We start from the raw sequence: 226,943 nt of genomic DNA on the forward strand, positions 1-226,943 counted from the left end.
GGGCAGAGTATATTAATGGCTTGGTCCTCAGGGCTTCTGTTATATAACTTTACCTAGTAAATTCATTGAATAGACTTCTCTGTTGAACAAGGCCATGGGCTTTGTTTTAGGAGCTGCTTTTTGGCCTTGGCCTGCTTTTAAATAATCTATATTGTTAAAAGCGCTATATATAAATGAAGGTGACTTGACTTGACTGTAATTGGGTCAGTATTTCTGCAATTTATTTATAAAGTGCAAAAGTCTTATTATAAGGGAATTGATTTTTTTATGATAACTTCGAAACTTCAATAACTTTAAAGACAGACCTACTGTTAGCTCGGAGGTTGATAATCGATGGTTTGCTTAAGAATATTGCTAATATTGCTATGCTAAAAAAGATTTGTTGTCATTGTCGTTTGACCAACGCTAGTTGTGTCACTTCACTGCCATTTATAAATCCTCTCCCATTACCTCATGGGATAGTAAAATGTCCAAAAGTAAAAAAGTAGTAAGTCATCCAACCACTGTTTTATGAATACTGAATTTAGAAATGCTACTCTGTTCACATACCTTTTTTGCCTACTATATATAGGGCAGTTTGCAATAAACGTAAAATATATAGTTTCTAAATACATAATCAACATCTTTAAATCAATAGTTTTAAATGTATCCATTGTTTTTTATCATGTGCAATGCTGAGATTACAGTTCTTTCCCTCATTAAAGCTATTAATTACAGTCTTGTACCTTTATCTTTTTGTCCGTTTTTCAAATACTTTTTTTTGCTTCAAATCAAACTTTATAATGTTGTTATTCACCTCATAGCTGGTTGGTTTGCTTCATGACTTGTAACTCTTGTAACAAAGACTTTCTAAAAATCCTTATGGGAAAAATACTTCTCGAACCAAGGCTGCTGAAAAAGCAGTCTTACAGAAGAAGAATACTGTACTGTAAAGAGCCAAAGTGAATGTTATGAAATGTATGATTACATAAGCACTTTCCAGGAGAGCAACTTAAAATGTAAATATCTGAATATCATTCATTGAGACCTAATAGTCTGTTGATAATGAATACAGTATCAAGCCTCCTCTCTCCCAACTGTCTGCCTTAATGTTACTGACATCTGTTAAGGCACAACCTCAAAGCTGCCCCACTGTGTGACCTCAGCAGAAAGCTACAGTCTGGCTGGCCCATTGATCGTTCCGGTATTTCTCGACTTAAGCCAATGGGAGGCCATTTAGCTTTTCACAAGCCGTTGCACAAAGAATTGTGGTTCAGTGATCTTTCATGTCTCAGTTTTTGGCTCAGACAGACAAATGAGGTTGAGCCTTTGGGATGCTGGCTACTAATAAAGAGTGCATTGGAGAGGGACCTCAAATGGGATTGTTTTAACCCTTAAGATTGCATATCATTTTAAATTAGCAGATTTAACAGTTGCATAGACTAAAAATAAAGTGTAGGTGGAAAATAGATAAATAATTCTTATTAATTAAAATAAGGTCAATAACAAAAGTGTCAAGTCAAATTGATTTAAATCTTTTCACAATACACATTGTTACAAAGCAGCTTTACAGAAAGTCAAAGTTTTTAATATACAAAGTTTTTAATAAAATATATATATTTAGTGTTATATATTTAGTGATATAGTTTCTATAGTAATATAATTATAATAATTATTGGTAAAACTTTAGTTTTGGGTCAGATTCTCTGACCATGCGTATTAGCATGCGTATTAGGCTGTTTATTAGTACTTAAAAAGCTCATACTAATGCCTTATTCTTCATGACCACATTCTACATTCTTTGTCCTAGCCAAATCCAACTAAACTTAACAACTACCTTACTAACTAATTATAAGCAGTAATTAGAAGTTTATTGATGCAAAAGTCATTGTTAATATAGTTAATATTGATAATTGGACCCTAATCTAAAGTGTGACTTAATTATTATAGTAATATAGTAACATAATTTCTCAGTGTTTATAATTTGCCTTACAGTCGCATTTAGCAGATTGGGCATACTTATAATTCGTGATAGTATATAAAGATGGGTGATAATATAGTTAGAATTAGCAACAAAATTGAAAAAAAATCATAGTATAAAGTATATCGCTTTACGTGAGTGTACTGTATGTAATAAGCAGCGGTTAATTTGGCTACATAATGTATCTTCAGCAGCCATGACATTATAGTAACAATTCTATCACTGCTACTTTCCAAACATTCCATCTGTTGATCAAAGTGGTTTACTATAAGATAAATAGAGGCCTCCACTATACTGTTTCCACAGCAACCTGACTTACACGAGAAAGTATCAGTGTTGTAGACACTTTCAAAGTATTAAAGACATTTTCATAAGTCTGTATATGTTTTGTATTACTTTGCATTTTCTCTGTATATAAGAATTCAAAGCAACGAAATCATCTCAAATATAAAATATAATATAGTCTCCCAACCATATTCTTCTATTTAACTGGCTGATATTGTGTAATATTGTGAGTGTCTTAACAATGGTTACAATTTTCAAGATTGCAAAGCGCATGCTTGGAAACAGCAAGACACCAATAGAGTGCATGGTAGTTGGAGGCATGTTTAAATATTCCATATTTGCAATATTCCATGTCCAATTAGATATTTCAATGACCATCATTAGGTCCAGAAGCAAACTGCAATGTTCTTTTACACAAATAATTAAATTAATAGACTAATGTGACAATTGAATTGCTATGTTGCATAACCTCACTCAATATAATTCCTGTGGTTTCTTTTGTTCTGCTTGCTGTAGCCTCCCTTTTGAGCAAGAGACACCCCCTAAAATATGTGCAATAACGACCACAACCACAACCAAGATGCTTTGCTCAATCATTGGCCTACACAGTAAGTATATTGGTGTACTACTCATGTGTGTTTTATCTGTACACTGTTAGAAAAAAAAAAATCTGTAGAGAAACGGATAATGTCCTAGCAAAAAAGGACCAGTAACCTTATAGATAGATAGATAGACTTTATTGCAGACTCATGGTCCATACTTCATAAAAAACAACAGACGGCACAAAATTAAAACACATCACATTAAATACATATTATAAAAAAAAAAAAAGATTCTATCCTTTCAGAAGACAGTCATACCAGTGTCTCCAAAGTTTAGATGTGTAGCGTATGGCGCTATATTCAGTATTAGTCAGTATCATGATGACACTATTTCCAGACTCATTAAGTCGACAAATGAAATTGTACATTGTGTTTCTCAAAACAGCCTTCAATGTGTTAACTCGAGCAGACACAAACAAGTCACTGGCACTAGTCCATCTCGGCTTTTTTAACAAAAGTCTTAGTGCATCATTATAAGCCACTTGTAGTTTCTGAAGGCTGGCTTTTTTGTAGTTCCACCAGAGATTTGCTGTGTACAGTGAAGTACAATATGCTTTAAATAAAGTTAATTTAACTTCATCAGAACAGTAACCAAATTTCCGAAGGAGTACATTAGCTTGTGCATATAACATACGACACTGACGATAAATGTCCTCATCATCAGACAAACGGTCAGTGATCACATGACCAAGATATTTGACTTCATCACAGACCTTAAGGACATTACCAGACAACTTAAAGTCAGGGAATGTCATACGTTTGTCCTCTTTCGTTCGGCAGATCATGATTACACTTTTAGAAGGATTATATTTGACATCATGTTGTTCTCCAAACTCAGAACACAGTTTGAGAAGATGCTGGAAACCAGCTGTACTGGGACTAAACACTACCAAGTCATCAGCATACATTAGATGGTTTACTACTGAACTTCCAACCATACAGCCCGTTCTGCACTGGTTTAACCGCTTAGACAGGTCATTCATAAAAAAATTAAACAAAACAGGGGATAAAATGCTTCCTTGTCTGACCCCATTGCAGACCTGAAAAGGAGCAGACACACAGTTTCCCCACTTGACCTGCATAGTCTGGTTTGCGTACCAGTATGACAAGCATCTAACTATATACCTAGGCACACCCGCTTGACATAGTTTATAAAATAATTTTCGATGATTCACACAATCAAACGCCTTAGAGGCATCTAAAAAACATATAAAAACAGATTAATTCTTGCTCTTATAATCACTTAGTAGTTCCTTTAAGGCATAAATGCACATATCTGTGCCATGTTTGGGCTTAAACCCAAATTGATTGTCTGTTGAAGGAATTATTTTGTCAATCCTTGCCAGAAAGATTTGCTCAATAACTTTAGAGAGTATACTAGCAAGCGCAATGGGTCTGTAATTATCAGAGTCGCCCACTTTTCCTACTCTGTCTTTTACTACAGGGACTAGGAGAACCTTCATCATGGAGTCTGGCATAAAACCATGTACAATAAAGGCAGTGAAACATAAGGCAAGAAGAGGTGCTAACCTTAAAGGTCCCGTTCTATGCCCCTTTTCACAAGATGTAAAATAAGTCTCTGATGTCCCCAGAGTGTGTATGTGAAGTTTGAGCTCAAAATACCCAACAGATCATTTTTTACAGCATGTTTAAATTGACATTTTTTGGGGCTCAGAAAAACGAGCCGTTTCAGTGTGTCCCCTTTAAATGCAAATGAGGTGCTGCTGGACGACACAGGGGGCGGAGCTTCATGAGCTCGTGCTCAGTTTGTCAGGAAAAATTCATCTCACGGAATGATGATAATATCAGAAACTCTCTGTAACGGCGTTCATTTCGAGTCGGACAATAATGCCTACAGAGTCAGAGTGCTGTATAGAGATGAAACAGGTATGGTTTAGTAGTTTAATTACGGTTATTATAACTTATTTGTCATCTGCTTGTAGGCTATGTATCCATTATTTATTAATAGCCTACAAGTCTGCTGTCTGAATGATGATCAAACATGTACTGATGAGTTTAATAAAGTTTATTGTACACCACACAAAAGATGAAGCGTCAGTTTTACTTCAGAAAATCACCGTAAGAGCTGAGTAAACACAGTAGGCTAAGTTATAAGAAGTGTGCAAGTAGCCAGTAGAGTTGAGGGAGCATTCCTGTGGGCGGAGGTTAGTCAAGAAACGGTTCTGGTGATGTCACTAATGCAGGATGTAGAGGGGTGTAGTCCAATCGAGCCGTTTTTTGTAGTCAACTTCTGTTAAATAAAATATCTCGCTTGGCATTGAACTTTGAGCTTTATAATTTTACAGATATTATTTATGCTCTAACAGCAACATTACACACTAACTAAAGTTTGAAACATGGAATCGCATGCAACGGGACCTTTAAACTTGCAAACTTGAGATGTTCAGCAGAGATGAGATCCATACCTGTAGTTTTATTTACAGACAAGTTTTTGATTGCTTGAAAAACCTCATGAGTTTTAATTGTGTCCACTACAGTAACATTATCAACCTGGTAAGGTTCACTCTGGACACAGGTGAATAGTTTACTATAATGCTGTCGCCACAGCTCTACAATCATATTTGTTCCAGAGACTCCATCTACTGTACAAGGAAGAGAGGGTTTACTATTATTAATCATTTTTACATCTTTCCAAAAGGCTTTTGTGTCCTTGCCTAAAAGTTTTTTAGCCATGGAATCAGCTCTCATAATTTGTTCATTCTTCCTAATAAATCTAATTGCATATTTGTATTTCGCATTTGTCCTCTTTTTATGATCAAATATGGGCCCCTGTCTAGGTTTGCCCGCTAAGACCCAAGATGTTGTTGCTTCACGGGCTTCAGTGAGAAACTGAGATACATGTGTGTTCCAACCAGGCCTAATTTAGCCTTTCTTTATGCTTTTATTATAAGGTGAACTTGCTTTAAGTAATATTCTGACTATGTCTGAGTACATAGAAGAGATATCTGTTCTGTGCCTGATGTTTGAGCAGTTACTCTCTGTACACAGAATTGCATCTCTTGGTAATTGTATGTTGCATAATAATTGATCGGTGCAAGCATAGTAAGAGGCCAATTCTTCTGTAGCAAGCTTGGTCCAGTCTATGTGTTTCTGGTTTGGATTATTTTCAACATTAACAGTAACAGGTATACAATTAGATCTAATTGTCACCTCAACAGGGATGTGATCAAGAGTAGACATATTATATAGAATTTTCATCTGTGCCAAAGCAGCATGAGCGTCAGCTGTAGTGATGCAATGATCCAACCAGGATGTAGTGTACCAGGCTTCACTTATATATGTATAACTCTCTACTGGTAAAAGCGCTCTGCTCGATAATATTAGATTAGTATCTGTACAAAAATGGTCCATATGCTTGGCAAAAACTGATTTCTTATCAGAGATATCGGCATTCATGTCACCAATTACATAGACACAAGTAAATCTGTCATCTTGTATAAAGGAACTAATAAAAGCAAGCTTACTTAAGTATTCTTCTTCATTGTGATTACATTCATAAGGAGCATAAACATTTAAAATAATAAATTATTTGTCATGCTGTGACACGTGTACTGCAATACACCAGTCCACACCAAGCCTAACCACACTGATCACTGAATCCAGCCTCTTATTCCATAAAATAGCCACACCTCCTGGTATCCTTCCTTTTTTAATTCCCAAACTGAGGTCAGTAGTTGACTCTCCTGCACCAAAAAAACTGCCATTAATGGAGTTTAGACCTTCTAGATCTTGTTTAGCTAGAAATGTTTCTTGTAAGCACAATATGTCACAGTGTTCCAACAACTGATCGACAACAATTCGGCGAGCTTTATCATCAGCGCTCTGGCTCAAGCGCAGGCCACGACAGTTATATGAAACAACTTTAATGTCCATAGCAGTCTTATTCGTTTGTACTCACTCCAGCAGCAGGTACACTTAAAACCCCAGTGGAAAGCGGAACATTAGCGCCAAAGCCAGCTTTACGCTGCTCATAATAGCGCCTCACAAAAGTTCCCTCTGGCCACAACTCTGGGTTATACATGACCGCTACATCACTGCATTCCGCAGACACTTTGAATGAAGCATATCTGTTGTTTACAGTAGTGATTTTTTGACACGTTACGTCATGCCCAAGTTTGCCTTCCAAATACGCGCGTAATGTTTCCGTGTCAATGTCTGGGTAGAATTTCGAGGCAAAGACACTCACCAGTTTGGTTTTCACCATTTTGATGTTCCCTGCTGCTCCAGTTCCCACGATAGTTTTGACAGCTTTCCTCCGTCTCAGTGTAGGATTTCCAGAGTGAGATGCTGGTTTAGTAGCGACAGGCTGACCATGTTGTCGGAGACCCCGTTTCACAACCTGGCTCCACTTTGGAGATCCAGGAATCGGTGTTGTTCCTCCGATGCGCATTGCTGGTTTGTCTCCTTCCACGCCCAAAAGAGATTCTCCCTGTGTCTCATAGAGGCTGTGTCCCGCATCCAAGGCTTTAGATTCTCCGACCAAGATCTCATTGGCTTCCGTAGCCTCCAGCTCCCTCGCTGGGGTAATCTGGTCAGCGTATCCATGCTCAGCTCGCAGTTCCAGGGCGCGTACCCGGCTTCTCACATCCGCCGTGACTGCATGCAGGCCTTCGCTGGTCTCATTTTGGAGTTGCAGAGTATGCTTCATAGCAAATACTACAGCATGAAGCTGCTCCATTTTGCGGAGCAGGCCACATATATCCACATTGGTAAACGTCACTGGCGGCAGTTCATCCAAGTAATGAGACACAAATCTGGGAACATTGTCCCCACATTCGTTTAACACTTTGAGGCAGGTCTTCACATTATTGACGTCTTTTTACGCACCTTTATGAGAGATATTGCGCTGCGTAGTAGTGCATAATTCAAAGAGCGTTTTCTTTGATGTTTCTATCCAGTCAGAGTCAAATGTGTTGACAGCCAACAAAACAATCTCATCCTGGCTTAAAGTCCTTAATTTAATAGAGAGGAAGTGTAGAAATTCATCCTCAACTATAACTTTGCCGTCAATAGTTTTATATACCTCTGGTTTCAAGCGGGGTCTAGCAAACATATGAGCTCCTGAAGAACCTGAAGAGCGTGCAGCCATCTTGGAAGTGACTCCCGAATGATTGAGGTGCTCTCAGAAGCCAGCGTCAGAACATTCTGAGAGATAATAGGAGCATGTGTTAAGCTAAACTGACAGATGTCTTTGGATATTTTATGGATATTTCCTTCAACCCTAAAAAGCAATACAGTCCAACGCATAAGTCAAAATACAGGTTAAACACTTGTGAATTTCAATATAGAAAATTCCTTCATATAAACTGTTACATGTATGATCATTGTGTTTTTGGTTCAGTCCTGTGACCTTGTGTTCCATGATTGTTCTAATTAGCCATGTCTATCACCTGTTATCTTGTTAGACCCTGTGTATTTATACCTTGTGTTCTCCTTCAGTCTTTGTCTGTTATCCTCAATGTAAGCCTAAGTGTTTGGGGTTTCCCCTGAGAGTTTGGTTATTAAATGTTATTTCTACGTATTCCTCATCTCCATGAGCTTTGTCCTTCACATGACGTGACAGAATAACGGACCTAACAGTGATTTCTTTTTTTGGGCTGTGTTTTTTCCTATATTTTTCTGTTTTTATCCCCTATGGCTCTACCCGCCATCCAGCTTCTCTGTCTGGAGCAGGGAGACCGCCCGCTGGAAGAACACACTTGTGACTTTATCCAGCTTGTGTGTCAGACACACTACCCAGACTGCTCGTTCTGTGTATTTTATCACACAAGCCTGAGCGAGCGGTCCAAGGTACGCATTCCAGCGGGCGGTCCGAAGGAGGATTTCGCCGCATTTGTGGAGTGGGTGCTGGTGAACAATTCACCATTCACCATTGGCCCTGCTGAGGATGACATCACCACTAGCCCCACTCCATCACTGCCAGAGACCAGCCATCCACCTCCAGCAAGTGATGCGACGGAGAAGTTGCACGTGCCCACTGCAGACCGTGGAGACCAGCCTGCCGCGATAGACGAGCCTGTACCGAGGATAAGGACAGAGAGTGTCATCGTCACAGAGCCCGGACCACAAACGGAGTCTGAACAGGTTCGTGAGCTGGCAACATCGTGCGTCGCATAGGGAGTGCTTGTGGAGCTCGAGGGCTGGGAGGAGAGCCCCGCCCACACCATTACTGCTGTGGATGAGATGTCAGTGGCCTCTGGGATATATTATGAGGAACTGAAGGTCATTTTTGAGGAGAGCCTCATAGACTGGTTTGGCAAGGTAATTCCGGTTTCCCCTGTATCTCCAGAGTTCCCAGTATCTCCAGCACCAACTGTATCTCCAGTGTCCCTTGTCACCAAAATTAACATTAAAGAAGTCTGTGAACTCGCAAGTACCATGTCAGGCACTGTAATTTGCTCTGGCCCCCCTTCCTGTTCGCAGGAGTGATGAGATACGTGGTAGACTGTGCTCACTCAACGGCTGGCTGTCTAAGTGGTGTCCGCAAAATAATATAGAATTCATAGACCATTGGAAAAGTTTTTGGGGCAGACCTGTTGAAAAGAGATAGTATTCATTAGGGCTGAACGATTAATCGCACTTTACATGTAATCGCACTTAAATCGATATGGCTTATCGTGATTTTAAAATCGCAAAGGCTGCGATTATTTTATTTTTTATGCACAGCTTGTCATTGATGTACGGCTCTGTAAACACTGCTCCATCTGAAAGCACTGTGAGTTTGAATCACTTATAACGTGCATTTGAAAAAACAACACGCGTCAAACATCTTTCCAAAACATGAGAAGCATTTATGAACCTCTTGTCCAACAACAGACAACATTTAATAACATGCATTTACTCCAAACTCACTTCATAATGACAGTTGAGCATCCTTCTGTGAGATGATGTGCCTTCTTACACAGAATAAGGCAGTCGTGTATTTATAAGTCATGTTTAATCAAAGCGTTTCAATCGTCTGTTTATTCAGCTACAGCGATAGGGATTTCCTGGAATGATGTGCATTATTGTACTTCTGCGGCGGGGCATATTTATTGTGTTTGCATGAGAGCGCCCTCTGGCGTTCAAATGGGGCAGTATTTACTACCAATCAGCCGCACTCTACTGACAAGCTGCGCATAAAATAATCGCAGCCTTTACCAAATCGTGTGCGGTTTTATTGCGATTAATCGTTCAGCCCTAGTATTCATCCCTCCTGGGATGGTGCTGCTCTTCTCTCTAGTAATATGGCACATAGTCTTAGAGCTCAAACATGAATTGGGCCTCAGGTCAGGAAGCAGACAGGCTAAACCGACCATCTGCTAGCTGTCTCACGTCACTGAGGTCAGATAAATCACATCACATAGAGACTCTTTCACCTAGATTTCATCATATAGAGACTGTGTCTGTTCCCCGAATTAGGACGTACAAAATAACCTCCTAAGCCCATTTAAGGGTAAAAATGTACTTGATGTTCAACAAATAAAAAAACAGATATAATACGGATGAACAAATGATAAAGCTTGGGTTGCTGAATATTCGATCCCTTACTTCAAAAGCACTTATTGTTAATGATATGATTACACATAATACAGACTATGTGCTGTGTTTGACAGAAACCTGGCTAAAACCAGACGATTACATTACTTTAAATGAGTCCACCCTGTAAGATTACTGTTATAAATATGAACCTCGTCAGAAAGGCAAAGGGGGAGGTATTGCTGTAATTTATAGTAATATCTTCAGAATTACTGAGAAGTCTTGTTTTAAATATAATTTTTTGAAGTGTTGGTGCTTAATATAACACTGTCTAGTGTAAATGATAAATCACGTTTGAGATTTGTGCTGGCTACTGTCTACAGGCCACCAGGGCACCATACAGACTTTATCAAAGAGTTTGCTGATTTTGTATTAGAGTTAGTACTGGCTGCAGATAAAGTCCTAATTGTTGGTGATTTTTAATATACATATAGATAACGAAAAAGATGCATTGGGATTGGCATTTAAAGACATTCTGAACTCTATTGGAGTTCGACAACACGTGTCAGGACCTACTCATTGTCGTAATCATACTTTAGCTCTAATATTATCACATGGAATCAATGTTGATGCCGTTGAATTTCTACAACAAAGCAATGACATCTCAGATCATTATCTAGTCTTGTGTATACTTCATTTAGCCAAGGCTGCAAAGTCGACTCTGTGTTTCAAATATGTTAGACCTATCACTTCTGGCACTAAAATTACTTTTATTAATAATATTCCTGATCAGTTTCATCTCCTCAGCATCCCAGATAGCTTAGAAGAACTTGATATTGCGACAAACGTTTGACTCTCTCTTTTCCAGCACCAGTTGCTCTTTTGTGCTTAAAGAAGATTAAAGAAAATAGTCCAACGCCATGGTACAACGAGCACACCCAGGCCCTTAAGAGAGCAGCCAGAAAAATGGAGCGCAACTGGAAGAAAACAAAACTAGAGGTTTTTTTCGCATTTCACGGAAAGAGAGCAAGATTGCGTACAGAGAGGCCTTAAAAGCTGCTATAGCTGCTTATTTTTCAACCCTGTTAGAAGAAAATCAACAAAACCTATTTGTAGGTATTTATTTGAAACAGTGGCTAAATTAACAAAAAATAAATCTTCAACCCCAGATGTTTCTAAACAGCACAGCTTTAATGACTTTATGAACTTCTTTACTAACAAGATTGATAATATCAGGGAGAAAATTATAACTATGCAACCGTCTAATACAGTATCGCATCAGGCAGTGCATTGTAGTCTCCTTGAGGAACAATTTGATTCATTCATAGCTATAGGAGAAGAATTTTCTAAACTCGTTAAATCATCTAAATCGACAACATGTATGTTAGACCCTATATCGACTAAGCTATTGAAAGAGATGCTTCCAGAGGTCATAGATCCTCTTCTTAATATCATTAATTCATCTTTGTCATTAGGGTACATACCAAAAACGTTTAAGCTGGCTATGATTAAACCGCTTGTTAAAAAAACACAACTTGATCCTACAGAATTAGTCAATTACAGGCCGATCTCGAATCTACCTTTTCTGTCAAAGATACTAGAAAAGGCAATATCCTCACAACTATGTTCCTTTTTAGAAAGAAATGGTATCTGCGAGGATTTGCTACAACAAGAAGCCCGCTGCCAGGCCAGGAGAGAAAGAACATCTCCGTCTATCGGTCAGCCTATCCGGCAGAGGCCTCCACCTCCTCACCCATTAAGAGGTACAACCATATCAAAACCTCCTCTCATATGACCTCCTCCAGAGCCCAAGTTCCCTCACCTAAATTTATTCAGCCTCCTCCTAACACCTTAGCTGAATGCTATCCAGTGTGCGCTTACTGTAATTCTACCGAACATCATATCAGTAAATGTGGTGATTTCCTCCAGCTCACCAACGACCAGAGAACTAACTGGATCAAGGACCAGAGACGTTGTTGGCGAGATGACTTTGCAACCCAATGTGACCTGAAGGGACGCTGCAGCCAGTGTAATGGGAAACACCTACACATCCTATGCAACATTAACCAGAGGCAAGTGCAAAATCTATATCTTGACCACCCTAGTGATTGCAATAAAGTACTACTGAAGGTAGTTGAAGTGACCCTGCGCAATGGAAACAGATCCTTAGACACTTATGCCATACTGGATGATGGGTCCGAAAGAACAATCCTTCTTCACCCTGCTGCCCAAACACTTCAGTTAAAAGGAAAATCTGAGAATCTACAGCTGAGAACTGGGAGACAGGATGTTCAGACTCTTAAGGGAGCTTCTGTATCCTTTACCCTTATTCCTAAAGTGCATCCTAATAAGTCCTATCTCATCAGTCAAGCCTTCACTGCTGACCAGCTGTCCTTGTCAGAACATTCTCACCCGTAAAATTCCTCCAGCTGCACTACTCACACCTCCGTCAGCTCCCTCTCAAACAGCCTAATAAAGTAAAACCGCTTCTCCTTCTAGGGGCTGATCATACACATCTTATCATCCCAACACAACCTGTCAAATTAGGCCCTCCTGGAACCCCTGTAGCAATCAAGACCCAGCTCGGCTGAACCAAACAGGATCAAGAGGCAATGCACCAGCTTGAGACCCAAACCATCAGAACACCTGTTGATGGCACCCTACGATATGCAGCACTTCTCCTCTGTGTAGACCTCTGGCCACCAAGAAGGCAGTAATGTCCCGTCTCCGCAGCTGTGAAAGGCGACTCCTTCAAAACCCACAACAGGCAGAGACCTATACCAGCGAGATCCAGAAATTAGTTAATGCTGGGTATGTCAAGTTGTCATCCTCTGAAATAGAAGATGCCCCTGAGTCCTGGTTCATACCCCACCACATTGTGCATCACAATGGTAAAGGTCACATTGTGTTTGATTGTTACTTCTCCTACCGAAATCAGTGTCTGAACTCAGTTACTTCCTGGATCAATCCTTGGAATTCGGGAACGGCTGTTAATAAGTTTTTATGTCCCTAAGCTGCAAAGTGCAAAGCATATGATATGCCACACCCCTCTTAGCCTGTTAACCTGTTAGCCTGTTAACCCTTCCCTATTAACCTCTAGCTCCACCCACCTGATCTCAAGTCAATTAGAACTCTATCAGGCTTTATTAACTGCACCTGTGCCCACAGCATCTTCCTTATGCTGCACATGGATGTACTGTGCAGAGGACTGAATTTTTCTCCTTTCTTTGTTTTTTCCGTGTGTGTGTGTGTGTGTGTGTGTGTGTGTGTGTGTGTGTGTGTGTGTAATTGACAATGTAAGTGCCTTTGTTTGATAGTTAAATATTATTCTGTATTTCTTAAGTTTGTCCTAAATGTGTTTATTTTTATGCTTGCTATATTTCCTGCTTAGGCATGTTCTTTAGTTATTTAGATGTGTATTTGATGAGCTTATGGTATGAGTAGATGGCCTCATGTATTGTTTAAATTACTTTATTTCCTGTGAATTCAATGTAACATTGGCAGTTACCACAAATCTGATCTGGCATTGTTTTTTTGTAAACGAAAACACTGAAAACACTATTTCTGTTCTTTTGTAGAAACCACATACACATATACATACACATACACATACAATACCTGCTTGGATGTAAAATAAAGACCTTGATACCTGAGTGACTAGATTGGACCTGTTCTTACTGACAGCCCCATTGGCTTCAAGCTAGCCACCTAAGCATCCCCTTACTCCTTTTTACTCAGCTCTATATTTCTTCACGTCCTGACAAAACTTACCAATTCACAAAATTAATGGAATGCATAGCTGATATAAAAAATTGGTCTCTTAACGCATTATAGTCCTTCACGTCTATTGCGATCTCAAAATTCCGTCCAGTTGATAATATCAAAATCGACTGCTGGTGGCAGATCCTTTTCCTATTTAGCACCAAAACTTTGGAACAGTCTTCCTAACAATGTCCGGGAAGCAGACACACACAGTTCAAATCTAGACTAAAAACACATCTCTTTGACCTAGCATACACAACACATTATAGACTTCTATAATTCAATGTTAGGCTGCATAGATTAGGTCAGCCGGGAACACTTACCATAAATCCTGATGTACTCGTTACATCATAAGAAGGATGCCATCTACGCCAATATTAGTCTCTCTGTTTATCCCGAGCAGAGGCGGACAGAGTACACAGCTTCATTACTTGAGTAAAAGTACAGATACCCCTTGGTAAATTTTACTCAAGTACAAGTAAAAGTACTACAGTCATGTCTACTTAAGTAAAAGTACTGAAGTACTTGTTTTTAAAAGTACTTGAGTATCAAGAGTACAAGAGTAAATTTTCTAAATATTGCATTACTACTGCCACAGTGCTTACATTGGTAAACACAGCAAACACTTGAAGCGAAAACTATCATTAACTTGTTCAGAAAATTGAAATAGTCTGGCGAGGTGGGGCCACGGGTTGGCACATTCCCGGGATGGACCTGCTGCGTCTTCAGCCATTGTTTCGTCCATGGTTTCGTCTCTTATCTAAATCTGACCATGGAGCAGGGTTGCCAGGTGCCAGCAAGGTTTTCCATCCCAAAACCTCGCCAAAAACCGCGAGAATGCACAAAAAACTGCCCAATTTTTTTTGTGGCTTGTTTCTCATTTAAACACATTGAAATCATTAACAAGCTTTAAAATGACCCATTTTTCTACTTAGCCTATCCGATTTTAGAAACAATATTCAATTAAATGAACGCAAAAGTAGGCTACACTGACTTCAGTCAAACTATTCTACTATTAAACTATAAGCTTATGTTACGGAAAATAATGCGATCAACTTAGGCTATCAATGAGTCTGTTTATTGTCACTAAAAGTCGCTTGGAAAAAAAGCATTCAGTAACATAAAAACATCGAGTGGATATATGGACATAAAAAATAACCCACTTTAACATTTCAGTTATTTCAAATGGCAACATGAAACATGCATATTAGGGCTGGGAGAAAAATCGATCACTTTAAGGTAGTGGGAGGGAGTGTCTGTTGTGAGGTTAGGGCGCACGTCAGCCAGAGTTGTAGTGTGTGTGTGTGTGTGTGTGTGTGAGTGAGTGAGACTGCTACCTGCTGAACATTGGGTCGCAGGAATAAGGATCTGAAGTGGCGGTGTTTCGGCAACAAAAACCCGCCGAACTGATCCGAAACCAGCCCAATTTTTATCCACCCGCCCAAACCCATTTTTGCCCGCAAAATAGATTGCAAAACCGCCCAAATCTGGCAACCCTGCCATGGAGTTGACTTTGGCGGAAAGCTGAAGGTGATTGCTGATAGGCTGTCGCAATCAGTGGCGCCTGCACAATCCAATCACGTTTGAGAGGGAAACAACAAATTGAAGGTTTCTTTTTTTTTAGAAGTAACGGGTACTCACGGTTATGGATATAAATGTAGTGGAGTAAAGAGTACAATATTTGCCTCTCAAATGTACTTGAGTAAAGTCATGAGTACTCCCCAAAAATGATACTCGAGTAAAGTACAAATCCCTCAAAATTGTACTTAAGTACTGTACTCAAGTAAATGTACGGCCGTTACTGTCCGGCTCTGATCCCGAGGTTTACCGCAGTCCGCTGGATCCAGGCTGTCTACAGATCTGATGAAGGACCTGCGCCTGGACACGAAGACAATGCAGTCCTGAAGTGTCTTCTAGTCTCTGTCGGGATAATTCCGGTTCGCGTGGATACGCGGAAGTGATAAGAATTCTGTATTATACATTTTAAGGCCAGACAAGTAGTTTGTTGAGGGTTGGTTTGTAATGAAGGACTACACGCCTGCGCACATATATATTCAAACACGCTATAGACCTTATGCGCCAGAGAAACAAGGGCGCCGCCATCTTTGGAAAATTGTCTTTTAACTTCCGTTTTGCGGTCACTCTGTATATGGCATTTCTGTCCAGGAGTAATTAGCTTTTTAAGTGGATTTACTTAATGTAAAGTTAACGAAAGTTATCATGAGGACTGTAATGTTTAAAGCAGATGACTTAACAAATGTAAATCGACCGGGAAGATTTTAAAACGAGCCGTTCATTAATAAACACGCAAAACGCTGTGAAAATACAGACCGGAAGTCAAAAGACAATGAGCGCAGCGCTGAAAAGGGGCGGAGCTACATAAGGTCTATAGACTAAACGCGTAATACGCATGTGCACGCCATCAGCGTTCTCACAGGTTCACGTTTTTAAAGTTTGCGCAGAGAGAACTTAAGGGTTTTCTGTTAGAACGGTGTTGTGTTAGCGGCCCTTAAGTTAATAACTAATGATCGTTGCGACGGAAGTGAATCAATCAAAACTAACTTTAGCTGGACAATAACTTTATTCTTGAGCTGCTGTAAAGCCAAAACAATCTCTGTTACTTTAATGTCCTATTATCACTGTAAAGCTGCTTTGAAACAATCTACATTGTTATAAGCGCTATATAAATGAAGGTGACTTGACTTGACTATTACCTGAATGCCCGCCCAGCCTCCCTCTCCCACCTCCTCAATCAGTCAGTTCCTCAGCCCTGCCTCTGCTGCTGTCTGCAGCTCCCATATGTGTTGAAGACCTGCCCAGTGTCTTCAGGCCACCAGCTCCACCTAGTCTGGAGGATCCCCTGTCTCCACCTCCAGCCTCTGGGCCCATCGCTCCACTTCGGCCTGTTGACACTTCGGCTCCGCCCTGGATCCTCCCTCCCTTGGCTCCACAGGAAACCATCAGCCATACGGCTTCTCCAGGCTCCCTCGTCCCTCCGGCTTCGCCTTGGTCAGTCGTCGACCTGCCTGCACCTTCGGCTCCGTCTGACTCCGCCTTTCCCCCGGCTCCGCCTTCGTCCTCGGTCCCACCGGCTCAGCCTCTGTCCTCTGGTATTCCGGCTCCACCTCGGACGCTCATCACCCCAGCTCCACCTCAGTCTCCAGGACCAGTGGTCTCGCGTGGGCTCATCGGCTATTCAGCTTCACCAGGGTCTCCATCTGTGGCATCATCTCTGTTGGTCATCCCAAGGGTGTCGCCTTCCAGCAAGTCATCTACACCAGTGGTTCCCAATTCCAGTCCTCGTGACCCACTGCTCTGCACATTTTGTATGTCTCCCTTATTTAACACACCTGAACCAGATCATCAGCTCATTAGGAGAGACTCCATGAACTGAACTGAGTGTGTCAGATAAGAGAGACCTACAAAATGTGCAGAGCAGTGGGTCACGAGGACTGGAATTGGGAACCACTGATCTACACCATGGCTCCACCCGCCTTCGACTCCGCCCTGGGGCCTCATCCTGGCTGGTCTCTGGCATGTCATCTGGCTCCTCCTGCTCCTTGCTCCCCACTGGCTTCTCCCACTATCCACTCCTCCATGGACTGTTTTTGTTTGTGCCCTGGACTTTTTGTTTTTTGTTAGCTCCACGCCCTCCTCCAGAACCCCCTCCCTCCTCAGTTGGACTATGTACGGCGCGAGGACGCGCCTTTTTTGGAGGGGGCGTATGTCCTCCAAAAAGCTTTGTCCTACACGTAACGTGACATAAACATAGTATACTCATATTTTCATAGATTTTTCCGTGGTGTCAAAATAGGCCTACAATGCCTTGGCTTAGTGATAAAATAAAGCAATAAGCCCTGCGAAGCCGTGATTTACAGTGAATTTAGAACAGCTAAGGGGCTTTGTTAGGTATGACGTGGAGCCAGGAAATAAGCATTTTTGCCAACAACATATGCATCACAAATATTTTCTTATATTATAGTAGATGTTTCACCAGTGACGTATTATTAACCCTAGCCCAGCAGTGACATAACCCTAACCCATAACCTGTTTCTATTTTCTGAATGCGCTCCAAATACGGCCCCCATATCTATAGATATTGTTGTGAACAATTCATCCGTGTATGCATATTTAATTTTTTTATGGTGAATTATGAAGGACTTCATCAATCATCAGTTTTCTTAAACCCTGCCCCTGTAAGCTTGTGTTCATCTGCCTCCACTTTTAATACCATATGTCAGCCAAGCAACTGATGTTGGCAGAAATAGTGGTGCTACAGAGTGCTTTCAGGTATCATACTGTAGTGATGTGTGAGGGAAAAATTGTAAGATCAATGTTGATATATTACAGAGTGTTCTTTCTTAAGTTATGTCAGTGTAACATAAATCAGTGCAGCAGCTGTGGAATGGACAATGATATATAGATTCAACTGATGTACTAACTGTCAGGAACACTAATCAATAATTTTGCTTTAGCAGAATTAAAGCCTATGGTGAGAGACTGACCCATTATGGAGTCTCGAAACTGTAGGCCAAGTATGTGTGTGGACAATCTGGTGTGTGTCTGTCTCTCTCATTTCCACACCATTACCAGCAGCTTCATCACTGCATCTCCTCAAGATTATCAGTAAAAGCACTTGCTAATTCTCAGAAGTCCATCAGAAGTCTGGAGTCAGCAGCTATTATGCCATTTCCTTGAACAACTACAATTCCGCTCTATAGTGCAATGAGTGTGTGAGAGAACGTGTAGCCTATGTGGGATACAGGTCATTGTTGACCAGAGACAACTGTCTCCTTCCTCATAGTTACATGACAATTACACAAACATACACTGTTCTCAGTTTTTAAACTTTGTCACTTCCTTCTGTGTTTCGGTGTGATGTATTAAGGAACATGTATACAATATTAATTTTCCAACATTACAGATATGTTGTACCTTTGATGAGTGTTAAAAGATAAACAGGCCTATGTCTTTTCCTTATCATATGACACTGGATATTAACTTCTTATTTTGGACTTCTCTTATGTTTGTCTCGCAAAAGATGTGTTATAGTATATCAAAATATTCAAAGCACATTTGAAGGGATATCTTTAAAGAGCAGAATGTAATGTATGTTAATTACATTGAAAAGTGTGTCTAGGAAGAGAGACTGCAGCTTAATTACCTACAGGTCCTTTAATAATGGTGCATTCCAGTTACACGTCGAGGAGACTTTAATTAGCCCAAGGCATTCTGCACCATCTATCTGTTCTGTGTTGTTGACCCTAAAACAGTATTAACTCTGTTAAAGGAGAACTCCGGTCAATTTTAACATTGAGCTCATTTTTTTGTACATTTGGAGTGCTGTCAGTACAGAGAACAACGACAAAAATCAGTGTTTCCTACACCGTGTTATCCTCTTTTTAAAATTTGCACCCTGTTGACTTCAATGGGGCAAGTTTTAAACCTGCTTTTAGCCTCTTAACATCCTTGATGTGTCATTACAAGTGCACAGGTCATGTGAGTGATTCCTTCGGGGTGAACGCGGGTTAATCTACCTATGATCACGCGTGTGAACTCGACAATCGACTACTGTGGACTTCGACCGAAAACAGGATGTAAATACAGGTATTTGCGCTGGCTGAATAAACATCATTTTTATTCATATCTTTCACATCTACTGCAGTCAGATTAACCCGCGTTCACCCCGAAGGAATCACTCACATGACCTGTGCACTTGTAATGACACATCAAGGATGTTAAGAGACTAAAAGCAGGTTTAAAACTTGCCCCATTGAAGTCAACAGGGTGCAAATTTTAAAAAGAGGATAACACGGTGTAGGAAACACAGATATTTGACGTTGTTCTCTGTACTGACAGCACTCCAAATGTACAAAAAAATTAGCTCAATGTTAAAATTGACCGGAGTTCTCCTTTAATGAGTCAACCCCTTGCACATAGAACCCTTCTACATGTTCCTCAAAGTTCCTCAGTGAACAGTTCTTTAAAAAAATAAATCTTCGTGGAGAAGAATTTCTCCGGAAAGATTAAAAAAATCTAAAGAACCTTTTCCACTAAAAACTGCATTTTGTGTAATGGAAAGGTTTTATTGATGTTAAAGGTTCTTTATGGAACCATAGTGTCACAGATGGAACAGGAGTCAGACAGGTAGTGAAATGTGTGAAATGTAGCTTTATTAACAGAAACACGGAACCAGATGGAGACATGGTGAGTATGCAAGCAGATGATAATCAGACAGGAACTTAACTGAAGAATAATCAGAGTCTCTGTTTCAGATGGCGGCTGGAAGATCTCAGGAAAAGGCTGAAGACTGAAGAAGGCAGACAGAGCTTCGGCTGTAGACGGAAGGCAGGTGAGTCTCAGGTGAGTCTCAGGTGAGTCTCAGGTGAGTCTCAGGTGAGTCTCAGGTGAGTCTCAGGTGAGTCTCAGGTGAGTCTCAGGTGAGTCTCAGGTGAGTCTCAGGTGAGTCTCAGGTGAGTCTCAGGTGAGTCTCAGGTGAGTCTCAGGTGAGTCTCAGGTGAGTCTCAGGTGAGTCTCAGGTGAGTCTCAGGTGAGTCTCAGGTGAGTCTCAGGTGAGAGAGTCTGAGTGTCTTGTAGAGATGAGACCAGACAATGAGTGTGAGAAGAGGAGCTGAATATAAAGGGTGGTGGAATGATGAGATGCAGGTGATGATGATTAGTACTCCGGAGATGATGAGCGAGTGGGAGGAGTGAGGGGAGGAGTGAGTGAACGAGTGGGGGGAGTGAGTGAATCTGGTGGAACCCTGACACATAGATGCCAATAAAGAACCTTTATTTTAAGAGTTAATTACATAGAGATTTCAGAGTGACATTGTGTTGGGTTAACCAGTCAAGAGGAAACATAAGGCCACGTGTTTGTAACAGTTACCAGAATATGCAAATAGTATGCAAATCAGATTAGATATGTTCTAAATGGGATAATTTTTCAGCATCATAATTTGTTTTTACTCTTTATGAAGTCTTACATCAAGCAATGCAATGTTTTTGAGCACAAACAAATGAGATCAGGCACAGAAATGTGTCTAAGAGTGGAAGCTTGGCTTAATTGCAAAGCCTAAAACCCTATTAAAGGGATAGTTCACCCAAAAATGAAAATTCTGTCAGCAATTACTCACCCTCATGTTGTTCCAACCCCGTAAGACCTTCGTTCATCTTCGGAACACAAATTAAGATTTTTTTTTATTAAATCTGAGAGCTGGATCACTCCTCCATAGGCTTCTAAGGGATTGAAACTTGCTGGCCCAGAAAAGTTATTAAAGACATCGTTAAAATAGTCTGAATCACTGAATCACTAAAATCTGGAGCTGAATCACTCCTCCATAGGCTTCTAAGGGATTGAAACTTGCTGGCCCAGAAAAGTTATTAAAGACATCGTTAATATAGTCTATGGCTACGTTCACACTGCAGGCTGAAACGACCCAATTCCGATTTTTTTGCCCCTATGCGACCTGTATCTGATCTTTTCATGACAGTCTGAACGACACAGATCCGATCTTTTCAAATGCGACCCAGGCCACTTGGGTATGTGGTCCAAATCCGATCTTTTGAAATGCGACTTCAGTCTGAACGGCCAGGTCGCATGTATCCGTCCCGCACGTCATTGATGCGCGACAAACGTCATAAGTCTGCGTTGAAGTAGTCATCGGTTTGAAAACAGACTGCATATTCATCGAGCTGAGGTAAATCTGCCGAACGGGTCGACCTCGGCTGCTGTCTGGCTCTTGTGTAACGGTCGCTGCGCGCGCTCGTGTGTTGTGTGTGTGAGTGAATCACAGTTAGTTGAAGTTTAGCTACTTCCGCAAACAACAAGTGACGTCGTTGACCGTTGTACTCTTTTGCGCATGCGGGTCACTTCTGGGTCATTTCACGTTCACACAGGAGATCACAAAAGGTCGCATTTAATTGGAAATGTGAACGGCCTTGCAAAAAAATAGAATTTTTTCAAAAAATCGGAATTGAGCATTAAGCCCTGCAGTGTGAACGCAGCCCAAGTGACTACAGTGGCTCAATATTAAGTTTATCAAGCGACGAGAATAGTTTTTGTGCGCAAAAAGTAAACAAAAATAACGACTTTATTCAACTATTCATGTTCATGTTTCATGAGTTCATGTAGTGTAAAAGCGCAGCGCTTCTGTGTTGTACATCACACGTAGGCTCACTATTGGCCGACGCTGGTCATGTGTGTGATGCGTGTGACGTACAACATAGAAGCGCTGCGCTACTACGTGAACTCACTCAAGGCCCAGAGAGAAGGAAATGAATAGTTGAATAAAGTCGGGTTTTTTGTGTGTTTTTTGCTCACAAAAAGTATTCTCATCGCTTGATAAACTTAAGATTGAGCCACTGTAGTCACTTGGACTATATTAACGATGTCTTTAATAACTTTTCTGGGCCAGCAAGTTTCAATCCCTTAGAAGCCTATGGAGGAGTAATTCAGCTCTCAGATTTCATCAAAAATATCTTAATTTGTGTTCCGAAGATGAACGAAGGTCTTACGGGGTTGGAACAACATGAGCGTGAGTAATTATTGACAGAATTTTCATTTTTGGGTGAACTATCCCTTTAATCTCATCACCTTGTGTTGTTTATCATTTAATGTCGGGCACCAGGACAGGAAGAGGAATTGTTCCAAAGCGCTCCTATTGCACTCATTACTTCATAATGGGGCGACCACCAACAGAGATAGCTTTGGTTGAGGACTGCACACTAAATTTGCTCCTGTTAAAAATAATGGCAGCTATCTAGATTGAGTTTAAAAGGAGACTAAATGACAAACTAAAATGAATCTAGTGAATTTTATGTGGCAATGCTCTACATTAACTAATCAAGTAAAAAAAAAGATCTGTATACTGTTCAAGTATGCTAGAAAGCACGAAAGTCAACACGAACATGTACAGACAGACTCATTATAAACACAGATACACACAATTGCATTGACATGTCTGGGCATGCAAGGAATTTGAAGACAGATGTTAATCCTCTCATTCACACACTTAATGACAGCCTTGATGATAGCCAAAGCATCAATATTCACAAATCACCACACCAGCATATACAGCATACACAATATTATTTGAAAGCATGATCTCTCTCCTCTTCTGAGAGTGTTCTGTAGCAACCCAAGCTGTTTCTAATCGTGCTGTGAAATACAGACTGAACTGCTGTATAAGCATATGACACACACATTAGATCTCTCAGCTGAACAAGGCAAACCAGTGTCGTGCTAGCAAAGTTTTGATGGATGGCAATTGCAATCAAGGTAAAGTCGATTACAGCAACACGTTACAGTGACATGCAGGAGTTGTACATTAGGGATGAGAGCCTGTTATTATTGAAGCGCAAACAAACAGTGCACAATGATCACCATTGAACATTTTTACAAAATTGGGGGGTGGTGAGGTGTCATTGTGTATGTTGTGTCAAAAGGGAGGCACACTTTCTTTTACTTTGAAACCCCTCTTTTAGCTTATTGTCATGTTTTTTTTTTATTTTTTTATTTATTTTTTTTATAATTTTAAGTCATCTTGAGGCCCCCTTGGAAGTTTTTTTGAGGCTCTGATTGAGAGCCACGGCTCTATCATTTAGCCCAGTCTGAACTGACAGGTAGGAGTTACAAAAATAACTTTTATGTTAGGCCTATGTATGATTTGAGCCTTTCTTTTAAGGTTTGGGATAACCTGGGCCGACAGGGATTTCAGATAAATGTGTTTAAAATAGGTTATGTATTTTCAAGCCTTTGAAAAAATCTAATGTATGTTGTATTTAAATACATTCAAGTATTTTTGTATTCTCAAACTACATAAAATAATCAAATACTTTGTGCCTGTCAACCTGGTTATTAAGCTGCTGATTTCCTGTATCAACTTGTTCAGGCCCCCTAACTTCAACATTCACATGTGAAATGCAGCTTTACAACTCTATCTACCACTGGGTGAGCAACTTTTCTGCATTCTTGCAAGGAAATAAGGATTAAGATAAGGCGAGGATGTCATGGTCGATTCTACTTGTTGATTAAGGTTAAAATGGAACATCATTCAGATTTGCCTTCAGTTAACATGAAGGACAGGGGAAAAAATAATGTTAGTCAGTCAGTCTTGATAGTAAATCTGGTTTTATCAACTATCTAGCAAAATGTGTTTAAGCATTACTGTTTGCTAGGACTTGGTGATATGACGATATATATCTTGGAAATAATATATGAAGTGTGAATCAATTTGACTTTCTATATTGGTCATATATGGCATTATGCAAATATATCCATGCAGCTTTTAATGGGCAGGAGTTATTGACACATTAGAGCGATAAAGAAACTTGGGCGAATGAGAAATACAGAGTGGGATGTGCTTGATGTTAAGACGAGTTATTACAAGTGCAATATGTCACAGAAGAGAACTTGTATTCACTATTCACACACTGACAGACAGCTCTCTGTGTGTGGCTAAATGGTCAAATACACACAGAAATATGTAAAAAACTGCATTCGCGTAAACTCAGTTTATGTCTTCTTGAGTGAAGGGAGAATCGGATGTGTATCAATTTATTGGGTCTGTGATTTGCTCTTAAAGTGACAGCAGCCTATAATGTACAGTATATTGTTACTGTAAAAATTACTCATATTGATAAGAGTGCCCCCTTTGCGGCCGATATGCTCCATTGATGTGCACTTTTACTAAGCCCGCACAGAAGAGAGCTCCGCAACAGATTTCGACCTGACAGTCAAAGTGGCATTATGCCATGAAAATGAAGCTTGTTGCAAGGGCTTATAAGGCCTGGGTGGGTATACTTGATTTTCCGTGTTCCGCTCCGTCTCACGCACAGTCTTTTAAGGTAGCCTATATTCCTTTGGCCTTGGGTACGGAAAGAGGGATTCGGTGCATGTGTAGCCTACTATCTGTGGATTTTGTTTTCAAGCGCTCAAGTCACTCACACATGTGCTGTTGCACACTCACCGTCTGCGCTGTCACAAAAATTGGGTTGCACGTGGACAGGGTGTGCGGATGTCCGAGAACACTCCTGATGACAAAAATTACGTCACGCGGACGTTGCTTCTAGGGACGGCCAAAGTATACTCTGGGGTTTAGTGTTCCATTTGGGACAGGACCTAGTTTTCACCACAAGTAATAGTCTGCAGTGTAACTTGGTCAGAAATAAGTATGGAAATGTTGCACAGATGACACCTTAAACCCAGTCTTTTTGAAAATGTTATGGTAGGTGAAATGAAAACAAAAGTATTTAAGCATTTGTACACACCAAAATGTACTTTGCATTCAGAATAGGTCCAGATATATTTACTAGTGATACTTCACTGAATGGCCAATTTCACATGTATTTTGTGTAGTTTCAAAATAAAAAATACTGTATTTGTATTTAAATACATTTTTCCACACAGTATTTGGTATTTTATTTTGATAAATTTCAACTGAGGTATTTTTTTTTCTTTTTCTTTTTTTAAAGGGTAACTCTCGCCAAAATGCAACCTAGGGTCTTTTTGTTAATCTACCCGAGGCAAACTTTAGTTTAAAACCATAATTAGAATGGAAACGCCACTTTTAAGTTTGACCGTATTTTCACTTTCGGTCAAATTGCCTTTTGAATGGGAGTGCTTGGGGCACTTCTATGATAGCATCAAAAATCGCTATTTTTAAAACACTAAGGCGGCTCCACACAACATGAAACTTTGCTCTAAGTATCACCAGGGGCTCTACACATGACCTCGAGCACTGAGAATATTGTTTGTGTACACAGAGTTTACTAAAAAGAAAGATTTTGAACAACTCACTGTAACTGTTGTTGTTTCCGTCGGCCGGCATTTTGTCAGTCAAAAATAGTCGATCTCCGAATGCAACGTAACAGGGAGGAGAGTAAAGATGGAAAGCTCCTAAAGCTTAGTTCCATATAAATTCACGGATAATTTGTTGTTTTGTCGTTAGAGAAAATAAATGTGTTAAGGATGGTCTTAGCTGTGGCTAGGCAGGCAGCAAAAAAGTAAAAACTCTGAAGTCTCTTAAAGGTGATTTAATTTTCTTGTCAGGGCATGCTCCAATCAGTGTAACAGGATTCCATCCACCAAAATTTCAATACAGGAAAAACAAAATACAAACAAAGTAAAAGAAAGAAAGAAAAAAAACATAGCACAATAATATTTACATGAGGACCATCAAACACATTGGCTACTGGCCCAACAGTCACCCTTTGTTCTTTCACCCCCTCTGTCCAAACAATTAGACTCTTTATAGTTGAGGCTCCTCCCCTCAAATTCAAACATACCAATGGCAAGGCTATCTCAATTACAATATACATAAGATTATTTATGAGACCATATTTAACATCAACATTCAAACATGAATATTAGCATCTTCTTTATCAAGCTCCATTTTCATCATGAAAACCAACGAGAATCTTAAAAGACATGCATTCAATGTAATAATATTTCACATTCTCAATACTTGAACTCCTCCTCCTTTGGGAAGGTATAAGTCAGGCTTCCTGTTCGCGAGCCCCTCCTATTAGGACGTTCCAGGAAGAAGGTAAGACAAGAGATTCACCATTAACAAACAAATCATTATTTGTGTAATTTACATTCACCTTTTCTTATTTACAGGCACAAAAGGTGTTTTCAATTCATTCCTATGGAAGTCGAGCTTCACGTCAAAAGGTTGGGCAGTTCTCGACTTTATGCAAATATCAAGCGAAAAACGCGGTCGGCAGCCAATTGCTGTGAGGTTCGGGATGTAACGTCTGTTTTGAGAGTTTAAAATATGCAAATTGTGCCGGAGTTTATGCTGGATTTAGTGCTTAAACCATTTTGTTTACAAATTAGACCCTTTGCAGTTGTTATAAATATGTTAAAGGAGTCATAATGTTGTTTTAACTTTGGTACCCAATGCTCTATTATACTCTTTCAGGCACTTCTAAAAAAGAAAAGTGGAAAAAAAATCACCACAGAGCCCCTCAGACCCTTATTTCTAAAGGCATTATTGTCTCGCGAGATCTGATGCGATGTTTTGGCTGTCGTGGACGGTCATTATAATAATGCAAATGAGGGGCGCGTTGATTGGTTGCAGGAAGGAGGGGGGTTGACACCGCAGGTAACTTCAGCATCATTACAAACTGACATGGCGCAAGTTGTCAGAACCCGACCCGGCCGCGACATATGGGATTCAACCGTACATGTTTGAGCCGGACTCTGAACCAGAGCTGGAAAGGGAAGATGTAGAGTTGTTGGATGCACGTCTACATCAAGATGTCTCTGAATGGTAAAGACAATCATTTTGACTGAGACATACATTAACATCAGTTCGAGCAAAAACGTGTGTTGCTATTTTCTCCCACATAAATTTACCTTTTATTTAATGTAGATTACATTAACGGAGATGTAGTTTTTTTTTTTTTATCAGCTTACAGTGGTTTTGAGATTTTTACTATCATGTGGTGTTTTTGCCTTGTTTCACGTTGTGGTTATTTAGACATTCAATATGTTTCTTCTTTAGACATGCAACGTGATGTTATACTTGCATTTAAACAGTTTTAGCCACTGAGCATGGACTCCTGTACCGTCACTACTGTAGCTGCTAGTGTAAAACAAAGTGGAAAGATGTGGCTAGCATTAGTAGAGTCCATTCCCCGTGTTTACCTCGAAGGTAACGTTACATACAATAGCCGCATTAGCTGTTAGCTGCTATTTGTTAACCACAGTAGAGCAATAAAAACACAGTCTTACCTTTTCAATTTCTGGCAAGTCCCTGATGGTTGGGATGGCACCTTTTCCCAAACGGAGCTTCGAGGCCAAGTTCGCCTGATATTGCCCCAAATTTGTAAATGATTCCGGTGTAAAATGTTTAGCACACACACCTAACGATACGCCACTTTGAAAGAGTTGTTGGGACAGCGTCATTAAAAATGAATTTCATCCACTGTTCCCTGATAGTTTCGTCCGTTTTTGGTGGATAAAACACATTTGCATGTTGTTTGTGGCAGTCACCCACAGAGCATCTCAAGTGTAGGCTACACTCGGTTTCTCCATCTTTCTCGAGTCAACTAAACTGAATCTGAGGGGGAGAGGGGGAGAGGGGGAGAGGGGCGGGCTTCCCGCGGCATAGGTTTGCGGTGTCCATATTTGGTATATCCTCCCCCGTCTTGACGTCAAGAGGGGGAAGAAATCAAAATCTCGTTTTTTCGTGCGCGTGCACGTGGCCTATTTTACAAACCCTGAGGTAAACAAACGCTTCACTTTTAAATATCGGCTTCCCGGCCAGTGTATAATCATTATGCAATCATAACATACATTGATTCTCGTGGAAAAGTGAAATTTCTACATTATGACTCCTTTAAATATTTTATTTTGGATGTGTTCATTGTGATTATATTGGCTGGGTTTATAAAAGTTTATAAAACTGAAAGGATATCTTTGCTTGGTGCATTTGGAAACAAAGCTTGTCTATTTCTAAATGTAATCGCGTGCATCGCTGATGATTATACTGTCCGTGTGTTGAAAAAACGTATATTAAACACACTCGGAACAGACACACCCCAAAGCGGAGACGTTACAGCGTTGCCAGCGGCACTGAGCGGACTTTTGCCGCTGTAGTGGACACGCACCGTTAACGCGCCAGACTCTCAATTCGCGCCATTCGCGCGAACGAGGCGTATTCGCGTCTACCGCGCCGCGCTCTACGCCTGACCCCTCATTTACACTGCAAACTGCGGTCCATTACGTCTGCGACAAGGTTTTATTCCGTCCTCCACGCGGTGCCAACTCACACCAGGAGCATTTCAGAAGCGGGGCGACTGGATGCGCGAGACCACGTGATTGCCTGTCCAACGTGGTTTTTCTTGATTTTTTGGGTTTCTACCATACAGTCGATGGTTTCTACCAAGGATTTTGGTGTGTAATACGTTTATTTTGAATTTGACAACGTTTTTTTTACTTTTATTTTGTATTCCCGGTGCGACTTGGACGCGCGTCCGTCAAAAATAGACTAGGCGCCTATATTTAGCGAAGCGGCGCGGAGAGCATGGACGCCAATTTGGTTGCATTAGCGATTAGCAATAATTAGTTTCTCCTCCATTTTAAAATTTATCCTCAGTTTGCTGCTCTTGAACAGGATGAACGTGATGAACGTGATTGGCTGCCGCCTGGCTACTGTATTTGCATAGAGCGATCCTGATTGGCTGACGCTTCCGTCTGCGGCGCTTCACTGACGTTGCTCGCGGCAGAAGTTGAAAAATTCTCAACTTCTGCCGCGAGCAACGCCAGTGAAGCGCCGCCGACGGGTCCACAATTCTTTTCGGCAACGCTTGACGTCACCCATTCAAAGTCAATGGGAAGCGTTGACGCTGACGCCCCGTGTGAATGTACCGTCATTCGCGCCGCATGAATTTTTTACGCGCGTAACGCGTCTTTGCATTGACTTAACATTGAAATCACTCGCGCCTGACGCGCTATTCGCGTCCGGTGTGAACGCACCATAGACAGACAAACATGAGTCACACTGGAATGTGCACCTTCCATTCGACACATGTGTCAGACAAAACAATGAATAAAATTATCTTGAACACAAAACCCATTGTTTGGTTCTTTGAATTGAAAGTTACATACCTCATTTTATCACAATCAATATTGACCTTGTATTTGAAAAAGGATGCTCATTTAAGAAGCAATACTAAAATTCAGAGTCAGTTCATTCACATTCGGAGATTGACTATTTTTGACTGTCAAAATGCCGGCGGACACAGCTACAGTGAGTTGTTCAAAATCTTTCTTTTTAGAAACTCTGTGTACACAAACAATGTTCTCAATGCTCGAGTTCATGTGTAGAGCCCCTGGTGATACTTCGAGCAAAGTTTCATGTTGTGTCGAGCCTTCTTAGTGTTTTAAAAATAGCGATTTTGATGAATATCATAGAAGTGCCCCAAGCACTCCATTCAAAAGGCAATTTGACCAAAAATGAAAATACGGTCAACTTAAAAGTGGCGTTTTCATTCTAATTATGCTTTTAAACAAAAGTTTGCCTCGGGTAGATTAACAAAAAGACTCTAGGTTGCATTTTGGCGAGAGTTACCCTTTAATATTTGTGCCCATCTCAGCACATGGTGATGTATGCTAAAATGAAAACAATAGGGGTAGGGTCAGGTAAATGGTTGGTTTATGGTTAGTTGCATGCAATTATGCAGAAAGTACATTTTATTATTACAGTAAGTAAATGTAACATGTAATAAGGACACTAAAATAAAGTGTTACAGTGGGTTATCTGCACTGTTTTATGCTTTTTAATCATTTCAGATTCAGATCAAATTCAGATAGCTTAGCTTTCACAATGAGAGAGTGTGTTCTAGGCTACTTCCTCTGTATTACAGTAACTCTCTCTTTATCAATCTCCCTTTGATGAGTTTGCAGTTGTTACATGTTATACAAAACTGACTTATAGTGCTTTTGTGTGTTTGTTAGGCTGTAATATTTTCTCAGAGGATGCTCTGTTAGAAGAGGTCAAAGAGGAACAGAGAGTTTAGATGGCCCTTATGCAGAATAGTGCCTTTTATCTTGCTGTGGTTTCTTTTCTCACTGTCGTAGCTTCCTCAAGCAACCTCAAGGCGGCAATGACTGGTTGGCTCTGGTCTGGATGCCATTGCCATGGCAGCTGATTGCATTATACCAACACAGAACGACTGCCAGTTTAAATAGTTAAAATATGTATTATTATTAAAAGTAAAGTTCATATAAAAAATTATGAACATATTCAGAAGTATTCAAACTGCCCGTCACTAAGATCCGGGTCAAACATGACATCAACAAACTCTGTATATGAAAGAAATAAGGTAACAAATAAATCTGATATGTTCTACAACACTTTAAAACTTGTTGATAAATAAGAGCAATAAAACTCGCTTGTAGCAATTGTTAGACTGTTATAAAATGTGTGTACTCACACACTATATTGGGTAAGGTCATTAACCTTAAGAAAAGGTTACAAGTCTTCAAGGTATTTTTGGTCAATTTAAAGTTATGTATTTAGCTAGTGATTTAAAATTTTTTATACATTGATTAAACACATATGACTAGTTTATTTGTATGTATGACACATTTATTGAGTGTCCTTTGAAAGATTTGTGAACACGTATTTAAGGCTTACTGTTACGGGTGTGTGCAGGCAGTCAGACAAAGACACAGAAGATTAAGGTTCCAACACAAAGTTTACTTATAATCCAAACAGGTAGCAGAAATACACAGATATAAACGTGACCGGACACTGAATGGTGGTGAAGGAGAAACTAACGATATAAAGCTGATCCACATGAACTCATAATGACAGAAACCTTGACGACCAAGGAGTGGTGGGAAAATGAACAAAGGGAGACAGAAACTGAATGCAAACTAAAAGTCCATGATAACTAAAGAAAATGAACAATGGTGACAGTACTCCCGCTCCACGCGGTAAATGAAGAATGAGCAGAGAGAGGGATGTCAAGTCAAGTCAAGTCACCTTTATTTATATAGCGCTTTTTACAATACAGATTGTATCAAAGCAGCTTCACATTGATAACATGAAAATAATACAACAAAGTTTGTTTCTAGAAGAAAATTACATCGTCGTCCACCCATATTAAGGCAGATCAATAATATTGTTGAATATTAAATGTCCCCAACTAAGCAAGCCAAAAGCCAAGGCAACAGTGGCAAGGAACCAAAACCTTGATGTGGCGAAGGGATGTTGATGGCAGGACAACGAGACACCGATGGTGAAGGAAGTCCAATGGCGCAGACCCAGAGCTCCAGAGAGCCGACACCCCATGGCGTAGACGAAGGCGGGAGGAGCCAAGATGTAGTAGCTAGGTGTTGCTGCCGACATCTGAGGGACAACCAATGGAGACGAGGGCCCAGGATCCGATGACGCAGATGGAGGGCCAGTGGAGTTGAGCGATATTGCTGGTGCTGGAGACCCAGGCGATGCCGTGGCGGTGATGCCAAAGGGAAGGAGGAACCCGCTGCTGCCATAGGGGTGGAGGGATGGAGCGGATGGTCTGTATGTCCGTGGTGGAGTAGAGCGACAGTAGAGCAGAGCCGGTGGGACAAGGGAACCCGGTGATGCTGCAAGGCAGAGGGTCTCTGGTGGAGCTGTGAAGGTGGGAAGAGCGAAGGTGGAGCCGTCAGGTCGATGGGCCGAGATTGAGCGAAGTTATCCGAAGCCAGAGGCGGAGCCACAGGATTCACTCTCACTGGCGCTGCTGGTGGTTGTACGACCTAAGTTTCAAAATCAGGGCATCCCCAGAGACGGTGAAGGGCTGCAAGCTTCCAGCAGTGGTGGGGCTGGAGGACTGGCTGAGCTCTGTGGTGATGGAGGTGACACAAGACTGGACAGTATGAAGGCGAGTAAGACAGTCCACACAGATCAATGAAATGAGCAAATCACCATCCATATCGCTCTTAATGCTGTCTTTAAACAGCGATGAAGGCACAACAGAAGAATTATTGTTCAGGTAGTTCCTAGTGCAGTCTTTAAACAACGATGAAGAATTAGATGCTGGGTGGGCTAGGGTGGGAGTCGATCCTTCCTCACTGACGTCCCTCGGCTGCTAGTGTCGCTGGCTCACACCCCTGGTTAGACTCGGTAGGGGGCTCCACTTCCGGGGCAATGGTGAGCACTGTCATCTTGTCCTCAGGCTCTGTCTCACTCGTCACAGCAGGTGGTCCCTCAACATCTGCGGGGGGCTTCCGTGAATTCTCTGCTGTCGAAGGTGGTAAATCTGGCTCTGGGCCTGGCTGTGTTCTGAATCAGGGCTGGACGCTCTCCAGACACCTAACAATGGCCTCCCTCCAGTTAAGCCCTGTGGCGTCTGGGAGGTCTATGAGGTGGTGAAAGTTAGCCCCGATCCAGAACAAGGTCTTCAGGGTCTCGTCGTCGAGTGTGCTGGTGACGGCAAGACAAAAAAAACAGTAGTGAATGAGAAAAAAAATCGTGACTTTCCTTAACCATTGCAATAAATTGCACTCTTAAATCCATTTTTTGAGGCCCGGTCATCTATTACGGGTGTGTGCTGGCAGATGAAAACACAGATGATTAAGGTTCCAACACAAAGTTGACGTTGACTAATCCAAACGGGTAGCGGTCCAAACAGGTAGCAGAAATATACACACACATAGTTATAAACGTGACCAGACACTGAATGACGGTGAAGGAAAAACTTAAGTAGGCTAATGAATACAAATGAGGTAATTAATGATATCCAGCTGATACACATGAACTCATAATGACAGAATCCATGACGACCAAAAAGTAGTGGAAAATGAACAAAGGGAGACAGAAACTAGTGAATGCAAACAAAAAATCCATGATAACTAATGCTGGGGGCACACCACAAGATGTTCGGGCCGATTTCTCCGCTTCCGACAATCCTAAGTGAAGTCCTGATTATCTTGAATCTTGATCAGATTTTCCTGTGGTGTGAGGTGTGTTAAGAGTGACCGAACCTCGGAAGAATGTCGGAGCCGCCCCGATCATAAAAATTCAACATGTTGAATATTTACGATCAGAAATCCTGATGTGTGGGGGGAACCCCGAGGATTAATTCTGTTAATTTTTAGGTGGAATGATACCCAATCAGAAAGCGAGCTGACAGAAGACGGAAGCATAACAACCGCAGTCATGGCACATTATGTAAAGTCCATGCTCCCGCCGTCTCCACGACTTCACCCAAACCCTTTTCTTTTTTCTCTCTATGAATGTTCTGTCAAAAGCATTCCAAACACTAGCAATTTCTTTCTGCCTATCATCCGCCATGTTTATTCTGAAGTCTCAAGAGATTTTGCGAGATTTCCCATGTTCACAGTCGGGAGTATGGTTGAAAATCTGTTTGTGTGGTTTGTTTTCTTCTTCACATCGCGACACACCACACACTATAGGAGCAAAAGTGTCAAATCTACGTTTTTTCTCTCACATTTTGAAAATCTTATAAGATTTTAAATATCTGTGTGGCCCCAGCATAAACAAACTGAACATAATGGTGACATTTACGACTTATGACCTTATTAAGTTTATATTAAAAATGATTATAACATCAATACTTTAACTAGTTAATATAAGGTAAAATATAAAGTGATATAATGTAAATGTAACATTGTGTATATAAAATGTATATAAAGTATGTTTATTGCTCTCCAACAAATAACAATTAATTTCAGCTGAATATCAATATAGGTACTTTAATATATAATTTGTATGAGAAAATTATTTGTATGAGACACATGATTAAAATTAGAGCCACTTTCCATTACAGATTTCGGTTCTCTGCACACTTTTATGTTAGCTGTTTGGATAACAAGTTTCAGTCAAGCTAAACCTGTCTGCCCTTTCAAAATGAAAGTACATCCATTTTCAGACTTCTCCTTCGGTGTCTAATTTTGTAGAACAAGATGAAACTTGCTCTCTGCTAAATTCTAAAAACTGTTCTGATCTGCAGAGGTTTTATGTTAAATAAGACACTCTAAGCACAGTGCTGGCCCTAAGAAATCACCCTCAAAACAATTCCCTTCAGTAGACTTAGCTTTTATTGTTGCCTTTAAAGCAGGAAGTGTGCATGGATTGAATTGATTGCACTTCCTGTTTTGCTCAGCATTCTTTGGCAGCTGAACAGTCTACAGTTCTTATTTTTTCCTTTCCTGCTAAGCAGTACATAAAAGGTGAGGCTGAAATAAAAATGTGTGTAGCATTTTTAAACATAAAATTGTGTGAGAATGTGAGGGTTTAATTAAGACACATCTAACCATCTTTTGTGAGTTGGTAATTTTGTTCCCCTTACAGAAAAAAAAAACCAGTATATATGCAGGTTCATTTTTAAATTCATTCATATATTAATTTTCATATATGTGAAATAACTGAAGTTCCATTTTTCAGCTGGCTTATAAATAGAATCTAATGAAAAAGCACCCACCAATAGCAGCTGCTCACCCACTACGAGAAAAACATTTCTGAAGAGATGAGGACACAGCTCTGCCTTGTGTCCTCTTCTGTCCATTGTTCACTTTCCACAAAGAAGAGTCCATTAACCACACGTGTGTCTGTCTGAATGCCCAGAACAAATATGAAAAGAAGTACACACACACAAGATTGCTTTCAGTCTTGCTTGGCTCATCGCCCAGTTCTTTGCCCATTCCTGCCTTCTATCTTTCTACCATTGGCACATGCCCGGCAAAGGCATCTAAAACCTGCTGTGTGCCCACTCTACTTGCTAGCTGAGTCTATTATGCCTTCATCGGGTAAAAGACGACTGATATATGTTTGACCAGAGTCTAACTGTTATCTTAATGGGCTGCTTATAAATAATTTAACATTGATGTTACATACAATTTTGTTTCATCTTAAAAAATTATTTATACATTACTGATTAAAAAGTCAGTCTAAAAATAATAACAAGGCATTAAACTACTTTTATTTGGTTTGACCTGTAACAATGAAAAGTTCTGAAAACACACAATTGCTTTAATTAAAGGGGAACAATAATGCAAAAATCACTTTTCCATGGTGTTTGTATAAATGTGTTTGTACAGCAAAGTGTGTACACAACCACCCTATAATGGTAAAAATCCACCAACTCCTATTTTTTTAATCCCCATAAATCATAAGCAGTGTTTTAGAACAAGCCATTTGCAGATTCTAGCTTTTGATGTCACAAATGACAGACTCTGCCCTATTAGCATAGACCCCGCCCTGAGTGAACTGTACACAGTCCGCCATGTTTATCTCCTCTCCAGAGCATTTAACAGCAGCATTCAAGTAAGAAATTAATTCTTATTAAAGCTACTAAAGTTATTCAAGAGCAGTGAGTGATTTTCTGCTTTCTTTTGTTGTTTGATTCATATTAACAGAATATATAGCAGTAGGTACTGTATACTGTAAACACAGATTTAATATATGCAATTTCTTTACTTGCTGTTTACATTCGCAGACATAATCGACTGTGTATACTTTTTTTGTGTTTTTGACATAACCTTGTATTTAACAGTTTAAGTGCAATAAGACGTGAAAGTGAACTTAGTTTAATACTCATGGGACAAGCCTTTTGACATCCAGCTTTCCGTGTACCTGCTTCAGATGCATGCGCTCAGAAAAGCATATATCAGAAGTTTAGACTGATATGGCTTTAAAACACATGCATATAATAAACTTAATGATGAAGAGCTGCAATGTCACTTGAGCGTGACCGCCATAGAGATGATAATCAAAACCAAACAGATGTTTTAGTTTTTGGCTTTAGTATTCCAAGGCAAGAGCTGTAAAGGCTTAGCCTTCTTCTGGAAAGGGAGGCGGGGAGCAGCAGCTCATTTTCATCTAAAGAAACATGCATGAAAAGAGCATGTTTTTCCTTCCACTCAAAAATATGCATTTACAACATGGTATAATAAATGATCTGTGGGGCATTTTGAGCTGAAACTTCAAGACAAATTCTGGGGACACCTGGGACTTATATCACATCTTGTAAAAAGGGGCATAATAGGTCCCCTTTAAGGAAGTTTGAAATCTGCATCCTTTGCACCTTTAGGTGGTATATAGGGATCAATTTTGAAGTGAATGGAATACCAGAACAACCAAAACAAAACAACATTTCATCAAGAAATTAAAGACTTTTTTTTTTACTACAGTTGCAATAGAATGGAGTGATTCCAGAATCTTGATTTTGCATTACTTCTGGTTATAAACATCAAAATGTAACTGAAAACATTTAGAAAAAAAAAAAACATAAAAATAGAGACATGCACACAGGGGAATTTATTTCAGTGCATATAAGAAGAGTGTTGAAAGTACAACCAACTTGGTGTCACAAGATGAAGATGAAGGGTTCAAAAAGATTTCCATAGACAAAAGTGTTATTTAAATGAAAACAAACTCAGATAATCCATGAAGAGGAAGGCAAAGTAACAGTGTGTGCAACTCACTAACAACAACCAACAAACACAGAGTGAAGGTGAGGAACTTAAATAGACAGTGATAATGAGGAGATGACGAACAGATGTGATTGTGTTGACTGACAAAGGAACACTGAACACTGACTGATGAAAACAAAACTGTAAGTCCATGAAAGTAAACCTAAAGATGAATGAGTCCAGATAACTGTGACACTTGGATGTCTAAGTCATTTAAATTTATATTAGGCCTACATTAAACTGACTTTAAAAATGAGATGAGTTGATGAAAAAGATGAAAATGGCTTAACTTATTTTGATGAGTTAAAGCTATAAACATGTCATAACTTATTGATCAAAAGATTTTTTTACAGTGTACGTATTCTGTCAGGAAATCTAACAATTACCTTTGTGATAGATTAAATGGACGGTTGGATTGACACAGAGTGCAAGTACTTTTTGCTCTGACAGAAACTCTGAAAGGAGTTGAAAGTGAATTGAGAGAATGAAAGTGTGAGGAAGGGAGATGGTAGACCCTCTCCAAATTCTCTACAGCCTTCCTTTCTTGCCTTCAGACAGGGGTCAAATTGAAGGCTATTTTCTGGAGGCCAGAGCAACTACACACAGAGTTTCAATACAAAGCTTTATAAATATCCAGGTACTCCTGTTGGACATGTGTCAACTTGGCATCTGTTTTGGTTTATATCCTTACATGACTCATACTTTTTCTTGGTGAGCAAAGTATCAAAAATAATATTCATATTGCCTGTAATTCAGGTCAACATAAATCAGGTCAAAAAAGTTACACCGAGACAATGTTAGAGGGTTGACAATTCCGTGCTTGACAGTTTTTTCTGAGTTTTATAGCTGTTGTTTGTCTGATTGTGTGTGAATTTGCTTTATTTCTAGAGTACACTAAAAGGACCGGAAAGACTGGTGGGTGTGGTGTGAAGTCAAATTCCTATAATGACATAATGGATATAATTGTTAACCCTGGCTTTGTTTGAGATTATGAGAGTATTTGCAATTTCATTCTAAAAATACATCGATTTAAAGACAATTTTGTGGCATGATGATGCTTTAAGAAGTTATTTAGGATATATTTTTCTTATCCCAAAACAACTTAAGATATATTTAGTACAGGCACAGTCCTTCAGGAGCATCCAGGTTAGGCTCCCTGCTTAAGTGGAACATTCTGATAAGGGATTTCATCCAATTAATGAATTTCTGACCTCTAGATCTTTAGCCACACCCCAAATCTTTAACCACATTCCAGTTATCACAAGTACATAAATGATATAAAAAATTTTGGGGTGACCTTTTCAACACCTTTCAAAACCAATCTGTGTGCACCTAAACCTGGTTGTAAGACTAAACTTGACATAAACTGTAAACTTGTCCCTCATATTGATTGGTTGATTGGAATGTTGTTCCAAGATCAACAAAGATGTTCATCCAGGAACATGTTGCACTTGGTGAAATCAGGTTCTGCGTCAGGACCCTGTCACCGAACTAAACACATAACCAACCAAAGTGACAGGATCCTGACATATCTACCCACCATGAGAATACGTTTAGATGCATAAACCTGATGAGAAGCATGCAAATATGTCTGTCAATTTAATAAAATAATTTGTGATTAATCTTCAAAACCAGATTTCAAACCAGTATACCATTTTTTTTTTTTATGCAGGTTGCCTGATCTTGAAGTACCAATTATGCATGAGACTGATGCCCTTTTTTTTTCTTCTTTACAAACAAGTGTTATATGATCAGGCATAGCTTTGAGTAGATGAAATAATTCAAATAGACCAATCCATGTTTGGTGATTGTGACAAGAGATGGTCAGTGCAGTAGCTGGATTCTCGTGCATGAGGAGGTAGAATTTGGTGCACTGACAAGCTTCAGAGTGGTGTAAATATGGCAGACATTGTTGTTACCACGCTGTTAGCAGTGTGTTTGTTGTTACTTTATTGTTGAACAAGAGATCACATGTTTACTTGCATCTTGGAGGACAAGTTCACATTTCTGGTGCCCTGCCCCCTGATTATCTTAATCCTCACTTGCCCATGTGATAGGTAGTCTGTGCATGAGCTTTAATGTTGTTGATGAGATGTTAGATTAGACTACAATCAATTTGAAGGCTGGTGTGAAAAAGCTTTCAGAAATGTGATCAGTCAGTGTCACATTCTAAAAGCTCAAAATAAACTTTCATATCAGCCTTTATCCCTGCTAAAGTGATTTGTGTGTGTATGGAGAAAGTAATAGCAAAGAACTGACATTTAGAGGTGCCTTAAAAATATTAGGCTACATGGCTACACATTGTTATGGTCATGAACATGATGACCTCACTCCTTAGAACTGCATCTTTATACATTCACTAACACACACAGTAAGTGCTGCTGATGGGCTTCACTGCTTTCTCACCTCATCCTTTTTTGATCTTGTCACAGTGAGAATGCAGAAGCGTGTGTGTTGGCGTAATAGTGCTATGCCGAAACATGCAGAAGCAGCCTCCAGGCCCATCATTCCTGTTCTGCAGATCTTGACTAAGGTTGACATGATTTGGTTATGCAATAATCACAACAGATCCAAAAACCTTGCAGGCCTAGCACATGCACGCACACCAAATACTCAAATATCAAACCACTTTTCTAACCTCTTCCGAGAGATACTGTAACTGTAGGGATTATGTTTTGTTCTGCTTAGTTTCATTATGTTTTGACTTGGTTCTGTTCTGTTCCCTGCATTTGTATGTTGACCTATGGGTGCATCTCAATCAGCTCCATTGCTTCTGTTGTGAATCATATATATATATACATATCCTGTACATGAATTCAGGCACTGGCAAGGATGGTAAAGGACACTGGCTCACTACATTGGGACACTTGGACACTTTTTCTTAGCTACATGACAATGTTGTCATTGTACAACATGATTATTGGTATTTTTGAACAACAGAAGAACTGATATCTTTATGACATTATTTTTTAATGTTATTTGAAGTACATTATTATAAATACTTTGCTTTTTACAAATACGCACAACATTTAAGCTGTAAATAAATTATAAATGTTAGCTAGATTATGTTCATTACCTGCATAGCGATGAATGTTTATGCTAAAATATAATAAAATAATGGTTTGTATTTTAAAAAACATCAATCGTGTGTTGTTATGTGTCATGAGTTTGCTCACGTGATTTATGTTTTGCACTTAAGAACTTATGTAAAGGGAACATAGTGAGCATCGATTCTCCCTGGTTTTCACAGTGCGAAATGTTTCAGTGCACTAGTAGGATTTTGAAATTGAGACAGCCCTTAAAATGGCCGACTCCCTGATCAGTGCCTACTTAACTAGGGGGCTGATTAAGATGCACCCCATGTTTCCTTGTGTGTGCCAGTTATTCACTAATTAAGTTCACCTGTTGCTCATTTACTTTCCTCGTTTACCCTTGTGTTTTTACGTTCTGACCCCAGATTTCCACCAACTGCGGAACAGCTGCAGATCGGCTCCGCTGCGTGTCGGCTCCGTGCTCCGCCGTCCTGCAATACCCACCAGGTCCAGATTTGTTGCGGAACGGCTGCGGCCATGATTGACAGCTGAAGTCACGAGGACCCGCGAGATCTCGCGAATTCACGTATGATCGTGCGATATAAGTGCTGAATTGCTGCAGAGCTCTCCGGCATCCGGCAAAAATAGAAGCTCTGCGTATCTGCTCTGGAGGGCTGCGGATCGCCGGAGTCGGAACGCAGCCATTCTGCAGTCAGTGAAAATACACACATTGACTTTAATGGAAACCTATTGACTCCGCCGCCGTTCCGGAGCGGATCCGCAGCCGTTCCGCAGTTGGTGGAAATTAGGGGTCAGTCAAACTTTGATTTTGCTGCAATTAGATCCTCTTCCTCGACTTTGCTGCTACCTATGTGACAATAACAGAATATCTTCATTTATACCCAGAGGGCCAACTTTTGGTCTATAATAAAAAAAATTAATAAAAAAAAAGGAGAGACAGAAAGATTGAAAAGAGGGAAAAAAAAAAGTGTGACACCTGCAACACTTTTTGCTTATTCCCAATGTTCTTTTTAGTGATATGATACATATTCAAAATAGTTTATTTTGTATTTTTATTGTAAATAATTAATAATTGTGGTTCTAAGCAAATTACAGAAAAAAAAAAAATGTTTCCCATCATTACAGCACACAGTAGTGACAGTTAAAAGCATGAAGCTATGCATTCAAGGAAGGAACAAAAGTGCTACTGAACAACCATCTTTATTGAGCAATTCTGTAATTTGTCAATTGGCTCTCTTTTTTGTCTAGAGCCCTGAACAGTGAAATGTTCTATAAATAAGAGCCCTGAAATACTAATAGCAGATCCAAATATTGACCAAATGTATGTGATATTATAACTGCACACAGGTAGGCTATAAATAACAGAGCAAGGTATTTGCTCATTTATCCCATTCCATTGCTTTTAAAATGATCCAATAGATTAGTCTGGATTTGGTCCTTTATGAATACAATAAAATGTCATCCTATGATTTATGAATCTTTGCTTAAGCTTTGTTCAAACATGGTGAAAAGGCACTCAGAAATTCCCCTGGAGTTCTAAGACGAGAAGAAAGAAAAGCAAGATGATGGAAAGATAATCTACTCTTGTACAGTCTTGAGAATCCACTTTTATGAGGAAGCTTTGGAAATATCGTACATCTATTGTTAAGGAGCACTATTATCTTTACAGTCTCAGAGACGGAGAGAAAATATGCTTTTAAAATGTTTTACTTAGTTTTAGTAATGGAATGCAGAAACATGTTCTGTGTGCATTGCCCCTTCAAGTCTTCAATTAGAAACAAAAAGGGTTTACAGTCTGATGTTACAGAAAAACCTTCCCACAAAGAACATCTCTAGAAACAAACGTGTGCTTTCAAACACCCCTACATTGGCCTGAATAACTTGCAATGAAACATCAAGTATGTTTTGATGGAACCATTTTAAAGATTTCTTTTCAAGAGTATATAGCCATGTGGTGCACATGATAAAATTATGTTTATTAATGTCTTGTTGTCTTCATATTATTGTAAATGGAGGAAAACAAGATGATGTCTCCCTGCAAAAGTTCAGAAATAGCTTTTATATTCATTTAATCTTCCTTCTGGGAAGTTTAAATGCCAGATTTCTGCACCGTATATGTGACCCTGGACATGGGTAAAAATTTTTTAAATTGAGATGTATACATACACATGAAAGCTGACTAAATAAGCTTTCCATTGATGTATGGTATGTTAGGATATGACAATATTTCTCTGAGATACAACTATTTGAAAATCTGAAATCTGAGGGTGCAAAAAAATCTAAACATTGAGAAAATCGCCTTTAAAATTGTACATTTATGTTTGCGATTGTGCTGCATTCACTCACAAAAATAAATGTTTTATATATTTACGGTAGGAAATTTACAAAATATCTTCATGCAACATGATCTTTACTTAATATCATATTGATTTTTGGCATAAAAGAAAAATCGATAATTTTGACCCATACAATATTGGCTATTGCCACAAATATACCCGTGCGACTTGTGACTGGTTTTGTGATCCAGGGTCACATATGTAACAATGCAACAAGATATTGTGGTCCATAGTGTTTAGTACTTGCCTTGAAAGCTCCATTCAAAGATGAACAAAAAAAAAACGCTTTTTAAAGCCCTATACACACTGAAGCTGAGGGCTGCACCCATGAAATTTACACACAAATATGCTCAGACTTGTCCACTGTAATCTCCCACTTTGTTTTGACATGCAAAAAATGCCAGCAATGCTGAGAGCTGTATATTGACCAAAGTCTGTCAGAAGGTCAGAGCTGACGACATAGACAAGCATTATACAGTATTAGTGTGTTTATGAGTGGATTAAGATTTATGTAGGTATAGTGGAATGCCATCGGTAGAAAGAAACTAGTGCATAGTCTGTGCATTGCAAGCGGAAAATTTCAGATGTCTGATGTTGCTTTTTATTTTGCTGTCAGATTTTTTAAATGATGCCGTCACTGAACGCACTTTAATCACACAGCTAAACAAAGCTACCAAATGCACAAATTTAGATGACAATTTGACCATAGGCATGGTAAAAAATAATAATTATAAAACAGATTTGTTTTGAAATCTTAAATATTTAGAAAACATGGCCTAATTGTAATTAAATTAAAATTGGTTTTTATTAGTTTTATATTACATGAAAATTGTGTCACCCACATTTCACCATAATTATGACCATAAAATTTTTTTTTTTTTTTTTTTTTTTTTGTCAATCTACTGAATTTTCCGTCAACGATACCAGGGACACCGAAACACCGGGAAACATGAAATTTGGTGAGCATGTAGCCCCACTAGACTTTTACGGAAAAATTTCGTTTAGTCCCCGGGGGCCACTCCCCCCCCGCGCTGGGCCCCCCCAAACCCAAAAAATGCAGTTTTTCCTAAATAACTACCTGAACCGTGGCACCGAGGATGAAGAAATTTGCAAAGTATGTTGGTCTTAAGGGCCCACATCAACCTAGCCCATAATCGATTGTCAAAGTTTTTTAGTTTTTTTTTCCCGTCAATCTACTGAATTTTCCGTCAACGATACCAGGGACACCGAAACACCGGGGAACATGAAATTTGGTGGGCATGTAGCCCCACTAGACTTTTACGGAAAAATTTCGTTTGGTCCCCGGGGGCCACTCCCCCCCCGCGCTGGGCCCCCCCAAACCCAAAAAATGCAGTTTTTCCTAAATAACTACTTGAACCGTGGAACCGAGGATGAAGAAATTTTTATGGTATGTTGGTCTTAAGGGCCCACATCAACCTAGCCCATAATCACTCATTTGTGATTTGCGCCCCTCCCATAAAAAATGAAAATGCAATATTATTCTGCTTTAATCGCCCCTATCTTCAGTGGAGATGTTCAGAACTGCACCATATTTCATGTGTATGATTAACTTGACATCCTCTGGGGGTATGCTAAGTTTCGTAGAATTTCATCCATGGGGGGGTATAAAATAAATTCATTTATGTGCACATTTAGTGACTGTACACTCATCGGCCTGTAGATGGTGCTGTTGAGCGAAGGGTTGCTGGTTTAGGATGATACTGTCACACACACACATGCAGGAATACAAACAAACGCAAGCATGCACACACACTGACATCCACACGCACAGACACACACCCATACACACACATACAAATCCACATGCACAGACACAAACACACAAACACACACACATACACACACACACAGACAGACATGCACATACTACTACTTTTTTTAGGTATATACATAAACACGCAATACAGCCAAATTGCTCCACGTCATTTATTTTTGTGGAAAGCCAGTGCAGGCCTGAGCGGCGGTCATATTTTGTACCGCCATGCGGTACATCTAGTTAACATAACAGATTCAAAGAAAGGTTCAAAGATCACACTGATCTGAACACAGATACACCCACTGTCCCTGAATAATCGCTACTGACCTGGCAAGATGTTACTGTGAACAAGGCTTTAAGCCATGGAGCACATGCCAGAGAAAAGGAGCAGAAGAGAGAGAATGAAAGAGAGAGAAAATGTCTAGGTTATGACTGTAACCTCTGTTCCCTGAGAACAGGGAACGAGACACTGCATCAATGACGCTTTTGGGAAAACCTGAAACGCCAAGAAAACACTCCCCCTTTGGGTCACATACAGGCTGTCCGTGATATTATTCCCTACGGTGCACTGCCCAATCTATAAGCCTCAAAGAGGCCTCCGAACAACTGAATGCCTACCAAGGCTGCTCAAAGGCTTGGAACCAACAGCTTCCAAGGAAGGGGTTTCTTTAAGGGAATATGGCCAGGGGGTCCGAAAGGAATCTCGTCCAGTCACTTTCTAAGGGGGACATAGAGTCAACCCCACGTGCCACCAGGGAGGCTGACCTGATCAAATCTACTGACCTAGTCTTGCCAACAACCTGTCTGTTTTCCTAAACAGAGTCTCTCACAATAACCAATAGTGAAACCGGAACATAGAGACAGGCATCCTGGAGAGTAAAACTTTGCATAGCACTTTATAACCCTTGCAAACGAGGGGAGTAACTCTACTCAATTCTGGTTCTACACAGTACTTTAAACATTGTGGAGGCTGGGCACTCTACCAAGGGACCCTAGATAAGGGGAGCACCTCCAGCTCTAGGGCTGATCTAGCAGGAGGCCTCAGTCCTTCAACCTTCTAACCAGACTTAGGGTAGCTAGGAAAATTATATATATATTTGACCAGGCTCTGGGCTAGAATAAGGGAGGCTCAAAGGGAGCCTACAATGTGATGATCTTATTTATTGCTAAAAACCCACAAGATAGTGGAACCACCTTCAAGGAGGCCTGTGAAGGCCTACTACTTGATAGCGATACTTGTTAGCAGAACTAGCCTCAGATATCATAGGTGTACTCATAAGCCCTATTCGGACGGGATTAACCTTACAAGGGTAGATGGAGTAATGTAATTTTACCACAGGACGTCTGTAATAGTAATGGCCAATTCGCACGGGATAATATATCTCAGTAAAACTAGCAGAAGTGGGAGGGGTAACTTGATTTGTGCATCGCCGTCACTCTCCTGTCGTCATGTGCGTATTACGTTGCTTCCTGATATCACGTGTGCAAACACATATAACCTATATTTATATAAAACAGTTATGTCCGGTCGAACGATGTATTAATTAACTTCAGATTGGATTGTGTTGGTAATAGGCACTTACCTAACGCTAAAAGATGTTTTGTGCCTCTTAACAGGTTTTGCCACAGAATTGTCCCAGCGTCTAGAATGCAACTGAATGCTTTTTCAAGCGTCTCCATACTTGAAAAACCACAGAAAACTACTTTTAAACAGGAAATGACTAAATATTTACGTATATATTTACAGCGGGTCTATTCGCACAGGATTAGTATTACCTGAGGTAATTTTTCCAGACCTTTTTACTGAAGGTAAAAGTCGCCATAATCTTTACTGACATTGTCCGTAATGATCACTGAGATGGCACATTCGGACGGGACTAAAATCACTGATAAGCTCTGGTAATTATTACTTTACCCCACCTCTCCATGTTAAACTAGTCCCGTCCGAATAGGGCTATAGAAATACTATGGGCCCAGTTTTTCCTACTTTACATTGCCAATGGACAGTGTACTCAGCTAGAGCGCTATCGACCCTTTAAACAAGGGGAGTACAATCTTACGTTACCTGACTATCGAGGAGGCCTATAGAAAGGTCTACAACTTCAATTATCATGGCATGCTTTGGCTCTAAGGGAGTGTACTCAAACTCGTCCCAATGGGAAGGAGTACTAAAAAGAGCCCCAGTGATGCAGGGTGAATAGACTAGAGCTGTGGGTAGCCAACAAAAACACTAAGCCCAAGGGAAATGGAGGCCTCAGCTATGAGGCCAACGACATTTTCAGCTTATGACTTGAAACCAATTCAAGGGGCCTAGATATCCATCCTAAAGACTAGCTGGGAAATTCTAGCTACAATATACAGCTCTGAAAACGGAGTCTTCAGCAGAATGCTTCCAACTCTCTTGTCCCAGAGAGAGACAGGTCTGACAACGCCAAGAATATATCTGCATGGGAGGCTTAGTAATAGCCTGCTACCTATGATGCTATTTATTCTACCCTTAACATCCACTAGCATAATCGCCTAATGCAGAGGCGGGCCTAGGCTATACGAATCTTGTAGAAAGAGGAGGCCAGTACCAGGGAAAAAAACTAGACCTTACGTGCTGGATCACCTCCCTCAGATCCCTCTTCTTCCTTGAGTCGCGCCTTCTCTGCGACCTACTCCTTGTAGGAGGAGGAGCACGAGCGGCGACGCTGAACCTCTGATCCTGTCTCCAATCCTCGAACCGGGATGGGCCAGGCCCCCCTGGCTGTCTGGGCGTGGATTCGGACCGCAGCGGAATGCATGTTTTAAATGCAGACGAGCGCGCCTTCACCTCTCTGAACTTTTCTACCACCGTCTCAATGGAGGCGCCAAAAAGTTCAGATGGCAAAACCGGGGCATCGAGGAGAAAATAATTTGATGTCAAGATGTCATCTTGAGTGGCTTAGAAGGCAGGGCTGGAGCTTTTAGTGCCGATGCCTCTCCAGTAGCAAGATAGTTTGTGAGCGTCTCGTAAATTGCAGAATATGGGTTCTTCCATGCCTTCTTGATCAGGAAGTAGATCAGGAAGGAATGGAAGGCTCACAGGAGCTGGGGAGTTATGGTCAGAAAGGAACCGCTCATCCAGCCTGCCGCGAACGGCTCCTTCCTTCACGCGCTCCCACAGCAGCTGTACCTCTTCTTCACCCTCATCAGCCATCTCCTGCTCTCTTGGGCTGGGTGCCAGCAGAGCACTTGCTGCTGGATCAGAGGATGTAAGAGACAACACATCCTCGTCCAGCAACTCACCCTCGTGAGCTTCTGATAGACTTGGAGTCAAGACCGCCTAAACCGAGACCAAGACACTACCAAGACCAGAGGGTATCGAGACCAAGACAAGACCAAGACCAAGACCAAGTCGAGACCGGCGGGAAAAAAAATAGACTAGTGTTGAAGCTAAGCAATATGAATTCAAGAACAGCAGCATACTTGGGTTCAGCCGCAGTTTACATTCAATACATATTAGATGGTATTACTTCAACTACACAGGCAGAACAATACAGAGACAGACCATGCATTGTGTGTGACTGTGAGCTCACTGTAAATGTTTTTGCAGGGTGAGATCAACTATGTGTAGCAATCATTGCATGACGGCTGTTACTGCACTATTAGAGGATTGAGACTCCCTTAACTTTTGTGTACTGTTGAGGACTGACATGACTGGTACTGACTGGTTCATCTGACAAAACATCAAACACCTCCAACACCATCTTGCTCCTCCAACAACTGTCTAAAGAATGAGAAATATGTAACCAATTGAAATTATACTTAATGTGTAGATGAAATCGTAACATCAAATTAAAGATGCGCAATTATAAACTTGGATTAGGCCTAATGTTTAGTCAACACAACGGAGATATACTGTAATCTGTAATACTGTAATCAAACAACACACACACACACACACATGCACACACACACACACACACACACACAGAGAGATATCAAAGACACAAATTCATCTAAGCAAATGCCTGCCTATCTCTGCCGATTTCGGAGTCTCCAAATTAATCCATTCTGCAACTTTTAAATACATAATAAAATGTTTAAAAACGAAATTATAGGCTTAAGTGCAGGATCCGAAAGTTGGTCGTTTTGTCGCTATGGTTACACACACACACACACACACACACACACACACACACACACACACCGTTGGCGGTGCGCTCAAAGTCATCTGTCAGTTGTGAAGTTACCCAAAATCTCCTGAATGAAGTTAAAACCCATCATGTCACTGATATGTGTTTTTTAAATCAAGTGATCAAAGTGCCCGTTGCCGCTGCGATCAGTGGCGCGGATAAAGTGTTTTCTCGTATATTGTGCGCACACGCCGCACTATCTTCACTCGGACGCGCGCTGCAATCCGCTCCGTTGCGGATAATAATGTTGCATTATCGAACGTTGTGTCGTCGTGGATATTGTAGTAGCCTATTGTATTGCTAAATCCCCGACCAATATGTCGGTCTGAGACAGCGAGACCTAGACAAGACCGAGAGGTCCGAGACCAAGACAAGACCAAGACCAAAGACTGTCAAGGCCGTGACAAGACCGAGACCACGTAAAAGTGGTCTCGAGACATACATCACTTGCTTCTGATGGGCGTGAGAGAGAAACACCTCTCTCAAACTCATCAGCAAGCTCCATCGAGTCTCCGCAGTGCCTCAATAAACAATAAACACACAGGTTGTGTGTGTCATCTGGTGTCAGAAACCTGAGACACGGATCCACATACTTCTTGAAACACTTGTCACCATAATTGTTCTTACCTTTTTCAGGTGATTGCAAATCAGACAAAACAGTCCCTGAAGATGAAAAGAGGATGACATTTTCTCTAGGCGCCCCTTTTATACTTCTGATTTGCACTAGTAGTAACGTCATAGGCTGTCGTGATTGGATAGCTTTTCAGACACCGGTTCATGTAGAGGGCATTCCTCAATTGCGTCATCAGATGGCAAAGCCGGGGCATCGAGGAGAAAAGAATTTGATGTCAAGATGTCATCTTGAGTGGCTTAGAAGGCAGGGCTGGAGCTTTTAGTGCCGATGCCTCTCCAGTAGCAAGATAGTTTGTGAGCGTCTCGTAAATTGGGGGCATCGACACATACCCATGTTCACGCATCCCCTCGACATCAGCAAAGTTTGCTCGCTGCTGATGATGGATGCATGCAGAATATTGGTTCTTCCATGCCTTCTTGATCAGGAAGGAATGGAAGGCTCACAGGAGCTGGGGAGTTATGGTCAGAAAGGAACCGCTCATCCAGCCTGCCGCGAACGGCTCCTTCCTTCACGCGCTCCCACAGCAGCTGTACCTCTTCTTCACCCTCATCAGCCATCTCCTGCTCTCTTGGGCTGGGTGCCAGCAGAGCACTTGCTGCTGGATCAGAGGATGTAAGAGACAACACATCCTCGTCCAGCAACTCACCCTCGTGAGCTTCTGATGGGCGTGAGAGAGAAACACCTCTCTCAAACTCATCAGCAAGCTCCATCGAGTCTCCGCAGTGCCTCAATAAACAATAAACACACAGGTTGTGTGTGTCATCTGGTGTCAGAAACCTGAGACACGGATCCACATACTTCTTGAAACACTTGTCACCATAATTGTTCTTACCTTTTTCAGGTGATTGCAAATCAGACAAAACAGTCCCTGAAGATGAAAAGAGGATGACATTTTCTCTAGGCGCCCCTTTTATACTTCTGATTTGCACTAGTAGTAACGTCATAAGCTGTCGTGATTGGATAGCTTTTCAGACACCGGTTCATGTAGAGGGCATTCCTCAATTGCGTCATCAATACAGTGCCTTTCAAAAGGGAACTACATGGAGAATGAGTTACTGCACACCAAAATATTTTAATTCTTCATATGAAATCTCAGTCATTTTACATGCTAAAGTTAAATCTTACATGCTAAAGTTAAATCAACCAACAGAGCATTTGCTTGCCTCTTAAAAGTGATACATCTTCCAGTGGTTAAATGTTCTTGTTACTCATGCTGGAACACATTCTTATGGCTCGTTTCCACTGAGCGGTACTACGGAACGGTACGCATTTATTTGCGTTTCCACTATCAAAAGTTGTGAATGGTACCAAAATGCCGAACTGTACCGTACCACTTTTTGGGTACCCTTCCGTTGTGGTACCTAGCACAGTGGTACGGTACTAAAAGGTGGAGCTAGACTCACTGCAGGACGTTGATTGGTTGACAGAGAATCGTCACTTGCGCGTGCTACAAGTGGAATGACAACATAAGAAGCGCCATTTTTTAATATACAGTTTAATATAATACTACTGTTACTGTGTCACAAAATGTAATTTTAAGAGTTTTTCAGGCGAGAATGTAGTTGTTTAAAGCTCAAATCTGTGGTTTATTTATAAAGATTTATGAAAATATGAGATCCATGCAATCACCAGGCGCTCGGCGGTCATGTACCCCGCCTGGAAAAGCCTTTCCTCGGCTGGTCCTTCTGACGTTTGCCGCTGACTCTGACGTCTCTGTAGTGGTTAAATGAGATATAATTCGTCTTGTGTAGACCTAACCGGCGATCTTTGGTCTTGTGAACCTATAATTTGTTCCCTGGCCGAACTGAGGGCTAAGTGAAATTTCATAACTTTATATTTAGGCTATTTAACTTTACCTTGTATCGTAAGACTAGAGCGCTGACTTTGTATGTTTGACTGAATTGTTTGCTTTATTTCTTATTGTATAGCTTCTTGTACTTTTTACTTATACTTTTATAATGGCTATTATTGATAAAACTGAAATTTAATAAAAAGAGACAGGGTTTAGTTTTGTAATTTTTTATTTTATTACATTGAAGATGATCAGAGTACATATGCACATTGTCTGAACCATATTAATAAGTTTAATATTTTTAAAATTTAAACGAAAAGAGGCAGGGTTGTGTTATATATGAAGAGTTCAGATGCAAAAGCCTCTAAGTGCCATCTGAAATTTTCTTCTAGAAAGATCATTTTTTATCAAGCTTGTATATTTAAGTTCAGTAATTTCACTTAAATGACAATTCATAGGTAATTTTCATTGCCAGTGAAATGCCAGTGAAATTGGCACCTCAACTAAGTGAAATTACCAAAAGGACCTCAACTAAGTGAAATTACTGAACTTAAATATACGAGCTTGATAAAAATTATCATTCTAGAAGAAAATTTCAGATGGCACTTAGAGGCTTTTGCATCTGAACTCTTCATATATATATAATTATAAATAGGCTAACGTTACATGCAGTGAATATAATCAGTACGCGTTGCCTGAACCACATTTGTGTGGCTATGTTTAAGATTTCTTTAAATGAATGAATTTCGTTTTATTGTTGCCTAAAATGTACATACAGAGATAACCGGAGTAACGTTAAGCCTGGTTCACACGGCAGGATAATTAGGCCGATTTTAGCCCCGATTCACCCCTTCCGACAATCTTAAGGATGCTCCGATTATCGTAAAATAATCTGATCAGATATTCCTGCCGTGTGTGGTGTGTTAAGACTGCTCTCGTCTGCTCGGAAGGACGTCGGGACCGCTCCGATCTCAAATCGGGGATATCCAACATGTTGGATTTATTTGGGCCGATTTCTCCTCGTGTGTGGTGTCCCCAGGGGACAAACGAGCACGCAGCCTGTGGACTGTGGCGTGTAGCCAATCAGAAAGCGAGGTGACGAGGCGGCTAGGAAGCACCGGGAAACATAATCAAAACAGCCGGCGGCATGGCGCACCAGAAAGTCCAGTGGACGTCGGAGATCATCGCCTTTTCTTTTGATAACGTTTTTTTTCGGTTAAAAACAAACTACAAACTATTGCCACTGCATCCTCTTCGTCCGCCATGATTGTTTACTCTGAAGTCACGTTTGATCTCGAGGTATTTTGCGAGATTTCTCGTCTGACCTGGGAATGCCCGGGAGTCAAATCGGTTCGTGTGTGATGTGTTGATTTTGCCGTGTGGCTGCGCACCACACACTGTACGACCAAAACCGTTAGACCCGTGATTTTTTATCCCCGTGTGTGGGGTCTCTCAGGTTTGGAAAATCGGCCGACAATTTTAAAATCGTCCCGTGTGAACCAGGCTTTAGCAGAGCGAGCTGACTGACGCTTTGAAGAACGCGGTGTTCCATTTGCAGAATTACCGGACTCGGGAGTCATTCTCCTGAGCTGGACTTGGCAAGTCCGAACTTTGCGTACTTGCTATTGAGAAACGCCTAATGTCGGCGGCGGCGCTTGGCTTCTTGTGACAAACATGCCGAGAAGCAAGAACCAGATCTGCTGTATGCAGTGCCGTCGCAGGCGTCCAAAATACTCCAAATTCCAAGATCACCATCAGTTTGGCCAAAATGACGCTGTCTGACACTTACAGGCTTGAAAGCTAAACCAACAGTCAGAACTGTGGTTACATAATAGAGGCCCCGAGATATTATCCTGTGAAAATGTTCAAATCCAGAACAGAGCTGCTGCCAGAATTGAAGTTGGAGCCAGTGCTGACTATAATTACAAACATTCTTCAAGTGAGTCCAGCATATTATAGAGACAGAGCATTCCACTGACGTCAACTCTACCTTCTCTCTTGTTCACACTCGGCATGTGTGTGAGTGGGCTCTTACAATCCTCTGTATGATTATGCCACAAAACTTAATTTCCATCATATGTATAGAGATTATAAACCAGTAATCCTTCCATTACAACAAAATGCCATCAAGTAACACTTCTTGTTTGTTAGTTTTAAACAAATGCAATGCCGTTTGGACTGTGTGGAGTATGTTTCTCTTATTTTCTCAATTTTTCTCTTTCACCTTTTCCCTGTTGCTGTTGGGAAAACAGTAACATTTTACAATATGGGTTCAATTTATTAGCATTGAGCATCACAAATTTACAATGAACGGTATTTTGAGCATTTATTAATCTAGGTTACTGCTAATTTATAAAAATACTATCGTTCACTGTTAATTAGTTGCTTCAAAAATACAACAGAAATTAATATTAGTAACGTCTTTTCTTCACTGCTAGATCAGTGCTATATAAGGATGTGAGAAACCATTAAGTTTTTTTTTGTTCAGAAATTCCTCTATTCAGTCTTATCAACCTCACTCACTCAGTCTGCTGATAACAGGTCCTTTTTCAAAGTTACAGCTGGACACCAAACACAAGAGTGCATTTGTGGGAACTATTTTGTATGTGTATGTGTGTGTTTTGCATTCTTGTGCAGCTCAACAAACATAATGTTATGTGTGTTGGTTGTGATTACAAAGTGAGATCATGGTTGTTTCTAAGATATAGGCCCCTGAAAAACTATACACAATAATGTTTGTTGTTTGGTCATTAGTTTTAATGAGGAAGTTTTTCACAGAACAGATAATTATACTGATTCAACCAAAACCACTGAATTTGTGTTTTTCATCTTCATATGGGCCTTCGACAAAACACGCAATGTTCATCAATTTTCTTACATTTATCCAAAAAGCAACACTAAAATACTTTTCAAACAAAACTTCACTGAAAAGTTGAACAACTAGGAAGGAATATAAAATAGACAAAAACATTTTAGTGTCACAATGCTAATAATAGCTTATACGCACAGAGCGTTAAAATCAGTATTATGTAATTTTAAAGAAAACAAAGAAAAAAATTCCCACCCCACTGAGACAGACCCCAGTCTTTATTCAAACGGCAACTTCAGCAACAAAGAATGCTGGTCTCATTTAGTTCCTGTAAAGAATCTCTCTGATTTCAGGCAGAACAGGGACATATTATTGCCACAAACTCTGAATATTATTGAGTTACTGCATGTGGACATCAAAATAGTGTCAGTACTGTAACAGTGCAAGCTGAAGCAACAGAAGAGGAAGAAAGATACACAGTACCAAAAGAGTTCTTCTTCTAGTGAGTCAGTGTATCTTCAGTCACAAGGTTTGCTGAGAGTCGTACACTTCTGCAATAATCTCTTGAAAAGGGAAGTGTAAGCTTATGTATACAATTAGCAAAACAGTTTTTTAGCACTGATATGAGTTTTAAAGCCTCACTATAGTGGTTAAGAAATAGTCCCAGGCCAGTGTAAAATGGGGCCTGTTTCATTTAAATGTGAAAATCAACACTGAACTGACTTCAGCTGAACAACAGCCAAAATTCATTATTTTCCTGTTATCACTGTAAAGCTGCTTTGATACAATCTGTATTAAAGTGCTATATGACTTGACTATACTTGACTTAAATAGCATGTGATTATTTGTCAAGCTCAACAAGTGTCTTGTACAGCCTTCTAGCAATTTTTTTTTTTTTTTTTTTTTTTACATATTTTCAAAAACCATGTTTTTATTTAACCGTTTCATAGCAGCATGTATGTTTAAAAACTGTGTGTGGACATGGATAGAAATGTGTGTACTCGACCACCAGAATCTTGGTTTAGTCTAATAATGAATCCAAGTCTAATACTTCACTCTCTATGATACATTTTTGGTTCTTTTAGGCACTTTCACTTTATCTGTATATATATATATACAGTATATATATATTCATATCTGTTTCTTTCCCTTTATACATTCAAACAGACACAATAGAGGTCATGGCTGGTATTCTCATGATTCAGCATTGACTTTATAAAAATATTTTGTGGAATTTTACCTCAAATCCCTTTCCTTCGTAATTTCTGCCAATCTGCCACACTCCTAAATATGGCTAACATCTTGCATCAAACTGCTAATAAATGACATCATTTCTCCCTCTTCTTATTTGTTTCTTTCCTTTTTTTTTACTTCCTCCCATCCCCCACCTCCATTAAATGAAAAAGAAATTCAGGCAGGTCAAACCAACAGGGAATCATTTACTATGAAGGTGGAAAAAAGTACTTCCTCCACAGCTCTGGAGCCAGCCGTAGGCCTATATTTAATCAGTGGGGCCTACTTTGAATCTATGAGTTTAGATAGAAGTGCATTACAACAATAAATATAATTACAATTATATTTATGCATTACAATGCATTACAACAATAATAAGTTATGTTATTTAATTCACAATGGTGCTGGATGTTATCGTGACACCATGATAATGATGTACTGAAAATAATCATGAAGACTTCTGATCAGGTCATAAATCCAGCACTACCTTAGATATATAAATGACCTGCATATCATATGTCATTTTACATGCTGAGAATGTGACTGAATGTCTGCCTTTCACTGACAGGCTTTGTTACAAATAGGTTATGAGAAAATCAGTCAAATAGAAAAATCTGAATAAACTGTGTCACTCTCTTCCTCTCATCTCTCACACACACTCATCAGAGTCTTTCCTCACCCTCTTTGCTGCTCTTTCTCTGTTTCTCTCTCTCTCCTTTTCTCTGTATTTCACTCTTCCACTCTCAGAGTGAAGTAACTAATTCTGACATGTCTAATAACTCACTGATCAGACAAGACACAGATGAGGGAGGGGAGAAGGAGACATGCAGATTGTTGTGAAATCTGGAGGAGGAGGGGAGACATCAGCCCGTTTAGAGAACAAAGTGTCTGAAAGAATGTAAGATTTCACACTTATACGAATGAAAAATATTAATGCATACTGAATAAATAAAGGGCCTTAAAGATACCGATTGAGACAGATATAGACAAAATTCAGTTTTTCTGACCCAGTGCAAATACAGCCTCCTTTTCTGAACTTTGCTATATCAGTGCACCTTATCACAATCTTTTACTACCAGGTAATTAACCCGGCTTCAGAAAAGTAAACATCCCATCCTCCCTATGTTTTGTAATTTTTTTGTTAGAGGAAGACTGTTTTGGGTGGAGCACAGGTACTTATGTATGCTCGAAACTCATGTCTCACAGTCTGCACAGTTTAGATGTTGAGTTTACAATGTATGTTATTACTAACCTAAACTATTACTATTTTCTATTATATAAATAACCTCGTAAATAAACAATGCACCTACACATTTATGTGATAAACATGAAACAATATAGCATACAGATTACAGAACTCAAAAATAAGTATATTTTGGATGCAATACCCCTTACTAAATGTAAGCAAAATAAAAATACGCAAATAGCCTTAAAAGAGAAATAATGGATAACATGCTGAATAATGACAACAACCGTGGAATTAGCATGAAATATTTGCACCAAATTTCATGATTGCTCAATTCCCTATCAACCCAAACCTAAACAAGACTTTGTCCAGTCAAAACAAACAGGGTTTTCCCTTGCTGAGGGTTTAGACAGAATGTTCATTTGGAAGAATGCGTTTATGTTTTTGTTAGATGTTATGTTTTTCTGCAGGATACACAGTACAGATACAAGCATGGACAACCATTTGAGATAGACCTTTATAAAGGCAGGGAATGGCATTATAAACCATACGAGTACAAATATCAGGCTAACAGTAGCCAACAGTTATAACTATTGTCATTCACTGGGCCCAACGCCTGAGCAATGAGTTGAGTAACTTGCAGCATTTTTTTTTCTCTTTCACTCAAGGTCACGCTCACAGCAGCAGGGCTTCAGCCCACCCCCTCCGCCTGCAGAGAGTAACCCTGTCTCATTCCGTCCGCTGTGGAGAGTCTTACACTGTCTCACTTTATCTGCCTGCGAGAGTCTAACCTTGTCTCACTCTGTCTGCCTGAAGAAGCAGAAGCCTGTCTCTCTGTGTCTGCCTGTGAAGATTTTTAAACCTCATCGTCTTCCGCCTGGCCCTGCCTTGCTCTCACTTAAAGGGACAGGTCACCCAAAAATAAAAATTCTGTCATCATTTACTTACCCTCATGTCATTACAAACCTGTATGCATTTATTTCTTCAGGTACACTTTATTTTGAGATGTTCTTGTTACAGTGTAGTTACACAAATGAGTAGCCTACTGACTGAGTAATATTAATTAACAACATGTACTTACTATAAGATTAGGGTTTGGGCTAATTATGCATAAGGACACTGTAAAATGATGTGTTACCCTATCTTTTTTGAAAAAAAATAAAAATACTTTTTTTTTTTTAAGAATATTGGTAACCAAAAAGTGTTGGTGACCATTGATTTGATAAACAGTTTTGCCAATTGGAAAAGAGGCTGTGGAACGTTGATGTTGTAATCTGTGAGACTGGTTAGAGGGGTATCCATGTTCTCACACTTAACAGCATCAACTACAACAATGGATTTTCCCTGGTCTTAATCAGACACAAAATCTAGGGCTAACTATGGGATAAATTAGTCTTATCTCACTTCATAAGTTTAAAGTCCACAGCATTTTTCCACCACATAGATGTGTAAGCACACTCTTATAGTCATTTATAATATTGGGACAGAGACATAAAATACACTTAAACTGTGTAATACAAAACTAGTAATTGGTCACTTTATTTGTTTATGGCATCATATTTAGAACAATGCCAAGACAAGATGAATAGAATGGATGCTATTTACAATACAGTGGAATAAAAACAATTTTATAGATAATGTAAGAAGAATATTTTCTCATAAATATTTGTAGTTATAAAACATAAAAAATGAAATGAAATGAAATGTACATCAAAGACCCACATAGCTAGACCCAGGAGGAAATGAAACCAGTGTTAAAATAATCTGCAGGAAATAAATGGTGTGCTCTTTTGTCTGAACATTGCTGCAGAATGTAACTCGAGGGAAAGGTCATGCCATTTCATAGCTGTACGAATATATGTAATTCTGCAAGTGCAGGCGTGTCAATACATGCTACCCTTTGTAGTGGAATGTACAACAGCTTTGTTGATATCAGCATATAATTTAGTTTGTAGACATCTGGTCCTAGATCACTTATAAACCAACCTCTGCCTGGAATACCACATGAGAGCAAGCAGGAAATGACAGTATTTATTTTATTTCCTTCTGATTCAGAACACAGAACCATGGACAAAAGTTAAGGTTTGATCCCCCTCTTGTGGTATATGAACTAAATAACAGAACAAAGCTCTGTAAATTTCCATTCAGCCTCTAGAAATCAAAGTTGAGTTTAAGTAAATAAATACCAACAACAGTGGGACCCCATTTTGTAATTTGTTAAGGAACCTCAGACTTAAGAAGACTCTCCCTCTCTATAGGCAGATTTGGAATGCCTGGGAGTTAGTGCAGCCCCACCCAAAACTCTAAATAGATAGGAACACTGGGTGGGAAGTAACAAAGAAAACAAGTTTAAAAAGGCTTCAAATTCTTCGTTTTAAAGCTTTGTACTCTCAGGTTACACCTGTTGTAGGAATAATTTGTGGCTATGAACCAAAAGACTGTCCTATCCTATTACGTGAGCACCCAGTTCTGAGCCATTCCGGATATCACAAAACCTCCTGTGAGAGTTTTCATTACTTTTTTTTTTTTGGTGGCCTGTGACCATTTTGTGAAAAGAATACGCTTAATCAAGGTGAATGGTGTCAAAGAAAATATATATCGTAGAGAACAGTTATAAGGGTGAATGCATTTGATGCAGCATGCAGTTATAACATACACATATTTACAAAATGCGTAAAGAGAAGAGCATTCCACATCTCTTTTAGACAGAGCCACAAGTTAAAATCTTGTTAGTTAATCTATTTTAATAAACGGGGTGAAAATGACACTGTAAAGAGTAAAGTCCTGTGTAGCTGTTCCATCAGATCTCAGCCAGTCATTGAGCCTATATCTTGATTATACAAGCGTATGGTGGTGAGAATTTTTTGGAACACCCAATTTATGATAAGCTTGGACTAGCAAATTACCGTTTTAGACTAGCTTAAACCAGATAACATATTACATACATATGAGACACAAATACTGGTGTGGTACCATGGATGAGAGTAACTGTCACCGTCCCGCTATCGGGACGCTTGTCGCATTTTTGTATTGCCTTTGTATTTGTATTGTATTCAAATAGGCCTATTTTAGTACTCATCAAAATGAAATATCATTCAAAAGCTTAAACACTCAAATTCATGTGAAAATCGTTATGAAAATGGAAATTGCATTACCATGGAAACTGTAGGCCTACTGTAAAAAATGTTTTAGCAAAACTTGTTCTAATCTTGACAAAACACATTGTTGGAAATGTCTGAGATACACAGCTGTTTTGTGATAGAAGTGATGTTGTGACAGAAATTTATTAATTTGTTACAGGAGAACACATCAAAAAAACATTCAATGGAATGTAGATGACACACTGTGGCTATTTTTGGTATAGCGCCTTTATACAATCTCATAGGAGCTTCCATTGTGATTTCAACTTCAAATTTGGGGCACACCTTGGTTAGACATATGGCTTTGATCTTATAGCAATGTTTTGTATAAAATATAAAATGTTCAGTACAGTAGCCTATATTTGCTTAACAGTAAACATAAAGTTCTATAACTTTTTTACACCTTTATATGTTTCATATTGTTTTCACTTCTGCAATAATCTGCTGAGTGTCTTCTATAAAAAGAGACCAACCAGTAATAAAATGCCAAACCACAGGTTTGTAGTCCAAAGCATTCATGATTTACTTACAGTACAACCATTTAATTTTGGGTCATTGCTATAAAAAAAAAGTGAAGGGGTTAATAAAATGCTCTCAGGCATTATGCAACTCCCGGAAATGATAATAAACTTGCAGTCCAAAAAGCATCAAAGGCCCGACTATCATCTGAGTAATATCTGCATTCATTGATGTGTTATAACAAAATAGACTTATCTATTCCTATACAAAGGCCATTTATCAGAAACATAAATAGCCTAATCCAAGCATATTTGTTTTTAAATGTAATCTTCTTTTAACTTTATAGTGAAGAACGGGAGAGGTCTACAGCAGACATTTTACGTTACCATTTGCTCCTCTAGCAGAAAAATAAAAACATAGCATTTACAGAATTTTCCAAAAGAGGGGGCAAACCAAACAAATAGATTACGGTAGTGAGAAAAGAGAAAGATAAATCCATCAAAAACCCTCAGCTTTGTTTTAGAAACTCCCATTGGCCTACCTTTGTAATTTAATGCCAATGTAGACTACAATACATAATTATAGTGTTATAAATGTAGCTACATTTAAAAATTGAAAATATGCTTTAAAAGTTTTTTTTTTTTTTTTTTTTTTTTTACGACGTTAATAGGCTAAGTAACTGTGGAAAAGTCAACTGAATATGTTTCATGACTGCAGTTTAAATGGCAAAATGTTATATTGAAAAAAGTTGAGCAACTACGCCCTCTACAGGACGGTTTTGCTATGTGTACAATTGTTATTTAATTATTTCGGACATGGCGGAAGGAGTGCGAATTCTCCCTTTTAAAAGGCGTTTACTGCTGAATGTTTAACCAAGAAGATACGTGTTTGGTTGAAGGTGAATGCGTTGTGTTTGTCTACTATTTAGAAATTGATTATTGTATTCATATTTTGCAGCAGTTCATTCTTATAAACGAATGCGTGCATGTAGGCTAAACGCTGTTGAAGCCATTTGTTGTTGTTTTTTTGCACTAGTTTTAAGTAATTTCCCTTGCTTACTTGTTAGTTTAATATATAAGAGACCATGAATACTAAAGAGATAATTAATTATGCTATACAAATAGAAAAGTTGCACAATGATGGCAGCTATGAAGATATTGTATCATTACTGACAGATCTGAGTAACATTTCTGTCACTTTAGAGCAGATTCAGACTACAGAAATTGTGAAGGTTCTTTATAAGCTACTTAATTTCTGTCCAACTGTGAGTGCTAAAACAATAGCAAAGAGCTTGCTCTCAAAATGGAAGAAGTTGTACAAGCTGTCACCTATGCTGAAAAATAATAACAAAGACACACGGGAGAACAAGGAACTAGAGACACATAACCTGCCTAATGTTGAGGAGTGTTTGGAAATTCCCTCTGTTACAAGTGGATCTGAGCACTTAAATGAAAGGGGGAAAGAGAATCAAGCATGTACATGCAACACAGAGCAACATGATTTAACAAAGGATGTAAAACAAGACAAATGTGAAGACAGTAGTGTGTGCTCAGATAAGTTGTCTTCTGAAAAGCCTTGGCCAGCAAATGACGGTGCAGAATCTGTTCAGCTACAACATGAGGAAGAAAGATTCACTCCAGCCATAGCGTCACATAGAGAAGAAGATTTTAGAACCTCAGTTCCTCAAAACACAAATCAGCCCAGCACTTCCTCTGACTCCACAGCACTGAGATGCAAATGTATCTTGCTGATTCTCCAGGCTCTTACCCCAAATCAGCAAAAAGACTCAGATCATATGGACAAACACAAAGCCCTTGCTCAGGACATTGAAGCACATGTTCATGCTCTTTATGGAAGAAACCAGCTTAAGTACAAGTCCTGCATCAGGAGCAAGGTGGCCAACCTAAAGAACCCAAAGAACCCTCATCTACGCCAAGGTCTTATGTCAGGACACCTGACTCCAGAGGCATTTGCCCAGATGTCTGCAGAGGAAATGGCAGGGGCAGAACTTCAACAGCTCAGGGACGGTTATACCACTTTGGGCATCAGTGAGCATCAGTTACCAGAGTTGGTGGAAGGGACACCTACCAGTAAAGTTCGCTGCAGGCGCTGTGGCAGTTTGGACTGCAGGGTGACACAGATCTCACGAGGGATGCTGTTCTTGCCCTCGTGGGTACGGAGTGGCAGTGCAGATAATGATTCAATGACTTATATGACCTGTGCTAATTGTGGAGAGCAGTGGTACCACAGCAACTGGGTTTGCCTTTGAGCAAGTGTATATGTATTGATAACTGTAATAATGATGAATAGCAGTATTGTTCTGCACTATTTGAGCTTTCAGTGGACAGTTAAATCAAGTAAAGATTTTTCAGTCAGATTAACTTTCTTGTGGCTTTCAGTTTGGTGCAATGAATCCTCATATGCATCCGGGTGTGTTTTGATTTGAAAAATAATTTTTGAAAAGATTAAGAGATATTAGCCATTAAAACAAAGTGTGCATGTCCATTTTGACCCTGGATTTAGTTATTTTTTTCTCAAAAATACTTTTGGGTCATCCTGTGTTACCTCAACCAGAGGTCCTTGGCTAAATTTCTTTTGATTTTGATAAAAAAATTAAAATAAAAAAAACCTTAAATGAAGAAGAAAGCCAAAATATTAAATGTCATGTATGCATATTAATTGAGTAATCTGATGTTTTGCAGAGGGGGGGTGTTTTTCCACCTGAAATTTGGAGCCAGATTACAGGGGTGTAAAATTACTTTAGAAAGATGACAGTGTCATTATTTTATTTTTACACAGAGATTGCAGGTCTGTTAGTAAATTCTGTTAACTTTAGCAATCTTTGTTGCATCATTATGGCAACATATTCTTGTTCCTATATGAAACTTTTTTTTTTGGAATCTTAATTTTTATGGCCCTATATGGTTCAATCACAGAGAATTTGGGATGTCAATGCGGTAACATGTAGTTACGATACTGCGTATTTGAACTCTTGGCAGCTTCAGAAGCTATTAAAATGAACAATATCCCTTCTTACAAATATTCCTGAAACAGATTCAAATAGATTGTTATAAATACACTTTTGAGCAAATTAATGTGCCTCAACTTTACCATTTCAGTAGACGGGCACTAAGACGGGTATGTTTTATACAATAGTTTTGACAGAGGGAAACAAGATGCATTTCTAGTTTCAACATTACATATTCTTCTGACATTCCCCTTTAAATGCAATATCAGCTCTGTGCAAAGTGACTCACATTTGGTTTTCGACCATTGAATATAGGTAAAATTCAACAATATACCATAGGCCTTGAAAATATAGATAAAAGAAAAGTTTGTTAAAAAAAATATATATAAAAGGATATTAAGAGATATTTGATACTTCTTTGATACTTCTTGAGGCATGCAAACTTAAGGCAAAAAAACACAAGTGTTTTTTCTCATTTTTAACTATCCGTTGGCATACAGTATAATGCAACAAAGATTGCTAAAGTCAACAGATTTTACTAATAAAGTCATTTTTACAACCCTGCAATTTGGCTCTAAATTTTCAAATGTTAGCAAAATCAAAAATTTGAGCTGGGTAAGTTTCTGAAATTTGGTTAATTTGACACAGAATGGAGAAGCACAACGAATGCAGTATGAATTAAATGTGTTCTTGTGTCTAAGCTCAGCAAACATGTGACAGAAAGTGTGCTGCATGCAGAGAGCATGTGACCTGTTAATCTGCCCAAGATAAGGTCCAAAAGCTAAAGGCTGAATGTTTCAGTCAAAAAAAGAAGAAAAAAGCAGTCAGATATCTCACTTAAAACCATTGTTAATCTAAGTTTTGTTTTTTGGTTTAAATCATGTACAAATTTGTAATTAAATAGACACGTCTTGAATGTGGAAAGATTCACATGGAAATTATATATATTTTATTGCCTATTGTAGGCTATATGTTGCAAGCCCTTTTTTTTCTTTCTTTTTTTTACAGCTATTTATCAACAGGAATTGACTCTTGATATGTTTTAAGAACTAGCTAATTACAGATAACCTCATCTTAAACTTTCTATTTGGTTTTGTGATTCAAACAAGTTAGACATTTAACTTAGGGTAAATGCTATCAGGGTAGCGGTAGCCTATGTGTAAAGCTGTTCATCACAACATTCCATGATGTGGCAAACATTGATTGTAATCTTAAAGATTGCATTATGTCCTCTTGCACAAGTTCTAACAAGCTCAAAAGCTCCAAGCTTGATGATGTAATGACATGTTGATTTAATATTGCTCTGCGTTTGTGATCAAGTGATATCAGAGAATGTGTGCTGTAGAACTAGCAGGGATATATTTGGTTAGTGACTCGGTGATAATGCTGTCGTCAATCAAAGACAGTTAATAATTAATGTCCTATGCCAACCAAATATTAGAGGGAAAAGGCACTTCAAAGAGAATATTTAGTTTTCACTTAAGGATTTTTATTGTATCAGGCTGTCCTCAGTTAATAAACCAATTCAATTCATTTCCGTGTTGTTTTATTAATTGATTTCATGTTAAATGCCTTATAAATGAGCACTCGGTCGGTCATATGAGCTTCAGCAGCTTGTTTGGCCAGCCTAGGGGCGCCATGTCTTGAGAAGCTCCATACAGTGGAGGATGCTGCTTCTACTTTAAGGAATGGCGCTGCTAACACAGCACTTCGACACTCATTGCTGAATTCTCAACGGTATGTATCTGTCTGTTCCTCGCGCAACACATGTTTTAAATGTACGAAATACCAAGTGTAGAATTTGACAGGACCTTTAAAGCAATGATGGCGTTGTTAAGAGCGTCCCAATCTGCCGGGTTGATCATGCGATTGAATGGAATGCCACCACTTAAATTTCTCTTACAATAAATAAGCGACGTCTTGCCACAATATTACGTTTCCTTTGATCATTTGCTTTATGACGAGAAAACAGCTTGTCGCTTGTAACAGTCCCTCATTTTGCCATTGATTAACTTCGATATCGAGTAAAAATGGGTGGACTTCTTGAACCTACGTCGTATTCTAAGAGGTTTTCTGTTGTAAATGCATTGAGCAGCGCTGTCGTTTTTTTTAAATGATTGCTATGAAAACACGTCACGAATAGCCCATGATTGCCTTTCGTTTAGCTTTACAGTGTAAAAGATTTATTTACTACAGTTCTTCAAAATGTTCAGACTTGTTCGTTTTCAGACTCATGTGATTCTGTTATCAAAAGTATACGGTTATAGGAATGTAACCTTGCATTATGAGTTAGATTTTTGTTTCTTCTTTATTTTTCATATAGCCTACTAGGCTAAGTTATGAAGTGAGGATGATCCGTGAAGATATGTCTCACATGATCGGCGCTTCCGGGGCTCAGATGAATGCACTCCTGTCACAGGACAGTAGGCTAGCCTAGTAGCCTACGAAAATAACTATTTTTTGACGAACAATGTCTAGGGCTAAAGGGTTCGTCAGAACTTCAAATTAAAGATACCATTAATTTATGACTCGAGCTTTGCTGATTTTAAGTCACACTGGCATTCAAATGTATTTCTATCAGGCTTGTGCACAATTCAGAATTGAATTGAGAATGACTCCTTAATTCCAATTCAATTCTTGAATTTGAATTGATGTCAAAAACAGGATCTAGAATTACAATTCGAATTTGAATTAAAGGAAGCAGAATTGCAATTCAACAAAAATTCAAAGAAATTCATATACATATTTTAAGTGAAGTGTTTAACAATGAAGCTTTACAGTATATGTCAGATATGATTGCATTATAAATTATATTAGTTTGTACAGATTACTTTAAAAGGATATGTTTTCCCCTAGCAATGAATGTTAAAAGCACTAGTCACAGAACAAATAATTAAGTTTGATTTATTGTAATTGTAATTTTGTGGAACATGATGGAACATGACTCCATTTCCCAGAATGCTTTACTTTAACCAAATATTTAAAATGGTTGCTAAATAATTTGAGGTGGACATTTGTTTGAAAGCACAATTTGATGGGCAACACTGGACTTTTTAAGTTTCAGAAGTCCCTTACAACTTCACTCTTTAGTGTTTCAGGAAAGATATTCAGACCAGAACGGTGCAGACTCAATGAAAAAACATTTGAGGAGCTATTGAGAATGAGATGCAACAGTGTTGCTCAGTAATTTTTTTGCATTTGGAATAAATGATAACTGCATTTACAACAACTTTGTGTTTGTGTGATTACTTTGAAATGAAATGAAAATTACATTGGAACAAAACTAATTAAACAACATTGAGGGGGTAATTTATTTCAAGAATTTGATCAATATCTATTTTAGAACAAAATGTATGCAGGGTTGAGGAGTAAATAGTTACGTGAAATGAAATTTCTGTTATTAAATTACAAAATTAATGTAATTGTATTTAGTTGTATTACTGACGTAAAATGTTTAATTCAATTAGTTACTAATCAACTTAAAACGAAATTGCTTTGCATTGATAAAGTTGTCCAAATAAAGTAATCCAAACCACATCTATAATGGGTAACTAATAACAGTAAGCAATAACATTTCCAAAGTAACCTTCCTAACACTGAATGCATGCAAGACTCAATACATTCTTTCTGTTGTGTGACTGTGTGGAATTGCTTTGAATTGCCATGAATTTAATTCCACTTCCTGTCATTCCAATTCCAATTCAATTCAATGTCCTGTGGGGCGGAGTAAATTCAATTCAAATTCCAATTCATGAATTGAATGGAGGCCAATTCTGAAATTCTGAATTTTGCACAAGCCTGATTTCTATTTAGGCCAGAAGTCTGCTCTGAAAATGAGGCAGAACCAGCTCTTCACATACACCTCTCAAAAAAAAAAAAAAAAAAAAAAACCTTAACAAAAACTGATCTATTCAGACTGTCAACTTAAATATGTTACATTTTCTTATAAATTCAAAGTGAGAAGTTGTGCTGCTTTTTTTTTTTTTAAAGCTTGCTAATTCTGATTTTCATTTTAGGTCTGTAGGTGAGGTAACCTATGAAAGTTCTTGATAATGACCACCAAATCATCTTTGATGAAGGTGATTCTGCTGGGGGATGGTGGCGTGGGAAAGTCATCCCTCATGAACCGCTATGTCTCCAACAAGTTTGATTCACACTTATTCCACACAATCGGTGTGGAGTTTCTTAACAAAGAGCTGGAAGTGGACGGTCACATGGTTACCCTACAGATCTGGGACACAGCAGGCCAGGAGAGGTTCCGTAGTCTCCGAACGCCCTTTTACCGTGGCTCTGACTGCTGTCTGCTTACATTTAGCGTGGACGATAATCAAAGTTTCCTGAACCTCAACAACTGGACGAAAGAGTTTGCATTCTATGCAGATGTCAGGAACCCAGAGAAATTTCCTTTTGTTGTTCTAGGAAATAAAGTAGATGTGACGGAGCGTCAGGTGTCAATGGAAGAAGCTCAAAGGTGGTGTCAAGAGAATGGTGGATATCCATACTTTGAAACAAGCGCAAAAGATGCCACTAATGTCTCAGCTGCTTTTGAGGAAGCAGTTAGGCGTGTGCTTGCATCTGAAGATCGTGCAGAACATCTGCTGCCCACAGACATCATCGACATACGCAGAAAGCCGCATTCTAACGGCTCGTGTTGTTGATGCTTTTTAATGAAATGGACACAACTGAAGTACTCCTTGTTATGTGCTAGCAAATAAATGTATACTCTTCAACTCTAAACAGCAGATGCCAGAAATAACTTATTGTGTGCAATATGCTTACTTTGGTACAGCAGAGCTGTATAATCTTAAACACTTGTCCAGCTCTGAACAATGAACATAAATGAAAAGGCTTTTAGAATTATATGCCTTGTTTAGTTTAAAATAATCTCTTTGGTTCACATTCCTTTTGTCATCCCTTCAAAGCACTGAATTACCTTCCCTTTGTGATTTTTTTTTTTTTTTAGGTGGTCTAAATTATCAATGTTGGTAAACCAAACCGGCATCAGTGAGATTCTCCAGGCAACGAATTATAATGCAGTTAACAGTTGAGAAATAAACATCAGCTATTACACTCATGAACACTAGAATGTGTTTTTATCTCATTTTCCATGTGCACGATGTAATGTACTTTGTGTTACTTTAAGTGCCTTTAGCACAGGTTTGTTTGTTTGTCTTATTTAACAATCGTGCATAAAAAGACGTTTTGGAATGTCTTCAGAGTCATGAAGTGTGATTTTGTATAATAAACAGAGCAATTCCAATAGGGTCCTCACACCATCAGTGCTCGGGCCCTAATTAATTATCATTTTAGTTTGAATGGGCTAACAATTTATTTTTTGAATATGCCTGAATGTGAAAACTTATACCATTCCAAGACATTTAGGTGTGAATTTCCTTTTACATGACAGGATCAGACATCTGTGCATAATTTCTGTCACAAAATGATTCTCATAATGATCCTGCATGCTCATCCGAATTTGCTATTTTTTTTTTTCATATTTCACTGAACTATTACTAAATTAAAAGTATTTGATTATAGATTATCGTTTTTATTGTGTTTTACCATGTTTTTTTTTTTTTATCTATGAAAAGTTAAGGGTAATGTTGAGATATTTTTAATAATAAAAATAAGGGCACAATGTTCTCATTCCTACACCAGGTGGCGCACATTTTATATGCACAAACTGCAGCAGGACTTAATAGAAATGATGATAGTTACCTTGCAATGCAGTGAAGTAATTAGACAGTATGGCAAATATATGAAGGTGCTCCTCTATCTTCTGCACAGGTTTTTTTTTTTTTTTAAATAACACAAAACAGTTCATACAGATCATAGAAAATGTTTTACTAGAGAAGGTTACAAAAATCACTATACAGGATTCATAAAACATCTGACTTCAAATAAAATGGACTATGAAACATCTAAGACTACAGTTTCCATCAAGATACAGTGAATTGTTTTGGGGGGAGGACACTCAATTGTAGTTCATTAGAACAATGGACTACACATCACTTAAAGTACTGCAAAACAAAATGAAATATCTTTCCTTCATGCAATAATGAGGGAACAATAGAACATCCAGGCACACCTTTTCTTTTTCAAAACCAGGGTAAATAGATTAATGGACATTAATGGATCTATTAATAAATAATGTACATTAATAGATTAATTCTCGAAAGCTCGCATTAACAGAATTTAACATACAGCAAGAAATGGCATATAATTGGTAGTAAAACAATTGTATATGTGGACAATACTAACATGCTTATATTTACAGAGAAGAATTATTTAAGTTAAAAGAGAGATCAATAAAAAGAGAGTCATATTGTAAAAGTAGTAATAGAAAGAGAGATAAACCAGTTAGGAAAAAGATACACTGCAAAAACAAGGCGCCGTTATTTGACTGTAAATTCAAACCATTTTAAAAGTTCCACGTCCACATAGCAATAACTCACACAGAGGAGTCACAACCATTTCATAAATCTCATGGTAAACATTGATCTTGCCATATTAACAAATTCTAGAAGACTGGAAAATACCTAGATTTAGCAATGAAACTGAAGGAATGTATTAAACCTGTATGGCAGATGAGGGCAGTTTCTGTTATACATTAAGAGGAAATCATTTTGTCTATTTTTATTTTTATTTATTTTTTCATAAAACAAATACATATAAATTGTTCTGCCTCACAGATATATATCAGTCAGATACTGTTTTCTGGATATAATTGTGAGGGTTGAGTACTAGATAATACCCAAGACTGACAGGTTTGAGAAAATGTCCTGCAGAGAAATATTTTTACTGGTGTATGTGTGTGTTAATATACCTGCTGTCTATTACAAGATTAGTGCAATTTGTCAAGAACCGGCATTATTCCCCCAACCCTCAAAAAAAAAAAAAGAAAAAAAAAAGTAAGAGTTGGAATAAGAGGTGAATTCAGATATCTAAGACAGAGAGAGCCCAGAGAAAGATTCTAAATAAACAGACATTTTCAATACACAACCTGGCACCCATAAAAAAAAAAAAAAAAAAAAACCCAGCAACAAAATTCATTCACTTTCACACATTTGTATATATTTATATATGTATAAAACACCAAAAAGGAAGTTCCTGTAAAATGTTTGTGAGGAGTTAGTGCAGACAATCTATCATGTAATTAGCGCTTCACCAAGACAATGCATCATAATTTCAAATATAACCCAGTTATAACCATGACTCTACACTTGAACATACACTTTCTACCAATTAAAAAAAATTGTCAATGCAGAATGACAGTACAATACTAGTATACACATACACTTTTATACCAGTGGTCTTTTATACCATGAAGTGGATGAGCAAAACACATCATATAACTATTAACTGTATCATGGATGATTCCACTTATCATTTGTTACAAATGTTAAACAACTTGCCTAAACGTGTTTCATCATGATTATAGCCAACTTATACCGCACTGTTATGATGTATAGTCAGGATAGCGCACCACTTAGCAGTGTTAGTTTGTGCAATGTTCCATCTGAAAGTGGCAGGTCATTGCAGCGGCTGTGTGTTTGTGTATGGGTGTTTTTGGTGTGGTCTAGAGAGCAGGTTAGGTAGAGGTGGGGTAGAACAGAAGCAGAGCAGAGAGAACTGTTTATGAGTACGAGTTTAGACCCTCCTTGGAGCGTGACTGCACATCCTGCAATTCTTGATCATCCCTGGTCTTGATGTCCTGGTAGTCATGAGTCTGCTGACATGCTCCCTTTAGGTAGGCCCAGTTTGCTGCCAGGATCATCAGGTAGTGGATCTGTGAACAGTAGAGATGGGAAAGAAGACAAACAAAATAGACAGAGAGATGGAGAGGGAGCAAGACAGATGAAGAAACAGGTGGAGGGAAGGATTAGTCATGAGTGGGTTAGTGAGCCAAAGCCAGCTATAAGAGTTAAGACAGTATTAATTGGTTGCTCTAAGAACCTATTAAGTAACTTAATCTCAGTGAATTATTATAGCTGCACCACACAGAAATCACTATTAGTTGATCAGAATACACTGAAAAAAATATATTTTAACTGTCACTGTAATGTGTAGTTCTGTGTCTGTTTTGTTTCATTGTGTTTTGGTTCTGTTTTCCCTGGTCTGGTTTGCCTGAGTTCCCTGTGCTTATTAGTTTCCATAGTTCCTAATTTTCCTTTGATTACTCAGTCTATTTAAGCCTTCAGGTCATTCAGTTCTTTGTTCGGTCTCGTTTACGTCTTTATGTGGTTGTTATACTATACTCCTGAAATCTCTTGTTGGATTATTATTAAAGACTGTTTTTGTTGTTTGCTCTGTCGTGCGCTTTATTGCAGCCACTTCACCCATTGAAGTTACAGCTAAATTTATATATTTTTTCTCAAATTATTTTTATGGTTTGGTTCAAACCTTCAATTTTTATGTAATATTAGAGCTGCATGATTCTGGATAAATTGAAAATATATATATATTTTTTTAAAGTGAGATCATGATTCTCCCACAATTCTGAACAAAATAACATGTTATGTACTAGAGGTTCTGACAAAACATTAATTGCAGCATAAAAATATTTAATTATTATCAATAAATATATTTCTTAAAATCTGTTTAAAAAAATAACGATTCAATGACTAACTCAAAAAGACTTGGATGAATCAGCGTTTTTGAACAAATCTCTTGAATGACTGATTCAATGACATACATTTTTTCACTTACTGGTGTATTGATGTAATAATTGTGATAATTTGCATTATTGTAACAAATAATGATATTGTGTATTTGAAAAGACTGATGCTGTTTCATACCTATACATGACAGCTGTTCTCTCTGGGTCAGCAACAGCGTCAACGCATATTTAAATGTTTCGCTGTGATCATACTTGTCAAAGGTTTAATAGACAAAGCTGAATCGTTGACATTTAAGAATAAGATAGCCTGGGAGTTTAAATCGAGATTGTGTTCTTTTAACGATAAAACGTGCAGCTCTATTTATTAATCAAAAATATTTATTTTCCCAAAATAAAAACATGAAAGTTTGATTTAAAAAAATGTATAAAACCCACAATAATTTCAGTAGTCAGTAAAGCCAGAACGTTTTCTGCACATCAATACACGAAAATACTATTTAAACAAAATTGTGTCTTTTAATTTTTTTTTATGGGTAGTCTTATTTGCTTTTAGACAAACTGAATGAAACGATTTTCGATTAGACCAATATTGAAATGCACTTTAAATAAACTTTTTTCAGTGTATCCAGCATCACATTAAATATTATTATTTCATGTGTTAGCATTTAGCAAATAAAAGATGATGTAAGAACTACTGGTGGTATCCAAAGAAAGGTGTAAAAAAAAAAAGAAAAAAAAAAGAGCTGCTCTATCAAATAAAAAGAAATGACCTTCTCAACAATAATTGTTTATTTCTTCTTTCAGAAAACAGGACCTATACTGGTTTGAGAATGATACAAAAGGCACAGAATCTATATACTGTTTTAATTCTATAATAAACAGAATACTAAAGTAAGTAGTTGGATGATTCTAACAATAAGGCTCTGAAAGATATTGCCTTTTTTTGTCATTTCCATGAATGCAAAACATCACATGAGGAGTTAAAAAGTACAGTCACACCCTTCACAGGTACATGTACAGTAGCATAAGTAAAAGTTTCATTTTTGAGCATTAATCTATCTATCTGACTGAATTATGGACTACTGGTGCCTCAGGGTGAATATAATCCAATGGAAACATAATTATCAAATACTATGTTTTTTTTTTTCTAGTTTTAATCCTGTCCATTAGGTGTTGTTGGACTGACAGAAGAGTTACATTCTTACTAAGCCTACTTAAATGTCATTTTCTCATTAACTGTAAATAAGATACATTATTCTGGATTGTACTTGATTAAATAGGTCCTAGATTAAAACAGGTAAAAATGTATGGAAAAAATTAAGTGAGTGAAATGTATTGTCCTTGTTTTGTCAAAAGATCACACTTTGTCAAACTATTACAGAAACATTAGACAATAACATTAATATGCACTACATTGTCTATACAATAAGTCCAATGCTATTAGAATGAACAATTCTCTATTTATTCTCTACCTTATCTTTTTCCTGACCTCTTTTACACTCTATCTCTTTTTCTCTCTGTCTTTGAGAACAACTTTCACAGACTTTGCAGTTGCCCTCGTACAAAGAGCTCAAAATTTAGTGGTGTGACTGTGGTCGTAGCTCTTAAACTTCAACACAGCAAAGTTATACGTTGTGGCCATCACATAGATGAGCTGAATGGAAGAGAGACAAACCAGTGGGTGAGACCAAACATTGTTTTAGATGTACAGTAGCAACTTTACAACAGAAGTTGCACCACTTCCCCATAAAAGCATGTACTCTAGGTCAATCTGTGCCTAAAGATCCTGAACTGATGACAGAATATTGCAAAATAGTACCATGGCACTATATTGTACCATTTTCTCTACACATCAACGCAATTCTTTACTAAGCAATTTTAGACCATTTTCAACTATTATTCTTGATATAAACAAGTTACTTAAGAAAACAATTAAATGAACATTTAACATGAAATCTTACCAGCGCGATCACAGTGGCACCAGCTCCAGCACAGGCAACAATATAAAGATGGTAGGACAGATAGAACTGCAATGAAATGTTATGCAATCCATTACTAGCATTACTATGAAAAAACATAACAAACACAAGACAACAGACCAAGCCGCACAAAATGTGATATTACTCATTTAAAATAAAATTACATTGCCTGAGAAATGTACCTTTTTCTTTAAAAAATAAACAATCCTTAAGGCAGCACACAAATGTCAGGCTTTTACCCTTTAGGCTACTATGAATCATAATTTATAGTCTTTTTTTGCTTTGAAAACTTTAATGATTTTTATGAAGTAAATGTAATAATAAACAACTTCATGTTAAAAATGTATACTGTATCAAATGATTCAACAGGCTTCTAAGGAATGTACATTCCTGTACATATACCATTTTTACATCTCTTAAACATTGTTGTATTGTATTGTAAACAATACAATTAAAAACAAAAAAAACGACCTTTGATCTTAAAATTAAGCATCTAAATATCACCTTACTAAGACGTATTATTGGAAGATATTAGAGCTGCACAATTCTGGATAAATTGAGAATCACTTTTTTTTTGTTTCAAACAGAGATCACAATTCTTCTGAACAGACAATTAAACAAAATAACATGTTAATTGCTGCAGTCTATTTAGAATGTTTAATTAATCTGAATGAATTATTTATTTATTATAAATCCATTTGAATGAATGATTCAATGACTCACTCATAAATACTTCACTTGTTTCATTACTGAACATCAGAGTTTTCAGAGTTTTTGAACAAATCTCTTGAATGAATGATTCAATTAACAAATACATTTGTTTAGAAGTCCTATAACAATGTAATCTTCACAACTGCTGAAGCATCAAGTTACTTTCAAAAGGTGATTTGCTCTATTTTTATCGAAGCGATAGACATCAGTGTTTATATCCAACCTATAATCTTTTATCCTAGTACTTTTGTGATAATATGAATATTTATAACACAGAAATAATACTGTGTGGTTAAAAAGAAATATTGAGAAAAATCCTGGAATGTTTTATTAAAAACCTTATATAAAAACCTTAATTTATTTTCGACTGAAGAAAGAAAGACATGAATATCTTGGATGACATGGCAGTGAATAAATTATCAGGACATTTTAATTCTGAAGTGAAGTAATCCTTTAATAGAGACAGGCGAATCGCTGTCATTTAGGAATGAGATCATGAATTTTTTAATGATGAATCGTGCAGCTCTAGGATATATACAGTAGTGACAACTGATATTTACATGCATTTTATGTCAGTAGTCTGCTATACTGTAATTAAAAAAAATCTCATTAATTTACATTACAGGCTATCAGAATTTCATCTTATTTTTTTGGCCATAGCCTATAAATAACTGCTTTTTTTTTTTTTCCAGTAAACAGTTAAAAAAATTTAAACAACTTTTCTGACTATTATTTCATGTCAGGCTTCACAGGGTTAAATAACTTCCTTCCAGTACATATGTAATGATCTTCAGGGACAAATGAGGTAAATCTTTACCTCACTAGTATTGCAGATGTCGCTTAGTGTGGACCCACAGGCTTTACCAGGGCTAGCGTTCCATGGGATGATTCCTGAAAATGATTACATGTATTACATACATTCATCTAAAAATTATAAAGAATACCAAAGCAATACACTTGAATAATTACATATTATTAAATGGAATGAATGGTTATATAGTTTGCCACTGGTAGGGCTTTCAGTAAATGCCAGGCAAGGAAATGGCTGATTGTATTTGTAAAAGGAAGTGTACACTAGTTAACATTCTATTAAAATCACTTACTTCTTACATTGTAAATTGATGTTGATTTTGCAAATCAATATAACCAAGTATTATCTAATGATTCAATCTCAAGTTTTTTTTTACCATACTGCCGCACATCGACACAGATGTTGTCCACAGAGGTGAGATTGGCAATAGGGGACTTCATGGCACCACACGTGGTCCACATGTTATAAAAGAGGAAAACAGGCACCGCAGAGAAGCCAAAGATGCCTAGCCATCCCAATCCCAGAATGTAGGTGAGGAACACAAACTTCAAAAAAGAAAAAAGAGAAGTCTTGTTTAGGTTTTTGCAGTTAGACTCTAATGCTAAATATCCACTCAATATCCATATATCTAATATCATAATGACTAGAATAATCTCATAATTTGATCCTGTTTAAATCCTGCAGTGTATACAGAATGTGACCCAGAATGATGACCTATTTACCGCTGAATCACCTTGGATCTCTCGCCACTAGATTATCACAATCACTCATGTGAAAATACACACATGATTCCCAGCTTAAAAAAACATCACAAAGACTACACATACATACAAAGACACATCTATGGCCCGAAGGCTTTAAAGATGAATCCTACTGGACATCTGCAGAAATTATAGGAATTTGGGTACACTGCACTGATCACGCCAGATCTGTCCTCAAGAGTTTAATGTTTATGGAGGGGGGTAAATGTATTTGAATGAGCTCGTATATGTTTATGGAAAGCATATTTGCCAACCCACACTCATTGGGAAACTTTACCTGTGGCGACATTTCCGCAAAATGTTATTACGTTGCTTCTTGCACGTTTCATGACACATTTCACAAAGTGAAATGTCTAATGAGTACCGATAAAAGTGCATTCAGTTTTATCTGAAACTGATGATGTGAATCTGGCAGCCTTGTCTTTCATTGGTTGGGTCTATATCACAGCAGTTCGGAAATTAATTGTCTGGTGAGTGGCACTAAAAGGTTAATGCTCTATCAAGTGGGGCTGGTTATGTTATGCAAACATCAAAATGTATTAGTCTACAAATCATGCACTATGGCAAAAGTGTTTTGAGGTCAAAACATAGTATTGTCCAAGGAACGCTGGAAACTGAAACTCAATTTTATGTATGGGTACGTCTTTGGAGTTTTGCAGGTAGAGGCATGTTTTTCTACTGTGCTTTGTTTTGTATGTCCATGCTTTTATGTGTGTGCTGGCATTACCATGGCACTGATGCAGCGTCCACACACAGTCGTCTTGAACTCGCTGTGCATCTCTTTGACAGCACTGGTGGTGTAGAAGCCCTCAGCCAACAGGATGATGCCATATAGGAAGAAGAAGCAGGCGATTCCATAGATGATGTACTGCAAAATCTGAACCCTTCATAACAAAGGAAACATTTATCTATATTGAATGTGTTAATGTAAGAGGTGGGCAACAATCCCTCAAAATTGTCAAATATTTTTATGGAGAAACGCCTCGGTTACGTATGTAACCCTCATTCCCTGAGTAGGGAACGGAGACGTTACGTCGTGGCGACGAATGGGCTTTCGCTTACAAAGCCTCTCACCTTCGAGTATTACAAAACGAGCCAATGGCAAGGAAATGCCATGGGTCTGCGGAATTTGGATAGCGTAACTCCCCCCCACCTCGTGGGTATATAAGGAAGCACGCTGGCAACATGCAGATATGTTTCTTCGCTGAGGAGCCGAGACTGAACTCAGGCGTTCCAGCGATACAGCTGAAGTGGCAGGGAGACTAAACGTCTCCGTACTCAGGGGATTACGTAACCGAGACGTTCCTTTTACTGGTCACTACGAGTTACGTCGTGACGACGAATGAGGTTCCCAGGGCTTACTGGGGGAAACACATACTTGCGGAGGCCCAGCGGCCAGCTGTGCGCCAGTGCGTCCTTGCCGAGCATGCCCTCGGTCAGGGAGTAAAACAGGCTGCAATGGGAAGAATCGTGGGAGGCAAACAGATCTACCTGTGCGTCGCCGAACTGTTCCCAAATCAGCTGAACCGTCTGGGGATGGAGTCTCCATTCTATGGGAAGAGGCTGAAACCGTGAGAGCTCGTCGGCTGGACGGTTCAGTTCAGATGCTTCTGACTCCATAGGAGGCGGTGGCGGGTGAGTTGCGACATACGGCAGGAGCGTAGACCACCTTGTCGGTTGATGTATGCTACTGTCGCGGTATTGTCTGAGCGGACTAGTACGTGCTGGTTCTTGAGCAAGGAAGCAGTGCAGAGCCAAACGTACCGCCAGCAACTCGAGGCAATTGACATGTCAAAGGCGCTGGGGTCCTGTCCAGGAGCCCGCGGAGACAGGGCTAGCCCGAATGGGAGAACCGCGTACTGATATGCCCACCCCTCGAAAGCAAACCGCAGAAATGGTCTGTGTTGAGGAAGAATGGAGACATGAAAGTAGACGTCCTTCAGGTCAATCGCTGCAAACCAATTCTGTGGCCGCACACATCCTGTTGACCATAACCCACCGGTTTTCTTGGGTACAATGAAGTAGGGGCTGTAGAAGCCGGACTTCATTTCGGCTGGAGGGACAGTCTCGATTGCACCCTTCGCCAGGAGGGCGCCCTCGGCGGCGAGCAGGCTGAGGGTTCTGTGCCGACGGCTGGGTGGAGGCAGCAGCGGGCCGTCGTGGCAGAATATGTTTTATCGCCTCAGTCTGCTTCTGGGCGGTCGAGAACTGTTGGGCGAAGTCCTCGACCGCGCTGCCGAAAAGGCCAGTGTCGGATATGGGAGTGTTGAGGAAGCGGGTTCGCTCGGCATCTTGCATATCGGCCAGGTTGAGCCAGAGGTGTCTCTCCTGGACCACGTTTGTGGACATCACCTGGCCCAGGGAGCGTGCGGTCACCTTCGTCGCTCGGAGAGCGAGGTTGGTGGCGGCACGCAGCTCATCAAAGAGCCCCAGTGTACCCTTTGGCAGCGGCCCCGTTGAGGGGAGGAAAGGCGGAGAAGGTCGCCGAGCGATCGCGGTAAGTCAATGGTGGACGGGACAATGGTTCCACTCGTGCCCAATGCTCGCGGTTGCCCGGGAAAGCATGCGATGGACATGGTTTCCTCGTCTGGAGCGCCGCCAAATGAGACGTGGGATGAAATATATTTTTGCTAATTTAAACATTTAAAATGTACTTTTTTCCAGCATCATCATGATCATAGTCACATGATCCTTCAGAAATCATTCTAATATGCTGATTTGCTGCTCAATTATTATTGGTGCTCAGTTATTAATAATGGTTCTTATATTATCAATGTTGAAAACAGTTTTTGCTGCTTAAATTTTTTGTTGAAACCATGAGCATATTAGAATGATTTCTGAAGGATCATGTGACACTGAAAACATTTACTTTAAATTGTAATAATACAATCCACAATATTACTGTTTTTACTGTTTACTCAAAATAAATGCAGTCTTTGTGAGCATAAGAGATGCTCAGTCATCATGTGTAGTTATATCTGTGATATGGTCAACATTTAGTTCTCTAATGGCGCTTTTCCATTACCAGTACCAGCTCGGCTCGGCTCGCTTTTCGCTCCGTTTTCCATTGCAGATAGTAACGTTACCTCCACAATAGTACCTGGTCGTCATAGCGACGCCGCAGGAAACTGCCGTGACTTAATCTTTTACGCGAGACGCGCGAGACACACCCGCTACCCACACACACACAGGGCAAAGGAGGAAATCGAGTGTATGCTGTTTTTGGATGTTTTTGTTTTTGCTGTTTTTTTATTCAGGATACTGCGTCTGGCGCGTGCAATGATGACGCAGTGAATAGTGACGATTCTCTCTGACCAATCAGCAGTCTGCCATGATTTCACGTCACATTTTAGTATCGCCTCAGCTCGCCTCAGCCCGCTTAGAACCTCGCCGGAGGTGGTACGAAAAAAAGTACCTGAAAGCAGGTACAGGTACAACTTTTACACAGTGGAAAACCAAACAGAGCCGAGTCGAGTCGAGCCGAGCCGAGGCGAGCTGGTACTGTGTAGTGGAAAAGCGCCATAAAAGTGATTGTCTGTAAAATATAACAAGCCAAACACATACTATAATTTAAACATGATACATTTTACTTTAATATAAATGGATGAGGGAACTCTCCCTCTAACGAGGCTATTGAGTCTCAACCGCAGTATTGCGATGGTCATGTTCCCACAGTGAGAACATGATTCATCAACAAAGGCTGCCTTAGCGTGATCTTCGCAATCAATTGTGCTCGGAAACAGTCCGACCGCAACCAGAAGTGCACGGGCGAGACATCATTAAAAAGACGTGCCACGCACAAGCTCTTTTGTGAGAGGAAAAAGAAACACACACTGGCAGATCACTGCACAGATCAGCAGGTAGGGTGACCAGATGAGATTGGCTGAAATTCGGGACGGTGTTCGGGGGGGCTACTATGGTATCATAGTCCTACTATGATATTAGACTACATAGCCTATAATAAACAAATGTCATTAAAAAAAAACAAAAAAAACAATGACTGTTGACCAATCAATCACTCCCTTACGACTGGCTGGCAGAGACATTTTTGCATTTTAGCGGCGTGTTGGGATTCCGGTACACCAGCCATGTCAACGAAGAATGAATGAAAATTAGCTTATCTAAATTCGTGCCTAGGTATCTTTGTAGAACTTCAAAAAAAAATAAACAAAAAATATGCTGCAGCCAATGAGCAGCCGGCGGGGGCTGGCTGCAGGACGACTCAATCTCCACGGACAGTTTTTAATGTTTTATCAGACAATAACTACTCAAGATTTTGCTTTAGTATAATTTTCAGCACAATTAGGACTCGGATTCCGTGACTGTCCCAAATTTTTCGGGACACCTGGTCACCCTATCATCAGGCAATGTGCGCTCGCTGGAAATCGCTGTCACACCAACACTTGGAGAGAAGCTCATCTCGAAGAGTGAAGAGAATGAAGATCTCAGAATGGCTTGTGGAGTGAAGAGTGGATCTTGGCTCCGAAGCGAAAAACATATCTGCATGTTGCCTGTGTACTTCCTTATATACCCACAAGGTGGGGCGGAGTTACGCTATGCAAATTCCGCAGACCCATGGCATTTCCTTGCCATTGGCTCGTTTTGTAATACTCGAAGGTGAGAGGCTTTCTAAGCAAAACCCTATTCGTCGTCACGACGTAGTTACGTAGTGACCACAAAAGGGAACCGAGATTATTCAATTTCAACTTCTCAGTTCTAACTCGCATGCATGAAACCAGATCAGTTTAGATAGAATGATACCAAAACATAAAGGCATGGTTTATTTAAGATCACATTTGCCAGAGTTCCTGCTCTGTAAACAATTGTGGCAATGATTAATTGTATTTTGAAGCGGGGGCTGCACATGAACTCTTGGAAGATTTTAGGTACTGTGTTTACTGCACACTGTATGTACACAGGAAATCAAAGGCCATTTGCTCCCAGTAAAGCTCAAGATGACATGATGGTACAGAAAGTACAGCCAGTTGCTGGCACTCTAGAGGTCATTTCTCACCACATACTCACTCTTGAGCATGTTACTGTGTTCTAACATGTGGACATGAATTCAAACAGGTAGAAAAACTATAACACTACAATAAAGTTGTGCTAGTTAACACATAGACCTAAGGTTGGTCTCTTTTTAAATAAGACACTCAGCAGATTCTTGAAGAAGTTAAAGCAAAAATTCAAAAGTTCAAGTGAAAAAAAGCTATAAAAATATACTTTAAAGCAAATGTACTGAACTAAACAGTTTACATTTTATACAAAATATATATTTTACATAATAATTTGGACTCTTTTTCTGGAAAATCAAAGGCATATGTCTAACCAATGTTGTATTCCAAATTTGCAGTTGATATCACAAAAAAAATTGTCTGCTAAAAGGATTTAAAATACCATTTTCAAGGTAAAGCAATGTCCAATTTCAAAACGTTTTTTACAGGATGAAAGTATTTAAAGGTGCTCTAAGCGATGTTGGGTGAAGTCACTTCTTGTTGACGTACAAAGTATTGTCAAACAAAATGGAGGCTAGCTCGACCCTCCCTCCTCCTCATCCCGTCCCCTCCCCCTCACTTCTGTGCTTCCTGAAACAGTCATGAACCATTTAGAAAAAACAAACTGGATTTACCCACCTGTCCAGCAAAAACAGAGTCACCTGAATGTTGGATTGGAAGCCCTTCTGCCGGCGGAGTTCTCGCCACCTTTTGAACACTTTTCCGATGTAAATTCGGGACTTTGCGTGTTCCTTCTCCTTTTCCCTATTCTTTGTTATTTGTTCATTGGAACGTCGTGTGTCGGCCATATCAAAATTCTCAAGAATATATATTTTTAACGTTAGTCGTTGTCCTTGTCTAGGACATCTCTCCTCCCTCTTCATGCTTCTCTCTCCTCCACTCCCCACACACCCCCCTTAATGTGCACGCGCACTAAACCCCCAACCCCCTCCCCCAAGTCATTCTTGTCGGTTATTGGCTGGAACACTGTTTGTTATGTTTCGTGGTCCAGGCTGGGCCAGTTTGTTTTTCTTGCCATTTGTGGAGCCTGGGCTGTCTACAGAGACCGTGTTTTTTTACAGTGTGTTCAGGGGACAGGCAGCTAGCGGATAGTGAGGAGATGTTTGCTGTATGTGACAAAAAATGTTTTGGCCTAAAAAACGTGTGACATCGCTTAGAGCACCTTTAAGCTTTCAAATGATATCTAATTCATGATGATTACTAAAATACATGACATCGGAAAAAAAGGCAATAAAAAGCACACAAAGTGTCCCGCTACCGAAACACTGACAGTTGACAGGCTATCTAACATGAACTAACAATGAGCAATACATTTTTGACAGTATTTTTTAATCTTTGTTCAAGTAAAAGTTTAGAAAAACAATTGTTCATTGAAAGATCATGGTAGCTCAGGTACATTAAATAATATTAACAGATACAACTTTCGATTCTAATAATGTATAAGTAAATGTTGAAATGAACATTAACTACGATTAATAAATGTTTTAGAAGTATTTTTAATTGTTAGTTTAAATGTTAACTAATATTAACAAATGGAACCTTATTGTAAAGTGTTACCAGATAAACGAGATCAAGATTTGCTTTCTTTCATCTCTTTATAGCCTAATGTAACAATTATAACACCTCAAGCACCTCACAGTAGCAATCTAAATATATGGACACAGCTATCATTGGGGAGTTACTGTATCTGTGGTATTTGAATTATCATGGCCATTTATACGAGCACACTTACACATCAATGAGGGTAGCATGGTCGGAGGTGATGCGAGAAAAGTGGTTTTCCACCATGGTCACAGTGCCCGTAAGTGCCACATGCCCACAGCCGCAGAACAGAGCCACACCCGAAAAGCACAAGATGGTGGCCACCAAAGAGGCATAGGGGACACCGCCCAGACACTTGATGCAACACTCGAAGCAGCCTGTAGGGGGAGAAAAAGAAATTTTGTTTTTTGTCGGAATTCGCTCTAGCAAATGCTGTTAACTTAGAATTTTTTTTTTTCTGTGCTTATTAATCACGCATATATTTTAAGTATTGTTTTTGAACACTGAACATATAGAGTGTGGGTATTACTCTTATTGATACAGATTTAGATTTCTAAGACCACATGAAATATATCCGACAGATAATTTTTTATATATTTTATATTGCTTTAGTGACATTTGCTTTGACACTAGAGAGGAGTAAGTTCATGTATTTGGTGTTTTGACACCTCATTGAGACAAAATCATGTCATATGAAATCAGATGCCCATCGGTGACAATCCATCTTCACGCTCAGGTCATATGACATGGGGTGAGACCTTTACTGTAAGATGAAGAGTTTAATTACAGACACTTCCAAATGCATTTCAATGAATAGATTTTAGCCAAAATTGAATGGAAATTTGAAAATACTAGTATTTGTATCTATAGTGGCACTTAGAACAGGCGAAATACAACATTTAGAATGAGGATTCTGGAAATTGTAATCTTAAGCTCTCTTCTCTTCTATCTTCTCTTCTATCTTAAGCACTGCCCTTTAGTGATCGGCTGATATCGATTTATTTGATGTCCAATATAAATCACACGCATAACACTTAATATTTACTGAATTGGAAATAAATAAAATCTGTAAAAAAATTAAATAAATAAAAATGAAATAAAATAAAAGTTTGTGCGTACTGAAAATCATCATATTTAAAGGAATATATTAATATCATATATTCAAAGGAAGACAAGGGAACACTTAATTTTACATACAGCACACAGTGAACATGACATGAATAGGATATAGTGGCCAACTGGACAGAAAGATAGATAGCAGTTTGAAATCAAGGATTTAAAGATTGTCTTAAACTCTCCTGTTCGCATCCGATTTAAGCTATTTTTAAGGTCCAAAACAACCTTATTTTAAATTATCTTATTTATCTCAATTATTATTAGTCAACATAATGTAAAAGGAAAAACAATACAATACTTATATCATACAGACTCTGGAGGACTTGGAGTTAAGTTTTTCTTTGAGAAAAGAGCAAAGAATGGCACTTAAGTCATTCTTAAAAAAGGAAGATGTGTTCGTAGTTTTGTCGGCCAGATATGGCAAAAGTTGAATCTATCAACTAACGTTAGCTCCGCTGTTGGGAAAACGCTCTGGTTGGTTGAAGCACTGTCCTATTGTGTGCAGAGGGAATTTGAAAGACAGCTGTTTATCCCGCCCCTCGGATTGAGCCTTGTCTATGGTGAGTTGCCAGACCTAACATCTTGATGTAGCTCATAGGTTAACTCTGCTTGTACAGTGGAATCCTGCTCGCGCGCAGCGGGCTTCTGCTCGCGGAGTGCTGTTTTGCTCACGCAGTGGATTTCTGCTCGCTCAGCTGATTTCTGCTCCCTCGAGTCTACATGACTTTTGACAATTTGGGGGCGGAAACCAAGGAGGGCACTGACCCTCTTATGATTGGTAATGAGAGCTGTCAATCAAGGTACCGCTGAACCATACGTCATAGCAGTGTGAGGAAGACAGCGCCAGCCTGACAGTCTGATGCCGGAAGTGGGCGGGGTCAAAGTCTGATGCCGGAAGTGGACGGAGTTCATGTTTAACACGGTAGAACAAGGAAAAGAAGAAGAGAAGAAGCTAAAAATAAGTTATATCTTTGTTGGATACAACATACTTAACGTTACGCTTATACAAAACGGCTCTAAGTATTTTGTAAGTTAATATTCAACAATACTATTGATCTGTCATTGACACCATTATATGAGAACTGAACTGAGCTGGATAACATCACAGTTTTCTCCAGAATGGCTAACGTAACGTTATATAGATTCATTAACTGAATGAATAACTTTTTTACAACAGAAATGAATCAACACTGAACCTACTTAAGCTGGATTATGACACTATTTTGTTCTAGATCTGCCGAGACAAACTTTGTTGCATTATTTCCCTATCCGTGTAAAGCTGCTTTGAAACAATCTGTATTGTAAAAAGTGCTATATAAATAAAGGTGACTTGACTTAATAAATGTGACTAAGTGAGAATTGTGACAATGGCATTTGATTATGTATTATTATTTTACAGCTGGATTGTATCACTTTGTTAGGTTACATATTTATGGTTTGTGGTTTAATTTGTTGTTAAGAATTGTATTTTATAGAATTTGTTAAATTTTCTGACCATGAGAATTGCATTACAGTTTTTCTCAGTCGCTTTGGTGCATTTCTCACATCACTATTTACATTTGCACAACAGTTAATGCAGTTCTCAAAACTATTAGTACAAACTGCAAAACCTAGTTGATAACCTGCAAAAGCGTGTCACTTGCTCAAAATGGATAGCTCATTCCTCAAAAGCAAGTATTCATGTCAATGAAAGTGTCAGTGTCATCAAGATGAAAAGTTCTGACACCATTGTTTATGAACAAGATAGTCAAATGGCTTTGTCACGTTTTCATTATGACAGTTTACTCTGTAAATGTTTTCCAATGCAAAAAAGTCAGATCTTGGTGACACTACCTGAAAATGCTCGAGACAGCACTATATACTATTTGCACATCCATTTGAAAAATACAGTAAAGTTACACATTACTGTATTTAGTGAGGTAACTGAGTACAAGACACTGAATATGTATGTTTCACATTTTTACTCCATATGCTCTTTGCAATTCTAATTTGTTCACAGCATTGTGCAAAAGAATACAACAATTATTACAACAAACATAAACTCCCTTTGGGTAGAGCCGTGCACAACTGTACACAATATTGCAGTACATATTGGAACATACAACATACATAGTACTGTAATCATTCATGCACAACCAGACGTTCCTCTCTGTCTGGCCAGTGGCCACATAATTTCATCTACATCACAGCGAATATCATCTCTTGCTCAATTGCAAATTGTTCAATTTAGGAGGAAAATTTCAGGAAAAAAAAATGTTACAAAAATGTGTAAAGTTTGCTTGACAGATTTTGACAACTAGTTCAACATTTTTGTATGTAATGACTCAAGCAATGAAATGAGGACTATTAGTTTTATATGGAATGACTATTCAGCATTCACAAGTATAGTTAATTTTGACTGACATGACATAAGCAAATGATAATGTTATAAAACAGCAGAGAGTTGTATGAAAGCAACTGATGCATGTCCAAAAGCATTTGCAATTTGTTGGAAGGAATGAGAAACTGCTACTATGATGTGCACAAATGACTAAATGTTGTGGAGGTTGAACTAACTGTTGTGCAAATATAAATAATGATGTGAGAAATGCACCAAAGCGACTGAGAAAAACTGTAATTGTATTTTATTTCACCTACAGAACCACATAATTCAGAGAGGTTCAGCGCTAAAAGCTTTGGAGCAATGCACAACATGCTGCAGAAATGTTCACTGCCCTTTTTGTGATAGCAGTATTTTTAAACAGACAAAACGGGACAAATTGAATAAATCACATTAAAATCCACTTTAAAAAGGCTGTTGTTCATGGAGGTATGAACATCTGGAGTTATTTTTTAATATACAGTGGCAATAGATATTATTTTACATTTATCCATTTGGCAGACGCTTTTATCCAAAACGACTTGCTTTGCATTTCAAGGTACACATATTTAATAGTAGTCCCTTTGGAATTAGATGGTTTGCTGGCATGATTTAGACAAAATATTAAATTATCTTCATTAATGTCTAAAGGTTACACAAACAATCCACACTGAAACTTAAGCTAACAAAACACAAACAATGATATTTTTCTGTGTTTATATTTTGTTATAATATGTTATATCTGTGAATGCATCCCATTAAACATGCAAACACATAGGATAAGTTTGAGTAGGGTTGGAATTAAAGGAGATGAAAGGCGCCTCAGGATTAACTCCATTTGTATGGAGTTTTGATTTATTTGATTTATTTTTCACTTGAGAATTATTGTTAAATGTGTGCCTGCATACATTTTATAAGATTTATTTTCTTTGGTTTGATTTGATTTTTTATAACTTATTTATTATTTAGTTCGATTTTGTATTTTTATTTAATTACTATTATTTATTTGGAGCAATTAAATCAAATGTTCAAACGCTCAACCTTTGTTTTCATATCATTATTTTGTTTTAAGCTTTGTTCAATTTATATTGTTAATCATTTGACTCAACAAATGGATAAAGTATAATTTTAACTTTTAAAAAACTATTAACATTTGTTAATAGTAGTATATTGTATTTTGTTAATAGGACAAAACATAATTCTTATATTTTATCATATTTGAGATATTACATTTTCAATTAAATCGTTTAAATGCCTTGCTGCGCCCACTTCTGGCATCGGACTTTGACCCCGCCCACTTCCGGCATCAGACTGTCAGGCTGGCGCTGTCGTCCTCACACTGCTATGACGTATGGTTCAGCGGTACCTTGATTGACAGCTCTCATTACCAATCATAAGAGGGTCAGTGCCCTCCTTGGTTTCCGCCCCCAAATTGTCAAAAGTCATGTAGACTCGAGGGAGCAGAAATCCACAGCGCGAGCAAAACAGCACTCCGCGAGCAGGATTCCACTGTACAAGCAGAGTTAACCTATGAGCGTATGCCAGGCGCTCGCTCGCAGCTACCTGTACACCTCTCGGTTGTTGAATTTGTGCGCAAGTACTTTTATCATGCCAGCTGAAGGTTCATTTTTGCGCGTGTGAAATAACATAATGTGCTCGTGAGCATGTCTTACACGCTCATAACTTTTGACTAAAAAATAACACCATACCTATGTATCTTCTTCCGAAGACATTAAACAACTCAAACTCCCCCACATACATTAAGAATGCATCATCTCATGTTTAAGAGATGGACTGCAACTTATGATCTGTAGACATCTGTTATGCAAAAAAAAAAGAGTGTTGAGTGTGTGCCAGAGAAACTACATTTCATTCCCCAGTGGTACCCGATGTTAATATTTTAATGAATCAATAATTAATTAATTTGCATAGAAATGTTTACAGTTATACTTTTGATATATACCATAGTACTGAATGTTTACCATATTAATGTACCATATTACCCAAGTGTACTAAATTTCGGGGGCTAAATGTATTTACAGATGTTGGTCATACTTTGGTTTACCATACTGTCTGTTACTGTTTCCAAATGTTCAGAACTGTACCAAAAAAAAAAGCAATTAATAGGGATTATGACTGAATGGGGGTCCTTGGAAAGTCATGAAGAGCACACCAGCAGGGCCATTCCTGACATCAATGGGCCTTCTGACCCTCCTGTCACACACTCACGTTAGAGATGCTAATTCCTTTTTACAGTGAATAGAACTTGTCTGAATATGCATAACCATCTGTTCCACACTGCACACTGCTATACCTACTACAACAGCTGCTGCTCAGATCATAACAGACCATTTAAAGAGAGGTAAAATGGTTTCTCAACATGAAGAGGATGATTGTAGCAGTTATCTGACAGCAATATGAAATTTAATTTAATGTGTGCCATGGTTAGATCAGGAGCGGTCGTAAAAGAACATATGGCTACTGTAGTTAAGTTTGTGAATGAGACATGCCAGGTTAAGATAGGAACAATTATTTTAATCTCTTTAACCCTTATCTTTCCCAGGCTCATTAGGAAACAGTGCCACTTGTTATTTGTGTTCTCATGCTTTACTGCTGATTTTGTCAAAAAAAAAAAAAAAAAAAAATCACAGATACTAAATTTTAAAATAAAATAACAGTTTTTCATTGTCATTTCTGGCAACCTGACATGATGTGACATTCATGGCATAACATTCCTAACATTATACTTTAATGACATTAAACTACTTAATGAATTATACCAGAGTTTTACTTTTAATTAAATTAAATTAAAATGCTTTCACTGAAGTTTTTGTTCTCTGAAAAGGAAAAAAAAAGGAAGAAAAAGAAGAAAAAAAAATCCCCCACTTTCTGTTCACTGTTATAATTGCTACACTTTCCTGCCTTTTAAAGGAATAGTTCAAAAAATTTGAGTTATGTCATTGCTATGACGTTCCAAAGCTGTATGACATTCTTTGGAACATAAAAGAAGATTTATTCAGGATTTATTTTTTTGTCCATACTTTTTCAAGTATGGTCACTAAACCTGTGGTCACTAAAACCACTGGTTTTCAATGGTCACTAAAACTGTTTGGTTGCCGACATTTTTTTAAATATCTACTGAAGAAATAAATGCATACAGGTTTGCCACAACATGCAGGTGAATAAATGATCACAGAAATTATTTTTTTATGTGAATCTCTTTAAAAACAATCTTTCTAACATTAGATTTGTGGGTGTGACATAAAAGTCTACATGGTCCAAACACGAATATTGACTTATGATGGGGCAATCACAGTCACTAGAGTGATTTTTTTATTAAATAGATTTTATTTCTTGGCACAAGGTTCAAAAACGTAATGTTGAATGGTGTGGTAATATTTTCTCGGTTTAATTTTGTTTTGTTTATATTTTTTGAGGGTTGTCCATTTCATGGGTTATTACCTTGTTTGTGTGATTTTTATGAGCCAGAATTTACCTCAGACTTTACCCAGTACATATTAAAATAATGATTGGTATTTTGAATTCAGGATTGGTGGTAATAGTCAACGGAGAGAAAAAAAGAAGCTCATCTCAATATTTGTTGAGTCTCTCTGTGGTCTGTGGACACACCACAGTGTCATTGTCAGGGTTATGTTTATGTCTGTTTAGTTGTGTTTTGGTTTCATTTCCATTGTGTTCCCTGTCCCTATTACGCTGTTCACTAGCTTGTTCCCTAAGTACGTTCACCTGTTGTTAATTATTTCCCTCGTTATCTGTGTATATTTAAGCCCTTGGGTTCCTCTGTTCTTGGTTTGGTCTTGTTTATGTTTGATGGATGCATTATATGTGTTTCTCCTTTGATTTATTATTAAATACTGTTTGTTTCTCTGAATCTCCTACTTCTTGCGTAATACTGCAGCCAAATGTTACAGTCCATGGTTACCATCATAATTGGGCATAAGCAAGAATATAATGAATTTTCTAAATAATAATAATGATAAATTCTTGATAATTTCAGGCATAAATGGCACTTTTCCCTGATAATGGGAAATGTCACACATGCAAGTTTAGTTGCATCAGCCAAATATTTGGATATGTAATATTCTTCAACCAATCACATTTGTTATTATTTTCAATGCTCATGCAAACTCATTTCTATGAGTTAACTGCTTAATTAAACAGTAGTGTTAGTCGTACGTCAGGTAAACCTGAAGAACAGAGACAATAGATAAAGGGACGATACAAGCTGCTTGTGACTTACAGTGCTTATATAATGCTTGTTAAAAATAGCACACACACAGAGAGAGAGAGAGAGAGAGAGAGAGAGAGAGAGAGAGAGAGAGAGAGAGAGAGAGAGAGAGAGAGGAAAAAAGAAGACCGTAAAATTGCATGCTCTTGCATGTGCCACTGGTGTTTCCATGGCAACGTTGTGCAATTGGTCTCCTCAACACCTCATAATTGCAGCCATGTGAAAATCTTTGGGATATCTAACTGCTTTAGAAATCTTCTCCATAAAATAAAAAACTGCGAAATCCTTTCCTTTTCTTTCCAAAAAAAGAGAGTTTTTGGTTCACTGACTTACTTCTTTGTATTTTGTATGCAATGTACACTGTTACTGATTATTCCATTGCAGTTATCAAAACCATTTACACTATAGTAATAATTCTGAGTATGCCTATCAAATATACAAATGTAAATGGTCTGTTTTGACAGTCAGCTCAAACCTGGAGGTTCTGCAGAAATACGTTGGTCAGGAACGTATTTCTGGTTTGCCAGGGAGTTCTGAAAGAGGAGATAAAGCTCTGAGAGAAGCAGCTGCGCAATCGTGTTGCATAATAAATCTATTCCATTAATATTAATGAGCTAATGACTCAACCCAGAAGTGTTGAGATGCTGCCTGACACTGTAGATAAATTCTGGACTACACTAAAGCTTCTAGTGGTGCTGACAGAAGTATGACATGGTCAGACTGAATACAAATACAGGAATGAAAAGTACTAAGTGAACCACCAAAGCTTTTGACTTTTCAAAATTCACTGGGCTAAAAAAGTGCACTCACTCAGAGCTTCTTGAGAGCCTGTGTTGAGGACCTCCAGTGGGCATCTATGACAGTGCCCGAACCATTCTCCATTTATCAACAGTGATTAAGAGCTTTAATGGGCCATAGACAGGCAAAACAGGGCAGCCATAAAGGAAATCAATGAGCTATTCATTAGTGTAGAATTCAGAATGCAAAGATTACGCAGGTCATCGCTCTTCTTCTCTCCACTTATATTTCTCCCTCATCTCAGAAAATACATTTTACAACTTCATACAAAAGTCATAAAGCTTTGCACAAAATCATTTTATTGTGCTTGACTAACATTGCAAACATGTAACTTAAAAAATAAAAACGGTAGCAGCTGGAGATTCGATAACCCTGCATGATGAAACTGAAAGATCTATGATGTTCTATTGAGATGAGCTCCTTACTGATAAAAATATATATTCTTTGGGCCAACTTACTGTAATTTGTTAGGGGGCAAAGATATTACTTTTCTCAAATTATATTTATGTTTTTGTTCAAACCTTAAATTAAAATCTGATTTAATATTCATCAAACATATTTATTTTCCCAAAGACAATAACATTCATACAAAGTAAAACTATAATTTATTATAAAGACCTACCATGCTTAATCAATATATTTTCTTACGTTATAAGCCAAAATGTTACTTAATGTAGGTCAATAAAATACTTTCGGGATTTTTTAAACTTAACTTCACCATAAACAAAAGCTAATTTAGCTATAACTAGAATTTTTATTAAAACTAAAAACATTTTGTAAGTCTATGTTTAATGGAGAGAAGAGAGAGAGAGAGAGAGAGAGAGAGAGAGAGAGAGAGAGAGAGAGAGAGGCAGGAGTTTCACAAGTTGAACAGACCTAGATGGGTAATGGTTTGGAATTGCTTTGGTCCACCCCCACCTCATCGGCCACACCACTGCCAGATGCAGCTGCTATGACTGTAATTTGTTATATGAATTTATACATGTAGCTGGAAGGCAGCAACAGCTGTTAAAAACCGAGACTGGCCCTACATGATAGGCTTCAAATGTAAAACCAGCCAAACCTTGATGTGTATATGGTCCACCAATAATAAATCAGTAAATGATTAGAAAGTGGCTTAATGCAGTGTTGCTCTTTCTGAGCATGCAATCACATCAGATCCATGAATTATTCCATTGGGGTAAATACGTTTTACCCGCTTTTCCCAGAAATGTCCAAAGATGCAAAATACATTACAATGTGATATACAATTAAAGATAAAGCTGCAAACCACTACATTGTTTCAGGATAAAACAAAAGGCTCTCTGCTCTGCAAAACATGCATGTGTATGTGTAGTGAATGTGTTGTTGCTCCTCTGTGAGATGTTCTGCACTGATGAGCAATCAGAGTGAGCGCTTTCCTCACAACCTCTTTTCAGAACAGTACAGTAGATTCTCTGCCAGAGAGTTTAGCAAGGTTTTCTCAAATGAAACAGGGAGTGAGAGAAACAGAGAGATAGAAGACAGAAAAGAAAGAATGAACACATTTTTTTTGGCCCGGGGGCTGGTGAAAAGTGGTTGCTATGGCAGCATGCTACCCACGACCCAGTTGAGTGCACCCACATCTGACTGTCTCCGCAATGCCACGGTTTCTACACGCTTCCCACTCATATACTACCCTAGGGGAAAGTGTGTGTGTGAATAACCCTGACCTGAACTGTGATTACTGTTTTTGTCACAACATTTGAACCCCACTGGCTTTCATTGTATGAACAAAAATCACTGAGATGATTTGTGATCAGCAGGGCCAAACCTGGGCCAAACCTGGGACAAACCCCCACCACCACCACCACCACCACCACCACCACACACACCACACACCACACACACACACACACTGTCTCCTTTTCTGTTAAATGTGGAATATAGCCTACAAAGTCATACAGGAAGAGCTACAGCCCATGCTTTGTAATGCATTAAAGAGTGCTTTCCTAAATTCAACTGCTCTTTAAAGAGCACAGCAACTTAGTTGAAATGTGATCTTAATATTTAAGCATTGATATCCTAAGCATATTAATTAACAACACATTGTGTGAATTTTTTTACAATAATCCGAATATCTTTATTTAAACATTGGTGAATATTTAAAGGGTCATGTGCAAATTTCTGCTATAGGCCATTCCTTTTTAGGAGTGGCATATTCATTTGTAGGCCAATTTTCTGTGCACTCTGAGAATAATTCTCTCTCAAGCGAGAAAAACACTGACACAATGTTAGTTTCGGTAGAGACACAGCCGATCTATTCAAGCTGTTGGAGCCCTGCCATCTCTCTCTGCCCTTATGGCTCATTATATATTTCTCTTTAATGTTTGCCACTGGCAAAATGTCCCATCTTTGCCCCATGTGCAAAGACTATATACTGTACGCCTGTATATTCACTCACTGCATTAAAGATCTTTAGATCGAATGATGCACATGCTCAAACAAAGCACCACAGAACAGATCTGTCATGTTATAGCTTGAATAACAATAAGCTTAAAAGGAACACTCCACCGTTTTTTCATATTAAACTATGTTATTTCCTTAACTAAGACGAGTTGATACATACCTCTCTCGTCTCAGTGCGTGCACTCAATCGCTCTGGCGCGCGGACCAAACAGAGATGAAGTTAGAAGCGACCAAACACCTCCACGTTTTCCCTATTTAAATACAGTTACACAAGTTTAAATAGGGAAAACGTGGAGATGTTTGGTCTGTTTGGTCCCTAATAAATGAATTGGGCTAAGCTAAGTGCTATCAAAGTGTCGCCACGCGCCAGAGCGATTGAGTGCACGCACTGAGACGAGAGAGATATGTATCAACTCGTCTTAGTTAAGGGAATAACATATTTTAATATGAAAAAACGGTGGAGTGTTCCTTTAAGGTTACACATAATTCCAGGTCCTTTCAGTTAGAATCCTTCATAAAACCAGGTATTAAAGGGACAATGTGTAGGTTTTTAGGTATTTTATTATCTAAAATCAATATTTTTATTCATAAATATGTCCTCAATGGTGTACAAATACCTCTGCTAATTATCTGACTTATCCTCATAAACGAAGAATTTATTATCTTTATATACATGGGACGTGTAGGTCCACAGAGGCTTCCATGTAGTTCCGCCATCTTGAAAAACTATAATAGCAGAGAGGGACAAAAAGTACTAGGCCAACGCGTTTCCACAACGCGTTTTCGTTCAGAGCCAGCGTCACGTGACTGAAACCAGCAGAAGCAGAGGAGCAGAGCAGTGAGAGACGCTTGTCACTGCCCCGGCAAGTTTAAAAGGCTGCACTGTACGGTTATTTATAATGGAGGAGTCCATACATATGCTGAGTCACAGGATAAGGAGTCCTCGTCGTCGAAAAAGTCCAACATAGACCGTAAAAGGAAACGTGACCGGAGATTACAAAAAACAAGGGTTAATGTCGGGATTGCTAATGCAGGAGAAAGCTTTCAAAAGAGATGCTAAAGTTGTCTGCTTTCTTCTCGACAGGTAAGTCAATGTTACGGTTTTAATTACAAGCTTTTTTTCATTGCTTGGTTGTGTACTTTATTATATAGACAGTAGAACATTTATAGTTAAAAGTTAAACAGGCTCTTTGATGAATAGCAGCTATTGAGTAAAGTAAAGAAGGCCCTAAAAACAAGGTTTTAAGTTTTGTTTGTTCAAAACTGTAACATTCGTTTGTTCGTTGTGTCAAGTTTCAGTTTGTTTGAAATAACAAACCAGTTCACCCGAAGGAAAACTCGAAGTGCTATTATAAGACATCCTGTCATAGCTTTTTGGTACATAACGGCTACCGTAGATGCAACGCGCATTTGAAAAAGCGAGGCGCTGGAGAGCATTATTTGTTTGAATGCAAAATACAATTTCACCGCTAGATGGGAGAAATTCCTACACAATGTCACTTTAAAGTCCAACTGAAATCAAAATTGACCCTATTTACTTTGTTAGCACATATTACTAGTCTTGTGGTGAAAAATTAATCCGTGCAAGTTAATACACAGAAAAAAAAGTTTTTGCCGTCGTAATCTTTAATCAAAGTCTGAAAAGTTACTTCCGGTCTGGAATGGCGTCTGATGATGTAGGTTTGACGGCTTGGGTTGGGAAACGGTTAACCACTCCCCTCAAACCGTTAGTCTGCTATGAGCGAGCGATGAAGAGGAGGAGCGCTAGAGTAAAACCCTGCCCTCTGTTCAATATTCCTTTTCACTGGGAAATATGTCACAACACTGGAGAAAAGTCGTTTGCAACTTCCGGTTCACGCGGACTTTAATGTAGAATTTAAGTGTAGTTACATATCATATATTTCATATTCGGATCACATTAATGACCAGGCAAAGTTGTATTTACAATTGGGAAACTATGGATTTTTAGATGATACAGGTTGTGATGTGGAAAGAGAGTGTTGTTGATATAAAACACGAATATAAAACAGTGGTGTTGTGATTGGTCAACCACTTCAATCGTGTTTTAGAATGCCCCTTACCATAACCACGAGTTTCAACAAACTACTAACGCAACCAACCATTCTTTTTTTTTTGCGTATGCCTTGAGTGGCAATTTATTAAATGAGGAATACTGTGATGTGTACATTCCCAGAAGAAACCTCAAGACTACAATCAAGGTGTTTCAGGGAGTTGAGAAACAGTGCTTACTGATAATAACTCACTTTTGAGTGGACTTTGTGCTTTGTAATTTCGCAGACCATTTTCATGCTCAAACAGCAACGTTACACACTAAAGATAGTTAAAAATGTAAAAAATAAATAATAATAAAAAAACATAATAGGACCCCTATAATGCTGGACAATATTTTGTCTTGATTGCAGCATACCATAATAACGAAGTAGAAAGCCCTTAAAGGAAGCATAAGAACATCCAGGTTAACAGTAGCCTGACTTCGTCATACTCATATTCTAGGCAGAATGTGAGTCTGATACTGCTCCATAGGGCTTTGATTATGAGGCGTGTCTTAACCGAACCAGAAAAAAAAAAAAAAAAACTCTGCACTCAATTGGATAGACCAACAACCAATCAGAGCAACGCAGTAAGTGACGTATGTAGAGCGAAGCATAGTTGTCAACACACAGAGCTCAACTGCACACACGCAGGAAGAAGTAGTAAAGTAATGAGTAAAGTAATAATAAAGCACTCCATGAGTGCGACCAAAGGAGAAACCACAATGACCGCAGGGTTTTCATTGCGTCCCATCTTCTTAGCGACCATCGGAGTCAGCTGATAAATTTAACTTTTGCCGAATCCCGTAGGAAGGACGGCAAACACATCTTTCTGATTGACAAATGCCTTGATAGCGGTTCTCTGTTCGTCTTATGCGATTAATGCGCTGTCGATTTCTTTTATAGCAGACGCGATAGCGGAATCTAAACATCTCAATTCTCCAGCTGCAGTCATCTTTGTTGAAAACCAATTCAACCCAAGTGCTTTTTGGTGACGTGGGTGATTACGTAACCGCAGATCATCTGTCCATCATCGATTAAAGCCCGCCCTGGCAATTTGATTGGCTCTGCCTTCTGGGAGCCGAGCATAATTACTCCTCAACGGATCGAGTCCAGACCGAACTTCCCGACCAAAAATTTTTGTGGGCGGGGTTCGGGCTGGGACCCAGGCTAGGTTAACAGAGTAACCAATGAAAATGCTGTTCCAATGGACAGACACCTCACACAACCAATTACATTGTCTATAATTCTTTACATTTATATAGCACTTTTCTTGTTACTCAAAGCATATGGAAGGGGGGAATCTCCTCAACCACCACCAATGTGCAGCATCCACCTGGATGATGCAAAGGCAGCCATATTGCGTCAGAACGCCCACCACACACCAGCTTACTGGTGGAGAGGAGACAGTGATGAAGCCAATCAGTAAATGGGGATGATTAGGAGGCCATGATGGACAGAGGCCAATGGGCACATTTTGGCCAGGATCTAGGATTATATGAATTAAATTTGCAAAGCCTCTGTCAAAAAAGTATCATCTCCCACACATATTCACTCTTCTACCAACCTATTTTGTGGGATACAGTTTGAATTGAGCTTGTTTTAGTGACTGATCAGAAATCAGTTTAGATATCTTATGATAGTTAAGCAATGATTTTTGAGTGGAGGAGGTTAGGTAGGATTGCTGTGAGACCCTGCTGAGAGACAGACAGTGTTTAGTGTGAGTAAATGGCCATTATTAAGTGGACAGCTTTTAAGGTTGCCCCTCCTCTCAGCACCAACAGACTGTGTTGATCAATACTCGATGCTGTGAGTTTTAGACCCAGCTCTAAAGTGAGTGTATGTGTTTTTGTGTGTATGTGTGGTAGCTGACTGTCCATTTACATCCATCAGGGATGCCTGAAGTGAAAATAATTCAAGTGTAGCGTTTTGCCTTGACCTCACCCGTCATTTTTAACAAACTCAAATGCTCGTGTACACATATACAAACATTAACACAAACACATAAAACATATAGATGGCACACATCTTCACTATTCTGTCTTTTTCGTCAAAGTATAACTCATAGCACACACCCACTCTGAACCCAAGCCTACACTACTACGATTATAATGTGAACTCAGCAGTTACAACAAACATAACAGCTTGTCTGTTCCTGAGCATACAGGATGAGAAAGAAATTTACTGTTCAGTGATGCTTTACTTTACAGTGGTACTGTACATATTACACGTTACTATAATTAATTAAAATACTAATAACAAGAACTAAAGATGCGTTCGAGCCATGTCGTAATTACTGTAATGATTCTGAACTGTAAAAAGCTTTCACGTGCTTGTAGAATTTAAAAATTTTCTGAGAGCTACAATCTGTACCACGTGGCCACTGTACCACCTGACCACTGCAGATTTAAGGTGTGTTCGACTTGAAGTGGAATCGATCGATCGGTGTATGACATTAAAGTACGGGAGAACGATTCAAAAGCATGCTTTATTTACGGTGATTACAACATAATCTCCGCCCTATAGGAGGAGCGGACTATAACCTGATCGACCTGTGGTCCGCGGATCCAATTCCCGCCCAAGTCCCCAAACACACATCATCTTCTTCGCCGGTCCCGTCCAGAAGTCTTCCGTCCTCATCCCTGCCTGTAATCCTTATCCCGTCTCCATCGCTGGTCACGACCAGCCCCCTGGATCGGCTCGGCTATAGGCAGAGTCCTCTGCTGCACCTCGGGCCTCCAGGCCCGTCACCCTCAGCTCGACCTACCACTCTTTCATCACCTCCACGGTCCGTCTGCCCGGAAGCTCTGCTGGGCTCGATCGCCACTCCAGGTCGGCCTTCAGCGGTCGACGTCCAGCTACAGCCACGAACTTCCGGGATTCAGGCTGCACCCTCACCCTGCACCCCTTCGGCACCCCTGGACTCCTCCCTTCCTCTGACCTCCCTGTCGGCCTCCCTCACCACATCGTCACCCCGGTCATCCATCCCCACATCACCGCCTCAGTCCTGCTGGTCAACGGCTCAGCTCCCGTCTTCCGGGTCTACAGTGTCGCCATTGTCCATCAGCTGCTCGTCAGCCACCAGGGTTCCGCCTCTGCTGATCGGCCCCAAGGTTCCATCCGCCCCCTCTGCCTGGACTCCACCCTGGTTCCTCCCCCTGTCTTCGCCACCATGGTGCCCGTGGCCGACGCCTCCAGGCTCCAGTCCGTCCCCAGCTCCACGCCCTCCGCCAAAAACTCCGCCTTTTTCTGTTTTTTTTTACTTTTTTTTACACAGTGCGAGGACACGCAATTCCGAGGGGGGCGTAATGTCACATTCTGTTCTGTCTTGTCTGCACCTGTTCTTGTTTAGCCCTTATTAGTTAACTTTCATCCACCTGTGTCTAGTTAGTTCTCTTGTTTACCCTGTGTATATATTATCCCGTTCAGTTCTGTTCCGTGTCGGTTATTGTTCGTGTGTTCATGATTATGCGTACACGCTGTTACATTAAATCGTATTATCATTTGAAATAATCTTCGTCTGCCTGTTCCATCTGCCAAGCCGTGACACATTCCTTCTTAAAAAATTAAAGGTGCTCTCATCAATGGTTCCATGAAGAACCTTTAACATCCATGGGATCTTTCCATTCCACAAATTAGTGGAAAAAAGAGCATTGGCTGCAACTAGATGTGAGCATTATTTCTTTGTTTAGTTCTTGTTGCATGGCAGATGGATTGTAATTGTAAATGATTTTCTCAGTTTAATTAAGTTCAATGAACATATTTGTTTTTTCGTTGTATATAGATTCTGTCCAAGATGAAGCTCCTCTCATCTTCACTAGTCTGAGAGATGTCAGAGGTGGAACTCGCAATGAAACACACAGCATGGGGTCATAAATCAAACTGCCCTTGATCCTTTAAGGTAAATGATAAAGACAAAAGAGGTTGATGAAATATGGAGTATAGCCTACTGTCAAAAATTACTCATTTTGAACTTAACGTTGCACTTCAGCACTTCTGACTTCTCTCAGGTGAATGCATCAACAATGACCATGTTTACACCCTTATTGGGTGCTAACAGTATAGCTCACCCAAAAATGAAAATTGTGTTGAAAATTGAAAATTGAAAGTTGAAAATGAAAATTCACCTTGTTCCAAACTTGTATGCATTTCTTATCTTCTCTGGAACACAAAGAAGATATCTGGAAAAACGCTTGAGTCCAAACAACATTGGACCTCATTGATTTTATACCCCAAAACAAAATAGGAAACAAATACAAATACCAAAGGAATTTTTCGAAATGTATTCTTTTGTGTTACATGATTAATGAATAATGAGCAAATGATGACAAATTTGTCCTTTTTGGGTGAACTCTCTCTTTAGGAAACTTACCACCAACAATCACGGAGAGATAATAAGTAAGAAGTAGGATGGATACTATTATTCCTTAACATCAAAAGAACTAACTGAGTAACATGATGTTCAAACCTATATTCCTGGCTGATAAATCACCTGGTGCTCTGTATATCTTTCTTAAGGATCCTAATGTTAGGGCGGGACAACCTGTCACTCAAATGAGACTGCAGCAAAAGCAAACCATAACCAATCAATTTCCGAAGGACAAAAGCAAGTCCCGCCCTACATTTTTTCTTGTTCGAGAAGCCGTTTAATTTACGTCACAATCGGGAAGACTATTGCAACTTTCTTTATATGCAGGAAAATAGATGTTCATTGTTATTGTGGCTTCAAATATTCCTCTAAAACTGTGCAAAACTTAAATTCTTTAAAGTTTTATCATTTAAATTATAAATAAAGTATGAGACATCACTATGAATACATGTTTTCTCTCTCTGATAGAGAGATGATAAAGAAAGAATAAGAGAACAGCAGATTGCGCACCAGTGGGCAGAGTGGACAAGATCCATATACAGGAGGATGAATGGCATTATGCAGGAACAGGACATGCTGTGCCAACCTGCCTGTTAGTGTTGTTCATACCGATACACAACACACACACACACACACATTAACACAAGCACAAGCCAATGTTCATGTCAACACACAGAAAAATGAATGCACAAGCACACTTCTAAATGCTTATGAAAGCCTTCGCCCACACACTTTTACACAAAAGTGTCTTAACAGACTTGAGTTTGTGGTGGCAGATGGAGGCTGTCAGCATGCCCTGAGTGAGTTGTTCCAAATGAGAGGCACATGAGGTTGTCTTCCTTCTCTGTGATTACTCTCACATGCTTACAGTACTCTGCAATCTTGAGAAAGGCTAAGCTCACATATCAGTGTTTGGAATTGAGAACCGTATTATAGTAGGTCAAAAATTGAATTCAACAACACAGGAGCCTCAAGCCACTTTCTATTGTCACAATAGCTCTGAATAACACCTGCAACCACATTGACAGTAATGAAAGACTGAAGTGTCAAAATGGACTCAATAATAAATGGGTTCAATCCAGGTGCAAGTAAAATCCCAATTAACAGACAACAACTCTGAATGGTTCATGAAATGTTTACTACAAACCTCATGGTAGCAGCTCTGCTGGAAGACAGAGGCTGGATCTAAAACCTTCAAAAAACAAACTGCTCTGTGAGCTACTGGAAGTACCTGGAACTCCAGATGAAACAACACAAAAGAGTGTATACAGTGTACACTTAACAGACAACTAGTTTTGCAGTAGGAAAATGCTGAATGTGGACATGCTGAAAATTAAATTAAAATTAATTTAAATGGGGAGAGATGGAGGAAGAGATAGATAGAGAGAATGAAAGAGGGAAGTAGTATGGGAACAGAGATCAGGTTAACTGATACTGGGTAATGAAAAGCCCAGACTACATACAGCACAAACACACACACAGCCCTCATACTCCAGAAGAAAGTTGTTTAAAATACACTGGATAAAAAATAGAAAGAAGAATGACCTGAATCAGTCGGAAACCAGCACCCTCAAAGTCTTATTTCAAACTGAACTTAAATATGAAAAAGGTGTCTACAGTATATTACCAAAATCGAAGGGGTCTGTGTACAAAAAGTATTTTGTGTGTTAAATTAGATACAAATTACTTTGTAATCTATTTTGTTTTGTTACTATTTGTTTTGGTATACCTCTGAAATGTATGCACCTTATTGTATATGAGATACGCATGGTATTTGTGGCTTGCATGCATAGATGAAAAGGAATTAAACGCATTTTGAACAAAAAAATAAAAACTGTAAAAAGTTTACAAACATTTGTAACTTTCCATTAAAGAACTTTCCACCACTGTAAGTTCAACAGTTCAACAGTTTATTGAAGACTCTAATCTCAGGTACTCAAAAACATTAACACACACAACTGCACACATACACAGGTACATGCACACAAAAACAAACAGGTTTTACAGTAAATGCTATGTTCTCTAGAATTTAAAGTCTCACTATAGAGGTTTTAGAAATTTGAAAAATACTTGAAAGACATCTAGTATTTTTTTTCTGTGTAACTTCCCCACACTGCTATTGAACACTGACACCAAATAAATGTGCCAGTCCCAAGAAAATAAATGTACATAAACCTGAGAAAAATACCTTTATCTGAGAGTATCCTTAACATCTATATCAGGCAATACTGGCCTAAAGGCTAAAAGCAGACCACAAAAAGTATTTTCTATTATTGTACAGTAGACAATAATGGAAAAAAATAATGTTATTTCCATCATGTGAGCCATTACTTTACTGTTCCCAGTCCTACATATTTCCTGACTCCAAAAACAGATGTAAAAAATACAATGTCTCTAACAGTGAAAAGATATTATTGCAATTTTCATATCTCCCCCACCTGCAGTCTATATGCCCCTCCCCTTTCATGTCACAGGAATGATGTAATCCTTTTGATGTGGAAAGTGCATGAGTTATGTAAAAAGAGAAGAGCGTGCATGCCACCTCTTCTGTACATGTGAGATTAAAAATTCTCATATTCTCATATGCATATTCTCTCATCATTGACTTATGTTATGTACTCATTGAGAAACATAAACAAGTACCCCATTAAAGGGACAATGAATTGGTCAAATGATGAACAATACTCAGAAAGCTTTGAAGGAAATTGAACAAGGTGTACAAAATAAAGAATGAATAAAATGTCTGCAAAATTCTGCTCTACAACAATATTAGCCTCGAAACCTCAGCAATGACAAGGCTTCAAAACACCTGTTGATCTGGTCTCTTCACATACACATTATTTATTTTACAGTAATGTTAGAAAATGTAGGAATTATTGCTTACTGCAAATATATATATATATATATATATATTTTTTTTTTTATTTTTTTTTTTTTCTAAAAGTTTTAAGGCATTTAATTGTGACCAAATTTACTTCTGTATTGTGACACATTTTGGGGTAAAATAACTTGTTGAATTTTTTTTTATTACATTTAGGGAGGGACTTGATTTTATCCAATGGTTGTTGATTGGATTGTGATAAGATGGTGTTGTGTACCATTATTATGTAAAATAATTGACAATTATTTTTATGCAATATTGCAGTATTTATTATAAATGATTTATCTGTGCACATAATTATTATTTTTTAATGAATGTACCCTTACAAACTTTAATCAAAATAACTTCCCCTCCCCTGCAAAAACATCTCTTCTCTTCTTTGATGATGTGTTTATGGGCAATTGCAAACCACAATGATCCAAATAATAGAGTGGTGCAGGGATGACATTTTTTTGTAGGTCAAAGCCCAGAAGAGTTAGCATTTTAGCACTTCTGGTTCCATCGTCCTGAAGTTAGGTTTTTTGAATGGGTTTTTGGTTAAACGCTTGAAATAAGGTCTCTGGTGAATAAGAGCTCAAGATTTTTTCACGTTTTATTCTGCGATAAATCAGTAATTCCCTCTTTTTTAAAGCTGTTACTTTTTTTAAAAAAAGTGGTTGCGAACAAGTGGCTAAATGGGACTACAGAAGTTGTTGGGGATATCAGCCGAACAGGTAAACTCATCTACTCACTAGTCCACTTTCCACAGTCTCATTGTGATTATAATGGCGCGCTTGCAAACTATTATAACTGAAACTTTCAATGAAAATGTTTTTTAACAAAGACTGAAAGAGTTGTCGCAAGCTTAGTGACATTGAAGTCATTTGACTGTGGTGTAGTTTGTTTATAGCCTAGCCTACATATAGCTTTTGACTTTTTTCATTTGTGAAGATTATCTCGATGAACAAAACATGTATGAATCATAAGATTTTGTTAGTCAGAGACCTTATTTTATGCAAGAGTCCAAAAGCCAGTGGAAAAAGGAAAAGCCAGTTGGTCTACAAAAATATGTCATCCCTGCACCACTCTATTCCCGAGGATGGAACAAAAGTTCCATCCTACATTTTATTTTTTCTTGTTTGGGAAGCTCGTGTATGCATAACAACTTTTGCATCTTCCGTTGCATGCCGACTTTAACTGCAGAACAGTTACATCAAAGGAAGGACAAGGAGTCACATCACAGAAAGAGCAAGTTGTGACTACGAGTGCAAAAAAGTTATGTAAAAATGTTATTGCTACCTTAAATTGAGAATTCACTTTCAAAGTCTTCACTATTCTACAGTTCACTATTCTTTAAGTAAACAAATTATGTGTACTCTGCCTCCAAAGCTCAACCTCTCACCGAAGGACCATAGCATCTGATGACCTGACAGAGACCAACAGTTCTTGGAAATGCATACAATTTTCATAAAGACTTGCAACACATATGGTACCATTAGGTCTCCTTTTCCATAATGTATTAATCTAATCATACTAGGGGCAAAATTGGTCAAAATTTTATATGAATGAGTATAAGAATGTGGTAGAAAGAATAAAGGCATATGGAATTATCTGCTTGAATGTCATGATTTTATGAGCAGTGAATATTAACAAAGATGGATTAGATCTCTGATCGTTCAAGGCTTGAAACATTAATGAACCAGTGGGTGGAGTGAAGGAGCAGCCTCCTTGTTGCTTTGATGCTTGTGGAGAACTTGGACTTAACTGCAAATCCATAACTCAGTTAACATAAAAGTATTATGCCTACACAAAAATAGTACAGAAGCATGTAAAATATCAATTCTGGTGGGGGTCAAGTGGGAGGCAGGGATAGTCTTCTTTAGAGCACAGCTTATGATAAGATATTTTTATTATCATAAATCCTGAACCAATATCAGCTAAACTCAGAAATCACAAATAACCTGTATTTAAAGACACGATTTATCTTTTGATTACATGGTTGTTGTTTTTTCAGGGGATCAGGTGCTGTAGGTTACAATAAAGTGCTCAGCCTTTTACATATTCAAAGCATGCATTCTTTTCGTATCTGATGCTTTTATTTTCTACTGTAAGCTGTAAAAAAAATGGGGGGGGGGGGGGGGGTTTGTCAAAAATGTTCAGGATATAGCGCAAATTTTAATTTAAATTCAAATTTATTTATCAAATTAGTAAAATATAATATAAGAAACATAGGAATTCGTCCATTTGTTTTAGCAGCGAACACTACAACGATGTAAACAACACCTTCAATGGCCTACAATGCGACACCTCCACCTCGTCACCATCAACAATACTATCGACACTAAGACAACACAACATTTAGAATATGCTCTAAATGTAATTATAGTAGGCTATAGTATTTCATATGGATGAATCCATATGGTCCAAAAAAAAAAAAAAATGTTCTTCTTTTTTGCTTAGGGGAATTCACTAAGGTAACAGGAGCAGCTCTTATTCAAATCATCATCATCATTCGCAGCGATGGAAACGGCTCTCCAAAGACGCAGAGGTAAATTTGACATCACCAGCGCTCCAAAGGTGCCTAGATAAAACATGCGCATTCCCTAATCGAATTAACTGCGTAAAAGCATTTTAATGATAAGTGAATGGCACGATGAGGATCACAAGCACTTCAATCAATAAAATATTCGATCCATTCACAATGAACGGCGCGCAAGCGAAGCCTTCGTAAATAGGTTAAGCCGCTCTCTAAACATATAGCACAATAATCCGAGTCGAAGTACAAAACAGAAAACGATTACACACAGTTACAAACCTTTGCTTTCTTCCCGTTCATCTTGATTCTCCTCAGCCGTCGATTCTGGCTTCATCCCATCCATTTGGAAACGAGTATGTTGAATATTCCCTTTGCCTGGTCTCTCTCGCTCCAATACAGGAGTATATCACAGCCACCTCAAATATTTTGTCAGATCGGATATCGCTTAGATAACTTGTTCATAAACGATAAGAGCTCAGCCGAAGAGGGTCTCACGTAAAGGCTTAGAGAAGACTACAGCCTAAGCAGATACGCTGAAGAGAGAGAAGCCGTTAGGAGAAAAACAGCCACTCCACTGCTAGTCAGGTTGACATAAACAGATAGTCCCAGCTGTAAACAGTCACACATGCCCCTCTCCCCCTCCCTCTCTCTCTCTCTCTCTCTCTCTCTCTCTCTCTCTCTCTCTCTCTCTCTCTGTCCTTCTCCCTCTCCGAAATGATGGGAGGACAGAAATGAATACATTAGGACAGGGGTCACAAAGATGAATTAAAAGTGATGTGTGCTAAGAGGCACAAAGACGCTTCAACAATTATTTTATTCCAAACATTGGGTTTTCTAATAATAATAATAAATAAAAAAATACAATGGTCCAACAAAGAAATACCAACTGTCTGGAATCCTCTTAAACAGTATTAATTCTCATGCATGACCTTCTGCTGCATTCAGCTAAACAAAAGACTTGTACATACTGGTAAAATACAACTGTCTGGGAAAGAGAGCACACTAAATACCATCTCTATCATTACCATTTAAGGATCGAGTCTTAAAAACCCAGAGAGTATGAGGTCGTATTTCAACAGTCCCCTTGGTAAAAAGCAACTTAAAAAAAAAATCACGAATACATCCTGATCCTGAAAGAGGTGGTACCCCATAGGTTATAATAATGAACGAACGAATGCTTGCTTGGACACAACATGATTTTACATTTGTGATATATGCAGTAAAATGACTTGACCCATAAAACGTCTCTAACTAATGATGGATTTTGATGTATCTACACACATTGCAACTATGCTGTGTTTTTTAAACATTTAATCTTCAGTTTTATCTTAAAGGATTAGTTCACCCCAAAATGAAAATTTCCTAATAATTTACTCACCCCAATGCCATCCAAGATATCCATGTCTTTCTTTCCTCAGTGGGAGAGAAATTATGTTTTTTGAGGAAAACATTTCTGGATTTTTCTTCTAACAATGGACTTCATTGGTTTCCATCGTTTTTAAGTCCAAATCAATGCAAAAGTCTTTGAAGTGTTTAAATGGGCTGTACGTGATCACAGCTGAAGAAGAGGTTGTTATCTAGCGAAACGATAGGTCATTTAAAAAAAAAGATAATAATTTATAGACTTTTTACCTTCAATAGTTCGGATTGAGCTGATCAACAAACGGACAGGGAACTACGTCATCACGTTGAAAGGTCACACCGGCGCCGGCAGAAGTACCGCCCCACTGTTTACAATGCGACCGTACATAGGAGGATAGTTCAAATAGTATTGTTTGCTATTATATATATAGTAATAGTATTCAGTGAATATGAATATGAATAGTATATGAATAACATTCTGATGAATATGAATAGTAGTTCAAATAGTATTGCCGGCGCCGGCGTGACCTTTCAACGTGATGACGTAGTTCGCTGTCTGTTTGTTGATCAGCTCAATCCGAACTATTGAAGGTAAAAAGTCTATAAATTATCTTCTTCTTTTTTTTAAATGACCTATCGTTTCGCTAGCTAGATAACAACCTCTTCTTCAGCTGTGATCGCGTACAGCCCGTTTAAACACTTCAAAGACTTTTGAAACTGCATTGATTTGGACTTAAAAACTATGGTAACCAATGAAGTCCATTGTTAGAAGAAAAATCCAGAAATGTTTTCCTCAAAAAACATAATTTCTCTCCCACTGAGGAAAGAAAGACATGGATATCTTGGATGGCATTGGGGTGAGTAAATTATTAGGAAATTTTAATTTTGGGGTGAACTAATGAAATTTATTTTACAGTATTTTGGAACCAAATGGTTTTAATTGTCACCTCATACTGATGTAGGACGCATTATGCTTTTAAACACTTTCCCAAACCATTACCATAAAAAAGTGAACTGAAAAAGGCGTAAAGAGATTACTATCCACCCCATTCAAACACCTACCCTCCCCAGGCATCAAACACATAGTAGTAGTGGATGTGCTGTAAACAATCTCATACTTCTGGAAGCAATTTAGAGTTCTTACCTCCTTTAAAGTGTCACATTTTACAAGCAATTTTAGGATGAAATATACAGTTTGTGTTAACACATTTGAGCCCAGAAAGTTAATCTTTAACTTCCTGGAGGGAAACAACCAACAATCCGCCAGGTTTGGTGGATGGGAAGAGAAGATCTTTATCTACGCCTCTGACTGACATAGTGTATAATGTACTGTGTTGCATTATGGGAACAAATCAGGAAATTAATTAATGTGTATTTCACATTTTCACTGAAAAATATGTGCCATAACATGATTTTGTTTCAACAATAGTTTTTGGATTTGCACCAAATGTAAAATCTCATAGGTGTCCCTTCTTTTATTTATTATTTATTATTTATATACACAAGTAACATTTAGGACTATTCGGGGGTGGAACCAAATACAATAGAAACCAATGGAACACACTGGACCTTGTCATGAGGCGGAGCTCTCTTAAGAATCTCTGTGATGGTTTTTCTCTGACATACTACAATAATCTCAAAATGTGTAGGTCACCGTCATATATTAAGTGTTTGTCTGGTAGATGAGAGATCTGCCAGAGTTTATCTTCTTATTGCAAATAAATAAACAAACAAACAAACAAATAATAGTAATTCAGCTGTTTTTTTATTTAGCAGATGGCAACCACAACACACTTTGGCCTAAGGCACTGTAATTTGCTCTGGCCCCCTTCCTGTTCGCAGGAGTGATGAGATACTTAGTAGATTGTCCTCACTCAATGGCTGGATGTCTATGTGGTGTCCACAAAATAATATAGAATTCATAGACAATTGGAAAAGTTTTTGGGGCAGACCTGTTGAAAAGAGATGGTATTCATCCCTCCTGGGATGGTGCTGCTCTTTTCTCTAGTTCTCTTCTTAACTCTATTGGAGTTAGACAACATGTGTCAGGACCTACTCATTGTCGTAATTGTAAGAATTGATAAATTAGAAAATTCCAGACAGTCTGTTTTGAGGGTGACCAGGCCCTGAGAGGACAAAAGGACCTCTCTGGAGATTAGCATTTGAACTGGCTCTCATGCACCATCGAGACGAAAGTCTCACCTCCGAGTCATCTAATCTACATCTCTTTCCCTCTCCCCTCACCCCCTCTCTCTCATGCTCAGATGATCATCTGAATTCACCCAAGAAAATGTATAGTTTAATGTGAATGATTATCACAGAGTATTTTCATGTTTGGTATCATTTAAAATGTCATAGTGCGACTGGTACAAATGTCCTATTTCCAGAATAAGTAAAACACAAGGTAATAAGGTTTTTGAAGGTTTATGGATAACTAGCATACAAGGAGGGGTTGGTCTCTCAAGCAAATGGTCACACACCCCCAAGAGGTGCTACAGTGTACCTCTGAATGCAAATTTCTATTGTTAGCACATGCTTCCAGGTGAAAGGTTTGTCTATTTAAGGAGGTGCAGCAGGGAGATCGGGGCCTTTTCTGTACCTCAGATGGCCCGTGAGGCTGAGAGACCGAGATCTCTCAGCCTCATGTATTTCTTAATGTTGGGTTTGCATCTTTTCTTTATTCCGGAGAATTTGATGTTTTGTATCGATTATCTTTGAATTGATTATGAAATTGGCATGATACATTTACCTGACATAATAAATCCAAATGTGATTATTCTAACTGATTTTGACATTGTTCATTTAATGGTTAAAAGGAATAGTCAAACATTCACTCACTTTTAGTGAGGCACAGATATTATTAAAACCCTTTCATTTATGGAGTCAGATGAATTAACGAGAATACATATGATTAATGTATTACAAATTTAATCAACCAATACTTCGCATGAGTGAGGACAGAGCACGTGATTCCTTCCCCGTGTATTGGCGAACCGGCAATTGGGCCAATATAGCGGGCCTTACATAATCATACCCTAGATCTAATATTATCACACGGAATCAATGTTAATGCCGTTGAAATTCTGCAGCAGAGCGATGACATCTCAGATCATTATCTAGTCTTGTGTAAACTTCATTTAGCCAAGGCTGCAAAGCCGACTCCGTGTTACAAATATGTTAGACCTATCACTTCTGTCACTAAAGATTGCTTCATTAATAATCTTCCTGATCAGTTTCATCATCTCAGCATTCCAGATAGCTTAGAAGAACTCGATATTGCGACAGAAACTTTTAACTCTCTTTTTTCCAGCACTTTAGACACAGTTGCTCCATTGCGCTTAAAGAAGATTAAAGAAAATAGTCCAACACCGTGGTACAACGAGCACACTCAGGCCCTTAAGAGAGCAGCCAGAAAAATGGAGCGCAACTGGAAGAAAACAAAACTAGAGGTATTTCGCATTTCATGGAAAGAGAGCTCAATTGCATACAGAGAGGCCTTAAAAGCTGCTAGATCTGCTTATTTTTCAATCCTATTAGAAGAAAATAAACAAAACCCTAGGTATTTATTTGAAACAGTGGCTAAACTAACGAAAAATAAAGCTTCAAGCCCAGAAGTTTCCAAGCAGCACAGCAGTAATGACTTTATGAACTTCTTCACTTATAAGATTGATAATATCAGGGAGAAAATTATAACTATGCAACCGTCTACTACAGTATCACATCAGGCAGTGCATTGTAGTGTCCCTAAGGAAATAATTGATTCATTCATTGCTATAGAAGGGGAAGAATTTGTTAAACTTGTTAAATCATCTAAATCGACAACATGTATGTTAGACCCTATACCGACTAAGCTACTGAAAGAGATGCTTCCAGAGGTCATAGATCCTCTTCTTAATATCATTAATTCATCTTTGTCATTAGGATACGTACCAAAAACTTTTAAGCTTTTAAGCTTTTAAACCGCTTGTTAAAAAAAACGCAACTTGATCGTACAGAATTAGTCAATTACAGGCCGATCTCGAATCTACCTTTTCTGTCAAAGATACTAGAAAAGGCGGTATCCTCACAACTATGTTTCTTTTTAGAAAGAAATTGTATCTGTGAGGATTGAGGATGAAGAGATGTCTCATCGATCACAAGTTCAGTATGGCGTACCACAAGGCTCAGTACTAGGACAGTTGCTTTTCACTCTGTACATGCTACCCTTGGGAGATATCATTAGGAAGCATGGAATTAGTTTTCACTGTTATGCCGATGATACTCAGCTCTATATTTCTTCACGCCCTGACGAAACTGACCAATTCACAAAATGAACGGAATGTATAGAGCCCCTTTCACACAGCGCTTTGAACCCGGGAAATTGCCGGCAAATTGCCAGAACGCCTTCTGTGTGAACGCAAACATGACCCGGGATTGATGCCGGGTTGGGGACCTAGTAACATTGCCGTGTTCAGTCCCGGAACGCGCGCTGTGTGAACAAAAGCCGTAATAATGCCGTGTCGTAGTGATGACGCTGAAGCCGGGATCGTTCGCCAGCTGTGAAACGGTACGTAATGCGCAAGTTTATGATCGAATCAGAGAAAAAAATGCACAAGCGTGGTTTCTCGAGTGAGAAATCGCAGCTCATAAGCAAACCTACGCTGCTGAGACATTACATGTCACGTCGATGTCACGTGTCTTTACAGGATTTTTACGAGTTGTGTGTGAACGCACTATCTGATTCCGGAAAATCATTCGCAATGTGAATGAACCAAAATCAAATGAACCCTGGTCAAATCCCGGGTCACTTTATCCGTGTATTTTCCGGAATCTCTGTGTGAAAGGGGCTTAGGTGATATAAAAAATTGGATGACTAGTAATTTCCTACTACTTAATGAAAGTATGAAATGAAAAAAATAATTATTGGACAAAAAACGTCCTCACGTAATAATCTAGAATACTGTCTAACACTTGATGGCTGCTCTGTCAAGTCTTCGTCGTCGGTTAGGAACCTGGGTCTGCTCTTTGATACCAATCTTTCATTTGAAAGTCACGTGTCTAGTATCTGTAAAACCGCATTTTTCCATCTTAAAAATATATCTAAATTACGTCATATGCTCTCATTGACAAATGCGGAACAATTAGTCCATGCGTTCATGACATCAAGGCTAAATTATTGTAATGCTATTATGGGTGGTTGCCCTGTGTCAGGAATCAATCAGGCTCATTCACATCCACAACACAAAGATCACACTCACCCGAATACTAATCACCTGCACCTGTCATCAGTCCCAGCTATCACTGAACACTACAAAGGAACACACCTCACCTCCAGTCCCTGTCGAACCTTGAACTAGGAAAGACCCACTAACCTGCTCTCTGTGCATTCCAGACTTATGTTCCTGAACAGTTCCAGTCTGTTTCCACAGTGATACTTAACTACTTCCTCGTCTTGAGATCCCACGTTCTCCTCGGTGTGTTCCTCGGATTGTGTTTCGTGCCATACTCAAGCCTGCTGCTATCTGCAAGAGAAAAGACGATCATTCATGTTATTCTCACAGTACCTGTTAATGCATCTTCATTTACCTGCTGTCCAACGAGAGCTTCAATAAATGTTATACTGAATCCTTCTTGGTATCCGAGTATACATCCTGACAGAAGGTTCGACCTACAATCACTATGGATTCAGCACAACCCGATCCAGGGATCAATCCAGCTGGAATTCCTCCGCTCGAGTCTGCCGAGCGCGGAGCGGCAGCGATCCCTACTTCCGCATCTGTCGATTCTTCCCCGCTGTACATTTCCAGTCCGATGGTGAAACCAGCGCCCTTCTCTGGTCGGGAAGAAGATTGCAATGGATTTCTTCTTCAATGCTCACTTGCTCTAGAGGTACAACCTTACCATTTTCCTACTTAACGTTCAAAGATCTCCTTCATCATTTCACTTCTATCTGGCCGAGCACTTCAATGGGCAGAAACCATGTGGAATCAGACAGGACCGGTTAACGATTCTCTTCAGAATTTCATAGTGCACTTCAAAGAAGTTTTTGGTTGTCCAATAGGTGATTCATCAATTTGTAAACAGTTATATCACCTCCAACAAGGCCGAATGTCTATTACAGAATATGCGTTGAAGTTTAGAACCCTTGCCGCTGCGAGTGGGTGGAACGAGAGAGCACTCATCACTACTTACCGTCAAGGTTTGAACCCAGCCCTCAGATTACAACTCGCAATTTATGATGATGTCATGGGCCTTGAAAAGTTTATTCAACAATCTATCCGAGTCTCCCGTCGAGTTCAAAATTATTCTGCTGATCATCACCAATCATCATATGCTTTCTCATCCAGACCTACTGAGAACCCAGATCCCTGTGGATTTGAGCCTGTGGTTGAGCCTATGCAAATTGACCATACCCGTCTCTCTCCATCAGAAAGAACCAGACGCATGACTAATAATCTCTGTCTGTATTGTGGAGACAACACCCATTACATCGGTGTCTGTCCTGTTCGTCCACCTCGTCTCTTGGTGAGTTCGATGGCAATCAGTCCCCTCAGTGTTGCTCCACTATCCACCACAGTATCATTGATTTCTACTGATGTTATCATTTCCGCTACAGCCCTCATCGATTCAGGATCAGCGGGCAATTTCATTTCGGGCGACCTCTGCCGGAAACTTCAACTCCCGAAGACTCTCTCCCCAACCCCGTTCACAGCCAAAACAGTGACCGGAAAAGTTTTGAATCCTGGGTATGTGAAACACAGAATCAAACCAATCACGTTAAGAGTAGGCTGTTTGCACGAAGAATCATTCACTCCTTTGGTGTTAGAAAATTCCACTTCTGCGATCATTCTTGGCAGACCCTGGCTCATCCAGCATAATCCCGAGGTTTCATGGAATAATGGAGATATTCTGTGCTGGGGTTCTATCTGTTTCTCTACTTGCTTCCCAAAACTTCCAAGACCTGTCCCTCCTTCGCCAAAGACCATCTCCATTGCAGTGACATCTATCGAGAGCCCTCGAGAAAAACAGTCCACAGAAATTCCCCCCTGTTATGCTTCCTTTGCAGACGTGTTTAATCCTGAGAAAGCCTCTCATCTTCCTCCACACAGACCTTGGGATTGCGCGATTGACTTGGAACCTGGAAAATCGGTGCCCCGCGGTCACATCTATTCGCTCTCCATCCCAGAACAACGAGCCATGGAAGAATATATACAAGAAGCCTTAAATCAGGGGTACATACATCCATCAACTTCTCCAGCAGCATCTAGTTTCTTCTTCGTGGTAAAGAAAGACGGGGGTCTAAGACCTTGCATCGATTACTGAGCTCTTAACAAGATCACCACAAAGTTTCGGTACCCACTTCCTCTCGTACCCACATCACTCGACCAACTACGAGGTGCTAGTATCTTCACCAAACTAGACCTCAGGAGTGCGTATTCTCATTCGGATACGAGAGGGGGATGAGTGGAAAACGGCATTCATCACCCCCTCAGGTCACTATGAGTACCTCGTTATGCCTTATGGACTGGTCAACACCCCTTCTGTGTTTCAAGATTTCATGAACGAGATACTCCGTGATTTCCTCAACAAATTTGTGATTGTGTATATAGATGACATTCTAATATTCTCCCAAGACGAATCTGCACATCGACGACATGTCTCCAGAGTTCTCCAACGATTACGAGATCATTCTCTCTTCCTGAAAGCAGAGAAGTGCATTTTCCATCAAGAATCAGTTACCTTCCTCGGGTATATCGTGAGTAAGCAAGGTGTACAGATGGACGATGGAAAGGTTGCTGCAGTCACTTCATGGCCCACTCCACAAACAGTAAAAGAACTCCAACGATTCCTTGGCTTCGCAAATTTCTATCACAGATTTATTAACAACTACAGTACCATAACTTCTTCACTTACTTCTCTTCTGAAAGGAAAACCGAAGTCCTTGACCTGGAATCCTGAAGCAGATCACGCCTTCCAAACTTTGAAGAACAAATTCATCACCGCTCCTCTTCTACGTCACCCTAACCCAGATCTTGCCTTCACTGTTGAAGTCGATGCCTCCACGACTGGAGTAATTGCCATACTATCTCAGCACCAGGAGAATGTCCATAAACCTCTTCCCTGTGCCTTCTTTTCAAAGAAGTTGTCACCAGCTGAACAGAACTATGATGTGGGTAATCCGGAACTCCTCGCCATTAAGCTGGCTCTGGAGGAGTGGAGACATTGACTCGAAGGGGCACAACATCCATTCATGGTACTTACTGATCATAAGAATCTACAATATCTTAAAGAAGCCAAAAGACTAAACCCACGTCAAGCCCGTTGGGCCTTATTCTTCACTCGGTTCCATTTCCACATTTCCTATTGGCCAGGAACCAAGAACATTCGTGCAGATGCCTTGTCCAGACTCCATGCCTTTCCAGACACCGTTGACGAACCTGAACCAGTCCTGCCCGCTACAGTTTTTGTTAACCCTATTATATGGGACATTGATGATCAGATCCAAGAAGCTATGGGACAAGAACCTATACCACCGGAATGCCCTGACACTCTCACGTACGTTCCAAACGAATATCGCCTACTTCTCATCGAATCTGCTCATTCGTCAGTTGGTACAGGTCATCCCGGAGCAACACAAACTTACACCCTTCTACAACAACGATATTGGTGGCCGGGCATGAGAGAGGAAGTACAGCGTTTCGTCCAGGGATGTCAAGTTTGCGCTGTATCGAAGACTCCCCGTCACTTACCTTCAGGAAAACTATTACCTCTACCCATTCCCCAACGGCCATGGTCACATCTTGGCATCGATTTTATTACTGACTTACCACCATCAGGAGGCAACAACTACATTCTTATTATAGTCGACAGATTCTCCAAAGCCTGTAAACTGATCCCCTTACCGGGTCTTCCTACAGCTCTTGAGACAGCCGAGAGCCTCTTCAACCAGGTTTTTCGTCACTTTGGCATTCCTGAGGACATTGTGTCGGATCGAGGACCCCAATTTATCTCACGGGTATGGAAAGCTTTCTTTTCTTTTCTCGGAGTAACGATAAGCTTGACACCGGGGTACCATCCTCAGGCCAATGGACAGACTGAAAGAAAGGTTCAAGAGATAAATCGTTTCCTCTGCACGTTCTGTCAAAATCGTCAAGACACATGGCATCAATTCCTCGCCTGGGCAGAATATGCCCAAAACTCCTTGCATCAGACCACCACAGGATTAACTCCCTTCCAATGCTTCCTTGGTTTCCAGCCACCACTGTTTCCGTGGTCCGGTGAGCCTTCCGAGGTCCCTTCTGTTAATTACTGGTTTCGAGAAAGTGAAAGAGTGTGGAATGATACCCACCATCATCTCCAGCAGGCCATACGCAGACACAAAAGATTTGCGGATGCACGACGAAATGACACGCCCACGTTTGAACCTGGTCAACTTGTCTGGCTCTCAACACGAGACATCCGTTTACGCCAGCCCTGCCATAAATTAAGCCCACGATATATAGGACCCTTCAAAATTCTCCATCAAGTCAATCCAGTCACATACAGGCTCCACCTCCCTCCTCAATTCAAGATTCACCCAGTGTTCCATGTGTCACTCCTGAAACCTCACTATCCTTCTGTTCTTCCTCCCTCCACAGAGCCTGATCCTGACTACACACCTCCCATACCTACCATCGAAGAAGATCCCATCTACTCGGGGTGGTCGTTTAGAATACCTTGTCGATTGGGAAGGTTATGGGCCAGAAGAAAGATCTTGGGTTCCTCGAGACGATATCCTAGACCCGGCTCTTCTCACTGAATTCCACCAACAGCATCCACATTGACCAGCTCCACGACCTCGAGGCAGACCACCACGACGTCGGGGTCCTCGGTCCACTGGCGCGGACCCTGGAGAGGGGGGTAATGTCAGGAATCAATCAGGCTCATTCACATCCACAACACAAAGATCACACTCACCCGAATACTAATCACCTGGACCTGTCATCAATCCCAGCAATCACTGAACACTACAAAGGAACACACCTCACCTCCAGTCCCTGTCGAACCTTGAACTAGGAAAGACCCACTAACCTGCTCTCTGTGCATTCCAGACTTATGTTCCTGAACAGTACCAGTCTGTTTCCACAGTGATACTTAACTACTTCCTCGTCTTGAGATCCCGCGTTCTCCTCGGTGTGTTCCTCGGATTGTGTTTCGTGCCATACTCAAGCCTGCTGCTATCTGCAAGAGAAAAGACGATCATTCATGTTATTCTCACAGTACCTGTTAATGCATCTTCATTTACCTGCTGTCCAACGAGAGCTTCAATAAATGTTATACTGAATCCTTCTTGGTATCCGAGTATACATCCTGACACCCTGCACGCTTAATAAACAAATTACAGCTGGTCCAAAATGCAGCAGCTAGAGTTCTTACCAGAACCAGGAAGTATGACCATATTAGCCCAGTTCTGTCAACACTGCACTGGCTCCCTATTAAACATTGTATACATTTTAGAATATTGCTGATTACTTACAAAGCACTAAATGGTTTAGCTCCGCAGTACTTGAGCGAGCTCTTAACGCATTATAGTCCTTCACGTCTATTGCGATCTCAAAATTCCGGCCAGTTGATAATACCTAGAATATCAAAATCAACTGCTGGCGGTAGATCCTTTTCCACTCTAGCACCAAAACTTTGGAGCAGTCTTCCTAACATTGTCCGGGAAGCAGACACACTCTGTCAGTTCAAAGCTAGACTAAAAACACATCTCTTTGACCTAGCATACACATAACACATTATAGACTTTTATAATTCAATGTTAGGCTGCATAGATTAGGTCAGCCGGAACCGGGAACACTTCCCATAAACCCTGATGTACTCGTTACATCATTAGAAGAATGGCGTCTACACTAATATTAGTCTCTCTGTTTATCCCGAGGTTTACCGCAGTCCGCCGGATCCAGGCTGTATCCAGATCTGATGAAGGACCTGCACCTGGACGCGACGACAGCGCAGTCCTGAAATGTCAACTAGGCTTTTCCCTGTGAAGGCCTCCCCTCCCCTCCCTTTACCTATCTACAGATAAAGCGTTGTCGGGATAATTCCGATTCGCGAGGCTACTTGGAAGCGATAATTTTAAGGCCAGACAAGTAGTATGTTGAGGGTTGATTTGTAGGGAAGGACTACACGCCTGCACACATATATTCAAACGCACATACCTATAGACTGAACTTGTAATACGCATGTGCATGCCATCGGCGTTCTCACTGGTTCGCGTTTTTGAAGTTTGCGCAGAAAGAACTTAAGAGTTTTCTGTTAAAATGGTGTCATGTTAGCGGACCCTAAGTTAATAACTAATGATCGTTGCGACGGAAGTGAATCAATCAAACTAACTTTAGCTGGACAATAACTTTATTCTAGAGCTGCTTAATTTCCTATTATCAATGTAAAGCTGCTTTGGAACAATCTACATTGTTAAAAACGCTATATAAATGAAGATGACTTGACTTGACTTGACTTGACTTGACTTGACTTGACTAACTGGTCCCTAAACCATATAATTAGCACAAAATCATTAGACAGTTGCAATGATGTCACAGACACAGACATGAATTTTTTTTGAGTTTAACCGTATTTAAATAACATAAATTACTTTATAATCATTCACAAACATAATTACATAGTTCTGGCATGAAACTCTGAATGGTGCAGGCTGATAGGTCTTTAGCTTAATGGCAGTGTATCTACTTAGCACAGCTGATTGGTTGCTGTTGCATGAGCAGCCAATGAGCTTGCTGCATTCAACTCAAACATTCAAATACTTGGCATTGTTTGCTCTTAACAGTTTGCAGCACGCTTTCAGAACCCTCCCCCTTCCCCAGCTCCACCTAGTATAGATCTGCTACGGGGTTAATTTATGTATGTTACATGTGCAGCAGCTGCAGCATGATTTACATGCTCACATCAAAGTCTGTGAATGTATTCGTAGTAGCAAGTCTCATCAGCAGCAGCATAGCAGATCTATTCCGCCAAGACCAAAATACATTAACATTGTCATATCCATTACCATGTCAATCTCTATTAACATACCAATCTCCTGAGAGTTGTCATGACAGAATAATAATTATTTATTATTTTTTAATAAACTTTTTGGATGATGTGTTAAGTCGAGACACTACAGGTGAATAGGGTAAAAAAAAATTAATAATAGATATCACCATGAAACTTCCTCAGTTGATTACTTACACAAGTATATAAAAAAAATGTATTACAAGGTTTAGAAATTTGTATGTTTAATTATGCAAATTAGGCATTATCTCATTAAATATGCACGATTTTGCATATATTTTCGGTAGATAGATCTGAACATATGATAAAGCCAGGTGTAAAATTCTTTTTTCATTTTGTTTACACACAAGATGAAAATAAAAACTCAGAGGGATTTCAGGATATATGCTTTCATTACCTAGGAAATCAAAATATACTGTCCATAGCCATAAAAAATAGATTTTCGCCATATTTTTTTTATTAAAATGTCACATAAATCAGGCCAGGAATGATTTATTAAAAAATCCCTCTGATAATATCTTCAGAATACTGCTAAGTGTATAACTGGAAAGTTTGGTGTACACAGGTGCTACATAGGCTGAGAAGTATGTACTGGAGAATGATAAAAAACCGCAAAAAACTCATTTTGAGAAAACGGCAGTTAAAGATTTAAATAGCTCTAAATGAGAAATCGTCATTAACTTTAAATCCCCCTTTGGACATTCACGATTGGTTACTGATAGAAAGGAAATGCCCATATTTGGGTTACATAGCGTTGTGCAGGAGACTCAGAGCTTTACAATGATCCCAGTCATGACAGACTTAAGAAAACAGACGGAGCTCGGCGTGTCGCGTTTGAATGCTAACTTCCTGGTAAATTCGGGAGAAACTTACTGCCGCAAGTAAACAAAATGTAATAAAATAAACATCTTAATGTATATTTTCAACGTTTTCTTTATAGCAGCTTGAAAGAACACATACTGAAGGAGTAAACTAGCCCAAAATCTCAAAACTGACCACTGCATAAAAAATCGATGTTTTTGCCTGCCGTGTCTCGCCTTAATAGCTTTTTTAGGGGCACTTATCTCACCTTTATTAGGTAATGACAGTGAATGAGAGACAGAGATGAACTAGAACATCAAGCTGGGAATCAAACTCAAGTCACCTAATACGCTACTGCACTGTGTGTCAGAGCACTCATGAGGCTATGGCTCTGAAGTTAAAGGGTTAGTGCACCCAAACAATTCTGTCATTAATTACTCATCCTCATGTCAACCTTAATGTTATGAAGCGATGAGAATACGTTTTGTGTGCAAAAAACAAAACAAAAACCCCAAAAAATAATGACTTTATTCGAAAATTTCTTCTCTTCCATGTCAGTCTACTACACCAGTGGTTCCCAATTCCAGTCCTCGTGACCCACTGCTCTGCACATTTTGTATGTCTCCCTTATTTAACACACCTGAACCAGATCATCAGCTCATTAGGAGAGACTCCATGAACTGAACTGAGTGTGTCAGATAAGAGAGTACTACTGTACTACACTGTTCACACAATAAACACAGTGCAGCGCTTCCGAGTTTGGCGTCTCACCCTTGAGCGAGCTTAATTTCTCATTCAGGGCTCGAGAGGAAGATGAAGTGTCACTCGCAGCATCGGAGGGCGGGCTTATGTCTTCTGACAAGGATGACTCGTCTGTGCTGCTGCCTTCAGGCATGACAGCACAGGCTGACGCTGAGTTGGCAGCAGTGCTCTCCCGGGCAGTCGTGAGCGTTGGGCTTGAGTGGTCTCCTCCACCCTGCCCCACGCGTGACGTTGACTTGACTTGTTGACAAGACTTGTAAGGTTACCTTGTCTCTCACAGCGAGGGCTCACAATGCCGTTGGCCTGGCTGCATCCGTGTAGCACGCTATGCTATCCTGCAAGTTTATCAGCCATCCAAAACATTGAAAGACCTGTATGAAGATAGTCATGACTCGGAGGTAATGCAGGAACGGCTTTCGGCCACTGACTATGCCCTCTGGGCTACGAAGGTGATGGCGCAGGCCATTAGTGGTCCAGAAGCGTCACCTTTGGCTCATCCTTTGGCTCATCCTTTGGCGCTTTCCCAAGGCCTGTTCGGCAACACTGTCGAGGACTTCTCAATGCAGTTCTCAGCAGTGAAGAAGCAGACAGAGGCGATCAAACACATCTTGCCTCGGCGCAGGTTCTTTCTCTAAACCCCCGAGAGCCCAAGCTCCGTCTTCTCGTCGCCGAGGGCAGCCTGCGAAGGCTGCACCGGCCACGGAACAGCCTGGAAAGGCAGCCAGACCCCAGAGGTCCAGTTGCAGGAAGGTTGCACTGTCCATCCGTCGAATGGGCGATCCAGGAAGGAGAGGGTGCAGGCCTGTTTGCCCTGGCCAGGGCGAGCCTCACTTCCATCGTAGAGGGCAGTGAATTTTACATGGTCATTAAAAGAGCAATTTCACACACACAATGCTCATGGTCCTCGTCTTCTCGATGGCCAGACATCGAACATTCGCACCAGAATCTCGGTGGACACAAGCATGCCCCCTCCGCGCGTTCTGCTGCAACGGATCTGCACACAACAGGTAAGTGTGGCAAGTACAGAGAAGGCTGGACAGTCACCTCCACAGCAGACCTAAGGAGCAAAGTAGGTGTTTCATCGCTTTGTCCGCCATGAGTAACGAGGGATGGAGAGCCTCCTGCCGTGGGGTCCCTTGCTCCCCCTCGCTGTGAATCCACCACCTTGGGAAACACTGTATATCCTTCCTTTGTTGCTGCTTGTACTGAGTCTAAACAGTGTTTCCACCTCTGTACGAGGCAATAATGCTCCTGATGAACGTTCTTGCCTGGAGAGGCATCTGTCTGCCTCCACCCTTAAAGTCTACATGGCCCAATAGCGGCTAAACAACAACTGAAGTGACTGAGAGAAAGGGAACATCTCGGTTATTAGTGAAGCCCACCTGTTGTGTCCCTCCTGCCACAACATTCCCAAAAGCAATGTTAGCCAATATTATTGGGTATTAACATATAACATATTTCAACGATTCTGTATTTCCCGAAACCATAGTTTCAATGAACATTAGCAAACAGCATCTCTCGACCAGTGGTTTGTATAATTTACTGTTATTAATATAATAAGTACAAGTGTAACTACGTCACTAATAAAGTGTTAGCAGATGGATGTTTGTTGCCTGTCTATTCAAAATCTTGCCTCCAGCACATATATGTGGTCAGTTTATTCACACAGACAAAATGCAAGACACAATGCATTGGAGAGGTCTGTTTACACCAGGGATGGACCATATCAGATCAGTGCCCGGTTGCATAAAGCACCTTAAGTTTTTCCCTTAAATATGATACTTAAGGGGCGATTTCCCCTTACCTAAGAGAATAACTTAAGGGTGTTGCATATAATCTCTTAAACGGTTCTCTTAGGTAAGGGAAACATTTAAGTGTTTCACGACAGCGATCCTGGATTCACGTTATAAAAGTCTGTTGTTGCCATAGATACGCAAAACACTGACACTAACACTTTCGCAGTTTCATCAAATAAAGTAGGCTAGGATATCGGAATGGATAAAGAAAACCAAAAAAGAAAGCCTAATTGGACAGAGAAGGAGAAATGCATTCTTCTTGAAGAATATGGTAAAAAAAAAAAAAAATTTGACCGTTACGTTTAAATGACAGGAAAGAGCCCCCGCAACCCGGTGAACCACTCTGCTGACAGACGATTTATGCACGTGGAAAACATCTCCAACTACCGTCTGAAAACTCCCAGTTGCAAAAAAACGCAATACAATAAGCAGTTGTAACACCGCAGGTAAAGAGTGGTTGTGATGTGTGACATGCAAGGTCGCCGTCTAGTTTGTTAGCGATGTCAAATATTGCGCGTCGATCAAATCGGTATTCCTGCAAAAAATTTTCATTGCTAAGATGGTCCAAAGGGTTCTCCCTATCCCTAAAAATTATTCTTGGCACATAATGATCTTCAGCTGGTTCCATAAATTCAGCCATGTCATCTTATTTTTAAGGGGTTAAGGGGTTTTATGCAACACTTAATGCTTTTTAAGGGATTACTTAAGTGAAAAAAAAGCGTTTAAGGGAAATTCTAAGTGTTTATGACGTTTCACTTAAAGAAACCCTTAAGTAACTCTTAAGTTTTTTTTTCTGCAACACCCTTAGGTTTAAGGGAAACATAAGGGCGAACTTAAGGGAAAATTACACTTAAGGTGCTTTATGCAACCGGGCACAGGATATTAATTCTCCAACCAGAAGAGGGCGCCAGTTCTTGCCGAACACCATAGTAATAAAAGCATTGTAGGATTGTGCACACTAATGTGAACGTTTGCCAAAATTAGTAAAAAGAAAAGAAAAATTGACAATGAAAATTGTGTTTTCCAGTCAAAATGGGAGACCGATTATCTTTTTACTGAGGGGGACACCAATGTAGCAAATTAGCTCATAAGGAAAATATTAATAATTATTCATAACTTGTTATGATTAATTATGAATATTTGGATCAGTTAATCGGATTAACTTGATGTAGCTACATTAACATTACAACCAATTAATCAGTTCATCCTGTGAACCCTCAATATTGATTATTAACTGATTAATAGAAATGTTAATTTCCGGGGTTGGGAAACAACTTTCTACAATAGTGCTACAAAGATAATTTAGTCAGAATCTGGAATCATTAAATAGACTTTGTTCGCAGGGCAGATAATCAGAACCAAATATGTATTGTGCACACGTTTTATTAACTAAATCACAAATATAACTAATCTAAACACATATACACACAATCACATATACATGGGTAAAATGGTGAGTGACAGAATGAAACCGGAAGCAGGAAATGGAACTATGGAAAAGATCCATTTAACTACGAAAAGAACCATCAGCTTATTATTTTCAGAGCACCTCATTAAATGTATACTTGCATGGCCTTTGCAGTGAAAACATTTTGTGAAGTTACTGAAGAAGGATTTTGATGGTACCATGAGTCTCAATCAATTTCTTCTGCGTTGAATGAAGAAATTGTGATGAACTGGCATGGTTTGTTTAACTCTGTTCTGGTTGAAAGTTTTCTCTCTCTCTCTCTCCATGAGCATATGGCTGGAGTGCAGATTGTGGCCTGCTGGCCCTGGGCCAGAGAGGCCACGCAAAGCAACCAGGAAAAGGGAAGAAGTTGGAAGAGTTGATGGTTGGAGTTGAGATTGACTTCTTCTGCATTGAATGAAGAAATTTTGCCAAACTCCTGATGTTGTCCTTGATTCTGTTGTGGTTGAGAGAGTCCTCTCTCTCCTGTCATAACCATCAGTTGTGAGTCAAGGCCTGATGCCCCGGGGCCTGGTGCAGTCATGCAGGACAGCAACCCAAACGTACAGAGAAGTCCAAGAGAGGGAAGGGCTTGTGTAGAGGCCATATAAAGCCAATGAGAAAGGTTGAAATTCCAAGCGGGAAATTCCTCTGTTGGAAGGATTTATGACTCTGTCTCAAGTGTGCTCATTTGCATGTGCAGCTGGATTGGTCACTGATGAAGAAAAGATTCTTGTAATACTAATATGTTGCACGGCTATCAACATATCATGTACACAATCATTTCGATCTTCAAAGTACCAATTTATAGAGACCAAACATGGTATAACTGAGGTTACATTGACCATTGGTTCTATCATAAAATACATAGTATCAAAGAGCTCGTGGAGCTCGTACATCAGACCACCTTGCCGGACGACTGCCTGTGCGCGTTTCTGTGTGTCGTCTTGACGGCGCCACACATGCAAAGCTGTCCGGGGAGGTTCCTCGAGGGAGCTTTGCTATATGTGTGGAGTGGTTGCTGAATTCCTGTGGATCAGCGTTCCCCATCGACGATGCCGTCAGCCCAACTCAGCCCCACCCCCATCCAGTACCCAGCCAGAGACTTTCCAGACGACGAGGATCGATGGCCTGAGCATCGCAAGGGAGACCGCCGCGACAAACGAGCCTGCGGTCACAAGAGCGACAGGGGATCACGTCGCCACAGAGCCCGAGCAGAGCGTGCCTGACCAGGTGTGTGAGCCGGCAGAACTATTCATCGCCGAGTGCTGGGCTTCGAGGGTTTGGAAGTGAGCCCTGCCCACCCCCCTGGTACTGAGAGTGAGTTTTTGGCCAAAACACTGTATTATTCTGAGTTTGGAGGGGACATTATTCTTGCCCCAGTACTATCACCCGAACCAGTCTTTCTTCTGCTTATCTCGCTGGCCCCGCTCAGCCCCCCTCTCCCACAACCTCTCCAGACAATTTCAAACGCTCTATCATTTGGAGGTTTCTGCATTGGTCTGTAGGCTCTTCCCTAGTCTCCAGCCTCTGCCTTCTCTCAGTAGCGTGGCAGCACCACGAACCTGTCGGGAGCCATCTCCCCCTGGGCATGAGGAGCCCGATCTGCCTTGAAACGTCGCCCTGGCTCCTGCGCTTGCGCTCCTTCCGCCCTTGACCTCAGTGTGGAACATCGGCCATTCCGTCTCGCCGGACTCCCTCGGCACGTCGGCTACTCCTAGGTCAGACATCGCTTCACCTCTGCTGCGGACTTGCAGACCGTCCACTGCTCTCTAGTCCTCCATCCCTTCGGCTGTGGCTTGCTCCGCCCTACCTCAGGCTTCGCCTCCACCCTCTGTTGCTCCAACTTGCCCTCAGACCTCCAGATCCCCACCTCGATCTCGGGAGGTCATCGCTGCGGCTCCATCACAGTCGTCTAGATCGTCGTCATCTCTGCACCACCTCAATTGCATGGTAGGCTCCATCCACGCCGTCATTGCTTCCTGTCATCCCCATGGCAGCCCTCATCAGTACTTCTCCATGGCTCCTCCTTCCATCAACGCCCCTGGCTGTGGCTGTTTCAGTTCAGGGTCCGGTGTCATCAGTAAATGGCTGTGTTGTATGTTGCTCACTTCCTGTTCTGTTTGGATTACCTGTTGATTTTATTAAATATTATCTATTTACCTTCATCATCATTTTGAAATGTTGTGTGATGTGATTATAGGAGGCCTTGTGTGTGAAGATTCTGGACTTCAGCCTACATTCACTTTAATAAAGTTATTTTCCAGCTAAAGTTAGTTTTGATTGATTCGCTTCCGTCGCAACGATCATTTGTTATTAAATTAGGGGCCGCTAAGACGACACCATTCTCTCTACACAGACTTTAAACGCAAACCTGTGATAAATGCTGATGGCGTTCACATGCACATTAAGAATTGGTTCTATAGTTATGTGCGTTTGAATATATGTGCGCAGGTTTGTAATTCCCTACAAACCAAGCCTAAACAAAGTACTGGTCTTTCCTTATAAATTTTGATACAGAATTGAATTGAATTTTGTCACTTCGGGGTAGGTATGCGAAACGAATTTTCCCGACAACGCTTTATCTGTAGAGTGGTAAAGGGATCCTCCATAGGGAGAGACTAGTTGGCACTTCTGCACTGTGTTGTCATCGGGTCCAGGCGAAGGTCCTTCGTCAGATCTGGATCCGGCCTGGATCCGGCAGGCTGTGGGAAAACCTCGGGATAAACAAAGACACTAAAATTAGCGTAGATGCCATTCTTCTTATGATGTAACGAGTACATCAGGATTTATGGGAAGTGTTCCCGGTTCCGGCTGACCTAATCTATGCAGCCTAACATTGAATTATAGAAGTCTATAATGTATTATGTGAATGCTAGGTCAAAGAGATGTCTTTAATCTAGCTTTGAACTGACTGAGTGTGTCTGCTTCCCGGACAATGTTAGGAAGACTGTTCCAAAGTTTTGGTGCTAAATAGGAGAAGGATCTACCGCCAGCAGTCGGTTTTGATATTCTAGGTATTATTAACTGGCCGGAATTTTGAGATCGCAATAGACGTGAAGGACTATAATGCGTTAAGAGCTCGCTTAAGTACTGCGGAGCTAAACCATTTAGTGCTTTGTAAGTAATCAGCTGTAATGTAATGTAGTGATTCCGACAGGTCAATTTAGCTCAAAAGGAATTATTAATTCATTTATAGGGAATTCGAAAGAATCACTTATTACGGCAATGCAAATGACTCGACCACCGTTCATTTGAACCGGCCGTAACTATCAGCTCTGCAGCGGATATAAATATCCAAACTATAGTGAAACACTATTTATTAGCAAGGTAACTTATATCAGCAGTTTAAGACATTAAATTTGTAAGCACATAACACAAGTAACACTTCTCTTTAAAATACAAACAAGACTTTTGATTATTGATTGATTGATTATTCTAACACATAAAACTAATATCTAACACAAACACACGCACACACATTCATACGAGTTGCAGAAAGAAAGAGAGTGAGGAAAAAAAAAGAGTTTTAAGAGTGAGATGATGAATTCCCAAGTTTCTATATGCACTTATAAGAAATGACCTGAACGAACCATAAATCATTAATTTAACCCTTCTATCGTTTCTTAGGCGGGTTATTAAATCTATATCCATCCACCAGTTCAGCTTAAGAGTCTGGAGGCTACTTTCTTGTCTTTGTGTTCCTTTTGGGGATTCCCTTCGTTGGTGTAAAAGGGATTTCCCGGGTTCATTGGCTGGCGTCTCCTCATGCCTGGATATATGTCTGGGGCGGCCAATCACGTGGTGTGCTGGTGGATGGATGGAAAGTCTTTGAAGTTGGAAGCGGGCTTTGCAGTCGAATCGTGGACCGAAACTTTGCCACAAAACTTAACTTGGAACCGAGACTCACAACGGAAAAGAAAAGAAAACTAAGAAAAGAAAGAAAATTGAGACGAGAGTTGTTAGATGGCTTGAATGAAGCTGTTTAACCCATGTTCTTCTGATCTTGATTTGGGTTCTTTCGTCTGCTCGTCTACATGGTTACTGGTCTGTCTGGTTACTCCGTCATGGCTTCTCCATGATCGTTTTTGAATCTAGTTTTCTTTTTCTCCCCCAAGCTTTGTTCGGGTCCTAAGATTTTAAACTCAAATGTTTGTCCAGCCTCCTGGATGAGTTCTGACCAATTAGACAATGTCTTTATTTGAGAGGTGGCATTTTCTTCACTTCTCATCGTAAATCATGTCTATATCTATCATATCTGTGATCTCCTTACTCTCCAGCTCTAGCAGAGAGTGCAGAGTCCACAGTTTAGACATCATTCCTATTATGAGAATACAAAACATTTTACACAGATTTCAATCAAGCCTTCTTCATAATTGTGAACATACGATCGCACTGATAGGAAACAAGACACACTTTCATTCAAACATCTAATAGTTATAACTAGGGCCGGGACTCGATTAAAAAAATTAATCTAATTAATTAGAGGCTTTGTAATTAATTAATCGAAATTAATCGCATTTTAATTGCATATAAATTAGGGCTGTCAATCAATTAAAAATAATTGTGTTGAACATGTTATTGAAATAATGTTCAAATGTTCAAAGGGTGAGCATTGAAATAATTGTGCCTAGCAAATAATCAATACAATACAATTGAACATTATTAAATTATTGAACATTATTAAATTATACATTTGATATTAAACATTAAATTATAAACATTATTTACACTTGCTTTACAGGTTTTTAACATTACTTCGAAAATGCTGAAATTTAAAGTTTGAGATGTTTTTCATCTGTTTTAGAAAGTATTTTTAGACTTTTGTTTTTTCAGAATAAAACTTGTTTTACAATCTTGAGCATGTGTTATATTTTTATTAAATGTGTTTAATTAAGCCATTGCTGCAAGTAATTTGACAGTTAACAATATTTTAGTGTACAGTTAATCACAAATTCAGTCAGCATTGTCATGACTCATTATCCCATGATGAAAGGTAATACGGTGAAACAACGTCACGATATCAACGTTGATTCAATTTGCAAAACCGAAGCATAATTCATCATTGGTTCAACAACGTCGACATACAATCTTTATTCACCCATATTGAAAGAAGAGACGGTGAAACAACGTCACGAAATCAACAATGAAACAACGTCACGATTTCAACGTTGATTCGTTTTGCACAATCGAAACATAATCCAACATTGATTCGACCTTGGTCCCTTACGTTCACCGGTGAATCAACGTTGAAATGCCGGCTGTTTTTTATAAGTAAATGTTCCAATCAATGATCCAGGCAGCGCCAGCGCGTTCTCGTCTCCCTCCTTCATTTTACAGTCGAATTGTGGCTAGAATGGCTCCAGGTTCAAAGGTCAATACGGAATGGATTAATCTGCGTTATTTTTTTTAACGCGTTATTTTGTCTCAGATTAATTAATCGAAATTAACGCGTTAATGTCACGGCCCTAGTTATAACAATTACATGACTTATATGTGATCTAAGCATAATAGACACACATATAGGTTGTAGACACAATATAGAATTATGTAGTTGAACGATGTTTGATTATAAGTCCATCAAGAATTGTTTTGGGATGATTTTATGTATTTTTATAGATAAAGTCTCAGTCTCTGTGGTTTTAAGAGATTCCAACCCTGGGGTCGTTCAGAGGTCCTTAAGAAGAAGGAGGTCTGTTTTTTATCTGTCGTGGGATCAAGCAACCTCTGCCGTTATCTTGGTCGGGCCCTGAGCTTTGCCATCTCTGAACCAATCAGTCTTTTCCAAACTATCTAACACTGACAATGTTCTTCCTTTAGTTGCTTGCATGGCCATAAAGTTCTTAGCTGGGGGTTTTCGTTGGTTAGCATAGACGATGGTTCTGGATTGGTGATTTGGGGTCTGGAGTGTTGAGTTCTGTGTGGAATTATGTTTGAACAAATCACCTGGAAGATTAATTTGTGTTTGATTCACCCTCAAACCCTACACAGCAATATTTTTAAATGTATGCAATGTTTAATAGGCAAGCCAATGCAGTGTTGACAGAACCGGGCTAATATGGTCATACTTCCTGGTTCTGGTAAGAACTCGAGCTGCTGCGTTTTGAACTAGCTGTAGTTTGTTTATTAAGCGTGCAGGGCAACCACCCAGTAGAGCTTTACAGTAATCTAGCCTTGAGGTCATGAACGCATGAACTAATTGTTACGCATTTGTCAATGAGAGCATATGGCGTAATTTAGATATATTTTTAAGATGGAAAAATGCGGTTTTACAGATACTAGACACGTGACTTTCAAATGAAAGATTGGTATCAAAGAGCACACCCAGGTTCCTAACCGACGACGAAGACTTAACAGAGCAGCTGTAACGGTCACCAGCTGGAGTGCCCTTGAGAGCCACCAGAGGGCACTCCACATAAGACTATTATCACTCACAAACTACATGTCCCATAACTCACTGCCCGGACTCATCACTTATCACTGATCACATTCACCTGTACCTCATTCACTGATTGCATTCACCTGTGTCTCATCCTGTTAGTCTCAGTCTATTTATACCATGTTCATTCACTCACCGCGAAGTCTTGTTTAAGTGTTACACTGCAATTCCGAGCGTTTTCCCTGGTTTCTTGTCTTTTGGTTTATTTGGATTTCTTGCCCTGTTCCCTGGATTACTCTTTTGCCTCTGGTCCCTGCCTGTTTTGTTTGTTTCTTTGTTGGTTTGTTTGGACTGCCTACCTGTGTTTTGACCTTTTGCCTGTACACTGGATTACGCCTCTGGATAACCCACAATAAAGCTGCGTTTGGATCTTAACCCTCGTGTCTCGGAGCAGTTTCGTAACAGAAGACTTCGCCACACCCAGATCCAGCAGCTATGACCTCCAGGAATCCAGCAGTACGGATCTCGCCTGATCTTCCCAGCATGAGCCGGGAGTTCGCGGGACAGATCGCGGCCTTGGCCCTGGATAGCCTCGATCTGTTCCAGTACACCTGGGGGTTTGTTCCTCTCGCTGCCTCTTGCTCTCTGGGTGATGAGGCAATTAAGTTGTGTTACCGGCTGGGGGCTAAGGAGGTCAACCCGAGGGAGCTCCCCGATCTCTCCGGTCTGGATTGGAGAGAGGCACTCTCCAGATGTCTGGAGAGCTTCCGTCCGTGGCACGCCATGTCACCGTCTGCACTTCACGCCAGTCCAGCCGAGCCTGCACTTCACGCCAGTCCAGCCGAGCCTGCAATTCACGCCAGTGCAGCCGAGCCCGCACTTCACGCCAAATCTGCCGAAGCCAAGGCAATATGCGTCATGCCCGCCGCGCCTGAGACAGCAAGCGACATGCCCGCCAAGCTAAAGCCTTCACCGCTGGTCTCGTCCAGCACAGAGCCCTCTTCACCGCTGGTCCCGTCCAGCACAGAGCCTTCTTCACCGCTGGTCCCGTCCAGCACAGAGCCTTCACTGCTGGTCCCATCCAGCACAGAGCCCTCTTCATCGCTGGTTCCGTCCAGCACAGAGCCCTCTTCACCGCTGGTCTCGTCCAGCACAGAGCCTTCTTCACCGCTGGTCCCGTCCAGCACAGAGCCTTCTTCACCGCTGGTCCCGTCCAGCACAGAGCCTTCACTGCTGGTCCCGTCCAGCACAGAGCCCTCTTCATCGCTGGTTCCGTCCAGCTCAGAGCCCTCTTCGCCGCTGGTCCCGTCCAGCACAGAGCCCTCTTCACCGCTGGTCTCGTCCAGCACAGAGCCTTCTTCACCGCTGGTCTCGTCCAGCACAGAGCCTTCTTCACCGCTGGTCCCGTCCAGCACAGAGCCTTCACTGCTGGTCCCGTCCAGCACAGAGCCCTCTTCATCGCTGGTTCCGTCCAGCTCAGAGCCCTCTTCGCCGCTGGTTCCGTCCAGTTCAGAGCCCTCTTCATCGCTGGTCCTGTCCAGCTCAAAGACCTCTTCATCGCTGGTCCTAACCAGCTCAGAGTCCTCTTCGCCGCTGGTCCCGCCCAGCTCAAAGCCCTCGCCACCGCTGGTCCCGTCAAGCTCAGAGCGCGCTGACCCTGATCCAGAGACTGAGCTTCACGTCACGTCAGCCGATCCAGAGACTGAGCTTCACGCCATCACGTCCGCCCGTCAAGAGTCTCGTCCCGCCGAGACTGAATCTGTTCCTGAGCCTGAATCTGATCCTGATACTGAGCCTGAATCTGTTCCTCTTCCTCTTTCTGCGCCTGTGTCTCCGGACAAGATGGCCTACACCGATCCAGTGTCTGTTCAAGTCACGTCTGCCGAGCCAGTGTCTCCGGACAAGATGGCCGCCGCCGATCCAGAGTCTCCGGACAAGATGGCCGCCGCCGATCCAGAGTCTCCGGACAAGATGGCCGCCGCCGTGCCAGTGTCTCCGGACAAGATGACCGCCGCCGAGCCAGTGTCTCCGGACAAGATGGCCGCCGCCGATCCAGAATCTGTTCAAGTCACGTGTGCCGAGCCAGTGTCTCCGGACAAGATGGCCGCCGCCAAGCCAGTGTCTCCAGACAAGATGGCCGCCACCGAGCCAGTGTCTCTGGACAAAATGGCCGCTGCCACGTCGACTGAGCCCTCAGCAGAGATAGCCGCCGACATGCCTGAACCTGAGCCCTCAACAGAGATGGCCGCTGTCACGCTGTCTGTTCCTGTCGCTGAGCCGGTGTCTGTTCCTGTTCCTGAGCCGGTGTCTGTTCCTGTTCCTGAGCCGGTGTCTGTTCCTGTGCCATAGTCACCGCCCTGGCCGCCTGAAGGGTCGTCTCCGCCCTGGCCGCCTGAAGGGTCGTCTCCTCCCTGGTCGCCTGCACTGCCTGCTCCACCCTGGTCGCCTGCACAGCCTGATCCGCCCTGGTCGCCTGCACAGTCTGCTCCGCCCTGGTCGCCTGCACAGCCTGCTCCGCCCTGGCCTTCCGCCCTGCCGGAGTCTTCAGGTCCTCTTCCGCTGCACGGGCCTGGCCCTCCATCCCGCCCCTGGGTCCGCCTCCGCTCCACCTCCCCCCTGGACAGTTTTAGGAGCGTCTGGAATCCGCTCCTTAAAGGGGGGGGCTATGTAACGGTCACCAGCTGGAGTGCCCTTGAGAGCCACCAGAGGGCACTGCACATAAGACTATTATCACTCACAAACTACATTTCCCATAACTCACTGCCCGGACTCATCACTTATCACTGATCACATTCACCTGTACCTCATTCACTGATTGCATTCACCTGTGTCTCATCCTGTTAGTGTCAGTCTATTTATACCATGTTCATTCACTCACCGCGAAGTCTTGTTTAAGTGTTACACTGCAATTCCGAGCGTTTTCCCTGGTTTCTTGTCTTTTGGTTTATTTGGATTTCTTGCCCTGTTCCCTGGATTACTCTTTTGCCTCTGGTCCCTGCCTGTTTTGTTTGTTTCTTTGTTGGTTTGTTTGGACTGCCTACCTGTGTTTGACCTTTTGCCTGTACACTGGATTACGCCTCTGGATTACCCACAATAAAGCTGCGTTTGGATCTTAACCCTCGTGTCTCGGAGCAGTTTCGTAACAGCAGCCATCAAGTGTTAGACAGTATTCTAGATTATTACGTGTGGGAGTTTTTTGTCCAATAATTAGAATCTCTGTTTTTTCTGAATTTAGAAGTAGGAAATTACTAGTCATCCAATTTTTTTATATTAGCTATGCATTCCGTTAATTTTGTGAATTGGTAAGTTCGTTAGGTTTTGAGGAAATATACAGCTGAGTATCGTCAGCATAACAGTGAAAGCTAATTCCATGTTTCCTAATGATATCTCCTAATGGTAGCATGTACAGAGTGAACAGCAGCGGTCCTAGTACTGAGCCTTGTGGTACGCCATACAACTTGTGATCGATAAGACATCTCTTCATTTACTGCTACAAACTGATAACGGTCAGATAAATATGATTTAAACCATGCTAGTGCAATTCCACTAATGCCAACATAGTTTTCTAGTCTATTTAAAAGAATGTTATGGTCAATGGTGTCAAATGCAGCACTAAGATCATGTAACACTAATAGAGAGATACAACCTCAATCGGATGATAAGAGCAAATCATTTGTGACTCTAACGAGAGCTGTCTCGGTACTATGGTACGGTCTAAATCCGGACTGAAAATCCTCACAAATATCATTTCTTTCTAGAAAGGAACACAGTTGTGAGGATACTGCTTTTTCTAGTATCTTTGACTGAAAAGGCAGATTCGAGATCGGCCTGTAATTGACTAATTCTGTAGGATCAAGTTGTGTTTTTTTAACAAGCGGTTTAATCATAGCCAGCTTAAAGGTTTTTGGTACGTATCCTAGAGACAAAGACGAATTAATGATATTAAGAAGAGGATCTATGACCTCTGGGAGCATCTCTTTCAGTAGCTTAGTCGGTATAGGGTCTAACATACATGTTGTCGATTTAGATGAATTAACGAGTTTGCAAAATTCTTCCTCTCCTATAGCAATAAATGAATCAAATTTTACAGGAAGTTTACTGCCTTTTTGGATGAAGTCAGTGCTGCTTATGGGGATTTACTGATGCACACTGACATCAGATGGATGAGCCGTGGGAAGTGTCTGGAAAGATGATTTGCGCTGCGCACCGAAATCCCTGTTTCTGGAGGACCATATCAAGTCGGACACAGCTTACTGCAGCAAACTACGGGATCCAGAATTTCTTTGCGACATGGCCTTCCTCATAGATATGACCGTACATCTGAATAATCTCCATGTGCAAGACCTCTATGTGCATTGTGCATATGAACGCTTTTCAGTGTAAACGTAACTTTTTTCACAACTGATTTTCATCCGATCCAGTGAAATTGACATACTTCTGCCTGCGAGGAGATGCGCAAAGATGCTCCAGAATGCAAGATGTTTTTTGCCAAGTACAGAAAAGAAATCAAAAGTCATATTTTCACAACTGATATTAGCTGCCATACATAAAATCAAACCAACAAACTGCACACAATAATCTGTATTAAGGCCCATTCACACCAGGTATATAAGCAGAAAGCTGCCGTTATGTTGTCTGCGACTTTAAATGCTTAAGTTTTTTTAAGCCAGGTAGGCGATATCGTTCATCTGTGTCGTTATTGTTATAGGTGTGGACTTCCCTGTTTACTTTATCAGCGACTTATTTTTGTTACATTCTGTTCTCCTATGAAAAATTGGAAATTTATTTGGAAATCCAGACATGGTCAGACTAGTCTAGTTAATATGAGACAGAACAACCCACACATCTCTCCAGTAATGAGCCCATTACTGCTCTTTTATGTGCTCTGACTAGAGAGTTAATGTGGAAAAGGGGAATACAGCACACAGAAACGTTTCCTTTTGAAGTCCTGTAAACAAAGAAGCAATTAAAGTCCACAGACAGGGTCTAGTCCTGTCCCACTTAGGAGGGAGGTCTTCAGTGAGGGCAGAGTGGCATATTCGATGTCTAGTTTAAAGATATTGCAAAATAAAACAAAGAGAATTATGAGATAAAAAGTATGTGTATTTTTGCTAGGAAGAGTGATGGTATTCATCATCTTCCTAGCAAAAATACACATACTTTTTATTAGTGTGTTAGTTAGTTAGGTTAGTGTGAAAAAAAATTGATGTTAAGATTTTGTCAGTTTTATGCAGAGCAAACTATAAGTAATCCATTGGTAAGTTGACTTCCTCCAAAAAGTGTGACTCTAAACTCTGTGGCTGTTACTTGTTACTTGTTTGAGCAGCCCAACATAGCAACACAATAGCAACAACAATGTTAGGAGAGGTTTTATTAATTGAAACCGCTTTGAATCAACATTCTGGTATTCTATACAGTATCTATATTTTTTTCAGAGTATTTTAAAGGTAGTTGAGTTTCAATAGTTATATATGTTTTATGATGTCTTTTGTGATGTAATTGATCATGATTGAATATGGTAAGTTTGTATCTGATGCCTTAATCTAATTCAAACAGAGAAATTCAGTCAGAGACTGACTTGTAAATTATGCGTAAAAAGTTTGTGATTTTTTATTTATTTTTGCTTGGCAGAGTTATAATTAAGGTGAAGTGTGTAATTTTTTTATATAAATAAAACTCTCTCCTATCCCTCTCCTATCACTTCACCCCCCAAAAATATAATTACTAGCATATACAGAAATACATGCACAAAATAGTATTTGTAGCTGATGCCTTAATCTAATCTAAGTGATTCAAACGGGCTAAATAGGCTGACAGCTTGAGTGCGTCTTATTCCTTGGGAGCATCCGTGTTTATGTACAACTTTACAGACTCACGCCACCCTCTGTTGTCAGTTGGGGTTCTGTCCTAACTGTCTAGTGAGACACAAAGACAAAAGAGAGCATGGTGGGAGGTATATAAAATGGCGCACCATCTTCTGTTACATCCGCATGTAGAAAAAAATAATTTGATCCATTTTGATATCTTTTTAATCACCAACTGTTAAATAACAACTTAATTATACAATATTATGGGGTTACCTGTGTAAACCGCAGCCAGATCACAAAACAGGCCAAATTAAGTAATAATGACTATCGGTGAAGATGTTATAAAAACTACATATAGTTTTACCACAAAGTTGGCATTTATCTTTGATGCTACCAAAGTACTACCTGACAGTGCAGTACCAACAATTACAAGAAAACACACACCACAAAAATAAACAAAGAGGGACAATCGCCTCATGATCTTATGTCCTTTAAACAGCTCAAAATTCTTGCTCTGAGAAGTGCACAGTGAGAATGAAAGAGATCATGATGGTTTAGAGTGCATCAACAATGATGGTTATATATTATCTCATCAAAAGTTAATTCAGACCTGGGTAATTCCTGACATTCACCAGCAGTTATCAGTTCACCTAAAAATACACCAAGAAATAAAGGTGAAATGTCTTTCTCACTCCCTCCAAATTATCTGTGTTGTTAGGTTTAAATCCCTCTTCACAAACCCATAATCCTTTTGGCCCAGATTCTCTGGGGCAGGGTCTTAGCATGACATCACAGCAGCAAGCAAGCTGTTAATTCCCAAAGTTATGTGGTAAAGGACTCTGTCTCAATATATCAAGAAGAAATGCATCATTTAAATCACAACTTTAGAAAACAAAATATTGCTGTCAAACAATAGAAGCAGTTTATATGTTCCATGTGCTTTCTTTCTTTCCCATAGAGATGCATGACACTTATCTATAACCATTATGGAAACAAAATTTGAGGTTACCAGTTGTTACATTACAATAGTCATCACTATGAATTATGATTGCTGTTATGAAATTTTGTCATTATTTACTTACCCCTGTGTCATTCAAGACCCCTATGACTTCCTTACGTCTATGGAACACCAAAGGGGATTTTTTTTTTTTTCATATAATGAAAGTGAATACTGACATGTGATGTCACTGGGTTCTCAAGCCATGTAACCTCCAAAAAATACTTGTCTAATGTAGGGGTAAAGTGAATGGAACCAAACATTTTAATAAAAGCCTAAATTCAATCTGTTCATCATATAAAGCAATCTTCTCCAAAAATTTCATCAAAAAGATCTTAACTATAACTATATAAAATATATAACTATAACAATATCTATATTAGCATCCAGACCAACGGACAAAAACATGATGTTTATTAGAAGCGCGAGTGGCGACGCTCAGGCTTTGGGCATGGACCTGGACTGGCGAGGTATATAGGTCTTACCCAGTTAACACAGAACGTTCCCCTAATGTTATTTTTTGGTTATTTTTTTGGGAACCAAATACTTACGTTAGGGGAACGTTCTTTTTTGGTTTTATTTTTATGTAACAATAAAATAACGTTCCCAGAACGTTGCTGGGTGGTTACCATAAAAAAATAACGTTCTGGGAACCATAAACTAACATTCTGAGAATGTTCTGGGTACCAAAAACTAACGTTATGGGAACCAAAAATTGTTAGCTGGGTAAAGACTGCGCCTTGGCCTCTCTGAACTTCCTGACTACCGTCTGAATGGATGTGCCTAAAAGTTCAGGTGGCAAAACCTGTCCATCAAGGAGAAAGTTTATCTCTTTCTCCCCGATGTCTGCCAGGTTCACCCAGAGATGCCTCTCTGAGGCCCCCATTGCAGTCATAGATCGGCTGATCGCGGTAGCAGTGCTCAAGGACACTAGATAGCTAGCCAGCGTCTCTTCAACTGGTGGTATTGACTCATATCCATGCTCACGTATCCACTCCACTCTCACATAATTCGCATGATGAAATGGATGAATACGGGCTGAATATGATCTTCCACAATCTTTCCACCTCAGGAAAGAAAGAACGGAAAGAAACGGAATGCTCACCAGCGCTGGGCGATTATGACTAAAAAGCTATTTCTCGTCTAACCGACTCGCATTTCTCATGCCCCTGAAGACAGAAAGAGGATATGTACTACAGGTGCCCTATTTATACTCTGATTGCACCAGTAGCGATGTCATAGGCTGTTGCCAGCCAATGTTGTTTTCGTGTTTTGACACGTGCTTTAGAAACCGGTCATGCAGGAGGCATTCACCATTAGCGTCCTAGGACGCAGTGTGAGTTCCCTCATCAACTATTTCCCTTGATAAATGCAAATGTAATTGGACAAGTCATTTGATTTTCTGTTTAAAATGAAGTTTATAATTAAAGACTGTGGTGTTATCTAAACTGACCTTTTCATTTATGCTTCACAAAATGAGGCTTTACAATGGCCCGAATGCACAGATCTGTAGCTATGGCAGAAGCAGTTCTTTGCATAATGGAAACAGATGTGTTGCAGATAGGATAGACAAACTATCATTCATACAGGATGCATAAAAATGCAAGACAAAGTCAGCACACTGTTAATTAAATAAATAAAATACTATAATACCAAAATGCTATGATTTGATGTTTCGAGCAAATCAGCTATTCATCAGACTCAATCATACAGAATGAGCTCCATGGAGGTGGCACAGGTCGGTGAGGTCTGATGTGGAATTATGCAAGCTGGATTATGAAGGAAGGGATGCTGTTGCTTGGAAACAAATGCTGCAAAATAGTTAAATGAAAGGTTACATTATTCTTACTGGCTTCACTTAAGGTGACACATGATGTTTATTATAAGCGTTTGCTGCAATAATGTTGTCTGCAGCTTTAAATGCTCAAGCTCTTTAAAGTTGTGTTGATTCTGATTGTCTGGCTGCATCCAGAATTGCATTGGTGTGGACTTCCCTATTCTCAAAGAATTAGAAAGAATATTAAAACTGTATAGTTATTGTTATAGTCATCGTCCTCGCTGTGAATGGGTCTTGACTTATGTTTGAGAGATACAAGTCTGATAAAAACAATAATGATAACAAGTCTGATGTTGTTTACAGACAAATATGGACAGCTATAGAACAAGAACGGTTGTTTCTTTGTTCCATCCATTTATTGCAGCCTAAGCACAAACAAATTCCTCACTATACCAGGGTCACTTTTATGTAGAGAAAGCAAGAATATGATGGAAGCTGAGAAAAGTATTCACTCTAGACTTTAAAAAGCAAACACAGTTTTGTTCATAAATCTAGAATGTAGATATAAAATGAGGGAACAAAGAAAAGTCATTGTGAGTTAGCAACCAGTCACAGACTCCTTTAGTGTCAGAATGAAATGGCCTTCTGAAGGAAAGGTTTAAACTTTCTATGAAACCCAGTTTTAACCAATACTTCCAAGGCCTAAATATAATCCTAAATATAAGTATATGTCACAGGTCGGGGGTACTGCGGCACCGTGCCGACCGACCTCCCCGTTAACCCCTTGGCAGTGCCCTTCCGAGGAGCTACCCCACAGCCCAGAGACGACAGACAACAGAGTACCAATTTAAAAGACTTTATTATTTAAATAATTCTAAAACTGGAGACTGCTCCGAATGTGGACGGATGGTAAGTATGTGGACGGATGGTAAGTATCTGGACACCAAGGTCAGGTCCGTTGGTGGGCGAGTATGGCACTGGGGGAAAGGCTCTGGACTCGGGCTGTACACCTCTTCGAAGAATGCAAGGAGCCGACACTCCGGCCTCTGGGGATCTAGATCGAACTCGGGTCACCGCTTCAGGTAGGTAGAGATCGTAGTTTGGGTAGTCAAGCCCGGCCTTCAATGGTGGTGCTTCGACGTAGGGGACAAGGCTCTTGAAGGTAGTGGCGCAAGACTGCGGCTTCAACGCATACAGCTTAAGAGGAAGGACCTTCAGGCTGCTCGGTATAACTTCAAGAGAGAGTACTCACAATGGACTTTCAGCAGTAGTGACTCAGCATAGAAGACAGCGCTTTAGACTGTAGGGACTCAGCATATAGGCATCAATGCAACAGCATAAAGAGAGGAGACATTCAGAACGTTCAGTATAACTTCAAGAGAGAGTACTCACAATGGACGTTCAGCAGTGGTGGCTCAGCATAGAGGACAGCGCTTTAGACTGTAGTGGCTCAGCATATAGGCATCAATGCAACAGCATAAAGAGAGGAGACATTCAGAACGTTCAGTGTAACTTCAAGAGAGAGTACTCACAATGGGCGTTCAGCTGTGGTGGCTCAGCATAGAAGACAGCGCTTTAGACTGTAATGACTCAGCATATAGGCATCAAATGCAATAGCATAAAGAGAGGAGACATTCAGAACGTTCAGTGTAACTTCAAGAGAGAGTACTCACAATGGGCGTTCAGCTGTGGTGACTCAGCATAGAAGACAGCGCTTTAGACTGTAATGACTCAGTATATAGGCATCAATGCAACCGCATAAAGAGAGGAGACATTCAGAACGTTCAATGTAACTTCAAGAGAGAGTACTCACAATGGGCGTTCAGCTGTGGTGACTCAGCATAGAAGACAGCGCTTTAGACTGTGATTGCATTCAACTTAGATGCTTGGATCCTCCGTCCATCGACACGTTGTTGCTGCACTTTTTCCCTCGCTGCAAACACTGTACTTCGCCCCACACGTGAAATCACCGCAATATCACTCTCATCAATCGTGCAAAGTTCAGCAGACAACGCAGTATCACTCAAATCCCCAAAACTAGAACAATGTTCAAGTCCAGCGAGATATTTCCATGCAGGTCGATGGCGGACATCTAGTGAAACAACACAGCTTTACTCCTGATAACACAGTCAATGATGTTTCTCTACTGTCTCCTTTTTCCTCACAACACAAAGTGGAACACTTATCTTTCAAGTGGTATCTCCGATGTATAATCCTTCCCTCCTCAATTCCACTGCCAGTAATTCATCACCACATGTACGGATTCGCTGGAAGAAGCTGGCCAGAGGGATTAAGCACGTCTTCCCAACACTGCACTTGCTGATTTTTCCCCAAGAAGCTCGCGCCACAAATTATCAACACCACAGCTTACACCCGCACACTCCTTTAGAACGCTGCTTTTATCTCTCTCTCTCGCATATTACTCGCGTCTTTGTTCTCTTCCCACAGGTGCGGCCAATCTCTCATCATCAATGTGAGCTGTCTCAGGCTCATGCGCACTAGCCACCAAAATCGGACTCGGGGGGGGGGGAAACAAAAAGAAAAGTTCCGGCTTTTAGTCACCCCGTGACATATACAGTGGTGGGTACTGCCAAACCTCCTCTTTTGTTCTACCCATTCACCTGTGAACACATGGGGATGTTAAGGGTGCCGGTCTGATCAGCTAGGGGTTTGTTCATGCTGTGTCCTTTTTTTTTTGTCTGGACCACATGGCTGACACATGATGATTGTGTTGTCATGCCATGTGATCTGTTGTCTATTGTTACTCCGCCCCTCTTGTTACCTCAATATGGCTCACACCTGTGTTATGTCATTTGTCACCCTTTATGTTTCCCTCGGTTTCTGTCCTGTGCCAGATTGAACCTCTTTTGTTATCGTGATCTCTTAAAGGAGAACTCCGGTCAATTTTAACATTGAGCTCATTTTTTTGTACATTTGGAGTGCTGTCAGTACAGAGAACAACGACAAAAATCGGTGTTGCCTACAACGAGTTATCCTCTTTTTAAAATTTGCACCCTGTTGACTTCAATGGGGCAAGTTTTAAACCTGCTTTTAGCCTCTTAACATCCTTGATGTGTCATTACAAGTGCACAGGTCATGTGAGTGATTCCTTCGGAGTGAACGCGGGTGAATCTGACTGCAGTAGATGTAAAAGATATGAATAAAAATGATGTTTATTCAGCCAGCGCACATACCTGTATTTACATCCTGTTTTCGGTCGAAGTCCACAGTAGTCGATTGTTGAGTTCATGCGCGTGATCATAGGTACTAAACCTATGCACGTGAACTCGACAATCGATTACTGTGGACTTCGACCGAAAACAGGATGTAAATACAGGTATGTGCGCTGGCTGAATAAACATCATTTTTTTAAAATAAATAAACCCATGTGTTTATTTATTTAACTCCCCTGTCTGCGTTGTTCCTGTGCTGTTCCATTTTGGATCTTCCCTGCCCACCTGCCACAAAAGGATTTCTGCTAGTGATGTGAATCCGAGGCTTTCTGAAGCGTTTGAGGCTTTCATCAAATTGTGCCGAAAAACGGTAGCCTAGAAATCTAGACGCACCCTAGCGGCAGCAAAATTTATTTTGCAGCCAGTGTAGTCTAGCAACTGACTTTTGAGCTGGAAAAACCAAACTCTAGTCAGGCCAATCACATCGTGTATAGAGTAGGTGGGGCGGGCTTAACATAATGACGACAGAGTTGCGACGGTTCCCTGCTACTTGAAAACAAAGAATGGCTGCTGCTGCTGGTGAACAACGGTCTTTCGAATCGGCTTTGGCCGCAACTCTGGAGGACTTGGAGTTAAGCTGTTCTTTGAGAAAAGAACAAAGAACGGCACTTAAGTCATTCTTAAAAAAGGAAGATGTGTTCATAGTTTTGCCGACCAGATACGGCAAAAGTTTAATCTATCAACTAGCTCCGCTGGTGGGAAAACGCTCTGGTTGGTTGTAGCGCTATCCTATTGTGTGCAGAGGGAATTTGAAAGACAACCGTTTATCCTGCCCCTCGGATTGAGACGTGCCAATGGTGAGTTGCCAAACCTAACATCTTGATGTAGGTCTGGCTTGCCAGGTTAGAAAAACGGTTCATTACTCAAAGCTTTTAACACAATGTGCATTAGCGACATCTGGTGGTCAGACTCATTTTTTTTTCCACCATATCTAACATTTACATTTACATTTATTCATTTAGCAGACGCTTTTATCCAAAGCGGCTTACAAATGAGAACAACAGAAGCAGTTAAACTAACAGTAGGACAACAATATGCAAGTGCTATGACCCTTCTCAGTGTAATCTAACGCAGTATATGTTATTTTTTTTAAATAATACAATAAAATAGAAGAGAAAGTGTTAGTATTACTGGATCAAGTGCTGTCGAAAAAGAAGCATCTTCAGCCGTTTCTTGAAAGTGGCTATGGACTCACCAGCTCTGGTTGAGTTAGGCAGATGGCACCACAAGACGTCGTTCGCTTGCAGAGTGCAAGTTTCTGGATGGCACATAAGTCTGAAGTAATGAGTTTAAGTAAAAGGGAGCAGAGCCAGTGGTTGTTCTGTAGGCAAACGTCAGTGACTTGAATTTGATGCGAGCGGCAACTGGCAACCAGTGCAATTTTGTGAGGAGAGGAGTGACGTGCTCTCTTCAGCTCGTTAAAGACCACTCTGGCTGCAGCATTCTGGATCAGTTGCAGAGGTTTGACCGTGCAAGCTGGAAGACCAGCCAGGAGAGCATTACAATAGTCCAGTCTGGATAGAACTAGCGCTTGGACAAGGAGTTGTGTAGCATGCTCTGATAGGAAGACCACAAGTAGTTCTGTCTTCGCAAGGTTTAGTTGAAGGTGGTGGTCCTTCATCCAGCCAGAAATGTCTGTCAGGCAGGCTGAGATACAATCAGCTACCGTTGGATCGTCAGGCTGGAATGAGAGGTAGAGTTGTGTGTCATAAGCGTAGCAGTGATAGGAAAAGCCATGTTTCTGAATCACAGATCCTAGTGATGTCATGTAGATAGAGAAGAGAAGTGGTCCAAGCACTGAGCCCTGAGGCACTCCAGTAGCTAGATGTTGGGTCTTAGACACCACACCCCTCCACGATACCCTAAAGGACCTACCTGAGAGGTAAGACTTGAACCATTGGAGTGCGGTTCCTGAGATGCCCTTCATCTTTAGGATTGACAGGAGGATCTGGTGGTTAACTGTGTCAAAGGCAGCAGACAGATCCAGCAGGATGAGAACTGAGGATTTGGAAGCTGCTCTTGCCAGTCTCAGAGCTTCAATTACTGAGAGCAGGGCAGTCTCAGTTGAGTGTCCGCTTTTGAAACCAGACTGATTGTTGTCAAAGAGGTTGTTCTGTGTAAGGAAGGAAGATATCTGGTTGAAAACAACTCGTTCAAGTGTTTTCGCAACGAATGGAAGAAGAGATACCAGTCTGTAATTTTCCAGATGTGCTGGATTTAGAGTGGGTTTCTTAAGCAGTGGGGTTACCCGAGCCTGCTTAAATGCTGTGGGAAAGGTACCAGTGTGAAGAGAGGTGTTTATGATGTGTGTGAGAGCGGGTACAACTGAGGATGAAATGGCTTGAAGTAGGTTGGTGGGAATAGGATCAAGTAGACGGGTGGTAGGGCGATTGAAAAGGAGGAGTTTGGAGACTTCTGCCTCTGAAAGTAGAGAGAAGGAGGGTATAATGTGTGTGTTAGCTGGTAAAATGTGTGTCAGTTTGTGGATTGGTAAATTGGCCACTGATGGTGGTTGTTTTATTTATGAAGAATGTGGCAAAATCATCAGCTGTTAGGGTTGATGAAGGAGGAGGAGGAGGAGGAGGGTTGAGAAGAGAGGAGAAGGTTTTGAAAAGCATGCGAGAGTCAGAAGAATTGTTAATTTTGTTGTGATAGTAGAGAGGAGGGATTGATAAAGACCAATTTTTTTCAAACCAGCTGTTCCAACCTTCCGATGCTGCATGACGTTCGAAGCTTCAAACGTCAGTCAATCACGTGGTACTGTTATTTCGATTCAAGCATCAGTACAGTGTGTGATACAATAGTGCTTTGAAAAATTCATCAGAGCATCAGAGCCCCGGTATCAACAGTCCCACCACTAATTTCTGCTACCACTGCCAGATCCCTACCTCCACTCACCAGGTTTACTCTCTCTCCCTCCCCTGTCATCGTGAAGTTACATCACCAGATGTTCATCTGTGAATTTGCATATCTCATTGTCCTTGGACTGTGCTCATTTCTACCTCCACTCACCAGTGTCACTGTTTGGATCTGCTCTGCTGTTTGCTCTGGATATCCTTTACGCCCCCTGTTGGGCTGACGTAGCACTCCCTCGTACCTGGCCGGAATCATCCCTGTCCCCCCTTCTGACTGTGGATTCACTATTCCTCCCTGTGTTTTTGTGTGCTCTTGTCATTCAATAAAATACTGTTATTCCTGCAACTGATTCCTGCTCTTTTACCACCCTGACAGGGGAAGCACAATAATGCAACTCTTGAACTTTCATGAAGGGGGCGTCGGATAGAGACTCCCCTTCTCCTCATAAGGAAAGTGCAGTATAAATATGGTATTGTTCCCCTGGATTCAGATGAATGTGATTCTAGTTCGAGGGCAAATATCATATCCACAATACTAAAGAGGCAATTGATGAAGAAGTGGGACGTGAGAAGCAATATTGCCCATCTTCATCTACTCTACATTGACCTATTAGCAATATGCAAATTCGGCACAAGCCTACAACATTAGAACGGCAACCGATGAAGGAGCGAGATGCGAGAAGTGGTATTGCCCATCATCCTCCTTTGAGTCTACCTATCGATTGTATGCGAGTCTCGCCGAGCATACCATCTTAAACACGGTATTGCCCATTTATGCGAGGGGGGGCGTGGTTGAGAGAGTGCAAAGATGAGCGGTGGGAAGTGGGTCAAGTGCAATTGATTAACAGCTGTTTCTAATTCCAGAAAATGTCGGAGAGACGGGATAAATAGAGCCTGCAGTCCTCAAAATGGAGGAAACCCTGAGGACATATTTTATGTTGCTTAAAAGGACTGTGTTGTGTTGAACGCATAGGAGTACTATTTTGGTTTGCTTTTGTTTTGTTTTGAGAAAGAGAAACAAATAAAGACGCTCAGAACTCGCTGACCTTCATCCTTTTTATTTGTGAACATTGTAACACCCATTGTCCTTAACTGCACTTGTATCTCCTCCATATGTGAATACAGAAAGAGCATATTACTACTTCGTATTCACGATACTAGGGAGACAACACCTGATGAAGTGGGATGCAAACACGCAGCATTGCCCATCTTCTTCAACTACACTATATTGCCAAAATTATTGGGACACCCCTCCAAATCATTGAATTCAGGTGTTCCAATCACTTCAATGGCCACAGTTGTTTAAAATCTAGCACCTAGGCAAACTGCTTCTACAAACATTTGTGAAAGAATGGGTCGCTCTCAGGAGCTCAGTGAATTCAAGCGTGGTACCGTGATAAGGTGCCACCTTTGCAATAAGTCCATTTGTGAAATGTCCTCACTACTAAATATTCCACGTTCAACTGTTAGTGGTATTATAACAAAGTGGAAGCAATTGGGAACAACAGCAACTCAGCCACGAAGTGGTAGGCCACGTAAAATCCCAGAGTGGGGTCAGCACATGCTGAAGCGCACAGTGCCCAGAAGTCGGCAACTTTCTTCAGAGTCAATAGCTACAGACCTCCAAACTTCATGTGGCCTTCAGATTAGCTCAAGAACAATGTGTAGACAGCTTCATGGAATGGGTTTCCATGGCCGAATAGCTGCATCCAAGCCTTACATCACCAAGTGCAATGCAAAGTGTCGGATGCAGTGGTGTAAAGCACGCCACCACTGGACTCTAGGGCAGTGGAGATGTGTTCTCTGGAGTGACGAATCACACTTTTCTGTCTGGCAATCCGATGGACGAGTCTGGGTTTGGCGGTTGCCAGGAGAACGGTACTTGCCTGACTGCATTGTGCCAAGTTTAAAGTTTGGTGGAGGGGGGGGGGGGGGGTTATGGTGTGGGTTTGTTTTTGGGTTTGGCCCCCTTAGTTCCAGTGAAAGGAACTCTTAATGCTTCAGCATACCAAGACATTTTGGACAATTTCATGCTCCCAACTTTGTGGGAAAAGTTTGGGGATGGCCCCTTCCTGTTCCAACATGATTGCGCACCAGTGCACAAAGCAAGGTCCATAAAGACATGGATGAGCAATTTTGGTTTGGAGAAACTTGACTGGCCTGCACAGAGTCCTGACCTCAACCCGATAGAACCCCTTTGGGATGAATTAGAGCGGAGGCTTCTCGTCCAACATCAGTGCCTGACCTCACAAATGCGCTTCTAGAAGAATGATCAAACATTCCTATAAACACACTCCTAAACCTTGTGGAAAGCCTTCCCAGAAGAGTTGAAGCTGTTATAGCTGCAAAGGGTGGGCCAACTCCATATTAAACCCTACGGATCAGGAATGGGATGTCATTATAGTTCATGTACATGTTAAAGCAGACATCCCAAAACTTTTGGCAATATAGTATTTATAGTATACATAGTATATTGCAATATAGTCTGACTAGCATAGCAAACATACAGTATTAGAATGGCGACCGATGAGGAAGTGCGACACGAGAGACGGAATTGCCCATCTTCCTCATGTTCGCACTTAAATCATAAATGTGTGAATACAAGAAAGAGCATTTCGCTTCTACCTTCGTATTACGATATTGGAGAGACAACAGATGATGAAGTGGGACGCAAACACCAGTATTGCCCATAAACCACCATCTCGACGGAAGGCGAATTCGGGGCATCTAAGCGAAATTATCATTCCTTCTCCTTTACCTCCGCTGATGACGCAGGCCTGGTGGCAAGGTCGGTGGTATGGCAGAGCTCCAGGACTACATCTGGAACTATACCCCCCTCATGGTCAGCATCCTTCAAAAGATCGGCTTGGTCTGCAGAGCCCGCCACCGCGTATGCTTTGCCCACAAGCTTAGATGTAAATTGGAAGGGCTTTGAGGGAAAAGCGGGAGATGAGAGGTAAAAAGGGTTTCCCCCAAGACCTCAACACCTCATCGTGGAGTTCTGGGAAAAATGAAAAGCTTGCAGGAGGTGAAAATTTATCACCCCTCTGGAACCGCTCATCAAGCCTACCCGGAAGTGTGTACCTGTTTTTCCACCGACCAGTTTAGATTTAGTCTGGTGGAGCCGCGAATCATAACATTCAGTAACTCCTAATACGTGGGTGTTGGGGAAGAGGCGGCTGAACTCAAAACACCCTAAAGAGAGCCAGGTGGGAACCAAGCTTCTTCACTGTGAAATTATCACAGTGAGTACAGCCAGCCCTCTTGAGGGCTGACCGTGTGTGCTCCCATCCCAAACAAATGACACACAGATCTCCAGATAGCCCTTCAAACTAAGATTTTTCTGGACCCCACTTCAAACGAAGGGGTATGAGAAACACCAGCTACAGCAGCAACAACTAGGGCCCTATGATTTCTGCGATGCGGAAAACACTGACGGAATCGCAGAATCCAGTCATTAAAACCGAATTTACTGTATAACGCGGAATTTAACGGAATTTCTCAATGTTTGATGAATTAATAAAAATCAGGTCAGTACACTTAAATCAAATCACGATATAGACTAGTATGTGTGAATATTAAACCGCAAAAAGACTATTTAAATATGTGTGATGACGGACCTATGTGATTGACGTCATCACCATTTCAGTATGTCTTTGTGAGTGTTAAATGTTGCTATATTTAGTCTGTCAAGTACATTGTTTAAGCGCTTTGTTTACATTTTATTTCTTCATCCCGTATAATTAGCTATGGACGTTTGCAACTCCACAATTCATACATTCAGTAACATCATGCAAGTTCAATTTCTTTGTTTACTGTTAGCACTTGCTGAAATGTAATAAATCACAAGGAGTCTAATGGTTTTTACAGACTGTTTATTGGTAATTTAAACGATACAGCTTTGTGGTATTGTTTGTGCTTACCCGTTGATTGCTGCTCTGCTCTGCTCGTTTCGGTAGCACGCGTAACCCGGAACGCGCTTATAATAGCAGCGGTCATACCATTTTTCACAACTGGGGGGAGGCAACCTAGGTGGGGATTGTGATGTTTGTTCTGTTTAATGTTTAATGTATGTTTGTAACATTACTTTGCTTAAGCTGCACTAATTGTATTTATTCGGCTGAGTAAGATGAGGTTGTTTTAATGTCATTGTTGTAATGGACATTATTGAAACAAAGGTTACCCTGTGCAAATGGTGCTTCCCATTTCCATTTGGCGGGAAGTTTGTGTATTTAACCAGAGTGTTTCTTGATTGAAGGAGGGTTGGTGGTTTGCTCTGTTACTAGAGTACAACATTATGTTCTATTGTTGATAGAGAGCTGTTTCAGCAATTTTCCTTTGTCTTTAATGTGCAGAGGTTATAGTGCTGCTTTATTAGCATTCATCATATATATATATATTTTTTTTTCTTTTTCATTATTAATTTGTTCTTTGCACGGATTATCCTTGGATAATTAATAAATGTTTTTCACCGAAAACCATCTTGTCATGCCATACCTTCCTAACTCCTCTCTAACTCTCGGACTACAGCACCTGGCTTTGGACAGTCACAAAGGCAGTCCTTTGCGACACATGGTGGCAGCGGTGCTTCCAGGCCATTAGGAGGTTGGTCTACAAGGAATGGTGGTGGCATTTTTTTTTTTTTTTTTTGGCACGAAGAGACATTTTTTTTACAATGCCACCAAAGAAAGGCGAGGCGCTAAAGGATACAGCAAGGATTATAAAACTTAATGTGGATGTTTTGGATCCTGACCAATTGGGAAGAGTCGAGGTCAGTGATCAGGAAGCAGAAATAGCTGAGAGGAGGACTGATCCAGTCAGAGATGTTCTGCAGACATTCTTGCAAAGACAACAACAAAGAGATGAGCGCTGGAAGAAAGAGTCACAACGTCAAGAGCACAGATGGCGGACACTCCAGCACCAGTTTTCACAAATACAGTCTGAAGTACATCAGCAAGGCAAGAGCGACAGTCACAGGGAGGAGTGACAGTCCCACATACCCCGCCATCAGCCGAAAGACAGTATTCCCCACCAAGCTTTCATCCACATCGGCAGACTCTACAGGTTGACCATGACAGTGCATCGACATCAGCTCAGGTACATGACGGTGCAGCACATCGGCAAAGATCTTCATTGCCAAGTTATGAAAGTCCAAGAATGCTACCATGGAATGATGAAGAGGATATAGAGCATTACTTGACGACATTTTAACGCATCGCTAATGCATGCAGATGGCCCAGACATCTTCTACCTCTCCTTACAGGCAAAGCGAGGGCAGCCTATGTGGCCATGGAACCTGAGGAGTCCTTGGAGTACAATCACGTCAGGCAAGCCATTCTAGATAAATTTGAGATTAACTCTGAAACTTATCGTCAAAGATTCAGATCGTACAGCCTATGAGAAAATGAGTCTGCAAAAGAACTTCAAGTAAGGCTGAAGGACTTGTATGAGAAGTGGATGAATCCTAGACACCGAACAAAGGAAGAGGTTGGTGACCAGATCATTCTGGAACAGTTTCTCAAACTCCTTAACCCTGAAACAAGAATGTGGGTAAAGCAAAACAACCCCACATCGTCAAAACAGGCGGCTGAGATGGCAGAAACTTTCATGGCTGCAAGACGTTCAGTGTATCCGCCAGGGCGATGGAGAAGCAACAATAACAGCTCAACTGGTAAGGCTGCGGATGGCTTTAGCAGTGGTCTTAGTAACTCTACCACATACACACACACTTCCCAAACTAGAGCTGGTAGTAATACAGGCAGTCAGCAAATGCCAATGTCCATCGAAAAGGGGTGATAGAGCACCTTTGGCGAGTCTGCCCATCATTGATGTTCCTTTTACTTGCATTGCCATGGATATCGTGGGGCCTTTGGAAATGAGTAGGACAGGGAATCGTTATATTCTTGTGGTTGCAGATTACGCTACTAGATATCCGGAAGCATTCCCCCTCAGAAATATTAAAACCAGACAGATTGTTAATGCCCTTATTCAGCTTTTTTCACGGGTAGGCATTCCCAGAGAAATAATCACTGACCAGGGAACCAATTTTACATCAAAACAAATCAAACAGGTCTACTCCATGTTAGGCATACGCCCACACCTTACCATCCGCAGACCGATGGTATGGTTGAAAGGTTTAATCAAACACTGAAAGCCATGCTTCGCAAGTTCGTGTCTGAAACGGGGAGCGATTGGGACTATTGGTTACCTTACCTGCTCTTCGCCTACAGAGAGGTTCCACAGTCATCCACAGATTATTCACCTTTCGAGTTGCTTTATGGACGACAGGTACGAGGGCCATTGGATGTCTTGAAGGAGACCTGGGAAGGAGACAATCCTGTGGAGCAAGCAAACATCTTGTCCTATGTCATCAGGATGAGGGAAAAGATGGACTTCCTGGCAGAGATGGTACGGGTTAACATGTCTGAGGCACAGCAACGACAAAAAACCTGGTATGACCAGTCCTCAAGGAAGAGGACTTTGATCCCGGGCCAGAAAGTGTTGTTGCTTCTCCCAACATCTGACAACGGTTTGCTAGCCAAGTGGCAAGGGCCATACGAGGTGCTCCGGAAGATGGGTCCTACCAACTATGAGATTTCTTTACCTGATCGTCGTAAAAAGTCACAGATCTTCCACATCAACCTTTTAAGGCCATGGGAAGAGAGAAAGGGGCCTTTGTCTGAACAGTTATGGGCAAGAACAGTGGAAGAAGAAGAGGAACTTGATGAACAGTACTTTCCCACTGATCTAAATTCACCTACTTATCCAGCCGTGGACCATTTCACACCCAAGCAACAGAAAGAACTAGAAAAACGTATACCAGAAGGGCTTTTCAGGGACAACCCAGGAAGGACAAAGCTGATACAACACAATATCCATCTACAGGCATCAGACCCAATTCGACAAACTCATAGTAGAGTACCAGCTCGACTGATTCCGGCGTTGAAGGATGAGGTAGAGAGGATGGTCGATCTAGGAGTTATCGAGCCTTCTTCCAGTGAATGGTGCAGTCCAGTGGTACTGGTACCAAAGAAAGATGGCACACTAAGATTTTGTGTGGACTTCTCAAAACTCAACTCTGTGTCTGCATTTGATCCATACCCCATGCCAAGAGTGGACGAGTTAATCGTGCGGTTGGGTACCTGACAACTCTGGACTTGTGCAAAGGTTACTGGCAAGTCCCCTTGGCTGAGACAGCTAAAGAATTAACAGCTTTTCGTGTCCCTAGTGGGCTTTACCATTTTAACGTTATGCCTTTCGGTTTGCACGGGGTCGCAGCAACCTTTCAATGGCTGGTGGACCAAGTCCTGAGAGGTATGGACGATGTGGCGGCAGCTTATCTGGATGACATCGTGGTCTTTAGTGCAACCTGGAAAGAGCATTTGGAACATTTGGCGGAGGTGTTCGACAGACTTCAAGGTGCTGGTTTGGTCGCCAATGCTAAAAAATGTCACATTGCTAAGTCCGAAGTCTCTTACCTGGGCTACGTGCTAGGAGGAGGTTCCATCAGGCCACAGGTAGACAAGGTTCAAGCCATCTTGTCTTGTCCTTTACCGTCAACCAAGAAAAGGGTTCGCTCATTCCTGGGCATGGCTGGATGGTACAGGAGGTTTATTCCCAACTTCTCCAGTAGAGCCGCGGTACTTACCGACCTGACAAAGAAAAATAGCCCCCAAAAAGTGGCTTGGACTCCAGAGTGTGAACAAGCTTTTCGAGACTTGAAGGACTGTTTGTGTAGTGCTCCAGTCTTACAGAGCCCAGATTTCAGCATGCCATTCACAGTTCAAACAGATGTTTACTTATACTTTGGGCCGAATACTGGGCCGAATACCGAGCCCGGAGCCTATCCTCGGACAGCACGCCAAATATGCATTTATTCTATCTGACTTGTTTGTAAGTGTGAACTCGTGAAATCTCAATTCTCCAAGCGGTAGTCATCTTTGTTGTAAACGAATTCAACCCAAGCGCTCTTTGGTGACGTGGATGATTACGTTACTGTTGATCATTTGTCCATCATCGTATAAAGCCCGCCCTGACAATTTGATTGGTCCGAACAATTTTTGTTCGGGCATAATAGCTCCTCAACGGATCAAGTCCAGACCGAACTTCCCGACCTACATTTTTTGTGGGCGGGGCTAAGTTCGGCTGGCATCCAGGCTCCTGTTGTGCAGCACTTTGTTTGAGAAAAAAGTTTGTTTCATTTCATATGATTAAAAGATAAATTAAATTAATTTTGTATGCCTACATTTGGCCAAAGGGGAGTACAATAGAATTGGGATTGGGCCAGAGAGAGAGAGAGAGAGAGAGAGAGAGAGAGAGAGAGAGAGAGAGAGAGACTTTGGGCTCTGACTCAAACAATTCGCACTTTCTCCTAACCTGTTCCTTTGAAGAATGACATATTCTATCAAAGAATGCAAAACATTACTAAATATTACTCTCTTGAGGGCAATTTATACAGCAGAGATGTACCAGTTAAGCACAGCTATTAAGAAGCAGTCTCCGTAGATGCAGACAGCTGGCAGAGAATGTGCTTTATAACCAACCATTCCAAGGACACAGCTGGGACAAATGAAAGAATGAATTCTTTCCCATGAATTAGCTCTATTTTGCATGCTGGATAAGAGCAGGATAAACAAGCACACAAATGCATGGCAGAGTTAGCACCCCAACCGATTTGATGCATGCAGAAATTCACAAAACAGAATTTGAAAAGACAAGATAAATATTGTTTTTCTATTGATCCTCTAATTATTACTACAAATATGTCTACTTCAACTAAAACAAAACTCAGCAAAAACCACCAAGGCCTAAATAATTATTAAAATATGAACAAATACGAAATACTAGATATTAAACAAAACTATAATTGTATACCTGTATAGCAAACACAATGGGCAAACAAATATCTGTTGTCATTTAATGTAAGACAATCTGTAAGAAGACCCCAAAAATGGCTTTTAAACATAAAACAAATAAGAAAAATGTAACATTAGACATTTAATTTAAACGCAACAAAGGGTAGAAAACTAACTGCATTGACTCATCAAACATAACATGTTACAACTTATTCACAGTAGTGTGAGGAGAAAAAACAAAACGCGTCTCAAAACGAGCAGAATAGAAAGAAACGTTATAGCGGAGTAAACGCTTTTGTAAGAAAGTATGGAGAATGCACTGACCATCATTCACTCACCCATGTTGTGTTCTCTGCGTTCGGGGTGCGTTAGTAAAAGTTCAGCGGGTGTTTGGGGTGAACAACTGAACAAATGTGTTGTTCCAGTTTGGGACCATTGCTGCAGTGACGTCACTATTTGGGGTACTAGCAGGGGGCCACTTTTTTTTCCATCAGCACAAATTAACTTTGTATTGCTAGTAGCCTACCATACATCAGTCATAGAAACATACGATTTGAGTGATAAACCCAGGATGATACTATTGCAGTGCTTCCACACACTGCATAAACTGAAATTACTTATTTACTACAGTTGCACATTGAAAGGACAATGAAGAGAAAACGCTGTATTGTTTTTGTTTGCTTTTTATTAAAAAAGAAAATGTATATTATATAGCCTAGACAATAAACAGGCGCAAATAAACTTTGATTCTGAACTTAGGTGGAGAGTTCAAGGAGTACAACAGAATATTTAATTGCCGGATGCTCAGAAAAAAACACCATGGCAACCAGAAGGCAGGCTGGGAACTCTATTCAGTTTTTGCCATTTGGCATTATGCCAGCACGGCAAACAGAGAAGCTCTAAATTTCTCAGATCCTGATGCCTGTGGAGAAAATGTCGACACTTTTGCAAACTACATACACTTTTCATTTTTAATAGCAAATTTGGAGTGTCACATGTTTGTCAATAGCTTTTCTTTTTCTTTTCTTTTTTTTGACAATAAGAGACTAGTTAGTTCTTGACCAGTGTTGGGTAAGTTACTCAAAAAAAAAAGTAATTAATTAGCTACTAGCTAGTAATTACATCTTCAACTGAGTATTTAGATTACTGTACTAATTACTCTCTTTAAAAAGTATTGCATTACTTTACTCACGTACTCTACTCTTTCAAGGGAAAAGTAATTCAATTACATTAAATTATTGCTTGGTAATGAATTACACCCAACACTGTTTTTGGATAAGTTATGAAGTTCTTCTTTAGGTTAAGTTCTTTACAAATGATTAGCATTAAGTGAAGTACAGTTAATGTAAGTTCTTGATCAAAATAATGAGCAAAACCTCCACCTCACTGAAAAAAGTAACATTTTAATTTATTGTTTTAATCGAATTTGGAAGGAACTTTTTTTTTTTTTTTTTTTTTTTTACTTGAACGCCAAGTTTTTTGTTTTTTTTAGTTTGTAGCCACAAAATGAGAGAGGCTCCTCCCCCAAAATCTATTCAAGGCAGTCACAGGAGACAGCTAAAACAGCTTTCTGTTTTTATTTAATCTCCTGAGGTGGATCTTAAAAACAAGTGTAAATGGACAAAAGAGCTGTTGTTTTCTTTTCATTTGAAGAACTCCAATCCAAGAGTATCATCATTAAATACACCATACACACTGCCACAACCACACGTGTAAATGCAATACATTTATTAAATCAATCAAATCTCATTAATTAAACAATGACATCTTTGCATTAAAAAAAAAGAAGAGAATTCTGCATGTAAAAACTGCACCAGAGAACTAGCCAGCAAGCACTCTCTCAAGTGCTCATGTGAGATGCAAAAAGAAGAGACAGACAAAACACATTAACCAAAGACTGTGGGGGAGGCAATGACCTAGTTAGGGAGAAATGACTACATGAGAAGAACAACACTGAAATCTAAGCAGTGTCTCCATCGTTTAGGTATATAAGAAACTTAAAAAATAAAAATAAAAATAATAATAGAACAGTGTTCAGATGTCAGACAAATGTACAGATACCTCAAAAGAAAGTGAGTGTAACTGGGGAGGATAATGCTTTATTAAAGTCAGAGGCTTTTACTGTTCAAGTCTTCAATTTAATATTTATTAAATGTACTCTCAAAGTGCTATATCTGTCTGTAAGGACCTAACAAGTGTTTGTGTTATAAATGAGAAAGGTCCTCAAAGATGCTGATTCGTTACAACACTTCAGTACCGTCAGTACAACAGAATCCAAACAGTCTCTGATCAGTTCAGAAAACAGGTTCATTATCCTGTAAAGTTGTGTCAGGCTATGATGGAGGTCTGATCATCTTACAGATTAAGTGGTATAACAGGCCAGTACTTGGGCTGTTTTTTGTCACAGTTGCGATCAAAGGTGAGCTGCATGGCTGTTTCCATCCCCTGAATTTTTGCTGCATCTTTACCATACAGCTTCTTCATTTCTGCGGTCCTCCTCTCTCCCGGACGCTCTGAAGGAGGCAGGCTGCTGCGCCAGGAAACTCTGTGTAAGTCTTGGTCTGCCAGTACATAAGAGTCCTGCTGCTCTGCCTCCATCTGCTGTTGTTTCTCTACATAGCAGAGAAAGAAGAATTGTCATGACTACTGTAGGAACATCACTTAAGGCTTAACCCCTGACATTAATGAATGTTCAAGTAAATAAAAACGCCCCGAAAATCAAACACTAAAACTTATAAACAGGAATAATAATAATAATAATAATAATAATAGGAAAACCGTCAATTTTGGTTTCTAAATATCTCTTCAACTTTTATGATTTTGTGCTCAACAGCAAATAATTGTGGCTGGCGCAAACCGTGCTTATTTTAAGAGAACCCTTATTTAAATGTAGTTTGTATCTATATTTACCATTTGTTGATCATTTCTGAGAATGAGGGTATGTCACAAAGCATGTTGCAATCAACCTAGGTGAGTTCATCTCAATTGGTCATTTTTGTTTTTAAGTGATTACCTCTATGTACTAAATTATTTTAAAGTGCCCCTATTATGGATTTTTGAAAATGACCTTTCATGTACACTCTAAAAAATGCTGGGTTATTTTTTAAACCCAAATGCTGGGTTGAGCATTTTGACTATGTTGCTGGGTTATTTTCTCAGGAATCAGCTGACAATGACCCAGCATTTGGGTTTGTTTTGGAAATTTTGAATTTCCTCCCCGCGATTCGCGCGCGCCGCTTTTGTCCACACTGTTCACTTCAAATCACTATTCACTACGTCAACAGGAGGACGAGAGGTTCAAGCAGGAGCGAGCATAAAGGTGAGCAACCCTGTTTTATTAAAACTATCCTAACGTTAAGTAACGTTAGTCAAAGAAGTCAGAAAGTCAACAAGAATTTATGTTGAAATGAACTATGAATTTTTGACGACGGACCAAATGCTCTAGTCTAGATTTTGCGTCTGTCGAACTAGCGACCGTTATGCTAACGTTACGTTACACATAACATTCATTATTTTTACACGGTCTGTCATCAATTATTCCAATTATAACACGGTCACAATGTCTGAGTACAGTTGTTGGTGTCTGTTTTATCTCCAGAAATTTTGCGGCCGGGTTACTTGACTCGGCGGTGTTGGATGGATGCAGTGTAACGTCACTGGGCTAGTGGCTGGATATGCTAAAGAAGCTGTAAGTCTAACGTTACCTATTATTTAACTGTTTTTGTTAGTCATTTTCGAAAGGTAGCTTTACATAAAATATTTTCTTATGCTGCAGTATGTTCTCTGTGTTTGGGTGCGTGCGCCTTAGTTCAATTTGGCTAAGCATTTCTGCAGAAAACAGTGATGTCATCGTCCAGCTCAGTACAATTCTCATCAAAAACTGTCTTTGTTCATTTGAAGTCAGTTCAGTGTTGCTTCAGTTACGTTCAGAAACTATGTGAAGATAATCAAAGTAGTTACTGAAGTACAATTTGGTCTTAAACCGGCTCTGAAAAAAAGTCATTCAGTTCAGTTCAGTTATCTTCTGATATTGTCAGTGCAATTAAATCAATAATATTGTTGAAAACTAAGTGCCCTTAACTAAGCAAGCCAGAGACAACAGTGGCAAGGAACCCACACTCCATCAGGTGACAGAATGGAGAGGAAAAAAAACCTTAGGAGGAACCAAGCTTATGTATTAAATAGCCTAATACAATTTATTATTTTGGTTTGTCATGCAATTTGGTTCACAATCATTAAAATAACTAACTATGATGATCATTGAATCGTGAATGAATTAAAAAAAAAAACTGTCAGGAAGAATAAACATTAACAACATTTATTTATTATTTTTACTTATCTTGAAACTGCAATCAAATAAGTCAATGGGCGCAATGCCCTCAGGCGATTGTTATACCGATAGACTAATACATTGGAATGAATAAAAAATATTCTATGAAATATCTACAGGTGATTTTATAAAATATTTTTTTAATTATCCACAAAATTAACATTTCTTCTGTTTACAGTCTTGTGAATTAACAATAGTTAATTAAGCTGTTAAAAATTATTTTTTAAGTAATGATTCAATAAAATGATTTATATATTTTTTTTTTAATTAACTGGAGCCAGCATAAAAAATAATTTTAAAAGCATTGTATAAGACATGCTAACTTTGTAAAGATATTACTAATCAGATGTTTCCTTCTTTTCTTTTACAGCAATGGACATTTTTGTTCAACAAAAACTCCTCAACTGGAATCTTAAGTGCCTCATTGAAAAATTGCTGGTAAATATGTGATGAACAATTTGGCATTTCAAATTCTCTTTCTTTGTAGGTAATCTTTTTTTCACAGTTGCATCCAGTGCCAACCCTAACCCTTAACAGAGTTTGCTACACCATTCACAATAAATAAGCTCAAAAACATGAATGGCCAATTTACATGTACAAGTACCAAAGTACAAGCACATGACAAGACTTAATGTCAAACCATGTAGGGTGAATTTAAACCAGTTATATTGTATGGCTGGCATAGGCTACCACTTCTGTGCTTAGTCGTTGTCAGTGTAATTTCATTGATAGCCTTGCTTGTTTGCCCCTTTCTTGGTTTAAGGCAGTGGTTCTCAAATGTCCTGGGACCCCCCATAATTTTGGATGTCTCCCTCATCAGACACACCCAATTTAAATTTTGCAGTCTGTACTAATGAGCTGAATCAGGTGTGTTAAATGAGGGAGAGATACAAAATGTGCAGTGGTATGGGGTCCCCAGGACGGGTTTGAGAAGCACTGCTTTAAGGGATAGCTCACCTGAAAAGGAAAATTCTGTCGTCATTTACTCACCCTCATGTTATTACAAACCTGAATGACTTTCTTCTCCTGAACACAAAAGAAGATATTTGAAAAAATGTTGGTAACAAAACAGTTAACAGTAGCCATTGACTTTCATAGTACTTTTTTCCTATTATGGAAGTCAGTGGCTACCGTCAACTATCTTGTTACTGACATTCTTTAAAAAATCTTTTTGTGTTCAGCAGAAGAAAGAAACTTGTACAGGTCTGGAACAACGTGAGGGTGAGTAAGAGGCGAGTAAATTTGACATAAGGGTGAGTAAATTTGCATTTTAAGGTGAACTATCCCTTTAATAACACTAAATGTTTTCAGATTACCACAGTACGTATTTAACTGTTATATATTTAAGCTAATTTCACTCATTCTAAGTTGACCTTAGTTAGAAATGCACTTTGCTTAATTTAAAAGCTGATGACCGAACAAATTCTAATTTGCCATTTTTCTATTCTTAGATTCCAAAGGCATACTAGCACTTACAATCCTGCCTGTCATTCTTCCCCCGCCTGTGTACAAGATTGGCCACGAAACCTTTCGGCCAACTATTCAAGAGGCAAGAACCTGATTGATGTACAACCGGTAAGTACAGGGGTGCAAACAGCGCGCTTTTCGGCGCCTCCCGCTTTTTTCACGTCAGTTTGGGTGACTTGTGTGAATCGTGCAGATCCGAAGAGTTTTTTTTTTAAGGGGGGGGTGGGTGGGGGGGTTGAGAGGGTCTGATTATAATTTAACCAACAGTAATTCTGGATTGCGTCCACCAACAAGTAAATAGTAAATAAGCGAATCAGAACACTGTGCGCCAAACCAGCAGTATGTGCGCAAGCGTGAACCACTAGTGTTTCTGTCTCACTCTGGATCTGCCACTGCATCACATTTCTCTCTGCGTGGCGTGGAGTGTCCGTTTTTATGTCGGCTCTCATGTTAACTGGTTAGAGCTTGTGTTAGAGCACAATGCCTGCGTGACACAGACACACACACTTCTCGAGCCGCGCCGAAACCGCGTGCTAGAAATAGAACCGCAACCGACGCCTATTTTTCACGCGACACGCAAGAGTGTTGGAAGTTTTCAGACAAAATAGAAGGCGCAAATACATATTAATAAATTACATTTTGATGCTTGAAAGTCTCTAGGCCTAATTATCGATTTTCAAATATTGCCCCTGTCAATAGGCCTAGCTACAGAACGAAATATTCTGTAGCCTATTTTGCCGTCAATACTGCCGACGTTGTCTTTGCTGTATCAGGCTATATATTATGTTTAACATCCAAATGTAGATGGTCTGTCGGCGCACAGAGCCACGCAGTCGCAGACAGCACGTGAAGTTCGTGAACACCGAATTCCCTTTTCTTTCTTATCTATTTGTGTTTGAACAGACATGTGCACGGAAAAATAAGCCAGTGTCCGGTGGGTTGGGGATGGTGGCAATGTAGTATCTGGATATTTGCCGTGGGACGAGGGCTTCGATTACCTCTCTCTTTTTTGACCATACATGTGTTTGCACCCCTGTAAGTAAAACAATAGGGGACAAAAAGAGCAGGCTCATTTCTTTACACCTGTTTGTAGGGCTGCACGATAAATCGTTTTAATCGTTTATGGTTATTGCTGCTTGGATCTGACACACATTTCATTTTCTCACAACTCTAAAGGATTAGTTCACCCCAAAATGAAAATTTCCTAATAATTTACTCACCCCAATGTCTTCCAAGATATCCATGTCTTTCTTTCTTCAGTGGAAGAGAAATTAAGTTTGAGGAAAACATTTGAGGATTATTCTACACAGAATGGACTTTAATGACAACCAACTATCCCAACATTCAAAGAAGGTTCAAATGTCCGTCTCAATGCAGCTTCAGATTCTCTACCATTTAAGTCCATTCTGTGTAGAATTGAAATGAAATGTTTTCCTCAAAAAAAATTTATTTATTTTCCACTGAAGAAAGAAAGACATGGATATCTTGGATGGCATTGGGGTGAGTAAATGATGAGGAAATTTATATTTTGGGGTGAACTAATTCTTTAAGTTAATTTAAGACGGTATTTAACTAATTTAAGACTGATCTTATGAAAACCTAAGACACACTTTTAAATAATTATCTGTGTCTGATATTGTCTTTTCCTCATTTAGTCTGGAACCAACATGGTGCTTTTTACCTGGAAAGGCAGAGAGAAGCAAAGCCCTTCCCCTTTGTCTTGGAGCTTGGAATGGCTGGACAGTTTTTTGGTGAATGGGGAAACTCTGGAACAGTTGACTCAGTTTTTTTTATTTTTTTTATTTTTTGTGAAGATAATTTTTAGCTAGGCTATTTTACAGTTTATAGGTATAGAGTTTCATGTTTTTATTTTGCTACACATGACTAAATGATTGCTTATTTAAAATGAATTGTAATGTATGTACTGTACTTACTGTTTATACGCAGAGTTTTTATGTGCCTCCCATTTTTGCTGCACAGGACTAAATGATTGCTTATTTAAGTGAATTGCAATGTATGTACTTATGTGTTTTTTATTGTATTCTTTGTGAAGAGAATCTTTAGCTATAGGCTATTTTACAGTTTATAAGTGTAGAGTTTTGAATTTTGAGAATCTTACCATTTTATAATCTTTTAACATACCAACATTTTAGCACAAATGATTTTTGTGGGCCTCCGTTTATGTTGCAGATGTCTAACTGTTTTTTTTTTTAACATGAATGTATTTGATTATATTAATTTCCTGGAATAAACACTTTAATTGAATCAATAAACAGTAGTGTTATTATTGTTATTAATATATATATATATATTTTTTTTTTTATTCATATTTTTTATTCATATTATCTAAAATGAATAACCTGTAGCATGGGGGTTGTTTGACCCAGCACTGATTAAAAACAACCCAGCAGATGGGTTAATGTATAAAAACCCAACCTGCTGGGTCAAAATAACCCAGCATGTGTTCTGTCCAATATTTACCCAGCGCTGGGTTGTCAAATAACCCAAATTGGGTTGTTTTTAACCCAGCATTTTTTAGAGTGTAGTGTGTAACATCTCTAATAAGTAAATGAAAACATACTGCAAAGTTTTAAATCTGAAAGTGCACCGTATATAGTTATTGTCTTTCAAAAGTAAGAGTCTGAGTCAATTAAATGAATGGTTTTTCAAACGAGTCATAAGCCATTTCGTTGAGACGTCAAGACGAAACATTAGCATATTGCCCGCCCACTTATTGCGTGCGCAGAAACCAGGGAAAACTTGAACGCCCTCAAACCGTCAGCTGATTTCTGTGGATACTGAACAGCATCATGTTGAGGAGAAGCTGTGCTCTACAATGTGAAGGTAAAGCCAGTTTTTTTATTCACTGCCCAAGGACGAGCATGTGAAGAATCAGTGGTTAAAATTCATCTTTACCACAATACCACAGTGGTTAAAATTCATCTTTACCACAATACCACAGCAGTATAATCCTAAACATTTGCTGTGTCCCCTTTATTTTACTGACGACGATTTCTCAAATCTCTGTGTTCAATGCAGGATTTGCAAACCGCTTGCTCTTGAAAGATGATGTTCAAAATACTTTGAGTTTTATATTGTGTAGGTCTCCTGCTTCTGGCTAACTCACATTATTACTGTCTTACTGAAATACTTCTGCTGATCAGTTGTGGACCACTATTACCTAAAACTGTGTCTATTAATGCAGATCATCTGTCGTTCTCACTACTTTGAGGAAAGATTAAGCATGGAGCAAGATTTGTTTTACCCACGTTTGTTACATCAGTCATTCACGCTAGAGCTCGGCTAATGTATGCACTGTTATTAAGGGTGCTTTCACACTTGGTTCGATTGTCTGTTCCGAACCCGAGTTCGATTGCTCCCCCCTCCCCCTGCCCCCGATGGACTGTGTTCACATTATATTATTAATATCCGAACCGCGGTACACTTGCGTCATCAGGCTGCAGCTGGCGTAATGGTGTTGCTTGGTAACCGCGAATGAAAAGGCGCCCAAATGGATAGACTTGCTCGGTTGACATTTTTTCTTCTTTTTTTTAACCTTTGGTTTTGTTTTCAACATAGACATACAGAAACACACTTGCATCTGTCTGCCGCAAAAATTCTGAAAACGTTTCAAAGACAGCGGGCTGTCCGCCGAAGACACATTATACGTCAACAATAGCGGTTCACTTCTGCGGTTTGGTTCGATTGCGTTCATATCAGCAGCGAACCGTACCCGAGTTCACATGAACCGTACCCGAGACCACCTTTTTAAGCGGACTCGAGTACGGTTCGCGGGTGCGCACCCGAGTTCGGAAGACAGCGTTCACATCATCCAAACGAACCGAACTCTGACGTCATTCGAACCCGGGTGCGCACCAAAAGTGCTAGTGTGAAAGCGCCCTAATACAGTTTCCGCATGTTCACTGCAATAAATTAGAAAAATACTCTGTAAATAAATAAGTACAAGTAAAATAATCGGTTTGTTGATGGACATGCACTTGTTAATGGTGATGGTGAGGAATTACAGTTCCAACATCTCATAATGTACCTCAAACTGAGTAGCGTATCACCGAGAAACGTCCTGCTCGAGTTGTCCTTGCGATGGAGGTTCGGGTTGAATGAATAGTTCTTCCAATGTTTCATCATCGGACTCGCACTCAGATTGATATGGTAAAATCGACGTCATTGTTCGTTACTGTGTTTAGTTTACGGCAGGGGTGGGCAAACTTTTCGGCTCAAGGGCCACACTGGGTTTTAAAATTTGACAGAGGGCCGGCCCAGTAGCAGATTATGAAACACGATTTCATCATTTTTTTTGCGTGCATATGCTGCACACTGTAAACCCCTTGGTTAGGATTAGGGGTGCGGAGTGCGTGCCTATTTCACGCCATTAAAGGGATAGTTCGTCCAAAAATGAAAATTCAGTCATCATTTACTCACCCTCAGGTTGTTTCAAACCTGTATGAATTTCTTTTTTCTGCTGAACACAAAAGAATATATTTTGAAAAATGTCGGTAACCAAACAGTTGATGGACCCCATTGACTTCCATAGTAGGAGAAAAAAAAAATACTATGGAAGTCAATGGGGTCCATCAACTGTTTGGTTACCGACATTTTTCAAAATATCTTCTTTTGTGTTCAGCAGAAAAAAGAAATTCATACAGGTTTGAAACAACTTGAGGGTGAGTAAATGATGACCGAATTTTCATTTTTGGGCGAACTATCCCTTTAAGTGCGTATCATATGCACGCGAAAACTGCGTTTCATAAGAACTACAAATAGCCTACAATTCGTGGTATTCGCACTTTCATGACACATTTACGTTGTGGCAACGTCTGCGCGAAATTCAACAACTGAGAGACGACATTCTGACAATACATTTTTTATGCTAGATATCCCCCGATTGTTATGTTTTGAGGTTAATTTTTAATTAGTCAGATGTTCAATAATTATAGCCTACTTTTTAGGGATGCACGATAATGCATTTTGGCCGATATTCGATATGCCGATATTTTCAAACTAATTTTGTCCGATGCCGATACCGATACACATTTTCCCCCTGATATTTACACTTTAATTTTACTGAAGAGAAATCCAAGTCTCTCTCCTGTACTACCTTTACTGTATTACACTCATGTGTTGTAGATAAGGCAATTTACAAGACAAACAAAACAACATTTGATTCTACCATAAATGTATAATTTTACAAATGTAGACAGACATTCACCCCTGAAAAATAGGTAAATTATTTATGCCATTGCCACAGTTTATTTTTAAGTTCAGACATTAAACTTCAGTCCTTAGAAGTAAAATAAATAGAAAAAAAAATTCAAATAATTTTTTTTACATCTTCTCCTACTTGAACAGGTCTACCAAATGCTCCCCTGTTTTCGGTGCTGATGCGGTGGTGAACCGTTCATGTACTGTAACATGTAAGGGTGGCGCTGCCAATAATAAAGCAACTAAAAGTTGTCACAGAGAAGCGCAAAAGTAATGATTATGAATATGTCAAATATAGCAAGGAGACATTTTAATTGTTTATTAATAAACAAGTGTTTTCTGTGTCGGCTGCAAAGATGAAGTTGACTGACTCGCGAGCCTACTCCCTCGCGATCTTCGGAGTAGGCTCGCGAGTCAGTCAACTTCATCTTTGCAGCCGACACAGTGAACGCGCCAGGGAGAAATGCACATTTCGGATTACATAGTTTTCTTTCGTTTTGAATTGTTATGTTTAAAAAATATGATTTCAAACGTTCTGTAGATAATAGATATATTTATCAGGTCTGTGAGGCAAGTAAGCTATATGCTGAGTTTCGTTTCATTTATGAGACGAACTCCAGTTCACGCGCGCACATCTGTGTCGTGATATCTATTATCTGGTTTACTTATTTATTAGGCTAAATCCAGGCAATTGGTTGATGAAACATTTTTTAAAATTAAGATACAATTAATACAAAACGAAATTCACTTAGAAAGGCTTTGTGCTTTCTGTTTGAGGTCTCTGTGGAAGTTTTAAAGCAGTCTCTATCAGTGCCGCTTTCAGAGCGTTCACGTCCGTAACCGAGAACTGTCACTGTTTTTCCTCATAAATGCGAACACGAAAAATAAAATAAAATGAATATTTTATGCTCTGTGGAGAGCATAGTAGCTTGGAGAGTTTACATTAGTAAGCTACAGGACATCGTCTTTCGAAACATGACCTGCACGAAAAAAAAAAAAAAAATACTGCGGCATTCTACCCATCACTTCTGAAAATGCACTTGCGAATGCGTCTCTGTCCCCAGCACATCTCAAACCAAACTGATGCTCATGCTAGAAATGCCTCCACATGTTGGAAGTTTAAGTTGCTGGCACTCATGCTATGTTCACGGTCGTCACGTGCACATAGGAAACACGCCACCCTATCGGCAAGGCTCATCGGCAGAAATATTCATATCGGCCGATGCCGATGATGGTCATTTAAAGCTTTTATCGGCCGATACCGATGTTGTGCCGATATCATCGTGCATCCCTACTACTTTTTAAATATTGTTTATCCTTATTATTATTTAATGGGCCTAACCATAAATTAGAAACAAAACACCTAAGTGTACACTTAGAAGAGTAAAAATGACAGAAGGTTACGTTAATTCAACTTTATTAAAACTGCATGGCAATCAATTTGCACTTCCAAAAGTCATACATTTGTGAAAAGAAAAACGAAATAAACGAATATACAAATTTATTTTAAGTATAATAAAATAAAACATAAAAAGCAAAGGCAGATCAGAACATTTAATGAACAAAACCGGGTTCAGTACATGGCAGACAGGGGAGCGTAGTCGAAAGCCGGGCGATAAAGGTCGGTAAACGGATTAACGGAATCAGTCAGGAGGATCCATCCACAAATCCAGAGTAGGCAAACTAAATAGCAGACAAATCAAAGGAAAAACTAAACGTGTGCAAGCGGTTACCAAACATTTTTTTATCTGTGAGTTTTCAAAAAAAGGAAAAAAACATTAACGTGCACCAAGTCTATGCGTTTAGTCGCGGTCTGTTTGGTTTCCATGGTGACGCGTCTAGCTTGTTACGTGACACACCGCAGCCACAAGTTACCAGCGCTGAATGAATGATGATCTGCTTTTATGTCATTTTTCCTTTTTTACATTTGTTAGCTATGGCATGAAATATCTGATATTCCTATTGTCAAATATATGCAACGCAATATATATAAAGCAAAGTATTGCAAGAAAAAGGCAAAATGAATGCGATCTAAAGTCATTTTTTTAAATACTCGACGGGCCGGATTAAACAGCCTAAAGCCTGTATGTGGCCCGCGGGCCGTAGTTTGCCCACCCCTGGTTTACGGTGTAGGAAGCCTCAGGACACACAGAGCTGACCTAACCTGTTATGGTAATGGCCATTTTTCTTTTCGACACACGCGCTGTGCGTGGTAGAACAATCACAACAGACTGCGCTGTCTGGCCAATCAGAGCAGAGTAGCTCGCAGAAAGGAGGGATTTAAAGAGACTGATTCATCTGACGAGTCGTTTGAGAATCATTGAAAATGTGGTGATGTGCAAATGTTTTTTTATGAGAAAATGAAACAGTTTTTTGACCTTTGATGCATGTAAACCTGTTGTAGGAGACTCCAAAACAACATTAGGAAACTTTAAAATAGCATCATAGGGGCACTTTAATTTACTTATAATTTACTTTAATAATTTACTTATTAGGTCCCCCTTTGAAGTTTGCAGGCATGTGGTCCCCAGCCTCCTGCTTTAGAACAGTTTCAGACCTCATTGATAAGCTATTATGCTCATTCCTCAAAACACATGAATAAAATATTATTATATCAATAAATAAGCACCACAACTTCACCCACCAAAAATATATAGGTGAAAATGATTCTGATTGTATTACATTATGGTAAAAATATAAATTTAAGGGAGCTGACAGAATGCTGATGAGAAAATTGCTTCAGGATACTTTTTTTTTAAAATTCCTCTTTCTTTGCCATTCAAATACACTATACACAGTTTTTTTATTATTTGTATGTATTTAGCATTTAGAATCGCTGTCATATTCTGTTCAAACAAGCCAGTACTTTAAATATAAGATCACAGTATTTAACAATGAATAATTCATTTTTTTTTGCAATGAATCAGTAGGGTGCATCTCTTCTTTAAGCAGGCTTAATGTGTAAAACAGATGGCCAGTGTACAGAGACTGCATGGCAGTGGGGACATTCTGGGATAATGAGCCTGGCTCCTCTCAAGCTCTCATCCATCAGTTCCTCAGAATAATCTAAGCAAATTAAATTTGAGAAGAGAAGACTTTGGGTTGTCTGTATCTTCAGTCTGTTTTTCTAAAAAACAAATTGTACCTAACTCTGTCCTGATTCTCATTTCATATCGGTCTTGGTGTTTGTAATCATATTATTTCTCATTTTTGTTTGTTTGCTTGCTTGAATTATGAATTTCTCTGTCTTTCACAGTGCTTTATGTTTTATAACTGGTTGTAGTTATCAAACCACATCATTGTACGTGACCACCTCTGGCTATGCGGAGAAGTTACTGTTTTATTTTTTAAGTCCATCTGTGGTAGAACTCCTTATTTGTCACTCAGCTTATCCAATACAAATGTATACTATAACCTTCGCTCAAAATGTCCTGATATAGCTAATGTTCCTCAGGTCTGAACAGAGTGTGAGAAATAAAGATTTTAAGCAACACTGATGTTGCTTGGAATAATCTGCTAAATATTTTAAAGTTGTCCATGCTCCAGTAACTAAATGAATTTACGGTACTTTTAAAAATCTCTTTTTTATCCCCAGGTAAATTGTTGCTGCCTTCTTGACCAGAGCTGCATTTCCCAAAAGCATCGTAAGCCTTAGTAGATCATGGAATTATTGGCACCAATGGTCTCTACGATAAAATTAGCCCACAATGCTTTTGGTTGAGAAATGTAGCCCATATCACTCTTGTACAGGACTTTTTTTTTTTTTTTTTTTAATGAGTTTTCAACCTTGGTAAATAAAGGAAAAATTATTTAAAATAACCTTGAGGTCCTGAAAGACACAATATAAACATAAATTATTATTATTCTTCAATAAAGTAGCTCAAAAGAGAGAACTCATATGATCGCCATGTTCCAGAATGAAGCAAAATAAAAATCAAATAAAGCTGAATCAGCACAAAACAGAAAACCTAGGCTAAATGCATAGATCAGTTTTAATAAAAGTTTCCACATATGCTGTTAAACACTTACTGAGTTCCTGCTTGTGTCGCTCTGTCTGGGCAAAGTATTGTCGCAGCTCTTCTGAGATGTCCATGTTGCTGACGTCACACTCAATCTCGCTCTCATCTGAACTCTCCTCCATCTCACTGTCTAAAACGGTGGCCTCATTCTCCCTTTTTTCTTCTCTACCTGTCGTTCCGTCTCTGTGATTGTTCCTCCAGCTCTTATCTGCATGCCAATCTGAGTAACGCTGCATGGTAGAGGGGCACATGGAATACAGTGCCTGGAAGTGGCCAACCTCCAAAGCTTTCCTGTATGCCTGCTTGTGCCTCTGCCGCCAGTTCATGGCCTGCTGGTAGTGCTGCCAATAACGGGCATAAACTGGATGGGCATACCACACCTCTACATCACCCTGACTGGCCTGTAACATAACAAATGCTGTTAATGTCTTATGAGTATAGAGTGCTTAGAATTATCACTCTGTGTTAAATTTAAAATATCATATTTATCAAATAATTATTGATGACATTTGGAAACATTTTACAATGAGGTCTTATTTGGTAAAATTAGTTAATGCATTAACTAACTTGAACCAATAATAAACAATATATTTGTGCAGCATTTACCTTCGTGAATGTTAGTTAAACGTTCATGTTAGTTCACGGTGCATTAACTAATATTAACAGATACAACTTTTCATAATGAGTTAGTAAATGCTGAGATTAACATTAACTAAGATTAATAAATGCTGTACTATAAATATTGTTCATTGTTAGTTCATGTTAACTAATATAGTTAACTAATAACAAATGAAACCTTATAAAGTGCTAAGATACTAGTAAATTACAGAGAAGTGTAAGACCTACCATTATGAAGAGGCGACTAGTAAATGGAATCTATTTATGTACCTGTAGGAGAGAACGGTTTATTTCAATTACGAGTAAACATGCATGTACTCATATGCAGCAGTGGACAAGAGAATAATTTAGCGATAACACATGTAAAATTAAGTGAGTTACTTAGTAATTTCGAAGAAAGGAGCAGGAGTACTCTTTAAAAAACAACATGCGTACTATAACCAATAATTAAACGTATTATGTATTAAAACGACAGCATAGTTTAGCTGTACTTCTCACCACTCATACCGCCCCAACATGAGCAGGAAACGAGATGGCAGGCTGTCTGTCGCATAACATTACGTCGACCACGTGCCAATTCTTCTTCTTTAATAGCGGCTGGCAGACCAACTTAAATTGTGCATTCCCGCCTCCTACTGGAGAGGAGTGTGGAGTGCATAATTGTTGGGAGGTTAGCAGAGAGGTTAGTAAACAATAAGACAAATGAAAATTGAAGTCTCTTAAATTCTATTGATCAGTCGTTTTTCTTTTAAGAAAATAAATAATTCATGAAATATTCTCGATTGTTTTGGGCCATTTCCTAACAGAACCTGAAGTGACTAGTTATTTATTTCCAAAGATCTTAAAGCTTGAATTAGTTAAAATCTTTTATTTTTTTATTTTTGCACCTGGTGGGTGTCTTTTTTTAATTTATTTTTATTTGTATTATTAATCTTTTTTAAACAGCAATAATATAATTATAAACAGTAGACAATAGCCAGTAAAAGCAAGTACAGTAAAAAGCAAGTAAAAAAATAAAAATAAAAATTGAGCCATGGGTAACATATCATTTAAAATAAATTAAATTCAAGAGAGAGAGAGAGAGAGAGAGAGAGAGAGAGAGAGAGAGAGAGAGAGAGAGAGAGAGAGAGAAATGCCTTGAGTCCCTTTTTGTTTTCTCATTATAGAGAAGCATAAATATTATACTTTGTGCAAAAAGTAACAGACTTTAAAGCTTTGACATTGTTGGAAGAAGAGATAGTACCCAAATAACATTTCAGGTCTTTGCAAAAAATAATACAAATTTACACTTGTGTACAAAAAACTAAAAATAAATAGATTTATAAGCAAATACTTGTCTTTTAGATTCTTGTCAAATTTATGAAATCCAAATAAGACATCCTTAAACACCAAATAAAAATTGTCTAATAAAGAAGCACGTACAAACAGACAAAATTTCTTCCAAAAAGTAGCTACATGAACACAATCCCAAAAAAAGGTGAGGTACAGACTCGTCTTCCACTCCACAGAAGGAGCAAAGGGGATCCAACTCAGGAAACATTTTTTTTATATAAAGATTGACTGGGTAAAATCGATGTAACAACTTGAATGATACCTCTTTAACCTAATTAGTGATTTTATATTTGTTGGATAGAGACCACACTTTCTTCCAAGGAATATCATTAAAACAATTACTCCAATAAGATATTACAGAAGGGACAGTAATAATATCATTCTTTTGCTGTCTTGCAATCCAAGAGGTAGAAGAGAGTAAAGAATCAGCTGAGTTTTTTAAAAGTGCAATATGGCATCCATCACAATGGCCAAGTCTTGTGGGGTGACAGGAATACAATATTTAGTTAAGAATTCAGAATAAGAAAATAAATGACCATTTGAATTTACAAGTTGGGAAACCAAAAGAATATTATTATTAAACCAATCTGAAAAGAAAAGTGTTTTATTTTTATATCGGATATCATGGTTATTTCAAATACAATGCCTATGAGGACTAAAATTATGTTTGTAAATCAAGTGCCAGGTCAAAAGCACCTGCTTATATGGAAATTTGACAATTTGATGCAATTTAGAGATATTATAATTATATAGCCTACTAACAGAAAGGGGAGACCACCTACTTTAGAAAAAATATAATTGGGAATAGCATTCCATATGGAATCAGAATCATTCAAGAACTGCCTCAACCAATTGATCTTAAACGTATTGTTTAAAGAAGCAAAATCAAGAAAGTTTAAACCCCCATGTTCAAAGCTATTTATGACAACAGATTTTTTGATGTAATGTCTCTTGTGTTTCCATAAAAAAATCAAAAAGCATTCTATTAACCTCTACACAAATTGTCTTGTCCACATGCAAAGAAAGAGCAGGGTAGGTCAATCTAGAAACACCCTCCGCTTTGGCGAGGAGAGCCCTTCCTCGTAAAGACAAGTCTCTTTGGAGCCAGGAATTTAACTTATTCTTAGCTTTAGTAATTACTGGATCAAAGTTTAATTTCCCTCTCGCATTGACATCTTTATAAATTGTAACACCCAAATAATTCACTTGAGACTTAACAGGAATATTGTGCAGGAATGGAGCAGAACAAGACTTTAAAGGGGTGGTTGATTATGATTTCACTTTTACTTTTACAACTTTAGTTATTGTGTAAAATTTATAGATTATCAAGACAGAATATGCTAATCAATGACTAGAAGATAACTACACATAAGCTACATAAATTCACCAACTAACCATTCAGAACGGTTGTCTACATGTTGTCACTTCTTCTTGAGTCTCTCCATCTTTCTGACTTCGGTTTGAACATAAAAAGGCTAAAAGTTTTTGAAATTTCCAGTGCATGTTAAGGCTAACATGCACTGGAAATTTCTAAAACTTTTAGCCTTTTTAGGTTTCCCCATGCTGCCTTGCGCGCAGCACGATTTTATTCACGCTGCTAGGCAGCCTGGACACCATGGACCAGATTTTCCCCTCAAAAAGGGAACCAATCACAGAACGGGGAGGGAGCAGCAAGACGATGACGACGAGAAAATTGCGATTTTAACCAAGGAAACGGGGCGTTAGAGCAGGGGGGAGCTGGGAGTCGCCCATAGACAGTGTCTGCCTATAGCCTATATTATTTCATGAATTTCTGTTATTCATATAACAAGGAAAATGCATAATAGAACATAAATATTGATAGATTAAAGGTTTGCAGTAATTTTATAATTGTATCTTTGCAAACCGTAAGTGGTAGGCTAATGAAGCCGATTCGGTGGGTGACATACCCTTACGAAAAAGTAGGCTACTATAGGAATCTTATAGTATTTTGGGACAAAATATTATAGTAGCCTAATCTTATAGGAATACTATAGTAATTATACTATAGAAATACTATAGCAGCTTTAAAATATTAGAGTATTACAGAACATCACAGAAGTATGTTATGTTCTGTAATACCTCTATAATATCCTAGAGCCGCTATAGTATTTCTATAGTAGTCTTATAGTACTTCTATAGTAATATTTTGTCTCAAAATACTATTTTCCTAAGGGTAATTAGGCCATGCATAACCAACACATAGACGTAACATTTTCTGTCATTTAACGTCGGTCATCCTCATTAATGTATTTTAAATTGTTTTCATATTTAGATATGATGGCCAGAAAAAAAGTAAGTTATGTTAAGTTTTTGTTATGTTAAGTTGGTTCAGTGCCATTGACTCCCATTATTTTTCGGCGTTTTCCTTCAGTTTTCAGTCCATACATACCAGGGGGGCAGCGTTTCATATTATGTTGAAGCTTCCCCGGGCGCCGCCATTGGCTATCAGACCATCACCTGCTGTTAGCATCCCATTGACTCCCATTCATTTTGGCGTCACTTTGACAGCGAATAACTTTACATCTGAGGCGTTTAAAGACTCCATTTGTCCATTATTTATTTCTAAAGAAGCACGAAAATGTATAAAAGGCTCCATTACCTTGTATCTTACGTTATGGCCCCGTAGAAGCAGTTTTTGTAAAAATAGGCTAACGATTGCGTCATACCAACACGACTCTCTGTCGCACAGTAGAGAGATTACCGTATGGACAGGAGGAGAAGCTCGCGCGCAATCGGGGGGACGTGGAGGAAAAATGGCAAAGTAATTAATCAGAATACTTAGCAAAAGTTTCTCCTGCTCCAGCTCATGGACACCTCCTACTCACACTCTCCGTCTCTGCAAGTTTCGGAAGGGAATGATTCAGATTTCGCTTGGCACAGCTACTAGAAGACAGACGGGTTGCTCACGTCACATCTACGTTGTCAAGCTCAGTGTGAGTCTGCGCAGTACGCTCGACCATCAGGAAGTTAGTGCTTCTAATTGACTTCACTTGCCTCCGTTGAATCCAATGGGGTCGCTGTGTCCAGTTTATATCATAGACAGTAAAAGAAATGGACACAGCGACCCCATTAGATTCAACGGAGACAAAGTGAAGCCCATTAGAAACTTTTACTTCCTGGGGGTCCAGCGTACTGCGCAGACTCAAACTGAGCTCGACGACGTAGATGTGACGTGAGCAAACCGTCTGTCTTCTAGTGGCTGTGCCAAGATCAATCTGAATCATTACCTTCCGAAACTCGCAGAGACGGAGAGCGTGAGTAGGAGCTGTCCATGATCTTGGAGCAGGAGAAACTTTTTGTAGGTGTTCTGATTAATTACTTTGTCATTTTGCCTCGACGTCCTCCCGATTGCCCGCGAGCTTCTCTTCCTGTCCATACGGTAATTTCCTACTGTGCGACAGAGAGTCGCGTGGCTGTGACGCAATCGTTAGCCTACTTTTACAAAAACTGCTTCTACAGGGCCATAACGTAAACTACAAGGTAATGGAGCCTTTTATACATTTTCGTGTTTCTTTAGAAATAAATAATGGACAAATGGAGTCTTTAAACGCCTCAGATGTGAAGTTATTCGCTGTCAAAGTGACGCCAAAATGAATGGGAGTCAATGGGATGCTAACTGCAGGTGGGGTTCCGTTAGCCAATGGCGGCGTCCGGGGGTGCTTCAAAATAATACAAATCGCTGCACCCTTGGTTTATATACTGTCTATGATACATACAACCGGCACATCCGGGAACTTAACTGTAAATTTCGTAACCGCCCCTTTTTAGGGGAAAACAAACCAGACTTCCCATAGACTTCAATACAAAATAGCGGCACAAAACAACGTCCGTACACAGCCGGCAGACGTGTATAACTTCAGAAATCACTTAGATGAAATATGTCGAGTAATTATATGTCCACCCTGCCTTCCATAGAGTGTGAACGATACATTTATAAACTTAATTTGGGCAACTTAAAAACATGTCCCTACCAGCGTCAAATTGGTCTTTAACAACCCCACCCAGTGGCCAGAAGTGTCTTACCCGGACATTTACTCGTACCTCATCGAGTCACCAGGTAGCCAGTGAATGATTTTACTTCGGTTTTAAGAAGTTAACATCTTTAAATGTATAATATTATGTCTTTATATTTAGAGTAGCTACTGAGTGCACTTTTCTGTCCAGCCATACAACTAGCCTGATTTAGCTTTCGATAGCATCATCCGTAATTCATGATATTTCCATAACAGCAAAATATTGATGATAATGGCAGGCAGAGATGGGCATAAATACATGGAAATGTATTTAAAAAAAAAAAAAAAATACAAAATACTGTGTGGAAAAATTTAATTAAATACAAATACATAATACTTGCCTATTGTGTGAAAAAAAAAAATGTTTAAATACAAATTACATGTTTGTAAGGGTTAGTACATGTCCTCAATCCGATACTGTGTATGGCGCTCGCCGGTTTGTTTTCCCCTAAAAGTGGGCGTGAACCTTTTCAGAGACGTTCTATGACGCTACGCCGGTTGTATGTATAATGGCGGCCGTCACGTCATGGGGGCAACTGTTGCTATGGAGCGTTCTATACAGATTATAGTTCCAGAGCCCGTCTATTAGACATTCGGCTTGTTTGAGATGAGCAAAATCTGCGCAGAACCGATCACCGGTGATCAGCGCGAGATGCATGCCGGTTAGAAATGTGTCCGAGTGCGGTCTGCCTTGCTCTGATGTCATGCTGACGTATGTCAAAAATCTCTCGCGAGCGCTAGGCTGGGGTGTCGGATTCTGCAGTTGAGCGCAGTTGCTCTCCACCGACTGCGCTGATCAAAAGCATGATGGGAAACGACTTGCTGACGACACAGCTTAATGCTCATTGGTTTAAACAACTGTGATGGATTGTTCTCTTTTAAAATGTTTGATTTTAAAACTCTAATATCATGTTTTATGTGTATATGTTATGTGTGAATATTCCCAAACTATCTGACAGTGCGATCTCTTTGGGTTATGCAATTTAATTTTTATAAAAAAATAAAAATAAATAAAAACACATATGTCTGTATTAAAGAAAAAATTATTGATAAACATGTATTTGGAATGGAATTAAATAACAAGTACTTTGGGTGTCTTGTTCATTTTATTTATTTTCATATAAAAGCAACAGAACTCGAATTACATCCAGTTTATTAGCAACACTGTGCACCAGCGTGAATCCCGCGATATCCATCTTTGATCTCACAGGTGTCTGATCCACTACGAGAAGAGAGAAGGCTATAGCCTATGTAATTAAATTAATATCTGTTGTGTATTAACATTTGTATTTGAGTTGACTTTTGATCTTGTTTGTTATTGGCTGTGAGAGCAACAGTGTTTGTGATTGGCTGTGAAAGCTCCCAATAAAAAGGAGCGCGCCTTCAAGAGAAAAGGAGTCTACCAGAGCACTGGAAGTGTATTGTTTGAGTTCCTGACTGAAAGTCTTTTGGTTAATCAGCAAATAAAATAATCAAAATCAAGACTATTAGTCATCGTATTTCTTGCTCTAGTAAATACATGACAAGTTTGGCGACGAGGATGGGATTTTGATGTGTTGTATTTTGCAGCGGGTCGCTCCCGCCGTGATTAGCTAAAAGAAAGAAGCAAGCATGGCGCTCTACAGTACAGACACGGGATTAACGTTCGACAAAACATCGGAAACGTTTGAAAACTATGAAGAAAGGCTTTTGCAGTTTCTGGTGGCCAACAAGATTGAAGCTGACCGGCGGAGAGCGGTATTTTTGTCTGTGGTTGGTCCGAAAACTTTTGCACTGCTAAGAGATCTGATTGCACCGAGCAAGGTGAGCGAGACAGAATTCTCGGACTTATTGAAGGCATTAAGAGACTTTTACACACCTAAAAAGAATGTGTTGGCTGAAAGATTCACGTTCCGAAATCGTCGACAGCAAGTTGTTGAATCTTTTGGGGACTATATAGCTAGCTTAAAGGGGCTGGCCTGCACCTGCGAATTTGGCGCCAGCTTGGAGGAGCAGCTAAGAGATCAATTCGTGTGTGGCATAATTGACAAAGAACTGCGCCGAAAACTGTTAAATGCCGCAAGGGATGAAGGCCTGACATGGGCACGTATGCTGGAAATAACGAACAATTTTGAGTGTACAACCAGTGGAATGCAGTCTATGCAGAAGGGACTGTCCCCTTCGTATATGCGGACGGATCATCTCTGCGGGGAGTGAAGCAGCGTGAGTCCAGGGCGTTGCGGCCGGAGTCAAGGAGCATCAGCGGCCGAGAGTGCTACAGATGCCTGGGGAAAGGACATGGACCGAGCGACTGCAAGTTCAAAGAGTTCCAGTGTCGGGGATGCGGAAAAGCTGGTCATCTGGAACGGGCCTGTAAGAATAAGCGGACTGATTTCAAATCAAAGGAGCAGCAACGGTCAACAGAAAAAATGACTGTGCGTTCTTTTCAATCGCGGAGCGGAGCGGACGTGAACTTCATGGACAGACGGGAAGATTCATTTTATGGAGCCGTGGCGTTGCCGTCGGATGTTGCCGAGGAACGAACTGATTTGAGACTGCACACAGTAACTACGGACGTATCTGGGTATGTGAAACCATACAAGGTGATGGTGAGATGTAACGGGGTTAAAATGTGTATGGAGGTAGACACTGGGGCCGCTGTGTCAGTCATTTCTGAGAGCTTGTACTGGTCAAAATTCAAAAAGGTAAAATTGCAACCGTGTAACTTGAAATTGCGAACATACACTGATCAACCCCTGGAATTGTTGGGAAAAATGAATGTCCAAGTTCAAAATGGGGCGCACGATTTAAAACTAACTTTGTTAGTGTCGCGAGGAAAAGGGCCAGCTCTTATGGGTCGCGATTGGATCAGGGTGCTAAATTTGGATTGGTCTCGAGTGAATCACATACGCGATCCGGTTGAGAAAATCTGCACAGACCACAAAGCTGTGTTTAGTTCCCAATTAGGTTGCGCGAACGGCAAAACCGAAACTTTTGCAAAGCGAGGCCGGTGCCTTATGCACTACGGGAGGCCGTCGATAAGAAATTAAATGAACTAGAGCAACAAGGAGTCATTTCTCCGGTATTACACAGCGAGTGGGCCGCGCCCCTTGTCTGTATGCCAAAACAGGACGGCTCAGTTCGCATATGTGGCGATTATAAAGTGACGATCAATCCGTGGCTAGACATTGACCAGTACCCCATACCCAAAACGCAGGATTTGTTCTCTACCCTAGCTGGGGGAAAACATTTCACCAAACTGGATTTGACGCAAGCGTACACTCAACTGAAAATGGATGACGAAAGTAAGCCTTTCCTCACTGTTAATACGCAGCGGGGATTATACGTGTACAATCGTTTACCATACGGGGTCGCTAGTGCGCCGTCAATCTTCCAGCGTACCATGGATATGGTCTTGCAAGGATTAGAGGGTGTTGTGTGCTATCTTGATGATATTTTAATAACCGGAAGAGACACCAACGAGCATTTGAAAAATTTGAGTAATGTTTTGAAACGTCTAGAGAAGAACATGGGCTTAGGCTAAACAAAGAAAAATGTTCTTTTTTTCAGAATAGTGTAACGTACCTCGGACATGTCATCGATGCGGAAGGGTTGCACCCAATCCCGGAGAAAACGGAAGCCATCGACAAAGCCCCTGTGCCTAAAAATGTATCAGAGTTGAGATCATTTCTGGCCATGCTGAATTATTATGGTAAATTTATACCAAATCTGTCGAGTGAAATTAAGCCACTCACTGAGTTGCTTCACAAAGATGCTGATTGGAAATGGACAGAAAAATGTCAAAGTGCATTTGAATGCACAAAATCAAGGCTGTATTCGGCACCGGTGCTGACACATTATGACCCTAAATTGCCGGTGATCCTAGCTTGTGATGCATCCCCATATGGGGTTGGGGCAGTAATTTCACACCAATTTCCAGACGGTACAGAAAAGCCCATTTCGTATGCCTCACGTACACTAACAAAGACTGAAGTTAACTATTCGCAGATTGAAAAAGAGGCTCTGAGTATTATTTTTGGGGTGACTAAATTTAATGACTACTTGTATGGGCGCAAATTCAGGCTATATACAGATCACAAACCGTTGGTCAAGATATTCGGACCGAAGACAGGCGTACCAACCTTGGCTGCAGCGAGATTACAGAGATGGTCACTGATTTTAGCTGCGTATCAGTATGACATCACATATAAACCCTCCCTGCAACACAGTAACGCTGATGCTTTGTCACGTTTACCTCTGACTGTTGAGAGTAATGAGAGTAAACTACGATTCCGAGTTTCCTTTTTGGATAGTATTCCAATATCGGCACAAGAAATAGCAAAACAGACAAAATTGGACACAGTGTTACAGAAAGTGAAACATTTTACGCTAAATGGTTGGCCAAAACACGTCACAGAGGATACACTAAAGCCATATTTTTTGAGAAACACAGAACTGACTGTAGAATCTGAGTGTGTTCTTTGGGGTTTCCGTGTGATCGTGCCGGAAGTGTTAAGATCACAAATGCTGACAGAACTGCATCACAATCATCAGGGCATAGTGAAGATGAAGGCCCTAGCTCGAAGCCGTTTTTGGTGGCCTAACCTTGATGCAGACATAGAAGTATTAGTGAGCACATGTCAAACATGCCAGACAGAAAGGAATCAGCCTGTTACAGCTCCTGTGCATAATTGGAGTTGGCCTAATAGGCCCTGGCAAAGAATTCACGTGGATTTTGCTCAAAAAGGGAAATATAACTTTCTGGTAGTAACAGATAGTTTCTCACGCTGGCCTGAAATTGCATTGATGACTAGTACCACTGCAGGAAAGACCATTGAGGTCTTAAGGGGTTACTTTGCTAATTGGGGCCTTCCTGATGAATTGATCTCTGATAATGGGCCGCAGTTTGTGGCGAGTGAATTTCAAACATTTTTGAAAAACAATGGGGTAAAACACATTCGGAGCCCGGCATACCATCCAGCCTCTAATGGCGCTGCAGAGAGGTTGGTGCAAAATTTTAAAAGGGCTTTGGAAAAGGGAAAGAATGACAACTTGTCTTTACAGCACTGTATCCACAATTTTCTTTTTTGTTACCGCAGCACCCCCCAATCTACTACAGGAAAAACCCCAGCAGAGTTATTCATAAAGCGAGAATTCAAAACCAGAATGTCCCTCTTGAAACCTAGTTTCACAGAGAGCATGCAGCAGAAGCAGGCAGCTCAGCAAGCTAAACTGTCTCATAGTAAAAATGTCAGACAGTTTTTGCCAAAACAACAAGTTTTGGTTCGAAACCACAAGGGAGGGGAAAGTGCCAAGTGGGTACCGGGAAGTGTGGTTAAGGTGCTAGGTCCTGTTACATACTTGGTAAAAGTATTTGGGAAATTGTACAAGAGACATGTAAACCAGCTCATCGGTTCGGAATTGCAACAACCAGAGTTAAATGATGAACCGTGTCAGAATGATGTAATTAACAAGGATGTGTTAAAAACAAGGGCTCATGGCATTGTGTCAGGACATGTAAGAGATGAGGATTCTAACAATTCTGTACAGGGAAAGCCGTTAGAATTAGGGGTTCCAGGAACCACTGTAACTCAGGAAGGGGCACTGAGACCTAAGAGGCAAGTAAAGCCCCCGATTCGATTGGATCTGTAATCAATATAAAGAAAAAAAAAAAGAGAGAGACCTAAACAAAACAAATGTTTTGTTTTATTTTTGTTTTGTTGTGTGGTTTGAAATGGTAAAATTGTGAGTTCCAGATTTCAGGGGAGGAGTGTTGTGTATTAACATTTGTATTTGAGTTGACTTTTGATCTTGTTTGTTATTGGCTGTGAGAGCAACAGTGTTTGTGATTGGCTGTGAGAGCTCCCAATAAAAAGGAGCGCGCCTTCAAGAGAAAAGGAGTCTACCAGAGCACTGGAAGTGTATTGTTTGAGTTCCTGACTGAAAGTCTTTTGGTTAATCAGCAAATAAAATAATCAAAATCAAGACTATTAGTCATCGTATTTCTTGCTCTAGTAAATACATGACAATATCAAGGGACGATTTGTCCACGAATGGCTTAAATGAACAACTACTAGTCGACTAGAAAAAAAATTAGTCGGAGGCAGCCCTTAAATTCCACATTTTCGAACCAACAGGCCATTCTGGGTTGAGCGAGCGACCCGAATGAGTGACCAGAGCGGAATATTCAGAGATGTGCTCTCCGCTCACGAGCTCTGATCGGAACAAATCCGAAACTCACTGTCTATGAACTTGCGCAGAAACATCAAAATAGACATAGCCAGCTTTTTAAAATGGTTTTTAAAACTAAACATTTAGACTATTTTAGTACAAATTATGAGCTTATTGACGATTATTGCGTGTTGAGGTCAGATCAGATGTACTCCGGTACGAACTAAGAGCGCGGGTCTTTTGCACCCTGCATGGTTGCGTGGGCTTAACTGGGGCTACACAGATTTTTGACGGGGCTTTAGCGCCCCCTAGCCCCGGTGTAGCGCCGTGCTTGGTAATCATAGACAGTAAAAATGCGCTATTCACGAGTGAAGGGATTGCTGAAACTGAAATGGAAGCACACATCTTACCTAATTCAGACTAAAACACAACTATTTAGCCTCACATACTGACTTTATTTGTAGTTCATACTGTTTTAATACCCTGTATTAATACCCTGTATTTTCTTTCTCATTTTTAGGAAAAGCACTTAATTACCATTGTTTATTTCTATACCAAATGTCATACACTTGCAATGAAGCTAAAAATATAAACAACTACATCATTATGTTGATATAGCCTACTATATTTTTACAATAAAACTTACGACAAACATGTCTTCTAATATCCTCAGTTGTTGCGTATACCGAGCTGCATCGAACACATTTGTAAATTACTTTCCTTGAAACCATTGTGCGAGTTCACTTTAATGCACGTGCTTTATATAGCCTATGTTGCTGCTGATTGGACTGCAGTTCTGACACACCCACCAAACAAGAGAAAACGTATCTCAAACCCCGTTGCACACCGGTGCACGCCGTTTCCAAGAAACATGACGTTCAACCCGGGCACCGTTTTGAACTTGAACGTGCCCCAGGAATACTGTGGATACTCTAGCGCAGTGGTTCCCAAACCTGTCCTGAAGGCACCCCAACACTGCACATTTTCTTTGTCTCCCTAATCAAACACACCTGATTCAACTCATCAGCTCATTAACCCATGTGATAATGAGCTGATGAGTTGAATCAGGTGTGTTTGATTAGGGAGACATTAGCTGTGTCCCAATGTGAAGGCTGCATCCTTCGAAGGACTGAAGACTTAAAGGATGCAGCCTATGCGTCCTCCGAAGGACGCACCATATGTAGCCTCCGTAGGATTTCCTAATTGCACAGCCAGGTGTTCCCGATTACTGCTCCAGGCGCCAAGCAACGGTGCGAGAGTATGCTGCCATCCTGATAATTCATTTGATATGCTATGGAGCCAGAATTGGCTATTGTCATTTTTATGTTTTATATTTTACTGGAGGACTTGGAAGGATGTTTCAGGTCATACTTTCGGCTTAGCCGAAGATTCAAATGTTAATTTAGCCTATATCTTACCTTGATGCGATTTTGTAGGCTAGTGTAGGCCTATTATTTTTATTATGCACATAAATGGACCATGGTAAATATATTTACACAGGTTTTTAACCCCATTTGAATATAAAACCCAGTTGAATATAAAAAGTCCAGTGCGAATGTTACTCCCGTTCTTCATCGGGAGCTGTCAGTCACTGTTGCTAGGCGACAAGAACAATCATCCGTAGGCTAGACCGGTCCGAGCGCTTCAGATGCGCCCTTTGAAATGGGATGGAGCTGTAGTTAGCAACAATTTGTTAATATTGTGACAATAGGCCTACATTTTGTTACTTTAATTTTCAAAATAACCAGTGGTGGTATGTAAGGAACTACATACTTCGTTAATACTCGAAGTAATTTTCCCACACGGGACAGCAACACTACAAAATTGTTATTTTACAATATGATGCATTGTTTTACATTAAACTACACAAAAGTATATAGTTTAAATGTATCAACCTTGAAAATATTCAGAAGTAAAATCCAACATGCAGTAATAGAAATGCAAAACATCATAAAAACCCTGACAAGGTTTTTTTTCCTGCAGAATTCCTTTACTTTTACTCTTGATACCTTAAGTACATTAGAGTATGCAAGATAAAATAAAAAAAAATTGCTTAACTAAGGTTTAAAATATATGATTTTCGCCAATGCGGTATTAGTGGTTATTAAAAGTACTTTAGTGTAATAAAGTATCTCAATATTTATTCCATGAGTCAGCCCTACAAACCTGTTGGTAGACAACGTAGTGGATAGTGAAAATATGCAGTCAAACACTCTGGAGACCATCCCAGATGATGTCCCACCAGCAGGAGGCCTTACCAGGGTCTCTATTGTGGAGCCCATCACGGTCCAGCAGCACACCAGGGTCTCGCACTCAGCTCAATAAAACTCTACATCATTTTTTCTTATTTTATGTACTGTAAATTTAAATGTTTATGTTGATTTTGAGATGTTTAACGTATGTTGTAAATAGTTTGGGGGAAAAAGTTATAGAAGAATTTGTTTCATGTAAACATAAATTATGACTGTCATTACAAAAATAAACAATGTGCAGAGCAATTAATTATCTTTTATTTACACATTTAAAGTTGCATAAAAATAAATAAATGTACAGATTTTTTTTCCTTTTAAAAAATATAGGTGAAAAAAAAGTCAAACAAGAATATATATTTCTCAATAATACTTTCAAGAAGAGAAAACAGCCTGTCCATCCTCTCCCTACTCTCCAGTGCTCTCCTCGCCTCTGCAGTCCCATGTCTTCTCTAATCAAGTCCAAAAACTCGTCCTCTCTGTCTTGCCTTCTTCGTGGTGCTGGTGCTGATGCTGATGCTGGTGGTGCCCCTGGCTCCTCCTCTTCTTGGTCACACACTGCTGAACTCAGTCCTGGTCTGTCCTCAGGGATTGAGGCAATGAGGACAGCGGGGTTGGTGCAATGCCTCTGTCCCAACACCTCATCCATGAGGACAAACCAGGGCCAAGTTTCAGCAGTGGGTTTCCCATTCACACCCTCTCCTGTCCCAGGACACGTGCAATCCTAAGGCATAGCAAATTAACCATGGCTTGTTAACAACAACAGCACAATACATTTCAGCAAAGATGTGTGTATTCATTTTCTTATATAAAATATATAAAAATGGGTCTGGGGAATGTAACTCCCATACAGGCACAAAATAATATATACACACACACACACACACATATATATATATATATATACATATATATATATTATTTTGTGCCTGTATGGGAGTTACATTCCCCAGACCCATTTTTCCCTGAATTGTTCTAAAAAAGCAGAAAAGGGTACTTAACACAGGGGTGCAATCTTAAGTGCATTGGTAACACTGCAAAATATGACATATCAAGACATGCAAAATATACTTCATATTTCTGTATACTCAAATTTGGTTAAAAACACATAGCTTGCATGACAGCACTACAAAAACACATAAAAGTGAAACCCCATTGCATTATCTACTGCTTTTCTTATTGTTTTAGGCGTTATAGGGTGAGTGATACTTCTTATAATACATAAGTGAGATAGACTAGTGCAAATATTACAAATAGGTCATTAAACTAATAACGATATTACCACAAGTTTTGCCTAAAACTACCTGACAAATGAAGCCATGACGAAGGAGTTAAGATGAAGTTTATAATAAACTTTAACTCTGGTTTCGCTAGCTATTTGAGTAAATGAAAACATAATACTTAACGTTACATTTAAATGTGAATTTGCTGTCCACCACCGATCTCTAGTCTCGGCCGCCTTTAAAAATAAATAAATGCTGTCGTCAACGGCGCGCAATGACTTATGGGGTAGGATAGGCCGCTAAGTGTCCATTTATGTATCCTTTCTTTCACGGGAAACGAAGGGCGCATTTGGCGTCGCTTTTGAATCAGGGTAGCCTTCGTCTTCGAATATGGCCTTCGGAGGATGCAGAATTGAATTGGGACAGCCTTCATCGAGCCGTGTAACGCAATCGGCCTTCAAATGCGACCTTCCAAGGATGCAGCCTTTGAATTGGGACGTGCTTCGTCGCGCCGCTGTGACGCAATCGGCCTTCAAATACGGCCTTCGGAGGATGCAGCCAGAGCCCGTCTACGGAGAGCCTGCCCACTCCCTATTAAGTCCTATTGTACCGAATTTTGGTTGAAGTTCCACCAGAGTTCCACTGGGGGCGATCGCCCATGAGTGCAGAATGAATGGGAGTCTATGGGGCTAGACGGCTAAATTTGTCTCTTTCACCCGATTGCCGTTGAGAAATCTCAGATTTGATAGTAGGTTATGCAAGTTCAACATGGGTTATAGGTCGAAAGTTGAATGAACGAGTACTTATGTCCTTTCGATTTCTTACAGGTTGAGTTGTTGTTGCCCATAACACGCTAGCATTCTGCTAATGAACGCTGATTGGTCAGTGAAGGACTGATTACGACCAGAGATACCGCTTGATGGCATCGTCATCAGAAACAAACAAAACAAAAACTCGTCTAGCACGTGTATTTACCTGTGTCAGCTGTGTTGTCGATGCCTGGAGAGAAAAGAAAGTGCAGAGCACGAAAGCACCAAAGTGACTGAAGGATTGCCGTAAAGCAGTATCTCTGGTCGTACGATGTGTATGACGTTATTGACACTTTAAAAGACTTTTTAAAGCAAATAAGTGACTCTAAAAAATCTAACACCCAGCAATGTGTAATTTCTTTGCATCTCCTTTCAAATACAACATTCAAATTACTAGACAAAAAATTATATCCTGAGAAAAGTGGATTTTGATGGGTATACTGCCATAGACCTCCATTCATTCTGCACTCGTCCTGTGAGCGCCCTCATATGGAATCAAAGTGGAACTGCAACCATTTCAGAAGCCGGAAGTGAACTGAGAGTGCAACTTCTCGCCTTATTAGACATTCTCTGATTGTGTGTTAACCAGAGAATTTCTCGTCAAAAAAAAAAAAAAAAGCCTACTTGTTGCATCGAGGACTGTGAAAATCGCACCAGTTGTGGAGTCAAGTTTTTCAGGATTCTTGCAGGATCTCATCCGTTTAAAAAAAAAAAATAGACGACATCTGTTCAGATAGATGCTATCTGCTAAGTCTGTAGCATGACACAGGTCACAATTAATGCCAGATATCAAACTTAACCTAACTATTAAATCAGTCTACAGAAAACATTTGTTTACTTACCATGGCTTAACTCTACCATTGTTGTCACAATGTTGGCTCTAGCCTGCGGCTAACTAACGTTACTAGCTGGCTACGTCTGTAGCATGACACAGGTCAATGATATTTACAAAACTATTAACCTGCATAGCTTAACATTATAGGCTTTTTGATCGTAGCATTGTCCCAGTCTGCCCGTTTTTTTTTTTTATTGTTTTTTTTTTATTAAATATAAAAACTATGAACAGTTCTCTGTACACTAGACTATAACATTAAGCTATGCAGGTTAATAGTTTTGTAAATGTCATGGACCTGTGTCATGCTACAGACGTAGCCAGCTGCTAGTTAGCTGCAGGCTAGAGCCAACATTGTGACAACAACGGTAGAATTAAGCCATGGTAAGTTAACAAATGTTTTCTGTAAACTGTAGACTGATTTAATAGTTAGGTGAAGTTTGAAATCTGACATTAGTTGTGACCTGTGTCGTGACTTAGCAGATAGCATGATCTATCTGAATAGATAGCAGTAACGTTACCAGTGAATATCTGGCCACTTGCTAACATTGTCTACCCATACTGTAAGGAGCTCGGGAACAGGTAGACAATCGCCATCAGTTAAAACAAGTTTATTATGGTACTGTTCCCGTTCCTGTGGTGGCAAAGATAGTGCATACCTTGACACAATATGGCGGTCTATTAGCCGCGCCATTTTTTCTGACCCCATGCTGTGTGCGCACCCAACCTAGGATTTCGATGTTTACTGATTCTGCTTGACCACATTTGTCACAGTTTCCAGTTTCATGCTTCCCCAGACACTGATTTAACGAACAATCTCCAATACGCATTCTTGAGATTAAAACGTCTAATTTCCTGTTTTTCTTGAAAGTGATGAAAGTGTCTAGCTTATGTTCCACTATCCCAGTTAACCCCTTTACTTCTGCTTTACTCATTGACATTTGTAAATGTTTCAAAGCCTGTTTAGCCAGATGGTCTGCCTCTTCATTTCCTTTCACACCCATATGTGATGGTACCCACAGGAAGTTTACTGTAAATCCAGATTGTACTACTCTAAATAGACTCTGCATCACTTCAAATATCATATCTTGTCTTGCTGTTGATCTTATTGGTTGTACTTCTATCCACTGAAGAGCTAGGAATATTGCTATTATCTCTGTAAAAACAGATATATGATTTGAGATTATTTTTGATATTTTGACTTTGAAGTGTGGTATGTAAACTGCTGCTGCTGTTATTCCAGATTCAGGATCCTTTGAGCCATCTGTATATATTTGTACTGTGATATAATTTGTTTGATCAATGTATTGCTGCACTGCTATACTTGTTAAAATATTTTGTTATGTTTTTCTTCATATAATTGAACATCAACTACAGGCATAGGGTAAAGCCAAGGCGGAATTACTGAAGTTGCCACAGAAGAGGCAATATTGATGTCACTTAATCCCATATTATGTGCAGTACATTGGCAGTCCATCCAAAGCTTGTTATTTTTTTATAATCATACTCCCAACAATCCTTCAGAACTTTCTTAACTGGATGACTATCCAACAATCCAGTATCTCATATTTAACTTTGAATTTCTTAAGGCATTTCATTTCACCCATCTCTTCTTGTACTGCTGTTTTGATCTTTCACAACATATACGCAGTGCTTGAATTGCCTCAATCTTTAAAAGTATAGTGTTTTAAATGCAGAACTGTACATGCCATAATCAATAGCTGCTCCTGCCAAACACCTCACATTTAATGCTTTTTTACATTTGTCTACCATTTTCTAGATTCTAAAATTCAGCTTTGAATCCATCCACATTCCCAGAAATCTGATTACTGACACTTGTTCCACATTTGTTGTTCATACATTTTAATGTTGTTCATTATCAAATTGGTTTTCCTTTTTGTAAAACAGATCACCTGAGTTTTTGCTACAGAGAAACGGAAACTTACACATCTCCACATACCACACATTGCGCCCCCTTTTCCACAGTGACCCGTCATCTGCAAGGACATTCCTATCCCTATGTTTATTTATGTATACATGTCATTAATCGTTAAATTAAACAGAATACGACTACAAACACTTCGTTGAAGTGTTCCATTCTCTACTGGATATATCTGAGAAAATGCAGAACCCATTCTAACTTGTAGTTCTTTTAAACAAGAAATTCATGATCCAGTTGTACATTCTTCTTTTTATTTCCATTCTGTCTAATTTTATTAAAAGTCCCTCTTTTCACATCATGTCGTATGCTTTTTCAGCATCGAAAAATACTACTACTAATGCTTCCTTGTTTACCTGGGCCTTTCTTATTTCAGCTTCTGTTGTGTCATGTACTGTAATTCATAATGCTACCTCTAGGGACGTTGTGTTGGGAGAGGAAGAAGAAGTGGGTGAAACAAAGGGAGAGAAGAAGTGTGCTTAGTGCTAAACATGTGAAGTTACTGTTCAGAATAAAATGAGAGGTCTTGAAGATATATGGTGTCGTGCTTACTACTAATACCAAATCTAACAGCTTCCGAGCAGAGAACAGAGACCATTGTGTTTCGCCCTTTCCGGAAACCACTTTGGTATGGGGAGAAAAGGTTTTTCTTCTCAATGACATGCACCAATCTGCGTATAACCATACGCTCCATCAGTTTGCACAGGTTCGAGGTTAATGCAATGGGCCTGTAGTTATTAGGCTGTGAATGATCCTTGCCTTGCTTTGCAATTGGCACAATGACACCATGCTTCCAGTCAGCTGCAACTTCCCTGACTCTCACACCTTATTAAATAGGCTCAAAATTGTATTTAGTGATGTCTATGATAGATGTTTTACCATCGCATAACAAATGTCATCTCCTTTGAAAAGTTTGTTTAAACTTTCTTCAACTCAAACTCTAAATCTAACGTACATCCTTCCAGAATGTCCTTTTTCCTCCAGTAATTGATGGTTCTTAATCAGGGTCTGTTCCATATACCTCCTAATTTCTTCTGATAAATGTAAGTTACTTTAAGTTAAATAATGCTTTATTTATTTTACTAATTGCCTCACTACACTCATGGGATGGCTTTCCTCCTGTAACCTGCCTTCTTTTTTACCTATTACTTCTTCAGCAGTACTCTGAAGAACTTCACATAACTTATAATAAAAAACTTCTACATCTTCCATATTGCTATTTCAGACATTTTGCTATGACATATCTCCATTTGTCCCAGTTGGCAGGTTTAAACTTCCACCTTGGCATTCTTTCCACCAGTTTGTGCTATATCTAAACGATGATAGGAAAATGATCACTAGCTATAGGCTACTTTGATTTAATACTTTCCAATCGCATTTTCCAGCTAAACTTTCTGAGACTAGTTGTTTCAAGTCTAACATTGAATATTTTCCCTGTGACAAATCAACTCTTGTATAGCTTCCATCATTGATGCACACTAATCCTCCCCAATCTAACGTCTTCTATGATCAGTCCGTTATAATCTGTGTTTGTACTCCTAGTGCTGTGTGCATTAAAATCACCACACCACGCCACTTGATTGATATTCCATTTCCTCCAATATTTTCTATCTTATCCTAGATTATATTAGGCTACCCTGCCATTTAAGTTTTACGACATCCATTGTTAGCCATAAAATATATTTATTTATTTTTCTCTTTGTTTAAACTCTTTGTATATTGTTATATTGTTCACGTACTGGCTATTTAATAAAAACCATTCGGAGTGGATAGTGCCAATAACATAATGGTAGCTGAAACGGAAACAGAACAGCATCTCCTGTAAGAAGAAAACATCTCAAAAGATCAAAAGACATTTTAACGTAAGTGCAAATAAAATTGGATTATATTAATAAATTGACGACAGAGCAGATTGAAGGTTTCTGAATGTTGAACATAATGAGCAATAATGTCTGTCTCTTCGTGACATCTACAGGTCATAGACAGTATAAAGGTAGACGTGTGTGCGCGCGCGCTCGCGAAGCCGGAAGTTAGGTCATAATGACGTAGATCGCAGATTCGTAACCGTTCAAGATGGCGGAGTATCTTGCGTCCATTTTTGGTACAGAAAAAGACAAGTAAGCTATATTGATCTATTTTGTTTCAGCCGTGCGGTATTAATTGATTTGTAATCTAATACACCTATATGAACTGTCTGCTGAGTGCTTGCATCCGGTCTGAACACAAAACAATGTTTTTTTTGGTGTGTGTGAGAGATATAAAGCTTCCGCAGTGGAATCGCACTGGCGCCAATTTCATAAATTGTTATTTAAATGCATATTATGTACAGACAACATGAGTTCAATGGAAGAATTGATTTATGTAGGGTTTCAAATGCAATATTGTGGCTTTGTCTTTCTATCGTTGTTACCGTTTTAAAATGGTAACGTTACAATCTGACACTGTCTGATCGTGTCACATTTATGTCAATGTTGATACATGTAGGCCTACGTGTCATATAGTTTTAATGTCTTAAAACAGTCTGTGTCCTTTTTCGTATTTCTAGGGTCAATTGTTCATTTTATTTCAAAATTGGAGCTTGTCGTCATGGAGATCGGTGCTCTAGATTGCACAATAAACCAACTTTCAGTCAGGTATGTTTACACCTCAAACTTTACACTCATGTTTTATTTCTACCTCTGTAAAATGAGTTAAGTTATGTTTAAAGTAAAACAACACTTTATTTGTTTCTGATGTAGAATGTTAGTGTGTGATACATTTATAATTGAACTTATGTGTTACATTTACATTACAATAAATATGCATTAAAATTACTTTCTCAGGGCCATTTCTAAGCACAGGCGGCGAACTAAGTGATTACCATGGGGCCACCAGCTTGAGTGCCTCAACCACTTTAATTTTAGCAAAATATTCACCATGTGCTAAGTATATTTAAGCAGCTGAATATTAGCATTAAAAAGAAATGTTTTGAAATATTATTAAAAAAAATTGTTATAGGGAAAGGTAGGGAAAAATATGTGTAAAGAAAAGGCATTAGTATGTTATTTTGGTTTTTGTTAGTTTAAAGGGATATTTCACAGACAAATGAAAATTCTGTCATTAATTACTCACCCTCATGACGTTCCAAACCCACAAATTAAGATCTTTTTGATCAAATCTGAGAGCTTTCTGTCCGTCCATTTACAGCTACGCAACTTTTGATGCTTCAAAAAAATCATAAAGAGATCAATAGCGCTTAAGTTCAAATTTACTGAAGAGACTCGATCGCATTATATGATGAACAGATTTAATTTCAATGTTTATTCACATATAAACATTGATCAGCAAACATAAACAGAAGCTCAACCAAACCTTAATGTGCAAGAACAAACCTCTTGAGAAAGCTCAAATGTGCTGTTTAACACAAGAATGAACCACATGCTTGAGGCTCCGTTTACCACAACTGATGTGTGAGTTGATGAATGTTTATATGTGAATAAAAGCTTAAATTCAATCTGTTCATCATATAAAGCGATCATGTATCTTCAGAAAATTTTGGACTAAAACGCTCGATTCATATGGAATAGATTTACCTTCTCTTTATGAACTTTTTAAAGCGTCAAAGGGTCAGTTGGGTAGCTGTTTATGGATGGTTAGAAAGCTCTCAGATTTCTTCAAAAACATCTTCATTTGTGTTCCGAAGATGAACGAAAGTCTTACCAGTTTGGAACGACATGATGGTGAGGAACTAATGACAGAATTCAAATTTTTGTGTGACCTATCCTTTTAACTTACTTCGAATGTCAAGTAATATTACAAAACAATAATTTAATATATGCTTGGGCTAATTTAAGTGTTATAATATAACATGTTTACGTTTCATTAAAAAAATAATAGGCTACTATTGCATTATTGAAAGTGAAAAAACCAATGGGGATCTTGCATTGGGTGTGAAAATGGTAAGAAACAGCCCTGCTCACACTGTCATTGCAAAGTTCAGTTTAACTGAAAGTAGCCCTGTATTTGCATTTTCACTTTTACATACATGTTGTTTTTTATATTTGATATAGTGTTGCATTGTAATGTAACTTACATGTAATCAATATATTACTTTGCAGAGTGTCTTTCAGTCACGTAACACATTCATGACAATTGGTGTACAGGGTCATTTGTAGTTCATAATTCATTCATAGTTTCAGTCTGTTTTGTCTTAAAGCTCCTGAGATCTGATCTATGACTTCTGGGAAATCCATTGTAGTTTCTGAGACACACCGAAGAAAGTGCATCTTGGCTTCACGCTAGGTTCACACCGGACGCCGAAGCGGCGCGGAAGCGGCGCGGAACGGAGGCCGCTTCCTTTCGGCGCCCATGTTAACCTATGGTGTCGTTCACACCAGGCCGGCCCGCGCCGTGAAGCGCCAGTTTCGGCGTCTGGTCTATTTTTTGTGCGAGCCGCGAGTGATCCGCGTCCATTCCGGCAGGAAGTCACAACAAGAAACACGAGACAATCCGGTCAATTGTCAAAATATAAGCAATTTTCAAATTAAAATACCGCGAGTGACAAATGCGATCATATTTGTGTATCTAAACAGACTAGAAAGATGAAAACAAACAAAGAAAAAACACAACACACACACGCACGCACATGCACACACAGAGCAACGGGAGTGTACAAACTTCTTGGTTACAGAAACATGGTGTATTCATTTTATGAGGTTATTTACTTACCCATGATGTAAAAAACAGCTCTGAATAAACAACAACTGAGCAGAAGCGCTTGTCGACCGCCGCGGAGAATACGCGTCTGGTGTGAACAGGCAGGCACCGGACCGCGCGTGATTTTCCGTTCCGCGTCGCTTCGGCGTCCGGTGTGAACCTAGCGTAATAAGATGACTATCATGGTCTGCTTTTTACCAGGCTTATTTTTGCCAGAGCAGTTCCTCTCCAATACGCGTTTTTTACGCGGGGGTTGTTGAGTTGAATATTGGCCCTTCCAAATTTCAGTCTATTTGATGCACAAAGACAACTGCCTCAGCCGTTTGCATTTGCAGCTCTCTTTTAAATAGCCAATTGGAAAATATTTATATACATATTTTAATTTCTCCCTTTGCAGACCATCTTGATTCAAAACATCTACCGTAACCCCCAAAACAGTGCACAGACGGCCGACGCCTCTCGCTGTAAGTCCCGCTTTTCCATGAGATAATGCTAGCTTTATGGGGTAAGCAAGAAATCCCCATTTTAATCTCAGATAATTGAGGTAAAACTCTAGCAGAGCCAGCCTCAGCACTGATACTCTGGACCACTACTGCACATTAGTACATTACACACATAAGTAAAACCTTATCGAAAACCTCAGTGCTGTTTCTATCAAACACTAAGGCTCAATCCCAATTCACCCCTTGCCCCTACCCCTTGGCCCTACCCCTCTGTTTTGCGCGTTCCCGTGAAGGGGTAGGGTTGTCTCAATTCTCTTTTGGTTGGAGGGGTAAGGGGAAGGGCCAGATAGCCCTTGAAACGAAGATTTTTCGGGACCACACTTCAAACGAAGGGGTATGAAAAATGTACCTGCATACACCGGCTACAGAGGCAACATGACTGCCAATAATCATTTTCTTTGTCACATTCAATCTTGTGTTCATATTTACGGTCATGTTCTTCAAAGAAACGGTTGCAAAAAAACGCTAAAGTTCGTTAACAATATGACGCGTGTAAAAAGCAGTTTGAAGCGAAGTGGACGCGCGAATGAGGCGAATTCGCGTCCACCGCGCCGCGCTAAACGTCTCATTCGCACCGCAAGACCTCCAGACGCGCTTAAACGCGTCTTAACATTGAAATCACTCGCGCCAGACGCTCTATTCACGTTTGGTGTGAACGCGGCAGCATTAGGCGTCGAAGATATCGTCATCTCCGTTGTTTTCTGCGAACTTCAGAAGAAAAATGCAAAAAATAGCTGTATTTGGCGCATTTCCTGTGACGTAGGTGCTATATCGACGACGTATAATGAAACGGTGTAGTAGTGGTGTCCAATTTCTTAGGGGAATATTTTCACCCCTACGCCTTGGCACTCTGTTTCAAGGGGCAAGGGTTAGGGGTAGGCGAAGGGTTAGGGGTAGGTGAAGGGGTATAAAATAGAATTGGGATTGGGCCTAAATGTGTTTTGGATTTGCTGTTTTGTAAAAAGTCCCTTAATTTTTGATGCACCTTTTCCACTGACATGATTCCTGGCCTGACATGATTCCCATTCTTGAACCGTTTTGCACGTTTTCCCTCCAAAGAAAAAGCAGTTCTGGTTTGGAAAAACTGTTATTGCACTATCCTTTAAAGCTTTCTTATCTGGAACCAGGGGTCTCAGTAGTAAAGATGCGCGTACAGTGACCCTAAATGTGAACATACAACAATTTCCTTAACAATCCAACAAACGTATTATTTCACGAATATCCTTTTATAGTTCAGAAGTATAGCACTTATCATGGGCAAGCATATATGATACAGTATTTCCCATTACCTAGACTGTGGCAGCTCTGCCGTAGTCTAATCTGTCTAATCCAAACTATAACAGGGTAAGATAATTAAATTATTATTTTTCGTAGACAATCATATAGCTTACTGTGTTTCCCACAGTATTTTTGTGGGTGGAGCTTGGTACCTTTAGGTGGGTCTGGGGGCATGCCTCCCCGGAAGAAAATTTTGTACATTTTACAGATAAATTCATTAATCTGGTGCACTTTGAGTCACCCGAATAAAATAATCCACCCGCCAACCGCCCAAAATATGATATTCTTTGATTTAGATATCTGTATCTGATCATCACATTACAATTATTCAAATTCTCAGTGTTAATCATGATGATATGGTAACATATCACACTGAAGTAGGCTGCTTTAAAATTAACATTTCAACATAAAACATAAATATAGGGAACATAAAATAAAAGTTCTTCTTTTGGCAAAATTACATCTCCTTAATAACCTAAACAGAAGCTTTACTCCCGTCAAACTTAAATTGTCAATGTTTCATTACATCACTGTTGGAAATCACTCTTATCAGAATACATTTTTTACCTTTATAAATGGCATTAAATTAAATGTATGCTCCATCTTTCATTTCAAATTCTTCAATTTGATCAATACATTCAATTAGAATAAGACACTAGGCTGTTAACAATTAAAACGTTGGGAAACACGGTAAGACATTTATATTATTATTATCAATTATAGGCTATCAATCGCCATTTACATTAAATGAAATAAAATCAGAATTATCCTCACGTTTTCGGTGATTCCCTTATTTTTTTATATTGGCATTTAAAAAACACGTGTCCCGGACAGGCGTTAATGTCGAGCCCTGTTAAGTTTTCCTTGATTCGGTTTCCCTGAAGAGAATTACGTTGTTGAAAACGAAAGTAAAAGAGTGACGCACGTTCATTGCGTTTTACCGTGATGAGAGTTCCGTGTCTTTATTGAACTCAACACATTATATTGATTTATCTGTCATCCACCCTCGATTAATTGGAATGTTATGTTTTTATTTCTTGGCCCGCCCGACCTGCGGATTATGATGATCCACGCAGCACTAGGTTAAACTATATGGTTTGAGAATGGACACAGGCCGGGAACCCGCAACAGAACCATCACAGTGGAAAAAGTGTATCTGAGCTAGGGCTGGGCGATATATCGCATGACATTGTTAGGCGCTTCTCGTCAGTAAAGCCGGTTCCTTGATTAGTAGTAAATCGCCATCACCTGCTTTCAGATGGAGCGGCATTTACAACACAGAGCCGTAGTTAACTGACAAGCTGAGCCATATCGCATTAATTATCGCGGACGTATCGCCTGCGATAATGCGATATGGCTCAGCTTGTCTGTCCGAGTTTTGTCGAGAGCCGGAGGCGGCATGAAATTTGACGGAGGCGGGCGGCCGCCTTGTAATTCTCTATGCAGGAAAAACCCTGTATTATTTGAATAATAATAATAAATTATTATTATTATTATTATTATTATATTCAAATTGTAAAAACACCAGTGTAAATGTATTAATGTTGACTGAGACACTATATCACAACTAAAGAGAGGTTTGAGTCCAGGTACAAATCAATCAAAATACGTTTTACTCTGTTAAATTTTGTCACTGATAATGTGTTGGAGCTCTTAAAGGTCCCAAAATTTCACTTTGAGGTTTTTTAACCTTAATATGAGTTTCCCTAGCCTGCCTATGGTCCCCTAGTGGCTAGACGTTTTGATGGGTGTAAACCAAGCCCTGGGTATATTTGAGAAAATGAAAGCTCAGACGGCCGGATCTAGAATATTCCCCTCTCTTCTTTGCCCGCAAAAAGAATTTGGCCCGCCCATGAATTTTCTCATAAAATTGCGCCAGCGCGATATTGGTTTTTCCTCGAGAGACATCATGGCTTGCAAACGAGCGAAGCATGGCAGTTGCTCATTGTTTGGATGTACAAATGAACACAAAAGTATTTTTTTAGTTCCTTCATCCGAGCCTCTGAAGAACTAGTGGGTTATGTGAATTTCTGATGTGTAATTGTTCAAGTTCAGACAGATAATCTTTCTCTCAAAGTCGTTCAATACTGTTTATGCATCAGTAAATCAAGCCAGTGACTAAACGATCAACTTCACGTTGTTTCTCTTAGTAGGATGAAAATAATCTTACTTAAACTGTGATTAATATACAGAAAGCGATCAAAGAACAATCCCTTTCCAATCGCCCAAGCTGTCAATCACACAGCGCGAGTTTATCTGGACACTTGCCAAAACTCGTTATGAAATCAATGACGCTGTTACACTGCACAACAAAGCTCTTACTGTACTTACCTCATGTTTGCATCGGTGAAATCATTAGTGAGAGTGCAGAAACTGCGTTGCAATGATAAGATCTTCATTCACGCGATCAACAGGCTGTCATCTGCTCAATGCTCATCACTGCAACCTTTTATGTGATGGGAATAGATCTAAATACTTAAAACTTCTCACGATTCGTTAATCCCGATAGCTGTAATAGTAAAAACGTATAATAGCTGTAATAGTAAAAGTTTTCGAGAGAGTTCCACATGTAATGCTAGATATTTCATATGCAAGCATGTCAGCCAATCACAGCAGTGGGCGTTTACACTGAAGTCTCACAGTAGACACGCCCCTTCAAACAGAGCGCTAAAATCAGGCTAGGAAATATGCCTTTTACTTCTAAATTATAACAACTTTTGATCTAAAAAAAACATACTAACATTATAAGGGCACCCCAGGAAACATTCTAAAATAATAAAATAATCCATGCAATGGGACCTTTAATATTGCTCTCAAAAAGTGCACCAGCAAGAGAGCTCAGTCCGGTTTTCTATGCGCACACAGAAGGCCGCCTTTCAGACATCAGCGCACAAGCTGTCTTCCACGTCTTTCTGCTCTTGAACAAACAAATACACACAAAATTATGTCAGTTTTGCAAGTAGTTATGTAAACACAGTCGGTTATGTCTTAAGTGTATTCAGCCTTAAAATGACAGCAGCCTAATAACCTGTTGTCCGTCATTAATGTTAAGTAAACAACAAAAGAAAAAGAGAAAATTGCTCAATGTTCTTGACTGAATAACTTTGAGATCTTTAATAAGGATTAAGAAAAAAATGCATAGGCCTATATCATTAATTGAAAAGAAGACCACATTCTTGTTTCTTAATGAGAAGTGGTTTTATTTAATTTAAGATAAAGACATGTTATATGTCACAGCAGTTAAATCTGTATCTGTATTGCATGTTCAATCCTTAATATCATTCATATTACCAGGTTAATAATGTTTTCTCCAGGGAGTATATTATGAGTTTGGAAATATTAGAGAAATTATTAATTGATGCATTATAATGGAACTAAACCCGTTAGATTAGAGTAGATTTAGTAGACAAAATCGTATTATATTTAGTTGTCTAAAACAATTCAGATGACTAAAACTAAATGGTATTTTAGTCGGAAGACTTAAACTACAAATAAATAAAAATTTGCTAACACTGCTCTACTTGCAATATGTTGTTCTACAGAGATACAAGAGAAATTAGTGAGCTTGCAACCATCGAAAAAGAGTAGGAGTTATGGACAGAATGCTGAATGCCTAGCCACATAAGACCCGTTATGGCACAATAGATTTTTTTGGCCAGTTTGTGACAGGCTCCCAGATTGCATGAAAACCAGCAACATATTGATGGGAAATGGGTATAAGTGTTGCTGGGTTTGTTTTGATTCCTACCTAGCAGAGCTATTTTTTATTTATTTAATGTCAAGGTAAGTATGAGTTCAGTGCAGACTACTCAGTGCCACTCATCTTTATTTCCCTCCAGTAAAGGACTCAGTACTTTGAAAAAAGCAGATGTCATATTTTTGGTTTGGACATAACTCTGAAAATATTTAATGATCTGCATGAGTATATTTAGAGCCCTTGTTTAAAATGTTTTAATAAGCTGTATATATTTACATTATTGTTTACAGAATTGTCTTCTGCTTCAACAAAGGCCTGAGACCTTTACGTACAGGTTCTCTTGTCATTTTGGATCGGTCTCTGACCTGTCCTGCTGACCCCACTCTTCCCAATTCACTTGTTTTCATTAATTGCCTAATTAATGTTGATATCCCATGTGGTCTATAGACCTGGATGCTAAACAGTCTTAGAGTTTGTTTTTCAAAAATGCACATTTTGTATTTCAGACTATTGTCCTCATGAACATATACCGTAACCCTCAAAACTCTGCCCAATCTGCTGATGGTTTACACTGTAAGTTGTCCCCCCACTCGCTTGCAGGAGTCTGCGGCATTGAACATTTCTTTACCACTTCTTTACCATTTCAAACACATCCATAACAGTGTTCAATTATTTCATCCCTTTTCAGAAACTATTTTTGGAAAATACACTTTTCACAAATACTTCTAAAATCCTTTAGTTGTTGTACCATGGCCATATGTTTAGAGGTATAATGAAGGTGTATTTATTCCAGGATTTAGATTTTGCAGACACTTTATATCCACAAGTATGCATCACACTTAAAAACATTTGCTTGGGAATTGTATGAGTAATGTACAACAGTGAGACTTATAATGAGATGTAAAGTTGTTTATCAAGGGAACAGACATGGCTTTGACCTGTAGTATTATTATTATTATTATTATTATTATTATTATTATTGAATAAATACTAAGGCTTACTGTGTTATTGAATTCTCAGTTCAAAATGTTAATAAAAATAATAAATATATGTCATAGTAAATTCAATATCAAGTCTGATGATCAACAGATCATATATTATTTAATTTCTTTTTTTAATCTTTTTTTTTTTTTAAATACTATACAGTTTTATGGTAGGCCAGTTAATCTAGAATTGTATTACTTATTTGCATGCAATGGTGGCTATACAGTGAGGAAAATAAGTATTTGAACACCCTGCTATTTTGCAAGTTCTCCCACTTAGAAATCATGGAGGGGTCTGAAATTGTCATCGTAGGTGCATGTCCACTGTGAGACATAATCTAAAAAAAAAATTCCAGAAATCACAATGTATGATTTTTTTTAAACTATTTATTTGTATGATACAGCTGCAAATAAGTATTTGAACACCTGAGAAAATCAATGTTAATATTTGGTACAGTAGCCTTTGTTTGCAATTACAGAGGTCAAACGTTTCCTGTAGTTTTTCACCAGGTTTGCACACACTGCAGGAGGGATTTTGGCCCACTCCTCCACACAGATCTTCTCTAGATCAGTCAGGTTTCTGGGCTGTCGCTAAGAAACACGGAGTTTGAGCTCCCTCCAAAGATTCTCTATTGGGTTTAGGTCTGGAGACTGGCTAGGCCACGCCAGAACCTTGATATGCTTCTTACAGAGCCACTCCTTGGTTATCCTGGCTGTGTGCTTCGGGTCATTGTCATGTTGGAAGACCCAGCCTCGACTCATCTTCAATGCTCTAACTGAGGGAAGGAGGTTGTTCCCCAAAATCTCGCAATACATGGCCCCGGTCATCCTCTCCTTAATACAGTGCAGTCGCCCTGTCCCATGTGCAGAAAAACACCCCCAAAGCATGATGCTACCACCCCCATGCTTCACAGTAGGGATGGTGTTCTTGGGATGGTACTCATCATTCTTCTTCCTCCAAACACGTTTAGTGGAATTATGACCAAAAAGTTCTATTTTGGTCTCATCTGACCACATGACTTTCTCCCTTGACTCCTCTGGATCATCCAAATGGTCATTGGCAAACTTAAGACGGGCCTTGACATGTGCTGGTTTAAGCAGGGGAACCTTCCGTGCCATGCATGATTTCAAACCATGACGTCTTAGTGTATTACCAACAGTAACCTTGGAAACGGTGGTCCCAGCTCTTTTCAGGTCATTGACCAGCTCCTCCCGTGTAGTTCTGGGCTGATTTCTCACCTTTCTTAGGATCATTGAGACCCCACGAGGTGAGATCTTGCATGGAGCCCCAGTCCGAGGGAGATTGACAGTCATGTTTAGCTTCTTCCATTTTCTAATGATTGCTCCAACAGTGGACCTTTTTTCACCAAGCTGCTTGGCAATTTCCCCGTAGCCCTTTCCAGCCTTGTGGAGGTGTACAATTTTGTCTCTAGTGTCTTTGGACAGCTCTTTGGTCTTGGCCATGTTAGTAGTTGGATTCTTACTGATTGTATGGGGTGGACAGGTGTCTTTATGCAGCTAACAACCTCAAACAGGTGCATCTAATTTAGGATAATAAATGGAGTGGAGGTGGACATTTTAAAGGCAGACTAACAGGTCTTTGAGGGTCAGAATTCTAGCTGATAGACAGGTGTTCAAATACTTATTTGCAGCTGTATCATACAAATAAATAGTTTAAAAATCATATATTGTGATTTCTGGATTTTTTTTTTTTGATTATGTCTCTCACAGTGGACATGCACCTACGATGACAATTTCAGACCCCTCTATGATTTCCAAGTGGGAGAACTTGCAAAATAGCAGGGTGTTCAAATACTTATTTTCCTCACTGTATATCAAAATATCTTGCCCTCTGATACAATTTGCAGTGTTCTAATTGTATTAAAAAATTGTTTTGCTAGGTGCTGTTAGTGATGTGGAAATGCAGGAGCATTATGACGAGTTTTTTGAGGTGAGTTTTCATCATGGATGAGCTTTTTGGTTTCATTAGACTGGTGGACCTGATTTAAAAATGACTTGATGTTCCAAGGGTCAAAATCCCACACATGAATAAACTACACATTTGCTATTAATGTGCACATCTAACCTCTACTTAATGTGATGTCCCAACAAGGACAAGACTAATATTTACACTTAGATGAAGCCATTAAAAGCCATGCTGGTTGGGTGATGGAGAAATCCTGGCAACCCAAGGTTTTTAGTTGTGGAGGTCTGAGTGGCACATTTTACAGTAGCTCTTTCTCATTTTTTCCCCATTTTTTTTTTCATAATCATCTTTTTACATAATTTTTATTTTGTGATATCAACATTTTTGTGTTGTGCTTATAATGCATCATAATACTTATATTGTATTATAATACTTATATTATGATACTAATTATTAATAAGAATCAGTTGTTAAATGAAAGTGAGAGTTCACCCAAAAATAAATTAGCCGTTTCTCAATATGCGTTCTTGTCTGTACTTGTGTTCTTGTGGACTTGTGAAACGTCATCAGTCGCTGCCCAAGTACTGTTCCAATTCAAAGTTCACATCTAGCCAAGTCCAGTTCAAATCCCCGGATGTGTTCTTGATCCGCCCCTTTTACCGAGGATGCATCGAGAGGTGACTTGTGCGGACTTGAGACAGCCAGGTATCCCAGAATGCATTTCACACCAACCAGCAAGCGTCAATAACAGAAAAGAAACCCCGCGTAATTTAAAAATACTGCTGTTATTGTGTCACGAAATGTAGTTTTAAGATTATTTCAGGCGAGAATGTAGTTGTTTAAAGCTCAAATCTTTGGTTTATTTATAAAGATAGCGCCTATTTGAAAATTTGATCTGACGGTTTCGGAGTTGTGAGATCCAGGCAATCGGACGCTCGGCGCTCATGTACCCCGCCGAGAACAGCCTTTCCTCGGCTAGAGCAGCTGACGTTTTGCCGCTGGCTCGGATGTCTCTTGTCTAGTGGTTTAACATGAGATATAAATCGTCTTGTGTATATCTAACGGGCGATTTATTTCTGTATTTATTTTATTTGTCTCATTAATCTATAATTTGTTCCCTGGCAAAACGTTTTGGTTGAGGGCAAAGTGAAGTTTCATAGCTTTATATTTAGTCTATTTAACTTTTAGAGAGCTGACTTATCGTTTGCTAGCTTCTTATACCTTTTAGGCTACTTATACTTTTATAATGGCTATTATTGATCATTAAAACTGTAATTTAACAAAAAAGGTTATGTCATTGTATATATATATAAAACATAAAATATTTTATTATACATGTTGCCTACATTCTCTTCACTGTATGTATATATAATAAAATAAAATGACACAACCCTGTCTCTTTTTGCTAAATGTCAGTTTTAATGATCAATATTATAATGTTTTTTTATGTATAATATTTTTAAAATAAAAACAAAAAGAGTCAGGGTTGTGTCTTATATTTCGTGTTGTTATACATGTATGCAGTGAAGATAATCAATTGCGTTGCCTGAACCACATTTGTGTGACCATTAATAGATTTTTTTAAATGAAAATGAAAAGAGGCAGAGTAGTGGTTTATAACATATTTTATTTTATTGTAGCCTAAATATATATAAAGAGATAACCGGATTAGCCAGAGTGAGCTGAGTGACGCTATCAAGTACGCCGCTGTTCCATTTGCAGAATAACCGGACTTGCGTCCTCCCGTCCTCGGGAGTTTGTTCTCCTGAGTCGAACTTGGCAAGTCCAAACTACCAAGGACGCAAGTCCGAAGTTTGCATACTTGGTATTGAGAAACGGCTATTGTAATCACATTTACTCTCATTCATGTCCTTCCAAAACTGAAGAAAATAACTTTATTTCTTCTGTGGAACAAAAAAAGTAGACAATTTGAAGAATGTTAGATATTTTTTCCAAAATATCTTCTTTTGTGTTACAAAGAAGAAAGTAATTCATTTAGTTTTAAACGTCATGTGAGAGAGTAAATGATGGCGGAATTTCTTTTTTGGATGAACTATCCCTTGAAGTAGTTACTCCTACATTTTGTAATGCTGATTGTTTATGATTTCAACAGGAAGTCTTTACAGAAATGGAGGAGAAGTATGGAGAGGTCGAGGAGATGAATGTGTGTGATAACCTTGGTGATCATTTGGTTGGAAATGTTTATGTGAAGGTACACATTTGCTTGATTACAAGACCACTTTATAGAATATTTAATTTCAGTATTTCAAACAATGGAACTATAACAGCCTGCATTCAAATTAGACTAGGAAAGGTTTAACCTTTTCTTTTGTTTTACTGTCTTAACAGTTTCGGCGGGAAGAGGATGCTGAAAAGGCTGTATTGGACTTGAATAATCGCTGGTTTAATGGCCAGCCGATACATTCAGAACTTTCCCCAGTTACAGACTTCAGAGAAGCCTGCTGCAGACAATATGAAATGGGGTCAGTGTCTAACAAAACATTTTAATATAATGTCACATTTTAAGGCACATAATTGACACGTCAATTTAAAAGATGTTGTCTTCCTAACAACAAGCGAAGCGATGCATAGTGGAGTGCAAGAGAGCTGCATTAAAAATATCAAAGAATGGGGGGTTGGGACAATTTAGTCATATATATTGTCAGAGTTGTCAACCTCATGATTGTCGTGGTCCTGTTTTCATTCTCTTACTTTGTGCCTAAGTGGATAACTTAGTGATGTAACACTAATGCTAGTGTACAACTAGTGTTGACATCATGAATTTCATGAAATAAATAAACTTGGTTTTATGCTCTAATAGCAATGTTTTGTGCTGTATCTCGTCTCACCACAGGGAGTGCACTAGAGGTGGTTTCTGTAATTTCATGCACTTGAAACCCATTTCTCGAGAACTCAGGAGAGATCTTTATGGACGTCGTAGGAAAAGGTACTAAAAACCTTCTTTTTCAAAGGCAAGACTTGTTCCTTTAATTGGAGTAGGCAATTTTGTTGTAACGTAAATTCATTTCTTTCCATTAGACCTAGTTCTCAGTCAGGGTCTCGTGAAAAACGTTCTCGTTCAAGGGATCGTAGCCGTGGAGGTCGTGAACGGGAGAGGAGGAGATCAAGAGATCGGGAACGTTCTGGAAGATTTTGAGCCTTTTGAGATTTTGCCTTTGTTTTATTGTTTGGTGTTTTATTGCAATCAATGACAAGCATTTTTTTGAAACATCAGATGTCATCTTGTCACGTGCTTGAAGCCCTTTTGTTTGTCCCTTTGTGTTTCTTTACTTTTTTTTTCTTTTTTTTTTTTAAGTGTACAATTAAAAAGTTTCTCAATAAAAGTGCATTTTTATTAATTGTCCCAGTCAAAAGTTTACTGTTTATATGTTTGGGATTATTAAAAGCTTATTTAAGATTAATCAGTTCTGCAGGGGCCTGTTTCAGAAAGGAGGTTCAACCAATTCTGAGTTAAAACTTTAACTCTGAGTTGACTTACCCTGAGATGGGAAACTCTGAGTTTTCGGTTACAGAACAGCTGCAATGAGTTATTTCATTCAACTCTGAGTTAAGCGCGTGCACCACAACTATAAAAAGCCATTATCAATGGAGCGCAGATATTATGAGTCACCATGGCAACAGCGCCAGACAAAAAGAGGTATGCATATTTCTCACCAGCAGAACTGGATGAGCTTCTACAAGCATATGGAGAGTATGAACACGTATTATTATAATTTTTTTAAATATCGGCTCCAGCAGCGAAGGACAGAGAGTTAGCTTGGGAGAAAATAGTTGCTTGAGTCAATGCGTAAGATTACATTTTAATTACTGTTATACAGTGATGGGTGTAATTAATTACCAAGTAATCTAAATACTGTAATTTAATTAAAGGGATTACTCTTAATTATTCTGTAACTAAAGTAAAATTTGATGTAATTGCATTAGACTATAGAACAATTCTGTATATTTAACATACATTTTTAAAAGGTATATTTTTAATGTAACCTTCTCCCTGTACACACTTTGGTCAATTCAAGAATAATTCATGCAATTGTATATTGTTTGAAAGCATTAAAAGTGCTGTTTCTTGTCTCTCCTTGTATTGTTCAAGTGGTTGAGGTTGATATGGAATTTAGTAATTAGTAATGAGTTGACCAATACTTTCTAAAGATAGTCATTATTACATTAATTTAGTAGTTGGTAATTAATAACTATTTTAGAGTAACGTAACCAACTGTTATAATATCAGAGGTGAAACTGGAAGAACAGTATGTTATTCAACCTAATTTTAATTTTCATGTAGGTGCAATCCTGCAGGTATTAAAAGAACATGGCAGCAGCTGAAAATTAAATATAAAAACAATTCATTCAGGTAAGGCTTGAGCATATCATGGGTGTAGGCTACCTGATTTTACAAACATTTGACATATTAAATAACTAATTAGCATCCAGTGTCTAGCAGTGCAGCAGCATTTTTGGCTGAGGGAATTCCTGGAGGGACTTCAGAGCCAGTCACTCCTGAAGATCCAAGGGCCTCATAAAATGTAAGAGGTTTACATATGTGTTATTTTTTAGATAGGCTATTTTTTATATTTCCATTTATTTTACTTTGGGTTGGGTTTTTTGTTGGTCCCAACAGATTCTGATGGTAATATCTGTCTTTTGGAGCCTCCTGTCCCAACAGAACCCCAGGCAGTTGTAAGTAGCCTACTCAATATACCAGAAATTATGACAAATAGTGTTATAAAGTGTACTCAACCAAATGCTCATCTTCACAGGACGATGGGGATAAAGAGTTTCTGCTGCCACAGAGAGGCCTACAGAGGTAATGTTAATATTATGTGTCTACACATCAAACAATCTACACATTCAGATTTTTTCACATTTTTATGTGGAGTAGCCTATAGAATCTAAGTTTAAATCTAAGTATAAACGGACATTTTTATCTCTCCCCCCGCCCCCAGAGTGTGGAAGAACAGCAGGAGGAAGGTCCATCAACTTCTGTTGCACAGATGAACACAGTTCAGTGATTTTCAGTAAATGCCACAGTTTAATTCTGTAGAATTTGTTTAGAACTACATTATGTAACTCTAATCTACTACTGTATTTCAGTTGCCAGTTAAGGAGTTATATAGACTTAATCTTATTAAAAAAAATAGGACAAAAATAGCAGTAAAACCAGCAATGAATAAATTTACTGAAAGAATGAATGAGGTGTTTAAACACCGCGTACTCTTTAAAAATGTGGAGGAGGCCGAAAGAAACTCTGGGTTTACCGAAGAAAACCTGCTCCCGACCAGGTTAGGTTCACAGAGTAAGTTACCATGGTACTTGAGTCTTGACTCTGAGAATAAGTTACCTCTCTTTCAGAAACGGGCTTGACTTACTCTGCTTTCTCAGGTTTGACATACCTCCCATTCTGAAACAGAAAACCCAGAGTTTCCCTCATTTCAGGGTTAACATACTCAGAGTTTTCACTTAACCTCACTTCTGAAACAAGCCCCAGGTCTATGGGGTGAGATTTCGGTCACAATTCTGCGCGCGCAAGATCACATTTTGAGCGTGCAAAAGGGCATTTCGCACGCGCGTGAACTGAGTTTTGCGCAGAAATGTTTGTCTCGCAGATAAGAAAATATTGCGAGCGAACGAAAATCAATTTTGCATTTAAAATAAGTATTTGGATGTGCGCGGACGTTCTCTTTCGCGTGTGCAAAGTTTCACTTTCTTGCTCCTTTCATACCAGCCGTGAGCGCTCTCTAAGCGCAGACAGCTCGCTTGCTCAACACAACCCAACGTTACAATATGCCATAATTCCAGCCAATCAGAGATGAGACTGCTAAATTCTGATTGGCTGGCTTGAAAACCAATCACAAGACTCCCTGCATCACCGACTGCGGAAGAGAACTAGTGCAGTTGAGTTTATTATTTATGAAAAATATTCAAAAACTTCACTGTAATTCACTGTATTGTTGGCAAATTCAGTTCACACATCACTGCTGTCCTGATGGTTATACTACAAGACTTATTTTGTATAAATATTGTTTTGCTTATTTTTTACGATTATTATTTATGAAAAATATTAAAAAACTTCACTGTAATTCACTGTATTGTTGGCAAATTCAGTTGACACATCACTGCTGTCCTGATGGTTATACAACAACGCTTATTTTGGGAAAAATATAGATTTTAAATTGTATATACTATTGTAAATGTAGAAGTTTTATGATTTTTATGAAAAATATTCAATAACTTCACTGTAATTTACTGTATTGTTGCCAAATTCAGTTCACACATCACTGCTGTCCTGAAGGTTATACAACAACACTTATTTTGGTAAAATATATATTTTAAATTGTATATACAATTACTGTAAATGTATAATTTTTATGATTTTTATGAAAAATATTCAATAACTTTACTGTAATTCACTGTATTGTTGGCAAATTCAGCTCACACATCACTGCTGTCCTGAAGGTTATACAACAACACTTATTTTGGTAAAATATATATTTTAAATTGTATATACAATTACTGTAAATGTATAATTTTTATGATTTTTATGAAAAATATTAAAAAACTTCACTGTAATTCACTGTATTGTTGGCAAATTCAGTTGACACATCACTGCTGTCCTGATGGTTATACAACAACGCTTATTTTGGGAAAAATATAGATTTTAAATTGTATATACTATTGTAAATGTAGAAGTTTTATGATTTTTATGAAAAATATTCAATAACTTCACTGTAATTCACTGTATTGTTGCCAAATTCAGTTCACACATCACTGCTGTCCTGAAGGTTATACAACAACACTTATTTTGGTAAAATATATATTTTAAATTGTATATACAATTACTGTAAATGTATAATTTTTATGATTTTTATGAAAAATATTCAATAACTTTACTGTAATTCACTGTATTGTTGCCAAATTCAGCTCACACATCACTGCTGTCCTGATGGTTATACTACAACACTTATTTTGGATTTTTTTTTTTTAAAGTTGTATATACAATTGTAAATTTATGATTTTTTTAATGATTTTTATGAAAATATTCAATAACTTTGGACATCAGTGATGTGTGAACTTAATTTGGCAACAATACAGTGAATTACAGTTATGTTATTGAATATTTTTCATAAAAATCATAATAATTATACATTTACAATTGTATACAAATTAAAATATATATTTTTCCCTAAAATAAGTGTTGTAATATAACCATCAGGACAGCAGCGATGTGTGAACTGAATTTGGCAACAATACAGCGAATTACAGTGAAGTTATTGAATATGTTTCATAAAAATCATAAAAAATTTTGCCTAAATAAGTGTTGTAGTATAACCATCAGGACAGCAGTGATATGTGAACTGAATTTGGCAACAATACAGTAAATTAGAATATTTTTCATAAAAATCATAAAAAATCATAAATGTACAATTGTATATACAACTTAAAATATATTTTCCCCAAAATAAGTGTTGTAGTATAACCATCAGGACAGCAGTGATGTGTGAGCTGAATTTGGCAACAATACAGTGAATTACAGTTATGTTATTGAATATTTTTCATAAAAATCATAAAAATTATACATTTACAATTGTATATATAATGTAAAATATACATTTTTCCCAAAATAAGTGTTGTAGTATAACCATCAGGACATCAGTGATGTGTCAACTGAATTTGCCAACAATACAGTGAATTACAGTGAAGTTTTTGAATATTTTTCATAAATAATAAACTCAACTGCACTAGTTCTCTTCCGCAGTCGGTGATGCAGGGAGTCTTGTGATTGGGTTTCAAGCCAGCCAATCAGAATTTAGCAGTCTTATCTCTGATTGGCTGGAATTATGGCATATTGTAACGCTGGGTTGTGTTGAGCAAGCGAGCTGTCTGCGCTTAGAGAGCGCTCACGGCTGGTATGAAAGGAGCAAGAAAGTGAAACTTTGCACACGCGAAAGAGAACGTCCGCGCACATCCAAATATTTATTTTAAATGCAAAATTGATTTTCGTTCGCTCGCAATATTTTCTTATCTGCGAGACGAACATTTCTCCGCAAAACTCAGTTCACGCGCGTGCGAAATGCCCTTTTGCACGCTCAAAATGTGATCTTGCGCGCGCAGAATTGTGACCGAAATCTCACCCCATACAGGTCTTCAGTGAAGTGTTGTGGGTGTGAAGGGAGGTGTCACACTGAAGTTCATTATTCATTGGTTATGTGCTTGTCCATAAAATGCAGTGGTATCAGTTTGGAGACAATAGCACTTCATAAAGACCAGGAATTATGTTTGCCTTTGTAGTATAGGTAGGGATACTGTTGCAATCTTCAAGCGGTACAGATTCATGTGTGTACTGGGGAAAATAATATCGCTTTTATCTCAAAAATCATAAAACCTGCTGCCATGATTCTGGTTCATGGTGATTGTAGCTAGTATATCATTTGAGCAAAAAGACATATTTTGTCTATTTATCATTCTCATGTGAGAGAAATTTGCCTTAAAATGTAAAAATGACTTACATTCCAGTCGTTTTTCAAAGTTGTAGGCCAAATGTTTCTTTCAAGTTGTTTGTATAATATGTTGGACATGTCCCAGCTTCTGATAGGAGAGCAAACGAAAAACGCCCTCCTTCCAGCCAATCATATTGAGCGCCAACACATGGCCAATTCCATAATGAGTGCATGGTCAACCCCCGTTCATGTTGACGTGACACAGGTGCATACAGCTGTTGAAGTTGACGGTCGGCGCGCCCGTCAGCAAGGTAAATATGTATTTCAATCGTTAAATAGCTGTTATAGCTGTTGTAGACTTGTGCAATATTCTATCAGCGATATATTTGTTACAAAGAGAGTGAGACAGATAATTACAAAATAATTACATTTTATGTATTTGTGAATATGGTTTAATGTATACAAATTCAGGTTAAATATTTAAATTTGTATGTTATTATTAAGTAATTATCTAAATCCCTTGTGCTTAACAGATCAGGGAATGAGATTTATTAATAACTACGAAAATTTCTTTTTAACCAATTCCATTAAAACCGACAACGTTTTACGTATTTAGCCTACTAACAGACAGTCTGATAAATTCCTACAGAAAAAGTGCACGGATTTATTTTTTTTATTTTTTTTGCAGGTAGCCTACATGAATGGTTGCCTCGTTCTCGCACAAATTTGTATTAAAAGGATTTTGTACTTAAAGTCCTATAAGAGTGTTTTGTGGGAAGAGAGTGTATGCAAGAAAGTCTGAACTGAAAGTTTTTAGATGAAAGAGTTTGTAGGTTTATTTCTTAGAGCACATGGACCCACTTTAAACTTCCCCATTCTTTTAATAGTCTTACTCGTCACTCGTGCGTCCTAGACTGGGTTGCCAGGTTTGCGTAACAAAAACATCCCACCGATTTAAAATAATGGATTTGGGAATCGTTATTATGCATTCAGGTTTGATATCATTAATAGGCCCCTATAATGTAAGTAGCACAAAACCTTTTAAACTTTTAATCATCAAGATTTTTATTTACATAGTAACATAATACAATACATTATTTTTATTAGTCTTTGTATACACTATACTTGCATACAGGGCAGGCGTGGATTAAATAGACTACAGAACACTGCTGCTTTTTTGCTTTATGTGTAGGTCTATTATTTCTGCTGACACACTATGTAAATATTGTAATCATGAGCGCGACTCATATTTCCATTAAATCTTGGTATCCAGCCCACCTGTTTAGACTGACAGAAGATTTGCTTTTGGTTGAACCGGAAAAAAAAATAACTTAATTGAAATCATCAAAATAGGGAAAAACTCTGGTCCTGTAGTGTCATGTTTTGCAATACTGCTTCAGTAGAATTTTGATCAAGCATAATGGAAGATGTTTGATAATTCTAATGTTCGATCATTTCTATGTTAAAAGTTTTGAGAGAAAAAAATATATATACACACACACACAGACACACAAACACACACAGACAGGATAAGCGAATATTGTTGATCATGTCATGTTGATCAAGTCCACATATTAAGTACTGAGTAGATTAGATGGTAAGCAAACAATCAGTTCTCCTAATCATGCAGGTGAAATGGGCAGGAATAAAGATCTGAGCGACTTTGACAAGGGACAAATTGTTATGGCAAGGCGACTGGGTTAGAGTATGTTTGAAACAGCAAGGCTCCTGGGCAATGCTATGGGAAAAACTTGGTCCTGCCATTCATGTGGACATAAATTTGATACGTGCCACCTACCTAAACATCTTTGCAGACCAGGGACACCCCTTCATGACAATGGTGTTCCTTGATGGAAGTGGCCTCTTTTAACAGGATAATGCACCCTGCCACACTACACACATTGTTCAAGAATGGTTTGAGGAACATGATAAAGAGTTCAAGGAGTTGCCCATTGTGGCCATTTCACATTAAATCAGTCAAGCATGCTTGCCATCTTGGAGAGCCTCAGAGTTTTAACAGCTGGTGTATTATATGCATGGCTTCTTGGGTTATCTATTAATGGTTCTCATACTCTGGAATTAACCTAATGGTTAAGCTATGTGCATTCAAGGCGTCAGATTTGTTTGGAATATTTGATACAACTTCATCCTGCTATGTTTGTCTGGGTGATTGGAGTGTATCAACATGCACTGTATCCCTTAAAGGCTTGAATTGTCATGGCTCCTCATGTCATTGTGGTGATGTTGCTTGATAAAGTGATATTGGCCCTGTTTACACCTGCTATTAAGATGCGTTTTGGTTGATCGGATCACAACTGAACAACGCTAAATACAGGTGTAAGCGGGGTCTAAAACGTTTTGAGCTTGTTTTCGCACTCACCACGTTTGGCATGGTCTTGCGGCTATCAGAGCTAAAAAAAAAAAAAAAGCTGCTGCTCTCCGTGTGTTTTTCCATCGTCTCTGGTCTCCGTCTCCTTGACTTTAGGCAATAATCCAAAAGCCAATGGATAAATCTTATTTGATCTACAAAAATACATCATCATTGCAGCACTCTGTTGCCTTCTTGTTAATTCTGTGGATTATGTACTTTATCATTGTGGGCTTTGATGTTTTGGTGATATTTGCTTTTGGAATGAGTAGAAAGCCAGCAGCCTGGAAGTGTGCCAGTTCCGAAGTCTTTGGACATTTGACTAAATAAATGGTTGATAATGTAAGGAACTGCTGCTACTTTTGATTAAGATTAAATTAAATGTCTCCATTATGTATCTTGTGTATAATCACATTCATTATAATCATGTCCATTGATTATTCATGTCTTAATCTACAATATGTAAAATCCATTGTGAACAAATTATCCTGGGTTAAACGTTAAAACTCTTTACAGGGAACTATAGAGAAATCATGCCTTCAGGCCCATCCAACCAAGAGAAAGACACCCCTGCCTGCCCTTTTGCTGGCAAGAAGACCACTGGCAGGAATGGCGTAGAGAACAAGTTGGTTTCGGATGATGTGGTAGACAGACCCCTGCAGCCTAATAGAGAAACTGGGGCCACTGACCCTAAATGGATTCGTCCTGACCTGCCAAGTAGATGTACCTGGAAACCGGGAATGTCTCATGAAAAGTCCCCTCACATATACTTTCCCAGGTGATGATCACTCACTTTCAGAATCTAACCTAAAATTACAAGATTTCTAATTTAAATCAAGTGACAGGGAAATGACACGTACTAAAAAAGCTGAGCCTACTAAACAAAACATTTCTGGTCACTTCTCAGGAATATCTCCTTATTAGGAAACTTATCTGCAAGATAAATGTGTTACGAGAGAGAGAGAGAGAGAGAGAGATTATCTTCTGTATAGATATTTCAAGTAATATTTTTTTTAGAACAGTGTCCACACACTGAAGCAGATACATTCTCGTGTAAGTAACATGAATTGGTTTTATTTTTACCTGTTATTATTTTTATTTAGTGACAGTCTCATCATGTATATTTGAACCAGATGTCAAATAAATCACAACGGAAATTTGACAGCATACTCCTTTTAAGATTTTTAATTTACACTGTCACAAAATGACGTTAATGTGAGTTCATTTTTCTTCAAGTGACCTTGAGTGTTTTTTTTTGTTTTTTTGTTTTTTACCATTGGAGGACAAAAGCTGAAGGCATTCTGCCCAACATCCTGGACAGGATTGGAGACACACCGCTGGTCCGCATAAACAAGATCTCTAAGACTTTTGGACTAAAGTGTGAACTTTGTAAGTGATTAATTCATATTTTACTTTTGAAGTTGTAAATCAATTAAATTCAAAGTCAATACCATTTAATGACAGAAGGAGTATTACAAATGAAAACGTACTCGGTTACCTAATGTAACCTCGGTTCTCTCTAGAAGAGGGAACGAGTATTGCGTAAGTTGCTTACGCTACGGGAAACTCATCTTTTCTCGAGATATGAAGCCAGAAAATTATCCTTAATTTTTGTATTTATTGTCAACGCAGTGCAGCAGCTAGCAGACCTAGAGCGGCTGTCTAGCGCGCTCATTGGCTGCCGCGCGGCAACTGCAGCAGCCAACCACTGAGCCCCGCGTGACGTCACGCCCAATTAAGGACGGGCTCGGGTGCTGCTTCCCTGGTTTTCATTCGACTGAGCGAAATCAGCTCGAGGCGCGAGCACGGCAGGTTACGCAATACTCGTTCCCTCTTCTAGAGAGAACCGAGGTTACATTAGGCAACCGAGTACGTTCTCTTACGAGAGGTATCTCTTAAGATAGGTCTTAGAGCTCCGTCCTTCTTGGGTACGATGAAGTAACGGCTGTAAAAGCCTGCCTCGCTCAGAGAAGGAGGTACCGGTTCTATGGCCCCTTTGCCACAGTAGCTTCATTATTTCTGCACGAAGTAGGTGTGCTACTTCCGAATTCACTGTCGTCTCGGTCCGTGCTTGAAAGCGCGGGGGACGGCGAGCGAACTGCAGCGAATAGCCCTTTTTTACTGTGCTCAGCACCCATTCTGACACACCTGGAATAGCTTCCCATGCTTCTGCATGTACAGCTGAAGGGCAGAATGACCTCCGGGTTTCGATTGCCGCACTTTGTGGGCTCGATAACCTGACTCAAAGGTGTCGGTGCTTGGATACGGCGGCTTGCTGACAGCGATGGCTGGTTGTTTTACACACGATGTCCCGGTTTTCTTGGACGGGGAACATTTTGTGGGAAAACTGGGACACGCGAGCAGCGCCGGGGGTAAAGTGTTTGTCAGTAAGTTTGTCAGTAAGTCGGAGGGACTTACATTTATGACATGACCGTAAGAGGTAATTTTGGCCGTGTGACAGAGTGGGCAGTGAGTAGGTGTGGGCACGGGCTCGTGGATACATCTTCTACTTTTAGTACTCGAGCGGCATTTGCCAGCTTTATGAGAGTGGGCTCTGTGAGAGACACGGGGGTTATCGTGCTTGTGTGTAGCGGTGAACACTGAGATGTGGGCACATTTTCTACACTTAAAATGCCAGCGGCTTGAGCCGGATAACCAAATATTACACACTTTTTGAGATTTCTCTGGGTAGCCGTGAAAACGACATTTGTGTGCAGGCGAGCGGGTAATTTTACCGGCTCGTTGGCTGCCAAATACACTTCTGCAGTAGCCTTGCTTAAGGGGACTGACAAAGCGGGGTGTTTTGACGGTGGTCCGGACGCAGCGGGACTTAACCGCCTCTTCCTCCCTGCAGCAGCTAGGAGGACTTCGCGTGCTCGGGCTTCAGCGCGATCTTTGGCCGGGGTCCCCTCGGGGGAGGCGGTCTGTGACAGCTGGCTGAGCACGATCTAGGGTGGCTGCCCTGTCGTCGCTGCGAAGACGGAGGCTGTGCTGGACGCTGGTTAGAGCTTCGCGCAGGAGGCTGATCTCGAGAGCGGCCTGCAGCAGAGCTAGAGCGTCGAGGCAGAAAAAGGTTCATTGCCTGTGTGGTCTTTTGCACCTCCGAGAAGCGGTCAACGATCCCGTTTACCGCTGGGCCGAAGAGGCCGGTGGGGGAGAGCAGCGCGTTGAGAAATGTGGCGTGCTCAGATTCCCTCATGTCGGCGAGTGTCAACCAGAGGTGCCTCTCTGTGACGGTGAGCGACGACATGCACCTTCCAATCACCTGGGCCGCAGACTTAGTAGCGCGGAGGGAGAGATCCGTCGCGCTTCTCAAATCTGTGAGGGTCCAGGCCCCTTTCGTCTATCTCGCGGAGGAGATCGGCCTGGAGTATCTGCAGGACTGCCATTGAGTGTAGTGCGGATGCAGCCTGTCCGGCGGCAGAGAAAGCGCGGCCGACAAGAGCTGACGTCGTTCTACATGCCTTAGACGGGAGGGCAGCCTTTGAACGCCATCCCGCAGAGGGCGGACAAAGGTGCGCTGCTACCACCTCCTCCACTGGGGGGATAGTGTTGTACCCCTTCTCGGCGGCGCTGTCAACCTGTGAGAGCGCCGAGGAAACGTGAGAGTGGAGTCTCGCGGAGAATGGTGCATTCCACGATTTAGAGAGCTCCGCGTGGAGCTCCGGCAGGAAGGGTGCAGATCTGGATGCGGGCGCTTGGCGGCGGCGGTGAAGAAAACAGCCGTGCGGGCTCCTTAGGCGGTGACCACTCGAGGCGCATAAGTTCCGCATCCATGCCGGAGCGCGTCCGGCTGGATTCCTGGACCGAAGAGGAGGCAGAATGGTGCGAACCGGACCATTCCTCACTGTCTGAGGCCAGGATAGAGCAGCTGTCACCGGGGGCATCTCCTTCCGCTTCGTCCCCTGAGGCGGCGGCAGTGAGGGCAGAAGCCGGCAGCTGCGCGTCCGGGAGGGGGGGCGGAGAAGGAGAGAGAGAGGCTCGCGGGCAAGGTTCCGGCGAGCTCTTGACTGCCGCTACAGACTCCGGTGGTCTCTGGGAGCGGCGCTTCTTCCTGCGCGGTCCAGCAGTGACGGGCGGAGTGACAGCTTCGGGGTCAAACACTTCAAGTCGAGCCCGCACGGTCGTCATTGAAAGTTCTTCGCAGTGGACGCAGCCTCCCGAAGAGAGAGCGAGAGCTGCGTGATCTCGACCCAGGCAGAGAGCGCAGATCACATGGCGGTCTCCAGCGCTGAGCGGGACTCAGCACGAGCCACAGGAACTGCGAGGCATTTTTACAAAAACAAAGACAAAGGAGTGTGTGTCGCGGCGGCGAACACACACAGCAGTGAAAAGGATATTGTCGCCGGATAGCGTGGCAGAAGATGGCTGAAGGCGGTGAAGACCACCAGCTTCTTCAGACGCTTTCCTCTGCTTGCTAGTCGCTTGTTTCCACGGCGGAGGCTTCTTCTCAGGATTCAGGATGCGTAGAGCTTCGCTGAAGAGAATGAAAATCAGGGAAGCAGCACCCGAGCCCGTCCTTATATACACTAAAGCCACGCCCATTCTGGCGGGCTCTGACGTGTAAGGGCGCGACGTCACGCGGGGCTCAGTGGTTGGCTGCTGCAGTTGCCACGCGGCAGCCAATGAGCGCGCTAGACAGCCGCTCTAGGTCTGCTAGCTGCTGCACTGCGTTGACAATAAAAAAAATTAAGGATAATTTTCTGCCTTCATATCTCGAGAAAAGATTACTTTCCCGTAGCGTAAGCAACTTAACCTGAACCTCTCGTAAGAGAACATCAAAAGCTTGGTATCCTTGAAAGACAAAATATTTAAAAAGACAAGGGATTTTAGACATACACTTGTGTCCATTGAGGTAGTTTTCCCTGCTATGTGGATTTATTGTTACATAAAACAGTCATTAAGTTTTGTTTGTCTGCAGTGGCCAAGTGTGAGTTCTTTAATGCTGGTGGTAGTGTGAAGGACCGCATCAGTCTGCGTATGGTGGAGGATGCAGAAAGGGACGGCATTCTCAAACCTGGAGACACCATTATAGAGCCCACTTCTGGAAATACAGGTAATCCCACAGGTCATTTAATTATTTACAGACTGTTCTGTTTTGTCAAACACGTTTTTGATACTTCATCTTACCTTTTTTTTTTACATTCCTTTTGAATTGCTCATTGTTTCAGTACAGTATGTTCTTTTCAAAATCTTCAACAATATATGCAAATTTTTATTTTGCTTTAGTCATGGATTCCATTGTAGTGGACATGAAAAAAAAAAGTTAATAAAAACAAAAGAATTAGGAAAAAAGAAAGAAAAATTTGCTTAGTAAAAAAAAATCTGGTCTGAAGGTCTAACAAATTTGTGCATTCTATGCAGGTATTGGTCTTGCACTGGCTGCAGCAGTGAAGGGTTATCGCTGCATAATTGTTATGCCTGAGAAAATGAGCATGGAAAAGGTACGATTTATTCCAATTAGTTTTCTTAGCCCACCAAGAATGATAAATTTTATGCAGTTAAACAAGAGTCTCATCATAGGTTGACGTGTTAAGAGCTTTGGGTGCTGAGATAGTCCGAACTCCCACCAGTGCGCGATTTGACTCCCCAGAGTCCCATGTGGGTGTGGCTTGGCGCTTGAAGAATGAGATTCCTGACTCGCACATCCTGGATCAGTACCGCAATCCCAGCAACCCCCTGGCTCATTATGACACCACTGCTGAGGAGATTCTGGAGCAGTGTGATGGTAGTAATCGTGTATTTGCTCTCTCTCTGTCTTTGTTCTGCTTTTGATCTTCACAACTTAACTCTTGTCTGTTGTCAATTGAATTGAATTGGAATTGAATCGACCGCTTAGCCGCTGGAAGCGCACGGCCCTGTGCAGTCACACCAGTTGCACCGCCCTAAGGATGTACATGTAGTTAATTAATATTGCTCAGTATTTAAATGTAAAATTACACTGAAACAAGGACACCTCAAAATAAAGTGTAACCGACATTTGTTCATCTTTGGAACATAAATTAAGATATTTTAATTAAATCTGATAGTTTTCTGTCTCTACATTGAACGTCCATTAACCCAAAACTTCTTTTTTTTCAAATTTTTCAAAACGTTCATAAAGAGATCGTAAAAGAAATCCATATGAATCGAACGGTTTAATCCAAGTCTTCTGAAGTGACACAATCGCTTGATCAGCAGATAGAGCGCTCAAATTTGATAAACGGAAGCTCAGCCGTACTTGCTTGATGCTTCTCTTCAGAGGACTTGGACTGAACCACTCAATTCATATGGATTTATTTTACAATGTCTTTATGAATGTTTTGAACTGTTTTTTGGGTGAATGGTTATCCAATGGAGGGGCGAATATCTCTCAGATTTCATTAAAAATACTTTCACTTGTGCTTCTACGATGAATGAAAGGGTTCTGAGGTGAACTATCCCTTTAACTCTCTACTCGCCTTACCTGTGTCAACAGGAAAAGTAGATATGCTGGTGGCAGGAGCTGGCACAGGTGGCACCATTACTGGCGTTGCTCGCAAATTGAAGGAGAAATGCCCAAATGTTAAGGTAGACACTGATTGTCCCTGAGACCTGATGCACAGCAATTCTTTGAAATTCACTTGTTTTGTAACAAAAAACAGAGTACTATTTTATTTTAAAATGCCAAGAAGCCAGAAAGAGAAAAATGGAAGAGTATACCACATCATAGGAATACCATTGATTCTGCATAAGAAATCATATAAATTGCAGCTTTAAAGTCACTAAGGCAACAAGGTAAAGTAACAAGACAACACCGAATATGTTCACACGTCTAAAGTCTGTTTTGCTAGATTGTTGCAGTGGACCCAGAGGGCTCGATCCTCGCTGAGCCTGATGAGCTGAACCGGACAGATAAAACCCAGTATGAAGTGGAGGGCATCGGATATGACTTTATACCCACCGTTCTGGACAGATCTGTGAGTGAATGTACATAGGTGTTAGATTATGTAGAGTGTTAAATTAGATTCAAATAAAAGTCTAATGTCCTTTAAAAAATTTATTTGTCCATGATAGGGCTCTTCAACTGGTATCCTACCAGATCTTTGACCATCAATCATTTTTATGCAGCCCTCCAATTTATTTTTGTTATATTTCTGCACTGCCACATACATTAAAGGGTTAGTTCACCCAAAAATGAAAATTCTGTCAGTAATTACTCACCCTCATGTTGTTCCAACCCCGTAAGACTTTCGTTCATCTTCGGAACACAAATTAAGATATTTTTTATGAAATCTGAGAGCTGTCTCACTCCTTCATAGGCTGCTAGGTAATTGATATCTGCCAGCCCAGAAAAGTTAGTAAAGACATCGTTAAAATAGTCCAAGTGACTACAGTGGCTCAACCTTAAGTTTATCAAGCGACAAGAATACTTTTTGTGCGCAAAAACAAAACTAAAATAATGACTTTATTCAACTATTCATTTTCTTCTGTGTGGGTCTTCTGTGTGGGAGTTCACGTAGTGTAACAGCACAGCGCTTCTGGGTTGTACGTCAGAACGTAGGCTCACTATTGGCCAGCAACACACGCATCACACACAGGACCAGCGTCGGCCAATAGTGAGCCTACGTTCTGACGTACAACCCAGAAGCGCTGCGCTGTTACACTACGTGAACTCACTCAGAGGCCCACAAGGGGGTTGGAACAACATGAGGGTGAGTAATTACTGACATAATTTTCATTTTTGGGTGAACTAACCCTTTAAAGCATCCTGTGTACAAAACCTAATGATGAAATCAACAGTGAGTGCATCATGATCCATATTTGAACCATAGTGAGCACGTTTAACCTCTGGCTATTGTTTATTTACACTAATTTCCCAAACATCCAGACATGAATTAGCCCTGTTATAGGTGCACATATTCAATCACGTCTTATCGGATGTGTTTATGTATAACTGGGACATAGACATAGAGATGAGGCATTGAAGTTGATAGTGGAACAGCAAGAAAAAATTAGTCTGGTAATACCAAACTCTGCTACTTCGCTTTGCTTCGTAGACAGAGTCTGGCATGGCATAATTGAAAAGCGTTTTCTTTCTTGCGGGGGGGCGCTTGTCTGAAGTTTAAAATCATTGGTTCCCGTAAGCCAATCACATAACGTTTGGTTATGGCGTGTGTTATGCGCATGCTCAGCCGCATCTAACTTCCACTGTAAACACGTAGTATGATGCGAAAACAAAACCATCGAGCGAAATACCGGAGTGAACATGGCTGTGAACGACTTTTGCAGATTATGTGAAGTAAATCTACGCATCCACGGTACAATCAGTGTCTACGTCACGGCTCTCAGCCCGCCCTCTGTTCGTTGATTGGCCAGCTGTTTTCAGGCCGGAGGAAAACGGAAAGCTATTACGCTGTCTCAGACTGAGTACAGAAGCGAAATGAAATTGAGCGGAAGTAAGAAGTCTGACGTAGTCAGGCTAAGAAAAAATGAAACCAATGATGAAAGCTCAACCTCCACAATTAGACTTGCTGGTAAAACTTTACAATGAGGTTCCATTTGTTAACATTAATTAACATGAACTAACAATGAAAAATACTTCAAAAGTATTTTTTTTAAATATTAGTTCATGTTAATTTTAACATTTACTAATACACTATTCAATTCAAAAGTTGTATCTGAGTTGTAGACTGGCTGGAAAACAAGTATGGCTTCACACCCTCAACTAACAAGGAGCGTTTGTAAAAATGTACTTTTACATCAATCAGACATTTTTGCAGATAATCATTTGTGGTGAAAGTAGGACCTGACTTGATGTTCAGGATGAGAATTCTGACTCTCAGCTGTATAAACCAAATAGTCATGATGTTTACATATGTACGGTCAGTGGTGCCTGACACTTTTTTCGTTTTACAAACACTGTGCACTTGAAGCAGGGAAAACTATAGCAAATGTTTGGAAATAAAAAAGTTGGTAATGTTTTACAAAATTAGGCCCCCTTAACGTTAGTTAATGTATTAACAAACATTAACTAACAATGAGCATTTGTTACAGTATTTATTCATCTTTGTTAACAAAAATACAAGTTCATTTTATAGTCAAATAATAATATATTTATGTATCAAATATGATACAGTAGGCTTTATGGGGATAAAAAGCATTAAAAATAATAATAATAATAATAAAAAAATGCTTATTTGATTAATTTATTTTTATAAATAAATAAAGGTGTCACATACCATATCAGGCACATTATCACATACTTGCAGTAAAAGTGCTAAGATCAAATATTATACAAATTATACTGTCCTCATGTCTTCATCTGGATAATCCGATGCCCAAAAGGACGGACCCTGTTCTGTGACGTCCACATGTTTGTTGCAATAGTCCACTCATTGGTTCCATTTGTTGCTATTTTGACATTTTACCAGTAGTTGGCTGTAGAAGTATAGGTTTGGCTTACAGCGTCCTATTAGTGGGGGAATCAGTCATGTACAAATGATGCAGGACTACTTTGAAACCCCTGTGTGTGTTTATTTCAGTTGGTTGACAAATGGTACAAATCCAAAGACGATGAATCGTTTGCCATGGCCCGAATGCTTGTAAGAGATGAAGGGCTGTTATGTGGTAAGAACATGATCTTTTATTAAATTTCACCTTTATACAGTGGGTATGGAAAGTATTCAGACCCCCTTAAATTTTTCACTCTTTGTTATATTGCAGCCATTTGCTAAAATCATTTAAGTTCATTTTTTTCTCTCATTATTGTACACACAGCACCCCACATTGACAGAAAAACACAGAATTGTTGACATTTTTGCACATTTATTAAAAAAGAAAAACTGAAATATCACATGGTCCTAAGTATTCAGACCCTTTGCTGTGACACTCATATATTTAACTCGGGTGCTGTCCATTTCTTCTGATCATCCTTGAGATGGTTCTACACCTTCATTTGAGTCCAGCTGTGTTTGATTATACTGATTGGACTTGATTAGGAAAGCCACACACCTGTCTATATAAGACCTTAAAGCTCACAGTGCATGTCAGAGCAAATGAGAATCATGAGGTCAAAGGAACTGCCTGAAGAGCTCAGAGACAGAATTGTGGCAAGGCACAGATCTGGCCAAGGTTACAATTTTTTTTTTGCTGTACTTAAGGTTCCTAAGAGCACAGTGGCCTCCATAATCCTTAAATGGAAGACGTTTGGGACGACCAGAACCCTTCCTAGAGCTGGCCGTCCGGCCAAACTGAGCTATCGGGGGAGAAGAGCCTTGGTGAGAGAGGTAAAGAAGAACCCAAAGATCACTGTGGCTGAGCTCCAGAGATGCAGTCGGGAGATGGGAGAAAGTTGTAGTAAGTCAACCATCACTGCAGCCATCCACCAGTCTGGGCTTTATGGCAGAGTGGCCCGACGGAAGCCTCTCCTCAGTGCAAGACACATGAAAGCACACCTGAAGGACTCCAAGATGGTGATAAATAAGATTCTCTGGTCTGATGAGACCAAGATATAACTTTTTGGCCTTAATTCTAAGCGGTATGTGTGGAGAAAACCAGGCACTGCTCATCACCTGTCCAATACAGTCTCAACAGTGAAGCATGGTGGTGGCAGCATCATGCTGTGGGGCTGTTTTTCAGCTGCAGGGACAGGACGACTGGTTGCAATCGAGGGAAAGATGAATGCGGCCAAGTACAGGGATATCCTGGACGAAAACCTTCTCCAGAGTGCTCTGGACCTCAGACTGGGTCGAAGGTTCACCTTCCAACAAGACAATGACCCTAAGCACACAGCTAAAATAACGAAGGAGTGGCTTCACAACAACTCCGTGACTGTTCTTGAATGGCCCAGCCAGAGCCCTGACTTAAACCCAATTGAGCATCTCTGGAGAGACCTGAAAATGGCTGTCCACCAACGTTTACCATCCAACCTGACAGAACTGGAGAGGATCTGCAAGGAGGAATGGCAGAGGATACCCAAATCCAGGTGTGAAAAACTTGTTGCATCTTTCCCAAAAAGACTCATGGCTGTATTAGATCAAAAGGGTGCTTCTACTAAATACTGAGCAAAGGGTCTGAATACTTAGGGCCATGTGATATTTCAGTTTTTCTTTTTTAATAAATGTGCAAAAATGTCAACAATTCTGTGTTTTTCTGTCAATATGGGGTGCTGTGTGTACAATAATGAGGAACAAAAAAAAAGATCTTAAATGATTTTAGCAAATGGCTGCAATATAACAAAGAGTGAAAAATGTAAGGGGGTCTGAATACTTTCCGTACCCACTGTATGTCTGTGAATTTTTCAACATGTTAAATGTTTATGAGAATATTGAAGTCGGTATATGCTGCATTGTTTATCAGTCTAATGCTCTGTCTCTGTTGTCAGGTGGTAGTTCAGGCACTGCCATGGTAGCTGCAGTAAAGTTTGCCAAAGAGCTGAAGGAGGGTCAGCGCTGTGTTGTGATTCTGCCAGACTCGATTCGAAATTACATGTAAGGAGAAGTCTTACTGAATAAAAGTATTCAGTTTCAGTTTGTTTTGTTTTGACCTTAAATGCACTTTAACTTTAGTTAAAAGCATTTGCCAAATGCATAGATGTGTGCATGCATGTATAACATATACTGTGTAAATATAATATTTACTCTAAAGGTCCAAGTTCTTGAGTGATAAGTGGATGTTCCAGAAGGGCTTTCTGAGGGTGGAGGACATCATGGTGAATAAACCCTGGTGAGGAGAGGATCATTTTGTCAGTTTAAGATTTAGTCAGCAAAGCTCAAGTGGAGTGTATAGGTGAGACTAGGGCTATTTGTCATACTTTTCATTTGGTGAATATTCATTAAGGTACTTACTTAAATTTCTCTATAGGAATATAAGTTGATCTTTTAAAATATATTGAACATTTCCATCATCATTGCCACATAAAAAAAGAAATACATATTGACCTTTTTTGACAACATGTCATAATAACAAAACATGATCAGGACATCACACTATATGGGGTACGTTTTTTCAATGCATTTTATTTATTTTAGTAAAAACAATTATTAAAAACACAAAACAATTAACGTAACAGCAAAATATGTAAAATTTATTATACAAAAATATCAAACCATTAATTTGAATAGTTTGTAACATTTTAAACACAATTTACCATTGTCCTGTGAATACTTTTCAGCTTTTAAGTTAAAATCCATCTCAGTTATGACCCAGAACTAAGGTTTTATTTTGATGATAGTGGAACATTTAGTTTAGAGAACACATTCATCTATTCATCTATAACGTTATTTAAAAGGGTTTTGAACTAGGTGTTTAAACCATAGAAAACCCATTTCACTCCACACTTTTTAGTTATTTAGATATTGTGGATATGATAACTTCTCTTTGTGAAAGCTATGGCCATTTTCTCCTATTTTAAACATTTATACAAAGTCTAGGTATTTAGAACCTGAGCAGCCTCTCATTTGTTTTTGGTCCTGTGTTCATTCTTCATTTATCTTCATCTGTCATTCAATTACTTCCAGGTGGTGGAATTTGAAATTGCAAAGTCTAAACCTCTGTGCTCCCCTTACTGTGCTGCCCACAGTCACATGCCAAAAAACTATCAAAATTCTGAAAGAAAAGGGCTTTGACCAGGCACCTGTCGTAGATGAAGCTGGGTGAGTGAAAATGCAACTAAGAACATTTTCATATTAAATTCAAAATAAAATGTTGACGACCTCACTGTAATTTTCATCAGTACCTATTGTATTAAAACATTTGTCAATGTAAATGAAGCTGATTGAAGGTGTTTTACACTACATTTGAATGAGGACTGGAATACAGTTGTGTTTGGCTTCCTCTCTGCAGGTTGATTCTGGGTATGGTGACCCTGGGAAACATGCTTGCTTCTGTGCTTGCAGGAAAGGTGAAGCCCTCTGATCCTGTCAGCAAAGTGCTCTACAAACAGTTCAAGCAGGTGAGTCTAGTGCAGGACTTTTAGAAAGGTCAATCCATCTGATATTACTTTACCATTTTGCCTGTTTTAGATTCGTCTAACTGACAACATGGGAAGGCTGTCTCGGATCTTGGAAACTGATCACTTTGCCCTGGTGGTCCATGAGCAGATTCAGTGTGAGTGTTTATTGTCATGACCAGACATTGAGTAATAATTCTTCATTTACTGGATAATGTGAACAAAAGGCCCTTGGTAGGGCAAATAAAAAAACAAAACACAACAGGGAAAGATTTTAAACTCACAGACTAGACTAGACTAGACTAGACTAGACTAGACTAGACTAGACCAGACCACGGCAACCAGAAGCACAATATGGATACAAAATGAACCAGCACAGGACAGAAAACACAAGGGAAATAAATAAGGAAGGAAATTAGGAGGGTAACGAGGGAGAGCAGGTGGGGCAATTAAACCAATAATCAGGTAATAAAAATGGCAGGGTTAAGACAATAGACAACAAAGCACATGGCACATAGAAACATACAAAACAAGAGAACACAAGATTGCCTGGCTAATGAAAACATAAACCATGTGCTCGACAAAAACACACGAGACAAGAGTGCACAGTGAGTGAATGAACACTAAATCCATGTGCATACAATAAGAGACAAAACATGGAGCATGAATGTCCAAACCTGGACACTGAACTGAAACCGAGCTAGACTGAAGTGCCGGGATCCAAACACCATACTTTGCACTTACAATAGAAACAAGCGGACAAAAGAGTGTACGGAACTTGAAACTCCATACTCACACAAAGACAAGACGATAGGAGCATCAGAGCTCTGTCACCAAACCAAGAATAAACCAAAAAACAATTGTGACAAAACCCCTCACCCTTCTTAGAGGTCATTTCATATATTCTGTAATTATTTATCCCAGAGGTCCACTTATAATGGCTTGGCGTGGTGCATAGTCGGCCTCTATAATTAAGAGTTTATGTCAAAGTGTGGTGATGGTGAAGGTGACAATGATATAATGATGATAATAATATTTACATAAACTATAGATTTTAAATAACTCGGTGTTCTACATTATGTATGTACTGTATGTATATACACTGAATGGTTTTGATACTTGATTTTATCTCTTTCTTTTTTCTTTTTTTTTTACTACTTTTTCTCTTATTATTTGTATTATACTGTAAAGCACTTTGGATCAACTACGGTTGTGTTAAACTTGTGCTATATAAATAAACCTTGACTTGACTTGACATAAACATACAATAACCCATCTGTATAAATTAAAAGAAATTAAATATTTAATATTAATGTAACAAGCTAAACTCAACAGTCTAGCACATTCTTAATTAGTTGCTACCTAGGCTTATTACAACCTGCTAATAATATCTGTCCCCGAGTACTGAATTGAACGTGAGCCTGTACCAAGACAATACTCATTTAAATGAAATTCTTATCCTATATTCCTCAACATTGTTGCTTTAAATGACTGCTGATTAAATTTGATAAATGTTAAGCTAGCATCAAACATTTCAACAACCCATTATAACTTAAGGCAACCGATCATGGTTTCATTAATTGTTTTTGAGAACTGCTTAATCTCACTTGGAACAAAACCAACTAATATTTACATCTCTTAAAGTTGGCATGAAATTAAAATTCACCCAGTCAATTTTTTAAATGCATGTTATAGACCTTATTTTAAATTATTCATCTGTATCTTTTTCATAAAAAAGAAGTAAAACTTCATAAGGTTTAATCATAATGCCATAACTCAATTTTCCAGTGAAAATGACAGACGCTACTTCCATTTAATTTTCGACTTTATAAACATTAATTTTCTTTAATAACATCCGCTTTTCAAACCCTGCATTACATTGTGACAATCAGACAATCACATTGTGACATTCACAAAACAATAATTTCTGAAATGAGTTTGTACAAACTGCAAAGGTCTAAATTAAATGATTCACTTTTAGTGACAGATGCAACACAGAACAGGAACAGCACAAGGTTTGACAGATTTTGTACATTTTGCCTGTAACACATTGGCTTAGGTGTTTAAGAATATTATTATATATTCTCTTTTTCTATATGACATGTGACTGGGCGGGCAAAGTCTCTAACATGAAATAGGTGTTCTGTCTGCTGTTTAGGAGCTTAGTTTTAATATATCCTGCACAAAAATATACACTGGACAAAATTATAAATGCAACACTTTTGTTTTTGCCCCCATTTTTCATGAGCTGAATTCAAAGATCTAAGACTTTTTCTATGTACACACAAGGCCTATTTCTCTCAAATATTGTTCACAAATCTGTCTAAATCTGTGTTAGTGATCACTTCTCCTTTGCCGAGATAATCCATCCACCTCACAGGTGTGGCATATCAAGATGCTGATTAGACAGCATGATTATTGCACAGGTGTGCCTTAGGCTGGCCACAATAAAAGGCCACTCTAAAATGTGCAGTTTTACTGTATTGGAGGGGTACCTTCCCCCCGAAAAAAGGTCCTGGGCTGGTGTGGTTACACGTGGTCTGCGGTTGTGAGGCCGGTTGGATGTACTGCCAAATTCTCTGAAATGCCTTTGGAGACGGCTTATGATAGAGAAATGAACATTCAATTCACGGGCAACAGCTCTGGTGGACATTCTTGCAGTCAGCATGAATTAATGTGTTTGGGATGCTCTGGATCGGCGTATATGACAGCATGTTCCAGGTCCTGCCAATATCCAGCAACTTCGCACAGCAATTGAAGAGGAGTGGACCAACATTCCACAGGTCACAATCAACAACCTTTTTCTTTTTTTGGGGGGGGGGGGAGGGTACCCCTCCAGTACAGTAAAACTGCACATTTTAGAGTGCCCTTTTATTGTGGACAGTCTAAGGCACACCTGTGCAATAATCATGCTGTCTGATCAGCATCTTGATATGCCACACCTGTGAGGTGGATGGATTATCTCAGCAAAGGAGAAGTGCTCACTAACACAGATTTAGACAGATTTGTGAACAACATTTGAGAGAAA

General features: G+C 39.7%; 6 protein-coding genes and 1 long non-coding RNA gene across 14 annotated transcripts in view; 5 read left to right on the plus strand and 2 right to left on the minus strand.

Moving 5' to 3' along the window:
- The first annotated feature begins 4,592 nt into the window (after positions 1–4,592).
- On the plus strand, positions 4,593–13,980 carry LOC311280679. The gene is made up of 3 exons (XR_014625706.1): positions 4,593–4,734; positions 11,964–12,089; positions 12,256–13,980. It is a non-coding gene; the product is annotated as an uncharacterized lncRNA (long non-coding RNA).
- Positions 13,981–60,266: 46,286 nt separating this feature from the next.
- tceanc (transcription elongation factor A N-terminal and central domain containing) lies at positions 60,267–62,600 on the plus strand. The gene has a single exon (XM_084395951.1). The coding sequence runs from the start codon at positions 60,688–60,690 to the stop codon at positions 61,870–61,872; it is 1,185 nt and encodes a 394-aa protein (XP_084252077.1). The 5' UTR covers positions 60,267–60,687; the 3' UTR covers positions 61,873–62,600.
- A 1,292-nt stretch (positions 62,601–63,892) lies between these two features.
- Positions 63,893–67,645, plus strand: LOC311282305 (ras-related protein Rab-9A-like). Its single transcript, XM_084395992.1, has 2 exons — positions 63,893–64,308; positions 66,588–67,645. Exon 2 carries the CDS (start codon positions 66,624–66,626, stop codon positions 67,227–67,229), a length of 606 nt encoding a protein of 201 aa, XP_084252118.1. The 5' UTR covers positions 63,893–64,308; positions 66,588–66,623; the 3' UTR covers positions 67,230–67,645.
- A 749-nt stretch (positions 67,646–68,394) lies between these two features.
- Positions 68,395–153,337, minus strand: gpm6ba (glycoprotein M6Ba). 4 transcript variants are annotated; one of them, XM_084395959.1, is made up of 7 exons: positions 105,055–105,421; positions 82,201–82,387; positions 76,181–76,337; positions 75,069–75,237; positions 74,699–74,772; positions 73,153–73,218; positions 68,395–70,360 (listed from the first exon to the last, which is right to left on the minus strand). In XM_084395959.1, the coding sequence occupies exons 1-7, from the start codon at positions 105,116–105,118 to the stop codon at positions 70,208–70,210; spliced, it is 870 nt and encodes a 289-aa protein (XP_084252085.1). In that variant the 5' UTR covers positions 105,119–105,421; the 3' UTR covers positions 68,395–70,207. The 4 variants fall into 4 exon arrangements, with proteins under 4 accessions (XP_084252085.1, XP_084252088.1, XP_084252087.1 ...); XM_084395962.1 differs by lacking the exon at positions 105,055–105,421 and adding an exon at positions 153,215–153,322 and having other exon boundaries at positions 70,069–70,360; XM_084395961.1 differs by lacking the exons at positions 68,395–70,360; positions 105,055–105,421 and adding exons at positions 72,324–72,845; positions 153,215–153,337.
- Positions 153,338–154,589: 1,252 nt separating this feature from the next.
- On the minus strand, positions 154,590–169,119 carry gemin8 (gem (nuclear organelle) associated protein 8). 2 transcript variants are annotated; one of them, XM_084401868.1, is made up of 4 exons: positions 169,029–169,119; positions 168,759–168,800; positions 167,923–168,313; positions 154,590–155,488 (listed from the first exon to the last, which is right to left on the minus strand). In XM_084401868.1, exons 2-4 carry the CDS (start codon positions 168,759–168,761, stop codon positions 155,232–155,234), a joined length of 651 nt encoding a protein of 216 aa, XP_084257994.1. In that variant the 5' UTR covers positions 168,762–168,800; positions 169,029–169,119; the 3' UTR covers positions 154,590–155,231. The 2 variants fall into 2 exon arrangements, with proteins under 2 accessions (XP_084257994.1, XP_084257995.1); XM_084401869.1 differs by having other exon boundaries at positions 168,912–169,086.
- Positions 169,120–189,091: 19,972 nt separating this feature from the next.
- LOC311285954 (splicing factor U2AF 35 kDa subunit-like) lies at positions 189,092–203,541 on the plus strand. 4 transcript variants are annotated; one of them, XM_084401865.1, is made up of 9 exons: positions 189,144–189,215; positions 189,644–189,731; positions 192,191–192,257; positions 197,778–197,844; positions 200,156–200,205; positions 202,295–202,393; positions 202,531–202,664; positions 203,036–203,128; positions 203,221–203,541. In XM_084401865.1, exons 4-9 carry the CDS (start codon positions 197,790–197,792, stop codon positions 203,336–203,338), a joined length of 549 nt encoding a protein of 182 aa, XP_084257991.1. In that variant the 5' UTR covers positions 189,144–189,215; positions 189,644–189,731; positions 192,191–192,257; positions 197,778–197,789; the 3' UTR covers positions 203,339–203,541. The 4 variants fall into 4 exon arrangements, with proteins under 4 accessions (XP_084257993.1, XP_084257990.1, XP_084257991.1 ...); XM_084401867.1 differs by lacking the exon at positions 197,778–197,844 and having other exon boundaries at positions 189,092–189,215; XM_084401864.1 differs by lacking the exon at positions 192,191–192,257 and having other exon boundaries at positions 189,092–189,215.
- Positions 203,542–205,178: 1,637 nt separating this feature from the next.
- cbsa (cystathionine beta-synthase a) overlaps positions 205,179–226,943 on the plus strand; it is a gene marked incomplete at its 3' end in the record, with an annotated part of 356,940 nt that continues 335,175 nt past the window's right edge. The window contains exons 1-15 of the mRNA XM_084390638.1: positions 205,179–205,202; positions 208,783–208,948; positions 211,522–211,783; positions 212,288–212,394; positions 215,927–216,061; positions 216,370–216,449; positions 216,529–216,733; positions 217,463–217,554; positions 217,818–217,943; positions 220,509–220,593; positions 222,350–222,455; positions 222,613–222,690; positions 223,485–223,619; positions 223,810–223,918; positions 223,989–224,073. Of these exons, the coding sequence (XP_084246764.1) occupies positions 205,194–205,202; positions 208,783–208,948; positions 211,522–211,783; positions 212,288–212,394; positions 215,927–216,061; positions 216,370–216,449; positions 216,529–216,733; positions 217,463–217,554; positions 217,818–217,943; positions 220,509–220,593; positions 222,350–222,455; positions 222,613–222,690; positions 223,485–223,619; positions 223,810–223,918; positions 223,989–224,073 (1,780 nt within the window). The 5' untranslated portion in view covers positions 205,179–205,193. The remainder of the gene's footprint in view (positions 205,203–208,782; positions 208,949–211,521; positions 211,784–212,287; positions 212,395–215,926; positions 216,062–216,369; positions 216,450–216,528; positions 216,734–217,462; positions 217,555–217,817; positions 217,944–220,508; positions 220,594–222,349; positions 222,456–222,612; positions 222,691–223,484; positions 223,620–223,809; positions 223,919–223,988; positions 224,074–226,943) is intronic.

The sequence above is a fragment of the Rutilus rutilus genome (genome assembly GCF_951802725.1).
Source record: "Rutilus rutilus genome assembly, chromosome: 2".
NCBI lineage: Eukaryota > Metazoa > Chordata > Actinopteri > Cypriniformes > Leuciscidae > Rutilus > Rutilus rutilus.

Excerpts from the sequence above, each read along its gene's own strand:
- LOC311285954 (XM_084401867.1), top strand. The coding sequence starts at position 189,172 with ATGGCGGAGTATCTTGCGTCCATTTTTGGTACAGAAAAAGACAA. Across the intron at positions 192,258-200,155 it reads GACGGCCGACGCCTCTCGCT|GTGCTGTTAGTGATGTGGAA; the intron begins GTAAGTCCCGCT and ends TTGTTTTGCTAG. Across the intron at positions 203,129-203,220 it reads TATGGACGTCGTAGGAAAAG|ACCTAGTTCTCAGTCAGGGT; the intron begins GTACTAAAAACC and ends TCTTTCCATTAG.
- tceanc (XM_084395951.1), top strand. The coding sequence starts at position 60,688 with ATGAATACTAAAGAGATAATTAATTATGCTATACAAATAGAAAAGTTG.
- gpm6ba (XM_084395959.1), bottom strand. The coding sequence starts at position 105,118 with ATGGATGGGATGAAGCCAGAATCGACGGCTGAGGAGAATCAAGATGAA. Across the intron at positions 82,388-105,054 it reads TGAACGGGAAGAAAGCAAAG|GCTGCTTCGAGTGTTGCATC; the intron begins GTTTGTAACTGT and ends CTCCCCCTACAG. Across the intron at positions 70,361-73,152 it reads GTGCCACTGTGATCGCGCTG|ATCCACTACCTGATGATCCT; the intron begins GTAAGATTTCAT and ends TACTGTTCACAG.
- LOC311282305 (XM_084395992.1), top strand. The coding sequence starts at position 66,624 with ATGACCACCAAATCATCTTTGATGAAGGTGATTCTGCTGGGGGATGGT.
- gemin8 (XM_084401868.1), bottom strand. Across the intron at positions 155,489-167,922 it reads GCGACACAAGCAGGAACTCA|AGAAACAACAGCAGATGGAG; the intron begins GTAAGTGTTTAA and ends TCTGCTATGTAG.